Source organism: Oncorhynchus masou, chromosome 29, assembly GCF_036934945.1.
Source record: "Oncorhynchus masou masou isolate Uvic2021 chromosome 29, UVic_Omas_1.1, whole genome shotgun sequence".
NCBI classification, from domain to species: domain Eukaryota; kingdom Metazoa; phylum Chordata; class Actinopteri; order Salmoniformes; family Salmonidae; genus Oncorhynchus; species Oncorhynchus masou.
The window spans coordinates 57,087,200-57,375,557 of NC_088240.1; the positions used below are offsets into that span (position 1 = coordinate 57,087,200).

At 41.8% G+C, this 288,358-nt stretch overlaps 7 protein-coding genes and 1 non-coding gene across 11 annotated transcripts; 1 reads left to right on the forward strand and 7 right to left on the reverse strand.

Annotated features, from left to right (window-relative positions):
• Positions 1-30,756: 30,756 nt before the first annotated feature.
• On the reverse strand, positions 30,757-45,502 carry LOC135521232 (protein lin-28 homolog A-like). The gene is made up of 4 exons (XM_064947157.1): positions 45,493-45,502; positions 44,129-44,301; positions 34,813-34,997; positions 30,757-30,976 (listed from the first exon to the last, which is right to left on the reverse strand). The coding sequence occupies exons 1-4, from the start codon at positions 45,500-45,502 to the stop codon at positions 30,757-30,759; spliced, it is 588 nt and encodes a 195-aa protein (XP_064803229.1).
• Positions 45,503-58,470: 12,968 nt separating this feature from the next.
• LOC135520078 (glycoprotein endo-alpha-1,2-mannosidase-like protein) lies at positions 58,471-84,459 on the forward strand. Its single transcript, XM_064945401.1, has 4 exons — positions 58,471-59,086; positions 63,119-63,228; positions 78,947-79,023; positions 83,369-84,459. Exons 1-4 carry the CDS (start codon positions 58,591-58,593, stop codon positions 84,003-84,005), a joined length of 1,320 nt encoding a protein of 439 aa, XP_064801473.1. The 5' UTR covers positions 58,471-58,590; the 3' UTR covers positions 84,006-84,459.
• Positions 84,460-84,939: 480 nt separating this feature from the next.
• On the reverse strand, positions 84,940-90,215 carry LOC135519654 (threonylcarbamoyl-AMP synthase-like). Its single transcript, XM_064944894.1, has 6 exons — positions 90,103-90,215; positions 88,041-88,241; positions 87,654-87,768; positions 87,333-87,452; positions 87,034-87,164; positions 84,940-86,833 (listed from the first exon to the last, which is right to left on the reverse strand). Exons 1-6 carry the CDS (start codon positions 90,213-90,215, stop codon positions 86,764-86,766), a joined length of 750 nt encoding a protein of 249 aa, XP_064800966.1. The 3' UTR covers positions 84,940-86,763.
• Positions 90,216-90,446: 231 nt separating this feature from the next.
• Positions 90,447-111,162, reverse strand: LOC135520075 (metal regulatory transcription factor 1-like). Its single transcript, XM_064945396.1, has 11 exons — positions 110,998-111,162; positions 107,806-108,360; positions 103,968-104,206; positions 100,518-100,649; positions 100,047-100,120; positions 99,616-99,752; positions 99,066-99,143; positions 98,753-98,855; positions 98,016-98,662; positions 97,853-97,919; positions 90,447-96,379 (listed from the first exon to the last, which is right to left on the reverse strand). The coding sequence occupies exons 2-11, from the start codon at positions 108,292-108,294 to the stop codon at positions 95,844-95,846; spliced, it is 2,502 nt and encodes an 833-aa protein (XP_064801468.1). The 5' UTR covers positions 108,295-108,360; positions 110,998-111,162; the 3' UTR covers positions 90,447-95,843.
• LOC135521432 (U7 small nuclear RNA) lies at positions 97,150-97,202 on the reverse strand. The gene has a single exon (XR_010452568.1). It is a non-coding gene; the product is annotated as a U7 small nuclear RNA (small nuclear RNA).
• Positions 111,163-111,289: 127 nt separating the features above from the next.
• Positions 111,290-135,500, reverse strand: LOC135520076 (type II inositol 1,4,5-trisphosphate 5-phosphatase-like). 4 transcript variants are annotated; one of them, XM_064945400.1, is made up of 22 exons: positions 135,413-135,500; positions 135,212-135,309; positions 135,072-135,101; positions 134,870-134,980; positions 132,338-132,481; positions 127,076-127,172; positions 126,211-126,405; positions 124,907-125,008; positions 124,329-124,443; positions 121,212-121,328; positions 120,261-120,448; positions 119,537-119,648; positions 119,028-119,137; positions 118,526-118,661; positions 117,922-118,032; positions 116,823-116,988; positions 115,513-115,748; positions 114,281-114,388; positions 113,323-113,407; positions 112,963-113,090; positions 112,557-112,668; positions 111,290-111,865 (listed from the first exon to the last, which is right to left on the reverse strand). In XM_064945400.1, the coding sequence occupies exons 2-22, from the start codon at positions 135,282-135,284 to the stop codon at positions 111,756-111,758; spliced, it is 2,586 nt and encodes an 861-aa protein (XP_064801472.1). In that variant the 5' UTR covers positions 135,285-135,309; positions 135,413-135,500; the 3' UTR covers positions 111,290-111,755. The 4 variants fall into 4 exon arrangements, with proteins under 4 accessions (XP_064801472.1, XP_064801470.1, XP_064801469.1 ...); XM_064945398.1 differs by lacking the exons at positions 134,870-134,980; positions 135,072-135,101; positions 135,212-135,309; positions 135,413-135,500 and adding an exon at positions 133,411-133,444; XM_064945397.1 differs by lacking the exons at positions 134,870-134,980; positions 135,072-135,101; positions 135,212-135,309; positions 135,413-135,500 and adding an exon at positions 133,028-133,398.
• Positions 135,501-141,196: 5,696 nt separating this feature from the next.
• LOC135520079 (uncharacterized) lies at positions 141,197-161,885 on the reverse strand. The gene is made up of 9 exons (XM_064945402.1): positions 161,620-161,885; positions 156,880-156,945; positions 154,184-154,424; positions 151,677-151,731; positions 149,113-149,211; positions 148,605-148,767; positions 147,527-147,603; positions 142,967-143,071; positions 141,197-142,690 (listed from the first exon to the last, which is right to left on the reverse strand). Exons 2-9 carry the CDS (start codon positions 156,908-156,910, stop codon positions 142,436-142,438), a joined length of 1,026 nt encoding a protein of 341 aa, XP_064801474.1. The 5' UTR covers positions 156,911-156,945; positions 161,620-161,885; the 3' UTR covers positions 141,197-142,435.
• Positions 161,886-185,274: 23,389 nt separating this feature from the next.
• LOC135520080 (ribonuclease ZC3H12A-like) lies at positions 185,275-199,811 on the reverse strand. The gene is made up of 6 exons (XM_064945403.1): positions 199,511-199,811; positions 195,617-196,084; positions 193,464-193,603; positions 189,402-189,636; positions 187,729-187,835; positions 185,275-187,423 (listed from the first exon to the last, which is right to left on the reverse strand). Exons 2-6 carry the CDS (start codon positions 196,009-196,011, stop codon positions 186,315-186,317), a joined length of 1,986 nt encoding a protein of 661 aa, XP_064801475.1. The 5' UTR covers positions 196,012-196,084; positions 199,511-199,811; the 3' UTR covers positions 185,275-186,314.
• Positions 199,812-288,358: the final 88,547 nt, after the last annotated feature.

Here is a 288,358-nt window from a genome sequence, read left to right on the forward strand (position 1 = left end):
TCAGTCCAGTGTCATTAAGTAGGGTCGCGAAGCGGACAAGGTGGGGGACTAAGACTACGGTGAAGTGGGGCCACGTCCAGCACCAGAGCCGCCACCGCGGACAGATGCCCACCCAGACCCTCCCCGATAGGTTCAGGTTTTGCGGCCGGAGTCTGCACCTTGGTGGGGGGTACTGTCACACCCTGACCATAGTTTGCTTTGTATGTTTCTATGTTTTGTTTGGTCAGGGTGTGATCTGAGTGGGCATTCTATGTTGGATGTCTTGTTTGTCTATTTCTATGTCTGGCCTGATATGGTTCTCAATCAGAGGCAGGTGTTAGTCATTGTCTCTGATTGGGAACCATATTTAGGTAGCCTGGGTTTCACTGTGTGTTTGTTGGGTGATTGTTCCTGTCTCTGTGTCTACACCAGATAGGACTGTTTAGGTTTTCGTTTATTTATTGTTTCTTTAGTTATTTCATGTCTAGTTCCTTTATTAAAGAACACGAATAACCACTACGCTGCATTTTGGTCCGTTTCTCCTTCACCAGAGGACAACCCTTACAGAGTGCAGGTCTACAACATATTACAATTGTTTTTGTCTTTCAGAAACGGTCAGATACAGCAAATGGCACTGCAAAAGAAAACATTCTGCCAACACCTCCAAAGACATTTGATCAAGTTCACCATTGCTATTTCCTTTAGATACTATCTTGACCTAATTCCAATACTTCCAAACAGCAAATAAAGGCGTTATTGTGACCATAAAAGGTGAATGATGGGAATTCTTCAGGCCGAGTTATAATGCTTGTTCACGCAATGAGAAACATGCGTACGTATTGGCGTCATTTATAACCGTTGCGTAAATTTCACACTAAATATCTGCGTGCGCCATTTCTGTAAAGACTGCACACATACAAAATATTGAGATTTATAAATTTGGCGCACTCCATTTTTGCATGTTTCTGTTATAAATCAGACCCATCCTGAAACTGTGAAAAACGCCCTTCATTCAGCTTTTATGGTGACAATAATTCCCTTTTTTGGCTGTACACTTTGTAAGTATTCGAATTAGGCCGATGCATTTTCCTAAAGGAAATAGCAATAGCAAACTTGATCAAATGTCTTCGTAGGTGATGGCAGAATGTAAACTTTTGCAGTGACATTTACTGTAGGCCTAGGCTATCTGATAGACAAAAGGTTTATGAAAGACAACAAGAATTGCAAATTGCTGTGGACCTGTAACAGACCGTCTGAATTTAATAGGGACCAATGTTTTGGATTTATTTATTCTCAAACCTATGCTGCTCTGCCCGAATTCTGAAACATGATCTACTCATGGTGGTAGCCATACACACATCAATGCAAAAGATCAACTCTCTGTTCACCTGTTCAATGTTATAAACCAGCTTACTTTCTGATACAGGCTATTATTTCAAGTATTTTGCTCTATCAAATAGGCCCAATTAAATGAAAGATGCGCATGATAATTTGTGTAGGCTATGGCTACTACGAGAATATGAACCCATCATGACCAGAAAAGGTGAAGAATTTATTGATGGTGATGAAAAATGGATTATGTGTATAAATGCAATATTGTCTACTGAAGAAATGTGAAATGAAAGTATTCAGAAGTAAGCTACAGAAGTAACCTACAACTGTCTGTTCCACTGTTAATAAACTGTGCTCCCGATCGGATGGCATAGAGCAAAATACTTAAATTAGCTTGTCTATTCTACTGCTGTGAAGTGGGTCCAATTAAATGAGAGATAGGACGAATGTTATCCTTGTTGTAGGCCTATGCTAACTATTTATGCCTATGCTACCTCGTAATTATAAAACCATCACAGAAAAGGTGAGGAATTTATTATGCAATGATCATGGAAATTAAATAAATAATAGCCTAGGAAATAGGTGCCTATTTATACATATTTTAAAATACAAAGAAATCAAATGTATTTTCTCTCTTCTCAATAATGATTGCATATTGTTATAAACCTGTTTATTGTTATAAATAAGCCTGTCCCTCTTATCTCCCATTTGAACAAAACGCAATACTTCAACCACTATAAACTGTCCGTATGCATGGTCTAATGTTTGCGGGAAAGTGAGCACATTTTCACGTCAAGTTCAGGTTTTATAAATGACAACTTTTGCATGAAAGCTGGCTTTGGGGTATATTTAGTAGATTCGCACGGTTTATAAATGAGGCCCCTGGTTTCTAAGGCATGAAGGGCCGTTGAAAGGGCTTGAATGTAAACCTAGACAGATATTTCAGCTCAGTAGTATTTCGTGAGCATTAAAGTATTAATGCACCTAAGGAACTAAACAGGACACGAACTAAACAATAAATGTAATTGTGTGTGTCACCAGTGTGTGTTGTTTTTTTCTTTCCTTTTTTTATAACTTGGATCATGTTTATGTGAGAAGGATTGACGGGGGCTGCCAACAACTTTACAAGGACACTCTTCGCACCAACAGAGGGAAGCTCCATGCTCTCCAACCTGTAAAACACACAAGACACATTTGAAGTCTTCTGGATTCTCTCTTCCGATACATCTGTAACTATGACAGTGCGTCACAGCAGCATTGCATTTACATCCAGACTCAATGGTACATAGTACTCAATATTTTAACATAGCTAACATGCTTACTGAACAACTTGAGAAGGCTCCCCGTGGTTTCTGTACAATAGGGCCATACAACCATTGATTGAAGATTTGAATACCTACAAATACTACCCCTTGCACTTGATAGCTGTTGTTGTTGAGTGGTGGATCCACTGGTGAAGGTTCTACATACTGTATGCCTCATCACCTCGGTTATTTTACATAATAACCATGCGATACTTGACATAAACCCGTAAACCTGGCCATCTTGGATTAACCCTTGGCATGTCAGAGTCAAGTAGGGTCGTTCCACCACTTCCGAATTCGCCAGAGAAAGTTCCACCCCCCCATTCATTTCCAACAGGAGCACGCAGAGCAATGCGCAGGAGGGGTGCTCTGCTATCCTTTATGCAAATTTCACGTTGCCACCACTGCGGTTAACCAAGTAGGTAAGTAGTGGAAGATTGCTCATGAAACACAGTTCAGCCTGTCATTAGTTCTGTGCAAGCACAACAATAAAAGATGGAGGAAAGCAAATCATTGCTATGTCTGGTTTTCCAATTCTATATTATTTTGCTTTGCTAAACTCAGCAAACGTAACATTCTTTGTTTCACGGAAACATGGCTCACTGGAGAGACGCTCTCGGATGCGGTGCAGCCAGCGGGTTTCTCCACACATCGCTCCGACAGAAACAAACACCTTTCTGGTAAGAAGAGGGGCGGGGGCGTATGCCTTATGGCTAACGAGACGTGGTGTGATCACAGAAACATACAGGAACTCAAATCATTCTGTTCACCTGATTTAGAATTCCTCACAATCAAATGTAGACCGCATTATCTACCAAGAGAATTCTCTTCGATTATAATCACAGCCGTATATATTCCCCCCAAGCAGACACATCGATGGCTCTGAACGAACTTTATTTGACTCTTTGCAAACTGGAATCCATACATCCTGAGGCTGCATTCATTGTTGCTGGGGATTTTAACAAGGCTAATCTGAAAACAAGACTCCCTAAAATGTATCAGCATATCGATTGCGCCACCAGGGCTGGCAAAACCTTGGATCACTGTTATTCTAACTTCCGCAACGCATATAAGGCCCTGCCCTGCCCCCCTTTCGGAAAAGCTGACCACGACTCCATTTTGCTGATCCCTGCCTACAGACAGAAACTAAAACAAGAAGCTCCCACGCTGAGGTCTGTCCAACGCTGGTCCGACCAAGCTGATTCCACACTCCAAGACTGCTTCCATCACGTGGACTGGGACATGTTTCGTATTGCGTTAGGCAACAACATTGACGAATACGCTGATTCGGTGTGCGAGTTCATTAGAACGTGCATTGAAGATGTCGTTCCCATAGCAACGAGTAAAACATTCCCTAACCAGAAACCGTGGATTGATGGCAGCATTCGCGTGAAACTGAAAGCACGAACCACTGCTTTTAATCAGAGCAAGGTGACTGGTAACATGACCGAATACAAACAGTGCAGCTATTCCCTCCGTAAGGCTATCAAACAAGCTAAGCGTCAGTATAGAGACAAAGTAGAATCTCAATTCAACGGCTCAGACACAAGAGGTATGTGGCAGGGTCTACAGTCAATCACGGACTACAAGATGAAATCCAGCTCAGTCACGGACCAGGATGTCTTGCTCCCAGGCAGACTAAATAACTTTTTTGCCCGCTTTGAGGACAATACAGTGCCACTGACACGGCCTGCAACGGAAACATGCGGTCTCTCCTTCACTGCAGCCGAGGTGAGTAAAACATTTAAACGTGTTAACCCTCGCAAGGCTGCAGGCCCAGACGGCATCCCCAGCCGCGCCCTCAGAGCATGCGCAGACCAGCTGGCTGGTGTGTTTACGGACATATTCAATCAATCCCTATACCAGTCTGCTGTTCCCACATGCTTCAAGAGGGCCACCATTGTTCCTGTTCCCAAGAAAGCTAAGGTAACTGAGCTAAATGACTACCGCCCCGTAGCACTCACTTCCGTCATCATGAAGTGCTTTGAGAGACTAGTCAAGGACCATGTCACCTCCACCCTACCTGACACCCTAGACCCACTCCAATTTGCTTACCGCCCAAATAGGTCCACAGACGACGCAATCTCAACCACACTGCACACTGCCCTAACCCATCTGGACAAGAGGAATACCTATGTGAGAATGCTGTTCATCGACTACAGCTCGGCATTTAACACCATAGTACCCTCCAAGCTCGTCATCAAGCTCGAGACCCTGGGTCTCGACCCCGCCCTGTGCAACTGTGTACTGGACTTCCTGATGGGCAGCCCCCAGGTGGTGAGGGTAGGCAACAACATCTCCACCCCACTGATCCTCAACACTGGGGCCCCACAAGGGTCCGTTCTGAGCCCTCTCCTGTACTCCCTGTTCACCCACGACTGCGCGGCAACGCACGCCTCCAACTCAATCATCAAGTTTGCGGACGACACAACAGTGGTAGGCTTGATTACCAACAACGACGAGACGGCCTACAGGGAGGAGGTGAGGGCCCTCGGAGTGTGGTGTCAGGACAATAACCTCACACTCAACGTCAACAAAACTAAGGAGATGATTGTGGACTTCAGGAGACAGCAGAGGGAACACCCCCCTATCCACATCGATGGAACAGTAGTGGAGAGGGTAGTAAGTTTTAAGTTCCTCGGCATACACATCACAGACAAACTAAATTGGTCCACTCACACAGACAGCATCGTGAAGAAGGTGCAGTAGCGCCTCTTCAACCTCAGGAGGCTGAAGAAATTCGGCTTGTCACCAAAAACACTCACAAACTTCTACAGATGCACAATCGAGAGCATCCTGGCGGGCTGTATCACCGCCTGGTACGGCAACTGCTCCGCCCACAACCGTAAGGCTCTCCAGAGGGTAGTGAGGTCTGCACAACGTATTACCGGGGGCAAACTACCTGCCCTCCAGGACACCTACACCACCCGATGTTACAGGAAGGCCATAAAGATCATCAAGGACAACACCCACCCGAGCCACTGCCTGTTCACCCCGCTATCATCCAGAAGGCGAGGTCAGTACAGGTGCATCAAAGCTGGGACCGAGAGACTGAAAAACAGCTTCTATCTCAAGGCCATCAGACTGTTAAACAGCAACCACTAACATTGAATGGCTGCTGCCAACACACTGACTCAACTCCAGCCACTTCAATAATGGGAATTGATGGGAAAGGATGTAAAATATATCACTAGCCACTTTAAACAATGCTACCTAATATAATGTTTACATACCCTACATTATTCATCTCATATGTATACGTATATACTGTACTCTATCATCTACTGCATCCTTATGTAATACATGTATCACTAGCCACTTTAACTATGCCACTTTGTTTACATACTCATCTCATATGTATATACTGTACTCGATACCATCTACTGTATCTTGCCTATGCTGCTCTGCACCATCACTCAGTCATATCTTTATGTACATATTCTTTATCCCCTTACATTGTGTATAAGATATTAGTTTTGGAATTGTTAGTTAGATTACTTGTTGGTTATTGCTGCATTGTCGGAACTGGAAGCACAAGCATTTCGCTACACTCGCATTAACATCTGCTAACCATGTGTATGTGACAAATAAAATTTGATTTGATTTGATGTGTAAATATTTGTATGAACATGATTCAACAATTGAGACATAAACTGAACAGGTTCCACAGACATGTGACTAACAGAAATAATGTGAATAATGTGTGCCTGAACAAAGGGGAGGTCAAAATCAAAAGTAACAGTCAGTATCTGGTGTGGCCACCAGCTGCATTAAGTACTGCAGTGCATCTCCTCCTCATGGACTGCACCAGATTTGCCTGTTCTTGCTGTGAGATGTTACCCCACTCTTCCACCAAGGCACCTGCAAATTCCCTGACATTTCTGGGGGGAATGGCCCTCGCCCTCACCCTCTGATCCAACAGGTCCCAGACATGCTCAATGGGATTGAGATCCGGGCTCATCGCTTGCCACGGCAGAACACTGACATTCCTGTCTTGCAGGAAATCACGCACAGAATGAGCAGTATGGCTGGTGGCATTGTCATGCTGGAGGGTCATGTCAGGATGAGCCTACAGGAAGGGTACCACATGAGGGAGGAGGATGTCTTCCCTGTAGCGTACAGCGTTGAGATTGCCTGCAATGACAACAAGCTCAGTCCGATGATGCTGTGACACACCGCCCCAGGCCATGGCGGATCCTCCACCTCCAAATCAATCCCGCTCCAGAGCACAGGCCTTGGTGTAACGCTCATTCCTTTGACGATAAATGCAAATCCGACCGTCACCCCTGGTGAGACAAAACCACGACTCATCAGTGAAGAGCACTTTTTGCCAGTCCTGTCTGGTCCAGCGATGGTAGGTTTGTGCCCATAGGCGACGTTGTTGCCGGTGATGTCTGGTGAGGACCTGCCTTACAACAGGCCTACAAGCCCTGAGTCCAGCCTCTCTCAGCCTATTGAGGACAGTCTGAGCACTGATGGAGGGATTGTGCGTTCCTGGTGTAACTTGGTCAGTTGTTGTTGCCATCCTGTATCTGATCTGTTCCGCAGGTGTGATGTTCACATGTACCGATCCTGTGCAGGTGTTGTTACACATGTGGTCTGCCACTACGAGGTCGATCAGCTGTCCGTCCTTGTTTTCCTGTCTTAGGCGTCTCACAGTATGTACATTGCAATCTATTGCCCTGGCCAGATCTGCAGTCCTCATGCCTCCTTGCAGCATGCCTAAGGCACGTTCACGCTGATGAGCAGGGATCCTGGGCATCTTTCTTTTGGTGTTTTTCAGAGTCAGTAGAAAGGCCTCTTTAGTGTCCTAAGTTTTCATAACTGTGACCTTAATTGCCTACTGTCTGTAAGCTGTTAGTGTCTTAACGACCGTTCCACAGGTGCATGTTCATTAATTGTTTATAGTTCATTGAACAAGCATGGTAAACAGTATTTAAACCCTTTATAATGAAGATCTGTAAAGTTATTTGGATTTTTACAAATTATCTATGAAAGACAGGGTCCTGAAAAGGGCCGTTTCTTTTTTGGCTGAGTTTAGGATACAGAGACAAAATCAATGGCATGGAGGAGGATTGCTGCGATTGTTGGTGTTGATGCTGGGTGAAGCGGGATTTGTGCATTGTTTGCTTGTGCTGCTAGCTACCTATGAACATCAAGCAACCTTAACCTCAAAACTGTGATCAAAGCCACCATTTGTGAATGTGTTGAGTAAATGAAATTGTGAAATGTGCCCACCAAAGGACAGAAATCACCAGTAACACACATTATAACATTGTAAATGATATAGAAACCATGAATTTACCATGTAATATGCTATCAATTGGATTATGGTATCTTAACATTAGGATTCTCATATATTTTAGCTAATTGCTCTTTCATTATACTTGTGTCATGACTGATAGTTATAGCTCACTTCCTGTAAAATACATAGGCCTACATGTACATGAATGGGTACTTTGGGTAAAGGAAATTGTGGCTTTGCAAATATATCTTTACCCACCTTCAACACCAATATCTCTGCAATCCTCCTTTATGTCACTGACCTGCTTTTAAATGTACGAACTTTGAAAAACAGGCTTCAATTTATTACAATTAGACAGCCCTATTATCTCTCCATCTTTGTTGTTTTTCTCTCTAGAGACTAAAACTGAAGAATATTGGGCGCTGTACTGCAGCGCCAGCTGTGCCATCAGAGACTCTGGGTTTGCGCCCAGGCTCTGGCGTAACCGGCCGCGACTGGGAGGTCCGTGGGGCGACGCACAATTGGCCTAGCGTCGTCCGGGTTAGGGAGGGTTTGGTCGGTAGGGATGTCCTTGCCTCATCGCGCACCAGCGACTCCTGTGGCGGGACGGGCGCAGTGCGCGGTAACCAAGGTTGCCAGGTACATGGTGTTTCCTCCGGCACATTGGTGCGGCTGGCTTCCGGGTTGGATGTGCGCTGTGTTAAGAAGCAGTGCGGCTAATTGGGTTGTGTATCGGAGGACGCATGACTTTCAACCTTCGTCTCTCCCGAGCCCGTATGGGAGTTGTAGCGATGAGACAAGATAGTAGCTACTACAACAATTGGATACCACGGAATTGGGGAGAAAAGGGGTAAAAATTAAACAAACAAAAAAACACACAAAAAAAACTGAAGAATATTTTCATGTCATCCCACAACCTGCCCTATCTAACTACTATACCTACTCAATGGTGACTTGTAATTCACTGCAGGTGGGGCAAATACCCACCTGTTTTGAGCCCAAAATGTTTTTTTGTTGTTGCCTGTTTTTCATGTTATTTTGGCATTAATACATGTCACGTATCTGTTTACAAACAAGGTAAAAAAAAGAAAATCATTGAGTTGATAAAGCCGGATACAAACTTGGTTTATTTTTTTGCTTTCTTGAGTAAGCCATGTCCAAAATGGAGGTGTTTCAGTCTAGCTCAGTGCTTTCTGCAGTGGTGGGACAGCAAGCAGAAAATACGGAGCATAGGGGTTGGTCATGTTCTCTAGTTACGCCATGATTGGTTCATCGTTCTGTCAGTCATGGGGATACTACATCACTGCAAAATCTACGGGGAGAGCAAAAACATTCAAGCGCCTTGGCTGCTGCCACAGAGTTATATTAGAAGTACCCATCCAGAAAGGCCCAAGGTCGTTGGCCACAGATTAAATTATCTACTGTAGCTTTGATTGGACTGATCATGTCAACATCATACTTTCAAAATCTTAGCTAGAAAGCTAGACAAGCAGTCATCATCATGAATCACGTCGACAATCTACTGGCAAAACCTTTCAATCCTTGTAATGTCAACAGAAATTGTAGATAAAACGTATCAGTGTTCATCGGCCATTGGACATAAACGTTACACAAGTAGGAAATCACAAATTTAACAATGAGTCGTATGGAGGGAATCAGTGGCTAACTGCAAGCTTTACAAAGCTTCTAACCTGCAATTCAGTGGAGAGGGTGTGTGGTCCAAATCTGAGTTTAAGGGTCTCTTTTTCAACCTTAAAAGGATAAACATTAACATGCCATGGGCCAGAAAAGTTTTAATATATTGGTCGCGTTCAAAACAACTGGAAACTTAGAACTGGGAAATCTCAGACTTCAGTGAGTTCAAGACAACTGGGAACTCTGGGAAAAAACGAGCTCTGACTGGGAAAATACGTTTTAAATGCTCATCCAACTCGGAATTCCAAGTCGGGAACTCTGGCCTAGAGCGCCGACTTGAATATCACTGATGTCATGATTCAACCTTGTATTTTTCCCCCCGAGTTCCCAGTTGTCTTGAAAGCAACATAAATCCAGAGAATGCCAGACTTGATGACAAAGTTTGATGACAAAATTTGCCCACAAGAAATTTGCAACTTTCCTGTTCAAATGAGCACAGCACATGTTTTGTATGCTGCTGCATAAATAATGTAATTTGCCAGGGAGATATGTACAGTGGTAAGAAAAAGTATGTGAACCCTTTGGAAATACCTGGATTTCTGCATAAATTGGCCATAAAATTTGATCTAATCTTCATCAAGGTTTCCCAAAAATAGACAAACACAGTCTACTTAAAACTAATAACACACAAACAATTATACATTGTCATGTCTTTATTGAACACACCATGTAAACATTCACAGTGCCGGGTGGAAAAAGTATGTGAACCCTTGGATTTAATAACTGGTTGACCCTCCTTTGGTAGCAATAACCTCAACCGAACGTTTTCTGTTGTTGCGGATCAGACTTGCACAACGGCAAGGAGGAATTTTGGACCATTCCTCTTTACAAAACTGTTCCTAGAGTGTCAGCTAAAGACTTACAGAAATGCTAACATCTCTGTTGATGAGTCTACAATACGTAAAACACTAAATGACAATGGTGTTCATGGGAGGACATCACGAAAGAAGCCACTGCTGTCCCAAAAAAACTTTTGCAAAATGTTTTCAAAAGTGCACCTGGATGTTCCACAGCGCTACTGGCAAAATATTCTGTGGACTGATGTTCCAGAGATTTCTGTAAGTCTTTAGCTGACACTCTAGGATTCTTCTTAACCTCATTGAGCATTCTGCGCTGTGCTCTTGCAGTCATCTTCGCAGGACGGCCACTCCTAGGGTGAGTAGCAACAGTGCTGAACTTTCTCCATTCATAGACAATTTGTCTTACCACGGACTGATGAACATCAAGGCTTTTCGAGACACTTTTGTAACCCTTTCCAGCTTTATGCAAGTCAACAATTCTTAATCTTAGGTCTTCACATGGTTCACATCAGGCAATGCTTCTTGTGAATAGCAAACACAAATTTTGTGAGTGTTTTTTATAGGGCAAGGCAGCTCTAACCAACATCTCCAATCTCGTCTAATTGATTGGACTCCGGGTTAGCTGACTCCTGAATCCAATTAGCTTTTGGAGAAGTCATTAGCCTAGAGGTTCACACACCTTTTCCAACCTACACTGTGAATGTTGAAATGATGTATTCAATATAGACAAGAAAAATACAATATTTTGTTTGTTATTAGTTTAAGCACATTATGTTGGTCTATTGTTTGTGATTTAGATTAAGATCAGATCAAATTTGATGACCAATTTATGCAGAAATCCAGGTAATTCCAAAGGGTTCACATACTTTTTCTTGCCACTGTATACTCTAGTTTATGAATTAATACTAAGTGTATGTTGTGTAGTAAGCTGTTAGTAGCCCATGTGCCTCATCCTAATAATCTGGACCCTTTCCTCCTCATAATTTAGCCTACTGTTCTGACTTGGTGATGCACATGTAGCCTATAGCCTGTTTTAGAGAAATGTAATCATCGATTATTATAAGTGCTTTCATTGTCTGCTTATGGTGTACAGGAGGAATACTGTATGAATGGCCCAAGTTCCGAATCCTGTCACTGTACATTTCAAAAGTGCTGAACAAATAGTTATATTGACAACGTCCGTCCTAGCTCGCTCATTAATGTCTTAATCAGAATTACAGATTGCCTCTTATGTGCTCGTCGTCCCCTTATGCCATTGTTTGAACATCTCAATTGTCAGTAGAAACCACATTTGTTGAAGCAAGTGAACCATATCAGCTATATTTTTTGAAAGGCAGTAAATGAGTGTGAATGAACTGTTTCACTGCCAGACAAAGCTCCGCTCATAGCCAGGTTTAACAGCGGTAAGGATTCACCCAATGGTGCTGAAAAGAAAGTTCTGCTGTTGGGACAGGTTTATGTAGGTCCTAACAGTTTGAGGGCACCGTTTGTCACCGTTATAATGCAATTAATGTATTGTTTAGTGTTGTGCTGTGTAGAGGCTTTGCTGCATGCATATACAACTTTTTTATTTATTTATTCCCCACGAAGATTTACATGCTAAAATCTCCACTGCACCTACTCCCTTTTTTTACAGCTGGGGCAGAAAATCCATTCACCCTCTTCCATTGCTGTTATCTACAAATGAATTTGGAGCATAAGTTTTTAATTTACAATGATAAATAGGCCGACATCAAGATAACAAGCTAATATGAAGTTAACTAGCTGATTATATTTCACTTAGCTATAGTATGTAAAGTTGGCTAGCTAGCTACCAAGCAGACAACATTAGCCTACACACAGTGGCCAGCCAGCTAGAAGCTATAGAGAGAGAATGGCGCCGGATGGGATGGCTGCCGTTTGACGGGGTCCTAATCAACTGTGCTATTTTGTTCGTTTTTTCAAATTGTTTGTAAATTCTTTTTTAAAACTTATTTTGTACATAATGTTGCTGCTACCATCTCTTATGACCGAAAATAACATCAGAACAGCGTTTACTCACCTCGAACTGGACAAAGATTTATTCTTTTTACGAGTCTGACGCGAAGGATATACTGCTTTCTTGGTCCCAAATCCCTGTCATTTGCATGAAGAAAAGATGGAGAAAAAGGGGTCCGAGGTCGGGCTGCCTTCTGAGAATTTGTAGGATAGTTAGTAAACCTCCACTACCATCCGTTGCGATACGATCAAGACTATTCTACCAACGGGACATTAAAAAACTGTAATATCTTGTGTTTCACTGAGTAGTGGCTGAACAACGACACAGATAATATAGAGCTAGCGGGATATTCCATGCATCGGCAGGACAGAGAAGCTATGTCTGGTAAGACGAGGGGCGGGGGTGTGTGTCTATTTGTCAATAACAGCTGTTGCGTGATGTCTAATATTAAAGAAGTCTTGAGGTATTGCTCGCCTATGATAAGCTGTAGACCACACTATCTACCAAGAGAATTATCATCTATATTATTCGTAGCCGTCTATTTACCACCACAAACCGATGCTGGCACTAAGACCACACTCAACGAGCTGTATAAGGCCATAAACAAACAAGAAAATACTCCTCCAGAAGTGGCACTCCTAGTGGCCGAGGACTTTAATACAGTCCAACTTCAATTCGATTTACCTAATTTCTACCAGCATGTCACATGTGCAACCAGAGGAAAAAAAACTCTAGTCCACCTTTACTCCACACACAGAGATGCATAAAAAGCTCTCCCTCGCCCTCCATTTGGTAAATCTGACCATAATTCTATCCTCCCCATTCCTGCTTACAAGCAAAAACTAAAGCAGGAAGTACCAGTGACTCGCTCAAAACGGAAGTGGTCTGATGATGTGGATGCAACACTACAGGACTGTTTTGCTAACACAGATTCATCCAATGGCATTGAGGAGTACACTACCTCAGTCATCGGCTTCATCAACAAGTGCATCGACGACGTCGTCCCCACAGTGACTGTACATACGTATCCCAACCAGAAGCCATGGATTACAGGCAACATCCACATCGAGCTAAAGTCTAGAGCTGCCACTTTCAAGGAGCGGGACACTAATCCAGACGCTTATAAGAAATCCCTCTACGCCCTCAGACTAACAATTAAACAAGCAAAGGTTCAATACGTGGCAGGGCTTGAAAACTATTACGTACAACAAAGGGAAACACAACCGCGAGCTGTCCAGTGACGCGAGACTACCAGACAAGCTAAATGCCTTTTATGCTCGCTTCGAGGCAAGCAGCACTGAAGCATGCATGAGAGCACCAGCTGTTCCGGACGACTGTGTGATAACACTCTCAGTAGCCGATGTTAGCAAGACCTTTAAACAGGTTAACATTCACAAAACCGCGGGGCCAGACGGATTACCAGGATGAGTAATCAAAGCATGCGTGGACAAACTGGCAAGTTTCTTCACTGACATGTTCAACCTCTCGATGACCGAGTCTGTAATACCTACATGTTTCAAGCAGGCCACCATAGTCCATGTGCCCAAGAAAGGGAAGGTAACCTGCCTAAATGTTTACCACCCTGCCGCACTTACGTCGGTAGCCATGAAGTGCTTTGAAAGGCTGGTCATGGCTCACATCAACAGCATCATCCCGGATACCCTAGACCCACTCCAATTCGCATACCGCCACAACAGATCCACAGATGACACAATCTCAATCGCACTGCCCTTTCCCACTGTCACGAATCCCGCTTCCTGAGTCTGTGTTTGCCTGTGTTTCTGTCCTGGAGTGTGTTTCCGGTGTCCTGGAACGCACCCTGTCTGGTTGCCGGGCGAATTAGCTTGTTGGGAGATCAATGTTCACCCGCACCTGTATCCCATCAGTAATCTGCACACCTGTCCTGATCATCACCTCTCCCCTTCAAAAGCTCTGACCTGACATCCATTCCCTGCCGGATCGTTAGCCATGAACAGTATGTTGTGCCCACGAACCAGCCTCCAGTTTATAGAGTTTGTTTTGTTTTGTTTTATTGTTTTGTACATCTTGCTTGCCTTTAACTTACCGCCGTTTGTTTTGTCTACAGCCATTCACCCGGAACCCATACCCCATCCCTGTCTGCTTGTCGCCCGTGTGTTGTTATCCATTGAATCTGCCTATCCACTCCCATCAACCCACCTCCGCTGCCCGCTCCTCCACCCAGAACTATCTACCTCCACGTTCTCATTGATTAATAAATACTCACCATCTTTATACTCACCTTGTCCTGGTCTGCTTCTGGGTCCAATTCTGGTAAACCCTGACACCCACCTGGACAAAAGGAACACCTACATGTATGTGGGGAATGCTGTTCATTGACTACAGCACAGTGTTCAACACCATAGTGCCCACAAAGCTCATCATTAAGCTAAGGACCCTGGAACTAAACACCTCCCTCTGCAACTGGAACCTGGACTTCCTGACAGGCTGCCCCCAGGCGGTAAGGGTAGGCAACAACACATCTAGGCACAACACACTGATCCGCAACACACTGATCCTCAACACTGGGGCCCCTCAGGGGTGTGTGCTTAGTCCCCTCCTGTACTCCCTGTTCACCTACGACTGCGTGGCCAAGCACGACTCCAACACCATCATTAAGTTAGCTGACGACACAACAGTGGTAGGCCTGATTACCGACAATTATGTGAGCCTATAGGGAGGAGGTCAGAGACCTAGAAGTGTGGTGCCAGAACAACAACCTCTCCCTCAATGTCAGCAAGACAAAGGAGCTGATCGTGGACTACAGGAAAAGGCGGGCCGAACAGGCCCCCATTAACATTGACGAGGCTGTAGTGGAGCGGGCCGAGAGTTTCAAGTTCCTTGATATCCACATCACCAACAAACTATCATGGTCCAAACACCACAACGGTTTCCTCTGGAGACTGAAAATATTTGCATTGGTCCCCAAATCCTCAAAAAGTTCTACAGCTGCACAATCGAGAACATCCTGAGCAGTTGCATCACCGCCTGGTATGGCAACTGCTCGGCATCCGGTGTCAGGGGAAAGCCCCAAAAATTGTCAAAGACTCCAGTCACCCAAGTCATAGATTGTTATCTCTGCATGCGGTACGGGAGGCACCAAGTCTAGGACCAAAAGGCTCCTTAACAGCTTCTAAGACTGCTGAACAATTTATCAAATGGCCACCTGGACTATTTACACTGCTGCTACTCGTTGTTTATTATCTATGCATCGTTATGTTACCCCTACTTACATGTACAAATTACTTTGACTAATCTGTACCCCTGCACATTGACTCAGTACCGGTACCCCCTGTATATTGCCAAGTTATTGTTATTTTATTGTGTTACTTTTTAGTATTTTTTTAACTTTAGTTTATATGGTAAATATTTTCTTAATTCTTTCTTGAACTGCATTGTTAAGGGCTTGTAAATAAGCATTTCACAGCATATAAACACTTGTTATATTCGGCACATGTGACAAATAAAGTTAGATTTGATTTAATAATACAGCGTTATTTAACATTTAACATTAACATTTACTTAGCCTATTTACTAGAATAGGTTCACGCCTAGTTGAGCAGTCTGAAATCCTGGCACTCCGTGTTCTTTCCAACGGCTCTGCTAAAAAACACTGTGCTCACATGAAAAAATACTGCCACTCCAAATTCGCTACATTCATAAAAATCACAATTTAACCAATACCCATCTATTTCTTTTAATACCATTTCGTTTTGAAGTATTGAAACCAAACCATATGATTTGAATGAAAAGTATTTTAATAATCTTTTTTTGGGATAGGGGGCTGTATTCGGATGTTTGGTTGAGGTGCCCAAAGTAAACTGCCTGTTACTCATGCTCAGAAGCTAGGATATACATATAATTAGTAGATTTGGAAAGAAAACACTCTAATGTTTCCAAAACTGTTACAATAATGTCTGTGAGTATAACATAACTGACAGGCGAAAACCTGAGGAAAATCCATCCAGGAAGTAGGATTTTTTTTTTGTGGGTACTTTTCAATTGAATGCCTATACAGTATGTAATGGGTTTAGGACCCCGATTTCAGTTCCTATGGCTTCCACTAGATGTCAACAGTCTTTAGACATTGTTTCAGGCTTGTTTTCTGAAAAATTAGGAAGAATGAGACCATTTTGTCAGTGGATTGTAGAATGAAGCAGAGCTGGTTTGCGCACGTGACCGATTGTGCGCCCTTCGTCGTTTTTCCTTTCTATTGAATACGATATTGTCCAGATGAAATATTACCGATTATTTAGACAATAGACAACCTGCGGATTAATTATAAACATTGTTTGACATGTTTCAACCAACTTTACCGGTTACTATTAGGATGTATTCGTCTGCATTTTGTGACCGCCTTTGAGCCAGTGGATTACTGAACAAAATGCACCAACAAAACAGAGTTTTTGGGATATAAAGAGGGACAAAACAAACATTTATTGGGTAACAGGGACTCTTGTGACTGCAACCAGATGAAGATCATCAAAGGTAAGTGATTAATTTTATCGCTATTTCTGATTTTCTTGACTCCTCTACTTGAGGAGCGGGCTTTTGTAAGCGGGCCGCTGTCCTCAGATAATGGTATGGTATGCTTTCGCCGTAAAGGCTTTTTGAAATCTGGCACAGCGGCTGGATTAACAAGAAGTTAATCTTTAAACCAATGTATAACACTTGTATCTTTTATGAATATTTATTATGAGTATTTCTGTATTTTGAATTTGGCGCTCTGCAATTTCACCGGATGTTGTCGAAATGCCTATCCCTAATTAATAAACATGAAAAGGTGAACGTAAGAAGCGCTCATCATTTCAAATAGGCTACATGCAGGGTTGGGTCGGTTACTTTCTAAATGTAATCCATTACAGTTACTAGTTAGCTGTCCAAAATTGTAATCAATAACGTAACATTTGGACAGGGTTGGGGAGTAACAGATCTCAAAAAAATGATAACTTTAATATGTTACGTTACCAGTAAAAAATATTGTAATAAGATGACAGATACTTTTGAAAAACAAGATGATTACTTATACATTTACATTACATTTAAGTCATTTGGCAGACGCTCTTATCCAGAGCGACTTACAAATTGGTGAATTCACCTTATGACATCCAGTGGAACAGCCACTTTACAATAGTGCATCTAAATCATTTATGGAGGGGGGGTGAGAAGGATTACTTTATCCTATCCTAGGTATTCCTTAAAGAGGTGGGGTTTCAGGTGTCTCCGGAAGGTTGTGATTGACTCCGCTGTCCTGGCGTCGTGAGGGAGTTTGTTCCACCATTGGGGGGCCAGAGCAGCGAACAGTTTTGACTGGGCTGAGCGGGAACTGTACTTCCTCAGTGGTAGGGAGGCGAGCAGGCCAGAGGTGGATGAACGCAGTGCCCTTGTTTGGGTGTAGGGCCTGATCAGAGCCTGGAGGTACTGCGGTGCCGTTCCCCTCACAGCTCCGTAGGCAAGCACCATGGTCTTGTAGCGGATGCGAGCTTCAACTGGAAGCCAGTGGAGAGAGCGGAGGAGCGGGGTGACGTGAGAGAACTTGGGAAGGTTGAACACCAGACGGGCTGCGGCGTTCTGGATGAGTTGTAGGGGTTTAATGGCACAGGCAGGGAGCCCAGCCAACAGCGAGTTCTAGTAATCCAGACGGGAGATGACAAGTGCCTGGATTAGGACCTGCGCCGCTTCCTGTGTGAGGCAGGGTCGTACTCTGCGGATGTTGTAGAGCATGAACCTACAGGAACGGGCCACCGCCTTGATGTTAGTTGAGAACGACAGGGTGTTGTCCAGGATCACGCCAAGGTTCTTAGCGCTCTGGGAGGAGGACACAATGGAGTTGTCAACCGTGATGGCGAGATCATGGAACGGGCAGTCCTTCCCCGGGAGGAAGAGCAGCTCCGTCTTGCCGAGGTTCAGCTTGAGGTGGTGATCCGTCATCCACACTGATACGTCTGCCAGACATGCAGAGATGCGATTCGCCACCTGGTCATCAGAAGGGGGAAAGGAGAAGATTAATTGTGTGTCGTCTGCATAGCAATGATAGGAGAGACCATGTGAGGTTATGACAGAGCCAAGTGACTTGGTGTATAGCGAGAATAGGAGAGGGCCTAGAACAGAGCCCTGGGGGACACCAGTGGTGAGAGCGCGTGGCGAGGAGACAGATTCTCGCCACGCCACCTGGTAGGAGCGATCTGTCAGGTAGGACGCAATCCAAGCGTGGGCCGCGCCGGAGATGCCCAACTCGGAGAGGGTGGAGAGGAGGATCTGATGGTTCACAGTATCGAAGGCAGCCGATAGGTCTAGAAGGATGAGAGCAGAGGAGAGAGAGTTAGCTTTAGCAGTGCGGAGCGTCTCCGTGATACAGAGAAGAGCAGTCTCAGTTGAATGACTAGTCTTGAAACCTGACTGATTTGGATCAAGAAGGTCATTCTGAGCGAGATAGCGGGAGAGCTGGCCAAGGACGGCACGTTCAAGAGTTTTGGAGAGAAAAGAAAGAAGGGATACTGGTCTGTAGTTGTTGACATCGGAGGGATCGAGTGTAGGTTTTTTCAGAAGGGGTGCAACTCTCGCTCTCTTGAAGACAGAAGGGACGTAGCCAGCGGTCAGGGATGAGTTGATGAGCGAGGTGAGGTAAGGGAGAAGGTCTCCGGAAATGGTCTGGAGAAGAGAGGAGGGGATAGGGTCAAGCGGGCCGGTTGTTGGGCGGCCGGCCGTCACAAGAAGCGAGATTTCATCTGGAGAGAGAGGGGAGAAAGAGGTCAGAGCACAGGGTAGGGCAGTGTGAGCAGAACCAGCGGTGTCGTTTGACTTAGCAAACGAGGATCGGATGTCGTCGACCTTCTTTTCAAAATGGTTGACGAAGTCATCTGCAGAGAGGGAGGAGGGGGGGGAGGATTCAGGAGGGAGGAGAAGGTGGCAAAGAGCTTCCTAGGGTTAGAGGCAGATGCTTGGAATTTAGAGTGGTAGAAAGTGGCTTTAGCAGCAGAGACAGAGGAGGAAAATGTAGAGAGGAGGGAGTGAAAGGATGCCAGGTCCGCAGGGAGGCGAGTTTTCCTCCATTTCCGCTCGGCTGCCCGGAGCCCTGTACTTATGTTTGTAGACTGCAAATTGACCATAAGAACATATACTATTTTACGAATCATAATAATTTCAAACTGTGCTTACATTTGTTTAAGATCACTATGGTGTGTGGGAATACTTTGGAATAGTTTTCCAAAATAAAAATCACTTGGAGCTGATGTGCTGATGTTTTTAGTCGTTTATGACCAACAACAAAAATGTAAAAAACATTTTTGTATTATTTATTGCTCATAAAACTTGGATGGCCAGATAAAATCACCCACGGACCGAATTCGTCCAGCGGGCCGCCAGTTGGGGAATCCTTCTCTGTTTTCTCAATGACATTCAAATCAGCATTGAAAAAAGGCGCAAATTTAAGTTTGTTCCACCTAAGCGAGTCTGACCACAAGTCAGAGCCCACTATGATGACACACCAAATGTGTTTGATCGATCACGAGAAAAGCACAGGAATAGGCTTTTGTAGTCTACAGTCCAAGGTATGTCTTCCAATGGTGTGACTGCTGTCGGCATGCAAAGATTATCCAACTTGAATAAACGCTTGGAGGTAAGGATGACAGCATTGGTATAGTCTACGACGACAGGGATATCACTTATTATTGATATCTACATATCAGGGTAGCAGGGTAGCCGAGTGGTTAGAGCGTTGGACTAGCCACCGAAAGGTTGCAAGTTCGAATCCCCGAGCTGACAAGGTACAAATCTGTCGTTCTGCCCCTGAACAGGCATCTAGTTAGATAGTCATCTAGTTTTCTAAAAGTATCTGTAATCTGATTACAATATTTTTCCTGGTAAGGTAACGGATTACAGTTACTGTTATTTGTAATCCCTTACATGTAATGGATTACATGTAATACATTACTTCCCAACCCTGGCTCCATGTCATTTTACACATAATATATTCACTCTAAATAGGTTAGGAGCCAGACAGGGAGTCTAAGAGGAATGGAAATGAATTATTTAGGCTATATTATTTATATTATTTCAAGGCTTTCGCTTACAAAGAAGTACATTGTGAAGGATTTTCAAGTGGGACACACTAGGCTGGTGGAGAGTCATGGACATTAAGCGCTCAGCATTTAAACAACATTTCACTGTATGAAGTCATTAGCCCTGTAGTCTATAAATTGGCATACAGGGTGTGACTTACTTAGAATGAAATACAAATTAAACGAAAAAGGCATTATTGGGCTCAGTCTACAGCAGTGTATGTGAGCAGGGGTTGAGTGGTCGGAAATCCCGCTCATCATACATGGAGTGGTGTTTACGCACGACTCGCCACATTCTTTCCAAGCGCTCTGCTAAAAACAGCTTCACTCACAGAAAAAAACAACTGTGGCACCAAATTCGTTCCATTCATTAAAATCACAATTTAACCAACACCTATCTATTTTTGTGCCTACCTGGACCTACAATTTGGTTTTGAAGTATTGAAACCAAACTATATGATTGGAATGAAAATTATTTTAATAAACATGAAAAGGGGAATGTAAAGAAGCTCTCATCATTTCAAATAGGCTACATGTTATATTATACTGCATATAAACACTCTAAATAGGTCAGGGGCCAGACAGGGAGCCTAAGAAGAAACGGAAATGAATTATTTAGGCTATATTATTTCAATTATTTCAAGGCTATAGCCTACAAAGAAATACATTGTGAAGAATTTGCGAGTGAGACACTAGACTGGTAGGGAGTCAGTGACATTAAGCGCTCAGCATTTAAACAACATTTCATTGTATTAAATCAGCATAGTAATTAAATTGCGCATATAGGCTGACTTACTTATAATTAAATACAAATTAAGCGATAATCTGCAGCACCAACTGTGCCATCAGAGACTCTGGGTTCCGCCCAGGCTCTGTCGTAACCGGCCGCGACCGGGGGTCTGTGGGCGAAGCACAATTGGCCTAGCGTCATCCGGGTTAGGGAGGGCTTGGCCGGTAGGGATATCCTAGCAATTCCTGTGGCGGGCGGGCGCCGTGCGCGCTAACCAAGGTTTCCAGGTGCACGGTGTTTCCTCCGACACCACATTGGTGCGGCTAGCTTCAGGGTTGGATGCGCTGTGTTAAGAAGCAGTGAGGCTTGGTTGGGTTGTGTATCGGACGACGCATGACTTTCAACCTTCGTCTCTCCCGAGCCCGTACCGGAGTTGTAGCGATGAGACAAGATAGGAGCTACTAAATATTTGGATACCACGAAATTGGGGAGAAAAAGGGCTAAAAAAATTCAAAAATAAATAAATTAAGCGAAAATCCCTTATTAGGTTCAGTCTACAGTGCCTTTGAATTCATTTTTAGAAACACCAGTTTGGCCTTAATCTGTGGCTTCACCCTCATGACGGTGCCCGGAGAGCAGGCCAGAAACTGAGAATATCCCCTCCCGTTTAAGCGCTGGGGATGCTCAACACCATTTTGGTTACTCTTGGCAGGCTGGGCAGAGATGCCAAGAGAAAAACCTTTAGCAAGGCCTAAAGGTTCTTTAGGTAAAAAATTGAATTGAAGCCTGTTTTTTTTTATGTCCATCCTCAACTATGGAGAGCTGCCAAAGCCTGTCTGCAGATGAAGAGGCCCCAGTGAATGTCCCAAGAGACTGCTGGCACATTATTGTATGCCATGGGTTGTATGTATACATATGTTAGCAAATGTTGTATATAACACACAATGTAGGCTACAAACGTATTGCAACTGTAGCAGGCCAATCCTTCTCCTGGAGGTATGCTGGGTGTGCAGGCTTCTGTTCCAGCCCAGCACTAACACCCCTGATTCAATTTATCAAAGCCAATGAGTTGACTATAATGTGTATTATTGCTGGGTTGGAATAGAAGTCTGCTCAGATCAGGTAATGGAGCTCTGGTGGCCACATCTGGTATGGACTTTTTTTCACTAGAAATTATGCTTTTATTTTACCTTTATTTAACCAGGCAATTCAGTTAAGAACAAATTATTATTTTCAATGACGGCCTGGGAACAGTGGGTTAACTGCCTGTTCAGGGGCAGAACGACAGATTTGTACCTTGTCAGCTCAGGCGTTTGAACTCGCAACCTTCCGGTTACTAGTCCAACACTCTAGGACTAGTCCAACCACTAGGCTACCCTGCCGCCCGTTATAATAGCTTATGAAGATGTGTAACATTTACGAACAAGTTAGATTATTTGTACATTTTGAAATATATTTTGATTCATTCATTGAAGGGAAGTGTTTGAACTTGTTTTAATTGTTAACTTAAAAACATGATTCAAAATGAACTTGTGTCAATGTAAATTCATCACAGATCACAATTCTGCAATAGAAAAGGTGTGAAGGGAATCTGTCTCTAATATGTCTGTGTTTCTGTGTTGCTTTCGCAAATCAACATGGCCTTTTTATCCAGTTGGGAGCTTTCCAATTGGTTTTATTTGATTGTCACTCTGTCTCAGGATGATATCAGCCATGTGAACCCATTTTGCAGCTTATCATAATGTCATGCATCACCAATGAAGCCAAGAGGCCTACAGTTTGATGGTATAACTGTGCAATCAAAGTGCCTCTTGTCATTGCACATCTGAAGCGGAGAATAGCTAAACTCACACATCATTTGCATATTGATGAGCTAACTATATGTTCTCAATTTAAAAGGATACCCGTAGATAATGTATTTGAGGCTAACCATAAACCTGATTTTAAATTATTTTTCCGACGTAAAATTGTTTACTGCAAATCTAATACTTGTGTTCTAGGTACAGCACTGCACCTGAAAATAAGGAGCTGGCAATTTGTAGCCTAATTAAAAATATCAAAAAGCAAAATACCTTGTTTATTATCTGAGAATGATTTTAGAATAAAAAGACAAAATCAGAAGGTCAGTGACATAAAGGAGGATTGCAGAGATATTGGTGTTGAAGGTGGGTAAAGATATATTTGCAAAGCCACAATTTCCTTTACCCAAAGTACCCATTCATGTACATGTAGGCCTATGTATTTTACAGGAGGTGAGCTATAACTATCAGTCATGACACAAGTATAATGAATGAGCAATAACCTAAAATATATAAGAATCCTAATGTTAAGATACCATATTCCAATTGGTAGCATTATTACATGGGAAATTGATGGTTAGTGTTTCATTTACAATGTTATAATATGTGTTACTGGTGATTTCTGTCCTTTGGTGGGCACATTCCACAATTTAATTTACTCAACACATTCACAAATGGTGGCTTTGATCACCGTTTTGAGGTTAAGGTTGCTTGATGTTCATAGCCAGCTAGCAGCACAAGCAAATATTGTTGTGCAAATTTCTCTTCACACACCATCCACACCAATAATCTCTGCAATCCTCCTCCATGCCATTGACCTTATGATTTTGTCTCTGTATTCTAGTAAAGCAAAATCATATGGAATTGGAAAACCAGACACAGCGATGACTAGTGGGCTCCCGAGTGGCGCATCAGTCTAAGCCACTGTATCTCAGTGCTAGAGGTGTCACTACAGACACCCTGGTTTGAATCCAGGCTGTATCACAACTGGCTGTGATTGGCAGTCCCATAGGGCGGTGCACAATTGGCCCAGCATTGTCCGGTGTAGGCCATCATTGTAAATAAGAATTTGTTCTTAACTGGGGTGGCAGGTATCCTAGTGGTTAGAGTGTTGTGCCAGTAACCAAAAGGTTGCTGGATCAAATCCTTGAACTGACAATGTAAACAAATCTGTCATTCTGCCCCTGAACAAGGCAGTTAACCCACTGTAGGCCGTCATTACAAATAAGAATGTGTTCTTTTACATTTACATTTAAGTCATTTAGCAGACGCTCTTATCCAGAGCGACTTACAAATTGGTGAATTCACCTTCTGACATCCAGTGGAACAGCCACTTTACAATAGTGCATCTAAATCATTTAAGGGGGGGGTGAGAAGGATTACTTTATCCTATCCTAGGTATTCCTTGAAGAGGTGGGGTTTCAGGTGTCTCCGGAAGGTGGTGAGTGACTCCGCTGTCCTGGCGTCGTGAGGGAGTTTGTTCCACCATTGGGGGCCAGAGCAGCGAACAGTTTTGACTGGGCTGAGCGGGAACTGTACTTCCTCAGTGGTAGGGAGGCGAGCAGGCCAGAGGTGGATGAACGCAGTGCCCTTGTTTGGGTGTAGGGCCTGATCAGAGCCTGGAGGTACTGCGGTGCCGTTCCCCTCACAGCTCCGTAGGCAAGCACCATGGTCTTGTAGCGGATGCGAGCTTCAACTGGAAGCCAGTGGAGAGAGCGGAGGAGCGGGGTGACGTGAGAGAACTTGGGAAGGTTGAACACCAGACGGGCTGCGGCGTTCTGGATGAGTTGTAGGGGTTTAATGGCACAGGCAGGGAGCCCAGCCAACAGCGAGTTGCAGTAATCCAGACGGGAGATGACAAGTGCCTGGATTAGGACCTGCGCCGCTTCCTGTGTGAGGCAGGGTCGTACTCTGCGGATGTTGTAGAGCATGAACCTACAGGAACGGGCCACCGCCTTGATGTTAGTTGAGAACGACAGGGTGTTGTCCAGGATCACGCCAAGGTTCTTAGCGCTCTGGGAGGAGGACACAATGGAGTTGTCAACCGTGATGGCGAGGTCATGGAACGGGCAGTCCTTCCCCGGGAGGAAGAGCAGCTCCGTCTTGCCGAGGTTCAGCTTGAGGTGGATCTGTCATCCACACTGATATGTCTGCCAGACATGCAGAGATGCGATTCACCACCTGGTCATCAGAAGGGGGAAAGGAGAAGATTAATTGTGTGTCGTCTGCATAGCAATGATAGGAGAGACCATGTGAGGTTATGACAGAGCCAAGTGACTTGGTGTATAGCGAGAATAGGAGAGGGCCTAGAACAGAGCCCTGGGGGACACCAGTGGTGAGAGCGCGTGGCGAGGAGACAGATTCTCGCCACGCCACCTGGTAGGAGCGACCTGTCAGGTAGGACGCAATCCAGGCGAGTTTTCCTCCATTTCCGCTCGGCTGCCCGGAGCACTGTTCTGTGAGCTCGCAATGAGTCGTCGAGCCACGGAGCGGGAGGGGAGGACCGGGCCGGCCTGGAGGATAGGGGACATAGAGAGTCAAAGGATGCAGAAAGGGAAGAGAGGAGGGTTGAGGAGGCAGAATCAGGAGATAGGTTGGAGAAGGTATGAGCAGAGGGAAGAGATGATAGGATGGAAGAGGAGAGAGTAGCGGGGGAGAGAGAGCGAAGGTTGGGACGGCGCGATACCATCCGAGTAGGGGCAGTGTGGGAAGTGTTGGATGAGAGCGAGAGGGAAAAGGATACAAGGTAGTGGTCGGAGACTTGGAGGGGAGTTGCAATGAGGTTAGTGGAAGAACAGCATCTAGTAAAGATGAGGTCGAGCGTATTGACTGACTTGCCTAGTTAAATAAAGGTTCAAAACTGACTTGTCTAGTTATATTTTTAAAATGACTGGCTGTCCTCCATCTTTTCTGATTTTGCTTGCCCGGAACTAATGACAGGCGGAACTATGTTTCATGAAAGGAAGATTTTCAAGCAAACATCTGCTCCTCACCTGATTGGTTAACGGCAGCTGTGGCGTGTAATTTGCATAAAGTATAGCAGAGCTGACCTTTTTCTATCGCTCTGCTAGCAGGGTTCACATCGCTCATCTTCCCACAATCCCCTGCACATTGCTCTGCGTGCTCCGGTTGAAAAGCATTGGGTGCGGAACTTCGTTTGTCGAATTTGGAAGTGGTGGGAACCGTCAGCCGCTATCATCTGGCCGCCACTCAAGAAAGAAGACAACTAAAAAACCTATGGAATGCGTTATTGAACAGTTTTGTGAAAGGAACAAATGCAATCTGTGGTCATAAAGAGAGAAAGTAGTATTCAACATCTAGCGAGTGCGCTAAATGGACCAGAAATAATTGGTCTCGTCGCACCGCTCCAGCTGCGCTCTGCTCACATACTCTGGTCAGAGTATAAACAAGAGTAGACTGCCCCTGCCTCTGGCGGATGAATGCGGAACAGTTTCCGACCATTTAATGCAAATTATAAGTATGAGCAGCATTGTGCATATTGTTGCATTGGGAGAAAAAACTACACCAGGAAACACATTGGCAGATGTTTTTTATTAATTAGTAGGAAAATTGTATCTTCACAAATCAGTAAACTGTTAGTCACAGTTTTTTTGGAATGCATGATTTACACCATTTAACGAAATGAGGCAGTGAATAACAAATCCAACCAATCATCCCAGTATCCTGAGGTGCTTGAGATACCTGAGCATAAGATTATATGGTTCAAGAGCCAAAGGTTTATGGCAGTAAACATTGATACATTCCTCAGTATAACAAATGCATATTCTTTGGAAATGACAGGCAACATCCCCCATAGATACCACACAACTGCATCAAATGGCCCATGATCACAAATGATGTAATAGCACAAAAAGCATAAACATGACACAAGAGTCACTTGTGTATGCAGTAGCCTATATGTTTTTCTGTGGTTTCCATGTAACCCCGAGGACATGATAATATACTCAGTCCTTTGCCTTTTAAGATAAATCTAACCCATCTAACAATCAACAATCAAATCACAATGTGACAACAACACATCAATGGGGAGTCAAAATAGGTTGAGGTAAACCAGTTTTGTTCAAACACACATGGTTCAAAAACAACTTTAGCTGTGCCATACAAGATACCCATTTAGCAAATATAGTTATTGAGGTACAATAGCTTTTCATTCAGTTTGGCACTTGCTTATTTCTACTAGTCCAGAACAGTGAAACAGTGTTATGATCTATGCAATGACCTCTGCAGAAATGGGTAATATTACTTTTATCAGTCCACAGCGGAGAATTTGAGAGATAGTAGAGTTGTTTCACATTGTGAGGGCTTTAGAGGGCTTTACTAACCAGAGATGAGCAAAATACATGTGAGTTGTGTGTCTCTTTGTTAATGGGAAGGGTTTAGGTCATCAGTGGCAATCAGGCTTTCCCTTCATTGACATTCATACTGCAACATTTTCTAAACCCGGTACACATGTTCATTTAAAAAAACTTGAATCTTATAATACACATGAGTTCTATGTGCGATATAGTCCCCCACATGACTGAATCAATGGACATGTGCTTTCAACACATTTCTTTGCATGACAAAATCCTGAGTTAAAACATGTATCGCTTCCTTAAACCTGTACGACTTGGAAAATAATATATCCCATCGCCCAATAACAACAATCTGGGCAATCCACCTATTGAGACGAGACAACCCCAATATGTCTAATACTACTAACCCAATCCCTTAATTTGGTAACAATATTCTCATAAACTCCCCATCAACAACGATTATAGAGGGAAAAATACAATAATAGAGGAATAGTATAGGCCTGTCATGACATATTATTATGTAGGGCAAAATAATAGAGAACATCAGCAAATGCGGTATTAGATATGATGACAAAGTATAACTATTTAATATAGTGTGTAATAACTCATATCGTCTCACATGTCAAAACATTTTAAGACTAGTTTTAAAGGACACGTTATGAATTTGTTATATTCTTCATGATTAACTGCCATTTTAAACCATTTTGTGCGGATTAGAGAAAAAGAGAGTTTTTTACTGTTATGCCGAGACATTCAACTGGACCCAGAGGTCCTCTACCGTTTTCTTGTCATGCACTTTGATTTGGCACCAGAACACTCCCTTGTCTTTCACTGCACACATACAACTAATATAGACAAACATTGCACCCCAATCCCATCCCTCCCCAACCCTCCTCCATCGCCCCTTCCAAGCCTTCGAAAAAACAATCAGAAGTATTCCCTGAGTTGTCAGATTTGTGATTCCTGAGAGACGAGCCTGAGTGGAGGTTATGTATACGTTTCGTTCACCACCTACATACCACACATATCTTGTAAATCAAAATATAAAATATGTAACACATATTCATAAGATTAAACTGAATAGAATAGAATACAACAATGCATATCCTACATGATTAGTGCAAGAGTGACATTTGCATTGGTTTTGGCATAGATAAAAAGAGAAGATTCACAACACTGGAACACTAATTGTGTGTAGCAATAAATCATACAAGGCAAAGTAAAGAGAACAACATAATTATTAAAGGGGTCATTATAAACTTTGTGAGATGTTTTTAGTTGACAAAAGTAGTCTTATGTAAAGATGAAACCACATCCTATGCCATTGGTGGTGTAGATCCAGCTATATGCCTCAACTCCAAATTAATGGAAAAGATAAGCACTGCAATTCCATTTTGGATTATGGCATAGCTGGATACAAAACTAGCCTGGGACATGGATTTATCTCAACAGGAGACCCCTTTGAGGTATCTGACAAACTTAGATTTGAGGTGTTATGTCCCTTTAAACTAAAACAGCATTGAACAAGATAAAGGCAGACACGAATGGCTAAGATATCTGATGTCTAGTATGGGATGGAAAACCCACCAGTTAACCTGGTCCTAGATCTGTTTTTGTTTGGCGTAACAATAACCATAGGAGTTGGCAAGAGAGCACAAACAGAGCTGGGACCAGGCAATCATGGAGTGACCTTAACCTGAATATGAGGAGAAGCTGCAGCGCAATTTAGATACAAATAAATAACAAGGACTATTTTTAAAAGGCTTCATAATAAATCTAAATATATATTACTTGGATGTTAAGAGGTCTGTCTTTCAGCTTCTCCTGTAAAACGGGAGTAAAGGCTGATTGGCTTAGCTAGTTCTACATGCACCTCCATGCAGGGCTGGGGCGATATTCATTAGTGCACGCCGTAGCAGAAACGATTTGCAAAAAATGAAAACAAACGTTTCTTATTGGACAAATTCTGGTAGTCCCTCCCTGTTTCAGTCCGTTTTCTTCCGTTTGGTGCCTTGTGAATACAACTGTGGTGTTCCTGTGTAGTCCTCACAAGCAGCTTTGGAGGCAATGTCTTAAATAGGTACCTAGTAATTGACGATACTGAATAAAAATGTGTTGCTTCCGCTTTTACTCTTGAAAAAATGTGTTCTCAAAGGGGTTCTTTGTGGTGGGAAAGGGTTCTACATGAAGCCTTTTTCACTCGAAGAACCCTTATGGTTCTAAGCAGCACCTTTTTTTTCTAAGACAGTAGACAACGCCTGATGCTGCTGCTTCGACTGTCAAGTATAACCAGGACAAGTATGATTATGTAGATTTATGAATCAACCTCAGTAATCCATTAAAATCTTGCATCCGATTTCTACATGATAAATTACTTACGTTTGATACATTTCACAGGTATTGGTGTGATTACTGGAGTCAGTGATTAAATTCCAAATACTGATGTATGTAGTCTAAGCAGAGGATGATCAAGTTGATTATAGAGATGTAAGATCTTAATTTAAGGCAGTTTGCTACTGCAGGAAAATAAATCTGCAGCGACAGGAAATGTGAATTATCATGTGGATTATAATGAATGGACATTTTTTTATAAGGGTTGATACATCTTCTTTAGGGAAAATCAAGTCTTGACATTTTCAAGTGGAAATCACAAACTTTAGAAGTCTTGGATACACTACAAGTTGCATTCCCTAGTGTGCGGGAAAATTCTCAGCAACAAAAAGAGTGATCAAATTAAGATCCTACACCCGTAGGGTTCTCGAGTATGGTTGTAATGTAGCAGCAGCAGATCAGACATGTAACAGAAATGACGCAACCACAACAACAACCGAAAGCTGGCCATAAATGCCATACTTTTTGGTTTGACATTCATTTGTCCCCAGGACATCTGCATGGTCACCAACAATATTGGTAGCCACCAATACATTGCCTATAGCTATTACCCGTCCCGTTGGTTCGGATGTGCCCGCCCATTACCACCCATGAGACTAACATTCATTGCAGCGGTGTAGTGTCACAACTCTGTCTTTCTCGGATATAGTGGGGTGTAACAATCAGGAAAGTCAAGAAGTTGTAAGGCAGCAAAAGTGTTTAGCTATCTACTTGACATGGTGATTTTAAGCTTCCTGGTGAGTTTAGTATAGTAGCATGATAGTGTGTGTGGCATGGTTTCTCATGATCTGCTCAGTGAAAAATAAACAACTTTCTATTCTATAAAGACATCAAAATAATATGTGATGTGCCATAACTTATTACAAGTTTAAACCCCTCAATAGCGGTTCCATACATTTTTACAAATATTTCCTGAGTGCTATAATAATACAGCTGTATTTGTGAGTGTTACACCACAAAATATTAACTTCAGTAACATTCTTTCTTCATGATCGTTTTGTTTACAAAAACCTGAGGTAGTTCCAAAAGCGTCTTATACAGTTGAAAGGAAATTTAGCGGCCATCTATCCAGTAAAGCTTCCCCAAGCTTCCTTCCTGCGTCTCCTCGTTCAATCGGAGCTCACGGGGAGAGGGGCCGAGTGGCCGTGTTCCTCCTCGTCCCCTTTCAAGGAGGAGGGCTTTCCCTGAGAACGTGGCGAGGACTGCTGTGCTTTGATTGGGCAGTTGGCGACCATGTGGGAAATGCTCTGGCAGAAATGGCACTTCTTGGGCTGGGGCGGCAACTTGCACTCCTTGGCATGGTGGTCCAGGCCTCCGCAGTTGTAGCACCTAAAAAACAAGACAAAGTGCGCGTTTGAGCTTGAAGACACTGCACAGAATCATGATCTACAAATCCCCTCTCAAATAACTACTTGTTATGTGATGAAGATTAGCGATTCTGCACCTCGCCTTGTTCAAACGGATCCCCTGAACCAGGCTGATAAATGCAGGACTGGGCCATATGTATCAAGCATTTCAGAGTAGGGGTGCTGATTTAGGATCAGCCTTTATATCACAATGAATAGGATTGTATGGACAGTGAGGCCCTGATCTTACAGATGTAGGATCTTAATTTGATCACCCGGTTGCAGGAGAACTTTCCAGCGATGCAAAAAACCTGTAGTGTATTTGAGATATAAAAAGGCTTCTGAAGTTCGTCATTTCCACTTAGAAATTTCAGACTTGATTTTCCCTATAGAAAAATGTATCTCAACACCTACAAAAATGTCCAGTAATTGTAATCCACAAAATAATTTACATTTCTTATTGCTGCAGGATTATTTTCCTGCTTTAGCAAACTGGCTCAAATTAAGATCCTACATTGATAGGAGTGTTCGGCCAGTAACCAAAAAGTTGGTGGATCGAATCCCCGAGCCAACAAGGTAAAAATCTGCCATTCTGCCCCTGAGCAAGACAGTTAACCCCCAACAACAACTGCTCCCTGGGTACCGATGACGTGGATATCGATGGCAGCCCCCCCCCGCACCTCTTTGATTCAGAAGGGTTGAGTTAAATGCGTTCGACACATTTCAGTAGAATGCATTCAGTTGTACAACTGACTGACCTTCCCTACATATGGCCCCTGATCTCGAATTGAGTGAGATGCGCTGTCACCTGCAATCCACAAGAGGGCAGCATATGCCAGTTAGGCTAGTGCTGCAGCAGAGCAGACCAAGAAATCTGGCCAATTCCATGCTGTGGCCTATTTATTTATTTTATTTAATCTTTATTTAACTAGGCAAGTCAGTTTAGAACAAATTCTTATTTACAATGACGGCCTAACCCGGATGACGCTGTGACAATTGTGAGCCGATCTATGCGACTCCCAATCACGTCTGTTTATGTTACAGCCTGGAATCAAACCAGGGTCTGTAGTGACGCCTCTAGCGCTGCATATGACCAACCTTTTTTATGAGAATAGGATGATTAAAAGTGGGTTAAAAAGTGCAAATGATCTTTGTTCTACCTCATGTGCAAATGCAAATTGAATACAGGATGTACGCTATTTATAAAAGCATTTCTTCTCTGTATGTTTCAGTAGGCTATTTGTTACTTTGAATGGCCTCCCATCTACAAATTAACCGCCCTTTTCATTCTTTATACACAGTACTTTGCTGCAATGAGGTCTTTTTTAGCTACATCAATTATATTCCTTCTCCATAGAACGTACACAGAATATCACAGTCCATGCAGAAGGGTTAGGGTCAATGGTAGCCATAAGAGTAGCCTTCCTTTGATAGGTTCAGTTTAAACCGGACCTATAAAATAGCCACGCGTCCAGGGGCGGCTGACAGATGGGGAGTGGGGCTGTCACCGCTGCTGTGCCACTGAGGAGCTATTGAAGACCTCCTTCCCCCAATGATGCAGATGAGGCTTGGTCAGGGGAGGCTCAGGGGGGTCAGTTGCTTGTACTTGTACCACATTTGCTTGTACCACTGGCTGTTGGATTGGTGTCAAGGTGTACCAACACAGAAGCTCTGGCCTGGCCCAACTGTCTCAACATCGATCAGGGAGCGCGAGCAGGAAAAGGGAAATGGTCCTTTGTCTAAACAGCTGCAGCAATGATCTCCCAACTCTGACCTCCGCAGTCCTCTCTAACCCCCGCAACCCCAACCCCCTACATTTTAGTCATACACCATGGTTGCCATGGTTACAGTGACCTCTAACCCCCTCCCGGGCTCCTACATCTGTTATCAATTAAATGGACAGGGTTTTTTCCCCTCCCTGCATCATATTTACCTACTAAAGGCGTCAGCATGCTTCAGTTCGGATGCCAACTAGCCGATGTCGGCTTGGCGAACCAAACGCGTGTGATTGCATACTCCCTTGAAATACCTTCACTTGAAGAAAAAAAAAGTTGCAATAGTACTGTTTGTCCATTTTGAGTCGCCGTAGCCAGTACCCTTCCTCAAAATAATCTGAATTAATCTAAGATAATGCAAGAAATCTGTCATTAATTTTGACGTTTTTGCAGAGGAGATCTTAGTCACGCAATTTTCCGTCTAACTAAGATGTTTGGTGCAGTATTTCTCAATAACAAAATGTACATGAAAACGAGTCGTCTCTCGTTGAATGACAACAAAGGCTTTACTGATGAACCCTTATTGTTGACCAATCACCAACGAAGGGGCGTAGACTTCGGCTACCGAAGAAAACATTTAGTGTGGCCAAACAACCGAAAAAGCCCTCACCGAAGTCCAAAATGAACAAAAACATCACAAAATGTCATCATAATATATGCACAAACTGATCCGAACTGTTTCAGCACGGAAGAATGTGGACACCTTAAGGTAGAATCAGAAAATAAATTGTGCCTGACTATGGCCATATTAGAGTCCAGATAACACACATTAGAAACAGGGCCCTCTGTTTCTAATCCCATGCAAACACCGCCACCTAATAAAGAATATTGAATATGCCATTGACAAAAATCTTTTATTATCTTAGACCTATGTACTAACTAATGTTCAAGACATTCTATAAAACAGTTGATCTTATTCTCCATTGAAAATGTTGGAGCTGGCCCCATACGATTCCTCTTATAAGGACCAGTATAGTCTGGGGAGAGTGAATCGTGCGCCACAGGCCTCCCAGGACTCTTTGAGGCCGTAACCATCTCCATTCTCACCCTGACTACACTCTGGGCATAATCACAACTGACAGGAGGCCACATTGATACCCCTCTCTAACCCATCACAATATCCACAACGGACAAAGGACGCACAATGCTGGCCCGCCTCTCCCGTTTACTTTACTTTATGGTGAGAAAAAGCGAAGGGATTTGTGGATTTTAAAAGGAATGCATTATGCAAGTAGTGGGGTATGGAACCTTTTTCATGCAAAAGGGTTCTTCGGAACCTTCTCAATGGAAAAAAGACTTCTAGAAGGGTTCTTAGATAAAATGGTTCTACCAAGAACCATTAAGAGCTATTTTAAAGGGACAAGCCCAAATAACTCTTATTTTTGCATGTTATTATAACTAACATGAGTAATATTTCATATTTTACTACTTCTAAACTGTAATTGCAGGATAATTATAATCCACATCGAAAGTGACTCAGAAACATTCATGTTACCAGTTCAGGTTACCACCACAAAAACACATTTTGTGGAAGAGGTTTGGAAAAGGGTTTTCAAGAGAGAACCTCTGGGTGTAAATCCACAAGGGACGTCTAGAATTAAACAGGTATTGATCCAGGTCACACGCCAAGCCTGCCTGTGTGACCCTAACCACAGCCAGGGGTGGGGGTCAAGGAAAAGAAGAACAGGACAGAACAGGATAAAACAACCTTTTGCATCATATCCAAAATGGATGGACTATTGCAGATGTGAGATCCAACCACGATAAAGAAAATACTTTGGCCCACCATCTTTGAGTATGTTAGACCCCTACTATGGTGTACATAGTGGTATGTGTGTGAGATGAATAAGTACATTGTTGCTTATCTGATAAGGCATTTTCTGTCCATTTTCATTTTGTGAACCACCTCTTCTTCACCTAACATTTGTGTTATATAGCTTTTTTGAATATTTGCAGGAATTACTTTCTGTTTCAGTGTATACAGTTTAGTGTTTTCCTTGTCCCCATTCGATGTACAGAGTGGGAATACAAGGCAGGCACTTACCTATCTCCCTTGGAGTGCCGTTTCTGGACGCTCTTGCCTTTGGGTCTCTTCTCGCTGCCCACACAGTGTGTGCCCTCTGGCCCAGTGACTCTCTGGGACTCCAGGCCTTTGGCTGACTTCTTGAAGGTGAACTCGACCGCCTCGCCCTCCTTCAAGCTGCGGAAGCCCTCCATGTGCAGCTTACTCTGGAGGGGAGAGAAAGACAGTAGAAGGAAACATCAGAATACTATTAGAAGTTTCACCTTCATTCCTGTGCCCCTTTCCAAATTCATCGGGGATCAGCTCCCGCTCTCCATATCATTCGAGTCATTATGATCTAAAAGGAAAGGTGTATCCTTTAATAGCACTCCTAATTTGAGACTCTTGTGAATATGGTCATATCAAACATCCCATTTTGAACATAGAGATGGACTTTCCACGGGGCATTTCAAACATATCTTGGAGGATTGTTTAGTCGTTACACATCCTTACGAGCAGGTCTTAAGTCGAGCTGCATGATATGCTCCAAATCAATGACGACGCAATCACAAAGACCTTGCAGCATCAGCTAACAAATCAACTAATAGTCGGCCAGGGGAGACGCTCAGGAGTGACCCTCTGTGAACACTATGCTGTCTTCAAACTTTTTTAACAGAGATAGGTGCTATCTGGCATCTGTCCTAAGTCTCCTGACTGTTGACCATTCTGTCTCGCCTCATAAATAAACAACAACTACAAAGCCTCTTATTGTCAGACGGACTATTTGTCCTCCCTCCCTAGTCTGCATTGGTCTGTTGCCCAACACTGGCCACACTGGCCTGTGAGTCTCTTGTGTTTGAGTGGTAAACCTGATGTGATAACCTTCACCCATCCCCCTCTGCCAAAGGACCTGCATTCCGCATTACAATGTCCCCTACCCCCCAACCTCTCTTCCCAACTACATCACAAAGAACCACTAACACACTAACCACCACTGCAGGATTCTTGCTGGGAGGGATAGGGTTGGGGGGTGGGGAAGGGGGTGGGTGTTCAGGGAAACATTCCTTGGATGGTTGTCTGGCAGAGAGACACGCAGATAAGTTGAGAATCAACACATCGTCACTCCAAGTGATAGGTACCTGCATGCTTTGAGTTAATAATCGGTTGATTGTTTTACTCAAATGTGACACATTAAGCATGGAATCAATATCAACTCAAAGCCTGAAAGCATTCAACAGCCAAAGAGTATGGACACAATCAACACCATGATCTTTAGATTAACGCTAAAGACTATGCTAACATCAAACCAGGTTTGTGTTCATAAGGGCACACAACGTTTGAAACGTTATGAAGCGCAAAACTAAAATAGTCCCATCCTGTTTTATTGGTGCCAAATGAATACGACCCAGTACTTTAGGATACAGTATCCTACAGATTTCGGATCCCATTCTGCTGCCTTCACCTCAGTTGACCCAGGCAGCGCTGTTCAGCAGAGAGACATTCAGCCATGAGATAAAAAACAGCTTTGGAGGAGGGGAAAATGAGGGAGGGAGGAAAGGGGAGGCTATGAAAAAGGGGAATGGGCTGTGCATTAAGGGGTATAATGCCAGAGGCAGCCTGGGTAAAACAAGAACCCTCCAAAGGAGCTGTTGGATTGGTGGTATGGTATATCTGCAACCAGGCAGCAGATATCATTGATTTTGATATGATTAGCAATGAAACCTGGTGTTTCCTATCAGAAGTTTCAACTGACCTTTGAGAATTTCACTATTAGAGGGTGATCAATATTTAGCTGCGAACAGAACTCTACAACCAAAACCCCAAAAATTTCTCTCATGCTCAGGTCAGTGTCAGGACAAGACTGATGGCTATGCCACCTCATTTAGGTATTTCCTAGGCACCAAGTGCCATTTGTCTGAGTTCATGGACCCAATTTAGGAGAGGAAAGACATCAGCCATGCTCACCACAGAGGATTTCCTCTCCAGAACTGTCAATGGCTGCCATTGTCAGGCTGGGATGATCTTATATTATTTGAGGCAATCTTAAGGGTATATTTCAAAGACTAGGAGGTGAATTCCCAGACCCAGATTTAGTCTAGCCCTTGACATGAAAAGCCAGCTCAATCCATTGAAAATGCCGTTTAGTCCAGGACTAGGACTAATCTGTGAATGGGAAACGGCCACAATCTGATTTATCCTTCTTTGACAGCCTTCTCTGCATATTGCTTCAAATATCAACAGCAACGTGTGTGTAACTGTGCAGTTGCTGTGAGGGGAAGGTTTAAACGGTTACAATTAGGCTAGCTTGAAAATAAAAGCATGTGCCATAGATCGCATTTTAACCAGGACACTAATTCAAATACAAGCCACATGGCCTACAAAGAACTGCATCTATTGTGTAATGAAAACTAGCAATGCAATAGCATCTGTAGGAGGAGAATTACAGTAAAGTGAACAGTTCCTTAATACTGTAATGGTCACTGATGAGCATCTGCTGTGAAGTTACAAGCAGATCTGGGACACACAATGGGTCCTCCATAATTCCATTTGGGTGACAGAAGTGCCCCCTTGAAAAGCTGCTCCATTGTGTGTTGGCTCCAGTGACTGTTAACCCACTTCCCATCACACGTGTGACCTCCCCTGCTCCACAGGAGTGGGTAGGTTCATCCATACACACCCCCAACACAGAGAACATACCATGTGGAACGAGAAAGGAGACTCCTAATATGGCCTTAAATCCTACCAAACTGGTGAAGTGTATTGGAGGGCGATATGAAGCTCTACTGTAGGCTATGTCCATACTAGCTTGAATAAAACAGAGCGGGGTAGATGAATGAAGACATACGATGAGAGAGAGAGAGAGAGAGAGAGAGAGAGAGAGAGAGAGAGAGAGAGAGAGAGCTGACAACGGGAAGGGATTGCTGCTAGGACAAAGAGGGGCTGAGGGGCTCGGTCACGGCCGAGAGGAGCATGCTTCATTGGGATTCGTGGTCTTATTGTTCACCTGCACACAAAGGCCAGCAGGCCCCAGGAGTTCATGTTCTCTACCTGACACGCAGAGACTAATTTCAGGGCCAAAGCCCCATTGCCATAATACACCGTAACCATAACTCCCATCCATCCCATCATGAATGAACATTGGACACACGTGTTCTCGCCTTCCTAACAATGGCTAGCAAGGTTGGGGTCACTACCATTTAAATTCAAGAAGTTAACTTTCATTCCAATTCTGAATTTTTCAAGCATTGAGTTTGCTTCCTGAATTGAAATGAAATGTAATTGACCTGAACCCTGATGGCTAGGGGAGGAAATCAGTGGAGAAGTCACCACTTAAGATGTCAAAGGACAGGGTTCAGGAGGCCATTGTCCCAGTTACATCGTTAACAGATATTGTTCACTTATTGAAACATAATCTTTAAAAGGCTTGGAATCTAGAATGTCAGCACCAGAAGAGAGATGTCTGCATTCTGGGAAGAATGAAATAAGTTTTTAGTCTTACAAATTACTTACTGAGAAATAGATTTATATTATATTTGGGGCATGATTGTAGTCCTGGCCATTTCAACGGGTTAAAAGTTCAAATAGCTGAAATAAATGGTCTAAAAAGCAGCGGTTCTGAAAGTAATGGCTCAGATACACCAATACCATTTGCTCAGTACTCCACACTTCTGAACGTAATTTGCGAAGCGAGTGTGCACTGATTTTACATGTAGAATCAGATGAAAAATGGTGTCGGTCGTAGGTCTACAGGTGGTGGTTCCTAAAACACTGCATGCTAAACGATCGGCAGACAAAAGATGGATCCACTTTCGGTGCAATGTGTGTGAGGATTAGGGCTCTACACAGTCTTATGTATTAAAAATTAAAAACAGAAATAACTTATTTGCATAAATATTCAGACCGTTTGCTATGAGACTCGAAATTGAGCTCAGGTGCATCCTGTTTCCATTAATCATCCCTGAGATGTTTCGACAACTTGATTGGAGTCCACCTGTAAATTCAATTAACTGGACATTATTTGGAAAGGCACACACCTGTCTATTTTTTATTTATTTTTTATTTTACCTTCATTTAACTAGGCAAGTCAGTTAAGAACAAATTCTTATTTTCAATGACGGCCTAGGAACAGTGGGTTAACTGCCAGAACAACAGACTTCTCCCTTGTCCGCTCTGGGATTCATCTTGCAACCTTTTGGTTACTCTGGCTAAAACCACTAGGCCACCTGCCGCCCCACTAAATAAGGTCCCACAGTTAACAGTGCATGTTAGTTCAAAAACCAAGCCATTCAGTCGACGGAATAGTCCGTAGAGCTCCGAGACAGGATTGTGTAGATCTGGGGAAGGGTACCAAAAAAATGTCTGCAGCATTGAAAGTCCCCAAGAACACATTGGCCTCCACCATTCTTAAATGGAAGAAGTTTGGAACCATCAAGACTCTTCCTGGAGCTGCCCCCCCCCGGCCAAACTGAGCAATTGGGGGAGAAGAGTCTTGGTCGGGGAGGTGACCAAGAACCCGATGGTCCCTCTGACAGAGCTCAACAGTCCTCTGTGGAGATTGGAGACCTTTCCAGAAGGACAACCATCTCTGCAGCACTCCACCAATCAGGCCTTTATGGTAGAGTGGCCAGAGGGAAGCCACTTCTCAATAAAAGGCACATAATAGCCCACTTGGGACCTGGCCAAAAGGCACCTAAAGACTCTCAGACCATCAGAAATATGATTCTCTGGTCTGATAAAACCAAGCCTGAATGCCAAGAGTCACGTCTGGAGGAAACCTAGCACCATCCCTACAGCGAAGCATGGTGGTGGCAGCATCATGCTGTGGGGATGTTTTTCAGCCGCAGGGACTGGGAGACTAGTCAGGATTAAGGTAAAGATGAACGGAGCAAGGTACAGAGAGATCCTTGATGAAAACCTGCTCCAAAGCAATCAGGACCTCAGAGTGGGGCAACAGTTAACCTTCCAACAGGACAGCGACCCTAAGCACATAGCAAAGACAACGCATGGGTGGCTTCGGGACATGTCTCTGAATTTCCTTGAGTGGCCCAGCCAGAGCCCGGATGTGAACCCAAATTAAAATCTCAGAAGAGACCTGAAAATAGCTGTGCAGCGACGCTCCCCATCCACCTGACAGAGCTTTAGAGGATCTGCAGAGCAGAATGGGAAAAACTCCCCAAATACAGGTGTGCCAAGCTTGTAACGTCATACCCAAGAAGACTCAAGGCTGTAATCGCTCCCAAAGGTGCTTCAACAATGTACTGAGTAAAGGGTCTGAATACTTATGCAAATGTGATATTTCAGTTTCTTATTTGCAATACATTTTCTACATTTTCTAAAAAGCTGTTTTTGCTTTGTCATTATGGGTTATTGTGTGCAGATTGATGAGGGGGAAAAGCAATTGAATCAATTTTAGAATAAGGCTGTAACGTAACAAAATGTGGAAAATGGGTCTGAATTCTTTCCGAATGCATTGTAGAACCACAGTATGTAGAGAACGACGCAAACGGACCTCCTTTCGGCTCCGTTTGGGTAGACTGTGTAGACCCCTTTAAGGAGCATTTATTCCTGGCTATCTTAACACATCAAATTAACACTTGCCTAGTTAAATAAAGGTTCAATAAAGTAAATAAATAACAGATTAGTTAAAAAAGCTTATTTCTCTCAAATTTTGTTCACAAAATTGCTTAAATCCCTGTTAGTGAGCATTTCTCCTTTCGCCGAGATAATCCATCCATCTGACAGGTGTGGCATATCAAGAAGCAGATTAAACAGCATGATCATTACACAGGTGCACCTTGTGTGGGGACAATAAAAGGCCACTCTAAAAGCCGCCTCCAATGTCAATTTAGATAATCTGTCAGTACGTCCAACCTGCCTTCACAACCGCAGACCAGGTGTAACCATGCCAGCCAATGACCTCCACATCTGGCTTCTTCACCTGCGGGATTGTCTAAGACCAGCCACCCGGACAGTTGGTGAAACTCTGTGTTTGCACAACTGAAGAACTTCCGCACAAACTGTCAGAAATCATCTCAGGGAAGCTCATCGTTCTCACCAGGGTCTTGACCTGATTGCAGGTTGGCGTCGTAACCGACTTCAGTGGGCAAATGCTCACCTTCGATGGCCACTGGCACACTGGAAAAGTACACTCTTCACAGATGAATGTCGGTTTCAACAGTACCGGGCAGAAGACAGACAGCGTGTGTGGTGTTGTTTGGGCAAGCGGTTTGCTGATGTCAGCGTTGTGAACAGAGTGCCCCATGGTGACTTTGGGGTTATAGTAAACCTCAAATCTCCCTCCCTCCTTTACCATTAACATAGACTTGGCAGAGAGGAGACAGGAGCATGGAGGCTTTAATCACTTAGATTTCAGGAATCTGAAGTGAATGAACAGCTAAAGTGGACTTCTCTCAATGAGATGCTAAGCCTTTATCTTCTCAGCTAGAAGGGTCTCACTCACATGGAAACCTTAAGGGAAAAGGGTGCCCCCCCCTTCACTACTAGTCAGGATGGGTTAACCTGGATAGTTTCCCAATTCACTCATGGGACCTGGACACCATGAGGATGAAAAGACACTGATCATGTTTGAGAGCTTCAAATTCGTGATGCGTAGTGGGTAAATTGCATCTGACTGATCTACAAATAATGAGTAGTTATCATTGATGCAAAGTGATTTGTTGATTAGTGGTCTAAGGCACTGCATCTCAGTGCTAGAGGTGTCACTGTGGGGGGAATGCCCACATGCAGGAACGGCCCGAAATGCGGGCTGCAGTTACACACTATTGGAAATTGTTTACACCCTTGATAAAGTAATAATGACTGTATAAAATAGATAATTCAAATACTGAGCTATATTGTATGTACATGCATTTTTTGTATTTACATTATTTCATACTAATACAATTGCTCAGAGAAAGAAAGGTAGGGGTCAAAATTACTCTTGAATGAATTGTGAATAATGATGAGTGAGCAAGTTACAAATGTATCATAACCCCAAGACATGATAACCTCTCACCATTCACAATAACAGGGGAGGTTAGAATGTCTTGGGGGTATGATCTTTGACCCTCTGAAACACAACCACAATGAACTGCAAATCATCCAACAAGTTTGTAAAGTCACAAGCTTGATGTAGTTATTGAACACCATAGTACCCTCCAAGCTCGTCATCAAGCTCGAGACCCTGGGTCTCGACCCCGCCCTGTGCAACTGGGTACTGGACTTCCTGACGGGCCGCCCCCAGGTGGTGAGGGTAGGTAACAACATCTCCTCCCCGCTGATCCTCAACACTGGGGCCCCACAAGGGTGCGTTCTGAGCCCTCTCCTGTACTCCCTGTTCACCCACGACTACGTGGCCACGCACGCCTCCAACTCAATCATCAAGTTTGCGGACGACACAACAGTGGTAGGCTTGATTACCAACAACGACGAGACGGCCTACAGGGAGGAGGTGAGGGCCCTCGGAGTGTGGTGTCAGGAAAATAACCTCACACTCAACGTCAGCAAAACTAAGGAGATGATTGTGGACTTCAGGAAACAGCAGAGGGAACACCCCCCTATCCACATCGATGGAACAGTAGTGGAGAGAGTAGCAAGTTTTAAGTTCCTCGGCATACACATCACAGACGAACTGAATTGGTCCACTCACACAGACAGCATCGTGAAGAAGGCGCAGCAGCGCCTCTTCAACCTCAGGAGGCTGAAGAAATTCGGCTTGTCACCAAAAGCACTCACAAACTTCTACAGAGGCACAATCGAGAGCATCCTGGCGGGCTGTATCACCGCCTGGTACGGCAACTGCTCCGCCCTCAACCGAAAGGCTCTCCAGAGGGTAGTGAGGTCTGCACAACGCATCATCGGGGGCAAACTACCTGCCCTCCAGGACACCTACACCACCCGATGTTACAGGAAGGCCATAAAGATCATCAAGGACATCTACCACCCGAGCCACTGCCTGTTCACCCCGCTATCATCCAGAAGGCGAGGTCAGTACAGGTGCATCAAAGCTGGGACCGAGAGACAGAAAAACAGCTTCTATCTCAAGGCCATCAGACTGTTAAACAGCCACCACTAACATTGAGTGGCTGCTGCCTACACACTGACACTGACTCAACTCCAGCCACTTTAATAATGGGAATTGATGGGAAATGTTGTAAATATATCACTAGCCACTTTAAACAATGCTACCTTATATAATGTTACTTACCCTACATTATTCAACTCATATGCATACCTATATACTGTACTCTATATCATCGACTGCATCCTTATGTAATACATGTATCACTAGCCACTTTAACTATGCCACTTTGTTTACATACTCATCTCACATGTATATACTGTACTCGATACCATCTACTGTATCTTGCCTATGCTGCTCTGTACCATCACTCACTCATATATCCTTATGTACATATTCTTTATCCCCTTACACTGTGTATAAGACAGTAGATTAGGAATTGTTAGTTAGATTACTTGTTGGTTATTACTGCATTGTCGGAACTAGAAGCACAAGCATTTCGCTACACTCGCATTAACATCTGCTAACCATGTGTATGTGACAAATAAAATTTGATTTGATTTGAGTGCTAGGGATATGGGACCAAATATTAATATTTGGACTACATTATTTATAAGAATCTCTCGGGGTGTCAATTATTTTGACCCCCCAAAATATTACTTGTTAAACTAAACTTGTATTTAACTAGGCAAGTACAATTATTATTTACAATGAAGGCCTACACCTGCCAAACCCAGACGACGATAGGCGACGCAATTGTGCGCTCCCCCTGTGGTACTCCCAATCACGGCTGGTTGTGATACAGCCTGGATTTGAACGAGTGTCTGTAGTGATGCCTCTAGCACTGAGATGCAGTGCCTTAAACCACTGGGCCGCTCAGCTTCGTTCTTTCCTTGTTTTTCCTCAGCGTAAATAACCCTTAGCTAGAAAACGGGGAGAAATCGTTGCACAACTGATCGATATGTTACGATTTGATTTATCATATCACACAAACCAATTTGATCAATAACCAATACTATATATTTCTCTGAGCAATTGTATTAGTATAAAGTAATACTTTTTTTTATTGCATACAATATAGCCTAGTATTTGAATGATTTATTTTATTCAGTCATTATTGCTCATCTTTATCAAGGGTGTCCATGATTTTGGAGCCCACTGTACATGACCACGAGGTCACATGATAAGCCAGCAAGGCGTGTTCGTTTGAGAAGGAAAACTGCCTGAATAAGTTATTCTGTGTCAATGTTTAGTGGGCCACCATTCACCACATATTTGGTGTGGGAATTAGACAGTACAGTAAGGCAGTTCATTTTAAAACCAAGGCCCCCCTCTTACCTGATGGACGAACACATCGACCGGAGACTCGAGCGCGACCCCCTCTCGGTTGGTCATGGACAAAAACCCAAAGCCCATGCGCACGTTGAACCATTTACATACGCCGACACCGTGGAAAGATTCCGAATCCTCCTCGGTACTTGGTCCTTCATCCTCTTCGGTCTTGCAGACTCCTGTAATTTAGAACAATATGTTAAACAATGTTCGTTTTACTATTTACCAGAACACTAAGAGAGGAGTGTGCGCGTAAAATTGCCATTCAGCTTTGTTCTTTCCTTGTTTTTCCTCACGCATTCATAACCATTGGGTAGAAAACGGGGAGAAATCGTTGCAAAACCGATCGAATAACCAATCATATCCATAGGCCTAAATATAGACCTATAATTTCAATACATAAACAACAATATTGTAAGGGTCCGTAATAACAATAAACTAGAATTCTATCTATGGCTAGAATTATTTGTTATTCTCCCATCTTATATTTCAATCTTTCACACGTAGGACCTATACATTTCACACTCATAGTGAGTATATATTAAGTGTACTAGTATGTGAGGAAACAACACAGGCCGACACGAAACGAATGACGAAACATAGTATATCATTGGCTGGCCAATGTTGAACTGAATTATATGGGCCTCTTGTTAGCTGCGTTTGTGCGACAGAAAACAGTTACGTTGTGAAAATATAACCAATCAATTTGCATTTACAAGACTACATTTGAAAATTCGTGTACAAAATTACATTTATAAAGAGCCTACTTTGTCAACAACACGAGAACTTGAGTCTGGTTGGTCTATTGCGAACAAAATAAAGCATGTTTTGGTATTGACTATGCAATTTAAAAAGCAAAATAGTTCCATACTGTACACAATTTTAAATTCGTAAGCTGGTATTCATTCTGTATCTCTTTGGAGACAGAGTCTACACTAAACACAATATATCGTCAGATTTTTACTCAACCTGGGAATTCCTGGTTAGAAACAGAACCCATATTGCCAATTCACGCCTTGAGTCAAAGGAAGCACCCAAGTTAATGTAGGATATCCTTTTCCCCTTTCGAGCAGCGTAATGCCCACGGTTTCCCACTTTCATGCCAAATGCGCAGAAAAGCAAAAACTTAACTTCGGTGGGAAAGTGGGAGGGCGAAATAAACAAAAGGGTCTGGCAACTTATCGCCCCAAACAATGAGGGGTGGGAGTCACAAGGAAGAATTTGTATAATAATTACCCAAGATCTAAAAGACAATGCAAGGTAACCCGGCCCCCTAAACCTCTTCATCTATGGCCAACAGAGACTCCTTGGCTCTATAGCATCAAACCAAATAACCAAGCAAAGTGTTTTAGTCCAAATTATTGGCCTACCTTCTGCCATGTTCGGTCCAGCTTGTCTTTAGTCTATATCAGTCCCTGTCCCCCGTGTTTTTGCCTGGACGTGTCGGGCCCCGCTCCGCGTTGGATCACGTCTTTATCTCTCCCCTGGTCAGTTTCCACTCTTGGTCAATATTTGAAAGGACCAGGGAGCATCTTCTTCCTACCATCAACCAACCCCAACCCTCTCGGTCTGGTCCACGTGATTCCCAATTAGCCTACATGATTAATTGCACGTTCTTGATGTTGGAGGGCCCCACATATGTCGAGTGACCAATCACAATTCAGAGAGACCACCGCACAGTTGTCTATGCAGAGAGACCACCGCACACCACACCACTGCTTATCACGGCGCTAGCTCTGAGCCCCCACCCCCTGAGCCCCCACCACATCTCTCTCTGTCCTGGGTGCGTATTTAGTGTCCAGCGACCCCACACAGCCTAATAAAATACAATGCAAATGGTCAGAGGCAACTGCAAACCCACCAGACAACATTACACCCAAACATGGCCCATATATGGGAGATGTTGAATTTTAAATGTATAAATCAAATGTGTGCGTAACATATGTTTAATAAATATCCCTTAAACAATATATTATATAATAGGCTATTCAAAACATGTTATAACTAGGCCTATTTTTATTTCGAAATTGTGTGACGAGATTAGGTGTAACGTGATTGGGTTCATGTTGAATACTCGATGTGTTCCATTGCAATCAGTCACTTTGCTGCTGTCGCAATGTTGCTGACGGATGCAAAAAGTTGGTTTGGAGAGGTAAGTAAACCAGTTGTGGTTCATTTGAGGTGACGCATGGGAGGGGGATGGGACTGGATGGCCACGAAGAGGTTTGGATCGGTCATCATCAAACCACTGCATTTTGATGTAGCCAGTGGACTTTGACTCAAGTAATCTTCAGCGGGAAGTTCGAAAAGTAGCCTAAAGAAATAAAACCGCAACGACTCAAACGAAACAATTGTCTTTAGCACACCTCTTCTGGAATTGTGGCATGAAAAGTCAGGTCTATCTGGTCAAACGAATTCCCAGATCGATGGTGATTGATTGACTGTTTTCCTTGTAGAATGATTAATGAAGCAAAAATAAAACAATTTAACCTCCCCTATTTAATGCTCTCATTGACCTTTCTCTGAGGTGATATAAGCCTAGTAGTTATATAATAATACAAAAATGTATGCTTAAAATATAGTACAAATCTAATAATGCAATATAATTATTTGTATTATTATTGTATTTATTATCTATCTGCCTGGATTTAATTAATATACCAGTGATAAACGAAAATGTTATAATATTATAATGACTAAGTTATGTTAAGATAAGCCCTGCAGTGTTAATTAGCTAACTTTTTTTACAATCATGTTAAAAACATAATAGTGACAGGGAAACGTGTTTCAGGAAGAGATCAACCATTTTTAGCTTCCACATTTGGTTGTGTTAGATATCCTTATCACCACGACCCTCTGTGGGTATTTGAAACAACGTGTTTGAAAAGAAAAACCAAGACAAGTGGTTTAAAGGAAGGAGAGAGGTTGAGGTTGACAGGATTCAATAAACTTTGTATTGTATTCTTGATTACTGGACCTAAAAAAGTGTTCTTATGTAGGCCAATGGTTTGTGTATTCCCTTACCGAAAGACTGAAATTAGGAACCAAAACCAATGCGTGGATGACACAGACAGGGGCGCCACACTAATAAAACTAACGGTTTCTTTTTCTTTTCTTGTTTTTGGCAAAAAGTAATCATCCAATGAGCCTCTTAGAGATGGATGGGAATCTCTCCTGTCTGAGGCAACACTGATTGCTATGCAAATGAGGGTTGCACCTCAATTTAGCAAGGAACATGGTCGCCAGAGGGGAAAAAAAGAGATTCCATGATGAGACCTCTCAAGAGGAGAAAACTCAGGACAGTGCAGCAACGGTGTTTCAGAACACAGTGGTATTTTACTGCTCTGGACAACATCCATAGCAGTGGTGTGGACATTAAGTTCCACACCACTGTGAAAAGTGTAGAATAATATTCTTCTGTTTTGAAAATTGGGCAGATTAGTGAGGATAAAGTCCCTTCTGTGTCCCAACCACTGATCATGAAGCATTCCAGAGATCTGACACCTGAGTTAAAAATGAATTAAGACACACGAACACTGTATATCCCCCTAACTTGTCCCATCTTGGTCTCCTGAATGCAATTTGTAAGATACAGCTGCAAAGCATTTTTGGAGAAGTGTGCATTGCTTTACGTATATTTTGCATTGCTGTCTGTGACTGTTGCTGGCGGCGAGAGAGCTTTCAGTAAGCTAAAATTGATTTTTTTGTGTAAATATCTGAGGTCACTATGTCCCAGGACAGTCTTTGCAGTCTTGCCACGCTGTCCATGGAAAGTCAGTTACCTAGAAAGCTGGACATCAAAGACTTACACATTACACTCCATGCAGTTTGGCTTCAGAGCGAAACACTCCACAGAAACAGCCAACTGCTTTCTTCTGGAAAATGTGAAGTCCAAGATGGACAAAGGGGGCGTTGTTGGGGCTGTGTTTCTGGACCTAAGGAAGGCTTTTGATACTGTTAACCATGAGATTCTCATCACAAAATTGTCCAAGTTCAACTTTTCCCCCTTGAGATGGATGAAATCATACCTTGAAGGCAGAACTCATCGTGTCAGAGTGAGCAATGAGCTGTTGCCCACTCTCAGCTATGATGTGGGCGTGCCCCAAGGGTCAATACTGGGGCCCCTCCTGTTCAGCCTGTACATTAATGATCTGCCTTCTGTCTGTACTGGGTCTGAAGTTCCATTGTATGCAGATGATACAGTGATATATGTGCATGCAAAGAGCAAACAACAAGCTGCACAAGAACTCACTACTGTAATGGTCCAGGTTACAAAGTGGCTCAGTGACTCGTATTTGCATCTCATTGTGAGAAAAACTGTTTGCATGTTCGTTACAAAGAGGGCAAGAGATGCTACTGAACCAGATCTCTATATGTCAGGGGAGAAGCTTCAGGTGGTATCTGATTTTAAGTACTTTGGCATCATACTTGATTCCAACCTCTTTTTTAAATAGCATGTGAAAAAGATCATTCAGATAACCAAATTCAACCTAGCTAATTTCCGATTTATACGAAGTTGTTTGACTACAGAGGTAGCAAAACTGTATTTCAAATCTATGATACTCCCCCAATTAACATACTGCTTGACTAGTTGGGCCCAAGCTTGCTGTACAACATTAAAACCTATTCAGTCTGTCTACAAACAGGCTCTCAAAGTGCTTGATAGGAAGCCCAATAGCCCTCATCACTGTTACATCCTCAGAAAGCATGAGCTCCTGAGTTGGGAAAATTTTGTGCAATACACAGACGCATGTCTTGTATTCAAGATCCTAAATGGCCTGGCTCCCCCTCCACTCAGTATTTTTGTTAAACAGAAAACCCAAACGAATGGCAGCAGATCCACAAGGTCCACCATGAGAAGTGACTGTACAGATCCCTTAAGGAAAAGCACCTTTAGTAAATCTGCTTTCTCTGTGAGAGCTTCCCATGTCTGGAATACACTGCCATCAGACACACATAACTGCACCACCTATCACACTTTCACAAAATGTATGAATACATGGCTAAAGGTCAATCAGATTTGTGAACATGGTCCCTAGCTGTGTGTTGCCTCTTTCCATGTCTGTTGTCTGTATCTTGTGAGGTGTGGAAACACTTTGTTGCTTTTATGAATTTTGTCTTTCTGCTTTTTGTTCTGTGTTGCTCTGTCTGTATGCTACGTCTTGCTTGTTCTATGTTGCTCTGTCTGTATGCTACGTCTTGCTTGTTCTATGTTTCTCTGTCTGTATGCTATGTCTTGCTTATCCTATGTTGCTCTGCTTGTGCTCACTGCTCAATCATTGTCTATATTGTAATTGTTTTTAATAACCTGCCCAGGGACTGTGGTTGAAAATTAGCCGGCTGGCTAAAACCGGCACTTTTACTGAAACGTTGGTTAATGTGCACTGTCCCTGTAAAAATAAAAGAAACTCAAACTCAAACTTGATCAGGGACTTTGCTAGCAAGAAGTCTCAGCGCTGGGCTCTTGGTGAGTAAGGCTGAGCCTGGGCCAGTGATAACTGTAAATGGCATGGCTATGGATATTGGATCACTACACACATGATGCCCACAGGCTGAGAACAAGATGTATCTCAAAGTAATGGATTGCCATAAAATTTGTTGTGCACAATCAAGACCCCAAGCGGAAGAAACCTATTGATTTGGTGACCACTTGACCTTTCCTCTAGCGCCACCATCAGGCCTTTTCCTTTTCATTTTGTTTTCCATTTTCCATTTCCACTTTTACAGCTGCTTATTTTCTAGTTGGTATGTATACTTAGTTTTAAAAAATCTGCTGCTGATTTTATTATTTTGTTTGTTATATAATTCTATAGATGATCATGTTAATTTATTTTAATTGAAGATGTTAATGTATATTTAAGTCATACTTATTTTAAGTTTTTCATTAATGTTAAGAGAATTTTCCATCACCATAAAAATTACATTTAGACTGTAAAAATGGCATTTAGCACATTTCTTATAGAGGGTATCAGTCTTGCATCAAATAGTGAATTCCACTGTATGCAGAATGTTGCATGCATGTCTACACAGTGTTATATTTTCACAGCTCACTGTCAGTAAATACCATACAGTAAATATTGGACTACAAGAGAGTTGCAAGCCTGCAAATGTAGAGATATTTAAAGCTTTGAATGGGTCGATTGGGTTCTGGAGGTGTTTGGTTACAGAAACTGCGCAGGGTTGGTGTGGCCTGTGGTGGTGGGGCCCAATGTGATATCTTTTCATGGGGCCCAAAATCTCTGGCGGCGCCCCTGGATACAGAGAATGCCATCAATCGTTATCTTCATTGGTTAATAGCCCATGAACCATATATGGATGGTTCTGTTCATAACTTTAATTCCAGTTGGCATTAGGTCCTATGTTATCCACATAAACTTAATTGTCTTGTTTATTGTACAACCCGCTGTTTCTTGTTCGTAATTATTGTATAGTTTGATTAGGTTGCGTCATACACTTATGAATTGATTCATAAAATGTAGTTGAAGAGAACAATGGCAATTGCTTCCAGTGGGATTAAGGGGACACCGTCATTTCTGCAAAGTTTTAATTCTAAAAACAAAACATTGAAAAAAAGCATTTTAAGCTATAGGCTACAAAGAGCTTATGTTAAATCTCTACTGTAAACAAATGGCTATATAAGGTTCCACACATCAGTAAGCGTTCATAAATAGCACAGTTGCACATAAGCTCCACACATTGAACTGGTTCACAACCTGTTGCTCAACTAAAGCTGCGTTTACACAGGCAGACCAATTCTGATCTTTTGTCTAATTATTTGCAAAAAATCTGATCTGATAGGTCAAAATACTATTAGTTGAAAAAGGTCAGAATTGGGCAGCCTGTGTAATGCAGCCTAAAACTACTAGGGGAATGCAGACAACTGCCAATAGTGTTGTCAATTACAGTGGAAACCTCAACGCCATCTGCAAAAATAATGATTTACTATTTAGAACCATGGATAAGACATTCCGTCATTTACCAATATGGTCAAAAATAATATGCATCGCCCACCCCCAAAAAAGATGACCATCATTTATAGGCATATATGACAGTGTTTCATCAAATACTTCTGCTATCCCTTAGGGATAAAAAAATAAAATACACATGGCCAAAAGTATGTGGACACCTGTTCGTCGAACATCTCATTCCAAAATCATGAGCATTAATATGGAATTGGTCCCCCCGTTGCTGCTATAACAGCCTCCACTCTTCTGGGAAGGCTTTCAACTAGATAATTAGATAATTTCTGCAGGGACTTTCTTCCATTCAGCCACAAGACTATTAGTGAGGTTGGACACTGATGTTGGGCGATTAGGCCAGGCTCGCTGTCTCCATTTCAATACATCCCAAAGGTGTTCGATGGGGTTGAGGTCAGGGCTCTGTGCAGACCAGTCAAGTTCTTCCACACCGATCTTGTCAAACCATTTCCGTGTGGACCTCGCTTTGTGCACGGGGCATTGTCATGCTGAAACAGGAAAGACCCTTCCCCAAACTGTTTCCACAAAGTTAGAAGCACAGAATCGTCTAGAATGTAATTGTATGCTGTAACGTTAAGATTTCCTTTCACTGGAACTAAGGGGCCGAGCCCAAACCATGAAAAACATACCATTATTCATCATCCACCAAACTTTACAGTTGGCACTATGCATTCGGGCAGGTAGCGTTCTCCTGGCATCTGCCAAACCCAGATTCGGCAGTTGGACTGCCAGATGGTGAAGTGTGATTCATCACTCCAGAGAACTTGTTTCCACTGCTCCAGAGTCAAATGGTAGCAAACTTTACAGCACTGCAGCCAATGCTTGGCATTGCACATGGTGATCTTAGGCTTGTGTGCGGCTGCTCGGCCATGGAATACCGTCTCATGAAGCTCCTGACGAACAGATGCTTACAGAGGCAGTTTGGAACTCGGTAGCCACACCTGTCAGCAACAGGTGTGGCTGAAATATCCAAATCCACTATTTAAAAGGGTCTCCACATACTTTTGGCCATATAGTGTATATATAAATATACTTGTAGTGTATATATAAATAGGACACAAAGGCATTATTCCTACATCTACATCAAGAGTATGAAGACATAGTTGCATTATTGTGTATTTTATATATCAACTGAAGTTGAAAAGGTACTATCCTGATTTCAGTCTTAACCATGCCCTTCCCACCAAATACACATATGCATGTTTTAGCATATTCACATAGATTGATGAGCAAATCTGAACAAATAGGCTACAACGATATGCAGAACCATCAAGTAACACCCTGGTGTAAGCTACTGACAAAGTCACACTTTTATTTATTTCACCTTTATTTAACCAGGTAGGCCAGTTGAGAACAAGTTCTCGTTTACAACTGCGACCTGGCCAAGATAAAGCAAAGCAGTGCGACAAAAACAACCCCACAGTGTTAGACATGGGATAAACAAACATACAGTCAATAACACAATAGAAAAATCTATATACAGTGTGTGCAAATGTAGTAAGATTAGGGAGGTAAGGCAATAAATAGGCCATAGTGGCGAAATAATTACACTATAGGATTAACACTGTAGTGATAGATGTGCAGATGATGATGTGCAAGTAGAAATACTGGGGTGCAAAAGAGCAAAAATAAACAACAATATGGGGATGAGGTAGTTGGGTGGACTATTTACAGATGGGCTATGTACAGGTGCAGTGATCGGTAAGCTGCTCTGACAGTTGATGCTTAAAGTTAGTGAGGGAGATATAAGTCTCCAGCTTCAGTGATTTTTGTAATTCATACAGTCGTTGGCAGCAGAGAACTCGAAGGAAAGGTGGCCAAATGAGGAGTTGGTTTTGGGGATGACCAAGGAAGTATACCTGCTGGAGCTCGTGCTACGGGTGGGTGTTGCTATGGTGACCAGTGAGCTTAGATAAGGCAGGGCTTTACCTAGTAAAGATTTATAGATGACCTGGGGCCAGTGGTTTCGTGGACGAATATGAAGCAAGGGCCAGCCAACGAGAGCATACAGGTTGCAGGGGTGGGTAGTATATGGGGCTTTGGTGACAAAACGGATGGCACTGTGATAGACTACATCCAATTTGCTGAGTAGAGTGTTGGAGGCTATTTTGTAAATGACATCACCAAAGTCAAGGATTGGTAGGGTAGTCAGTTTTACAATGTTTATCAGCATGAGTGAAGGATGCTTTGTTGCGAAAAAGGAAGCCAACTCTAGATTTAATTTTGGAATGGAGATGCTTTTAATATGAGTCTGGAAGGAGAGTTTACAGTTTAACCATACACCTAGGTATTTGTAGTTGTAAACATACACATACACAGGCCTACCAAGACATAGTTAAAAAGAGGAAAAGATCCATTCACAATTGTCCCACTAGAAGGCCCCGGTATAAAGGAGAGTGAAGATTTCGTCCTTGAGTTGTTTTAGAATTTTTAGAGTTGAGCGTACTATGCTGGATGTTCATGCTCATGACGCACAGTGAGCCAAATATAATCTACCACTAGAGGCCAGTGTAGTTCTTTCACACTACAGATAAGGTTTGCCATGTGGAATTGTTGAGATAATATGCTGATGGCCACACAATACACATTGGTCATACAATAGGCCGCCCCCTACCATTAAAACGAAAACAGTGTGTAGGTTTGACTTTCCAAAATGATCAGATGCACTTTGAAGGAATACCCTACTATGATGCTTGATGAGATTCATTCTGAGATGATCAAGACTGAAAGAATGCCATGCACTCAGTAATTTCAAAACCAAATCAAATCAAACGTTATTGGTTGCATACACATATTTAACAGATGATATTGCGGGTGTAGCGAAATGATTGTGTTCTAATTCTCCCACAAGAGATTACACTCTAGGAGAAAAAGGTGTTATATAAAACCTAAAGGTTCTTCGGCTGACACCCTTTGAAGAACCATTTTTGAACCCCCCGTAGCTTACTTAATAAACACAACAGTCTTATAAAAATGTTCTACTGCTGGCTTTATGCAGCATAATACAGTAGTCCTAAATCTGCTTTTTTACAATATCCACACACAAATAGTTCAGGAAAGTCAAGTTGTGTATGGCCCAGTACATCACTGGGGCCAAGCTTCCTGCCACCCAGGACCTCTATACCAGGCGGTGTCAGAGGAAGGCCCTAAAGATTGTCAAAGACTCCAGCCACTCTAGTCATAGACTGTTTTCTCTGCTACCGCAGGGCAAGCGGTACCGGAGCACCAAGTCTAGGTCCAAGAGGCTTCTAAAACAGCTTCTATCCCCAAACCATAATACTCCTGAACATCTAATCAAATTGCTACCTAGACTATTTGCATTGCCCCCCCCCCCCTACTCTCTGTTTTTATCATCTATGCATAGTCACTTTAATAACTCTACCTACATGACCGGTATTTGTTACTTTTAGTTCTTATTTTATAGGTATTTTTCTTAAAACTGCATTGTTGGTTTAGGGATTGTAAGTATTTCCCTGTATGATCTACCTACACCTGTTGTATTTGGCGCATGTGACAAATAACATTTTATTTGATTATTGATTTGATTTTATGATGCTTTTGAAGTTTTGCAAACCAATGAACAAAAGCAAACAAACAAGCATCTGTCTCTATGAATGATCAACAGCCCTTGCTTCCTTTGCCTACTCGTATGTGCCCTTATTTGACACCCGACGTACTGACGCTGCGCGGCGCTGCGGTTCATCCGTTGTAGGTAGACGTACCGCTGCTGATGAGGATGTTGAAACGATGTGACAGACACCCTGGAGCTTTTTCCCCTTTCACGAGAGTTAGAAATATGCCAATGAACTAATGAGTTCATACTGTCTGCGTGTGAGTGTGTGAGAGTCGATGTCAGCGCCCCTGTGGAAATCTAATTAGCATAATAAAAATATCCCCATAAATATCTGTCATTTTAAGGTAGAGATATATATATATTTTTGCATTGGATGCGCCTCAATCCACCACATCTGCTGATCTCGCAATTCTGCATCTGTGGTGAAAGGTGGCAGAGCTCGTGCTATGTTTGTCAGACCACGAGACATCCCCCAAAAATTGGTCTTCTCACAAAATCACCTGTACAGTCCAAACGGTTTGGCCTACAAACTATGTAGGCTTCACAAGACTAATCTGAAGGTTCCCGGTACCAGATTTTAAAAAACGTGTGGAAGTATATATGGAGTCTGTTTAGTGGCAAAACAACAAGTGGTTAAATACATGTGAAAATATATACACTACACACTAAAAGTTTGGGGCCACTTAGAAACGTCCTTGTTCCTGAAAGAAAAGCACATTTTTTGTCCATTAAAATAACATCAAATTGATCGGAAATACAGTGTAGACATTGTTAATGCTGTAAATTACTATTGTAGCTGGAAACTGATTGCAGCTGCTACAACTGATTGCAGCTGCTACAACTGATTGCAGCTGCTACAACTGATTGTAGCTGATTTTTAACGGAATATACATAAGCGCACAGAGGCCCATTATCAGCAGCCATCACGCCTGTGTTCCAATGGCACGTTCTGTTAGCTAATCCAAGTTGATCATTTAAAAAGGCTAATTGATCATTAGAAAACCTTTTTTTGCAAAACCTGTCCTTGTTATTGTCTCCACCCCTTCCATGTGTTGCTTGTTATCCCTGGTGTATTTATCCCTGTGTTTCCTGTCTCTCTGTGCCAGTTCGTCTTGTACATACAAGTCAACCTGTGTGTTTTTACTGTGCGCCTGCCTTTTCTATTCTCTTTTACTAGTCCTCCCGGGTTTTGACCCTTGCCTGTTTTCTGGACTCTGTGCCTGCCTGCCTGACCATTCTGCCTGCCCTGACCTCGAGCCTGCCTGCCTGCCTGCCACACTGTACCTCTTGGACTCTGAACTGGTATGCACCTTTTGCCTGTCCACGACCATTCTCTTGTCTACCCCTTTTGGATATAATAAATATCAAAGACTCAAACCATCTGCCTCCCATGTCTGCATCTAGGTCTCGCCTTGTGCCCTTATAATTATGTTAGCACAGCTGAAAACTGTTGTTCTGATTAAAGAAGCAATACAACTGGCCTTTAGACTAGTTGAGTATCTGAGGCATCAGCATTTGTGGGTTCGATTACAGGCTAAAAATGGCCAGAAACAAAGAACTTGCTTCTGAAACTCGTCAGTCTATTCTTATTCTGAGAAATGAAGGCTATTCCATGCGAGAAATTGCCAAGAAACTGAAGATCTCGTACAACGCTGTGTACTACTCCCTTCACAGAACAGAGCAAACTGGCTCTAACCAGAATAGAAAGAGGAGTGGGAGGCCCCGGTGTACAACTTAGCAAGAGGACAAGTACATTAGAGTGTCTAGTTTGAGAAACAGATGCCAAGTCCTCAACTGGCAGCTTCATTACATAGTACCCGCAAAACACCAGTCTCAATGACAACCGTGAAGAGGCAACTTCGGGATGCTGGTCTTCTCGGCAGAGTTCCTCTGTCCAGTGTCTGTGTTCTTTTGCCCATCTTAATATTTCCTTTTTATTGGCCAGTCTGAGATATGGCTTTTTCTTTGAAACTCTGCCTGGAAGGCCAGCATCCCAGATTCGCCTCTTCACTGTTGACTTTGAGACTGGTGTTTTGCAGGTACTATTTAATGAATCTGCTCCAGATACTCAAGTAGTCTTAAGAAGGCCAGTTTTATTGCTTATTTAATCAGAACAACAATTTTCGGCTGTGCTAACATAATTGCAAAAGGGTTTTTTAGTGATCAATTAACCTTTTAAAATTATAAACTTGGATGAGCTGACACAACGTGCCATTGGAACAGAGGAGTGATGGTTGCTGATCATGGGCCTCTGTACACCTATATCGATATTCCATTACAAATCAGCCATTTCCAGCTACAATAGTCATTTGCAACATTAACAATGTCTACACTGTAGTTCTGATCAATTTGATGTTATTTTAATGGACAAAAAATGTGCCTTTCTTTCAAAAACAAGGACATTTCTAAGTGACCCCAAACCTTTGAACGGTAGTGTGTGTATATATATATACGTTTCCTGATCTGTTTTATATATTTCTCAGATATAGGACAGACACTTCAGAAGGAACTTCCTTTAGATTATTTTTTTGCGACTCTCTGTTGTCCGGTGTAGTGAATATGTTATGAAATGCGTTTATATGGTCTAATAGAAGTTAGGCCCAAAATAATTTTGCATCAAATATTTTTTAAACATATTTTTGTTATTCTTCAAGGGGTCTTAAAATTCCAAATCAAATAGAAAAATTGCCCTGGGTATGAGCTTAAAATAATTTAAATTAGCTTAGTAGACCTTCGGCTTAGACATGGTTAAGACTGATATGGGTTAAGGCAATACCACTTTCACCGATGACCACCTCATTGGAAAGGTATACGTTATGAGTTAAAGACTGGAGTCTATAGGCTTTATTGTTCATTTGACAGCATGTTTATCCTGTAGGCTACACTGCAACTTTGCAACTCTGGCCTTATTGCGTATGTAACTTACAGTCGATTATCATCATCAATAAGGCTCCAATATCCTACTTTGTATAGGTACATGCATAGCCTATAGTTGCCAACCATCAGTCCCCTTGCGCCAAACATTATGTAAAACAAATCTCAGTATAACATCAGACCGGCCAAAGCTCCGCCTCCATGTAGCAAAACATGGACTGTAAAAAGCAGCCAATGGCGCCGATGACGAATTGCTACCATGGACAGCGATCACGGAGTGTGCACGTCCAGGATCTTGTTGCATTGAATTTAGAACGTTTTCGTTGCTGTCACTACGTGGGTTTACTTCCGAGCCTAATGTAAAGCATTAGGTAGGAGACGCATCGAGCCAGCAGCGAAAAGCGAAATAGTGTAACAGAGTGACGACAATACAGCCATCAGAAGCCAACATCTGACTGTAGCCTATAGACGACAGAAAGACATCAGAGAGATTTGATCACTTGACATGGAGGCTATTCTTATTCGAAATGTGCACACTTTCTCCAAGAGCTCATATAATCAGATGATGCTATTGCCTTCATCATTGCAATTGGGGAAAACTAATCAAAATGTGTAATGTATCCATATTTCACATTCTACACTGCAACAAGGTAACGTGGGCTCCTTAAGACAACGATAATATGTTAACCGGTTGAATTTAGCAAGTTAACTCCGCTTGAGAACCTGATAAAGGGACAAATAATTTCACATCACTGAGATCTAAATGCAATGCCAGATTCCACTGCGTCATGCAACGCGACAATTAGGCTTCGTCCGCAATCATGTAGGCTAATAGTTATTAGGCAATTAATCTTAAAGTTATACATTTTCTGCGTTCCTGTATCATTTTCTAGAGTGTAGTAGGTGAACTGTTATAGTATACTGCCTATAGGCTATACGACGTTTGGAGAAAAGCAAGTCTTATCCACATTGCTGACTTCAGCCGACCACGAACCCCCGGTTCACTCCAGCAGGAATCACATCTGAGAGACAATCTACCCGCAATGGCCAGGCTGCGGAAGAAAGCGTGCATAGCTCTGTTTTTATTTACACTCTTCGTTTTTGGAACCATGATGGGTTTGAGAACTCTGAAGCCCAGCGATGGGTTCTCAGACCTGGCCCCGGGGTTGGGAGACCTGCCGATGATTGGAGGAAGGATGGACCGGCGCTCGGTGTCCCAAGACGTCGTCTCCTCCCCGGGGCAGGTGCGCGCCAAAGTAGTTTTATCAAACTCGGGACCTGAAGGAACCATATTTTACGACGTCCACATATTTTACAGCGTGTGGTACGGGAACCCGTCGATGGATGGGAAATACATGCACTGGGACCATGTCCTCGTGCCACACTGGGACCCCAAAATCGCCGCCAGTTACCCGAAAGGGAGGCATATGCCGCCGGAGGACATCGGCTCCAGTTTCTACCCTGAGCTCGGTCCGTACAGCTCGAGAGATCCGGATGTATTGGAGTCACACATGGAGCAGATTGGAGCGGCTGCTGCAGGTAGAGTGCAAAGGTGCAGTGGTTCTTCTATCCTGAAACATACAAACAAGTTTTAACATTCGCATTAGTTTGGTTGCTGCTGTGCCTGTCCAGTTAACTTTAAAGTTTTGACATTTTGTTCAACTTTGAGCACAGCTACAATAGGATCTATATGGGCCAAAGATTTGAATGACTAACTTTGATGCATATAGGCTATATATTCTTCCAGATGTATACTGTGATGGCTCATTTGAATCCATTGCTTGTGTTGCATATTGCTCGTGATGCCGGTCTCCCTTATTCCACCAGACAACCATTCTACTCTATCTTTAGACAGAATAAGTGATGCCTTATGTCTGAGTGATGAAATGTTCCTTCTTACATGCAGTGAGTCTTTAGTCATTGAAAATAAGAATTTGTTCTTAACTGACTTGCCTAGTTTAAAAAATCGTAATGGTGGGTATCTTTCAGTAAACGCATGAAGTGACAGCTCATAAATGTATATGTTGCAGCCAGATAAATTATTGTCCACGCCCTGATAGAGGGGAATATCAAAAACGGTTTCTGTCAAGCAGCCAGCACAGCAGGCCACTGGCACAGACACAGAGTATGCATGCAGCTAATTGATCAAGCCATGTCCACTTGGGTCACAAGCTGTGTGGAATATTTGATTACAATATCTAAAAAGCCATGGTCGCGCGTATTAAAAAGTTATGGCCGCACAATTCATTTTTATTCATTCACTTCTCTTGCACTCTGCCGGTTTATTTCAGCACTCATGTAGTGGACAGCTCTGCACGCTCACCTAAGCCCACCAGCCGCCTTATAAGGGGTGCGTAACCGGTGGCAGTGAATCCAGACGCAGGAGAGCAGAACTTGGTAATAGCCGGAGCAGTTTAATAGCAAAACCAACAGCATAAAAATAACAAGATATTTGGTTTTAAAAAATCCGTTGCGCACCAATAAACACGTGCACAAGCACTTACAGTAAACAATCCCACACAAATACAAGGGGGGACAGAGGGTTAAATACACAACAAGTGATTGAGGGAATTGAAGCCAGGTGTGAGGAAAAACACGACAAAACACATGGGAAATAAAAAGTGGATCGATGATGGCTGGAAAACCGGCGACGCCGAGCGCCGCCCGAACAAGGAGAGGACCCGATTTCGGCGGAAGTCGTGACAAGACTTTTCTCACAGCAGTTTTAGAACGGTGTTAATCTTGACATCCACTTCCAAGCAATCATGAATGTGAACAATTGAACACTTGAATAATATGTGTTTGCTGCTTATCTGTATTTCACTAAGATCGAACATACAAACAGATGAACGTCTGGCCGCGCGAATAGGAAGTCCCCTTTTTACTCTAAAAAGTTATTGAAAATCCATCAGTCAGTAGAAGGAGCCCTTAAGTCTTATAAGATTAGTGGCCATGACTGTTCCCTGCAAAGGTCAGCACTGAAAACCATAACTGGAAGTGGCATGTACATTGTCTGAAATAAGTAGCCTATATTTTCAACGAAAATTGTAAGCTACTTGTATTGACCAAAATGGGAGTGATGATGCCTTGGAGTTGGATGGGAAAACGATTGATGGGGCAGCCAATCGAGCCATGCTAATGTTGTCTGCCTTCGGCTGAACTGGTTATTGTACACCATCCGGAAAATAATCGTCCCTTCCCATTTCTTTCCCCTCCCTTCCCCTTAAACCGAACACTGTGACAGATGGAACAAATGAGTCAATTTAATTAAAGCCACGGGCACAAAGACCCATAAAAAAATCAAAATAATATCCTGCTTGCAGCGGTGAATGATTCCACTCTGCGAGAAGCCCATAATAAAATGAATAGTGCGGACATAACTTTTTAATACATTTGACCATGGATTTTTTGAAATTGCAATCAAATATTCCACACAGCTTGTGACCAAAGTGGACATGCCTGTCTTGCTGGCTGCTTGACAGAAACCGTTTTTGATATTCCCCTCTATGAGCGCGTGGGAAACAATTCCTCTGGCTGCAACGTAGACATTTATGAGTTGTCACTTCATGTGTGTACTGAAAGATACTCACTCTTACGATTAAAACAGAGTGCATAAAGATTAACTGCATGTAGGAAGGCATTTTTCATCACTCAGATATGAGGCATCACTTATGCTGGATAAAGATACAGTAGAATAGTTGCCTGTTGGAATAAAGGAGACAGAGAGCACGAGCCATGTGCAACGCAAGCAATGTATGCCAAATAAGCCCTAACAGTATACAGTTGAAGTCGGAAGTTTACATACACTTAGGTTGGAGTCATTAAAACTCGTTTTTCAACCCCTCCACAACAAATTAGAGTTTTGGCAAGTCGGTTAGGACATTACTTTGCGCATGACACAAGTAATTTTTCCAACAATTGTTTACAGATTATTTCACTCATATTTCACTGTTTTAGAGGTGTACCTGTGGATGTATTTCAAGGCCTACCTTCAAACTCAGTGCCTCTATGATTGACATTATGGGAAAATCAAAAGAAATCAGCCAAGACCTCAGAAAAAAAATTGTAGACCTCCACAAGTCTGGTTCATCCTTGGGAGCAATTTCCGAACGCCTGAAGGTACCACGTTCATCTTTACAAACAATAGTACGCAAGTATAAACACCATTGGACCACGCAGCCGTCATACCGCTCAGGAAGGAGACGCGTTCTGTCTCCTAGAGATGAACACACTTTGGTGTGAAAAGTGCAAATCAATCCCAGAACAACAGCAAAGGACCCTGTGAAGATGCTGGAGGAAACAGGTACAAAAGTATCTATATCCACAGTAAAACGAGTCCTATATCCTATAACCTGAAAGGCCGCTCAGCAAGGAAGAAGCCACTGCTCAAAAACCGCAATAAAAAAGCCAGACTACGGTTTGCAGCTGCACATGGGGACAAAGATTGCACTTTTTGGAGAAATGTCCTCTGATCTGATGAAACAAAAATATAACTGTTTGGCCATAATGACCATCATTATGTTTGGAGGAAAAAGGGGAGGCTTGCAAGCCCGAAGAACACCATCCCAACCGTGAGGCACAGGGGTAGCAGCATCATGTTGTGGGGGTGCTTTGCTGCAGGAGGGACTGGTGCACTTCACAAAATAGATGGCATCATGAGGTTGGAAAATTATGTGGATATATTGAAGCAACATCTCAAGACATCAGTCAGGAAGTTAAAGCTTGGTCGTAAATAGGTCTTCCAAATGGACAATGACCCCAAGCATACTTCCAAAGTTGTGGCAAAATGGCTGAAGGACAACAAAGTCAAGGTATTGGAGTGGCCATCACAAAGCCCTGAACTCAGTCCTGTAAAAAAAATTGTGGGCAGAACTGAAAAAGTGTGTGCGAGTAAGGAGGCCTACAAACCTAACTCCGTTAAACCAGCTCTGTCAGGGGGAGTGAGCCAAAATTCACCCAACTTATAGTGGGAAGCTTGTGGAAGGCTACCCGAAACGTTTGACCCAAGTTAAACAATTTAAAGGCAATGTTACCAGCTACTAATTGAGTGTATGTAAACTTCCGACTTCAACTGTACATCTGGCAGAATATGTAGACTATATGCATCAAAGTTAGTCATTGAAGTCAGTGGAACTCTTGAGGAATGTTGGCCCATAGAGATCCTATTTTAGGCCTACAACTGGCAGCGATCACATCAATAAGTCCTTCAAGCCAATCCAGAACCCTTAGGGGATGTAGGCAACTATCACATATATCAATGTCAACATCACACTGACCAATACGACTTAAAATGGTGTAACAGGGACATCACGAGGTTCAGGATTGGGTATCAGAGATGTGTGGTCATTGAAATAGAATGACTAGAATGGACAATCCCATTAAAGTCAATGTTCTGTGATAGGTGGACCAGCAGCCATATTGGGTGTATTGTAAAATTGCCATGCTATGAGCAGCTTTTCCCTTTCTAGTCATTTTATTTCCACATTCTAGTAATTATATTTCTGTGTGGGGTATAGCCAACCTGAAAGGTTCTGTGTGGAGACTTAGAGAGACTTGTCCTGTGTGGTCTAGGGGTGCTGGTGCTGTCCTGGTATCCTCCGGGCCTGGCCGATGACAACGGGGAGCCCACAGAGGACCTGGTGCCGGCCGTCTTGGACGCTGCTCACAGACACAACCTCAAGGTAAGGAACAGACAGACAGACAGACAGACAGACAGACAGACAGACCGACACTTTGCTTTGCTTTGGAATCAGTGGTTGGGATTCACGAGCTCTGGATAAGAATGTGTGCTTTGGTAAGGAATCTTCCAAAGAAAAAAGTTACACAACCAACTGGTAAACATATCCTAATACTGTACAATAGTATTATAATACACAATAGTGTACCATTACTTCAAACAAGTTGATAGCCAAGTGTGACTTGACTTTGAGCAGGCAGCGGGGAGGGAGGATGAGGACATCTCTAACGAAGAGCAGAGGGGACATAATAAAGCTGCCGGCGGGAACTGTTGTTTATGGGATGAGCAGGGAAACACATCAGGGACTACTACATGACCTATTGCCAAATTAGGTCAGAAAATGCCATCCCAGAGATAACGACTGCGTCAACGTCGACACGTCGAGTCCCCTCTGCCTGCTGTCACGGACTGCATTGAAGCTCATGAGCCTTTTAGAGGGCCCCTTCTTCGTAATTCGATATGTGTAACATCGGATGGTAGATGCACAGTAGATGCAGCAGAGACATAGTAGCTTTTCAAGATGTTCAAAGGAAAAAAAGATACACCAAGTGAGCTGTACTGGCTTGATCCGGCAGCATCTTGGATGGCATAACCGATATATAAAAACAGCCACACAGCTGTTTGAGTGGTGTGTATCCATTCACCCTGAGTGGTTGGAAGTGTGTGAGAATGTGTCTAAGACACTTTAAGGCAGTTTAAGTGGTGTACATTATGCTGAATTTTGGAAACAGCATTTTCCTTCAATCTAGAGCAATAATTATTATGCCTAATTCTATGTAAAAACAATATATATTTTTCTCCATAGGTTATCTAAGCATACCTCTTTATGTGTGTGGTCCCTAATTATGATTAAGCGTGGGCTTAAAAATTAAGTTGAGTATTTCATTTAATATCTGAAAAATAAAAAACAGGACAAATCTGAGGGGGCACTATGGGCAGAACACTTCCGGGTATCTGTGTGTCAGTAGACAGCTGTGCGGCAGGATGACTTGCATTTGTGTGTGTGTGTGTGTTTATTTGAAAGATCCATTGCAGCTGTTTTTATCTCAATAAAATCACCATACTGTGATTGTTTTCAATTAAAATGGTCAAAAAGAAACAAAAATAGCTTCTTATCAAAGAGCAATTTCTCAAGCAAGAATATTGCTAGGACTGTCTAGGAGGGAAAACCATAAACTACCTGTTATTGGCAGAGGTTTGGAACTCTTTCTTATTGGTCTATTAATTAACTCATTTACTGTCTGGTGATGTTTTTATTTTTTTTAAATTGAACCTTTATCTAACTAGGCAAGTCAGTTAAGAACAAATTCTTTTTACAATCACGGCCTACCCCGGCCAAACCCGGCCAAACTGGGCCAATTGTGCGCCGCCCTATGGGACTCCCAATCACGGCTGGTTGTGAATCGAACCAGGGTCTGTAGTGACACCTCTAGCACTGAGATGCAGTGCCTTAGACCTCTGCGCCACCCGGGAGCCTGGTGATGTACCAGGCAGGCCAAATCTCCATCCTACAGCAACAGGCTGAAATTTCAGGCGGTCTTTTCAAATAGGTCTTACACTAAAATGGCATTATCATGATTTTCACAATTTCACCATATTATTCCAATCTAGAAGAAAAAGAAACGCACACCTATTTTAGGCGAGGTGCTGGCTAGCGGAGTCGAAAACTTGAAAATAAAAGAGAGCCGCACACTCTAGGAGCTCAGATGCAAAAATGTAATTACCAACGTTTCGACAGCCAAGCTGTCTTCATCAGGGTATAGTCACAAACACTGCGGGATGACTCGTTTATATAGTGTCAAAAGACACAGGTGTCTGTAATCATGGCTAAAAGTGGCCTAATATCATTGGTAAATTCTCAAATATTAAAATGCCATACAAAGAACACTATACAAACAACAAATGGATAGCATACGATCATAAATTTATTTTCGGCTACACAAGCAGACAAACCATATATTATTGAAATATATATAAAACACAGGAAATCACATTTTTGACTGCATTGGGCCTTTAAAGACTGCTCAGGGGCATTGCGAGCCTCGTGCCTGTGTGAATGAATGCGGACTGAGCGCAGTGTGACAAGAGCGATAGGCTTGAGCTAGAGCCTCTTTCTCCAGCCGCGTTGCATCGATAATACACTCTCTGTGTTTGCTCAACACACGGTCACATTTAAAAAAATTGAGAGCGGATTTGTTTTTGTGTTTGCATGAGAATCTCTGCTACATAAAAATCATGCAAATAATACGATTTTCAAAATGTATATTTATAAGAGCACAAGTCCAGAAAATAAATGTCTGTTGTACGTGTAATGTTGTGAATGTTATTCCGTAATCCAGTCCGTGTATTTGTACAGAAAGATTCCAGTTCCATGTTTTACACGCAACAGATAGTTGTGCTAGGAAGCCTTGTGAATAACCATGTAATGCCAGCGTACTCTAAGTAAAGTTCAACTAAACTATATCAAACTCCCAGACCTCAGTTCTTATAAGCATAAGTAATCAAACTAACAGTACAGAGGTTATAGTTCATTCTGAAGGATTCTTATTGGATTATACAAAAATATTGCAGCTTTACTGAGACAAGAGAGCAGTAAAGAAATAAAGCCAAAGTAGGGAAAGATAACTTTAACAAACAACAACAAAAGTGGTCCCAGCCACTTTTTTTGTAAACAGCTAAGGGATGGGGCCTATATGCACTGTAAGTGAACACCCCTTCAAATTTGTGGATTTGGCAATTTCAGCCACACACTTTGCTGACAGATGGATAACATCGAGCACACAGCCATGCAATCTCCATAGACAAACATTGGCAGTAGAATGGCCCGTACTGAAAAGCTCAGTGACTAGGGTGCCATCTTTCCAATAAGTCAGGTCGTCAAATATCTGCCCTCCTAGAGCTGCCCCATTCAACTGTAAGTGCTGTTATTGTGAAGTGATAGGCCACACAAGCTCACAGAATGGGACCGCATAGTGCTGAAGCACGTAGCGTGTAAAAATCATCTGTCCTCGGTTTCAACGCTCACTATCGAGTTCCAAACTGCCTCAGGAAGCAACATCAGCACAATAACTATTCGTCTGGAGCTTCATGTAATGGATGCCAGGAGAACGCTACCTGCCCGAATGCATAGTGCTAACTGTAAAGTTTGGTGGAGGCGGAATAATGGTCTGGGGCTATTTTTCATGGTTCGGGCTAGGCCCCTTAGTTCCAGTGAAGGGAAATCTTAGTGCTACAGGATTCAATGACATTCTAGACGATTCCGTGCTGTCAACTTTGTGGCAACAGGTGGGGAAGGCTCTTTCCTGTTTCAGCATGACAATGCCCCCGTGCACAACGCGAGGGCCATACATGGTTTGTCAAGATCGGTGTGGAATAACTTGACTGGCCTGCACAGAGCCCTGACCACAACCCCATCGAACACCTTTGGGATGAATTGGAACACTGGGATGAATTGCAACCCAGGCCTAATCGCCCAACATCAGTGCACGATCTCACTAATGCTCTTGTGGCTGAATGGGAGCAAGACCCCGCAGCAATGTTCCATCATCTAGTTGAAAGCCTTCCCAGAAGATTAAAGGCTGTTATAGCAGCGAAGGGGGGACCAACTCCATATTAATGTCCATGATTTTGAAATGAGATGTTCGACGAGCAGGTGTCCAATACTTTTGGTCAAGTATTGTATTATTATTTTAAAAGTCCAAAAATGGATGTACCAATCTGAGATTGACCCTTTAATAACCTTGTTATAGAACATTTAGAGTGGTACTCTGCAGCAGTATCCTATTCAAGTGCCCACTTTCCCCTGACCACATTCTCCCTCTCCCACTGCACATAAGGACATCTATTGTTGGAGTGCCTTTAGTGCAAAATCTTCACAAACTGCTGACCGTAGAAAAATATGTCTTGGGTCTCTAATAATTTTTAGCTACGAAGCAACAAAAAAAAATTATAATGTAAAAGAGGCCCTCTTGCACTACAATCTTCCTGGAATTTTATGCAAAGACAAGGCAGATTAAAATGTATAATTTTGCCTCCTCTTTCACACCAATATGTAAGACAGCGTATTAGCAGTAGAATGCATTATCGCTCTGGGTTGAACCCTAACATAAGCTCCATGGGCATAACTTGTCCCATTGTTATCAATGCATGACTTATGCAAAAACATGTAAGCATATGGATTTCAAGTTAGGATTCGGCCCTTTATACTCAGTGGCAGCATCCCACCATGCATTTCACTTCATCGTGGGGCTCTTTGACTTGCATATACATTCTATTGTACTCCTTCTGAGGGATCCTTAGTGGCAAAAGTGAGCAATAATTTGAGGTCCCAATGTGTGTAGCCTCTTAAAAGGAAATGTGAATGTTGTACATGAAAGATAAATTCTGTTGTATTTCATGGACACAAACAATGTTGTCAAAGAAAGAGACTGGAAGAGAAAGTCTTTAGGGGCACCAGCGTGAAGTGTTTTTCACTGTTGCAGGTGAATGTATGACATGGTACCTGCTCAGTCAGTCCATCTCTCTGTTAATCAGTCTTGTCATCCCTCTCCTGTCAGATCTGTCGTGACGGAACTTCTCTTTACAGTCTGACCTGAGGTGATCACAATGAGCGGAGGCTACAGAGCCTTCATAACTTGCTGCTTGACAGAGCAATCTAAGGGAGCTCTGTGTGTGACGTGGTCTGAATAACAGCAGACAGTCCCGAGACAGACATGCTGAATCTTCACAGTCTGAAAAAGCCTTAGAAACACTGGCCAGAACAGGTCTAGACTAGTCTACCAGGGATGTGGGGTCATCAGCGATTGGATCGTCTCAAACCAATCAGAGTATCAAACCCACGTGCGTTCTGGCTCTAGCCCAACTCATCAGTTTCTGGACCAGTCAGACGGCCCGAGTGTTCACATTCGGTGAAGGGTTGAGGAGGTACTCAGGGATATGCGGGGGTGACGGTCCCATGACTCAGTTTTCCTCCCTGAACAATCCGGGTCCCAAGGGGCAGGAAAGTAGGACATGTTGCACAGCAGCAGCAGTGCAGAGTTGCCCATGTGTGGGCAGGCCATGCTGTCAGGCACACTTCCCCATCTCCAGATGCCCAGCACAGCATGCAGCTTCCATCTTCCATCTCACAAGACTTTGCTTGCATCCCAACACCCTATTCCATTCATAGTGCACCAATTATGATGGGCCCTGGTCAAAAGTAGTGCACTACAAAGGGACTAGGGTGCCATTTGGGGTGCATGGTTAGTGTGCCTGCTAAACTTTGATGTTGATGAGAAGTTGACAACCATAGTGTGTAGAACCCTACTGAAATCAAACTAATATAACCGAAAACGGTCTTGGAAGTACGAAGCGGCAACATCTCATGATAAGTTCAATACTGTATGGTGTTGACTGTTTTGAAATGCTGTCTGGGTAGTTTAACAGACGGTTGAAATCCCCTCCTAAGGGCCTGTTACAGTGCATTACTTTGTTTTCGGCTCGATTCAGCCAATTCTATGCTCTGGTGATGGTGATAGGGCTGGGTCTGTCTGTGAGAAATGCTCTTGGTTTGCTTGGGTCTCTCATTTCCGTCTAAATTGCTGCTGTGTAATGACCTTATGTGTCTCGGGTGGAAAAAGAGCGGGCTATTCCAGAGGCGGCAGTCATCTGCGGTGAGCGGGAGTGGAGATGGTGACAGCTCTTTTTCTTAGGGAGAAATAATTAGACAGAGAAACGGCAGGCTTTAAAAACTATAATGACTTTTTTTTCGGCCGAGTCACTCAGCTTTCAATCTAAGTTATTAGCACAGAAAGAGTTGTAATTTCCCTCTAATGATACCTTGCCTCGAGACATTAATCAGATTATGGAGAGTTGTTCCTACACTTATTGCCTTCGACACTGATATCAGACGAGTGGCCTACACAGCCATAGTGAGCTACCCTGACACAGGGGCTCCAAATTAAAATATATTTTCATCCGACACTGAAGCACTTAGCTGCCACCATTAGCGACAACAACGATTTTCTCCCCATGACCACATTTAACTATACAGGACAACAGTTTAAAACTGCCTTGCCTCCCATCCCTCGCCAGCACCACTCCAATCCATTAGCACATTTTTGTCCCAATGTCATGGTGACACTTTGAGCCCTTGGTGTCACCAAGTTACATCACCACGGCAACTGGTGAGGAAGCCCCAGTAGCCACTCACTTTCATTTCAATACTGCCATACCCCCTACTCCAACCTATCCCAATCTAATGCACTATCTTGGCTACAGTCCCTCTCCATAATAAGACAAAGACAATTCACAGTCATGACAAATACAAAACATGCATAGCCTAACAATGTGTAAAATGTTTAGCACTTTATTCTCCATAGTGAATGGTATCCTAACAGCATCATGACAAGTCTTTTTATAGCATAAAAGACAATTCCCAGTCATGAAAAATGCACAACATGCTAAACCTACAACATGTTTAGCACTTTAATCTCCACAGCCCATGGTAAACACTAGCTAACCCCATAATGACAACAAAGTATTTTATAGGGTAGTGCTACTGTGTCTTGGCAGACAGAACCAGGGAGTGGCGAGGCAGAGCTCAGACAGGAATTTAATCAAGCATCAGGTGGGAATGATGGATCTACAACAAAAGCAGCAGACTTATGTTAGCAAACTGGTGAGGTGTTGCTGCTTCCATTCTATTATGGCTCTATCCATCCAGTTTCCTTCTTGCTGGGTCCCTGGGGAACCAGTTGTGGGAGAAGAAAAGTGGTCCACTTCGATCATATATAATTCAAAGTAGTGAAATTCTCCACACTTACTCTTAAAAATGCAAGTTAAGCATTTTTGTATTTGTTTCGTAGCCACTCTGTTCCTCATTGAGGAATAGTACTATGATTCACTGGGCTTTAGTGGATGACAAATTACCTTGGGATAGATGTGTCAGGTTATTTGTCATGGCACAACACCAGTGCTGAAACAGTCATTGTCTGAGACAATCCTATAACACAGTCTGTAAAGGTTGTACAACATATTAACACCACCACTGTGTGCTTCTATTGTCTCATATGGGGACATTTCTGTGCACCCACTTCGTCCACTTCCGAGAAATGTGACTGTTGCGAAAGCCGCAGCTACTCTTACTAGGGTCAACACAGAACATGAAACACAACATAATACAGAACATTAATAGACCAGGACAGCTCAAGGACAGAACTCTGTATATTTAAAAATGTCACATAGCCTACATACAGTATCAATACATACACACCAAATATCTAGGTCCAATAGGGGAGAGACGTTGTGCCGTGGGGTGTTGCTTTATCTGTTTTTCTTTAAACAAGGTTTGCTGTTCATTTTAACAATATGCGATGAAGGGAGTGCCATGAAATAATGGCTCTATATAATACTGTACACTTTCATGAATTTGTTCTGGATTTGGGGATTGTGGCATGCCTGGTGGGGTAAGTGTGTGTGTGTCAGAGCTGTGCGTGAGTTGACTATGCAAACAATTTGGAATTTTCAACACACTAATGTTTCTTATAAAAACAAGAAGTGATGCAGCCAGTCTCTCCTCAACTCTTAGCCAAGAGAGACTGGCATCCATAGTATTTATATTTGCCCTCTGATTACAATGAAGAGCAAGACGTGCCGCTCTGTTCTGGACCAGCTGCAGCTTAACTAGGTCTTTCTTAGCAGCACTTGACCACATGGCTGGACAATAATCAAGATAAGACTAAACTAGAGCCTGCAGGACTTGCTTTGTGGTGTGGGGTGTCAAAAAAGCAAAACATCTCTTTATCACAGACAGACCTCTCCCCATCTTTACAACCATTGAACCTATATGTTTTGACCACACCGGTTTGTAATCTTAGGTAACACCAAGTAATTTAGTCTCCTCAACGTGTCAAACAGCCATACCATTCATTACCAGATTCAGCTTAGGTCTAGAGCTTAGGGAATGATTTGTACTAAATTACAATGCTCTTAGTTTTAGAGATGATCAGGACCACTTTATTACTGGCCACCCATTCCAAAACCGACTGCAACTCCTTGTTAAGGGTTTCAGAGTCTTCATTAGCTGTGGTTGCTGACATGTATATGGTTGAATCATCAGCATACATGGACACACGGGCTTTGTTGAATGTCCGTGGCATGTCATTGGTAAAAATATAAACAAGTAGGGGGCTAAGAGAACTACCCTGCGGTACACCACACCTTACATTAGAGAAGCTAGAGAATTTTCTATTTAAGAAAACACTCAGAGTTTTATTAGATAGATGGCTCTGAATTCACAATATAGGTTGAAAAGCCATAAAACATAAGTTCTCTCAACAACAGGTTATGGTCAATAATATCAAAGGCTTCACTGAAATCTAACAGTACATCTCCCACAATCTTCTTATTATCCATTTCGTTTAACCAATCATCAGTCATTTGTGTCAGTGCAGTACATGTTGAGTGCCTATCTCTATAAGCATACTGAAAGTCTGTTGTCAATTTGTCTACAAAGAAATTGAAATATTATTTGGTCCAACACAATTTTTAGAACCAGTAAAGGCTGCTTTACCACTCTTGGGTAGTGGAATGACTTTCTCTTCCCTCCAAGCCTGAGGACAAACACCTTCCTCTAGACTCAGATTAAACATATGACAGATAGGAGTGGCCATAGAGTCAGCTACCATCTTCAGTAGCCTTCAAATCTAAATTGTCAATGCCACGACATTTGTCATTATTCAGTGCTAAAAATGTTTCTACCTGTCACACACGAACTATACACAATTCAAACTTTCAATGCTTTTCTTTCATTATTCGTTTTTTATGCATGAATACGATGGCTCACTGTTCGTTGTTGACATATCCTGCCTAAGTTTGGCCACTTTGCCAATTAATCATGCAAATAATTGGCAACATCAAATGGTTTTGTGATGAATAAGCCATCTGCTTCAATGAAAGATGGAGTTGAATGTGTCTTTCTGCCAATAATTTAATTTAAAGTACGCCAAAGATTTTTTTCCATCGTTCTTTATATCATCGATCTTGGCTTCATAATACAGTTTCTTATTCTTTGTGTTGAGTTTAGTCACATCGTTTTTCAAATTGCAGTAAGTTAGCCAGTTAGATGTACTGCCAGACTTATTAGCCACTCTTTTTGCCCCATTTCTTTCACCCATACAGTTTCTCATTTCCTCATCAATCCATTGCGACTTAACAGTTCTAACAGTCAGTTTCTTAACAGCATGTTTATCAATAATTGGAAGAAGCAGTTTCATAAATTCATCAAGTGCTGCATCTGGATGCTTCTTATTAGTCAGTTCAGACAAACAAATATTTTTACATCATTCACATAAGAGTTACAGCAAAAACCTTTGTATGATCTCTTATACACTATTTTAGGCCTAGCTTTTGGAACCTTGGTTCTTCTAGATATAGCCACTATCTTGTGATCACTGCATCCAATGGGTAAGAATACAGCTTTAGAGAAGAGTTCTACAGTATTAGTAAACATTTGATCAATACATGTGGATGATCTTGTACCTGTAGTGCTTGTAAACACCCTGGTAAATGGACTAATAACCTGAACCAGATTACAGGCACTGGTTACAGTGAGAAGCTTCCTCTTGAGCAGACAGCTTGATGAAAACCAGTCAATATTCAAGTTCCAAAGAAAGTAGACCTCTATGTTTACATCAAATACACTATCAAGCGTTTCACACATATTATTTAGATACTGACTGTTAGCACTTGGTGGCTTATAGCAACAAATCAAAATAATAGGCTTTAGATGAGGCAGGTGACCCTGGAGCCACACTACTTCAATAACACTTGACATGAGATCTTCTCTAAGCATTACTGGGATATGGCTCTGAATATACAGTACCAGTTAAAAGTTTGGAAACACCTACTCATTCCAGGGTTTTTATTTATTTTTTACATTGTAGAATAATAGTGAAGACATCAAAACTACAAAATAACACATATGGAATCATGTAGTAACCAAAAAAAGTGTCAAATAAATCAAAATATATTTTATATTTGAGATTCTTCAAAGTAGCTGTCACATTTGTCGTAAGAACGAGACCAAGGCGCAGCGGATGTTGAGTTCCACATATTTATTGCAAAGTGAAACTTAAAGAAAAAACAATAAATCAATAAACAAACAACTAAACATGACTATGTGGTGCACACGCACAAACACAAAACAATATCCCACAAATACAGGTGGGAGAAATATCTACTTAAATATGATCCCCAATTAGAGACAATGATTAATGGCTGCCTGTAATTGGGAATCATACAAAACACCAACATAGAAAATATAAACTAGAACACAACATAGAAATTATAAACTAGAATACCCCCTAGTCACGCCCTGACCTACTACACCATAGATAAACTAGGGCTCTCTGTGGTCAGGGAGTGACAGTAGCCACCGTTTGCCTTGGTGATGCTTTGCATACTCTTGGCATTCTCTCAACCAGCATCATGAAGTAGTCACCTGGAATGCATTTCAATTAACGGTGTGCCTTGTTAAAAGATAATTTATGGAATGTTCCTTCTTCATGCGTTTGAGCCAATCAGTTGTGTTGTGACAAGGTAGGGGTGGTATACAGAATAAAATCTAATTTTATTAGCCACATGCGCCGAATACAACAGCCTTACAGTGAAATGCTTACTTATGTGTCCCTAACCAACAATGCAGTACAAATAAGAATAAGAAATAAAAGTAACAAGTACAGTGGGGAGAACAAGTATTTGATACACTGTCGATTTTGCAGGGTTTCCTACTTACAAAGCGTGTAGAGGTCTGTCATTTTTATCATAGGTACACTTCAACTGTGAGAGACGGAATCTAAAACAAAAATCCAGAAAATCACATTGTATGATTTTTAAGTAATTAATTTGCATTTTATTACATCACATAAGTATTTGATACATCAGAAAAGCAGAACTTAATATTTGGTACAGAATCCTTTGTTTGCAATTACAGAGATCATACGTTTCCTGTAGTTCTTGACCAGGTTTGCACACACTGCAGTAGGGATTTTGGCCCACTCCTCCATACAGACCTTCTCCAGATCCTTCAGGTTTCGGGGCTGTCGCTGGACAATACGGACTTTCAGCTCCCTCCAAAGATTGTCTATTGGGTTCAGGTCTGGAGACTGGCTAGGCCACTCCAGGACCTTGAGATCCTTCTTACGGAGCCACTCCTTAGTTGCCCTGGCTGTGTGTTTCGGGTCGTGGTCATGCTGGAAGACCCAGCCACGACCCATCTTCAATGCTCTTACTGAGGGAAGGAGGTTGTTGACAAAGATCTTGCGATACATGGCCCCATCCATCCTCCCCTCAATACGGTGCAGTCGTCCTGTCACATTTGCAGAAAAGCATCCCCAAAGAATGATGTTTCCACCTCCATGCTTCACGGTTGGGATGGTGTTCTTGGGGTTGTACTCATCCTTCTTCTTCCTCCAAACACGGCGAGTGGATTTTAGACCAAAAAGCTCTATTTTTGTCTCATCAGACCACATGACCTTCTCCCATTCCTCCTCTGGATCATCCAGATGGTCATTGGCAAACTTCAGACGGACCTGGACATGCACTGGCATGAGCAGGAGGACCTTGCGTGAGCTGCAGGATTTTAATCTATGATGGCGTAGTGTGTTACTAATGGTTTTCTGTGAGACTGTGGTCCCAGCTCTCTTCAGGTCATTGACCAGGTCCTGCCGTGTAGTTCTGGGCTGATCCCTCACCTTCCTCATGATCATTGATGCCCCACGAGGTGGGATCTTGCATGGAGCCCCAGACCGAGGGTGATCGACCGTCATCTTGAACTTCTTCCATTTTCTAATAATTGCGCCAACAGTTGTTGCCTTCTCACCAAGCTGCTTGCCTATTGTCCTGTAGCCCATCCCAACCTTGTGCAGGTCTACAATTATATCCCTGTTGTCCTTACACAGCTGTCTGGTCTTGGCCATTGTGGAGAGGTTGGAGTCTGTTTGATTGAGTGTGTGGACAGGTGTCTTTTATACAGGTAACGAGTTCAAACAGGTGCCGTTAATACAGGTAATGAGTGGAGAACAGGTGGGCTTCTTAAAGAAAACTAACAGGTCTGTGAGAGCCGGAATTCTTACTGATTGGTAGGTGATCAAATACTTATGTCATGCAATAAAATGCAAATGAATTACTTAAAAATCATACAATGTGATTTTCTGGATTTTTGTGAAGTGTACCTATGATAAAAATTACAGACCTCTACATGCTTTGTAAGTAGGAAAACCTGCAAAATTGGCAGTGTATCAAATACTTGTTCTCCCCACTGTAATTAAAGAGCAGCAGTAAAACAACAATAGCGAGACTATATATAGGGGTGTACGGGTACAGAGTCAATGTGCGGGGGGGGGGGGGGTGGCACAGGTTAGTCAAGGTAATTGAGGTAATATGTACATGTAGGTAGAGTTATTATAAAGTGACTATGCATAGACGGGGGGGGGGGGCAATGCAAATAGTCTGTGTAGCCATTTGATTAGATATTCAGGAGTATTATGGTTTGGGGATAGAAGCTGTTTAGAAGCCTCTTGGACCTAGACTTGGTGCTCTGGTACCGCTTGCCGTGCGGTAGCAAAGAGAACAGTCTATGACTAGTGTGGCTGGAGTCTTTGACACTTTTTATGGCCTTCCTCTGACACCGCCTGGTATAGAGGTCCTGGATGGCAGGAAGCTTTGCCCCAGTGATGTACTGGGCCAACCCCACAACCTTCTGTAGTGCCTCGCGGTCGGTGGCCAAGGCAGTTGCCATACCAGGCAGTGATGCTCTCAATGGTGAAGCTGAGGAACCTTTTGAGGATCTGAGGACCCATGACAAATCTTTTCAGTCTCCTGACGGGGAGAGGTTTTGTTGTGACCTCTTCACGGGTGTCTTGGTGTGCTTGGACCATGTTAGTTTGTTGGTGATGTGGACACCAAGGAACTTGAAGCTCTCAACCTTCTCCGCTACAGCCCCATTGATGAGAATGGGGGCATGCTCGGTCCTCCTTTTTCTGTAGTCCACAATTATCTCCATTGTCTTGAAGATAGACCTCTTTGGTAAAAGACCAAGTCCATATTATGGCAAGAACAGCTCAAATAAGCAAAGATAAACGACAGTCCATCATTACTTTAAGACACGAAGGTCAGTCAATCTGGAAAACTTCAAGAACTTTGAATGTTTCTTCATGTACAGTTGCAAAAACCATCAAGGGTTATGATGAAACTATCTCTCATGAGGACCACCACAGGAAAGGAGGACCCAGAGTTTCCTCTGCTGCAGAGGATAAGTTCATTAGAGTTACCAGCCTCAGAAATCGGCAATTAATTGCATCTCAGATTGCAGCCAAAATAAATGTTTCACAGAGTTCAAGTAAACAGACACATCTCAATATCAACTGTTCAGAGGAGGCTGGGTGAATCAGGCCTTCATGGTCGGATTGCTGCAAAGAAACCACTACTAAAGGACACCAATAAGAAGAAGAGATTGCTTGGGCCAAGAAACATGAGCAATGGACATTAGGTCGGTGGAAATCTGTCCTTTGGTCTGAGGAGTCCAAATTTGAGATGTTTGGTTACAACCGCCGTGTCTTTGTGAGACACAGATTAGGTGAATGGATGATCTCCGCATGTGTGGTTCCCACCGTGAAGCATGGAGGAGGAGGTGTGATGGTGTGGAGGTGCTTTTCTGGTGACACGGTCAGTGATTTATTTAGAATTCAAGGCACACTTAACCAGCATGGCTACCACATCATTCTGCACCGATACAACATCCCATCTGGTTTGCGCTTAGTGGAACTATCAGGCTGTGTAAGGCTAATTGACCAATAAGGATGGAATGCTGCATCAGATGACCTGGCCTCCACAATCACCCGCAGAGTGAAGGAAAAACAGCCAACAAGTGCTCAGCATATGTGGGAACTCATTCCAGACTTTTGGAAAAGCATTCCAGGTGACTACCTCATGAAGCTGGTTGTGAGAATGCCAAGAGTGTGCAAAGCTGTCATCAAGGCAAAGGGTGGCTACTTTGAAGAATCAAAAATATATTTCATTTGTTTAACACTTTTTTGGTTACTACATGATTCCATGTGTTATTTCATAGTTTTGATGTCTTCACTATTATTCTACAATATAGAGAATAATAAAAATAAAGAAAAAACCTGTGTCCAAACGTATGACTGGTACTATATATAGCAACACCTCCCCCATAAGCATTCCTTTCTTTTCTATTGTACTGCGGCTACTGCCGTATCATCAAAGCAATTATCTAAGTGAGTCTTATAATTGGCTAATATATGAACATTATCTGATGTAAGCAAGTTATTGATTTCATGAACCATACTTCTAAGGCTACATATGGGCTATTTTCAGCCCTTTCCTGGGTAGCTTCTCAGAGAAAGACACAATATCGAAAAGAACAAACAAAGAAAGGGAAAAACAACAACATACACTTAGCAGTCCATTAATCAGTTGGTGTGTGTAAGTGTGTGTGTATAAGTGTGCTGTGGGGTTGAAGCTACAAATCCATAGGCTTGGCTCTCTCATCCCTTTCAGGCTTTTGGTAGGGAGGGTGGACAATGAGCCTGTCATATTGGATGGAAGCATAGCCCCACGCACTCTGGCAGCTTTCATGGCCGGGATAAGTTATTTTCTCTTCAGGTGCACAGTTGCAGGATAGTCCTCGTTACGGAAGATGTACATTCCTCTCAAGTTCATGGCTCTTTCCAGAACCGCTACCTTGTCCTTGAACCTCAGAAACTTGATGACTATCAGCCTGTGACTGTCACCTGGGCTGGAGGTGAGTTTTCCAGTCCCGTGGGCGTGCTCCAACTCAATCGTCCTGTGTTCCATCTTCAGTTTCTCCGAGATAATTTCACTCACTTTGTCGTCAGACTCCGTCCAGGTCATGCGGAGATTCTGCAATTCTATCTACAACAACGTTGTTCCGCCTCAACTGTCCTTCGATATAATCTGATTTCTCCGTCATTATCACGGATTCACATGGGGCGGCAGGGTAGCCTAGTGGTTAGAGTGTTGGACTAGTAACTAGAAGGTTGCAAGTTCAAACCCCCGAGCTGAAAAGGTACAAATCTGTTGTTCTGCCCCTGAACAGGCAGTTAACCCACTGTTCCTAGGCCATCATTGAAAATAAGAATTTGTTCTTAACTGACTTGCCTAGTTAAATAAAGGTAAAACATAAAAAAACATACAGAACCAATGTCCTCTCTCAAATGCTTACAGTTGGTTGTCTTCTTGCTGCTTTCCTGTTTAAACTCACCAAGCAGACCCTGGGAGAACTACAAACTGTTCTTCTATTCAGATTATGTTATTAGTGGACTCCACCAGTATTTGGACACAACAATTGAAGCTATTTTCTTGTTGTAACAACTGCTTATTATAATGGCGGTATAATAATGGCTGTCATGCTCCTCCTGAATCCTTAGGCTTTGAATAACTCTCAATTAGACCCAAGGGGCAGCTGAACACAGCCCAGCTCCTGTCACCTTTCCAAATGTGAATATTCTCTAGAGTTTGAGTCAATACAAACTCATCACCTTAGATGGTTGGGTTGGCTGCATAGACGCACTTACAAATATGTGACAACAATGGAATGATTGGAAAGCCGTGGACTAAGATGTTTTTCATTTTCTTCCCAGGTTGCATTTCACCTCCAGCCTTACAGAGGGCGGAGTGACCACAGTGTCCATGACAACATCAAGTATATCATCGACAGGTAGGTGTTGTCTTTGTTTAAAATAACTTTAAACTGAAGTGGACACAAAGTAAAACCTTGAACTTTCCTGTTGAAACAGTAGTTTTCAGACAACATAGACCCTTTTAAAGGACAGACACAGTTCACTTCAAATCAAATTCTATTGGTTGTTTACACATGTTTAGCAGATGTTATTGCGGGTGTAGCAAAATGAACTGTTCCAACAGTGCAGTAATATCTAACAATACACACAAATCTAAAAGTAAAAGGATGGAATTAAGAAATATTAGGATGAGCAATGTCGGAGTGTGTGTGTGTAATATATATATATTCTCAGGCAAAAAAATAAACGTCCTCTCACTGTCAATGGCGTTTATTTTCAAACTTAACATGTGTAAATATTTGCATGAACATAACAAGATTCAACAACTGAGATACACTGAACAAGTTCCACAGACATGTCACTAACAGAAATGGAATACTGTGTCCCCGAACAAGGGGGAGGGGGTCAAAATCAAAAGAAACAGTATCTGGTGTGGCCACCAGCTGCATTAAGTACTGCAGTGCATCTCCTCCTCATGGACTGCAGTTCTTGCTGTTCTTGCCGTTTCTTGCTGTGAGATGTTACCCCACTCTTCCACCAAGGCACCTGCAAGTTCCCAGACATTTCAGGTGGGAATGGCCCTAGCCCTCACCCTCTGATCCAACAGGTCCCAGAAGTGCTCAATGGGATTGAGATCTGGGCTCTTCCCTGGCCATGGCAGAACACTGGCATTCCTGTCTTGCAGGAAATCACGCACAGAATGAGCAGTATGGCTGGTGGCATTGTCATGCTGGAGGGTCATGTCAGGATGAGCCTCCAGGAAGGGTACCACATGAGGATGAGGGAGGAGGATGTCTTCTCTGTAAGGCACGGCGTTGAGATTGCCAGCAATGACAACAACAACAACAAGTCCGATGATGCTGTGACACACCGCCTCAGACCATGATGGACCCTCCACCTCGATCCCGCTCCAGAGTACAGGCCTTGGTGTAAAGCTCATTCCTTCAACGATAATCGCGAATCCGACCATCACCCCTGGTGATACAAAATTATGACTCATTCGTGAAGAGCACTTTTTGCCAGTCCTGTCTGGTCCCGCGACGGTGGGTTTGTGCCCATAGGCAATGTTGTTGCCGGTGACGGCAACAGGTCTACAAGCCCTCAGTCCAGCCTCTCTCAGCCTATTGCGGACAGTTTGAGCACTGATGGAGGGATTGTGCGTTCCTGGTGTAACTTGGGCAGTTGTACTTGCCATCCTGTACCTGTTCCGCAGGTGTGATGTTCGGATGTATCGATCCTGTGCAGGTGTTCTTACACGTGGTGTACCACTGCGAGGACAATCAGCTGTCCGTCCTGTCTCCTTGTAGCTCTGTCTTAGGCGTCTCACAGTACGGACATTGTAATTCATTACCCTGGCCACATCTGCAGTCCTCAAGCCTCCTTGCAGCATGCCTAAGGCACTTTCACACAGATGAGCAGGGACCCTGGGCACATTTCTTTTGCTGTTTTTCAGAGTCAGTAGGAAGGCCTCTTTAGTGTCCTAGGTTTTCATAACTGTGACCTTAATTGCCTACTGTCTGTAAGCTGTTAGTGTCTTAACGACCATTCCACAAGTGCTTTTTCATTAATTGTTTATGGTTCATTGAACAAGTGTTCAAACACTGTTTAAACCATTTACAATGAAGATCTGTGACGTTATTTGGATTTTTACAAATTATCTTTGAAAAACAAGGTCCTACAAAAGGGACATTTATTTTTTTGCTGTGTTATATATACACAGAGTTGAAGTCAGAAGTTCACATACACCGTAGCCAAATAAACTGAGTTTAAATGTTTCACAATTCCCAACATTTAATCCTAGTACAAATTCCCTGTCTTAGGTTAGTTAGGATCACTGCTTTAAGAATGTGAAATGTCAGAATAATAGTAGAGAGGAGGATTTATTTCAACTTTTATCTCTTTCACATTCCCAATGGGTCAGAAGTTTACATACACTCAATTAGTATTTGGTAGCATTGCCTTGAAATTGTTTAACTAGTGTTTAATGTTTTGGGTAGCCTTCCACAAGCTTCCCACAATAACTTGGGTGAATTTTGGCCCATTCCTCTGACAGAGCTGGTGTAACTGAGTCAGGTTTGTAGGCCTCCTTGCTCGCACACACTTTTTCAGTTCTGCCCACAATTTTTTTATAGGACTGAGGTCAGGGCTTTGTCATGGCCACTCCAATACCTTGACTTTGTTGTCCTTAAGCCATTTTGCCACAACTTTGGAAACATGCTTGGAGTCATTGTACATTTGAAAGACCTATTTGCGACCAAGCTTTAACTTCTTTACTGATGTCTTGAAATGTTGCTTTAAATTTTCCTTTCTCATTGTGCCATCTATTTTGTGAAGTGCACCAGTCCCTCCTGCAGCAAAGCACCCCCACAACATGATGCTGCCACCCCGAGCTTCACGTTTGGAATGGTGTTCTTCGGCTTGCCAGCACCCCCCTTTTTCCTCCAAACATAATGATGGTCATTATGGCCAAACAGTTCTATTTTTGTTTCATCAGATCAGAGGACATTTCTCCAAAAAGTACGATCTTTGTCCCCATGAGCAGTTGCAAACCGTAGTCTGGCTTTTTTATGGCGGTTTTGGGGCAGTGGATTCTTCCTTGCTGAGCGACCTTTCAGGTTACGTCGACATAGGACTCATTTTACTGTGGATATAGATACTTTTGGAACTGTTTCCTACAGCATCTTCACAAGGTCCTTTGCTGTTGTTCTGGGATTGATTTGCACTTTTCACACAAAAGTACGTTAATCTCTAAGAGACAGAATGCGTCTGCTTCCTGAGCGGTATGACGGCTGCGTGGTCCCATGGTGTTTATACTTGCGTACTATTGTTTGTACAGATGAACGTGGTACCCTCAGGCGTTTGGAAATTGCTCCCAAGGATGAACCAGACATGTGGAGGTCTACAATTTTTTTCTGAGGTCTTGGCTAATTTCTTTTCATTTTCCTATGATGTCAAGCAAAGAGACACTGAGTTTGAAGGTAGGCCTTGAAATACATCCACAGGTACACCTCCATTTGACTCAAATGATGTCTATTAGCCTATTAGAAGCTTCTAAACCCATGACATTATTTTCTGGAATTTTCCAAGCTGTTTAAAGACACAGTCATTAGTGTATGTAAACTTCTGACCCACTGGAATTGTGATACAGGGAATTATAAGTAAACAATTGTTGGAAAAATGACTTGTGTCATGCACAAAGTAGATGTCCTAACCGACTTGCCAAAACTATAGTTTGTTGACAAGAAATGTGTGGAGTGGTTGAAAAACGAGTTAATGACTCCATCCTAAGTGTATGTAAACTTCTGACTTCCACTGTACATACACAAAATGGGATGTATAGACCAGTGACGCCTATAAATCAGGACATAAATCAATTCAATGTAACAGTGATAGGTTTAGGCTACTACATGACACTCAAATTTTCCCTATGAATCATGAGGTTGCTACAACCTAGCCTTTGAATGAAAGTTTACAACGTAGGTGCACACAGGTTGAGAGACAAATTTGTAATGCACACTTATGCCTGCATCTAGCCGATATGGTTTGTATTCAATAGTCTAACAGTTGCAAATGAGAGTTTCCATTGGACAAATTCAAGTACGTTTATCCCCGTTTTGTTCCATTTGCTAGTGACAGTGACTAAGTTCAGGGTAGGGTACTGGGCGGAGTCCAGCTAGTGATGGCTATTTAACAGTCTGATGACCTTGAGATAGAAGCTGTTTTTCAGTCTCTCGGTCCCAGCTTTGACGCACCTGTACTGACCTCGCCTTCTGGATGTTAGTGGGGCGAACAGGGTATGGATCGGTGGCTGAGGTCCTTGATGATCTTCTTGGCCTTCCTGGGACACCGGGTGCTGTAGATGTCCTGAAGAGCAGGCAGTGTGGTTCCGGTGATGCGTTGGGCTGCGGACGGTGCAGTTGTCATACCAGGCGGTGATACGGCCTGACAGGATGCTCTCAATTGTGCATCTGTAAAAGTTTGTGAGGGTCTTTGGGGCGAAGTCAAATTTATTCAGCCTCCTGAGGTTGGAGACAGCCTCGCACCTTCACCACACAGGGATATGTATGCCGAGGAACTTGAAGCTTTTAACATTCTCGATGTGGATGGGGGCGTGCCCCATCTGCCATCTCCTGAATGCTAAATTACATGTATATGAATCTAGAATGTGCTTCCTATCTTATTAGGTTACTTCTAGGTATTTTTTTCCATGCAAATATTCAAATCTGTACCTATAATCTCCTGTCCATTTATTTGTGTTTGAAGGTACGGGGACCACGGAGCCTTCTACAAGTTCACCTCTAGCACAGGGAATATTCTGCCTCTGTTCTACATTTATGACTCGTATCTGACGCCACCTGAGAACTGGTCTGACCTGCTCCACCCCACGGGCTCCCACAGCTTGCGCGGCACGGCGTACGACAGTGTCTTCATCGCCCTCATTGTGGAGGAGCGCCACAAGCACGACATCCTTGCCGGTGGTTTCGATGGCATGTACACGTACTTCGCCTCCAACGGGTTTTCTTTTGGTTCGTCCCACCAGAACTGGATCGCCGTCAAGGCGTTCTGCGACGGTAACAACCTGTTATTTATACCTAGCGCCGGGCCGGGCTACATCGACACCGCGGTCAGACCGTGGAACAACCACAACACGCGCAACCGCGTCAACGGCCGCTACTACGAGACGGCCTTGCAGGCAGCGCTGAACGTGCGGCCCGAGATAGTCACTATAACGTCGTTCAATGAGTGGCACGAGGGCACACAGATCGAGAGGGCTGTGCCAAAAAAGACGGTGACCAGATTGTATTTGGATTACCAGCCGCACCAACCTGAACACTACCTGGAGCTCACCAGGAGGTGGGCAGAGCAGTTCAACAAGGAGAAAGAGACATGGCTCATGTGAACTGTCACTGTGTGTGTGTGAAAGAGAGAGAAAAATCATGAGTGACTGTAGAGGTTTATGAATGTGTGAGAGACAAGTGCGTAGGAATTGGACTGGCGGAGAAAAAAAAAAATCCTCTTGATTTAACTTTTTTGTTGGCAAAAAAAATTGCATTATGTGGTACATTTGGGATATTCTACAGTTGACACTTATGTGCAACAATAAGCTCCCCATCCTGCTTGCCATGTCTCTGCCCTGGATTTTGTCTCCTGATAACCTCCAGACAAATCCCATCCCTGCTACAAGCATGGATGGACACGTCAATAGTCCAATATACAGTACACTCTGTCCTACTTTGACAAACCACTGCCCAATGTAACCATCTGTTTGGTACAATGCACCCTGGCATGACTTTTCTTTCTGCACAATCCTTAAGTTTTAAAATTATAATTCCAATAAAATAGACCAGGTGACATTTCTAGGATTTGACTTTTATCCACAAGCCTTCTCTTTGTTGGAAAGTATGAGAGAAAAGGACAGGAGAGAGAGAGGGCTAGTGGAGCTGGACGATATTTTTTCCTCCCTCTTCGTTAAGTATATTCTTTTCTCTTCACTCAAAGCAATTCTGCTCGGTGCCAAGTAAATGGGTATTTCCTGTGTGGCTTAACAAGGATGTGGAACTCAAAGATGTAGGGTGAACCTGCCCCCTAGAAGCTGATCTTGGGTCAGTTTTACATTTCCCCCACTAATGGCTAAAGTTGAGATTGGGGGAGCTGATCCTAGATCGGTCACCTAAGGAAACGATATAAACCAAAGTGTAAGGGAAAACGGCATGGTTGACCGCCAAATGGTTTAATGTCAGTGCACTAGGGAGAATAAGTGGTTTCACAGAGATTTTGGGGTATCGGAGCATGTGATTGCAGCCAGACCAATTCAGCCAAGAGGAAACGCCATGTCCACAGCAGTTTCCGTTTATCTGAAAACAGAAAACAACCACCACCACCAGAGAGAAACTACATTCAACAATTTCATATTTTAAGTCGAGCAGTTACCAGTTTCAATAAATGCAATCTGTTCAAAACAAGTTTTTCAGATTCAATCAACATTACAGTCGGGACATTGTCAGTTAAAAATAATTTGACATTTTATAGAAATAAACTGTCACTCTCATGTGCAGGAAATGTAAATGTATAGTCAGGTCAGGCTGGGTACTGGAATATGAATGATAAATGCAGTGTGTATGATTTATATGTACTTAGGCTTACTGAAATATTGCTGTCCATTACTAAAATTAAAACAGACATTTTAGGAATAAAAGGATGTACCCTCTGACTTCTCTTTAAAACAAAGACTATCCATTCTGTGAGGAAAAACAACTTACAGCTGCAGTGTTGATCCAGCTTGGCAGTCCACACAGTCACTGTTAAATCATTCTCTAACAAACTAGCAGGGGAAGGGAAAACCTACGAAGTTGCACAACTAAATGCATTCAACCAAATTTCATCTTCCACATTTAACCCAACCCCTCTGAATCAGAAGTGTACCGGGGGGCTGCCTTAACATCAACGGCGCACGGGGAGCAGTAGATTTTGGGGATTAACTGCCTTGCTCAAGGGCAGAACAGCAGATTTTTCCACCTTGCCAGCTCAGGGTTTTCAAAACAGCGACCTCTCGGGTTTCTGGCCCAATGCTCTTAACCGCTAGGCAACCTCCTTAATGTATATGCATTGCTGAATACTGACCAGCTACATTCCCAATGTGTGAGAAGACACAAAAAAAAAAAAAAAGCAATTGGGAGAGTTCTGTTGACGGGAGCTTCTGAAGTAGTTCATCCACCACACTGACATTAACCCAGTACTACAGGCAAGGAGAGAAAACCAACACAAGCCATCATGGTCAGCATAATGCATGCCATTTATTCTCAACATACTCTCATTGGTCCATTATACAAACCAGTAGTCAGTCTCTCATAACCGTCACGCAATAATACACTAGAGCACAGCTAACAGGCTGCATTTACACAGGCAGACCAATTCTAATATTTTTTCCCCACCCATTGGTCTGGCCAATCACATCTTTTCACAGCTGATCTGATTGGCCAAAAGACCAATTTGTTCAAAAAAAAGAAAAGAAATTGGGCTGCCTGTGTATATGCAGCCTCAGTCTGAAATTTGTTCCAAACCATGTTAAATAAATTCCCCATGAAAATAAAATGCATTGAAACAATGTTCACAGCCCTGAAACTCCAGAATCAGTTCATAAAACACAGGCTTGATTTAGAAATGCATGAAAAAGACACTTGAAATAACTCAATTAAATAGTAGCTTTGCTTAACCTAGCCATAGCTCAAAATGACAGTAACAGGGTAGAACTCCAACCATTACTCTGTGCCAAGTCTGCCATTTTAACCCACTAGAGAGGAGGCAAGAGTGGGGTCTTCTGTTGGGTGTAAGCATGCTTGAATAAAACAACCTAGTTTCCACACAATAAAGTAAATTTGTAAAGCAAAGACTGAGTTAAGTGCCCTGGGTTTTCCCATAGAAACAAGAATGCTTGGACAACTAATAACCAAGAAATACAAAACAAATCCCTTAAGTGAAACCCAGAGCTTTCCACAATAGCCTGCAATGTGCAAAAGGACTGTCCTTCCTTTAAAAAGATGAGTGATTTCAATTTCGTCACTCGCCTCAGCGTTACAGGCATTCAGAGTTGTATTTGGCCATGGTAAGCACAGGTTCTTGCTAGTTGTTCGAATCAGCGTGTTTGGAGGGGGCAAACCTCACTGATCCCCTGTGTCTTCTGACAGTCCATATTTGTGCTCCAGCACATCAACTGTGGAAGAGAAGGCACTGAAAGAAAAGAGCAAGGGGTTATCACTTCCACAGGTAATTTTCACTATGCTGTATGTTTAAACTACTACTCACAAAAATGTGCTCATGTACTTTTAACTTGGATCAATTAACACAACGGAATTACCTGAACATAACTTGATTGAAATGTATTAGTCAGTGGCCTGTAATCTCCTGAGCAGGCCAGTATCACTACTCACCAGCCAGGTCTGATGATGCGGTATTTGCCGAGCACCGATAGGTCGACCACTGTTGACCCCAAGCGACTCTTGTCTCCTATTGGTCCGCCATCCACCACCACTGCTAACCGGGGCCACAAATTCTGGAACTCCTGTGGAGAAAATCCCTGTATAACTATTTTGCCAAAGTCCTTTTAAGCATCAGTGAAAAATGATGCACTGATAAACCTTGTTTGGTTGTAGATGATGCAGTCCCACCTCCCCTCCAGTTCATGTTATAAAAACAGTTCTCACACACACGGTGGGTTGTCTCTACATACATGTATAGCCACAGTGCTGGAGTGTGAGCTGATGTTGGCGCTGGTGAGGGCAAGAGGTTCCCCACACATCTGGCAGAGGCGTCTCATGAAGGCATGGTCCGGGATGCGCACTCCTACTAACTGGAAGGAACAGGTAAACACATCATCAACAGCCCAATACATGCAATAAATAACTTACGAAGTGCCAGACCAAAATCTAGCATGCAGAAAAGCACACATTTTCAAATTGAGTGGTTTATGAATTATAGTATAATTTGTCATCAATTAGGGGCAGTGAATTGTCTTTGTCTGTGTAATGGTCCGTGTCTATGGAAGTCGTACCGGAGTGAATGGATTGAGGTCAGTGTTGAGAACTTCAGCTCGTTCCAGAACTAGAGTGACAGGGCCAGGCAACAGTTCCCCTATCAGCTCTTCCTTGACTGACACCTTACAGTACCTGCCACCACAAGGAAAAGGTCAAAAATGTAACATCTAGGCTAGGTTGCAATACTGCCTTTCTCACATTATAGGGCCGACCCAAATCTTACTGTGCTGGCACCGATATTTTCATTTTCACTTTGTCCTTTCCAGCAAAGTAGATTTGATCAACTACAGTGGATGCGTAACATGGCCAGTCCAGCTCAGTTTGGCTCTATAGTGTGAGTCAGGAATGTTGCAAGACATTGAGCCACAAGAACAATGATATGAACACCATCAATGCATGCTTACTTGTAAATGTCTTTGATTTCTCCAACACAAATGGCCAGTGGTTTCTGACCCTTACGTCCTTTGATGTCATACACCTTTTTGATGGCATTGGAATTCTGAGCCAAGCAAGCCAGCCCGTATATTGTGTCCGTTGGCACAGCCACAACTTGCCCATCCTTTAGAGCCTCCACTGTTGAATTCAGGATTTCAGCACCATCTACACTTCAAAAGCAAACCATTAGGAATGAATGGTCTTATGCAAACAGCTCATGTCATCACGAGTAGACATTCAACAACCTCCCCCACAACAGAACTTGGCTAATGCAAAGCATTTGACAAAAAGTCTAAGATTTATTTATTGCAGAATACATGAAAAAAAAATGTTTAAAATGTAACCTTTATTTAACCAGGCAAGTCAGTTAAGAACAAATTCTTATTTACAATGACGGCCTACCCCAGCCAAACGCTGGGCCAATTGTGTGCCACCCCAATCACGGCCGGATGTGATTCAGCCTGGATTCGAACCAAGAACTGTAGTGATGACTCTTGCACTGAGATGCAGTAACTGACCACTGCGCGACTCGGGAGCCCTAACATGCTCATCACACCGCTAGCGCGTTGCAAAATAAATTTAAACATGCATGTTATTCAATTACTCAAAATTAGAAGGGGGCCTTGCCTTGCCCCTAAACAGAGGAGGTAGTAAAATGTAGGCAAGCAATAAACATTTCTGAACTACTACTAGTCGAATAAGACATGGGAGAAAAGAGATTTATTTATAGACAAATACACGTGAAAAACATTTCCAATGCCTCCTCCGCGATCAAATCGACATAAAAATAAAATGAACCGCAGCCTAACGTGATCATCAATCTCAACAAGCAAGCAAGTCGCAGCAATAAAAAAATGAAGTGCGTGCGCGTTCAAGCAAGTCGCAACAATGAAGTATCGAGCGCGTGCGCGTTCACGCGAGGGGGGGGGGGACGTAGAATCCTGTCAGGGGGGAGCTTTTCCGCACAACACCGGTTTGGGTACGGTGTAACACGTGCACTTAGATGAAACCATGAGAATGACAGTTAGCTTCTCATATGGACCGTCATGACCTCTATTCAATTTAGAATATTTTCATTGTAGAACCTTGGCGTTTGAGTTTCAATGGTGACATATTGAACCTACCTTGTAATCTTTCCTCACACTGGGCAGATGGTCCATTCATGACGGACTGCGGCGACAAGCGCAGCATTTTAGTCATCAGTTCTTTGCACCTAGCTCTTCCGTCTCGGGTCGCTAAGGCTGACTTATAAACGCGTCTTAATATCATGAAGTAAGACCTAAACTTAAAAAATGTATTCATAGAAAGTGTTGGCGCTACATGCTGAGTCGGCTGATGAAATAACATTGACCGTCTTCCGGGTAACGCCCTCAAAACAATGACACGCATTTCCTTAAAGTGAAAGCACACAGCGTTGCTAAACGTTTATAAAATTCCACTTAAATTAGTATAAACAAGGTCAAAGTGTGCTTTGTAATTTGTATAGCAAGTGGCTGATATTCATCCAAACTAATAACAAAATAGTACATGCCCATTACATCAAATGAACAAGGATAACTTCAGTTATTCAACTTGTACAATGCCTCCAATCAATTACTAATTCGTACAACTATATCACGTGTAACTGACAAGTGTCCAGGCCAGGGGTTTTCAAGAGAAACAAAAAATTACGTCGGTTCTAGGTAACAGTTTACTACACAAATACCCGTTTAACTGTAATGTAATTTCCATTGTATATAATATGGTGAGGGCTCCAGCTCCCCAAAATGACGAGACAGACTGTTTAAACACACAGGTTGGCAATGGGACTTTAATTTATTCTTCAAAAAGTACCTTTAATTGGAGGTAGTAAACTGAAGATATCCAGACACTTCATCTAAATAAAATTCATAACCTTATTTATGGTCAACTACATTTATGTGCTTTACTGAATTATGAGGTTTTACATTCTATTGGTCTCTGGTTAGTAGGGTGACTTAACTTAATTTTATTACCTAAACGTAAACTCCTTGTTTTGGTCAGCACAGTTACTTGAAGACATCCAAGACCAGTTGGTCTCCCTGAAGGAACAGATGGATCTTTGCAACACAGTTCTGAAGGACCTGGTGGGCCCTGCTGGGTATTTTAAGGGTATGTTTCTCCATGCTTCAAACTCTGAAAAATGTGTCAACCACCAAACCGAAGTATCTCTCTGAACTCCACAGGAGAAGAACCTTAGCGATGGATCATTCCCTGCTCCGAAGTGACTGATTTTACTCATGGTGGAAATGTGAATAATTTTGTATGTCAATAAAAACTATCATGGATTATCTAACTTTTTTGCTTGGGCAAAAATGGGAGACACGTTTGATAAGATTTGATTCGTATTATATTGCTCTCAATTCAAAAAGTAATTGCTTTATTATACAATACTACTTCATACAAAACAAGCGTAAGCAAACCAATTTTACATGATACATTCTTTTAAAAATATAAATCCTTCACAACTTCTCACTCTTTGGGTGTTGAAGACATTCCTATGGATTATTAAGTTTCCCCCTCATTTTACATATTGAGTGCTCAAATAATCATGTGTACTTAACTATGAACAGAATTCCAAAATACAAACTGCTTTTTTAAAACCTCCGCCAGTGTTTTGCACCTATGAACTCACCATTCTAAGCATCTGACCATTGGCTACAAAATAAATCCCCATTTGAGCTGTTATTCGCCTGACAATATAACCTAAAGGTTAAGTAAAATCTATTCCATAAAGGCTGAACATGACAGACTCAACCCTTGTTTAAAAAGCTCTACCGGGGTCAGAACCATGGTTACGTTTACATTTTAGTAATGTAGTAAACGCTCTTATCCAGAGCAATTAGGGTTAAGTGCCTTGCTCATTGGCACAGACAGGTTTTTCACCTGGTTGGCTTGGGGTTCGATTCAGCGACCTTTCGATTACTGGCCCAACACTCTTAACCGCTAGGCTACCTGCTGCTCTGGCCACTGTGGAGCTCGTGCGAGGTAAGTGTCGGAAAACGTACCTCTGGGATATTCTACTGTACTCAATTTGACCTTTACACAGATCCACAGAGAAGATTGAAATACTGCTAGTTTTCCCTGAAAACTATAATTTTTGTGCTCCTGCTAGCTAGCAGTATTCACCATAGCCATTTTGGAATGGCAGTCAGCCAATCAGCTAGCTTCTTCGTTCAATGTGATGTGCCATTGGTCATCAGTAGCTACTACAGACATAGAAAGGGCAGGGTCTCTTCCCAAACTGTGATTTTAAACCTAATCACACTGCCTACCTTAAATTAAGAAAAGCAAAGTTTTTGTTTTCATGAATTCAGTCATAAACCCCACCTATTTCTTCCATTTCTCTCCCCAAAATGTAATTTTAAACCTAACCTTAACCGCAATGCTAATCTTATGCCTAAGCCTTTCCTTACAGTAAGAAAGCTTGTTTTCATGACGTTTTACAATACAGCCAATTCAGACTTTGCGGTTGTGGTAACTAGTGGGTATCTGTGCTATTCCACAATGGCTGCTGTGGCTACTGCTAGCTAGCATGAGGATAAAAAATGCAGTTTTTTGGAGTACAGTGGCATATCCCATCCCTGCACTGAGGTGTTTTCCCACCCATATCTTGTGCTGGCTCCAGTGCCTTAATGTAACCATGATTGCATTTTGAGTCTAGTGCAGCTCAGTGTAAACAAGCATAACAGTAGGGTCAGTATCTTCTAGCAAAGGTAGAACCAGCACTTTCAATTCGAACAATGGGTCTAACAAATCGGGTCCAAATTTGTATCACCCTTACAGATTAACATAAAGTTAATTGAGATGACTTGAGCAAAAACAGCACATACAGTATGAGAACACAAGAAAATATGATTGTCTTTCACCCAAAACTTTAAAAAAAGATGCAGCGTACAACATTTGACACAAATAATTCTTACAACAGAATCATATTGTAGTATTTTTTCCCGAAACAAATCCAGTTAGTGTTTAACCAGATAACTCACATGGGAGGCAAAACAAGTACATGTAACAAAAAAGAGACAATTCAATGGAAAGCAATGGGGGTAATAATAAAAAATAAAAAAACATTTCAATGCCCAGGCTCACAGCCCCACATCAAACATGATACATCACACATAATAAATTGGACCTTCACATAAAATGGATGATCATGGTGATCAAAATAGGATGCTAAGTTGGTCATACCACTAAGTTGAATACTGAAAGATTGGTGAGCAAAAATGATTACGTACATGGAGCTTCGCAAATGAGAAAGTTGAGCCTTCAAAGTTGACATTAGCAAACCTGAATATTGATTTAACAGAATTACTTTGGCCAAGACATTGACATAAAAGGTTGGTAAGGTTTTTTGTTGTTGCATTTTGTACTTTAAGGAAAACTGCAGTCAAATCATTGCATAGATATTTTTCTTTAAATAGGTATGCATCGAATTGGAGGTGAACATGTTGAGGACAGTAAAGGGGTGGGTCAGGATTCATATTTATAATACATTTAGTTATTGACCAGCATTGTCAGGGGGAATACCTATACTGAACAAAAATATTAATGCAGCATGTAAAGTGTTGGTCCCATGTTTCATGAAAATAAATATGATCCAAGAAATGTTCCATACTCCCAAAATGCTTCTCTCTAATTTTGTGCATACATTTGTTTACATCCCTATTAGTGAGCATTTCTCCTTTGCCAAGAGAATCCATACACCTGACAGGTGTGGCATATCAAGAAGCTGACTAAAAAGCATGCTCATTACACAGGTGCACCTTATGCTGGGCACATAATGCCACAGATGTCAAGTTGAGAGAGCGCGCACTTGGCATGCTGACTGCAGAAATGTCCACCACAGCTTTTGCCAGAGAATTGAATGTTCATTTCTCTACCATAAGCCACATCCATTGTTTTAGAGAATTTGGCAATACATCCAACCACAGACCACGTGTTACTACACCAGCCCAGGACCTCCACATCCAACTTCTTCACCTGTGGGATTGACGGAGACCAGCCACCGAGACAGCTGATGATTATTTAGGTCTGTAATAAAACCCTTTTGTTGGGAAAAACTCATTCTGATTGGCTGGGCCTGGCTCCCCAGTGGGTGGGCCCAGGCCCACCCATGTGAAATCCATACATTAGGGCCTAATGAATTTATTTCAAATTTACTGATTTCCTTTTCTGAACTAACTCCATAAAATCTTTCAAAAATGGTTGCGTTAATAATTTTATTTAGTATAAATATCAATAAGAAACTAATTATTTAATATTTGATAATTCACATTCTAGTGGACCCAATTTTAAGTGCTAACTACACATTAATAAATATTCCAGGTTATCATCAAGTTTTGGTATCAGTTAAATCTCAAAACAGGAAGTTTTCCAATGCCAGGAAGTTAGTTTACAAATTTCTCTTACTCAGGTCTGCCACACAAAGATTTCCTGCGTACTCTGTTATCCTATGATACATGATGACGCCTAGGTTGGATCTCGGTCACCCTTTACATGCTAAATAATAGAACATGATAGCTGCTGTCAATCAATGCCTGTGAAGTAGCAATTAAAATGTTGATGTAATTCTAATTTCCAACTACAACATTGATGTAGTGATCGGTAAAATAAAGTATTAAGTTGTCTCCAATACAGTACTACAAAAAAAAATCAAGAGAAACAATATCAGTCTACAGTATATTTCTGCAGTAACATCTTCACAAAAAAATTACATAAAAATAATAATTGGGATCATTTGATTTGTTGGCACATTTATCTGTTAAATCTTCAAACAAAACATGAAGCATTTCTTTTCAATGTAATTTTGTCCACTTGTAGACAGCTGCTAAAAGGCATTGAACAAGACTAGATAAACAGGAGAACGTAGTCAAGCAGCGTGTCCAAATCAAGCCATAGGCAAAGATTGACAAGACAAGGAGACTGCTCAGTAAGCCACAGCAAGTGAGATATCCTGTAGTAAGGCTAGGTTGCTCTACACATGATATTTGGGCATAATGCCTTCTCTGCAATTTTGTTTTGTTTTTGTTGTAATCATTGCATTATGTCCCATGTGAAACAATATTGTCATATACTCTAAGAAAGTTACTTACACTTGCATTTGAAAATAAATACTATGTTGACTGCACAGTAGCCAGTGGCCCTAAAACTAACCATTATTAGGCTTAATTTTAAAAACTCTTCTGCATAAGATGTGAGAGCATCCGCATGGGGGCAGAATGCAAAGACAAAGGGCAGCGCAGTGGGTATTGTCTTTAGTCTCCAAGGTTCAAGTCTACATATTCAAAATGTATATACAAAACAAATACATTCTTAAACAATCTGAAGGAATAAGTGTTCATATATTTAAATGTAATGTATTTACACCATCATCAACACCCTTCAGAAACCCCTTCTGACAGCAGTGGTATTTAAATAGTCATAGTAATAACGCAGATAACTAGTCATATTAGACGGTGCACAAAGAGGGGAGAGTGCAGCCGAAAAAGGGGGCTACTACACTCGATGGGCATCCGGGCAGTTGCCTTCTAAAATGTCAAAATGGACAATCTGTTATTAAATAAAGGAAAATCTCAAGCTGTATAAATGAGATATGCCATGATGCATCCCTGAGTGCGTCATAATTCATAGAGAAACAGTGTCGTAAGCAATTATTTTCATAATTGATTCATGACTTCATTGTGAAAAGGTTTTGCTGACCAAAACTCAATTTAGGACTTTTGACAACCTTGATATATAATTAATTGCGTTGTGTTGAAACAGCTTTCTAAAACAGACAGAGGGGCTCCATAAAACAAAAATCAGTAACAGGGGGGGGGGGACTAAAAAAGAAACCTTGGGCGAAAAGTGGAATAAATTAACAATGATTACAATGATGATGAATAAGCTGTGACTTGATGACAGTCTAAGGTCAGAGATTTAGATTTTCGCTCTCTCCAATAAATAAAAAATTATTGACAAATTAAATATTAAGTTATAGGCTTATTACTAATGCATTTACTTCTAAATTATATTTAAAAGGCAAGCAAATTGCGTTACAGGCAATATCTTTTTCAATTAGTAAATATGCCTGTAAAGAAAGACAAAAAACAAACAAAGTGAGACAAAAGACAAAACAATGATCTGGACTACACTAGCTAATTTAGGTAAAACACTGGAAATTACTCTTCACATTATGGCATTAGCAAGACATTGCTTTTAAGGGAATGGCAACACTAATTCCTTGTAGGAAATATAGTTGATGAAATTCCAATTCACTTCACATGCAGTGCATTCTGGTCAATCACTTACCAACTAATCATAATAGTTACAGTTAAGAACTATTGTACAGTACATGGATATAGACAATGTTTTGTTGCTCTCAGGAATCAGCTTCACGCCATATTAGAAGCACACAATAGTTCCTCGGGCCTTTCAAATGATCAGTGCTTAGGACCTTGTCTTGTTTGACGGAGAGCCAGCTAATTTAGAACACTTTTCTTGAATGGCATGCATTTAGCTGCTATTTCAAAATAAGCCCCCTCATTAAGTTTCACTTACAATACTTGAAAAGCGGATGCGTAGTGGGTAAATCGGCTAGTACGGCTGCGTCCTGATTCTATATCCTCTCCTGGTGTGCATATGCACACTCCTTTTAATTTAACAATGGTAGAAACTCCCTCTGCCCAACGCTTACACAAAAATGCTTTTAAATCCATGACTGGGAGTATGCAAGAGAAGAGTGGAGAATAGGGACGAAGCCTGAGTGTCCACTAGGGGTTGGTGGTGGTGCTAGTGCCAGCGGTGGCCAGAGTGAAGTCATCATTGCTGGTCACCAGTAGCAGAGCCTCGATGTTGGCCGTGCTCTCGGGGCTCTGCAGGGACAGGAATTCCGACACGGATGGTTTGGCCACCATGGACGTGATAGGAGGGGGGTTGGTGGTCGCCGTGGCCACCCCTGGGGGGAACGTCTGTACAGAGGTCGAGGGGCTACCCGGTCCTAGTACCACTCCTGTTTGGGGAAGAGGAGGGGACTCGTTCACTTCCGAGGTGAGCGGTGGGAGGCAGCACAAGGGGGAAGAGGGTGCCGGGGGGAGAACGGGGGAAAAGGGCAGTGCCACGGGAGCAGAGGGTGGTAGAGGAGCGGGGAGGACTGTGGGCTGTTGTTGTGGTGCTGCCGAGGCGTTGCTGCTCTTGTTCGAGAGCTTGTCTTTAGAAGAGTCCCTGCAGGCACACTGGCACTGGCAGGACTCCTCCTGTTTGATGATGATGACGGGCAGGCTGAGGCCGATCTGCTGGACAGAGTTGCCTGTAACACATTACAAAACAAGGGTTGCATTTCATTAGGCACGAAACAGAAGAAAACGGTCCAAAACCCAGTGAACTCTTCAATAAGAAACGCCCGTTTTTGTTTTCTTTTGTAAAACACTTTGAAATACAATGTACCCTAATGAACACAAACAGGAGCTATAGCATAACTACAGACCAAGCCAGCTGTCCAATAATTACATCCAATCCTTTGTAATTCAAAATTTCATTCAAATGCTACTCGGGGACATCAAATTAATTTGTGCCATGTAAATAGATTCAACATGGATGACTTTTCTAAATGACGGACAAGTTTGCTTTTTAAATATCCTGATTCATTAAAAATTGGTAGGCTACCCCACATGAAAAAAATACTACAGTACTTACTATATGATTCTGTAGTACCAGAGGAGGTGTGGTATATAGCCAAGAAACCACGGCTAAGGGCTGTTATTATGCATGATGCAACGTGGAGTGCCTGGACACAGCCCTTAGCCGTGGTATATTGGCCATATACCACAAACCTCCGAGGTGCTTTATTGCTATTATAAACTGGTTACCAACATTATTAGAACAGTAAAAATAAATGTGTTGTCATAGCCGTGGTATACGGTCTGAAATACCACGGCTTTCTGCCAAATCAGTTTATAATATGGTATACATACTATAGTATTTACTGTAATGTTTTCGCTGAATTTATTGTAGTATTCACTGTAGTGTTTTTTGTTGTTGTGCAGACATGATTAGTATACTGTAGTATTTACATAAAGTGGGAGCTTTCTCCTTGAGGAAACCTACTGGACAAATACTAAAAGAGCACATTTTCCATAACCTGTAGGTGGGTAGGACCATGGTCTGAACAAATAGTTCAGAGCTTCTACTCTTTTCTAAAACCTGAAGGGAACACAATATTTGTAGGTTTCTCTATAGTTAAAAACAAGTGTTTTTGCAGACATTACTGTAGTATTTACTATAGTGTTTTACCATATACTACAAAATGATAGTGACATTATAACATTATTTTTATTTCTACTTTGCCCATTCATCCACTGCAAATCTGCCATTCCAGTGTTTTACTTGCTATATTGTATTTACTTTGCCACCATGGCCTTTTTTTTTGCCTTTACCTCCCTTATCTCACCTCATTTGCTCACATCGTATATAGACTTGTTTCTACTGTATTATTGACTGTATGTTTGTTTTACTCCATGTGTAACTCTGTGTCGTTGTATGTGTCGAACTGCTTTGCATTATATTGGCCAGGTCGCAATTGTAAATGAGAACTTGTTCTCAACTTGCCTACCTGGTTAAATAAAGGTGAAATAAAAAAAATAGTGAGTACTGTACATGATCAAGGGATACTACAGTGTGGAGTATATTATTCTACAGTATACTATAGTATTTATTAATGTGCGTCAGTGCAGCATTATTGCTGTTAATGATCACACTGGTAAAAGTAGGGGACAAAACTCACCTGAATTGCCTCCTACTGGTATGGCTGTGGTAAAGAAGACCTTCTCCACTTTTGGACCTCCGTGTGGCTGGAAACAAACAACATTGATGTCCACACAAATGCATCAGCACCCAACCAAACTATCAATTCAATGTTAACCGGCATGTCAAACCGGCACTCTTACCGCTTGCTCTGGGTTCTGTTGGCTGTTGGCAGCGGTGTTAAGGATCCACTGCAGGTTCTGGTCGGACATGACGATGCTGGGCTGCAGCAGGCTCTGGGTGTGGCTGTGACTTGGGGCGATGGTGGGGGCAGAGGCTGGGGGCGCCAGGGCAGGGTTGGTGTTGCTGGCCACGTTGTGTGTGTGAGCCACGGCCGGCAGCGGCACAGTCTCTGTGGGGGTGGCAGCAACTACAGTGCCCAGAGCCGCGTTGGCGAGGGCTGGGCCTGGCACCAATACTGGCGCAGCAGAGGGCACTATTGGAGTGGTCTGGACGGGCAGCGCCACGTTGGGGGCAGGCATATCTGGTGTCTGCATGGCAGTGGGTAAGGGTACGAAGGTGGCAAGGGGCTGGGTGGAGCTGATTGCGGTAACATTACTAATGGTGGCAGGAGATGCTGGCGGTTGGGAAGAGGGGGTTTGGCTAAGAGGGAGCTGGGAGGAAGCCTCCAGGACAGTGGTGGAGGTGGTGTCGGAGTGAGGGTGATAGTGTGGGTGGGAACAGGACGATGAGGAGGAAGGGACCAGGGAGAATGAGAAGGAGATGGGGGTGGATCCATCGCCCATGGTGGACTGACAAGTCTCCTGGCCAAAAGCTTCGACAAGGCTCTCTGAAAAAATATTAACAAATACAAAAGTTAGCCTGAAAATGCACTGAAATCAACCCGAGTTACAGTTTATAGATTGTGATGGGTACTTGCCGTGAGGATGTGCATCGTCTTGACTGATACTGTTCTCCGGACTCTGGAACATGAGCTCGAAGATCCTCACGGGGGTAACATTGTTCAAGTCCAAGTTCTGAGACTGTAACACAGATGTAACAAAGCATTACACAATAATGCATGTCTGTCTTACAATAAATCTTTATTGATCCTTTATACAGAAACAAAATAAATATGGTTGTTTTTGCTGTCATGGTAACCCACCACAAAATAAATGATTCATAACATGGACAAAAGCAGAAGGACCTATAAAGTCAAATAAGGTCTGATGAAATAGTGCGCGCACACTCACATTGTGGATGTTTTCTCTGAGCTCAGAGTCAGTCGAGATGAGGCTCAAGTCACTGAGGCACAGTGAATGATTTGCATCCTGTAATTAGAGAGGAATAGGCCCAAATTACATTTTCCACTGCCTAGAAACATTAACAGAACGAGATATTGGAGAAGCCAAGAAGCCTTCCTTTATTGAGCAAAAGCCGTCTAAAGTCATAAAAATGCATTAGGATAGAATGTAGATCATAAAAACACTCAAAACAGACTGTACAGACTGTACTGATAGCAGGCACAATGTTGTAGGTACAAATAAATTAGTTTACCCATGAAAAAAAAACCTGGATATCTTAAAACTACTTTGCAGGCTAATCCATGTTAATAATAATAACAATACACTCTATTCAGCCACTTTTATCAAACAGTAGGTTCATAATAAAAAAATAAAAAAATTGGTGGCCCGTAGAGGGAATCAAACCCATGGCTATGACATTGCTAGCGCCATGCCCTTACCAAAAATGAGCCACACATGATCTGTCTGAAATAGATGCTTTGATTTATGTATGGCTCACCTCGGACAGGGGGTGAGTGAGGGTGACACTGAAGGGCTGGCCCTTGTCCCCATGGCCCCTGACGTGACTCTTCAAACTGTACTGGCTGCTGAATGCTTTCTCACAGCCGTTGCTGGGACAGTTGAAAGGTTTCTCCCCTAAGGGAAGGAATGAGGGGTAAGGGCGGGGGGAGCGAGACGAGAGAGAAGGGAGGAAGGAAGAGGGTCACCTTCACCGTATGCCAAGGGAAATTACTATCAACAAGTAATGTTTAAAAAGTAATGTTAAATCAAACGCTATCATTTCCTAATATAAAATATTGGAAAATGTTGAGATATTGAGCGCTACTCTCTGTCTCTGAGGTGTGGAATGTGGATTAATGATTGGTTGACTGTCATTCTGAGATTTGACTGAGAATTGATTTTCCAAACAGAAGAAGTAGTGAAGCGTACCTGTGTGTGTCCGCACGTGTGTCTTTAGGTGATGGCTGGCAGCAAACGCCTTGCCGCAACCATCATGGTCACACCTAGAGGGAAGATCACACAAATGATCGGTCAATGTTAGCCAAACAGCAATAGAGAAAAACATGTGGAGATTAAGCTGACGAAGAATAACTTAAAAATGCGGAAATTAGAAAAGCCGGTGCATAAAAATGTTGGTGTGCCACAAAGTGTCATGCCCCTCACCGTTCTTCAAATACAAAACCATATATCTAACTAATCAGAACAGATGAAAGATATAATCCCCTCAATGTGCATTCTTCCCACATTTGTTTATATGCATAGAAGATCTCATATCAAGTAAAAAGGCATCCTCATTCAAACATGACCAGATAATGTCCTTTGCTTTATATTCAAGGCAGCGGTCTTCCTCCCCTTGTGAAACATGAACCACAGTGGGTGCGTGGAGTCGGGAGAACTCACCGGAATGGTTTCTCCCCTGTATGAGTACGAATGTGCTTCCTCAGGTCACTGAGTGTGGTAAAGTACTTTGTGCATCCCTCCGATTCGCAGTTGAACGTCTTCCCCGTGTGCAGTCTCTGGTGCGCTTTCAGTCTGCCGAGAGGAGATAATTACAATCAACCACGGGGGAAGATTTAAAAAGGAGCCACGTGTAACGTTTGGGGGATAAATTCAATTTCCTTGTCGTTTTTGAAGAGCATGCCTTAGAGATAGTTTATTACTGCTCTCTAACCATGTCATAATCCCCCCCCCCCCCCCCCCAAAAAGTTGCATGGACGTGAAGTTGTGTACTATTGTTTATGTTTTCAACCTCAGTGAACGAGAGCCAATCGAGAAGCAGGAAGCAGTGGTCCGGACCGGATAGTTACAGTATAAAATCAAAAACTTAAGGGTAAAAAATGGTGCGCTCCTCTCATCGGATTTTATTCCTTTACTACAAATATAATTGACATTTAAAATGGTAGGCCTACTTCCAAGTGGAAACGTGGCTCTGTTAATAAGAGCAAAAATATTGAGCTGCTGAAAATGTTCTCACCGTCTTGAATTAAATAAACATTCCAAAAACATTAGAACACAGCAGACTTAACGTGCGAACACTTGGGCCTGGAGGATTAGGTAGCACTCCAGAGAAAGAGACCAAATTGGAAAATAACAACCTAATCTTGCTTTAAAAACTTTAAGGACACAATCCAGGGTCATGTTGATTTGGGGAAGCAATGGAAAACCAAAATTAGGGGGAAACTACACATTGGTTTGGCTGTGCTGATGAATGAACCCTGACAGGGGAGTCGATGGTGGCATGCTTCCACCACCGCCTGTCTCAGTGGCCTTCGGTTCAATGTCAACACTGGAGCCACTGGCTGACTAGCCTACTACTGGCCTGGCTGAGGGCCTCCATTTATAATGCCTTCAATGAGTGCGAAACCGAAGAAGCTAAATGCAGCAGACACTACAAAATCAAGAACTCAGTCAAATTAGAAAACTAAATTGGGAGATAAAACAAAGTCCATATCACTGTCAGGTCTACCTACACCTGTTGTATTCAGCTCATGTGACTAATAAAATTGGACTTTGATTTGATATTAGGCTAGAACACCCAACAATGCATAAAAGCACTGTTCAGTACTTGGACTGACAAAACGCTTGGGCCTACAGACAAACTGTGCTGTAGATAAGAGAAGCAAGCACATCCTCTTTTTTTGATACATCCTTCTTTATGCAATCTCAGACTGAATGAAGAAAGAAATTAAGTAATTGACAGTTATGGACGAAGACCGTCATAAAAATAGCCCGTTTTTTTTGTGGAACTAACAGCTGACTGAAGATGGGAAAAGTTTTGCTATTAGAACAGTTATTACCGTGACATCGATTAATTAGTTGACCAATAACAGTCAACCAAAACACCATGAGTGTCACAGCCCTAAACCTACACATTGTTTGCTAATCTACTATGGAAGAATAACTCTGAATGGGTGTAGGTAGGGGATAAGTTCAACACCTGCCACATGCAGGTAGATCTAGATTGACAGGTAAGAATGTCTATTTCACCAACAACTTGCATGGCTCTACAGTGAGAGCGTTACATTCGCAAATAAAAATAGTCAAAAGTCAAGTATGAGCATCTGAGGGTTCGAAAGATGCTGCAGTAGCGTTTCCAATTTATTTGTGCTGTTTTAATCCAATATCCCACCTTGTGTAGCAACACTGCCTGGCAGGGGAGCTGTGCGCAATGAGTGAAGGGCTAATAGATTCATTTTTGGTGGCACTGCAAACACACGGCCAGCCCGCTCGTTAGGCGTCCGTTTATGGCGGCAGATTGACGAGGGCGGCATTTTCTGAACCAAACTGGCCAAGATGCACCTCCAACAACTACACATAAAACCTAACTTATTTCTGCCCAAAAATAATGACAATTTCTCTCAACCAGTGGCATATTGGCTTTTTAGGTGAGCGCTGATGCCTCCTTTTGATAAGCAGTGGCCACTTTTTGAAGGCAAGGGCGCAAAATATTTATCCTGTTCATTCCCAACACACCATCTATGTTTGGTTCAGATTTGGTAAGGTCTAAACCAGCCTTGATTTGGGACCAAACATAGACAGCTATAAATGACTTATTTTAGACTTTCAATCAAAACCAAAACAATTGCCTGATTTCAACATCCGGAAAAGACATTTTCAACATCTGTAAAATATGTATTTTCAACATCAGGAAAATAAGTACATTTTCACCTTTCATTCAGAACCTAATTTGAACGTCTCTTCAATGTATGAATTATTTAATTTTTTTTAAAAACACGATTTTGCTTACTGGGACGGGGGGGTAAAAATAGAAAATGTGTCTAATTTAGTCTTTGTCCTCGTGTTTATTGGCTATTTACATTGTTTTGTTCACAAGCTCGGTTGTTTTTCAACATTAGTTGAGTCTGCTGCTTCAACTGATACAGACGAGACACCCTAGTCTGATCCCAAATCACAGACACGTGTGACTCGACCCCATTACCACGTTAAACCTTCCACCCTTAAAGAGGCTGCTGAACACTTTGGATAAAATAATGAAATTGAGTAATATACCACATTACTTCTAATACATTTCTTGTTTAAGAAAATTAACAAGCATGGTCATCTGTTTTTTTTTTTTCTTCTTATGGTAAAGAATCTGAGTGGCTGTGGATGATGGACCGAAAAATACATTTTAGGCCCCAAGTGTAGGCTAGTCACTGTACATGTTTTTTTTAAATATTGTATCTATTATCTTAGTTATTATCTATTTTACATGTCCTTTATTACCTGTTACCTTTGATCTATTATCTATCCATCTTTAGTATAGGCCTACATATACAGGTAACTGCCAAAATAAAGGAAACACTTGAGTAAATGAGGGAAACAAAGTATACTGAAAGCAAGTGCTTCCACACAGGTGTGGTTCCTGAGTTAATTAAGCAATTAAAATCCCATCATGCTTAGGGCCATACATAAAAATGCCCAGTTGCCCATTATTTTGGCTACCATGACTACAATAAGAGATCTCAGTAACTTTGAAAGAGCTTAAAGGGTGTGTGTGTGTCTCTCAGTCACCAGCTCTCAACCCAATTGAACACATATGATAGATTCTGGAGCGGCGCCTGAGACAGTTTTCCACCACCATCAACAAAACACCAAATGGTGGAATTTCTGGTGGAAGAACGCTGTTGCATTCCTCCAATAGAGTTCCAGACACTTGTAGAATCTATGCCAAGGTGCACTGACGCTGTTATGGCGGCTCATGGTTGCCCAACACCCTATTAAGACACTTTATGTTGGCGTTTCCTTTATCTTGGCAGTTACCTGTAGATAGATAGCCATCCGATTAGTCAGCATGTCTGGGAATATTTCAACATGCAGCTGGTAAACTTTGTGTTAGTCGTGCCTCACCTGTACAGAGTGTTGAAGGCCTTCTCGCAGCCCTGCACGTCGCACTCAAAGGGCTTCTCCTTGGTGTGAACGCGCACGTGGATCTTCAGGCTGTAGGAGGTGAGGAAGGCCTTGCCGCAGCCCAACTGGTTGCACACAAACGTGTACTCGCCCCGGTGGGTCTTCTGGTGTGTGCGCAGGTTGCCCGCCGTGCTGTAGGTCCGTGTGCAGCCCTCAAACATACACTGGTACCGCTTCACCTGAGTGACAAACAAGACGACAATTACTTCTTCTTAATTAATCTTTCCTTGATTCTTTGTGACATCTCTCCTCGCCTCTCAAAAGACTTTGGATAATAAGGACTGAGGGGGGGGGCTTGGATCAACTCATCCTCCAACATGGTTGAGAAGGAGGAGAGGCGATAGGATGAGAGCCAGAGTGAGAAACAAACGGGGTATGTTTACACAGGCAACAATGACATGGTGCATGAGCGGGTAAGCGCACATGACATCAGTGACTTGACCCCCCCCATCCATTTCTATTGGACTGATTTTGCTGTGCACCGTGTTTCAACTCAGCAGTGTCTGTCTGTCTTATGGCTCTGTTCTGCTCTCACACAAAAGGCCCCGGGGAGAGAATAAAGCTGGCTCCTTTCCCCTCCTTCGTATACCCATAGAACACACTAGCCTACATTGTCACAACACAAAGCCTTCCCATCCAAGCTTTACCCCCCCCATCAAAACAAATCTATTTTCAGAGATAGCATTATACCCCATAACTTAATTCCTTGATCCTGTTGTGGACTAGGGGTAAAAAGAAAATAAAAACGCTTTGTTACGCAAATTTCAAGAGAAAGTCAACCAGCCCTGACCTCCTAAAAACAACACTCTTTTCCCTTAATAAATAGTCAACAACAGCTTACATCCCATTACGTAACTCCCGGATAGCCACATTGCACACAGAGAGGCCCTACTCGACAATAGTGAGGCAGCCTGTCCAATTCAAGTTTTGTTTTTTTTGAGCTAGCGGTCCTCTATTATTTCTCCAAAAGGATGGATTCCAGCCATGACAACTGGTCCACTAGCAGTCTCCACATGACACTACAAATCACTGGAGCCTAACAGAAACGCAGCGGGAGATGGCTAAGACAACTGTTGGCCTATATTTAAGAAGGAGAACCCCCAGCCAGAGGTCATATTCATCAGGGACCAAACGGAATAAAACGGACTGAAATACGGAAGGATTACCTGAACTTGTCCGTTGGAAAATGTTTTGCTACATTGTGCACTAATGAATACAAACCAGCATTACCCGTCCCTTGGCGATACTAGGCCTAATGACTGACAAACCTGAATGAATAGCACAACCAATGTCATGTGCACAAGTACAGTGAAATGCTTTATTGCAAGCTCTAAACCAAACAATGCAGTAATCAATATCAAAGTTGTAAAAATAACATAAAGGTAGCGCAAAAAACATAACAAGAAATAGAACATGACAAAGTAAAAAGCTATATACAGGATCAATTCAAATACCATATTCACAATCTGCAGGGAGTGTACTCGAGTGATAGAGGTAGATATGTATAGGGGTAAGGTGACTAGGCATCAGGACATATGATAAACAGAGTAGTAGCAGCGTATATGATGAATGTGTGCATGTGTGTAGAGTCAGAATAAATGTGTGCATGTTATGTTTGTGTGAGCAAATTAAGTGAGTGTGTGTGTGTGCATGAGTGTGTAAGGTCTTGTGAATGTGCATAAAGAGTGCAATTATATCAAAAACAATTCTAACACAAGAGCGAAGGAAGGGAAGTAAGAAGCATGAACATGCACCCCACACAGTGAGGAGCCTGGCTGCAGTGCTGCTACAGCGTATCAGCTGTACTGTATTGTTATTCAACCCCCACAGCTTCACGACTGACTCCCCCACTTCTGCAGCGTCACTTCAAATCACACAGGTTAACTAGATTGGCATGCCATCGCCTCCCACATGCACAGCGGGGAAAGAGCTCTCCAGTAGTAGGCTACACAGAGTGTCTAATGGAACTAGATGCTGCAAAGCCTACTGAAATGGTATGTAAGAATTCTCCAAGGCCTACTGAAATGGTATGTAAAAGAATGCTGAAAAGCCTACTGAAATGATATGTAAGAATTCTGCAAGGCCTACTCAAATGGTATGCTAAGAATTCTCCAAGGCCTACTCAAATGGTATGCTAAGGACTGCTTTGTGTTGCATTGAGACATTTAGAACACCTAGGCTAGAGACACATTGAAAATAACATCTGCAATGTTTGGCATCCACATCTGCAATTATGTCAAAAGGAAATGAGGAGGACACACATTTTGGAGAAGCAACATGAATGTATGCCAAATCATGAGTTGGGAGAGGAACAATAGTTTGGGGTGATTGCATCTTTGGCTCACAGTCTGTAGAGGAGATTTCATAAATCCAATTGTAAGTAAGCAAAATGCATTTTCTCTCCCTCAATGACATCATGCAAGTAGCTAGGCTAGGAGGGGGAGGAGTGGTCTGGCTCCAGCAGAGCACTCAACACAAAGACAGCACAAGGACCCTAATGGCACTGGCCAACATGGTGACAAAGGGGGACCCTGGTAACAAACAGGAACTTTGTTGCATTGAGGGTGCAATATTTGGCCGGGCCTCATAGTGATTGGTTAGGAGTAGTGTTGAACTGACCACTGGTGCGACCCTGAGCTAGCCTGTTGTTATGGTTCTGCTTTGCATTTTAGGAAACAATAGCCTCGAGGTGCAACCACCCAACAAGCTCCATTGTACTCTTTTGCAGACCAGCATGCCTTACACAATGATTAAGAGCTAGCCGTAAAGTCTGAAGCCACGAGACCAGCCATCATAAAGTACAACACAAATAATGACACTACACAAGCTTCAAATGAGTCATTTACTATGTGTGCTGTACTGTACACAGCAGAGGAGGGGTTAAACATTTCTCATATAAAACTATACAGTGGTGGAAAAAGGACCAATTGTCATACTCAAGTAAAAGTCACCCAGTAAAATACTACTTGAGTAAAAGTCAAAAAGTATTTGGGTCTTAAATATACTTAAGTATCAAAAGTAAAAATGACTTATATTAATCATGATTTTTTTCTTTTTCATTTTTTATTTATTTACGGATAACCACGGGAACACTCAGACATAATTTACAAACAAAACATTTGTGTTTAGTGAGTCTGCCAGATCAGATGCAGTAGGGATGACCAGGGACTTTCTCTTTAAGTGTGTGAATTCGACTGTTTTCCTGTCCTGCTCAGCATTCAAAATGTAATTAGTACTTTTGGGTGTTAGGGAAAATGTATGGAGTAAAAAGTACATTATTTCCTTCAGGAATGTAGTGAAGTAAATGTAAAAGTCGACAAAAATATAAATAGTAACGTACAGATACCCCCCAAAACGACTTAAGTAGTACTCTAAATATTTTTTACTTAAGGAGTTTACACCACTGAAACCATGTGGAAGCAGAAAGGTCTTGAGGAGAACGTAGCTCACGAGGCAAATCAAAGCATTTCGTTCACCCAGTGAATTTACTCTCCCTGCTCACGCCTCACGTTGCTCCCTTTCAACATGGGGTCTCTATAATTTTTACTTAACACAACACACTAGGCTAATTGTGTGTTGAGATCAAGTACATTTAAATCAGGCAGTGCAAAATCCCTGATCTACAAACCACCTTGCCTTCCAAATGACTACTCATTATGTGATCAAGATTAGTGATTCTGCGCCTTGCACAAACTGATCCCCTAAAACACACTGTATGACCTCCACACAGCGTCACATAACGCATTTCAGCGGGGAGGGGGCACGTAAGCCAACATACCTCTCTTTGCTTGGTCTCCGGACACTCCGAGTGCAGGGTGAGGGTGGCCCCCTCGATGTTGCGTGGCATGGCCATGGACCCCGGGTTGATGATGAACTGGATCTGGTCGGGCGAGATGGTGTGATGCACGTATCCCTGCGACATGCCGTCCTGGTCGCCCATGAAGGTCATAGAGCCTTCCTCCTCTTCCTCCTCCTCCTCCTCATCGACCAGGAAAGTGCCCCCATCGTCGTGGTCCCCCCCGACGCAGTGTCCATGGTCCTCCTCTCCCTCCTCGTCCAGCCGGATGGGGTCCTGCTCGATGAGCACCGTAGTGCGGTCGTAGACGCGGGAGCCCGAGGGTGCCGACATCAAGTCGTCGTCATCTTTGTCGTCGTCGTAGTGTGCCATCTTGTCTTCATCGTTGTCCTCTTTGTCATCGCGCTCGAGGCGGTCCACCTCCACCTGCAAAAACATGGAGGCCTCCGTGCGAGGACCACGCTCGCTCATGGTCCCGGCTGGGCTGGCCTCCTCTGGTGGATGAGTGTGCACAGAGGACGGCGTGCTCAGTTGTTCCTGCACAGAGGAGGACAGACAGGAAAGTGTGAGGGTGGTGGCTATTAGGAGTTGTGCTGTGCCCCTTCAAAATCAAAGTGTTAATTTTAAATGCAGGGCTGTGAGTGCTGACCTACCTCGTTCTGAATTTCAAAACAATTCAGTTAACAAAAACAATCTCTCTGCTTGCTACGTCTAGAGCCATTGAAGTAAAGAATATAACAAATTATGATTCCTTGCAATGAAAGTAGCTAGAGCCTAGCTTCAGTCAGTGACCTGGGCTAATGCAGTAGCTATTTGGCCAAAAGGGGAAGGCCTACGTGACTCCAAATAAAATACTGTAAACAGGAAATTTGAGGGGAAAAACAAAAAGGCTTTGACACTTGAGGATAATTTTTCCACCTTCCAAGAGCAGAATATAGATACTTGGAAAGTTATTTGGTTGAGTATTGCAAAAGGTAGGTAAAGTGGGACAATGGAGAGCAGCTATTTTTATGTCAAAGACAAGCATGGAACACTTGCTCTAGAAGCAAACACCTAACTGTTGAGAATGCAGCTAGAGAAGATACCTGAACAGTTCTCTGGCAGTAGCAGTTAAAAACCACCAAATCTATAGCCTAAAGTGGTATAGTGTAGGCTACTCGTCATCTTCAAACATGCCATGCATAGCACCATAACAAACACTTGTCTAAAAGGTGGACAGTTATACCTGTTCCCTAATGCTGGAGTAAAATGATAAAACTCATCTATTCTCTACGATGCATTGGAATAATGTCTTGATGTAGCTATAAATGGAATTTGTTGTATGAATTAGCCTGAGTATGATTGTTATATGGGTAGATTTGAACCATTTCCAAAAAGGAGCCAACTCAACTGCAGAAGGCTACTAATTCGATGTAGAAAATGTGTCAGAGTGGCTAAAAAATAGCAAATAAATCCAATAACACCCAAATGGACCTCTATACCAGGCGGCGTCAAAGGAAGGCCCTTAAAATTGTCAAAGACTCCAGCCACCCAATTCACAGACTGCTCTTTCTGCTACCGCACGAGAAGCTGGACCGAAGAACAAAGTCTGGAACCAACAAGACCCTGAACAGCTTCTACCCATAATCTATAAGACGACTAAATACTGTAGTTAAATATTTTACCAAATAGCTACCCAGAGTATTTGTATTGACCCTTTTACACTATTGACTAATTCCATACGCTGCTGATAGTTTATGATCTCTCCTGTTGCCTAGTCACTTTATTCCTACCTACACACTCACACTTTTTGTTTAATTTCTACCTATATTATCAGTTAAGAACAAATTATTATTTACAATGATGGCCTACCACAGCCAAAGCCGGGCCAATTGTGCGCCGCTCTTTGGGACTCCCAATCACGGCCAGATGTGATGCAGCCTGGATTCGAACCAGGGACTGCAGTGATGCCTCTTGCACTGAGATACAGTGCCTTAGACTGCTCATGAGCCCATATATACATAGGGAGCCTATATGTACATGGCCTCGGTACTGGTACCCTGTGTATATAGCCAAGTTACTCATTGTGTATTTATTCCTAGTGTTATTGTTATATCTTTTCTTCTCTGCATTGTTGGGAAGGGTTGTAAAGTAAGCATTTCACAGTTAGTCTTCCTGTTGCTTACAAAGCATGTGACAAATAACATTAGATTTGGTTTCATTTGAATGTTCTGTATGGCACTAACCATCTCGCCACCCATGGAGTTTTTAATTTTTTTTTTCCTTTATTTAACTAGGCAAGTCAGTTAAGAACAAATTCTTATTTTCAATGACAATCAGTTCTAGAACTTCCTGATTTCGTTTGACAGCACAGTGGTGCCAGCCAAAGTTGATTTATCATGGACAGTGTGTATTACACCAACGATATTTACAAACACTTTCATGAGACAATCTAAAGATGGCATGTCACACTCATCTGTGATTTCGCCTTTTGACTAAAGGCTCCATACAGCGCGACGGCATCACTAGAAGCTAGCGCGTTTGTGAATAGTTGTAATTATTTGGCTAGGTAGTTAACGTTCGTTGGGCAGCTAACTTTAGCGTTGCAAGGACAACCAACTTCCATCCTGATAACATTAGCTAAATAAATAGATCAATAGTTAGCTAGTTGACTTCGATCGACATGACAGTTCAATGAAATAACTTAGCTAGTTTGCTAACGTTAACATGTAAATGTCTCGCTAGTTAACATGCTATGTAAAAGTGTTTAACTCAAATGGAAACGTGACAGCTATTTTTTGTTTGTTGACAATGCTATTTTGCTAACGTGTAGCTAACGTAACGTTGGCTTGAACGATTTTGTTCGTTGGAAATAATGTCAATCTAGCTAACGTTAATCAACGTTTGACTAGCTATAATACCAATGAACAAGTGCATGATAAGCAGCTACTAAGCATGCAGAGTAAAACAACAAGCAGGGCATGTTATGCTTAGATATCGAACGATACTAGCTAACAAGTTAGGCAACGTTACCGTTAGCTAAAAATCTGTGAACTAACGTAGTGCTAGCTAGCCAGCTAACGTTAGTTTGACTGTCTGTCCATCGATAAATCTCCCGTCGAAACAGATAAATTGACAAAGTAAAAGTTTCAGGGCTCCACGAGAAACACATTTACAACACAAAAAAACATTTACCGGTGCAGCGCAAATGCCAACTTGGTTTATGTTTCGGGTAGCTTAGCACTTTCTTCCCATCTCCTCCCTAATGGTACCATGATTAAATAGAAACGTCATATTTCAGCCTCCCCTCGTGTTGTATTCTGGGAAATATACCCCTCCCATGTACACTAGTCCCCCTATAATGAAATCGAAACTACTGAAATGAAATCTTAGATTTAAAATAATGCAAAGCTACTTGAGCAATCATTTGATTTGTAATTCCCAATCAGTACTAACAGCCGAAGGAACCACATTGGATAGGCCAAGGGCAAATATGACAGTGGGTTTATTAAAATTCAAAACTAACTTTTTCAATTTGCTTGATAAATGGAAGAAAAAAAAAAGCCAAACCACAACTGTTTGAAATACTTTCATATATAAAATAACAATCCACTGTTTTGCCTTCACAAAACAGCACAACACATATTTCTCTTTAAATAAACTGGTAAATATACATACATTAAAAATGGTCAGTTTACTTCAGCTGCTCAGTGATTGAATAAAAGCTGTGCATCAACAGCTTACAGGTTAAACATAGTTTGTCAAAACACAGTTGATTTCAAATCAAAGGAGCGTAAGCCTAATCAATTGGACTGACTGTGTACATATACAAAGAGCCATCTATATGAATAGGAACTTATTACATGTATTACAAATACTGAGCTGTACATTAAACTACAATAGTATCTAAAAGAGTTTGTAGCATGTAAGACATGGCAGGAAAACACTTCTATTCAAGAGAGGTCCTGGACTAGGAAATGCTGAAAGAACTCTTGCGTCTTCCTCTTCTCTGCAAGGTCCTGCTTCGTGGGTGACCTCAGTAGCAAGGCAGCAAAAATGGTGGCTGTGAGGGATGACACAAGGCACAATGTCAATAACATAATAATTACTAACTGGCACTTGAAGTAAGATTAAATAGTTGCTTTTTTATTTTGTATCATAAAATATTAAATAAAAGGAGAACAATGAAAAAGGAACCAAATCCAGAATCTGATCCAACATTATTACAGCTAATATCGTAGCTACAGTAGAAGTCAGAAGTTTATATACACCTTAGCCAAATACATTTAAACTCAGACATTTAATACAAGTAAAAATTCCCTGTCTTAGGTCAGTTAGGATCACCACTTTATTTTAAGAATGTGAAACGTCAGAATAAGAGAGAGAATTATTTATTTCAGCATTTATTTATTTCATCACAATCCCAGTGGGTCAGACGTTTACATATCAATTAGTATTTGGTAGCATTGCCTTTAAAAATTTAATCGTTTTGGGAAGCCTTCCACAAGGTTCCCACAATAAGTTGGGTGAATTTTGGCCCATTCCTTTCGACAGAGCTGGTGAAACTGAGTACCTTGTAACAGCTTCTGATCTTAAACTTGCATTGCTCGACTTTAAAAACATTGAACCTCTTTGGTACTGGTCAAGAAGACCATGACATTTCATTTAACCCTTTCAAAACACACATCAGCCAATTGTTTGTGTGTTTGATAAGAATGCAAAATGTGTTACAGAATTTTTCCCTTTCACCTTACCTAAAATGTTGACATCCAGGCTATTGTGTGTAGAATGTTTCAACAACTCACGGAGAAAAGCCACTATATAGTTAAACACGTTTTTATGGCACTGAGGTAACAAGGATACAACCTGAGGATGAAGAAAAACATCACTCAATAGCAATCAACACCATAGACAAGCTAAAACACCACAACATGAGAGCAAATCACAGACTAATTCCCCACAACTGGGTTGGGTTCATTAGGGCACGCAACAGAAAAAAAAAAATATATATATATATTAGACCCTCCCTATTTCAGGATGTTTGAAGCCTAATGAACAAGACCTAGTACAGTAGACAATCATTACATACAGAGTATCCTACTATAGGGGCACTGAGAAAAGTAACATCTACTTTTAAGAGTGAGTTGAATTGGTACTGACCTTTTTACACTGACTGGTGTTGGAGCAGCACTCCAGGCACTGCTGGTACAGGGAGAAGGGAACCACAGGCTCAGGGAGGGCATCGAGGAAGAGGAGCAGTGCTTCTGCCACAGAGTGGTTACTGCCAGCTAGGGGCCAACACGGGTCAAGGGGCATCAACCACTTAAAACAAAACAGTAGACACTAAGACTTAATGGACACAACCCTGGATAAAGTAAGGCACAAAATGGAAAACTTTTGAAAAATAAATTAGCATTTCTTATTGGACATGTCCAGGTAGTCCTTCCCTGTTTTAGGCCATTTTCTTCCATTAAATGCCTAATGAACACTTCCCAGGCATATATAAGTTGTTAAGGATACGGAGAGAGTCTGGCATGCCAGTGTCAAGGCAATCCCTTATCTCCACAAATTCACTGCGGAGCCCAGGTTGTTGAAATAGTTCCCCCTTGAAATAGAGGCAAAAAGTTAGTTGTACTGTAAACACATAACTTCAAAGCACACAAAGGGTAGCCGGCAAAAGGAGCAGCATTTCAACAGATCGGGGATTAGTAGAACTGTATTCATGTCAATATTGTAGAGTATTATGCATTTCATTTTTTAAATTAAATCAACTAATAAATCTATACAAAAAAAGCAAACCAGGCATCACAGAGACAAAACCGTTCTGTTGTGTCATTCCAGCCTGTTGGTGGATGCCAGAGACAAATAGAACGTTTCCAAACGTTTCCATTTTCACTCTGCTAGTTTGCCGTGGTGAAAAAGACTAATATGTCGATCCTTGTAAAAAATTAAAAATACATTTAAAAAAAGCATAGCTGGGAGGACGCAAAAGCTGCCCAAATCACTTTGAATTATTTGAGGCTGTGTAACTAACTGGGAAAGGGGAGTTAAGTAGGCAAAAGGTACTAGCCAATGTCCTTGAAAACTAGTGTATTGTCAAGAACTGAATGCCTGATTCCGACCCGAGCTGTACTGGTTCTGATTTTGTCTTTTCACATTGTCCCTTCCAGGCAGCAACAACAACAATTGTGGAGGCATAGTACAGCCTAGGGCCAGTACAGCTCAGGGCCCGTTTTCCCAATATTTTTTATTTACTTATTTAACTATACAAGCCAGTTTAGAACAAATTCTTATTTACAATGATGGCCTACATGTAAAGATGTCACAGAGAGACAGATAAACAGCTTGATTCTATGTTTAGAGGATATTTTCTGTGTATAAAGTGAGGGGCAAAAAAAAGCATCCAATGACACACCTAGCTGTTCTAGGTTTGGTTCAGTAGTGCGTAAAATGGTAAAAGATTTCTGTGAGTCCTGACCTGTTTAGGAGCATTACGGTATAGGTGGTCCACCATCTGCCATATCTCTTTAGGGATATCCAGGGGCTTATCGATGATTACGGTTCTGGTCTCATCGCCTGATGACGTCTTTAGAAAGAAGACAAGAAAAATTGACAATTGAGTGAAATGGGTTTAAATCCTGGACCTAACCTTTCTTTAACAACATATCCTGAGAGGACAATGTGTTGTAGCTATTTATGCTGCCTGTATTAATAACTAGCAGGCCATAGATAATACAATTAAAAAAATTAAAAAAGGTTGAGACATCTTTGGGCTTCTTTATTCTCAGAATCTATCGTCTTTTGATCTGGTCAGTTTTAGCATAACACTGACTCAAGATCAAACACAGAAGCTTCTGGAGAGGGTTGCTCTGGCGTACATGACAGCCATGCTGTTTTGCAACACTAATGACCCTGTGGATATTCTACACCTGGCAACAGTGTGTTCTGGGACAATGGGTGATTTGATTCCCTGTTTGGAAACTCACTTCAGACACAAAATCTCCTATTTGGTTCATACAGTACAAAAAAAAACAATAAACGGTTTGTTTTTACACAAGAAGTAGGCTTAGTAAGACAAAAAACGAAAATGGGGTGCTGTAACGAAAAGCTTACGAACAGAATTTCCTTTTAGCTTCCGTCTTTAGTGCAAATGTGTCTCGTCTCTTGTCTCAATGAATTTGGGGAATATAGACTAAGGCTAATTCAACATTCACACTTCCTGGTTCATTTTTAGATGACTGTGCATTTACGTAGAACACAAAATCACAAATTATCAGCAGGACAGAATCCCCCCAGAGCACTTTCACTTTTAATTGTTTTTACTCTGGGCAAAACCTTTCATATAAAATACCCCTGAAGAGGGGGACATTTCCAGGCCACAGTCAGGTGTTGTGATTCCTGATTCTCCACTTTTTTCCCCAACGTGTGCACTTGCATACTCCATATTTCACAATGGTGGAAACTCCCTTCAGCCAATGCTTAGGTTACACCAATCTAATACTTTTAAATACACGATGGGGAATATACCAGACCACTGCACACTTTTGGAGAAGTGTGAAGAATGGGAAAGCAGCCTTCTGAGTCAGACTGCACCTGGGTCGTATTCACTCAGAACCATGAATTTGTACAATAAGAAATGCAAATTTTTGCTTTCCATTGCAAAATATATACAATAATAAACACACTCCTTGCTGGCTATAATGAACTCACTAGCTCCCGGAGGGTCTCCAGGGACATTTCCTGGATGGGGTCCCTCAGCTGACACAGGGTCTGGATGGACGAGCCGAAGCAGCTGGGTAGGTAGTTGCCTGACACAGAGAGAAAGTAGTCCTTTCCCCGCTCCAGGTGGAGCACCAGGATGTCCTCGATTTGCTGGCGGCCTGCATTGAGCTCCGTGGCGGTGGAGCGGTTCACAAACACCTCCAGGTCAATGTCCATGTTGCCGCCTTGGTGAACAGCACATTGACGGGATCAGGTATATTTATCAAATGGAGGAGAATTTCAGAAAGGCACCAATTCCTGATTATCATTTCCCTGATGAACAGGGTTGTGTTCATTAGGGATCAAATTAATGAAAACTCTAACAAACTAAAGGAGGGACTACTTGGACATGTCCAATAACCCAAAAGATTCTGTTTCAAAACGTTTGAAAATGTTTTTTTTTTGTTGCATGACCTAATGAACATGACCCTGCTCTATGTAAATGTGCTTTGTGGAAACTTGTTTGAATAACCACAAGCAAAGGTTGTACTGTACACTAAGCATTACTAACTGCACGTGAATGTGTGAAGGAAACCCTATTCATTTACAGCTGCATCACTACATCGACAACGCCAGAACTAAATGAGACAAACTGTTAAAACACAGACTATCAGCAAGACCCAGAGAGGCAACGAGCACTGAGGCACATCCACCACTCCTTCCACCCTAAGCCTTGAGATCTCTCCATTATTTACAAGTCTCTCGTGCTAGACAGATCTGAAATTGCTTCCCTACCATCAAACACTGAGTTGAGAAAATGCCTCTATCAATTGCAGTCACCGGGAAAACTCAAATCTAATCATTCACTCAGAACAGAGCTATGATATGGTCTCTCGCTTCATATGTCATAGAGCTCATGACATTACGTCAAACATAGCTGGGAGGCCAGGTGCTTATAGAGATTGATATCCATTCCTGAATGTAAGTCTTAGGCCCTGTTCTAATACTTCAGAAATGCCTTCCGACCTTCCTTGAAGTACTCACTGATCGGAATTAGTTAGGTTGAAGAAAATAATGGGCTGGCAACCTTGTATTCACCCAGCCAAACTCTAGATCTGGGGCTGTATGTATCAGACATTTTAGAGTAGGAGTGTTAATGTAGGATCAGTTTTACATTTGAGATCACAATGAATTTGATTACATGGACGGGGGGGGGACCTGATCCTAGATGAGCACTCCTTCTCTGAAACACTTGATACATGTGTTTACCTCAAGAAAACACAGAAGAAAGAATAAGGCCATGGTCCTGCTATACTCACCCTGAGCGATGAAGCCCTTGGCCGGGTTGGCGGTGAGCCAGGGCTTGCAGTAGGTGGGCTCATCCAGCTTCTGGATGAACTCAAACTGGCACGGGACCTGTCCGTCGTTGTGGAGGGTCAGAGTCTTTGCCTGGTGCTGCATGAACTTCACGTCTTTGAAGTGGAACTGGGGAGGGAGAGTGATTTGGATTAGGTTTCACAGGTAGGGAGTAGGGTGGGGTGAAAATCACAGCGCTGATTACAGAAATGATTGCAGTTGATATGCAGCCATTATCAAATGGTAGAGGACATCAGCTTCAATACCCTAATGGCATATCTAGAACCAGACTACAAGATGACATGTCGAAAAACCGTGACGTCCCCGATGGAGAAATTGCGCAACAATTGCTCTACAAGTGCAAGTACAAAGCACGAGCTCTCAAACACCATACATGGCATTAACAACAGATTGTTAGATGTCTATGAACACGCGGTCATACATCACTGCAACGAGCAGCAGGACATGATCCACGTACTGACAACATGGAGGAGAGCGCCGCCTGGTAGGGTTTCCTCTAGTTACAACAGTCAAAATTGTCAATAGTGTAAAAATTCATGAAAACTTAATGTAAGGTTAGGCTTAGACTAAGGTTAGCAGTATGGCTAGGTTTAAAATCACATTTTAAAAAGATCAATTGTAGAAATAGGCGGGCTTTATGACTTTGTGGCTGTGGTAACTAGTGACAACCAGTATGTAGGAATTCCAGGACCGAGGTAGATTGAACTGCAATGACCCCTAGCGGTCATACACAGAACCACCTCTGAATTGTGAATTCACATCATTTGAATCATTTTTCTTTCAACGTTTGAACAATACAAAAAGTGCAGTTTGAATGTGAAGAGAAAATGTAAATTTGTACATGTAGCATATTTCCCTCAATTTTACTCCTGTTTGTAAAGAGCAGAGCTCAACTGATAAGAGTCATTCACAAGGTCCTGCTGCTGTCAATGTTCACTGATAATGTTGCATTGTGTATTATGAAAGACCAGAGCAATGTTAACATATTCTTCATCTATAACAATTCAAGTAGAACGAACCACTTAACTCTTGACCACTCACCTCTCGTGTGGATAGGGTTAGGGATGGAATGCACTCGTTCTCCATCTTGTCCAGCGAGCGCACAATTTCCTCAAATGTCTTTTTGTAGGACTCTTCGTTCACCAGCTTGATCTGAGGAAGCAGCAGGGAAAGGAGGTTAGAACACAGATGAATAGGGGAAACTAGAACCATATCATTATTTTAACATTTAAAGAAAATGCCATGCAACAGAATATCTAGAATTACAATCCAAATACTTGTCATGAATGGATAAATGAAATGCTAAAATGCGCAATGCTAAAAGTTGTCTGAACTCTAAATATATGGCTCTGGGGAAACTCAGACTGGTCACAAGAATAAAAATCACTTCTAATAGGGAATTCCCGTACTTGGTAAAGACAGGAGGTCTAGTGGCAAGGCATTGGGAGAGGATGGAGCAAGATTAAACTCTGCCCACCTCCTTGCTTGCTCTGCCCTATAGTGTGACTAAGATTGTAAAAGGCCTACCTGAACAATCTTGGACTAGCTATAATATTCTTTGGTTATGACCCCCAGCGTAAACCAACCAAAACATCATGGTCTCTAAGAGGTTATTAAAGGACAAATGGCAGAAACTAATTCTCACCCCGATCTCCAGCAGGGAGCTGACTGGCTTGTGGTCGCTGGTCTTCAGGGCCATGTGACTCTGGTAGTGCAGCTGCCGCACATTCTTGCCTCGCCACAAGATCCGGTCGCACCACGCCGGCACACGACACTTTTCACTGAGGGCGTGAAACATGAAGCTTTAAGACATTTCAGAGACGAATTCCACGCAATGAGATATTTTTGTTGAGTTTTGTAACACTTTATTCTGCAGCTATAATGCTTTAAAATGTATTATAAGAATGTATGAGCATTTGTAATGCATTATAATAAGGCTTATAATGTCTCCCTATGTATCAATATTCCAATGCAAAACGGCTCATAATGTGACAACCATAAGACATTATAAGGGGTTGATACATGTTCTTATGATGCATTATAAAACATCATTATAATGCAATATATCTTCAGGATTTTAGTGAAGTGTTATTGTTTTCTCCATTGCCTTTATAGATAACTTCTCCTCTCTAAATGTCTAGTGTTACCTTGTGTCCCATTGATCGGAGCCGGTGTCGTATTTGTAAGTGGGCAGGAAGCCGATTTCTCCCTCCACAAAGCCCACGAAAACAGCCTTCTCATCGATCTGCCTCTTCAGCTGAGGACCACAGAGCCACAAGACAGCGTGACAATTATCACACTCATCAGGGTGTAATGTGACTGGCACTGAACACAGAGATTAGCAGTCTTACTCATTAGGGCATAACGTAGCAAAACGGTTTGCAACAGAAAATTTGTGTTTCTGATTGGATAATTTCAGGTAGTACCTCCCTGTTTCAGATCAGTTTTCTTCCGTTTGGTGCCTAATGAATATGACCCTGGGAACAATGTTGTGGAACTTTCAGATATTATGTAGAACAAACCTCCCTGTCTGATAAGTAGAATAAGGAATCATGTCAGCTCTATTCATGACATTATCTGCAACATTTGCCTACTGAACACACCCCAGAAGTAGATATTTAAATGGATTGAAGTTAAGCGGCTTGAGATGACCTACCTGGTCATAACTGTGCAGCGTTTCAAAATCCTTCTTGGCGATTAAGTCCTTCACATTGTCGACATCAAGGTCACTTAGCCTGTAGTTGAGATCTCCCAGCCATAGCACCACACTGTAAGCAAGGAAAATATGATGCATTGAGAATATGGAAAATCATAGAAATATAACTACTCTTCTATAATTCTACTTCAATATGGAAAACGGTGGCTATGGCTTTGCATGTGGTTCTAGAACTCATCCCATTCTACGACTGCATCGAAACACTGCATTCATTTCAAATTTCATGTAAGCCATTATAAAGTTATGTGAAATTGGCAAGGTGCACTGGTCTTGTGATCAAAAGGTTTACATAATACATTCGCAATTTTGTTCCCTTGAGAAAATGGCACCATGCTGGAATAAATACAAAGGATGATGTACCACCACAACTACCAAATCCAGGGTCCTGTTCATTCGGCACAAAATAACAAACAAAAAGACTGATAAAAGGGCAGGGATTATCTGGACTCGTCCAATAAGAAATACTTTTGTTTTCCTTTGCTAAATATTATCGATGTGTGCCCTAATGAACACAACCCAAAACATATCCAATACGAAATGCTCATGTAAATGTTTTCGTTCCAAAACCTGTAAAAAAATATATATAATAATAAAATGTTCATGCCCTAATGAACACAACCCTGAAAAGTGGAAATACTGCTTTGTACTAAAGACTTGTTCATACTCATGCTTCATGATGGCAAGTGGGGCCAGGGCGGGGTCGTGCTGGCGGAAAAGCAGCCTGCTGCAGATGTCCTTGTAGTCTTGGTTGCGCCTCTCATACTCCTCGATGTGGGCGGCCAGGTGGGAGTTGACCACACATATGTCAGAGTTGTGGAAGCGGAAGCGGATGGCCACAGCACCTTTGTTTCCCTGAGAAAGGTGTTTGTAAAACATTTGACATTATCTGCTTTTATAGAACAAACCATTTCCCTGCTGCGTCATGGAAAGTAGCACGCGCAGTTTCAGAAAAAGCTTTGTTTATCTAGCAGTGGATACAATCACATGCAAATTCAAATTCAGCAGGTGCAAGTTATTAACAAACACGGAATCAGATGGTCATTGTCAACAACATTGCAGATGTAAGAGAATTGGATAGCTAGCAAGCCTGTGAGGCAAGGTAAACTATCACAAATAGAGCTAGATAAAGCCAAATGAATAATCAACTGGTTGAACATAGCTATAGCCATCAGCCTTGTGTGTTTTCATAGTCATCACTCACTCACTGTTAAGTTTGTCAAGGTCCCGACTTAAGCGTTAGCTATCCTGCTACAGAGCTTTTTGGTACCGGGATGTGAGCGCGTCACTCGAATGCGACGTCTGTATACAAAAAAATAGCTCTATGAACAATAGGAAATCTAATGTGTTTTCCAAACACACCTTGGTTCCAAGTCTGGTGTATTTGGGGCGACAAATGTGAGAAAACCTGGTTTTCTAAACCCTGGTTAAAGCGGAGTTTGTAGGTAGAAGGGGTTGTAGTGCAATATAACTCCTTATCCAACTGTAAAATGGAAGCTAAATGAACCTCCTGCTTTAAACTTCCAAGACTGCTAAGCAATTGATGACAGCCCGCTTAGCGGCCAAGGATAAGTACTCCTACTATACCCTCACTGGACACACACACACACACCCCTACCATTCTACCCATGATGCCGGTGCCCACGGTCTCTGCCTCCATCTCAGAGATGTGCTTGGCGTGTTCATTCCTCACATAGAACAGCAGCATGATGCCCACCAGACGAACCAGTTTCACCTGTAGGGATACACAGGGGTCATAGGTCACAGATAGGACAATACACTGGTCACGCATTAGCTATTAGCCTGATCCTAGATGCGTTTGTGCTGTTACGAAACACCCATGGTTGTTCACGTAGCGTTTTAGCGGAAGGGGTAAACAATAGAGATCTGGTCAGGAGGACCGCAGTGAAGTGGCATACAGGATGATGCAATATTGTTCATGTCAACACTGCAGGAGCAAAAATGAGAAATTGCTAACAGTATGATTGTTCCACATTCAATCCTGTCAAGGATATAAACCTAAGTAGGATATGACACAACATTATCATATTCATGTGAAACCAGCCATTTCACAGACTCTTGCCCTATGCTGTCAATTAGGTAAGCGACCAAGTGTGCTAAATTCACACCAGTGACAGAGGACTGACAAATTGCATGTCATCATACTGGGTGGTTGAGTGAGAAAATCTTTACGAGCTTTCAAAGAGGAAGAAGCAGTTTGGCTTGAGTCTGCAATTTATAAAAAGGGGAAATAGGCCAAGATAAAAAGAAGATCGGAAGAGAGAAGCTCATGTACAAGCTTTCACCAGGGTAACAAAACCACACTTTACAGTATAAAGGGAAGCAAATAAGTCATTACAACATAACACTTTGCTTTGGAAATATCTGTAGTACAGCGACACTCAATTGTACTAACTGTGACCACATGCATCCTTCCTTCCTCACAGACTTGAGGTAATCACTGACTTGCATGTGCTTGGACAAGTGAAAGCAAGATTAGCATCCCACTTCTTTTACCAATCCAACCCTCTCACATCATTGATTATTGTATTTTAAGGAAGGAAGGATGCGTTTTTGGCGTATTCAAACAGGGCCTCAGTTATAAAGAAGAAACATGCATGTAACCGTCCCCACAGTCCCATTAGGGTGATTTCTCCCCTTCTCTGCTGTCTGTTTCAGCCAATCAGTGTCCCCGAATGGACATTTGGACTCTGGCCCCTCCCACTCTAGCTCAGAGTGGTAAATCATCTTCAGCTGATGAGGATGCAAAGTTTGGCTGGGGACCAAGTTTTCAGTGTGTTTTCTAGATGTGTTTGTGCGTGCATTCACAATGACAATTGGGGCCTTCTACTGTTGTGGATGTTTAATGCATGCTACTGAAACCTTGCTAGTGTTGGTTATCGTGATACATATGTACATTTGTTGTGTCGCCAGCTGGTAGCATTTTTTACCTCATGCATGTCGTCTAATTACAGAACTGAGTAGTATACTTAGTATAGCATTACACACACATTAGGCATTCTATGTATAGACCTGACTATATACAATTGAAGTCGGAAGTTTACATACACTTAGGTAGAAGTCATTAAAACTCGTTTTTCAACCACTCCACAAAGGTCTTGTTAAACTATTGTTTTGGCATGTCAGTTAGGACATCTGCTTTGTGCATGACAAGTAATTTTTTCCAACAATTGCTTACAGGACAGATTATTTCACTGTATCACAATTCCAGTGGGTCAGAAGTTTACATACACTAAGTTGACTGTGCCTTTAAACTGCCTGGAAAATTCCAGAAATGATGTCATGGCTTTAGAAGCTTCTGATAGGCTAATTGACATAATTTGAGTCAAATAAATGTGTACCTGTGGATGCATTTCAAGGACTACCTTCAAATTCAGTGCATGTTTGCTTGACATCATGGGAAAATCAAAAAGAAATTAGCCAAGACCTCAGAAAATAAATTGGACCTCCACAAGTCTGGTTCATCCTTGAGAGCGATTTCCAAATGCCTGAAGGTACCACGTTCATCTGTACAAACAATAGTATGGAAGTATAAACACCATGGGACCACGCAGCCATCATACCGCTCAGGAAGGAGACGCGTTCTGTCTCCTAGAGATGAACGTACTTTGGTGCGAAAAGTGCAAATCAATCCCAGAACCTTGTGAAGATGCTGGAGGAAACGGGTACAAAATTATCTATATCCACAGTATAACGTGTCCTATATCGACATAACCTGAAAGGTCGCTCAGCAAAGAAGAAGCCACTGCTTCAAAACCACCATCAAAAAGCCAGACTACGGTTTGCACCTGCAGATGGGGACAAAGATCGTACTTTTTGGAGAAATGTCCTCTGGTCTGATGAAACAAAAATAGAACTGTTTGGCCATAATGACCACCGTTATGTTTGGAGGAAAAAGGGGGACGCTTGCAACCCGCAGAACACCATCCCAACAGTGAAGCATGGGGGTGGCAGCATCATGTTATGGGGGTGCTTTGCTGCAGGAAGGACTGGTGCACTTCATAATTTATGGCATCATGAGGAAGGGAAATTATGTGGATATATTGAAGCAACATCTCAAGACATCAGTTAAAGTTAAAGCTTGGTCGCAAATGGGTCTTCCAAATGGACAATGACCCCAAGTATACTTCCAAAGTTGTGGCAAAATGGTTTAAGGACCACAAAGTCAAGGTTTTGGAGTGGCCATCACAAAGCCCTGACCTCAATCGTATAGAAAATGTGTCGGCAGAACTGAAAAAGCTTGTGCGAGCAAGGAGGCCTACAAACCTGACTCAGTTACACCAGCTCTGTCAGGAGGAAATTGGGCCAAAATTCACCCAACTTATTGTGGGAAGCTTGTGGAAGGCTACCTAAAACATTTGACCCAAGTTAAACAATTTAAAGGCAATGCTACCAAATACTAATTGAGTGCATGTAAACTTTCGACTTCAACTGTAGCTGCATTACCAGTTGTTCATTTCCTTTCTTTCATAGAACCACAAGATCATTTATGTGTGAAGAATACAACTCTGGATATGGACACATGTGCCTGGTTCTTCCTGGACCGCCTGTAGTGGGTCAGACTAAAGTGGAGTCAGCAATAAGTCACTAGCGGATGAGGGCATCTACAGCTAGACATATTTACATTGGTATTAGGACACACAACCTTGCGGCAGTAGCAAGACTGGGCATGACAAGTGGCCAGTGGTTAACTGAATGAGAGGGAGGTTCTTACTAAGGCGTACTTGGCGCCTGGATGCAGCCCCTCAGACACAGCCTTCATCCACTCTGTCTCCTTGGGCGTGTCATTGAAGAAGAAGGCCTCCTTGCTCAGGTCCAGCTCCTGAAACCTGCAACACAGGGTCATGTTCAGTAGGCACGGTACAAAACGGGGCAGGTACTATCCGAAGGTACCCAATTAATAATTATTTTGGTTTTCAGTTGCTAAGCATTTTGTGACAGCGTGCCCTGATAAACAGGATCAAGGAGAGCGTGAGTCCACTCAACTGACTGGCTCTTCTACGGTTGTAAACCTTGTGTTTAAGTTCCTAATTCACAGCTTACATAAATGTTTTTTTTTTTTTAATCATCTGCAACACGACAAGACTAGTCGTGCACACTGGGAAAGAGACACGATTCATAGAGGTTTGGCTGAATTGGCTCTGTTGCAACTACGACTGTCTTCCCACTCAATACAATTCATGACTTAACTCACCCTCTTGTAGTGGGGTCTCAGACAGTACAATCAGTGTCTATGTGGGCTATGGATTTAGAGGGGAATTGATTTGTAATGCCTGGGTGGATAGGACTTACCCCACGCAGTACATGTCAGGGGGAGTGGATGTGGAACCCAGCCATGGACGGAGGCCTTCTTTGGGGGTTTGCCCATTCACATTGTACGTGCCTAGGAAGAAACTGAGAGATGGAGAGGAGTGGTAAGTACAAAATCAGTGGGAGCAAAGCCTAACACTGCCTAATATAGGCGTAACTGGTGAACTGTGAGGGTGTCTGGCAGACATGACCTTAGCAAGCCCCTTCAGATGGTGCAATGGGCAACAAGAACCTAAACACTTCACAGAGCTATGTGTGTGTGTCCACCACCAGAGGGCATTGTAGTATAAATCACTTGTCATCATGACACTGTCCATGATCTGTACTTGTTATCGTGGCATCTGTTCAAACCTCCTGCATCCTAATAGTATTTTCTTCCTCCTGAAGTGTGTACTTTTCCACTACTGCCCACAAATGTAAAAGCATTGGCTTGGTGTAGACATGGGCTAGACGGAGTTTCCATATACCAGTCACTTACCTTCAAGTTCGTAAATGGAATTGCACATGTGGGTGGAGGGATTGGGACAGAACCAAATGCTTTTTATCACAAAAGATATTTGTAAAACCCTTTTGCTTAAAACCTGCATTAGAAATGAATTACTATGAGTTTGGATAGTAGTAATTTGAGAGCAACCATTTCCTTCGACATTACATGGAAATTGACAATTCTTTAATTCGTCAGTTATAGCTAAGAGATGCTTTCTCACACCTCTACACTGACATCCTGTTTACCGCAAAATGTGTCAACCCTGTAGCTTGCATTTTGCATAGAAGTTGGATGACCACAAATACACAAACTGGGTGGTTCAAGCCCAGAATGCTGATTGGCTGACAGTCGTGATATCAGACTGATCTATTTTTACTGATCTAATTACATGGGCAATCAGTTAACAGCAATAAGCCACCTCGGGGGTTTGTGATATATGGCCAATATACCACAGCGTTGCGTGTTGCATCGTGACTAATAAAAGCCATTAGCCGTGGTATATTGGACATATACCACACCCCCTCCAGCCTTATTGCTTAAACATACCTTATTCACTATTGTGCCAACCTGGAGCAAATTGTGGTAGGTGGGATATTTAATTTAACAAGGTCCTTTCCAGCAAATGGATGTGTTACCAGACCAGCGCAGCACCAGTCGGCTTGGCTGTGAATAAAGTAATAGAGTAGCGGGCTAGTCACTGGTCCAGCAATGGCGGACGCCTAACCAGCCCAGAAACATGAAAAGGATATAAGAATACATGTTACAGTGACTTTGATAGGGACAGAGGCAGGGGGGTTACCTGAAATTCTCCAGGTAGGTGTAGATGTCCTCGTTCTTGAGCAGCTCACAGCGGACGAGGTTGTCGCGCAGGCCAAACTGCGGCATGGCTAGCATTGTGGCTTTGTTGGACGCTGTGTGGCTGGACTGGCGTACCAGGTCATCTCTGCCCTCGCGCTTCAGCTCATCCCAGCCCTCACGCTTCACTTTCCCTTGGCTGCGGGGCCCACAAGACGGACGTTTATACTTGCAACGATTGTGCTAGGTGGAGTTTTCAGCTACCTTAGGTGAATGCACGGATGGTAGGTTGCTCTAGATAAGAAAGTCTGCTAAATGACAAAATGTGAATATAAAGATGGTCTGGGTGGGGTGACAGGAGTGTCAAATGTAGTTGTAGTCCTTTACTACTGTATAACATCTACTACCACTACACATCTCCTTTCAGACTAAACCAACTAAAAGGTACCACAAGGGTGTGTTTGCACTTGGCACCAAGGTCTTTCCTATGCAGAGCTACAATTAGGCTATCATTATTGATGTCTACCATGGTTTGTGTTGTGGGTGTTGTTTTTGTCTTAAGTCATGATGTTCATTAGCCTGGACGGAAGCGAATGTTGTGAGAGACATTATATAGTGATTTTGTAATAGGATCAAGGGGGGGCCTAATGTAGGCTATACATACAGTATAGCTTCCAGCCGGGCTAATGAACAACATGGCTAATGAATAACTGCAACACAAACATTTCAATGTCCTCAATACAGGACAGGGGTTAGAGGACGAGAGGAGAAATGCAATATGGCACACTGGTCCTTATATCCTTCTTCAAGCACCAACCATTTGCATACTGCACACTGTCAGAGAGAGGAGAGTGGTGTTCAGTACATACCTCTCTGGGCCGGACTCCACTCTGGGGTGCTCCACTCCACTGTTCACCCTCTTGTTCCCTTCTACTGGGGATCTGCTTACTGCGTTCAATGAGTTCCCTGTTGGGTGAGAGAGAGACAGACAAAGAAAGAAAGAGAGCGTGGGAGAGAGTTGAAAGAGCAGGAGATAAAAAAAAGACAACAAGAGAGAGTGAGCGAGCGAGCGAGCAAGAGATAGGAAGAGAGACACAGGAGTTGTAAACCAAGTCATTCTAATCAGGCAAATACATTGCCATGTGCCAACACTAATCCTATAAAAAGGCCCCTGGAGCTAGCAATGCAAATGCTTCGCCAGTGAAGAATCAATCAGCTCATGGCTGAAACAGACCCCACACAGGTCAATAGTGAAGTTGATTTGGTCCTTGCCTACTCGGATGTATGGAAAATGGACTGAGGCTGTCTTCAAAAGCATTGCATTAGATAGAGCATTTTATTACATTCTATAGTGAAAAATATACAAAAATATAAAAACGCAACATGTAAAGTGTTTATCCCATGTTTCATGAGCTGAAATAAAAGATCCCAGAAATGTTCCATACGCACAAAAAGCGTATTTTCTCGCAAATGTTGTGTACAAACTTGTTTACATCCCTGTTAGTGAGGATTTCTCCTTTGTCAAGATAATCCATCCACCTGACACATCAAGAAGCTGATTAAACAGCATTACACAGGTGCACCTAATGCTGGGGCCATTAAAAGGCCACTCTAAAATGTACAGTTGTCACAACACCATGCCACAGATGTCTCAAGTTGAAGGAACGAGCAATTGGCATGCTGACTGCAGGAATGTCCACCAGAGCATTGAATGTTAATTTCTCTACCATAAGCTACCATTCTCTACCATAAGCCGCCTCCAAATGTTGTTTTAGAGTATTTGGAAGTCCAACCGGCCTTACAACCACGTGTACCCACACCAGCCCAGGACCTCCACATCCGGCTTCTTCACCTGCGGGATCTTCTGAGACCATCCACCCGGACAGATGATGAAACTGTAGGTTTGCACAACCTGTCAGAAACTGTCTCAGTGAATCTCATCTGCATGCTCGTCATCCTCACCACGCTCTTGACCTGACTGCAGTTTGAGGTCGTAGCCGACTTCAGTGGGCAAACGATCAGCTTCGATGGCCACTGGAGAAGTGTGCACTTTACGAATGAATTGCGGTTTCAACTGTACCAGGCAGATGGCATACAGATGGTATGGTGTTGTGTGGCGAGCGGTTTGCTGATGTCAACGTTGTGGACAGAGTGCCCCATGGTGGTGGTGGGGTTATGATATGGGGAGGCATAAGCTGCGAAAAACAAACAACTGCGTTTTGTCAATGGCAATGTAAATGCACAGAAATACCATGACGAGATTCTGAGGCCCATCGTCGAGCCATTCATCCGCCACCATCACCTCATGTTTCAGCATGATAATGCACGGGCCCCATGTCGCAAGGATCTGTACACAATTCCTGGAAGCTGAAAATGTCCCAGTTCTTCCATGGCCTGCATACTCAGACATGTCACCCATTGAGCATGTGGAACACTCTGTACGACAGTGTGTTCCAGTTCTCACCAACTTCGCACAGCCATTGAAGAGGAGTGGGACAACATTCTACAGGCCACATTCAACTCTATGCAAAGGAGATGACGCACTGCATGAGGCAAATGTTTGTCACACCAGATACTGACTGTATATGTGGCCAACAGATGCATATCTGTATTCCAAGGCATGTGAAAGCCATAGATTAGGGCCTAATTCATTTATTTCAATTGATTGATTTCCTTATATGAACTGTAACTCAGTAAAATCTTTGAAATTGTTGCATATTGCGCTTATATTTTTTGTTCAGGCATAACCTTTATTCATCCAGGTTAACCTCACTGACATCAAATCTCTATTGCAAGATACCCTAGACAAGACATTGCATTTTAAGTTGTTTAAATCAATGGAAGAGTCAAAGCCTGAGTCTAACACAATACGGCCACTGTCTGCTACTGCGTGGCAGAAGAAACTCTACGAACATGGCAAGTGTATTAAAGAGGAAATTGCTTTAGAGGGAGTATAGTTTTTTTTTTGCTTAACCACCAACCGTCTCATATAGCTGTATCTGATTGCGAGTTCATTGTTTATTGCATTCTGTTTTCCGGAATCAACTCAATACAAGCTGCTGTGCAAGAAAAGAGCCAACATGTTTTCATGCAACAGGCCTTGGCCTACAAGCTTTTGAGATTTCTTACCCAGTATGAGGACAAGATATCAAAAACAGATCTGGGACCAGGGGTATATTCACTAGGAACCAAACAGGAATGAAAATGGGGAGACCTAACTGAATTTATCCAATAGAAACTCTTGTTTATTGCTAAATGTTTTCCATTTGCTACGGTTTGGACTAATGATTACACCCAAGGCTAAGCACAAGATGTATTGAGTTCAGGAACCAATAGCTTCCTGCAATAGGATCGGACTTGGGCCAACCTTTCTTTAGAAAAACAGTTGGAAGTTAACATAGGCTAATACAACGTAAACATAGGCTCATCCTTTAGCAAAGCGTAATTCGAATCTCATCACAGAGATCTTTAGGCATACTGGTGTCCAAAACAGGGGCATTAGAGAACCAGTATGCTATTTTGAGTAAACAAAATGGCAGTATCAATTACAGTGTAGTGGCGCTGCGGCACAAATTTCCATTTGTAGGGTGTGCGCGCGTGCTATTAGAACACAGGAAATGGAAACAAACTACTCCCTGTGAGATCAGATGGAAACTCCCTGAGAGCTTTGAGAGACCAATGTGGAGGAGGAGTAAGCCCCAACACACAAGATCCCTAGTTCCCAACTCACTAGACAGCTTCCCAGTCCCCAACCCAGGCTCATGTTGAAAGTCAACATCTAGACCTAGGACTACATTGGATCTCAGCTATTTCCAAAGGATGACTTACTGCATTTCACCTGAGTCCTAAATAATACACCACAAGATCCCAACTCCCAAGGGAGCTTCCCAGTCCCTGACCTAACCTAATATTGAAAGTAAACACCTAGGCCTACACTGGCTTTCATTTGGCCTATTTGAGAAGAATGATTCACTGCATTTTACCCTCCTCCTGTCCAAAGAGAAGGGAAGATGAGCTAGCCTATAAAAAAAGTGTCTTTATGGTAATCCGCTGCATGCTTTATATTCCTCTGTGGTCACTGTAAGGCTCTTTAAACCTGTTAAATGCTACACCAACAAACAATTCACTGTCATGGCAAAATTACAGTGCATGATCAAACCCTATGAGAATTGAATGGATAGCTTTCAGAGTTCTGCATACATATACCACACATGAATTATGATACAAAAATGTTAGTGGAGAGACCAATCCAACGGTTGGAACTATTGATAGCATGCCTCCACTATTCATTCTATACAGCAAGCTCCACTTTCACCATTCAGTCTTGTGATCATCACTAACTGCAGTCTAAAACTGGAAACATGAAAAGTGTGAGTCAACCACTTAGCTGTAGCATACTGCATTGTGGGTGCACAAAAGTCGGGGCAAAAGAAAATCTGTGCTCATCACAAAGTTCAGCATTGCATATAATAACCCTTTGTATCTAGGAATAATAAAATGAGCAGAGACATATAATGTTCTTATCTGCAGTCTACTAGTATGGACACTTTCCAAGATACAAAAATAAAGAGAATCCAAGACAATCAAACTAGTGTCCATCAATTTCCAATGGAAAATGCCAAGTGGCTACTAATTGCCCGTCTAGCTTTACACGTTCAGTTGACAGATACTGGAGAAAGCCAAGACAGTGAAAATCCCAAAGCTGCTGGACGTCAGGTTTGCATGGTGCATTACCAAACCCAAATCAGGACACAATGACAGATGAACTGTCGGAAACCTACATCGTATGGCCTAGTTTATCTAGTTTACAAATATAGATGGCGAACCTTTACAAACCATAATATTGACATGCTAAATACCTAGCTAGTGCGCTCGTTCCAAACCACAGCTCAAACAAAACATGCACATAAAGAACGCCACTGAGCTAGCTAGAGTATATAGTTACTTCAACTAATACGCTGGCAAGCTACATATCATTTTGTCAACGTTTTAACTTAAACCAAGGAAGAACAAGTAACGTTAATCTGTGCATATTTAGCTAGAAGCAGAAAGTCGAGATAGCAACAAAAGCTAACAGAAGTTAGCAGATGCTAGCTAAGGTGGAAAAGCACTGCTGCATAAAAAAAGTTACTTACGTTTCAGACTGCGGTAGCAAATATACCATCTAAATACAACAGTAAATCATAAACATGTCCCCATACCAGTGTCTTTAATCACCCTAGACATCTCCAAGTAGGGCTTCCACGCATTATGTGCAGTGCAATGTCCAAGGACCTGTTCGTGCAAGGAATGTTGAGAATACATTTTTTTTTCACGCGCACTCGCGCAAGTGAAGTCGTGCCACAGACCAAACTAATCAACCATGAAAACACTGGACGGTCTCTGGTAAGTGGCAAATGAAAAAAAAAATCACTACAAAAGTTTAACTATAAAGCGTTTATGTCGGGCCAAATACAGTCTTACAATTATTTCCATGTCAACCCATTTTTGAACTAATGTGAAGTTATATGCATTACACATGCATAAAGAAATTGCATATGGGTAGGCCTTGCATGAAATAATGACAATTATGTTTCAGTGGTAGGAGAAAATCTAAAGATACAACAACAACAACAACAACAAAATCAACATTGCAAATAGCATGTAGATGTACAGGTTTGGGCACTTGGCTTATCAATGGGAGTGCCAGAGCAAATAGCTTCCTTTGACATTGGCTGACACTGACAGGCACAGTGCGATAGCTTTCTCACAGTGTGAAGATAGATCCATTGTGGAATTATTTTTCTGGACTTAAAGCCAACATGGAAGATAATGTTGTCACTCTCCCCAAAGTTTAACAAGACCATCTAACATCAACAAGAGACATGTCACACAACCATAAGAAATGTCATAGCTTTGTGATGTCACTTCGGAGGGCACCTCCTAGACTTTGGATCAGATACAGTTATCATGATCCAAGAACCATGGTTAATTATCAATCATGTGCTTTCTTAGTGTTGGCCTGTCATTTCATTCAGCTGTCAACAACACGAATTTGCTAGATATTACCACAGAAAGGGCTCTGTGTGATAAGGGTAGACGTTCAGTGAGGGTACTGACTGAGAGGGACACAAATAGGGCTGTTGGCTTACCTGTTTTCTTATGCTGGCTGATCTTGGTGTGTGCCGTTCCCAAGGGTACAAGGGTCTGTTTGATGCCACCTTGGCCTTTGGAGGCTTTGCGGTACTTGTGGAGCCACTCAAACTTCGGTGCTTCCTTGGGAGACTTGCAAACATCTGAAGGAGGAAAAAGGGAAGCATGAAAAAGGCACTTACACTAATCCCAGAATATGCCATTTCAATTGTAGGCTATAAGCATACTTTGTTATTCAAATGGTTTATAAATGTTGCTCCATAGAAGTGGAGAAGCTGGAGGCGCATCAATGATAAGGAAACAATTCCAAGAGATCCTCAGCAGAACAGAACACACAATGAGGATAATTATCAATAATACAGTAAACTGAAAATGACCCACAGCATTTGCTTCATTCAAATAGGTACTCAAAAGTAGAAAGTGATTCAGGGGCAGGTTACTTCACATTCTCACGAGCTGGTTGCCTTACAATTGTTTGTTGACTAAAAACTTTTGTTACTATGTGGTTGAAAAAGATATTCAGTTATGTTCCCTCTTTCATGTGGTTCACACACACAAACACACAGACACTTCCTCTTACACGTATATTTGACCTACCTTGAGAACATTACCGCACCAAAATCACTCACTCTGCTATTTTACTTTCAACAAGACCACACACTTTACAAAGATGTCACTTTTCTGCTTACCTTGCGAGTTTCTCACATTCTTCCTGTTCACAAGAATAGCTGCCAGGTTACCAAAACTTTCCATCACTGTTTCCTCTCACAGAGTAAAAGTGAGTGTGGCCCTTTTTAAAAAATATCTTTAATCCTCCATCTTAAATTTAAGAGCTCCATTTGGTAAAGTAGTGAGCTAATGCCAAAAATGACACATACATAGCAAAGTAAGCTGTCTCTCAACGAATCCAGTGGCTCATCCCATTGAGATGAACAGGAAAAAACATGTAAAAGCCAAAAGCAAATATATAAGTCAAATGGAAGGAAATATTATATAGCAACAGACATATACTACCCAAGAAGAGCACACAGCACTAAACTCCACCCCAGTCTCTTTTCCTTCTTTCACTTACTCTCTTTCTCTGATGCCATCTCTCTCTCTCTCTCTCTCTCTCTCTCTCTCTCTCTCTCTCTCTCTCTCTCTCTCTCTCTCTCTCTCTCAACTATGCATCACATTTGGCTGTTGTCTTATAGGTGAAGTGACAACTGGTTCCCCTCTTTTTAGAGTTTTGTGTAACTTGTGGTGTGTCTTTTCCCATCTATTACATCACTTTTATCAACTTGAATTAAGGTTATTGTTGAACATTTTCTGAACAATCTGCCATTTCTCTGAGTAGCAACAAGTACATACAGAACACAATATACTTATGGTAAAAACAATATGTGATTGTCAGGGTTGGGTATGTTCCTATCTAAATGTAATCCGTTACAGTTACTAGTTACCTGCCCAAAATTGTAATCAGTAACATTACGTTACTGAGTTTGGGTAATCCGAAAGTTATCTGATTACATCCCAGTGATTCTAATAAATGTTACACCCCTTGATCTTCAAGAATAGGACTTGGAAATATAGATTAGCCAAATGTATTTGTCCATTGTTTATGATTTTGTTGTCATGTAGGACTTATTGGGATCATTGAGTCAAATGCCATATGCTGCATTTGCTATAGGCCTATTGTTTACCTGGATATAATTTTTTATATTTAACCAGGCAAGTCAGTTAAGAACAAATTCTTATTTACAATGATGGCCTACCTGGCCAAACCCAGACGACACTAGGCCAGTTGTGCACCACCCTATGGGACTCCCAATCACGGCCGGATGTGATGCAGCCTGGATTTGAACCTGGGACTGCAATGAAACCTCTTGCACTGACATGCAGTGCCTTAGACCGCCATGCCACTCGGGAGCCCTACTAGTAGTTCATGACATGTAATAAACTTACTGGCAAAACAAATGTGTTTTATGTGATACGGTTTCTACCGAATGACTAAAATTGAGAATAAAATTTGAATCCATTATTTTTGGACAGTTCACTTGCAACTGCACTGAAATTATCATATATTAAATGGCAAAAATTAAATGATATGTCATACAGAAATGAGCACACATCTCAAATTACTGGCCAGATTTGATTATTGCAACATAAACAAGTAAACCAGGGTCATGTTCACTAGGCCCTCACCAGAAAACAGAAAACAGACTTAAACAGGGAGGAACTACCTGTGCTTGTCCAATAAGCAGATTTTTTTTCAATTCAAATCATTTTGTAATAGTGTGCATGACCCTTTACTTGGTTATGTCCCAATTATTTATCATTCCTTCTAAAGTGTGCACTTGTTCACTTCCCCTCACTGATTTGAAAGGAAATGAATGGTTTAAGATATATGGTGGAAACCCCCTCTTGCCCATGCCTCCACTGATCCAATGCTTATAGATTTGTGGTAAGTAGTGACCAGGTGTATACTTCAGGAGAAATCATTTGGATGCAACGCTTGTGATACATTTATGGAGAAGTAAGTCATGTCTTACCACTCCAGGCTCTGTTGACCTCACTGAGGAAAAGGCGAGAGTGGGAGCCAAATGGAAGCCTCACCTCCAGCTCCCCATCTTGGAAGTTCAGCCTCACTCTAGTGTCTGCACCTATATAAATATCATGTAATATACATTTAATAACTTGGCCCTTATGAACATACCAGGGGGAAATTGACCCAAGAAAAAAAAGAAAACTCACCCACAAAAGAAAGTTCATCTGCCGAGGACACTGAGGAAAGAATAACATATTATTACAATGCATTATGATGCCCATGCCTTTACCTCCATTGTGCATATTATAATAATCAAGTTAAAACCAATGCATTAACTTTTGCATACCTTCCACAACCGCAAAGTCATTAGAGATGGGAACAATGTCCTCCAATGTGACATCTTCACCAGTTATCGCCATTCTTCTATGGGTAAAAACAAACAGCCTATAGGAAACAAAGATGGAACATTACTATAGGCAGGTGTAATGCATTTTTCAGAGCATTTATATTTCATAAGTCTGGTGGAATAGCATAAATTTCAACTCACGCATGTTCCTTGGTGCGCTCCACCAAACCCAATAGTCTGCTTTCAGTGACATTGTCCACAAAGACAAGACATTGAACAGCATGTTTACAACAATCTGGTTAAGGAAATTGCATAGGTTTTTGCACAATGTCACATTTGAAAATAGGCTTACACAAGTGTTGGGAAAAACATTACGCATCAAGTACCTTCAAAGAGCAGAGGCCTAGTCATTCATATAAAACAAATCTAATGCCTGGAAAATATGTAGGTCTAGAGTAGGCTACAGTTAAGGATTCGGCCCATGTGACAAATACAATTGAATTTGATTAGCTTGTATAACATTGCCACCCAGTGGAGGACCTATCATATTGTACACAAAAGGCTCAAACTGTTCTGTTTCCATCTACTTAGCCCGGGACCTGTGTCTCATTGGTCATGGCTCCAGCGGTCCTGCTCTGACTTGGGGCCAAAGCCAGGCCATTGGTACTTTTCAGTTGTCATTTACATAACAATGGCTAACTGTGAACTTTAACACCTTCTTATGCAGAGGTTGTTGATTCTGCTCTTTACAAATCCCCAGTCAGCCCTAGCTATTGAAACACAATGTCCATAGTATAACACAAGGGCGTATACTAGTGTAACACTTGTGTTACAATCGAAAAGCAGCACAAATGTCCTCATTAAGCCATTTGCAATTCTTATTCTTTACACTCAAAGCCTATTAAATCCAAACAATTGTACTATTGAATGAAATATATAAAATATCACCACATTCAGATACACACACGTATAGTCAATTAGGCCTTGACAAACAAACTCCACGGCCTCGCCTTGTGTGAACTGCCGGTAGGCCACGTCGGAATGAAACATTGTCTTCTTCTTCCAAAGGAAGTCAAACATCAGCCTTTAGATAACGCAATCATAACATTGGAGTGATACAAAAAACATTTTAGTGCGCACTATAAAGGATACTATGACGCAATTTTCGTCTTGTGGCAAAATCTCTTGAATTGCGAAGGATTGATCCATTACTTAAAACCGTTACTTTCGTGCAAACTCTCTCACTCCCATAAAATACAAATTGAAGCGAGAATAGACACAGACCAAACGTTTCTCTCTTACAAAGTTGGGCTAGACCACCTTCTTATCGAGAACACAAAACAACAAATCCGACCACATTTTTGCTTTCACAGTGCGTAAAAGTGTATTGCCGTGTTCCGACATGATTCCGTATTCTTCGAGATGTCCTTATTCCTTTTTCCAAGATGTTTGTGGATCTGCCACGCAGAGATTTCAGCAGCTAAAATTGACGTCATGTTTTGGCTGTCGTTTGAGGAAATATTAATCGGATTACTCACTGTTTAATCGGACAGATGCAGGTGTAAATACTAAATTGTAGATGTGCTATCTACTTCATACACACCGGGGTTGGATAGGTTACTTTCTAAATGCAGTCTATTAAGTTACCTACTAGATACTTGTCCAAAAATAAATGTTTGTATTACCCAAATTCACTAATGTAATTTTATTACTTTCAGTTACTGTTGGATTACTTTAATTTAAGAGGCATTAGAAGAAGACAAAAAGGATGGTCATTTTGTGTGTCGTCATAGTAGTGGTCTCTGACTTGTGGTCAGATTGGCTAAAGTGGAACAAACTCAAACTTGCACCTTTCTTCAAGCCTAAATGTAACCTCATTGAGAAAACATAAAGGCGTTATAATGTATTTGTATGCAAACATCGTTTCTGAATTTAAAAGTACTAATAATCTATTTTTTTCAAAAGTATCTCTAATACGATTACAATATTTTTTGGTGTCAACGTAATTGATTACAGGTAAAAACAAACAAAAAACAAACATCAGATTACATGTAACTGGATTACATGAAATTAGTTACTCCCAAATCCTGATACACACACATATCAAACCCTTATTCATCAGACAAAATAAAGATAAATTATTATATCATTTGGACAGTATTGTGTAGTCATGCCTAGTCAAAAATAATTTTTGTAGTTTAATAGAAAAGAACATTTACCTTTTTATTAAGATAATCCTGCATTGGATTGAAGTGTTGTAGTTATTGTATTGGATGGCATTTCTCAGGCAGAAATCTAAGGGAAAAAATGTCACAATATTTTATTACGAATGTATTGTTGTACTGTGGCCCAGCTCTATACTGGTGCCTATTTTGTGTTCTATTAATGTGCCTCATGCCCCATGAGAGCCAATTGGACATTCATTCCTGGCTCTCTTCCTGGCAGGCCAGTCCTCTGCGTCACACCCCAGGTAGTGGCACCTCTTCCTATTGTTGGACTGAGACTCAACTCTCAGTCTCTTGTAGGAATGTAGAGATCTCAACTGGAGAAGCAAAGCCCATCTGAAGTCCCGGGCTGAGGATCAAGAGGGACAAAGTGTTAGATGATGAAAATGAAGAAAACAAAGCAGTATACAAATGTAAAGATCTGTAAAAAAAAAAAATGTTTTAAGTAATATAAGTGTGTGGCCTATTTGTGTGCATATATGATTTTATTTTTTCATTTGCAGAGTCTTATAAGCATATGTGGGCTGGGCATCCTAAAGATGCAAGACACTATAATAATAAATTAAATCATACTACGCTACACCCTAAGAGCCCTTATATGTATCTGTGTTCCAGAGGTCCTCCTTAGTGAATGCAGAGCATACGTACATCTGAGATCCACATATTTCATAGTTCCTCCTTAGTAATATTTTTATTTAATTCAACTAGGCAAGTCAGTTAAGAACAAATTCTTATTTACAATGACGGCCTAGGAAGAGTGGGTTAACTGCCTTGTTCAGGGGCAGAACAACAGATTTTTACCTTGTCAGCTCAGGGATTTGATCTAACAACCTTTTGGTTACTGGCCCAATGCTCTAACCACTAACCTGTAATAGTAGAGCATACATTTGAGGTGGCTGTCTCAGAATGCTTTCTGTGGGTGGAGCCAGAGTATCGGGAAATATCCTCCGAGTCTAGGATGGAGTTGGTGGTTGTTGTAATGTACATACCCTCTTCATTGTCCACATGAGTTGCAGAGCGGCGGGGAATGTCCCGGGACTCCAGGAAGAACCTGGTGGTTGTTCACATGTTACATTTTATTTAACTAGTACAACACATCATCCTCAGGAGTTAAAAAGCAATGGGGACAGTCCTGGAGAGTCCAAGTCCTCTGGTTAAGAGTCTCCCTGGAGCTGTTGGACTGCTTGGGGCTCCCTGCTCTGCTGGAGTCAGGAGTCCAGACACAGGGTGACTTTGTGGATCAACAAGGATAACATGACAGATGGTAAAGAGAGTGGACCAATACTCAAACAAACCAATCCAATGCAAAATCAAGCAAATTAGACATATTAGGCAAACTAGCACACGAGACAGAGGTAGAACTCGTAACTGACAGGTCGCCAGGGTTGTCATAGTGATTATAACCAGACTGGAACGATTGGCTCCAGGCTTTCAAGTGAGGCAATACCTAATCTGTAGATCAAGAGGGGGAAAAAATTGCAGATCAAGCAATTTACCAGAAAAATGAATTTACTAATAATCAAAGTTTAGCAGACGAAGCAGCATGGTAGAGTAAGATCTTACCCGAGAGGTGGTTTCAGCTACTTTAGAGCTCCTCGTTCCTATTAAGAGAGTAGACATCAGTGGTCTCAGACCAACAGGATTGGGACAACCCAGAGTGGTGAAGACGTTCCTGGGGAGTCAAAGCCCTCTGGTCAGGAGACTCCCAGGGTCTCCAGAAGCAGGGTAGGTATGTGGATCCACAGGGACAAAGTGTCAGATGGTAAAGAGAGTGGAACAACACACTGAAACAAACAAATTGTTATGTTCCCCAGTTTCTGTGTTGTGGTTTTGTTTGGATGTGTGTGTTTTTGGATGGCTTCCGGAAATTCTAAGCAGCTGATTGGTCGGCCCCATCAATGATTGGAGATCTGACCCGTCCTCTAATCAGGAGATACAGCTGTCTTCAATTATCGACTCCTTCTGAAGCTTTAAAAGCCAGTGTTCGTTTGTTAGGAGAGAGAGCTGATGGTTATGTTCTGTTGCGCAGAGACAGGTCCCCATAGGATGCAGTGTTTTGATTATTGAAATGGTTTACTTATGTTTGTATTCGTTTTAATTTGTTCCCAGGGGGGAAGGGAGTGCTTAGGCAAGTGACCTGCGGGCATAAATATACCCGAGTATGTACTTTGTCTATGCACACTAGGTAAGACCCGTCTGGACCATCCCCTGTATTTTGGTTAGTGCGCCAGGTGGTGCTTGTTAGGTAAGTTGTGGGTAGGTAAAGTAGGAGAGGGGGATCTTTAACTTTAACTTTCTCTGCTTTGGTTCCGTCCAGCCCCTTTTTCCAAAATTACCGTGTGACTGAATTGATTCCCTGTAAAAGGTTCATTCTCTGCCTTTGTCATCCTTACTTGCATCTACAGTCCCATACCTCTTTCACTCCACGGGGAGTTGAGTTGTAGCAGGATGTTGCGTTCCCTCTTCCTAGAGGCGTGCGTAACACCAATCCAATAGAAAATTAGATCAACTAGACATATATGGAACTCCTAGCTGTTAGGTAGTCAATGTCTTTTGGACTGAGAGGACTGGTCTCCATTGGACAAGCTGTCTTGAGATATGTCCAGGAAAGCGTTTGGCCCATAACTCTCCCAAGCAGATGACCACATAATTGACATCCTCATCAACAATTGATTATGCAACAAACTGAACCAAATCTTCAGGGATACTGATATGTCATGAATCAAAATAAAACCTATTGGAAAAAATAATTTACCAATATTCAAAGTTCAGCAAAGAACTCTTTGGTAGAGGTATTTGTTTTTTAGATTTTCTTTCTTACCTGAGAAGTGGTTCACAAAGTTGATTGAATGGATCACATTGTCATCCTCATCAACACCAGGGTTGGAGGGAATGGAGTCATCAATGAACTTAACATGATCTCCAGGGGTCCTATTGGGACCCAAGCCTGGTGTTGAAAAGGATGGGTGATCATTTGCATTCATAGTTGCATCCATAGTCATCCATCTGCACTGTATGAGCAAGATGTCTGTTCTGAATTCATTGTGATAAATTATCTTTTGGTGATAATGTTTGAATTTGACATGACATTTATTCTGGTAAGATGATGCAACCTTTACAATTGTAATGATATTTCAACAATTTTGTTTTAACTATAGGCAATATACCAATTGTGCTCTATATCTATGGTTTTAGCCACAGCTACAAAAAAAATATTTTTGTGTTTTTACCAGCCATCTCCATGGTAATCAAATTCTAATGAATGGTGCATAGAGGCACGGAATAAAATGTTTTGTCATTGAAATGTTTTTAATCTATGTATGAATTCTGAATGGCTAGTGCCTTATAAGGTACAATTACTAAATAAGAGCGAGTCTACAAGGACCTGGCCGGTTTTCTTGTAGATAATGTTTATTTTGATGAAGTATTCGGTATAGAAGACTAGTTGATTCAAGTACAGTTACATCAATCTCTTAACAGGTGAGCTCTGCAGACGAGTTCAAAGAAAATATTCATCTTTTGTTTTGGTCAAACATTTCTTCCTAGGTGTTGGCCTTTCTAGGGAGTTTTTCCTAGCCGCTGTGCTTCTACACCTGCATTGCATGCTGTTTGGGGTTTTCGGCTGGGTTTCTGTAAAGCACTTTGAGATATCAGCTGATGTAAGAAGGGCTATATAAATACATTTGATTTGATTTATTTAATTCATATGACTTTAAAAGCAGTTGTTACAGTTTGTACACTATGCACAATGTAGAACGCATCCGACATGACACATTTATTTTCGTAACTTTTCTCCAAATATTAGATATGACATATCAGGTGTTGTATGCCAACTTTCCATGAAACTACTGCAAAAAATATACGCTTAGACATTTTGATAACTCAATTTTATAACCCATTTTTATGAATCAATTTCCACATTGTTATGATGGTAAATTATAAGTATGAATACAGCTAAATAATAAAAAGGCGTAACACACATATTCCAGTTGTACAGTGTATGACTACGTTCACAGATGAATTACACCTCAATGCGTCAGTACAAATATTTCAAAAACCTTCTATAACCCAATATATATGTTTTAAAAAGTGCATAAATTGTCAATCTGTCCTTCACAATATGCTGGCGAGGACTAGGTAATAACTGAGTTATTATGCAATATCTGTAAAGATGTTTGCTTTTGTATTGGAGAAAGTCTTTAGCCTGAGTGCCAGTCTGTTTGTGCTATCATGCCAACTCCTTGTACTGGGCATTTTTGGTTTGTCAATGAGCAATTGAGTTAGCAAGAGCACAACCAGATCTGAGACCAGGCTAGGTCTTTGCAAGTGAAAAATCTAAGAAAACATGGAAGTCATCATGCAAATCACTGGCAAAAGAAAATGTGCCTAAAAAAATAGGATATTTATGAAAATGTCATCATTGTAATCTTCATCTTACAGAAATCTCAATAAGAAAAAGCATAATTAATTACCGTACCATACATTAGGTCACTCATCTATGATCGTAAATAGCTATCTGTGTATTATGTTTTACACAGTACTGATTTATGAATGGGTATGATGGTATGGTTGAATAGCTTTCTGTAGCCATATTAATCGCCAAATTCTTCAATAAATCCCTTTAAACCCATTTGGTTTGGACTCACATAGGGGAATCATTATCACTTATTAAATCACCTAAATCTCTCGAAAGCACATGAGCCCTCACATAGTGTCTCAATACCTCTCATATACAAGCAAACAAACAAACATAAACAGAGTAGGCTAGACCTACAACCAGTATAGTATTCATGTGGAATGGAAATCAGGTTTTGCGGTGCTAACTACTACTGCTACTGTTTAAATTCAAGCAATGGCTCAGTGGGTCGACACATCAGGGTTGTTCATTAAGTCACACAACAGGCAATGTTTTAAACCATTTTGCAAGGGACAAGTGAAGGTATTACCTCCCTCTTTCAATACATTTTCTTCCGCTTGTACCCACTGAATACGACCCAGTTTAAACCAGAGAACCAATGCTGAGCACACAAACCAGCAGAGCAACAGTGATCAATGTTAAAGGGAAGTGAGGACCTCTAGTGGCAGAGGAAGGAACGTTCAGAGACCCATCCAGCTTGAGGCAGGATGTTATGGAGGTGTTGCAGCACTCTTGGTGGCATGTACCTGTTGTGGTCGTACACCAAGTGTTTCTTGTGCAGTCGGCATTGCAGCCTCCCATCCACATCGTTCTTGAACCATTTGTCATCTTTTTCAACTGAAAAGAGAAACGTGGATTGAGAATGCATGGAGTTAGACGAGTTGAAGGATTGGCGAAAAGGAAATTCTCTCTTGTCTGAGTGATGTTATTGAGATGATAACAGATAATCGTTCTTGTCATGGCCAAATGTATTTTCCTTCTTTCGTTATAAAATACTTAAAGTGTACATTTTGTATCCTACAGCATTTACAGTTCAATGAAGCATGTCTAGTTTGTCTACTATGGGTATAGAATGATGAATAGGGTAGTGTGGGGGTGCATTATTAAGCCTACCTCACAGTAGGGCTGGTTGAGGGGACAAGGCATTGGGTCTTTGGTTATCCAAGTCTTGTAACAGTTCTGCTCTGTGCACTGAAACACCTGGCACTTCTTAAGTTTCTGTAAATAGATGGATGATGTTAACAAAGGCTGTTAAATTCACAGACTTTGAGTCCTATGCACACACACACGCACGCACACACACACACACACACACATTAGGACTGGACAATTTCCGTCTAATCGTGTAACTGACGATTATGGATGAAGACATTCATAAAAATAAAATAAACTTTATAACTGTTTAAAAAAAAAAGTATTCACACCCTTTGACTTTTTTGACATTTTGTTGTGGGGGAAAAAATGTATGTAAATGTCGTTGTTTGGCAGCGATCTACACAAAATACTCTGTAATGTCAGAGTGAAAGAAAAATTCTAAGAAGACTAAAGAATTTACAAAAAAATAAAACACTAACATGCAGTTTCTTGATTAGATAAGTATTCAACCCCCATAACATGATGCAGCCACCACTATGCTTGAAAATATGGAGAATGGTACTCAGTAATGTGTTGTATTGGATTTGCCCCAAACATAACACTTTGTATTCAGGACACTAAGGTATAACTTTAGTGCCTTGTTGAAAACAAAATGCATGTTTTGGAATATTTTTACAGGCTTCTGTCTTTTCAGATTTTTGACTAATCAGACCGAAGGAAAGATTTCCGCTGGACTAATGTCCATTGCTTGTGTTTCTTGGCCCAAGCAAGTCTTTTCTTCTAATTGGTGTCCTTTAGTAGTGGTTCAGTTGCAGAAATTCAACCATGAAGACCTGATTAACCCAGTCTCTTCTGAATAGTTGATTTTGTGTCTGTTACTTGTACTCCGTGAAGCATTTATTTGGGCTGCAATTTCTGAGGCTGGTAACTCTAATGAACTTATCCTCTGCAGCAGAGGTAACTCTGGGTTTTCCATTCCTGTGGCGGTCCTCATGAGAACCAGTTTCATCATAGCGCTTGATGGTTTTTGCGATTGCACTTGAAGAAACTTTCAAAGTTCTTAAAATGTTCCGCATTGACTGACCTTCATGTCTTAAAGGAATGATGGACTGTCATTTCTCTGTGCTTACTTAAGCTGTTCTTGCAATAATATGGACTTGGTAATTTACTAAATAGGACTATCTTCTGTATACCACCCCTACCTTGTCACAACACAACTGATTGGCTCAAACGCATTAAGAAGGAAAGAAATTCCACAAATGAACTTTTAAGAAGGCACACCTGTTAATTGAAATGCATTCCAGGACTACCTCATGAAGCTGGTTGAGAGAATGCCAAGAGTGTGCAAAGCTGTCATCAAGGCAAAGGGTGGCTACTTTGAAGAATCTCAAAAACACTTTTGGTTACTACATAATTCCATATGTGTTATTTTATAGTTTTGATGTCTTCAATAGTTTTGATGTCTTCAAACCCACCGCTGGTGTGCGTGGCCAAAGACGGGTGGTCAGAGGACATGAAAATAGACCTCTTTGGCCACACCAGAGAGAGTTACAGAGGGTCAAAGATCAAACCCCCAAGACATGCTAACCTCTCACCATTAACAATAACAGGGGAGGTTAGCATATCTTGGGTGTATGATCTTTGATCCTCTGTAACTTTCTCGCACATCAGTATTCACGATTTATCCAGGATTATGTGTAATCATGGTAGCATCCACTTTAATGTAGAAAGTATTTTAAAATATATTCTATTCACTATAAAACGTGATTCCAAAATGATACAATACATTATTTACATTGATCTGAAACACAACCAAAACAAACAGAAAATGCAGCAAACGAGTTAGTTGAGTCACAAGCTTTACGAGGCCATTACATCATGCCCTAAGTGTCAACAGTATGTTTATATTGTAAATTGACCATATTGAATTACCATTGTAATTGTTCACACATTGATGTCAGATATGCACCTACCCCAATGCTCTGTTGCTGATGACTGGGATGAATGCAGGAGCAGATTTCAGAAGGAGGACAAGACACTATTTGTGACTGATGACTGATAAGGGCATGTACGTGGTGGCTTATATTATTATGATGGTCATAATGCTTCTTGACAGTGTTGTGTATTTTCTTAGTCCAAGTAAAGTGACACAGGATGGTCATAATGCTTCATGACAGTGTAATAATGTGTATTTTCTAAGTTACTTAGAATAAGATGAAAAAACATGACTGTAAAGACTTCATTACAACAAAAAGGATTTAAGAAACAAACATTGAAATGAAAGGAAACTTCTTGGCAGGGATTAAAAAAACTTTGATAACCAGCCATAAAATAACACAATACAGTGGGGGGAAAAGTATTTAGTCAGCCACCAATTGTGCAAGTTCTCCCACTTAAAAAGATGAGAGGCCTGTAATTTTCATCATAGGTAGACTTCAACTATGACAGACAAAATGAGGGGGAAAAAAATCCAGAAAATCACATTCATTAAAAATCCTACAATGTGATTTTCTAGATTTTCTTTTCTCATTTTGTCTGTCATAGTTGAAGTGTACCTATGATCTTTTTAAGTGGGAGAACATGCACAATTGGTGGCTGACTAAATACTTCTTTTAACGTGTTATGACACTGGGTGCGAAGGAAAGGGTTGCCGAATTGGTAAAGGTGTCATTAAGACGCCAAAATGTTTTTGAAAAATAATATTACTTGGTAAAACTAATCTCTTTGAGCAATTGTATTTTTGTAAGCATACACTATATCTCAGTAATTTAATTATTTATTTTATCCAATCATTATTGCTCATCTTTAACAAGTGTCAATAATTTTGTACCTCACTGTATATACAGTGCCTTCAGAAAATATTTAGATCCCTAGACTTTTTCCATATTTTGATACGTTACAGCCCTATTCTAAAATGGATTGCATTTTTTTTAAATTCCTCAGCAATCTACACACAATACCCCATAATGACAAAGCAAAAACAGGCTTTTATACATATTTGGAAATGTGTAAAAATAAATAAACCTTATTTACATAAGTATTCAGACCCTTTGCTAAGATACTTGAAATTGAGCTCATGTGCATCCTGTTTCCGTTGATCATCCTTGAGATGTTTCTACAACTTGATTGGAGTCCACCTGTGGTAAATTCAATTGATTGGGCATGATTTGGAAAGGCACACACCTGTCGATATAAGGTCCCACAGTTGACAGTGAATGTCAGAGCAAAAAACAAGCCATGGGGATGAAGGAATTGTCCATAGAGCTCAGAGACAGGACTGTGTTTAGGCACAGATCTGGGGAAGGATACCAAAAAATGTCTGCAGTATTGAAGGTCCCCAAGAACACAGTGGCCTCCTTCATTCTTAAATGGAAGAAGTTTGGAACCACCAATACCCTTCCAAGAGCTGGCCACCCAGCCAAACATGGAATTGGGGGAGAAGTAACTTGGTCAGGGAGGTGAACAAGAATGCAATGATCACTCTGACAGAGCTTCAGAGTTCCTCTGTGGAGATGGGAGAACCTTTCAGAAGGACAACCAAGATTATCTGGTCTGATGAAACCAAGATTTAACTCTTTGGCCTGAATGCCAAAGTCACATCAAGAGGAAACCTGGCACCATCCCAACGGTGAAGCACGGTGGTGGCAGCATCATGCTGTGGGAAAGTTTTTCAGTGACAGGGACTGGGAGACTAGTTAGGATCGAGAGAAAGATAACCTGCTCAGGACCTCAGACTGGGGCAATGGTTCACCTTCCAACAAGACAACGACCCTAAGCACACAGCCAAGACAACTTCGGGACAAGTCTCTGAATGTCCTTGAGTGGCCCAGCCAGAGCCCAGATCGAACATCTCTGGAGAGAGCTGTGCAGCAACGCTCCCAATCCAATCTGACAGAGTTTGAGAGGATCTGCAGAGAAGAATGGCAGAAACTCCCCAAATACAGGTGTGCCAAGCTTGTAGTGTCATACCCAAGAAGAGTCAAGGCTGTAATCACTGCCAAAGGTGCTTCAACAAAGTACTGAGTAAAGGGCCTGAATACCTATTCAGACCCTTTACTCAGTACTTTGTTGCAGCACATTAAAAGCTTGGTGATATTTCAGTTTATAAAATGTTTATATATTTGCAAAAATGTCTAAACCAGTTTTTGCTCTGTCATTATGCGGTATTGTCTGTAGATTGATGAGGTGAAGAAAACGATTTAGAATTAGATTTAGAATAACTTAACAAAATGTGAATGTGGAAAAAGTCAAGGGGTCTGAAAACTTTCCGAATGCACTCTACATATATTATTATTTATTTTTTTGTTGGGGGGGGGGGGGGGGAAATGAACAGCTGCAACAGCACCGTCTTTAAAACTATTATAATGGTGACCGCAGTCACTTGGCTAAACAATAACTGTCATCCAAAATTCCATGACAGTCACTGCCCTAACACACACACTCACACACACACACACACACACACAGATTGCCCCTTCAATGTGTATAGAAATGTACCCTAACACATTGGGAAATTTACTTTAGTAGGCCTACATTAACCTGAGAACTTCAAGTTGCCGCCCAGAAGCAAGTTCTTACATTGGTTGGCATAGCAGTTGTAGTGGTGGCTGCTGCTGTTGTTGTTGTGGTGGTGGTCATCATCATAACTGTAGTCACTGGAGGAACAATTAAAACACTTTTTTTATAAGACTCATGTCTCAATACTCTATACAGTACATTGTACTTTCATGCACATATCATGCAATTCAGATTTATTCAAAGTAAACAGCATGGTTTACAAATTAAAGGAATAGTGATAAGATACTATGCATTGTACTTGCACCCCAGTATTTCTACCTGCACATTCATCTTCTGCACATCAATCACTCCAGTGTTTAATTGCTATATTGTAATTACTTTGCCACCATGGCCTATTTATTGCCTTTACCCCCCTTATCTTACCTCATTTGCACACACTGTATAGACTTTTTCTACTGTATTATTGACTGTATGTTTGTTTATTCCATGTGTAACTGTGTTGTATGTGTCGAACTGCTTTGCATTATTCTTGGCCAGGTCGCAGTTGTAAATGAGAACTTATTCTCAACCTGCCTTCCTGGTTAAATAAAGGTGAAATAAAAAAGTTTAAAAAATGGTCAGAAAACTAATAGTTCAACAGACATAACTCAGCCCCATACAGTAACAGTCTCCCAATTAATGTGGTGGTGATACATGTAAACATGAATCTCTTACAGTAAAATACAGGATTTTTACAGGCTCACCAACTCCAACACTAAGGACACCATAGTACGGTTTGACTGACTTTATTGAGTCTGGCACACAGTTTACAAGGAAACTGAAGAAATGCAGAATAGCATAGAAAACAGTCATTATACAGGGCACTTAGATATCAAATCTAGGACATTTATTTTTTTAATGAGTGGACTAGTCCCACTCCTTAGGTATTTTTATGTGTTTATTAGACAGGATGGATAGAGGAAAGTAAGGAGGAGAGAGGGTGCTTGAGCAGCTGGATGGATTTGAACCCATCCTTTCAGAGGTACACAGTGCATGTGATCCAGAGGCAGCGGTTTAAACCAGTGGATCACTGCAGGCCACAGGACATTGCTTTTCTTTATTGTATAAAAAAAATGATTGGAAAATAAGAAAGGTTAACCTGTTGTCGTGTTTGGGCGAACCATGGAGGCCAAGGTGGAGCGAAGACAGCCAGTGGAGTTGCAGCATCCCATGGTACAGTTGGTCTGAGTGTTATTGACACAGGCATTCCTGCAGGAGGAACTGCAGCCACCGGTGTAAGTCATGTCTTCCTGTCTCTTCAGCTGAGAAGGCATCACACACATTTTGTTAGCACACTCTTAAAAACAAATACACTTATATTTTTTTTGCTATTGTTAATCAAGGGAATAAAAGATGACGTTGGAACAACATTCCGGTATTGTTTAGTCAAATGCAACTGACAAAACAAAAGTAAACGGTGTGAAACGTTTAGTAGTAGGGCCAGGAAGATTATATCTAAAATAGGTGTGACACGAATTAATGACAGCAGATGCAACATGAACTATAGCATGCACATTTTGTTTATAGTTGTGTAAGATATCTTAAGTACATTTCTATTATTATTCAAATTCAAAAATTCTGCAATTCACGCATAACGTATACTGTACCTCACAGAAGGTGATATTAGCATTGCATGAAACAGAAGTCATATTCATGTACACATCGTAGCAGTCTGAGTAGTTACAGGAGAACTGGCGACAGGATATCTATGAGAGAGAGAGAGAGAGAGAGAGAGAGAGAGAGAGAGAGAGAGATGATCAGAGCACCTCATCTATCTATGCTTTCTCTAAACAATCAAACAGCAATATCGGTTCGACTTTGAATGAAGTACAACTTAGAAAGTCTTCACAGCATACATAAACTCTGCACTACACAGATCAACTGTACTTGTATGTCATACTCTATAATAAAGGGTGCATGAAGGCTGCCATGACCAATGTAGAGGGCAATGCTAAATGTGACATAGTTGACTATTTCCCCCCAAAACGGTGCTTTATAAAGGGCAACATCGTGCTAATCGATGTGAAATTGCTTGTCTTCAGGAAAGCTCCCAGATAAGGCATTAAAAGGGATGGAAATCGGACCACATGTATCATGAAATCAGCTCTCTCACCAAGTTACTTCATTCCTCAGTGCCAACATGCACTGACACAAACACGGACCCAGTCATCATCCCCTCAACCCCCTCACCCCCACACTATGGTGATGTACACTCAGTGGTTGAAGTGGACTGCAAAACAAACGGTCTGTATCCACTTAGAGTTTTTTTCCCTCAATCAATTTGGCACATTTTTCAGATGTAAGGGGGTGTGTTTTCAAAACACTGAGTAATGCCCATTGTCTTATGTTCAGGCCCTTTCATTGTGCATTAATTGGCGTTGAAGACATGTTTAACCTCTGAGTCATACATGCAAAATCTACGTTTTTCATGAAATACCATAAGAATATTTAGTTTAGTCACCTATACATCAGATAATGACAAGACTCGTTGTTTAACTAACATTTAATCCAACAGCAAACAATACTAGATACAATTTTCAAAACTGTTCTTTAGTAGATGGTAGATGGTAAATACCATTTTCCATACAGTATTTAGCTAGAACTTGACGGCAAATTTTACGGCAAACCAATTTTTTTAATCATTTGTGGTATCCAGTACATAAGTACAGTACATAAGTAAAATAAATAATCAGATGTAAGGGTAGTATGTAATTGTAAAGCCAATGCAGTATAACCTGTCTCTCTGCTTGGCAAGATGAATCAGGTTACAGTGTATCAATTACACTTAGATAAAGAGTGGAATATATTGTTAGACGGTATATAAAGGGTTTATTGTTTCGTTGGTTTGTTTAAGCTTGTAGCCTACACATTTGCAGCTAAAAGCTGAATTGCAGTGTAGGTCAACAGATAAAAATAAATAAAATAAAAAATGTAAATTGACATAACAATTAGGTAGATTAACAAAACAAAGAAATTGATGTTGATGAAGCCAGCTCTGAGAGTTCCGTCACAACAGAGTGTACCCACTTATGACAGAGACTGGTGCTTCTGACAACCCACTGGAGTTATGCCAGATGATCGATGCCAGATGATCGATGCCAGATGGTGCAGTTGGCTTGCTGGCCCTGATGTCATTCTCAGCTCAACATCTCTGTAGCCTGGACATAATACTCCTCCACAACTAACGAGTAGCACCCACAGGTGATGCCTCAAACTGCTATGGCACAAAAAAAGTCCAGAGCTCTAGTCATCAGTCCAGAGCTCTAGTCATCAGTCCAGAGCTCTAGTCATCAGTCCAGAGCAATAGTCATCAGTCCAGAGCAATAGTCATCAGTCCAGAGCAATAGTCATCAGTCCAGAGCTAAAGTCATCAGTCCAGAGCTCAAGTCATCAGTCCAGAGCTCTAGTCATCAGTCCAGAGCTCTAGTCATCAGTCCAGAGCTCTAGTCATCAGTCCAGAGCTCTAGTCATCAGTCCAGAGCTCTAGTCATCAGTCCAGAGCTCTAGTCATCAGTCCAGAGCAATAGTCATCAGTCCAGAGCTATAGTCATCAGTCCAGAGCTATAGTCATCAGTCCAGAGCAATAGTCATCCCCATTTCCAAAATGCAGTCCAGTCTCATTCGTCAAGAAGCCGGTGCTTTGTGAGATCTTTTATATGCAAACATTAGCTAGCTAACTATAGCCAAACCACACAGTAGACTTGCCATCAGTCCTTCAACTCCATGGGTGAAAACAACCAGATATACACAATAAACACTAAATGATTTAGCAAAAACAAAAAACACTTAAAATCATCAAAAATATGTACAAAATATAAAGAGCACCTTACGGTGCCATGGCAACCACAGAGCACAGTATATTGATCGGTTAGCAGACAACGTCACGGAAATGATGCACACGCTTCCAAGAGGCGCATATCAGCAAATTCAACTGAAAAGACAATTTGCAATAATTACAAGCACTATTTAACTTGGTGGCCTCGTGAATGATGTTGGACAATACATGTGCAAGGAAGGTTGCTATTAATGATACTGCAACAATTCACAAAGGCATCATGATGGGCTTCATAAAGATGATATAGATGCATTATGTATACCCACTTCAAATAAAGTGTGAACGTAATATCATATCATATACTATACTACTAGACTGCTAAAGTACTCAACTCACCATGGTCATGCCACTGGTGCCCCATGAGGTAGTATTGTCCATGCTTGTGGTTCCACTACCTATGTTAGCAAGGACAAAATGTAGTGTGAGAGCAAAGTGGCAAAAAAATATATATCTACCATATATCCTGAATGTGAATTCATAAAACAATCAGTATTTTGTTTTACCCGCCACTGTATTCCTTGAGTTGTCAATGGTTACACTTCTTGAAGTGGAGGTCATGGCTGTTGTCATTGAACCTACACTGGACGAATTGGAGGTAGAGGTTGCTGTATTAGCAGCACTTTGAACCCTGGTAGCTGCCATCGTAGTTGCTGAGTCTGATGCCATTGTAGTATTCATAGAAGAAATGCCAGACAACATGGGGTGGGGAGTAACGGATCAGTTACACGTCAGGGATTACAAAAAAAAAAAACGGTAACTGTGATGAGTTACCAACACACATTGTAATCAGATTACAGATACTTTTAAAATTACGAGGTGATTACTTCTAGGATTACTTTTAAATTCAGAAAAGATGTTCGCAAAGAAAATCTTTGACACGTCTGTTTTCTCATTGACATTCAAATCAGCATTGACAAACACTGGTGGAACAAAATAAGCTTGTTCTCTGACCAAAAGTCAGAGACCACTATGATGACACACCAAATGTGTTTGATCGATCGCTGGAAAAGAGCAAAAATAGGTTTTTGTAGGCTACAGTCCAAGCTATGTCTTCCAATGGTGTGACTGCTGTCAGCATCCCAAGATTATCCAACTTGAATAAACGCTTGTGGGTAAGGATGACAGCTGTGGTGTAGTCTACGGCGATATGGATATCACTTATTATTGTTATCTACATAGCTCATTGATGTGAATCACACTGCTGCTCTCTCATTTAGCTATTTGCACCTTACGGATTGTGGTTGTTGTGCATGGCTGTTCACAAATCTAAATGTGTATTTGAACTCAAATGGTTGAAATCAAGAAGTTTCAGCTGCCTATCAATCATTGTTTGCAACCAGTGGACAGCCAGTGAAAATTTGCTTTTGCAACAGCTGCATAGTGCGGATCCCAGCCTATGGAATAAAAGTGGGGCTTTTATTGCTCAATTTGGTTGAGGTCCCCCGACCTCTACCAAATTGAGATGGTTTGGAATGAGTTGAATCGCAGAGTAAAGGAAAAGCAGCCAACAAGTGCTCAGCAAATGTGGGAACTCTTTCAAGACCGTTGGAAAAGCATTCCAGGTGAAGCTGGTTGAGAGAATGCCAAGAGTGTGCAAAGCTGTCATCAAGGCAAATGGTGGCTACTTTGAAGAGTCTCAAATATAAAATATATTTTGATTTGTTTAACACTTTTTTTGCTTACTACATGATTCCATATGTGTTATTTTATAGTTTTGATGTCTTCACTATTATTCTACAATGTAGAACATAGTAAGAAATAAAGAAAAACCTTTGAATGAGTAGGTGTTCTAAAACGTTTGACCGGTAGTGATATATATATATGTCCATTGATTCTTGAAGAATATAACTTATAAATGCCTCATGAGCTCAGTTCAACTGTCACACTCCATGAGAACCCAAAATATAAGCTTGTTTTTCTCCAATGTTTGTAAACATTGTAAATGGAAACAAATACTGCATAGCCTCATAATATGGTTAAAACAATCATTTGGATATCATGATTGGTCAGTCCTTGCATCCATAGCTCTGTCTACAAATCTGAGAGTGGTTACATTTCCCCAGGCCCATCCCTCAGCTTTTTACCAAAACAGAGGCGGGGCGAACAATTTTGGTATTGTTTCATCTGTGGACTTGCCCTTTAAAAAGCTGCATATTATCAACATATCAAAGTGTCACCAACAAAAAGGTAAAAAATAGGCCTATAGCAAATGCAGCATATGGCGTTCCTTTTTCACATGTAAATAGCACTTCAGTAGTGCTCAAAGCATAACATTTCATGAGCTCAACATTTATTTACAACTCAAATCAATGAGCCCAATCAGTCCTCCATGACAACAAAATCATAAACAACAGAGTAGGGCTGTCTAATAAGTCCTTAGTTTTGGGGTTATGCTCAGGTAATACAATTTGGCAAATCTATACTTCCATATTTCCAAGTCCTATTCTTGAAGATCAAGGGGTATAACAACTATTGTAATGACTGGAATTCTGATATACTTTGTTTTTATGTAAAGATATACTGTAATTTAATCGTATTTCTATATGTAGTAGAAAGCTGTGGGTTACAAGAAGCCTACATAACCAACACATAAAGTAAAATGTATCATCCATATATGGCCATCTATGTAAACTTAAACATTGATTTATCCTGCAATAGATGTTATTCAGTTGGTAACATACATGTTTGTCTTCTTCTCATGCCTCTTAAGTGAAAAGTAATCTAAAAGTAATTTAATGTAATCAGATTACGTTACTGAGCTTGGGTAATCCAAAAGTTACATTACTGATAAACATTTTGGACAGGTAACTAGTAACTGTAACGGATTACATTTAGAAAGGAACCTACCAAACCCTGCAGATGACATTGCAGCATTCGTAGAAGAAATGGCAGACGACATTGTAGCTTGAGCTGTGGTAACTGTCATCGTAGCTGTTGCAGAGACAGTACTCATGGCAGTTGACGACACATTTGTGGCTGCCACCGTGGTTGTAGCATTGGTCGTTGTATTGGAACTCGAGGTTGTGTTTTGTCCTGAAACAAATGACGATGGCTGCAGTCCCAGTAGTAAGAAGAGCAGGAGGCCTGTTCAGAGAGAAGAGAGAGGCATACAGCTGTCATCATTTAGCAGGTCCTGTATATTAAACATAACAAGCTCTTAACCATGCGTGTTATTGTCATATTCATGTGGGCAGTAAGCCTCTTTTGTTCGGCTAGAGTCTTTTCCTTACGAAAAAAAAGTTTGCTTTCAGAGTGCAGTATAGCTGCAGGACTCTGCAGTTTAGCTCCAGTTAGAGTGCAGTATAACTGCAGTATAACTTTTTTTATTTCAGTAAATTTGCAGTTTAACTGCAGTTACAGGTACGGTCTGGAATCTTAAAGACACAATCTGGGATCTGAAAATCTGTCTATTTCAATTCTTGATATTTACCCATTGATTCTTGTCACGCCCTGACCCGAGTTTTCTTTGTTTTCGTTATTGTTTTGGTTAGGTCAGGGTGTGACATGGGTGATGTATGTGTTTTTGTACTGTCTAGGGGTTCTGTAGGTTTATGGGGTTGTTTATCATCTAGGTGTTTATATATGTATATGGATGCCTAAAATGGTTCTCAATTAGAGGCAGGTGTTTATCATTGTCTCTGATTGGGAACCATATTTAGGCAGCCATCTTCCTTGGGTATTTCGTGGGTTATTGTCTATGTGTAGTTGCCTGTGTCTGCACTCGTTGTCATAGCGTCACGTTCGTTTTGTTTGTTGTGTTATGCAGAGATGCGCACGGTGTCTCCAGTGCGCATTTCTAGCCCGGTGCGCTATATTCCAGCTCCTCGCATTGGCCGGGCTAGAATGAGCATCCAGCCAGGACAGGTTGTGTCAGCTTTACACTCCAGACCTCCAGTATGCCTCCACAGCCCAGTACGTCCAGTGCCTGCTCCCCGCACTCGCCCTGAGGTGCGTGTCTCTAGCCCGGTGCCACCAGTGCCGGCACCACGCACCAGGCCTACAGCGCGCCTCGCCAGTCCAGAGCATCCGGCAACAGTACCCAGTCCAGAGCGTTCAGCAACAGTACCCAGACCAGAGCGTCCGGCAACAGTACCCAGTCCAGAGCGTCCGGCAACAATACCCAGTCCAGAGCGTCCGGCAACAATACCCAGTCCAGAGCGTCCGGCAACAATACCCAGTCCAGAGCGTCCGGCAACAATACCCAGTCCAGAGCGTCCGGCAACAATACCCAGTCCAGAGCGTCCGGCAACAATACCCAGTCCAGAGCGTCCGGCAACAATACCCAGTCCAGAGCGTCCGGCAACAATACCCAGTCCAGAGCGTCCGGCAACAATACCCAGTCCAGAGCGTCCGGCAACAATACCCAGTCCAGAGCGTCCGGCAACAGTATATCGACCGGAACCTCCTACGAGGGGCCGCAGACCATAACCTCCTACATCGGGTCACAGTCCCTAACCTACCAAGATGGGTCGCAGTCCGGAGTCTACCACGATGGGTCGCAGTCCAGATCCGCCAGAGTCTCCCTCCGGTCCGGATCCGCCAGAGTCTCCCTCCGGTCCGGATCCGCCAGAGTCTCCCTCCGGTCCGGATCCGCCAGAGTCTCCCTCCGGTCCGGATCCGCCAGAGTCTCCCTCCGGTCCGGATCCGCCAGAGTCTCCCTCCGGTCCGGATCCGCCAGAGTGTCCCTCCCGTCCGGATCCGCCAGAGCCGTCAGCCAGCCGGGAGCCGCCAGAGCCGTCAGCCAACCGGGAGCTGCCGATGCCGCCTATCACGCCGGCGATGGTGGAATCTCCCTCCTGTCTGGAGCTGTCAGAGCCGCTCCTCAGTCCAGTGACGCCCTCTACTATGACCTTCAGTCCGGGGCCCGCTGCGAGGGTCCCCGCTCCAGAGGCGCCACCTAAGTGGGCCAAGACTGAGGTAGAGCGGGGTCACGTCCTGCACCCGAACCGCCGCCGTGAAAAAGGTCCACCCGGACCCTCCCCTTTAGATTAGGATTTGAGGCTGGAGTCCGCTCCTTTGTGTGTGTGTGGGGGGGGGGGGGTACTGTCACGCCCTGACCTGAGTATTCTTTGTTTTCTTTATTGTTTTGGTTAGGTCAGGGTGTGACATGGGTGATGTATGTAGTTTTGTACTGTCTAGGGGTTTTGTAGGTTTATGGGGTTGTTTATCATCTAGGTGTTTATTTATGTCTATGGTTGCCTAGATTGGTTCTCAATTAGAGGCAGGTGTTTATAGTTGTCTTTGATTGGGAACCATATTTAGGCAGCCATCTTCTTTGGGTATTTCGTGGGTTATTGTCTGCACTCGTTGTCATAGCATCACAGTCGTTTGTTGTTTTTGTTTAAGTCATTCAATAAAATAATGGATTCACACCACTCTGCGCTTTGGTCTACTCCATACGACGATCGTGACAATTCTTGAATAGAATAACTTCTAGAACTTTGATTCATGTTATATAAGTTATATTATTCAAGAATCTGTCGGTATGTGTTTGTGCACATTTTTTTAGGCAATGGGCATATTTAGAAAGTAAACGTACCTGTGCCTTTAAAAAAAGCAGTTGAGGCCATAGTCTTCTGGAGGGAGTAGGAGCCCTTAGTCCAGTCTAGAAAGGGAAAGAGAAGTCACAGCGAGTTCAATTCGACCCAGTATATGTTTGCACATGATATTCATGATCTCCAGCTCCACACCAGTATCTACAGTACATACAGTATGTGACTATGATGACTTTGTACAAACAAAAAGAAGAAAACATTCCTAAGAAAATGAACCCCTATAATCTTAAAACAATATAAATGACGATTGTGTCCCTTTAACGATTAACACTGCGACAGTAGGACTTAGGCACAGAAGATCTTACATTTAGAAATAAAGTGAGAAACAGTGAAATGTGACACCCTGAACATGGTGATATAAAGGTTCCTTATTGTCTTCCGGCATCGTGGTTACCTGACTATTGAATAACGCTTCCTGGAGCATGAAGAGGAGAAAAGTAATACCACCAACCACATAAGTAAAGACCAAAACCCATAGGTCTATTATGCCTTTGCTGTTGACACATGACCTAAGTCAGATTCGGTAGAGCAATCAGACTGTTTACACATCTACATTCATTATGTCCCACCTGGACTTATCCGTTGATCTTATGCCATCATCTATCTGAGGGCTCCTCCGCAAACAATTCCCTAATTGTTCTATGGGGAAACTGATCTGATGATGGTTTGCATTGGCCGCAGCGCCTGATTTGTAAGTCACATTTTGTTAAATGTAGGAAAGAGAGGTAGAAAGGAGAGTTAGGAATAGAAAATAGGTGTTGAACTGTAAAACAACCATCTACTCACAACAACATTGTGACTGGTAAATTACAATATTGACCATTGCCAAAATAATCAGACACAAATGTGTGGCATCAAAGGACATGATTTTGTTCTGTAGTGCAGGTTGGCAGCCGTTCAGCCATGAACACAATTAAAATGTGTTTATTCCTCGTGATGTCCCCAGTGCAATATTACTAAGCACGGCATGTTTTTCATCCCCCCCTAGGAACCAACCACCGTCTCCTTTGGGCTCACCACCCTGGATACTGAGGGTCAAACAGTGGCCAATAGTGTCATGTTGTATAAATGATTGGAGACAGGCGCAGGAATATGTAATAGGAGGTTTCAATACTCCACCCAAAAATACAACATGCCATGAAAGGGACGGGCACGAAGCCCTAAACAAACACATATACTAAAACACGGATGTAACCCAAAACCCAAGAGCAAGGTAATACCTCTAATAAATACATGGGACAAGACCGGCAATACACAGGGCGAGACCCATAATAACAAATACACAGCAATACACGGGACGAGACCCGTAATAACAAGTGCACAATACACGCAGCATGAAAGCTGAAATAACAAAGCACAGGTACTCACAGACCAACGGACATAGGAACAATACCCGACAGGACAATGGTGAACAGAGGGCACATATATACAATTACTAATCAGGGGAATTGGAATCAGGTGTGCATAATGAGACAGTTCAGTGACGCCTGGAGGCATGTGACGTAGACCTCCGGAACAGGTGCACAGGTGCACGGAATGAGCAGCAGTACAGAGGGAATCCGTGACAGTTCCCCTCCGCCTGACGGCTGCACCAGTAGCGGAATGACACCGGCCTCGGGGACGACCACAATCCCTGGTCAGCCAAGTGTCCAGGATGTCCGCCACAGGAACCCAGCACCCAGTTGCGGCGGCATCGGACGGGCCATTCCCACTGTCTCCATTTAGGGTTGTTATTCTGTGACGTTGTATAAATGATTGCAGACAGGCGCAGGAATTCACAATAAGGGGGTTGGTTATTCTGTTATGAATGGCACGGGGACGAAATCCAAAACAAAACACGTTTACTAAAACACAGGGATGTAACCCAAACAAAAGAGCAAGGTAAAACCTCTAATAAATACATGGGACAAGACCGGCAATACACAGGGCGAGACCCATAATAACAAATGCACAACAATACATGGGACGAGACCCGTAATAACAAGTGCACAATACATGCAGCACGAAAGCCGAAATAACAACGCACAGGTGCTCACAGACCAACGGACATGGGAACAATAACCAACAAGACAATTGTGAAAAGAGGGCACATATATACATTTACTAATCAGGGGAATTGGAATCAGGTGTGCGTAATGAGACAGTTCAGTGACGCCTAGAGGCATGTGACGTAGACCTCCGGAACTGGTGGAAGGAATGAGCAGGAATACCAGGGAATCTGTGACAAATAGCCCACTTTAAAAAAAAGTTGGCCAAGTTATAGGTGTGTGTGTAAAGGAGAAAGTTCATATTACTTAAAGAATATCAAATGTAATATATAATGCCATCGGAAAGTATTCAGACCCTTTAAACTTTTTTTCACAATCTAAAATGGAAGAAATAAAAAATACTTCATATTGACAAAGCGAAAACAGGATTTTAGAAATGTTTACAATTTTTAAATAAATACAGAAATACCTTAGTACTCAGACCCTTTGCTATGAGACTCAAAATTGAGCTCAGGTGCATCCTGTTTCCATTGATCATCCTTGAGATGTTGGTACAACTTGATCGGAGTCCACTTGTGGTAAATTAAATTGTTTGGACATGATTTGGGAAGGCACTGTCCGTATAAGGTCTATGCGCTCTGAGCCATGTGCTACTATTACTCACAACCAGAATGACAGACCTAGGACCATAGAGATATATAGAGGACTCATCTTCGTATCTGTTTCACTTCAGTGTTTGTGACAGCATGAGGAATGGGGCAGCACCATTGAGGCAATCTCAATTTTGAAGTAGTCAATTTTGACCCGGTTTGACAGGACTCCAACAGGGTCACCAGGAAGGATCAGCCAATAACATTCAAAGTCCCACCCAGTTGACTACATAAGAATCCACCCCTTCTTTTAATTTTTGCCTAAAATAACATACCCAAATATATCTGCCTGTAGCTCAGGACCTGAAGCAAGGATATGCATATTCTTGATACCATTTGAAAGGAAACACTTTGAAATTTGTCTAAATGTGAAATGAAGGACTACATTAAAATGGTGGAAGCCCTCAATGAAGCTACCCATGCTAAACTGCCTTTTGTCCACTAGAGAATATCCTTCTCTATGCATAGGACACAGGCACTTGGAACTCCGACATAGCCCAGTAAATATGAACAAAGGAAACCAGTTGAATTCAATGAACATAGCTTCTACCTCAGGAGTCTTGCAAACGTCCATGTAAACAATAAACATCGCGCCCACTCAGAGGGTAAGACATGCTAAGTTAAAATGTATCTTATCAAACGTTGTGAAACATAAATGTATAAGTGTCGCAATAAACGATACGGGGAAGGAACGACGAAACCCTGGCAATTATTGTAGGATTAAATGGGAATATAGATTTGCCACATATTCATTGAAACGTGTGAAAGCAACAGCAAGCATTTCAAAAAGAGAACAACCTGTTCTCCACTGGCGGGAGTTCGGAGAGCACAAGTGGAAAGGTGCACCTGTGGTGCATACTACTGCAGTAGGCCAATAATACATTTTAACATCACTTTTCAAATGGAAGCTCCATGAGTAAATGATCAATTTCAAGCAATTTTGACATGCTGAAAGACCCGTAGGAGAAAATTGAGGATGGATAAACGTTGTAGTTACTCCACAATACTAACCCAATTGACAGATTGAAAAGAAGGAAGCTTGTACAGAATAAAAATATTCCAAAACATGTTTGCAATAAGGCATCAAGCTTACTTTAGTATCTTATTGCAAACAGGATGCATGTTTTGGAATATTTGTATTCTGTAACAAGCTTCCTTCTTTTCACTCTGTCAATTAGGTTAGTATTGTATAGTAACGACAATGTTGTTGATCCATCCTCAGTTTTCTCCTACCACAGCCATTAAACTCTGCATCTGTTTTAAAGTCACCATGGTGAAATCCCTGAATGGTTGCCTTCCTTTCTGGCAACTGAGTTAGGAAAGATGCCTGTATCTTTGTAGTGACTGGGTGTATTGATTCACCATCCAAAGTGTAATGAAATACTTCACCATGCTCAAAGGGATATTGCATGTCTGCTTATTTTTGTTTTTTACCCATCTACCAATTGGTGCCCTTCTTTGCAAGTCATTGGAAAATCTCCCTGGTCTTTGTGGTTGAATCTGTGTTCTAAGTCCATCCAATTTATTAGGTGACTTATTTAGGCTTGCCATAACAAATGGGTTGAAAACTTATTGACTAAATACATTTTTGCTGTTCATTTTTATTAACATCATCAAAAAACATCATTCCACTTTGACATCATGGGATTTTGTGTGTAGGCCAGGTACAAAAACATCATTCCACTTTGACATCATGGGGTTTTGTGTGTAGGCCAGGTACAAAAACATCATTCCAATTTGACATCATGGGGTTTTGTGTGTAGGCCAGGTACAAAAACATCATTCCAATTTGACATCATGGGGTTTTGTGTGTAGGCCAGGTACAAAAACATCTCAGTTAATACTTTCAGAAGGCACTGCACTATGTGAAAATAGGAAAGCATTCAATGCCAGTAACATAACCTTATATTTATTGTTGTGAAGTAAACCTAAGCAACATTATTCTCTATTCTATCATATTTAAGCAACCATGGCAACCCTCCTTGTTGAACTGAATCAGCCTGAGATAAGCAGTTAATAGCACAAAATAACGCAAACAGATTTGTAACTAAATGTTTTCCCGGGAAAAACAACAACAAACGCTTACCTGTGTGTAGTGTTGAGCAAAAGTCTGAGGATGAAACTGTCTGTATCAGCTGTGGATGATGTGTAGAGCACCTCTCTCTCGGTCTCTCCCTCTCTCCTTTTCTACAGTGCCACTACCCTCTGTTCTTCCTAGTGACAACCTATTAAGTGGAAACTCTCACCTGCACACCCACTCAATTACTAGTCACAACTAGCAGAGAGGAGGAGACTACAGGCAGAGAGCTGGGTGGGTGGCTATAAACTAACATACAAGGGCCCAGAGATCAAATTAGGGTAAACTTCCAGCCCGCCAACTCAATACACACCTATAATCTAAGGGAACCAGGACCAAATCTGGAGTGCGCTGGCCAGTTAACAGATGGTCATGTGAGACTAATTAAAACAATTATGTAATCAGACATATTCATGAAAAAAAATGTCACTGGAGCAAAGTGATACAACAGGTCAAAAATTCTACATCTCCTTGTAAAAATTATACATATTTACCTATCACCTCATTTTCCTTTTCTTTTGCAAACAAAATGTTCCCACAGTCTTCTACAACTTATTAACATAAGGCCCTTCAAATCACTCATCTACTGTATAGAACTACATTTAAAGATGTTTGTCTGAAAAGAAATGCAACATGATTGTAGTGAAGCCCTTGCTGCCTCATGGGTTTCTTGTGAGATAATTCCCATACTGGTGAGGTGATTTTGGGGAACCTTCAGGTTTCTGTTCAACACAATGAGAAATCACCCCCCCCCCTCCCCCTCCCCCTCTCTGCAGGAATAAACCCACTTGACAACAATGACCTCTTTGTGGCATTGTGGCTCTTGGAATGTACAATACCTAACCTGGGCACCACACAAAGGCACCTGGGCCACTCAGGTGACAAAAAAAATCCCTCCTAATAAACCTGAACGTTTTGTGAGAAGAAAGACACACATAGACTGATATAGCTTTTAGTTCTCTCATGGAATTGTACACACTCCAACCACATACAATTATTTGCACAAATCCATTCCATGTTAGTTTTCATGGTCAAAGCTATAGTTGGCACAAAGGCATTACTCATGGAAGTGTCTATCATAGTGAAATTGTAAGAATTTAAAATATTTAGTTACCTACTGTATTTGTATTACAAATACATAATTTCATATTAATTTAAACTTATTTTGTAAATGAAAAACATTAAGAAAATGTGTGTGTGTGTGTGTGTGCGTGTGTGTTAACATAAATATTATCCATGGAAATCCCAACACCAAGCTATTGAAACTACAAGGATATGTGATATAAACATGCTTTACTTTTGATGTTTCCATTTGTTATATGTTTGTTTCATATGTTTCCTTTACATTTGTTATATGTTTGTTTCTTATGTTTCCTTTACATTTGTTATATGTTTGTTTCATATGTTTCCTTTACATTTGTTATATGTTTGTTTCATATGTTTCCTTTACATTTGTTATATGTTTGTTTCATATGTTTCCTTTACATTTGTTATATGTTTGTTTTATATTTGTTTTGTTTCATATGTTTCATATGTTTCCTTTACATTTGTTATATGTTTGTTTCATATGTTTCCTTTACATTTGTTATATGTTTGTTTCATATGTTTCCTTTACATTTGTTATATGTTTGTTTTATATGTTTCCTTTACATTTGTTATATGTTTGTTAAATATGTTTCCTTTACATTTGTTATATGTTTGTTTCATATGTTTTCTTTACATTTGTTATATGTTTGTTTCATGTTTTCTTTACATTTGTTACATGTTTGTTATATATGTTTCCTTTACATTTGTTATATGTTTGTTTCATATGTTTTCTTTACATTTGTTATATGTTTGTTATATATGTTTCCTTTACATTTGTTATATGTTTGTTTCATATGTTTTCTTTACATTTGTTATATGTTTGTTATATATGTTTCCTTTACATTTGTTATATGTTTGTTTCATATGTTTCCTTTACATTTGTTATATGTTTGTTTCATATGTTTTCTTTACATTTTTTACATGTTTGTTATATATGTTTCCTTTACATTTGGTATATGTTTGTTTCATATGTTTTCTTTACATTCCCAGCTGGGATTTTCATCAGTTATCACCAGGTATCATCATGCAAAATGTTGCCTCGGTGTAAAAGACAACAATAATAAGAGCTTTACCAACAAGCCAATAGCCAAATGAGGTCGGCATACACTGTGCATGACTGAGCTGTGATGATAACTCTAATACAGACTCACCCTACTTGTCTGTGTTTCATAATAGTGAGAAGGGTCAACTTTACCAGGCAATAGGGTTACCAAATTAGACATTTTGCACCACCGACCAAACACTGTACAAACTCTTTAAAACCGGACCGTCTTTTGGAGAAATGTGAAAATCCGGCAACCCTAAAAGGGCAAGAGAACCCTCACAGTTTCACTTGAAACAGGGAAAAGTAAGTCATAGTTATAGTAATAGTAATAGCAAATTATAGCAAATTATATGACCATTCAAACACAAAACAGTCAACCTCCCAGATATTACCTACAGGCCCACATTTAATTTGAATGCTGTGCTTTAATTTGAAACCAAAGACAATTCTTCTCCACAATGGAGAGAAGAACAGGACACCAGGAGAAAAATAATGCTTGTCATGCTCATTGCCCCAATGGTATGATGTGTGATGCAAGTTGATATGGGCTGAATTACAGGCCACTTGTCAATAAATCTCTTGTTCCAAGTAATGAAAGCATGAGTGACTTATTTCAATGGGGATTTATTATAATTACTGTACAGGTAATGAATGTGTATGAAACAGGTGGAACCAGTCACCACTCGGAAAGCAGTGTTATCCATCACGAAACAATATTTCTCCACAACAACAACCCACCACTTCTCTTCAGCAACAGGCAGGTCAATCATTTGGCTACACCATTAGTAACGGTAATGACCTGTGACCTATCTCTTTGTCTTGAGTTGTGTTAGCCAGGCGAGACCTGTCCAATGCAAAACCAGTGTGAGCTATTCAAGGGAGACAAGTTTACATGTTTGTGTTTACGTGGTATACTAGCAGTCATTGACAACGGGAGCAAAGTGAAAAAATAAAGTATGATGGTCATTGTTAATATGTCTGTAGGACAAAATATGCATATTTTCTAATGAAGATGGGTGAAATTAGTATTCAGCATATTTTATTATCTAATGATTTTCTAATGTTACACAGTAGCCATTCAAATCAGGTGTGTACAGTATCCGGTGCCTATCAAATGTACTTTATTATAAATCTGTGTCAGTGGTGTTGTACATAACAGAGAAAGTGTAAAAACATACAAAAGATCACATGTAGATAGCAGGGATGAAGAACATTACATCACTTTAATTTCTCCTTGATGGATAGAAAATGTGACCATCGAACTGAGATTCAATCATATTGCAATGTCAAGTGAAGATAGGAGTGTTGCCGAAACTATAAAGTGTGTATTGCAATATTTTTTTGATTATGATTGGGTATGATCGCTCATGTAAAAGTGACACAATATACCATACGCTCTTCAGATGTAAATGAATTAGGATGGAAAAGAGATAGATCCTGCAGAAGGTATGCAAAATGGCAAGATGTTGAATGAAAGAAAATAACTTGTTTTGCATGGCCATTCAGAGCCATGACCATTCATTTATTTACGGCGTAAACAAAGGCCATCAATGCAAAATTCTATGCAAACAAAGGGCTGTGTTTGAGAGTGACAGGATGTCTGTGCTTAAAGCAAACACATGCCGTTGACCTTTAGGTCATTATTTTGTACGGTGTCCATATTAGGACAACCTAAACATGTCTTGGCTGTCCGAATATTGATACCATAAATATAATATAACCCTATATGATACAGTGCGTTCTGCATGACTATCAAATATTAAGAGAAAATATCAGCCGGTACAACAATGCAGGACTGTTTACTCAAATATGACATTGAAAGGAAGATTTGCCCACCAGCTCATCAATATATGCCTACAGTAGTTTGTAAAAAGATTGCAATTGACAGTGGCCAGCATTAAACTGCATCAACAACACCACCCACTTACTGTGTTTTTATGAGGAGGCTCGGGAGGCAAAATTAAGCTGCAGTCTGGAAGGACATGGCCCGGTACGCAGCCTGACTAAGAAGATTAGATAAGATTTACCTGTCAGCAACACTGCTCTCACGACACTGGACATAGCAACAGGTCAGTGGGTACTATATGGCGTTCTAGCATTCACCATGGAGTGTGACGGCATTGACCTGAAAAGAGCAGAGCTATTTTCATTCTGACATTCTGACTTTCATTCTCTTCACCTTTATTCCTATCATCTGGCTGTTGGGAAAGGTCTGTATTTAGCCTCCTATTTGTCTGTATAAAGGGTAGCGCTATTGCATGTTTTTTTTAGGACTATTACATGTTTGTTTGTAATGGTTTGTTGAAGCTCTCAGTGAATGAATCTCCAGAATTAGCTGTATTACAGAGACATCATCCGAATGGAGGTAGCAGAATTGTGGATGCAGGACTGATATCATATAGCCTGGTCACAGATTTTTTTTCTATGGGCACACCTCAACAACAACTTTCTTTTCTCAGTTAGGATAGGACGATGTGAGGAGATACTACAACAGCATGGCAACGCACATCCTGTGGTGTGCGTTTGCATGGACATTCAAGGGCCTGTTATGTACCTGCAGGTTCTTCTGGGTGAGTGTGTGTCCAATAGCTTGGTCGCAGATCTGTTTATGCAACTCTTTGCCAAGAGTGACAATGACCATAGGAGTTAGCTATACAACCCAAACTGGGCTATGTGTCCTATCTGGTAATTATAGCTTTGACAATCCTCTTGCTCTGGAAATACTGTATGACTGTCATTGATTTTTGATGCAGGTGAGCCCATACTACTCAATCAAATACATGCCCAATGAACCTCACAGAACAGGGAAGGATCAAGTGAAACAAAAAACAGGTAATGGATGAGAGTTGTCCTCAGTAAATAATGAAAACAGAACAAAATGTAAACCACTGTGAGACATACTGGCATAGGATTGGTGTTCTAAAGGACTGTACTCTAATCCTCTCATCTATGTGTGTTATAAACTCAGCAAAAAAATACAAGTCCTCTCACTGTCAACTGCGTTTATTTTCAGCAAACTTAACATGTGCAAATATTTGTATGAACATAACAAGATTCATCAACTGAGACATATACTGAACAAGTTCCACAGACATATGACTAACAGAAATGGAAAAATGTGTCCCTGAAAAAAAGGGGGGTGGGCAAAATCAAAAGTAACAGTCAGTATCTGGTGTGGCCACCAGCTGCATTAAGAACTGCAGTGCATCTCCTCTTCGTGGACTGCACCAGATTTGCCAGTTTTTGCTGTTCTTATCCCACTATTCCACAAAGGCACCTGCAAGTTCTCTGACATTTCTGGGGGAATGGCCCTAGTCCTCACCCTCCGATCCAACAGGTTCCAGATGTGCTCAATGGGATTGAGATCCCAGCTCTTTGCTGGCCATGGCAGAACACTGACATTCCTGTTTTGCAGGAAATCGCGCACAGAACGAGCAGTATGGCTGGTGGCAGTGTCATGCTGGAGGGTCATGTCAGGATGAGCCTGCAGGAATGGTACCACATGAGGGACGAGGATGTCTTCCCTGTAACAAACAGCGTTGAGATTGCCAGCAATGACAACAAAATCAGTCCGATGATGCTGTGACACACCGCCCCAGACCATAATAGACCATCCACCTCCACATCAATCCCGCTCCAGAATACAGGCCTCGGTGTATTCCTTCGACGATAAATTCCTTCGACAATAAATGCAAATCCAACCATCACCCCTGGTGAGACAAAGCAGAGACTCGTTGGTGAAGAACACTTTTTGCCAGTCCTGTCTGGTCCAGCGATGGTGGGTTTGTGCCCATAGGCGCATTGTTACTGGTGATGTCTGGTGAGGACCTGCCTTACACCAGGCCTACAAGCCCTCTGTCCAGCCTCTCTCAGTCTGACAGTCTGAGCGGACAGTCTGAGCACTGATGGAGGGATTGTGCATTCCTGGTGTAACTTGGGCAGTTGTACCAATCCTGTGCAGGTGTTGCTACATGTGGTCTGCCACTGCGAGGACGATCAGTTGTCCATCCTGTCTCCCTGTAGAACTGTCTTAGCTGTCTCACAGTATGGGCATTGCAATTTATTGCCCCGACCACATCTGCAGTTCTCTTGTCTCCTTGCAGCATGCCTATGGCATGTTCACGCAGATGAACAGGGACCCTGGGCATCTTTCTTTGGTGGTTTTCAGAGTCAGTAGAAAGGCCTCTTTTGTGTCCTAAGTTTTCATAAATGTGACTTAATTGCCTACCGTCTGTAAGCTGTTAGTGTCTTAACGACCGTTCCACAGGTGCATGTTCATTAATTGTTTGTGGTTCATTGAACAAGCATGGGAAACCGTGTTTAAACCATTTACAATGAAGATCTGTGAAGTTATTTGGATTTTTACGTATTGTCTTTGAAAGACAGGGTCCTGAAAAAGGGACGTTTCTTTTTTTGCTGAGTTTGGAATATAATATAATAGAATAGAATTCTGGTCTCTGTATGTATTGGATTGTTGATTTCCAGGCTCAGCGAATCAGGAAATACCAAGAAGTCATGATAGCAGTGCCATGCAGAGGAGACTGTCCAAAGCTGAGAGGGAGATTCAGGCCCTCAAAACCCAGATCACCTTTGAGAGGGCAACATGGGAGAGGAAGTTTGTGGAACTGCAGGTGATACAGCAGGACCTACATTATCAGTGTGTGTGTGTGTGTGTGTGTACCCAGCTTGAGAAAGCATGCTGTAAGGGGCGAGTTCTGTCGCTCTATCGATGAAGGGCTGAGGGAGACTGAGCCTCTTCTGTGCGCAGAGGACACCATGGACCAGAAGTGGTCATCTATTAGCTCAGTGCTCTATCAGGCAGCCGCCACTCCATTGGCTACAGAGGTAGGAAACATCAGGACTGGTTCGATGACAACTGACACCACAACAACCTTACTGGACATTATGCACAAAGCACACAGAGCTACTCTCAACAGCCCCACATCTGCTACCCTCCGCCGGCAATGGCGTGCATCACTCAAGGAAGTGCAAACAACCTTGTATGCTCTGCAGAACGAATGGTAGACGAACAAGGCACAGGAAATCCAAATTTATACAGAAAAAACGACATGCACAATTTCTACAACTCAGCTAAAGCTATCTATGTCCCTAGAAGTTGCTCCATCACCCCCCTGATAACAAATGATGGTCTGACTCTCTTGAAGGACCAAAACCAGATCCTGATAAGGTGGGATGACCACTTTGAAGCACTACTCAATCAGCGTTCTCCTACAGACCATTCCATCCTGGAAGAACTGCCTGTCCGTCCACCCATTCAAGATGTCCACCATTCACCAACCTTCCAAGAGGTGTTATCAGCTATCCGTTCCCTCAAGAACAACAAGGCTCCTGCCACTGAGAGCATCCCGGCAGAGCTACTGAAGAAGGGAGGTTACTTGTGCACCAGAACGCTCTACCAGGTTTGGGACGGGGAGATCGTCCCACAACAGTGGTGGGATGCAAACATTGCCACCGAACAAGGGTGCCGAGTCCATCTGGGACAAACAGCCGGGGGATACCCATTCTGGCTGTTGCCAGCAAGGTCCTGATGCGCCTTCAGAAAGAACAGGAGTACGGTCGACATGATATTCACTGCACAGCAACTCCAGGAGAAGTGCAGTGAACAACAACCGAACATTTTCATGGCCTTTGTCGACCTCTCCAAGGCCTTCGACACAGTGAGCAGGGAACTACTATGGGGCATTCTACTCAAATATTGCAGGCTGTCCAGACAAATTTGTCAACATCCTTTGCCAGTTCCATGATAGGATGATGGCTCGGGTGGCCATAGTTGGGCAGGAGTCAGTGGCCTTTGGAGTAAGCATCGGTATGAGGCAGGGGTGTGTGCTGGCACCTGTACTCTTTAACATCTTCCTCCTATGTGTCACCCTGGTTCTCCACAAGGAGCTTGAGGACAGTAGCGGGTTGCGGTGGACCTCAGGCTAGATGGAACCCTATTCAACATCAGGAGGCTCCAAGCAACCACCAGGGTTTTGACGGAATGGGTTCTTGAGCTGCAGTATTCGAATGACTGTGCTCTTGTGGCCCACACTCAGGAAGAACTTCGGTCTGTGAGGGTATACAGTGCCTTGCGAAAGTATTCGGCCCCTTTGAACTTTGCAACCTTTTGCCACATTTCAGGTTTCAAACATAAAGATATAAAACTGTATTTTTTTGTGAAGAATCAACAACAAGTGGGACACAATCATGAAGTGGAACGACATTTATTGGATATTTCAAACTTTTTTAACAAATCAAAAACTGAAAAATTGGGCGTGCAAAATTATTCAGCCCCCTTAAGTTAATACTTTGTAGCACCACCTTTTGCTGCGATTACAGCTGTAAGTCGCTTGGGGTATGTCTCTATCAGTTTTGCACATCGAGAGACTGTCATTTTTTCCCATTCCTCCTTGCAAAACATCTCGAGCTCAGTGAGGTTGGATGGAGAGCATTTGTGAACAGCAGTTTTCAGTTCTTTCCACAGATTCTTGTTTGGATTCAGGTCTGGACCTTGACTTGGCCATTCTAACACCTGGATATGTTTATTTTTGAACCATTCCATTGTAGATTTTGCTTTATGTTTTGGATCATTGTCTTGTTGGAAGACAAATCTCCGTCCCAGTCTCAGGTCTTTTGCAGACTCCATCAGGTTTTCTTCCAGAATGGTCCTGTATTTGGCTCCATCCATCTTCCCATCAATTTTACCCATCTTCCCTGTCCCTGCTGAAGAAAAGCAGGCCCAAACCATGATGCTGCCACCACCATGTTTGACAGTGGGGATGATGTGTTCAGGGTGATGTGCTGTGTTGCTTTTACGCCAAACATAACATTTTGCATTGTTGCCAAAAAGTTCAATTTTGGTTTCATCTGACCAGAGCACCTTCTTCCACATGTTTGGAGTGTCTCCCAGGTGGCTTGTGGCAAACTTTAAACAACACTTTTTTATGGATATCTTTAAGAAATGGCTTTCCTCTTGCTACTCTTCCATAAAGGCCAGATTTGTGCAATATACGACTGATTGTTGTCCTATGGACAGAGTCTCCCACCTCAGCTGTAGATCTCTGCAGTTCATCCAGAGTGATCATGGGCCTCTTGGCTGCATCTCTGATCATTCTTCTCCTTGTATGAGCTGAAAGTTTAGAGGGATGGCCCGGTCTTGGTAGATTTGCAGTGGTCTGATACTCCTTCCATTTCAATATTATCGCTTGCACAGTGCTCCTTGGGATGTTTAAAGCGTGGGAAATCTTTTTGTATCCAAATCCGGCTTTAAACTTCGTCACAACTGTATCTCGGACCTGGCTGGTGTGTTCCTTGTTCTTCATGATGCTCTCTGCGCTTTTAACGGACCTCTGAGACTATCACAGTGCATGTGCATTTATACGGAGACTTGATTACACACAGGTGGATTGTATTTATCATCATTAGTCATTTAGGTCAACATTGGATCATTCAGAGATCCTCACTGAACCTCTGGAGAGAGTTTGCTGCACTGAAAGTAAAGGGGCTGAATAATTTTGCACGCCCAATTTTTCAGTTTTTGATTTGTTAAAAAAGTTTGAAATATCCAATAAATGTCGTTCCACTTCATGATTGTATCCCACTTGTTGTTGATTCTTCACAAAAAATACAGTTTTATATCTTTATGTTTGAAGCCTGAAATGTGGCAAAAGGTCGCAAAGTTCAAAGTGGCCGAATACTTTCGCAAGGCACCGTATATAGCAGGATGAGACTGTCTAGCAACACCACCAAGACAGAGGGGGTCTGCCAATGGAGATCCAGCCCTCCACCCACCATACCTGTCTTCACCATTGAACACAAATCACTGGCAATAGTCACATCCTTCAAATACCTGGGCAGCATCCTCTTGGAGGACTGCAGTATCGACCTCGAAATTAAAAATAGGATCAAGCAAGCATCAGCTGCCTTCCAAAACAGGGATCTCCACCTCCACACCAAAGTCGCAATCTATCAGGCCGTCTGCATCACCACACTTCTATACAGCTGTGAATCCTGGGTCACTTACAGTTGCCACAACAAGCAGTTTGAGCGATTCCACAGAAGATGCCTGCAGCGCATCCTGGGAATCACCTGGTGTAACCGTGTGTCCCATACAGAAATACTTGCTACTGTAAGACCAACTGCAAGAGTATGGAGGCCATGGTCACCCAACACCAACTGCACTGTCTCAGGAGCTCTTGCAGTGGAAGATCCTGTATGGCCAGCTACAGCTTGGCCGGTGGTCTGCAGAGGGGGCCAGCTACAGCTTGGCCGGTGGTCTGCAGAGGGGGCCAGCTACATCTTGGCCGGCGGTCTGCAGAGGGGCATATGAAGCACTTCAAGGACCAGCTGAAAACATCGCTGAAGAAGTGCAACATGAAACCCACAGACCCGGAGGATTCTGCTGCTGACCGTTCCAACTGGTGGCAGCTCTGCCAGAGCGATGTACAGAGGTGGGAGGAGAGGAGCACAAACAGTTCAGGAGACATACAACCACGCCTGCCCCCACCAACACAGACTGCATATGCCTCACCTGCAATAAAGTTTGTGGATCTCAGATTGGACTCTACAGTCCCAAAGTATTCAGCGTTAACTCAGAAGTGGAGGTAATCATCGGATACGATGAACTAACGTAACGTAACGTGTGTCTGAGTGTGTGTGTGTGTTTGTGAGCGCCTGTATGAATATGTGTGTATGTGATTCATAATTTAGTCACAATAATAACTTGATGACAGCTTTGTTTTATTTTGATCAGCTGATCTCTGAGACTGTAGCCAGGCCTGGAAGTTTACTTCAGGTGGGCAGCTTCGAGGACCGTGGCGAGTCAGAGGTTGAAAACAGACAGTCGTACGATGGAAAGGACCAGGACAGCTCAAGTAAATCACATGATCAACAGTACTTGATTTGCTGTAATCATCATATGGGATTTAAAGGGACATTGCACTCCAACATAAAAGCTTGTCAGATGTTTCCATAACTCAAAAGTAGAGTAGTGTTCAGATAAGTCCATATCACAGGCCATTTGTTGAGTAGATCAAGCTATATGCTTTAATCCCAAATTAATGGAAAAGATAAGTGTTTTCCTAGTTCCAGATTTTATTCATGCTCATCTTTTCCATTCATTTGTGGTTAAGGCATATAACTAGATCTACACACCCAAAGTCTTGGAGCATGTATTCATCTTGCCATTGGGCTAGTTTTGAGGTCTGAAAACATCGGACAAATGTTAAGTCTGAAGTGTAATCTCCCTTTAAGATCTGCATTTTGAATAGCAAAGAATAATCTTATCCATTACTTAAAATAACAGGCAGCTTGAGCCATTCCAACCGAAGCAAAGGGTCTGAGAGGATGTCATCAACAGGCGACACATGCCAAAGCAGCTTGTCTGGCAGCCAGGTCTCATTGAACTCAGCATTTGGCTTCAGACCCATTTCTGCTCTGTCTCCAGCCACCAGGTAGAGCCATTTCTCTTCACCTGCTCCCAGCTGTGTCAAAAGGCCATTAAACTTAAAAATCTGTTTGACACTTGTTTTCAGATCTCAAAATTGGTCCATGGAAAGCACTATGTAATTTCCAGATTTGCAGTGCTTATCTTTTCCATTAATTTGGAGTTGAGGCATGTAGCTGGATCTATGCAAAAAATGACTACTTTTGAGGTCTGTAAGATTGTCTACACAGCCAGCCCAATTCTGATATTTTTTACACTAATTGGTATTTTGAGCAATCACGAGATCTTTTTCAGAGCTGTTCTGATTGGCCAAAAGACCAATTAGTGAAACAAAGATCATAATTGGGCTGCCAGTGTAAACATACCCAAACAGACCTAGGTTAAAATACATGTGTAGTTAAGTATTTCTTTGAGTATTTTAGAATAATGTGGCTAAAATTGACCACTTAGATATGAAGTATTTAAAAGTATTTAACAAAAATAATCCTATAGCCTACAATGTTCAAATATTTGTTTCCAAATTCATTATTTCAAACACCCCTAGGACCAAACAGACCTAGGTTTAAATGCAGTATTTAAATATTTGTATTTGAAAATACACTGCCTGGATATCTGAGTATTTTCAAATGCATTCCAACATTCAAAAGAAAAATATCAAAATCCTTACTTCAAAATATCTTAGAGAGTAATTGAATAGTATTTGAACCCAGGTTTGATCTGAAAACTTTGATTTTAGAGTGTAATGTCCCTTTAAATCCTATTCATTTTAAGCCATCTAAAAAGAGCAAATATTCCGTCTCCCCAGTGGGAGCTCCTGGAGGAGCTACACCGGTCCACACCGGGTCTTTGTGCCTCACTCCCCCCTGGACCTGCAGACAGGACACCGGGTTCGAGTCCTGCTGCCCTCGGGACGGATCAGCACAGGCACAGTTCGTTACCTGGGCCACCTGGAGGGGGAGCCAGACTTCCATATGGGAGTGGAGCTGGAAGCACTTGAACACGGGCAGCAAGATGGCACACACAGGGGACAGTGCTACTTTGAATGGTAAGTATTCTTCATTTACCAAGAATTTGTAGTCTTAAATCAGTTACTCTGTAAATAAGGGATGTTTCATCCTTACATTTTTACATTGGTAGAATTGCGAGAGATCTGCTGTCGACTATAAATATGTCTATTTTTAGAGGTGACAGGAAAAGGTTCAACAGTGCTTTCAGTTATAACTGAAGGGTTTATTTACTGAATCCTGTTGTTTATAGTAGTAGGGCCTCCAGGCCGCTCACACACACAATTAACAATTTGTAATAATTGTTTATTGAAAAATCTATTAATTTTCTAAATGCCATTGTGGACATGGATGGAAAGTTGTTTGATTTTGAAACTGTGTTTAGAGACTATGGGGATGTTTGTTCAAATCATATGTATGCTCAATTGCTCTCTGCTATATCCCCCACATGGAAAGCTAAGATGAAGAAAGTAATGCATAATTTAACTGTATGTAATCCTACTATAAAAAACAAAAACATTTATTCAAAAAGCTCAAATCAACTCTGAAATATACCAACTCACTTTCCATCACCTATCTGCAATTCCATACAAATTTCAAACATATTGGAAAGATCCCAATACCATGGAACCCAATACCATGGAAGCAGGTCTTCAATTTCACATACAAAACATCAATAGATACTCAAGAGACTTTCAGTTAGGGATTCTCCGGTACTTTTGTATTACTCTTAGCCAGTAGTTCTGAAAGTAGTGCCCACAAGCAAAAAGTGGTACCCGACAATTGCGTACTACATCAAATATGTGCAGATATTCTCTCTCTTGCTCTGCTCTGTGTGATTCTATCTAGCTGTCAACAAAGAAAGTGCTGTCCATTTAGTGTATTGAGCAAGACTCTAAATGAAGGTTCTGTCATGAAGAGGAGGAGGACATAATGCATCTGTTTTGGTACTGTCAGACAGTGAGCTCCTTTTGGCTACAGGTTCAAGGCTGGCTTTCCCATCACTCCATCAAACTACGTATTAACCCCCAACTTATCATCTTGGGTGACGCCATTGTCCATATCCCCTCAATTAATGACACAATACTTCTGCTAGGCAAAATATTCATATTCAAAACACAAAGTTCTACATCTCTAACATCCAACCTGTTTAAACAATTAATTAGCAATTCCCGGGGCCACCCACACATAAAATGAATGCACACAGTCGCTTTGGATAAAAGTGTCTGCAATATTATATTATTTGGGTAGCCAGGAAATATCTATTTGAGAGTCCACAACATTGTTATTGAACAATATCAATTAAAATGAACATACGCTACTATAAGGGTAAAATGATCCATATGCCATGAAGTGTAAGCAAACAAGGTTTGTCCTTATTTATTTTTTGTATTAGAATACTACACCATGGCATTGCTGATAACTGTCTTGTCCAAATGTGTTGCATCGTGTGTTTTTCCGTTTGAGTATCGTCATGATTGTACATCATCCTCCGTTTTTATGCTTGTCTTGTCACTGTATTATCGACTTGTTTGTATTTTGTAAAAAAAGAAGAAGAATATAACAAATATGGTTCCGTGCTCAAGACACACTTTGACATGTGCTGCTGACGTTGTCATTGTTTGACTTAACATGCAACTATCAACCTCAAAGCAAACGTGAGTAGCACGTGTTTGTCAAAAGAGGGGAACAAAATGATATGAAAAACTATATACAGTAGTATATATTGTACATGTATACAATGTCATATGTGGGATGAGTACTGACACTGTTTTCTTTGTGTTCTGGAATACAATAATAGTCTTGTAACATCAAATAGTAATTGCTTATTATGCATTTCGATAAAAGTACACAATACATACAAATGTATGTGGACACCCCTTCAAATTAGTGGATTTAGCAATTTCAGCCATACCTGTTGCTGAGAGGAAAATAGAATCGAGCACACAGCCATGCAATCTCTATTGACAAACATTGGCAGTAGAATGGCCTTACTGAAGAGCTCAGTGACTTTCAACGTGGCAACGTCATAGGATGCCACCTTTCCAACAAGTCAGTTTGTCAAATTTCTGCCCTGCTAAAGCTGTCCTGGTGGAAACGTCTAGGAGCAACAACGGCTCAGCTGCCAAGTGGTAGCCCACACAAGCTCACAGAACGGGACTGCCGAGAGCTGAAGCGCGTAGCGCGTAAAAATCGTCTGTCCTTGGTTGCAATACTCACTACCGAGTTCCAAACTGCCATTGGAAGTAACTGTTCATCGGGAACTGCGCAATGCCAAGTGTTGGCTGGAGTGGTTTTAAGCTCACCGCCATTGGACTCTGGAGCAGTGGAAATGCGTTCTCTGGAGTGATTGATCACACTGAGTTTGGCGGATTCCAGGAGAATGCTACCTGCCGCAATGTATAGTGCCAAATGTAAAGTTTGTTGGAGGAGGAATAATGGTCTGGGGCTGTTTTTCATGGATCGGGCTAGGCCCTTTAGTTCCAGTGAAGAGAAAATGTAACGCTTCATTATACAATGACATTGTAAACTATTCTGTACTCAGGGTAGGGAAGGCCCTTTCCTGTTTCAGAATGACAATGCCCCTGTGCAAAAATCAAGATACATACATAAATGGTTAGTTGAGATCTGTGTGGAAGAACTTGACTGGCTTGCACAGAGCCCCGACCTCAACCCCATCGAACACCTTTGGGGTGAATTGAAACGCCGACAGTGAGTCAGGCCTAATCACCCAACATCAGTGCCCAACCTCACTAATGCTCTTGTGGCTGAACGGAAACATGTCCCAGTAGCAATGTTCCAACATGAAAAGTGAAAAGCCTTCCCAGAAGAATGAAGGTTGTAATAGCAGCAAAGGGGGGACCAACTCCATATGAATGCCCATGATTTAGGAATGAGATGTTTGACGAGCAGGTGTCCACATACTTTTGGTCATGTAGTGTATTTATTCTCTTTATCGGGAAATATGATATTTAGTAGGGATATTTTTATAACACTGTGCTATATATATATATAGACTCAATGGTCTGCCTAATTTTTAATCTAAGGTATTGAAATCTAACTGCCATGTGGTGACTGTCTGTTTCCCTTCCCTTGCAGCAAGGCTGGCCATGGTGCCTTTGTGCCATTCACCAAGCTGTTGATGGCCTGGGAGTGATGACATCACAGTCTCTATGGTGGAGGGTCACATCTGGATATTTCATATGGACTCTTTGGCATCAATTACGAATGGTCTCTGAAAGTAAACTTACACTACTGGTCAAAAGTTTTAGAATACCTACTCATTCAAGGGTATTTCTTTATTTGTAAAATCTTCTACATTGTAGAATGATAGTGACACACCAAAACTATATAATAACACATATGGAATCATGTAGTAACCAAAAAAGTGTTAAACAAATCAAAATATATTTTCTATTTGAGATTCTTCAAATAGCCACCCTTTACCTTGATGACAGCATTGCACACTCTTGGCATTCTCTCAACCAGCTTCACCTGGAATGCTTTTCCAACAGTCTTGAAGGAGTTCCCACATATGCTGAGCACTTGCTGGTTGCTTTTTATTTACTCTGCGGTCCGACTTATACCAAACCATCTCAACTGGGTTGAGGTCATCTGATGTAGCACTCCATCACTCTCCTTTGTGGTAAAATATCCCTTACACAGTCTGGAGGTGTGTTAGGTCATAAATCACAGACAGTGTCACCAGCAAATCACCCCCACAACATAACACCTCCTCCTCCATGCTTTACGGTTGGAAATACAAATGCGGATATCATCCGTTCACCCACATCGTGTCTCACAACGACACGGCGGTTGGAACCAAAAATCTCCAATTTTGACTCCAGACCAAAGGACACATTTCCACCCGTCTAATGTCCATTGCTTGTGTTTCTTGGCCCAAGCAAGTCTCTTCTTCTTATTGGTGTTCTTTAGAAATGGTTTCTTTGCAGCAATTTGACCATGAAGGCCTGATTCACACAGTCTCCTCTGAACAGTTGATGTTGAGATGTGTCTGTTACTTGAACTCTGTAAAGCATTTATTTGGGCTGCAATTTCTGAGGCTGGTAACTCTAATGAACTTATCCTTTGCAGCAGAGGTAACTGGGTCTTCCATTCCTGTGGCGGTCCTCATGAGAGCCAGTTTCATCATAGCGCTTGATGGTTTTTGCGACTGCAATTGAAGAAACATTCAAAGCTCTTGAAATGTTCCGTATTGACTGACATTCATGTCTTAAAGTAACGATGGACTGTCGTTTCGCTTTGCTTATTTGAGCTGTTCTTGCAATAATATGGACTTGGTCTTTTACCAAATAGGTCTATCTTCTGTCTAACACAACTGATTGGTTGAAATGCATTAAGAAGGAAAGAAATTCCCCAAATAAACTTTTAAGAAGGCACATCTATTAATTGAAATGCATGGGGTGATTACCCCATTAAGCTGGCTGAGAGAATGCCAAGAGTGTACAAAGCTGTCATATATTTTGATATGTTTAACACTTGTTTGGTTACTACATGATTCCATATGTGTTATTTCATAGTTTTTATGTCTTCACTATTATTCTACAATGTAGAAAATAGTAAAAATAAAGAAAAACCCTTGAATGAGTAGGGGTTCTAAAACCTTTGACCGGTAGTGTATAGGCACGAGTTTATTGGGAATATGGCACCCCTGATGTATCTACTGTACAACCAACATGCTTCAATGATCATAGAAGTGTCAATATCGGCCCTGTATTAAAGACCAACATTGGCAAAAGAAAAGAGAACAAAATTGTAAATACTGTATACAGTAGTATATGCTGTACATGTATACAGTGGTATATGTGGGATGAGCACTAACACTGTTGTCTTTGTGTTCAGAAATAAAGTAACAATCTTGTAGCATCAAATAGTATTAGCTTATTATGCATTTCGATGAAAGTACACTATACAGTATATCTTGCCAATAGAAACATTTAGTATTATGGCTGTGCAATAAACATTTAGTCTCCCAATGACAAATACTAGAACATACAGTGCCGTGAAATAGTATTTGCCCCCTTTCTGATTTGATCTGTTTTTTTTTTGCATATTTTTGATACCGAATGTTATCAGATCTTTAACCAAAACCTAATGATAGATAAAGGGAACCTGAGTTGACAAATAACTGTCACGTATTATCAAGGTGGGTGGAATCAGGCACAGAGAGCAGATAGTGATACGACAGTTTATTCTCCGGCGCACAAAAAACACAGTCAACGCAACACACAGGGTGAACAATCCAACACAGGATCAAAGACAGACCGGAGAATAAAACACAAGCACTACACCAACTGACATGAATACAAATAACAATCCCGCACAAAACAAGGGTGGGACAACCTACTACATATAAGGACGTTAATTAAACTAAAATACACACAGGTGAAACTAATAAGACAAAACCAACAGACAAACGAAAAAGGGATCGGTAGTGGCTAGTAGGACGGTGACGACGACCGCCGAGCACCGCTCAAACAGGCAGGAGAGCCAACTTCGGCGGAAGTCGTGACATTAACTGCAAAAATGTATACTTATTTGATTTACTTAATTAACAAATTTATGGAGCACCCAATTCCCCTTTGTGAAAAAGTAATTGCCCCCTTACATTCAATAACTGGTTGTGCCACCTTCTGCTGCAATGATCAGTCTCTCTCGATTCTTCTGTCCATAGAACATTCTTCCAAGAGTATTGATGATCATCCAGGTGCTTCCAGACAAACTTGAGACAACTTTTTGGACAAGATGGGTCCCATTATGTCTGGCGAAAACCAAACACTGCATTCCACAGTAAGAACCTCATACCAACGGTGAAGCATGGTGGTGGTAGTGTGATGGTTTTGGGATGCTTTGCTGCCTTAGGACCATTACGACTTGCCTTAATAGAAGGAGCCAGTTCTGCATGGAAGAGTGGTCCAAAATTTCACCACAGCGATGTGAGAGACTGATCATTGCAGCTAAAGGTGGCACAACCAGTTATTGAGTGTGAGGGGACAATTCCTTTTTCATACAGGGGAATTAGGTGTTGCATAACTTTGTTAATTAAATAAATAACATAAGTATGAGTATATTTAGTTATTTGTAAACTCAGGTTCCCCTTATCTAATAGTATGCTGTTAAATGATATCAGTTGACCTGTGAATGCCTTACAATGAGCGATTTACACAAATATATTTAAAAAAATCATGATTTATGATACTGTCAAAACTGCTGGATCATGTGATTAGCATTTCTAATAAGGACTCCAAAATAAAAACTCACACTCAGGAGGTGTAATAACATACATCAATTCTGGAGCTATCCAAGCATTAAAGGGATAGTTTACTTTTTGTTGTTGAAGTTTTTTTTATTTTTGTGAACTATCCCTTTATCCATCACTAACGCAGATGTCAATGAAAGGATTTATTGAATGACCAAGATGAGTTTCATCAAGCTGTTGTTAATACTAGATTATTGGTTATTGATCTGGGCATTGTACAAATGTTTGATAATAGGGATCGCCAGAGTTCGCATGAAGTGTTTACACATGGAACAACAGGTGCAGTACTATAAATACGTGTCTCAGAACTAAGTTATGTGGTATGCTATGCATCATGCACCATCTATTCAATCCCAGCTTCATTTAATTCAACCCTTCTTCCCTGCAACTCTTCCCCGGGTTGTTGCTGTAAACGAGAATCTCGTAAAATAAGGGATATATAAATATATATATATATATATACATACTGTATATTTCAAAATGTGCAAAGTGTGTACAAAAGACCTTGGGTTGTATTTGGCTGATCTATTGATCATTGCGAAATCAATTCTACCCATTTCCTCAAGCAGATCATCTTTATGAAAAAGAGTTTTCCTCATTTCCTGTAACTAGGTTGTGCAACTATTTATGAACTATCTTTATGAGTCACACTGTACATTTATGAGTCACACTGTACCGTACCTTGGCCCGGTTTCCCACGAGTATCTTATGGCTAAGTTCATCTTTAGAACCTTCTTAGGAGCATCGTTAAATCTACGACCGGTTTCCCAGAACCATTGTTTCTTAAGCTGCTTTTAAAAATATGTGTTATTTAATGATTGCCCCAGACCACACTTAGAACAGCTAAGTGCGTCTTTAGAGGCTTTTTTTTGCCCTTCTGCGTCACTGTATTTACAGATCTACGCTAAACACAACATCCAGATGTTTATCTGTCTTTCTGTGACCGCCGATTACTTCAAAACGAATGTGATTCCTACAATTACGTTTCTAATTTATTTGCAATCAAATGAGATGACTGTATTAAAAGATACATACAGTCTTTCATGTTTCTTTTAATCAAGTTTTATTTAACTATTGTATGCTACTGTTGTTTTTTTGCCAAAATATATTTCATGATATGTAACATGTGCGCAATAATGTGCTAAACGGTGATTTAGTACTCCTAAATATTTGTAGACGGACAATAGCACACATAACATCAAGATAATATAGTATATGCCATTTAACAGACACTTTTATCCAAAAGGGACTTACAGTTGCGCTTGCATACATTTTCACATGGATGGCCCCAGCGGGAATCGAACCCACAATCCTGGCATGTTGCGCTGCTGGAAGTGAGCCACAGGACCCCATTTATTTTTAGTTCACATTCTATACATGTCGTCAGAAATATCACATCTGTTTGTTTCTACAAAGCCTTCACAGTCTGACAATAAAGCAGTCCCTTGCCCTGAGACATGGCTGACTTCAATAAGGTCTACAGTCATGTCTCAGGGCAAGTAGCCTTGTGTCACATAGGGCAAGGCAGCCCCCCATCTTGGTATCTCTATAACTCAGTGAACTCAGCATATGACAGGAAAATGCACTACAGGCACATACCTGTGCAGATCTGACAGGGGAATATTAGTAGGATTTTTCAAGTACCTACAATAGCATGCCTTAAAATACAGGGCAAAGGGAAACCCGTAGGGCTTGGGAGTTGAGGCTTGAGATCTGAGGCTGCATGTTACCGGCTTAAAAAAAATCGGAGAGAAATGTCTGGAATTCAGTTTGAGTGTTTTGCTAAAGCTTGCAATGTGAATCATAGCCGCACAAAGATCAGATTTGAAAACCCATGCTGGATTTTCAAAGAATATAGGGTGTGTGTATGAGATAGAGAGTGAGGAGGCCGATGTGCGGAGGAGCATGAGCATGATACATGTTAGCTTGGCATATTCAGTAACTAGCTTCATCAAATCTGGCATGAGTCTAAGCCTTAAAATGCGCAATTTTGCTCCATCCATTTTTGGATTTATAAATTAATGATATATACCCAGTGATTATTGAAGCAAATAACTTAATGAGTTCAACCATAGTACCTCGTCAGAACCCAAAATAAAATATTTTACTCCAATGTTTGTAAACAAAGTCAATTTAAACACCATATAGCCCCAAAAACATAGTTGAAGCTATCATTTTGATATCATGGAGGGTCAGTCCTTGCCTCCATAGCTCTTTCTCTGAATTTGAGAGAGGTTATATTTCTCCAGCCCCGTCCCTCAGCTTTTTAGCGAAATGGTCTGGGAGGAAGCTTTGTTAATGTTTCAACTGCTGATTGCCCCTTCAAAAGGAGACTTACGGCTCTATTCAATCCGATCTGCTTTAGCTGGCGGTTGTTTTGGCGGGGTCTGAGGTGGAACTGCGTTAGAGCGGTCAAATCCACAAGCGGCTCCTGGCATTATACCTAAAGCAGACATTGCCATTGGTTGCACTGAGTCGCATTAAGAGAAATCCTATGCAGCCTTGTTTACAAGTTTGAACACTGGAATGTGATATGTAATCTACACCTGATAGAAATCCTCATTATTTCGTGGAATGGTTTTCTATTTGAGCGTCATTAATATCTATTTAGCCGACACGTTCTCATTCTGGTGTGGCTTCCTGACAATGATCAAGAGCAGCTGCTCACTGATTTGACAGCTCCAATGCAGTTACACCTCCGACACCGTCAAAATACCAGCTATGTGGGTGTCGGCTACCACCGGTTAACGCTTGATCTGATTGAATCTAGGTCTCACACCACATTTTTACCCTCCTCTTCAGCACCATAATGAACATGAGGTTAATGAAATGGTGGAATTACACTTAAAAAGGTAACTCTGTATGACATTCAATTAAATGAAGATCCTTTGTTACACTGTGAGCCTAATGTATATTTTACAGAATGACAGGGACATGCCATCACGTCTCACAACATGTCTAAAATATCTACATGACATGGCATATTTAAATGTTATTTAGCTAACCTATCGTAGCAGGCGTAAAACACCTGAGCGGGACACCCCACATTTGGGTCCTGACGAGAAGAAAAAAAATGTTTGGAGAGGCTCTCTTCTGCACTGTTCAACCGATCCAGGAAATGTGGAGGAGGAGTTAAGATAGTGTCGCTTTGCTAACATTTTGGATGGAAACATCTTCAAAGAGCAAGCTAGCTAGCAAACATGCCGTAGCCAGCTGCTAGACAGATATTAGCTAGTGTTGTCTAGTGATAATGGAATATCCGGGAAAGTTGACACAAACAAAATTGGTATGTGGTTTCTGTTGACCTTGTGGCAAGAACTTAATCTCGCTAAAACCTACATGAGGGTGGCTTTCCAGGAACAGGGTTGGAGAGGGTTGGAGAGCCCTCATCAGATCCTCATAATGGAGCATATGTGTCAGGACCCAGTTACGAACCTGGGTCTCCGGAGTGAGAAACAGTCACTTAACCAACTGAGCCACGAATAGTCAGCAGAACCCAGAAGATGAGGCAGACACAGCAGTACTTAAGACGGTGTATTTAATAAAGTAAAAAGGAGAAGTCCTTAAATACAAAAAATGGCAAATCCAAAAGGTGGTAGGAATAGCACAAAAAAGCCTCAAGAAATACTCAAAAACAAAAACAGAATTCCACAAGAGCATCCACCGGAATCGACAAGAAAACACAGAACACTAGGGCTGGGTGCTAACATACAAACACAGAGCACAGAACTGAGGGAAACTAAGGGTTTAAGTACAATCAGGGAAAACGAGGTACAGGTGCAAATAATAATGGGGAACAAGGGAAAAAACATAAGGTCAAAAAGCACAATGGGGACATCTAGTGACCAAAACCCGGAACAACCCTGGCCAAATCCTGACAATATGACTGTCTACACTCTCAGGCAATGAAACAATAGATGTGCAGTATCATAGTGCAGTAGCTTGAGACAATACAGAGACATGACATTAGAAAATACAGACAGGTATATTTCAAACCTCTCATTTTAGTGTAACATGATTTCCCAACATTTAAAGGCAGTGGTTAAGTGCTATATAAATGAATAGAAAATGAGTGAGTAACCCTTTATTACAGATAAGTACTAGGTACTGGAAAGTACTTGGCAACAAATTGAACTATTTGGTATAGTAGCTATTTGTAGTCTGAAGAAAAAGAAAAAGTGGCCTACTCTAAAACATATATAATATTTGCATTGCAATAAAATGCCTAGTGTTACCGGTTAATTATTTAAAGTACCATGTAGTTATGACTGCATTAACACTAATAACCTGATATGCTATCTCTTGGTACCACCAGCTTCATAATAATAACAACATTCTGACTTTAAATACCTAGCTAGTACTTACCGTGCTGTAAAATAAACAGTTTAAAATAAAAAATAAAAAGTTTAACAATTTGTTTAGACCAAGAACTCTACTCCAAATGTCCATGATAATTTAATTATACATTTAACATGTTTAGGTACTTAAAAATCTATAAAGTGGATAGCCAACAACTAACATAGAAACATTGTTAAAGTAATTGTCCATTGGAAATCTCACTTTAAAAAAAAAGTTAATATTCTGTTAACTCATACCCAAATAATGTTGATGACTCATATTATACTCGTATGTGGCCAAAGCATACATTGGAGAAACCATTAAAAAAATACCCTCAAACTCAAACAAACAGCAAGCATTTTAGAAAATATTTCCTCAGAGGATGTTGTCATCCTCCTGAGGAGCTTGAGCTAGCCAATCAGCAGTCTATTCGCATGAATATATATATATAAACGATATACGATATACGCCACACCATTCTGTTGGGGTACGCCCACACCATTCCAACACAGAAAAGCTGCTTTTTAACCCACTTAAAACATTTCATAGAAATCGGGAAACACTGGACAGTTACTTCAAAAGATCTATTGGATTTACCCAGTCTTTGGTGATACAAGAGACCCTCACAAGCCATATTACAGTACACACATTTTTATCCATCAATCTTGCTGAAAAAGTCACATTCTGGTCTATGAGGGAATTAGAACATTTGGATGACAAAGTGCTTCTAAAACATTCATTCAGTTCTTTGGCAGCTTCTTCCACATATACTCTTGGTTAAAAGGATACTGTATAGTGGTTGGGGCTCTTTGGGCGTAGCTTTATACACAGAAAAAGGTATACCATTGCATTCCACACTGCATAAAGAGATGGAAAACCGAATATTTGTCTATGAGACAGGAAATACATTATGGCCATCAGAACCACAATATAATAAAAAAACAGTAAAAAGGTGACATTTTAGACAAGGACATTATTTTAGACAATTATTTCTTATTGCATGAGAGCTGAATTTCGGACAAACGAGAGATCACATACCGTATATCCCAAATGATGATACAATATGCATCAACAGTCAAACGCTCTAGATTCACTTTTGCCGTGGTACTGAGTCTAAAGGCAAGATTTGACTACACTGTTATAAATGTATACAACTTCAATAAGTCAAAATCTCAAATAATCCAGTTAAACACGACAGGGGATTCATGCCGATTCTCCACACTTCTCCCAAACTGTGAACACACTACCTGTCATGGATTTCACATAAGCTATGCAAACACATGATCGCGAAGGAAGGACAACATCAACAGCAAAATGTTGCCCTTTCACATTCAAAACAGTTCAAACCGTTAGAGTAAATTAAAGGAAAAGAGCAAGAGAATTACCCAAGGCACATTTTCACCCAAGTATTCCATTGACATCAATGAATGATTTACGTGGAAGTTAAGAGTTGTGCAAGCTTATTTCAACCCTGAATCAACCCCTTAGACAAGATGCTTAGAGGCATCAGAAGGCAACTCTCTGAGATTTGAGGTTGAGGATCTCTGCGGCCAGCTTCTGGGCGTCCATCAGGTGAGGGAACATCTCCATGACCGTATCCACCTGGTGGGGGTTGAAAATGGCCTGCAGTTTCTTACGGAGCTCCTCTCTCTCTGTGTCAAAGGCAGAAGGTGGAGGTGGCTGGGCCCAGGAGTCCTGCTGATCCCTGTAAGAGGAGCATGAGTGGGGGGCTCCATGCGGGGTAGGGTGGTGGCCAGGGGGGAGGCTACAGGATGCCCTAGCCTGGGGGACCCCGCCATGGAAGGGGTCTGACCAGTACTTCTGGGGGTGCTGATGGGGGTGGAAATGGTGTGCCCCCACACCGTCTTGCTGGAAGTTGCAGGGGAGGCTATAGTGGTGCATGTTGGGTGGGAACAGAGGAGGCGAGTAGGTGTCATACCTCAGCTGGGATTGGGAGTGGGACTCGAGGTGTGGGTTGCTGTGGTGCTGCTGCTGGGGACCTGAGGAGGGAGCCAAATGGAAACACCTGCAGGGCTGAGGGCTGTCCTGGGCCTGCCTCTCTGGATGTATGCCTGGATGTCTGGAACCAGATGGGAAGCCCTGCTGCTGCATGGGCCTGAAGACCTTGCTGTGGCCTTGGGACACATCCGAGTACTGGCTTTGGCTCTCATAGGAGCCAAAACCAGAGTCCAGGCACTCATGGGAGATGCTGGCATAGGGGAGGTCAGTAGTAGTGGAGGGGGAGAGCATACTGGGCCAGTCCATCTGTCCTTGGCCTACTGCTGTGGGGCTGCGGGCCTGCTGGTTCCTACTGGAGCGTGGCCCATCCCAGTATAGCAACATGTTCTCAGTTACCTGGCTCTTGGGACCATCCCTCAGGGAACCGCGGTGCTCTAACGTCAACCTGTGCTCCAGGTCATTCTCCAGAGAATAGGAGGGAAAGGGTCCCGGGTCGGCCTGGGGGCCCCTCAGGTGTGACATCATGGGATTCCGGTCCTCTTTTTCAGAGGAGAACCTTGCCTTCTCCCTGAGTTCGTCAGCCAACGAGGAGTGGGATTGGTGAGTGCGCTCAGGGTGGTAGAACTTACACTTCACGCCGTAGGTGCACTTTTTACCTGAAATAGAACACATAAATGAGTTACTAAACATGACTGTTATTACATTATTACTACCTAAATCTAAAATAACAGTATTATTTTAGTTTGACTCTACAATTCTACAGGAGAAAGTATCTGGATTCTTCACAACGAGTCTCAGATTAGAAGTGCTGATATAAAATCAGTTATGCCTAATGGAGACCTGATCCTAGCTTAGTACTTTGATTCAACAAGATAGGTTTTAAAATAAGCTTCAGTGTTCAGACAATCAAATTAGAACCCTATGGTACCTCACACACATATCTCTATGGTTGATATCTTACCATAAGGACAGAGTTGGCGCTTGTGTTCTGGCAGCAGAGGCTTCTTCCGAAGGAAGTTCTCCAGACTGGGACCATGACGACCAAGCGGGTCATCTGGGGGCATGAATCTGGGCCGGGAAATGGGTAACATTGATCAGAAAACCACACAGGCAGAGAAGTGATAGAGGATCTAATCTATAAGAACAATAAGATGTGGTGCAGTCAGAGGGAATGTTTGCTTTTCCTATCTGAAATAATGACATGAATACATGTCTCATTAATCATCCTCTAACCATGCAGGAGTGGTCACCAACCTTTGAGTTAAGATCACTTTGAGTCAAAATGCAAGCTGAGATCTACCGCACAGATAACATTTTTTTTTAGAAGATTACATTAAAAAAAGCCTATGCAAAATTAACCTATTAAAAACAGTACTGTAACAATTAGGCTGATGCAGTAGGCTATGGACCCAATACATAGTCACCGCATATTGGCTTTGCTTGAATTTCCTGCAAATGTATTGTTCGCACCATTTTAATAGATTTTAGGTAGGCTATACAATCACACCGGTAATAGATCAGTTGTTGTATTACTTGTGGAGGCACAGCTGAATGAGCTACATTTAAATAATCATGTATTTTACTGGGCTGATGGTGCCTGCATCTGATGGTCAGTCTCAGTAGAGGGAGAGAGCAGCAGACTGAAGGTTTGCCTCTTAACGTCCCTACGCTTTCCCTTTCCTCAGTAGGCCAAAAAGGGACAGTCTTCCAGCTGATGGCAGAACTCGAGACGCACAACATTATTTCTGCCTCCAGACAAATACTTGTTGTTACTCCTTTGAACAGAGAAAGTGAAATATTCCTAATATTCCTAGCTAATAACCACGCAAGCCCATCGATATACCTTCCTACTCATTCATTACAGCTTTAGTGCGGGTTGTAGTGCGAGTGGAAGTAGGATGAACATGCATTTTATGGATAGTAAAAGTGTTGAATAAAAAGTGTTGACAGTGCTGAGCAAGAACTTAAACAGGCACACACTCAAAAACACCAGCTTGTCGCTGTATTTGTGGAATCATGGTTTTAAAAGTTCTGAAATCTCAAAATCTCAACTTTGCTGTAGCTTTCTTTTATGCCTGCTACATTACTACTTAATGGTAATCTGAGCCATCCGATTGGCCAGCGGTACGCCTATAGTGCACTTGATTTACTCTCCGGGCCCGCCGGGAAGTTTTAAAATGGAACATTTCACCTACCTGGCACGCAGGGCAGCTGAAATGTTTGGCGATCGTCTAGGAATGCCTTGGAGATCGACCAGTTGGTGACCATGGCCTTACAGTGTATTACACTACTACAGTATCTGTCTAAAGGTCAAATCTGCTTTTCGGAACTAAGTTGCTCGCTATTTCTGGGCTGAATCCTGACTAGAGCACCATGTGCATGACTCGAATAGTTCTACTTATCTACCCTTGACATCAATCCATGATTAATACTTTTTTTTTTAAAAAGTTAAAAACATGTTTCTGTCCAAAAATCAGTATTTATGACAGATGTTACCCGCTGAAACCCCCCATACCATATGCATGGTCCCCCAGCCCGGGGGGGGGATTGAATTCCTGGCCCCACTGGCCTCTTCACCATTGTATCTTCTCCTCTTAATTCATGCCTGCCACTGTCAACCCCCCCAGTACTCACTTGTCATTGACGAAAGAGTACATAAGCAGTCTCTCCTCGATACAACGCTTCCACTCCGGACGCTCTCCCTGCAGGTCCCTATAGGTGTCGTTGGACACGATCACGCCGTCCGACTCGTAGGCATGCTTCACAATAAAACGATCGTCATAGCAGACCACCCGTTTACCACCGACGCGTCTCGAGGGAGTGAAGACGACTATCTTCTTCTTCTCTAGCTCCATTAGAATGTGTTGGTCTGGAAATAAAATGTGCAGATGTTTCACCAAGTGTTTTATTATGGCCCAGTCTCGGGCCTGTATCCATAAAGCTTATCAGAGTAGGAGTGCTGATCTAGGATCAGTTTTGCCAGATAGATAATAATCAATAAGATTACATGGACAGCTGTTGTTGGTGATGAAAGAAGCAGAGATGGTTCGCTTTATGTTTGGTCTTTCATCATATTGGAATTCTGTTTGACACAAAATATTCCACTGCCTTAACGGTTAATGTCGTCTTAGTACACATTAACATGACGAATATTTCAAAACAAAAACAATGTATTCTATATCTTTGCATGATAAACAAGCCAGGTGACACTATGATAATAAAGTGTTGCATAACATTGCTTCGGTCAAATATGGTATAGTGTCACAAATCAAACAGGGGAAACTCAAAACATATCCATCAACTGTGGGGTAAAGAAATCCCTGAGACAAAACATACAGAGCACAAAACCATCAATCATTTAAAACAAATATTACATGACTGGCTAATTATTACATAAGCTGTGCAAACTTCACAACCTACATCCCCAGTATCATATAACATGGAAACCTACCTGCAGACTAAATTAAAGCATGACAAATACATTCAAAATGAACTTTGAATAAATGGACCGGTGTACAAACAGTGTGAAAATGGACAATGGAAATTGTCATTTAAATAAACAAAATGGACAAGCTAAAGGCAACAATGTTCAGTAATCCAACTTTGGAAAGAACTGGCATCATATCTGCTATATCTGCTAAATTGTAATTGCATATCTGCTAAATTGTAATTATTCGACTACCTCCTCATGCCTTTTGCACACAATGTATATAGATTTTTTTTTCCTACTATGTTATTGACTTGTTTACTGTTTACTCCATGTGTAACTCTGTGTTGCTGTCTGTTCACACTGCTATGCTTTATTTTGGCCAGGTCGCAGTTGTAAATGAGAACTTATTCTCAAATAGCCTACCTGGTTAAATAAAGGTAAAATAAAAATAAATAGATATATTCATATGGTGTCTCAAAGTAGGAGTAGCGATCGAGGATCTGGTCCCCCCCTGTCCATGTCATCTTATCCAATATGACCTAAAGAATAATGCATTTTTGTCTTAGAACAGCACTCCTAATGATACACTTGTATATCCACCCTGACTTAAGTGTGAGACATAGGGCTCCACATTGAACAATGTTCTTGAGATTTTTAGAGACTACTATAGACTAAAGCCTGAAAAGCACTCACAAATGTCAACTGTCTGTGTCACAAATGCTTTGATAGTTCAGGTAACAACAATTACTTGACACTTAAACCTTAACACTATGCTTGATTGGAAACAGTTAGACACAGACAGTAACCTGGGTGTGTGAGAAAAACAGTTGCACTTCCTGGTTGGGGATTTCCCAATTCCCAGGTAGGACTGACTGTCGCGGTTATTTTTACTTCCTGGTTACTGGGATTGAAAACATAACTTTTGGCTTGCTTGCTCCACCTCAGACAAAGCCACTGAACCATGCAAGCAGCGGGTACTAGGTGATGATGCATCAGCTTCAAATAGTGGTCCGCCCTACTGAACACTGGCTTTGTTCGTGGATTCGCTAGGTTAACACAACCACCTAACAACTGATAACTGATAGCCTTCAGGTACATGGACAAGAGTCTGTGTTCGACAACATGTGGGTTGAAGCAATCACAATTGGGACAATTTATTTATATATTTTTGTCTCGAAAGCCTAGAGTATGACGTCAGGCAGGAGTTCTGGATTTCAGTATTTCAACATTTGTCCAGCAATACCCTCTGGTGGAGTTTTCCAATGCCTTTTGCCTCAGTCTCATATTACAGACACATCACATGACTGGAAACATACTGTAGGTGCAGTGAGTGCACTTACCAAACCCCTGCATACCAATGAGATAAGGGAATGTATTGCATTATTTTAAAGTAACAGTCACAACGAATACTGTACTTTATTGTAGTGTGTTGATTTTCTGTGTCTAGTATTTTTACATATTGCTGACCTCACAAAATGTATTTCCATAGTCCTAGACTAAAAAGCATTGTTCAATATTGTACATGAACTTAGTGTGTGTTCAAAATAAGTATTCAGGCTCTTTACTCAGTACTTTGTTGAAGCACCTTTGGCAGTGATTACAGCCTTGAGTCTTCTTGGGTATGACGCTACAAGCTTGACACACCTGTATTTGGGGAGTTTCTCCCATTCTTCTCTGCAGATTCTCTCAAGCTCTGTCAGGTTGGATGGGGAGTGTCGCTGCACAGCAATTTTCAGGTCTCTCCAGAGATGTTTGATCAAATTAAAGTCCCGGCTCTGGCTGGGCCACTCAAGGACAGAGACTTGTCCCGAAGCCACTTCTGCGTTGTCTTGGATGTGTGCTTAGGGTAGTTGTCCTGTTGGAAGGTGAACCTTTGCCCCAGTCTGAGGTCCTGAACGCTCTGAAGCAGGTTTTCATCAAGGATCTCTCTGTACTTGTTTCCCAGTCCCTGCCACTGAAAAACATCCCCACAGCATGATACTGCCACCACTATGGCTCACCATAAGGATGGTGCCAGGTTTCCTCCAGAAGTGATGCTTGGCATTCAGGCCAAAGCGTTCAACCTTAATTTCATCAGATCAGAGAATCTTGTTTCTCATGGTTTGAGAGTCCTTTGGGTGCCTTTTGGCAAACTCCAAACGGGCTGTCATAGGCCTTTTACTGAGGAGTGGCTTCAGTCTGGCCACTCTACCATAAAGGCCTGATTGGTGGAGTGCTGCAGAGATGGTTGTCCTTCTGAAAGGTTCTCCCATCTTCATAGAGGAACTCTGTCAGAGATGAACATTGGGCTCTTGGTTACCTCCCTGACCAAGGCCCTTCACCCCCGATTGCTCAGTTTGGTCGGGTGGCCAGCTCTAGGAAAAGTCTTGGTGGTTCTAAACTTCTTCCATTTAAGAATGATGGAGGCCACTGTGTTATTGGGGACCTTCAATGCTGCAGAAATTTGTTGGTACCCTTCCCCAGTTTTGTGCCTCAACACAATCCTGTCTCAGAGTTCTGCAGACAATGCCTTTGACCTCATGGCTTGGTTTTTGCTCTGACATGCACTGTCAACTGTGGGACTTTATATAGACAGGTGTGTGCCTTTCAAAATCATGTCCAATCAATTGAATTTACCACAAGTGGACTCCAATCCACTTGTAGAAACATCTCAATGTTGATCAATGGAAACAGGATGCTCCTGAGCTCAATTTTGAGTCTCATTGTCACGACTTCCGCCGAGGTTGGCTCTCCTGCCCGTTCAGGCGGTGCTCGGCGGTCGTCGTCACCGTCCTACTAGCCACTACCGATCCCTTTTCGTGTATCTGTTGGTTTTGTCTGATTGGTTTCACCTGTGTGTTGTTTAGTTAATTAGTGTCTGTATATAATGTAGGTTGTCCCGCCCTTGTTTTGTGCGGGATTGTTTATTTTGTCATCTATGTCTGTCGGTGTTCTTGTGTTTCTTATTCTCCGGTTCGTCTGTTATCCTGTGTTGGATAATTTCACCCTATGTGCATTTGGGTTGACCGTGTTTATTTTTTCACCGGAGAATAAAACTTTCATATCGCTATCTGCTCTCTGCGCCTGATTCCACCCACCTTGATTAGACGTGACACTCATAGCAAAGGGCATGAATACTTATGTAAATAAGGTATCTGTTTTTTATTTTTAATACATTTACAAAAATTTGACGAACTTTTTTGTATTTAATTAATTTTAGAATAAGGCTGTAACGTAACACAATGTGGATGCACTATAAATCTGAATGCACTATTTGTGAATCTCACCTGTGATGGGGACATCAGGCCTGGGCTGCTCCTTGCGCCATGAGGGCACAAACACAATGACCGTTGAGTGACCTCTATCCAGGAAATAGATCACTGCCAACTCAATTCCCCTACAGGAGAACACTTGTTTGTTACCATGACTGGAAGGGAGACAAGAGAGCAGGAAATGGGATAAATAAATATGTCATTACTTTCGATGAATCAACAAACATTTCTAGTGAAGAGGGCAGAGAGGTGAAGGTGCAGTTTTATGTCGATCTCTGTTTCATTGATAAAACAAATAGGTAGAGCAAAGCAAATTTGACCAAATCATTTCTTGTCTGTCTACAATGCATTTACTTCACAGTTGCAATGCAAGCAAATGACAAGGTTTGCACAGTTAAAAAAATAAAACACAGGAACACAGGCACGCAGCTAAAAAAAGTACTCTTTCTGAGGAGTAAAGTAGCATGACATCATTAATGTAACATATCTGTTATAAGATAATAACATATAACAGAATGACAGCGATACTGTACATAAAGGTCCTATTTTACGTACAGCAGAGCTAAATAACACTTGCAGAGAGACCTTTGAACTTTATTGGACAATAAATATAAAACACCAGGTTAAAAAAAATGTAATATATCTTCGGCAAAACGTAAAAACATCACATGGTAGGGTGAGTGGGTGAAAACGAGCTTTGGTGATGGCATTTAACCAGGTCAAATATGATTATTTATGTTCTAAATCATTCCGTCGGGTCTTTCTCTAACATATCATTAACATTATATCCAAAAAGTCAGATTTTGCATCCTAATGTATCCAATAATAAGCACTGAGCTCCGTTGACACTCCTTGCAGCAACTCTTTAGGATTTGACATGTTGTGCTCTTCTGCCGTTTCTGTGGGTCGCAAAAAGCTAAATAAGCATGGCACGAGTGGAATTAAACGTAAAAGTCTTAGGATCAAGTGCCTTGCTCAAGGGTACGTCAACAGACTTTCTCACCCAGTCAGATTTGAACCAGCGATATTTCTCTCACTGGCCCAATGGCTTTAACTGCTAGGCTACCTGTCACCACATGTGAATCTGACATTCCTTTGAACATACACGTGGATTGTGTTTCCTTATTGGTTTATGAATTGAAGCGAGTCCAAACATACGCTGTATACTCAAATAGCTAAGTAATCAAACTGTAATTAAGAAGTTCTAAAAAAATGTTGTCTTGAGTCCATTCATGTAATAAGGAGCAGGCAGTTAAAAATGGTCGTATATGCAAATACTTGAACTAAGAAGACATAACAAGACTTGAGTGACAATGTTGTCTGGCCTGTTCAATATGAACACTGGGAGACAGTGCGAGGCGGAGACTTGCGTAGGAGATTTGCATATAGTACAGCATTAACCTTAGCAAAGGCATGCACAGGCATGGCTAACTACCTCTTCAAACCCAGCTGACAAAAATGCATTAAGGTGTATGAGAAGAGCATGTGGTTCTCGTGTTGAAGGGTCATAGTTCAACAGCTAATAAGGAGGAGTTGTACACCTGTAGTTTTACAGGTATTCTTCACATAGCTGGCTGTCATTATCATTGCGATGTACAACAAACCACACGAGGAGAACATAATACAATACATCCGCTTCATCTAATTTCTCAACCACAATAACACGTTAACCATTACAGGACAGGACTGTCATGAACATGACATGAATGGTATAGTGATGACACCTTGCTGTCCCCAGTCCACCTGGCCGTGCTGCTGCTCCAGTTTCAACTGTTTTGCCTTATTATTATTGGACCATGCTGGTCATTTATGAACATTTTAACATCTTGGCCATGTTCTGTTATAATCTCCACCCGGCACAGCCAGAAGAGGACTGGCCACCCCACATAGCCTGGTTCCTCTCTAGGTTTCTTCCTAGGTTTTGACCTTTCTAGGGAGCTTTTCCTAGCCACCGTGCTTCTACACCTGCATTGCTTGCTGTTTGGGGTTTTAGGCTGGGTTTCTGTACAGCACTTTGAAATATCAGCTGATGTACGAAGGGCTATATAAATAAATTGGATTTGATTTGATTTGATGACATACACGTGTGTACCAACACAGCTGAACTCATTGAAACACTTCAATAGCTCTGACAAACAAAAAGAAAAATCACTTCTAGACTTGCTCACCTCATGGCCACATTGCTGCCGTCAATAACGATAGGTTTCAGTTCACTGTCTGTGTCCCGCCTGTCTTCCAGTAATGGGACTGGTCTGTCTCTCTTGGGGCCATGGGTCCTAGAGGAGGCCATGCTGGAGCCTGTGTGGCTTGTGGGGCCAGTAGTATCGTCACCACTCTCAGGGATGGTTGAGTTAGAAGTACTAGTGCTGGCTCCACTGCGGACCAGCTCCCCCAGTACAGAGTTAGTGTCTGTACTCAGGCCTAGCTTAAGCAGGGCGGACCGAACCTCCATGGGGGAGTAGCCCAACTTTCTGAAGAAGTCCACCCGGAGCTGGAGCTCTCCTGTGTTGGGTTCAAATGGACCAGTGGCTGGGGTCTGGAGGCTGGGAAAGGCCTGGTCCATGCTCTATTACTGTCTGGGCTTTCTTGTACAGCATGGGAGGGTTATGACCTATTTTTCACGTTGATACTGTTGCCTGGATTGAACAGAGTAAGAGAGACTTCAGTTAAATTCAAGACAATGTTATGCAAATTTACTGAACAAAAATAGTCCAAAAAACATTCTTCTTGATGAACATCCAGGTGCTTTTTGGCAAACCTGAGTCAACTTTTTGGATAGCAGTTCTCCCATTATGTCTGGCGAAAACCAAACACTGCATCCCACTGTAAGAACCTCATACCAACGGTCAAGCATGGTGGTGGTAGTGTGATGGTTTGGGGATGTTTTGCTACCTAAGGACCTAGACGACTTGCCTTAATAGAAGGAAAAAGGAAATCTGCTAAGTATCAGAGAATTCTACAGGAGAATGTCAGGCCATACCGTCTGTAAGCTGAAGCGCAGCTGGGTCATGAAGCAAGATAATGATCCAAAACACACAATCAAGTCTACATGAACAATTGCTTAAATGCCCCCAAAAAATTTGTTTTGGAATGGCCTAGTCAAAATCCAGACCTAATCCCAATTGAGATGGCAGGACTTGAAACGAACAGTTCATGTTTAAAAACCCAAATGTTGCTGAGTTAAAGCAGTTCTGCACGTAAGAGTGGGCCAAAATTCCTCCACAGCGATGTGAGAGACTGATCAACAACTACAGGGAGCATTTGGTTGCAGTCATTGCAGCTAAAGGTGGCACAACCGGTAATTGAATGTAAGTGAGCAATTACTTATTCACAAAGGGGAATTGGGCGTTGCATAACTTTGTTAATTAAAAAAATCTAATAAGTATACTTTTTTTGTTGCTTTGTGTAAACTCAGGGTCCCTTTATCTAATATTAGGTTTTGCTTGAAGATCTGATAACATTCATCATAAAAAATATGCAAAAATAGAGAAATTCAGAAAGGGGGGCAAATAATTTTTCACAGCACTGTTTTTCACAGCTCTGTATAAAATGCAACAATTTCTGATATTTTACTGAGTTTTTATTTTTTATCTTTATTTAACTAGGCAAGTCAGTTAAGAACAAATTCTTATTTTCAATGACGGCCTAGGAACAGTGGGTTAACTGCCTGTTCAGGGGCAGAACGACAGATTTGTACCTTGTCAGCTCGGGGATTTGAACTTGCAACCTTTCGGTTACTAGTCCAACGCTCTAACCACTAGGCTACCCTAATGTGCACTGAGTTACAATTCACATTAGGAAATCAGTCAATTTAAATAAATTCATTAGGCCGTAATCTATGGATTTCACAAGACTGGGAATACAGATGTGCATCTGTTGGTCACAAATACCAACAACAACAAAAAGGTAGGGGTGTGGATCCGAAAACCGACCACCATTTTCCTCATTTCGTGTGACATCTCCTTCGGATAGAGTTGATCAGGCTGTTGATTGCGGCCTGTGGAATGTTGTTCCACTCCTCCTTCAATGGCTGTGAGAAGTTGCTGGAAATTGGCGGTAACTAAGAGCACGCTGTTGTACACGTCAATTAAGAGCATTCCAAACATGCTCAATGGGCGACATGTCTGGTGAGTATGCAGGCCATGGAAGAACTGGGACAATTTCAGCTTCCAGAAATTGTGTACAGGTCTTTGCAACATGGGACCGTGCATTATCATGCTGAAACATGAGGTGATGGCGGCGGATGAATGGCTCGACAATGGGTCTCAGCATCTCATCACTGCATATCTGTGCATTCAAATTGCCATCGATAAAATGCAATTGTGCTTGTTGTCCGCAGCTTATGCCTGCCCATGCCATAACCCCACCGGCACCATGGGGCACTCTGTTCACAACTTTGACATCAGCAAACCGCTCTCCCATACATCTGCCATCTGCCCGGTACAGTTGAAACCAGGATTCATCCGTGAAGAGCACACTACTCCAGTGTGCATTTGCCCACAGAAGTCGGTTACGAAGCTGAACTGACGTCAGGTCAAGATCCTGTTGAGGATGACGAGCATGCAGATAAGCTTCCCTGAGGTGATTTCTGACAGTTGAAATTCCATGGTGGTGTAAACCCAGTTTCCTCAGCTGTCCGGGTGGCTGGTCTCAGATGATCCTGCAGGTGAAGAAACCGGATGTGGAGATCCTTGGCTGGCATGGTTACACGTGGTCTGTGGTTGTGAGGCCTGGTGGAAGTACTGCCAAATTCTCTAAAACGACATTGGAGGTGGCTTATAGTAGAGAAATTAACATTCAGTTCAGCTCTGGTGGACATTCCTGCAGTCACCATGCCAATTGTACACTGCCTCAAAACATGAGACATCTGTGGCATTGTGTTGCACATTTTAGAGTGGCCTTTTATTGTCCCCAACACAAGGTACACCTGTGTAATGCTCATGCTGCTTAATCTGCTTCTTGATATGCCACACCTGTCAGGTGGTTTAGGAATATCTTGGCAAAGGAGAAATGCTCACTAATTTTTACATATGCCCTGCAGTGTTATAATCTCCACCCAGCACAGCCAGAAGAGGACTGGCCACCACCCCTCTCTAGGTTTCTTCCTAGGTTTTGGCCTTTCTAGGGAGGTTTTCCTAGCCACTGTTCTTCTACACCTGCATTGCTTGCTGTTTGGGGTTTTAGGCTGGGTTTCTGTACAGCACTTTGAGATATCAGCTGATGTACGAAGGGCTATATAAATACATTTGATTTGAGTGATTTACATGTGCTATTTTGGTTAAGTGTCCTGCTCAAGGGCACGTCAATAGATTTTTCACCTAGCCGGCTCAGGGATTCGAACCAGCAACCGAAACCCAACACTTTTACCTCTAGGCGATCTGCCACCCACTAACAGGGATGAAAACAAATGTGTGCACAACATTTGAGAGAAATACAATTTTAGTGCATATGGAACATTTCTGGGATCTTTCATTTCAGCTCATGAAACATGGGACCAACACTTTATATTTTTGTTCAGTGTAGTTTGGCTGACATACTGTATTATGTCAGAGTAATATGCAAATTATTCAGTTGACAACTTGACATATTGACTGTACTGCATTACATTTGTATTACGTTGCAAGCCTCGTATCATTGTATTCACACAAGGCTAAAGTGTCACAGGTCTACAGCAATTGCAAACAGTTTTTAGATTATTGCAATGTATCACAGAAACCACACAATTAAACTGGTAAACTTCCCAAATGTTATTCAACATTACCATAGCCTGAAGCAACCTAGACGAATCAAAGAACTAGATTAATTCCAAACGAATATTAAGTATTTACCCATGTAAATAATAAAATAGCATATACTAAAAACTACATTACAAAGGCCGACAATGGATTAAGATATTCCGTGGTACAGAAGGAGAGACTGGCGCCGTGTTTTTCTCACGACAAGTGCATACAAGGACGGGTGACACGTAAATCAGATTCATGTGACGTTGGAGTGAAAATAATAAGAGTAAATCATGATCTTTGTACAAATACACAACGCTGACAATGGTGTTTAGAATTTACCTTAACTTTCAATTAGTGTTCCTCTTCGTGGTGATCCATTTTTACCTCGACCATACGTTTAGCATTTCCGATTTACGCTATGGCTATGACTTCGCAACCGCAGCACCTCCCTCGCTCGTACTCAAAAGTGTCCTTCCTTTATTCCTGTGCCGCCACGGGCCCAAAATGTTAAAGTCCTCCCAAGTCGCCTTCAAATGATAGCCTACGCTCCCGTAGAGCTACATTTTCCTAGTCCTAGCCTAGAAGTCAAATTCAATTCTTGAATTTCTGAAACTGAAACTAACCCTGCCCTGTTAAGGTAAAGTCTGATTTCTAAATCAGTTCATCAAACTTATGGGCATGTTGTACCTGTAGGTATAGCAGCAGTAAGTAGGGGTGCTGAGGGTGCTGCCTCCATAAAATCGGAATAAAAAAATATTATTGAAAAAGAAAGCTAGAAAAGTTTTTTTTTCCTCTCACAAAAGCAGTGCACTGGGCCTTTACTAGTCCTGTATGAGCATATCAGCTACACCCCCCCCCCCCCCACCGCAGCACCACAACTCCCAAACATCTTCCTGCAGCTATGCCTGTAGGCCTATTTCATTGTCTGACTGGAATTGCTCTCCAAGAAAACTTTAAAAGATTCTAGACATTAACAATAGGCTACAGTGATGATCTAGGCTTAACCTACAGTGTAAATGCATTTACAGTGATAAGTATCTGCCCTTGTGAAATGTAGGCTCTAGTTCACTATTGATATACTCTATGGTACAGAACAGATTTTCCCACTAGATGTCACGGTTTCAATTGTCTCATGCTGGGTTGATTGTCTCACGCTGCACTCTTAGGCCTACCTTGTTAGGGAATATCAAGCCAAAGCCATAATGTGTGTGTTTTGGGTATGTGAATAGATGGCATGTGGGTTTCAAGTTTGGGGGAAGCAATATTTTTCACAAAAATATGTACATTTTATGACAAAGCGGCCGGTTTGTGGACTCAAACAAGGATCTCTAGTTGCACAGCTAGCATTGCGATGCAGTACCTCAGACCACCTCGTCACTCGGGAGGCATTCTGGTGAGGTGTTTTGAAGGAATTTATTTATTTGTGTTTAGACAGGAGTATATCATTTTGGCAAGTTCCATTCAATTTACTTTAAGGGAACCTGAGCTTATTGGACACACCGCCTATGAGTATGTGTAAAGTTTTGCATGTGTAAGGCTTTGCATGTGTGTGATATGTTACTTCAAAGATGAAGTTAGGCAAGTATGTGGATGTGGTCAGTTTGTCTGTGCATTTCAGGTTAATGAATTTGCTTGGTTGGTACAAGGGTGGTAGCACTTTAGTTTAGAGTGCTAAAACAACATGGTAACATCCGGAAAGTAATAGGAAACAACAGCGAAATGAGACGGTAACGACCAGGTAATAACCCGTTAATACTTACAATGTAGCTGCTAAATACTGATATAAAGTTCTATACATTTCCCTGGTTGTTATGTAGAAACAATTGTGCCTTACTGAAGAACTATCAGTAATAGAGGCTAAGTAGCAATAGTTACATAGTAAGTATTTAAGGCCATTTCCCCTCTTCTCAGTAGCACCGTCTGTACTAATGAGGAATGTACTTGGAACTTTCGTAGAAAGACTATTTATTTCATAGAAACATTTGAGAAATGACATCACACTTATACTGTGTGTGGTCCAACCTCAAAACATACATGGTGTGTCTTTGGTTATAGATGGGTAGTTAGCTTTTTGTTACCGTCTTGTTATTTCGGCACTGTACTTAAGTAACTATTATGTAACTTACTGTTCATTTCTTTATAGTTTCACCATAGTTTCAGTATACAATGCATTTAAAAAGTATTCAGCCTCCTTCCCTTTTTCGACATTTTGTTCCTGTCAGGATTTGGCCAGGGTTGTTCCGGGTTTGTGTCAGTAGATGTCCCTATTGTGCTTTTTGACCTTATGTTTTTTCCCTTGTTCCCCATTATTAATTGCACCTGTGTCTCGTTTCCCCTGATTGTATTTAAACCCTTTGTTTCCCTCAGTTCTGTGCTCTGTGTTTGTATGTTAGCACCCAGCCCTAGTGTTCTGTGTATTCTTGTCGTTTCCAGTGGATGCTCTTGTGGATTTCTGTTTTTATTTTTGAGTATCTTTTGAGGCCTTTTGTGCTATACCTACCACCTTTTGGATTTGCCATTTTTTTGTATTGTAGGACTTTTTACTTTATTAAATACACCGTCTTAAGTACTGCTGTGTCTGCCTCATCTTCTGGGTTCTGCTGACTATTCGTGGCTCAGTTGGTTAAGTGACTGTTTCTCACTCCGGAGACCCAGGTTCGTAACCAGGTCCTGACAGTTCCGTCACAGACTTATTCTAAAATTGATTAAATAACTTTTCCCCCTCATCAATCTACACTCAATACCCCATAATACCCCACATTTAAAAATAAAAATCAGAAATACCTTAGCTACATAACTATTCAGACCCTTTACTATGTGTCATGAAATCGAGGTCAGGAGCATCCTGTTTCCATTGATCATCCTTGAGATGTCTCTACAACTTGATTGGAGTCCACTTGTGGTAAATTCAATAGATTGAACATGATTTGGAAAGGCACACACTTGTCTATATAAGGTCTCACAGTTGACAGTGCATGTCAGAGCAAAAGCCAAGCCATGAGGTCAAAGGAATTGTCTGTAGAGATCCGCTACAGGATTGTGTTGAGGCACAGATCTGAGGAAGGGTACCAAAACATTTCTGCAGCATTGAAGATCCCAAAGAACACAGTGGCCTCCATCATTCTTAAATGGAAGAAATTTGGAACCATCAAGACTCTAACTAGAGCTGGCCGCTTGGCCAAACTGAGCAATCAGGGGAGAAGGGCCTTGGTCAGGGAGGTGACCAAGAACCCGATGGTCACTCTGACAGAGCTCAAGAGTTCCTCTGTGGAGATTGGAGAACCTTCCAGAAGGACAAACATCTCTGCAGCACTCCACCAATCAGGCCTTTATGGTTGAGTGGCCAGACTGAAGCCACTCATGAGAGCCCATTTGGAGTTTTCCAAAAGGCACCCAAAGGACCCCCAGACCACGCACCAGTGCATTTGGTGTGTGTGAGTGTGTGTGTGTGTGGCATCAGTATGCATGTGTGTGCATGTTATGTGTATGGGGTAGTTGGCAGTGTGTGTATGTGTGTGTTGGGATGTCAGTGAAAGTCAAATAAAATCAAATGAAACTGGTAGGATGGAATGGAAAATATGTCGATGTACATTGTGATGGTCAGGAGTAGGTTACATTATAAGAGGATTGGAGGATTCTATATTAATATGTAAGGGGCATAACATTTCCACCCCCTAAATGTAGTGTAACCAATACCCCAAAATCTCATTGATTTATCAAGACCAGTCCCCATGCTTGACTCAGGGAAGCGCGAAACCACCTGCATTTGTTTATTAAGCTACTGTGCAGTCTGACAAGTAAACATAGCCTACAATACATACTGTAGTAAACATGGGAAAGTGCCTTAATTCCTTACATAAGGGAGAGCAAGCCATGTCCAGACTTTTTTGGTGACCTCAAGTAAATTCAATAATGGCTGTACTAAGAATGTGGGCACGCGGGAGACTGGGGTAAATAAATAAGAATTTGTTTTTAACTATCAGTAATTTGTCTTCATATGACAAGAAAAGACAAGGATTTGCGAGAAGATTGTCGACTTGATTCATGAGGAAGACTGCTTGTCTAGCCTGTTAGCTGATTTCGAAAGTATGACGTTAACATGGTCAGTCCAATCAAAGCTATGGTATATATGTGATTTGACGTTATTTTATCTGTGGCCAATGACCTTGAGCCTTCTTGGATGGGCACTTCTAATGGAAATTTATGGCAGCCCCCAAGGGGCTTGAATTATTTAGCTCTCCCCATATATTTTGCAGTGACGTAGTGTCCCCATGAGTGGCAGAACACTGAGCCAATCACTGCGCAACTAGAGAACATTACCAATCCCTACACTCCGCATTTTTAGCTGCCCCGCCACCACAGAAAGCACTGAGAGAGGCTGAAGCACCTACATTTTCGAGCTGACTAACTCAAGACAGCAAAAAATAGACCATGTTTGTAAGCGGCTTTTGTCACAAGTGTAGAGAGGAGAAGGCAGGAGGCAGTCGCAGGTTTAGACGGACTGAATTTATTAAGCGGGACGAAACACAAAGTGCAAAATAATAAAGTACTCAGGAAATAGTAGGAGATATTCCCTCAGGAAAACAAGAAGCATTTACAATGCCCGACAAATACAAATGACAGAGGGAGTATATACAGTTGAAGTCGGAAGTTTACATACACTTAGGTTGAAGTCATTAAAACTCGTTTTTCAGTCCACAAATTTCTTGTTAACCTACTTTCTGCATGACACAAGTAACTTATCCAACAATTATTTACAGACAGATTATTTCACTTCTAATTCACTGTATCACAATTCTAGTGGGTCAGAAGTGTACACTAAGTTGATTGTGCCTTTAAAGAGCTTGGAAAACTCCAGAAAATTATGAAATGGTTTTAGAAGCTTCTGATAGGCTAATTGACATAATTTGAGTCAATTGCAGGTGTACCTGTGATTGTATTTCAAGGCCTACCTTCAAACTCAGTGCCTCTTGCTTGACATCATGGGAAAATCAGCCAAGACATCACAAAAATAATTGTAGAACTCCACAAGTCTGGTTCATCCCTGGGAGCAATTTCAAAGCGCCTGCATGTACCACATTCATCTGTACAAACAATAGTACGCAAGTATAAACAGTTAACCCACTGTTCCTAGGCCGTCATTGAAAATAAGAATTTGTTCTTAACTGACTTGCCTGGTTAAATAAAGGTAAAATAAATCAAAATTGAGTGGGGATTGGAACCAGGTGTGTGTAATGATGACGAGACAAGTCTGGGTTTGATGAATGAAGGGCATTTTAAAGCAGCAAGTTTGGCAGCAGCTGGAAGGCCAGCAACGCCAAACACCTGAGCTGGGCAGGAGGGGGAGCCAAAGCGAAGGCTGATGTGACAGCTTTATTAAGTCAATGATTTATTTGTAAAAAAATGTACATTGTTTGCAAACTGATATGTGACACTCATTAACACCAAAATAACAGGCAGGCAACAAAAAAAACATATATGTATTCAGTACCAGTTAAAAGTTTAGACACACCTAATCATTTAAGGGTTTTTCCTAATTTTTTCCTATGTTCTACATTGTAGAATAATAGTGAAGATATGCTGAGCACTTGTTGACTGCTTTTCCTTCACTCTGTGGTCCAACTCATCCCAAACCATCTCAAATGGGTTGAGGTCAGGTGATTGTGGAGGCCAGGTCATCTGATGCAGCACTCCATCACTCTCCTTCTTGGTCAAATAGCTCTTACACAGCCTGGAGGTGTGTTGTGGGTCATTGTCCTGTTGAAAAACAAATAATAGTCCCACTAAGCGCAAACCAGATGGGATGGCGTAATGCTGCAGAATGCTACGGTAGCCATGCTGGTTAAGTGTGCCTTGAATTCTAAATACATCACAGACAGTGTCACCAGCAAAGCACCCCCCACACCATCACACCTCCTCCTCCATGCTTCACGGTGGGAACCACACATGCAGGGATCATACGTTCAACTACTTTGCGTCTCACAACGACACGACGGTTGGAACAAAAAATATCACATTTGGAATCATCACACCAAAGGACAGATTTCCACTGATCTAAAGCCCATTGCTCATGTTTCTTGGCCCATGCAAGTCTCTTCTTATTATTGGTGTCCTTTAGTAGTGGTTTCTTTGCAGCAATTCCACCATGAAGGCCTGATTCACACAGTCTCCTCTGAACAATTGATGTTGAGCTGTGTCTGTTACTTGAACTCTGTGAAGCATTTATTTGGGCTGCAAAATATGAGTCTGGTAACTCTAATGAACTTATCCTCTGCAGCAGAGTCTTCCATTCCTGTGGCGGTCCTCATGAGAGCCAGTTTCATCATAGCACTTGATGGTTTTTGCGACTGCACTTGAAGAAACTTTCAAAGCTCTTGAAATTTTCCACATTTACTGACCTTCATGTCTTAAAGTAATGATAGACCGTCATTTCCCTTTGCTTATTTGAGCTGTTCTTGCAATAATATGGACTTGGTCTTTTACCAAATAGGGCTGTCCTCTGTATACCACCACTACCTTGTCACAACACAACTGATTGGATTAAACACATTTAAGAAGGAAGGAAATTCCACAAATGAACTTTTAAGAAGGCACACATGTTACTTGAAATGCAGTACATGTGACTACCTCATGAAGCTGTTTGAGAGAATGCCAAGTGTGCAAAGCTGTCATCAAGGCAAAGGGTGTTTACTTTGAAGAATCTCAAATACATTTTGATTTGTTTAACACTTTTCTGGTTACTACATGATTCCATATGTGTTATTTCATAGTTTTAATGTCTTCACTATTATTATACAATGTAGGAAATAGTAAAAAAAATAAAGAATAACCCTTGAATGAGTAGGTGTTCTAAAACCTTCGACCGGTAGTCTATATGTATATATACATTGCCTTGCGAAAGTATTCGGCCCCCTTGAACTTTGCAACCTTTTGCCACATTTCAGGCTTCAAACATAAAGATATAAAACTGTATTTTTTTGTGAAGAATCAACAACAAGTGGGACACAATCATGAAGTGGAACGACATTCATTGGATATTTCAAACTTTTTTAACAAATCAAAAACTGAAAAATTGGGCGTGCAAAATTATTCAGCCCCATTAAGTTAATACTTTGGTTGGTTTTGGTTTTGTGGGAACTAACATCTGGCTGCAGCCAGTACTGCATGTGACAACAAAGACTCTGTCATGTCAAGACTTTAGAACCTGACAAAAGTGTGAGGTGTAGCCCAAGAATCTACCACGCATACATCATCCAATGTAACCCACCTAAGCAGTGCCCAAGATGTTGCCACACCTCTAGTCGAATGCACTGTTACGTCCCTCTGTGGGAGCTTTCCCTGCAGAGGAGTATACCAAAGAGATAGCTTCAACTAACCAGCAAGATAGTCATTCTCTGGACAAAGCCTTGCCCTGTGCTTGTATACCAAAGTACACAAAAAATGGTCAGAGCGGTGCAGGCTTCTTGTTAGATCAACATAAGCGGAGAGTGTGTAATAAATGGTCCTCTTCTTCTAAGCGGAAATTAGATGGGGTGGGGGGGGAAACATGGCCAAATCAATAACCATAGATTTGCAAGAAGATGGAAGAATCGTAGGCAAATAAGCAGGGTTAGGTGTCAATGTAACCCCCTGCTTGTCCTCCGAGAACACCATGCATGAAAGGTGGATGGAGAGGGCCGCCAAGTCACCTACCCGCTTTGCAGAGGCAAAGGCTAATAGTAACACCATTTTAAACAAGAGGAATTTTTATTCTATTGTGTCTATTGCCTTGATAGGAAGGTCAGTTAACGCATCCCATCTGGGGAATAGACAACGTGTAGGCGGGTGTAGATGAGGGGTGCGCTTCATAAAGTGTGGCTTTCCGTGGGCTTACCATCTGTATCAGCATGGCATGCCGACATAGCAGCCAAATAGACCTTCAATGTAGAAGGAGAAAGGCCTTTATCAAACAGCTTCTGAAGGAAGCTCAGTATGATACGATACTGCAGTGCAGTCTTCACTATGTGCCTCACACCAGCGCACAATCTCTTGCCACGTAAGCGGAACGTGTTGAAGGAGCCCTAGTATTCTGTAGAGTCTCAATAACCGCCAAAGGTAACTCGTCACTAAGAAGACGTTCCAGGTCAGGTACCAAGCGGCCAGCCTATTTAGTGTGAGGAGGGGTGGAAGATATCCCCTCCCGCCTCAGACAAAAGGTTTGTACGTAACAGGAGTGTCCAAGACGCTCCACACACCATTGAACTCAGGTCTGCAAACCATGTCTGTGAAGGCCAAAACAAGGCCACTAGTATCATCTACAGTCTGTGCTCCCTCACTCTGTCCAAGACCTGTTGTAGCAGGGGAATTGGAGGAAATGCATATAGACTAGCTCGGGCCCATTGGTGGGCCAGGACATCGTGACCCAACGGTGGGTTGTCGTTGAGAATGGAATACTAAAGAGGGCAGTATGTTGCGCTTCGAGATGGGAACTGATCTACATGGGCTCATCCGAACTGGCGCCAAATTGCCAATATCACCGGTGGGTGGATACGCCACTCCACAGGTTTGAGGCTCGCCCCTCGATAATAGATCTGCAACAAGACTCAACCGGCCTGGAATGTGCTCTGCTGACAGTGAGTGCAGGTGTGTGTGTGCCCACAGATGTATCCGTGATGCCACTTGGTGCATGGCCAGTGAGTGGACTCCGCCTTGGCATTTGACGTACGTGATTGAGGTTGAGTTGTCGGAACGAATCAGAACATGATGCACCTCTATCTTGGGGCAAAATGTAATAGAGGCAGGCGAATTGCTTCCGCTCCAAAACGTTTATTTGGTGATTTTTGTGTTCTTCCTACTAACCGTTTGTATGCGTCTGTTGTAAACTGCCCTCATCCCTCCAGGGAAGTTTCAGTCTTTATGACAACCCGCAAGGCTCATGGACCCAGCTGGATCCCAGCTGAGAGCATGCTCGGGTTTTGCCAGAAGGATAGGCTGTGGCGACATTGCTGCGTAATGTTTGATAACGGTTTCTTTTCAGTTGATAACGGTTTCTTTTCAGATGAATGCATTGGCTGATAAACCATCGTTGGAGAGGTCTCATGCATAATAGGCCGAGTGGTAAGATTGCTAATGCTGCAACCATCAGCCCCAGTAAAACCATTACCAAACCAGCCCTGACTGTCTGGCTCCAGTTGAGTGCACGTGCTGCAGTCAGAATGCATCTCTGTCTGGTGACTGTTAGACACGGATGCATAGACAGAGAGTTCAGTTCCAAGCCTAAGAAGCTTGTCTGTTGGCGAGGAGTGAGACAACACTTTTTCCAGTTAATCAGGAAACCCAGATTGCTGATATGATTTATCACTATCCTGGTGTGTGTCTCAGCCAATTTTCTCAACTTTGGTATTATAAGCCAGTCTTCTAGATAGCACATGATCCATATCCCCTGTGATTGTATGGTGGGCGATAGCTGCGAGTGCTTAAGCTTAGGGCAAATGGGAGGACACAAAACATGCATGCTTTGTTCTGAAATGAGAACCTGAGAAATGTCCTGTGCCTTACCACAATAGGTATGTGAACGAACGCATCCTTCAGGTCCACCGTGGTAAAATATTCTGCCTGTCTGATTGCTTTGAATAGGCAATTGACACCTCCACACACCCAGTCGTAAATTTTATGCAGCAGAGGACTCTCTGGCTGTCTAGCTAGTATAAACCAAAGGAATGTCTTTGTTCACAAACTTTTGCTAACCAAAAACTTTTACGTTGTTAAGATAGGAATATGATTTTAGGAGTCATAAGAGATAACTTCTAATCATATCCTTTGCAGATTAAGTAGCCATGCCCTAAGTGAGGTCAGAAAGCTTGTCAGCATGATGGAACCGCCCTTTAAGAGAAATTGTCAGCAGACCAGAAAACTGTTGAGCGTTAGCTACATGGGGAAAATGATTAAAATGGTGAACCAACACCAGCTGAAGAAATAACTTCACCTTCTTTTAGACCAGAAAGACGTGAGACCGTGGTCCAAAAAATGGTTAGAAACTCTCAACATGAGGTGAAGAAAATGAACTTATCAGACCAGAACATGTAAAGTGGTCAGCAGTCGAACCTTGAATAATCGACTTTTAGGCCAGAGAGACAATGCTCGCGCAAGCAACACGAGCGGTGTGGTCAGCCTGTTAAGTCAGATATTGAGAAAAGCAAATCGAAGTGAGACTATCCTACTACTCTCATCACCAATGTGAATCATTGAAGCCACAAACAACTAAGGAGAAGGACCTAATAACCTTTGGTGGACAATCAGAGCCTTACACCCATGGGAGAGCCCACCGAAACAACTTTCTGAGAGGGCTTGGTCCTGACCGAGATAGACAACGAACGAAAGGCATTCAACACATAAATACATTCATTATCCTCTTATCCCAATTGAGCGGTGGTTTGTGTGCAAGGTATACGATTAATGTGAGGACAGTTCAAGAATGTAAACCTACGATAATTGTCCCTTTTTCTCAATCTCTCCATTTTTTCCATTTTCACCACCCACCCCTTCTCCATCTCTGTATAATAAGCCACCATATCTTGTCAGTCCACTAGGGACCTTTGTCTCATGTAAGTGTGTATGTGTATTCTGTGTTATTATTTAGTCAGTAAATAAAGAATTAAATCAATTTGTGTAGTACTGAATAAGGCTCAAGGTTGGGACTGTTCAGAATGAGACTGATATGAGGTAAGGATTAATAAATGACTGTTATCGATATATAACTTATACATCTTCTAGAGTTTCATTCGGGACATGGTAACCCGTTAAACAACTTCTTCTGTGGTGTCCCAAATTCCTAATGAGTTAATTGTTGCATGATTAATTTAATCGGGTTACAATTAAACATAGTTAGTAGTTTAATTAAGTAACAGTAGTCAGATTAATGAAAGTCACATCACAACAGACTTGTATTGTTGTCTGCTTCCCTCATTGGGTCAATAGCTTCTTTTCCTAGAAGGGAGATTATTTCCTGTTCTAGAATAGAGGCTGCTTGAGCTGAAATTGTCTTGGGTGTGTGTGACACCAGTGAAACCTGGTGGCCTGCGAGTGAACTGCAAGGTGTAACCCTTCCTAATTGTATTCAGTACCCAAGGGGGAGCAGTAGCCATTGCATTTGTACGTAGGCCCAGACCGGCTACACTAACAATAAATTAAGTTCCATTAATGAACATTAATAAACATAGTAGCTTAACTACTTGCGATTGTGTTAATCTGTCTGTGGAGAAATTGCATGGAATTAAATCTGATGGACCTAAAAGTAAAGTTATAAAGAAAGTAACAGTAAAGTACATGGTAACGGGGACAGATGTTTGCTTTAGAATAGTGGCAAGGACCCGCGGGTACACTGGAACTACAGTATAAAGAAATGACCAGTTCCTCAAACGTCCTTCTACAAAAAAATCCAAGTACATTCTTAATAAGTATAGATGGTGCTGCTGAGAAGAGTGGAAATGTCCTTAATTACTTACTACATAACTTTTGCTTACTAGCCTCTATTATTGATAGTTCTTCAGTAACAAATAATAGTTTCTTCATAACAACCAGGAAAATTCATATGACCTTATGTCATAATTTAGCAGCTACATACTAACTATTAACAGATTATTACAGGGTTCTTACTTGGTTGTTGCCATCTTATTTTCCTATTATTTCCTATTATTCTCTGGACGTTACCCTGTTGTTTTAGCACTGTAAACTAGCTGTTACAGGTAAGGGTATAGTTGTTTACATGTGTGTGCATGTGTGTCTGCACACACACACACACACACACACACACACACACACACACACACACACACACACACACACACACACACACACACACACACACACACACACACACACACACACACACACACACACACACAGGGTTAATGGCACGGTCCGGTTGGAGGTCACTCTGTCGTGTCCTAGGTTAATGACGTGTACTGAGAGGAGTTCCGGAGACTGGAGAAACTAATCAGGGCCAGTTGCCAGGCCAATGCCTAGAGGTCTCATACCATTGGCCCCACGTCTCTGCAGGGAGGGTTGATATTACTACAGAGCAATGAGCTATAACCAGACAGGATGACTTTCCCTAGCCTCCACCCCTCCACCCAGCACCACTGTCTGACCCAGCCTCCAGCCCCTCTACTGCCCCTCAACTCAGCCCCTCTCTTTCCCTCAACTAACCTGGCAACCACAGGGAGATTGCAGGCATTTTAGTATGTTTCATGAGCAGGAGAGATAATATGATGATACAATGTTAGACAAGCCTATGTAATTCTGTAAACATATTTGTGAAGCATGTAAAGACTATATACTTTTTGGAATATCTCCTGTATTGCATCCAATGATTCTAGATATTATATGTATTGGCCTGTAAAATAATAGTAACCTTGTAAGGGCATGCTATTTATAATCAGAAGTCAAGGCAGGTTGAAGTGTTCAAAGTGTAGATTTATTTATGTGAAAATAATACAAAATATACAGCACATCTTCATCTTAGATTTACAATATAATTCACTAGCAACAGGAAAAAGAAGTAGCCACTGAATCAGGCTGAACCTGTCCTAAACTAAAAGGACACAGTGTACCGTTAAGAAACTAAATCAGATCTGCCTTACAGATACACAAACAGGAAGGCCTAAAATTGACACATGCTCAACTATGGGGTAAAACGTAAGGACTTGGTTTAGATTGTTGACAACATGTAAACTATATTTTGTCTCCTAATGTTTAATGAAAACATAAATACATTTGCTCAATGAACTTTTGTTGTCTCTCAAATACATTGTTACAGTTGTTGGTGAGCTAGATAGCGGATTTTTGCCATATTAGCATAGACATGACATGAGACGAACCACTTCGAAACAAGACATGGTATCAATAACAAGATACAACGAGCTGAAACAAGCCACCTACGATTCCTCACATGATGTCACGCCCTGACCTTAGTTATCTTTCTTTATTATTTTGGATAGGTCAGGGTGTGATGAGGGTGGTTTGTTAGTTTTTGTATTGTCTTGTTTTTTTGTATGTCTAGGTGTTTTTTTGTAAGTCTAAGTGTTTATATGTCTTTGGTTGCCTGAATTGGTTCTCAATCAGAGGCAGCTGTTTATCGTTGTCTCTGATTGGGGACCATATTTAGGTAGCCATATTCCTTGGGTATTTTGTGGGTTCTTATTCTATGTTTAGTTGCCTGTCTGCACTACTCATTTGCTTCACGGTTCATTTTGTCGTTTTGTTCAGTGTTCTTTCTTTAATAAAGAAGTATGTGCGCTTACCACGCTGCGCCTTGGTCTCCTCCATACAATGACCGTGACACTTGATAGCCTCTTGTCATTGTTGCTAGCTAGTTGACCATTCAGAATAACACCACAAGGCCTTCTACCCTCATCGATGCGCACACATCATTTTCATGATGTTATCAGACTACCCATCTATAAGCCCCACCCAGGATCATACCATTACCAAATTGGCATCAACCAATAAGCTGGTGCTAAAGGCAATTTCCTATCCTTCATTACATTTGTAAATTAGTGTAGCCCTTTCCTGCAGTCAAATGACCCAGTGGCCTCATGGGTGGAATGTTATTAATATTTTTCATAATTTCACAATTAATAAACAAACGGAGAGAATCCGGTGTTTCTATGTCAGACAGTTTTATATTTCAGTCTTCTGTGATGTATATACAGTGTAGTATTGTGATGCAAACTCAAAATGGTATACATTTCAAATCTATATCTGACATGGTACCGGTGTTTTCTTTTTTGTAAGCATATGTGTGAGCTGTATACATTTGTTTCAAAGTAGATTTGTTTAAGACTACCAATAAACACTCTGTGATCCTGATTTAGCCCACTGCAGTAAAAGGTTCAATCATAATATTTCATCAAGAGTTCACACACCGAGGACTTTCCATAATTTTCTCTCTACACAATTAACTTAGTATATTACCCATTGGTTAAAAGGCACGTTTTTGATTGGACACCCTATAATACACCAGAGCACTTGTAATTACACACCTCCCCTCTGTAAGCATCAAAGCAGAGCAGGAGAAAGAGTGTATGCGGGCCTGATATGACTTACTTGTTCAAGACGACCAAGAAACACTGTGACCCTGATTTATTATAAATCATAATATTTAATCAGAGTTCACACACCGAGAACTTTTCATAATTTCTAAACTCAAATGAGCAGACTGCAAACTTGACGCTCAGGCCACATATCAGGTATTTCTATGTGTCCTCACGTGCATGCCTTACTTAAAGGAAAACTCCACCCAAAAATAAGCTTTTTGTATTTGTTTCATTAGTCCATTGTTGATATAGTCCCAAAATGTTTTACAAGTTTTCAAGATATGTAACTTTCAAAATACAGAAATTTTGAAATATCTTGAAAACTTGTAAAACATTTTGGGACTATATCAACAATGGACTAATGAAACAAATATCAAAATATCGTTTTTGGATGGAGTTTTCCTTTAATACAGGACAGAAACCAGACACATGCATAGATTAAGCACTCCAAACAAAAGATATGGAGTATGTTTACATGCACACAAATAATCCAACATTAAACTGATTATGGCAGTAGGCCGAGTATGGCAATAGTCATGTAAACACTTTTCTCTGCTTATCTCAATTGGCTTATGTTCAAAAGCAAGCATCTGCCGATTAAAACAGTTGGCTTATGTTCAAAAGCAAGCATCTGCCCATTAAAACAGTTGGCTTATGTTCAAAAGCAAGCATCTGCCGATTAAAACAGTTGGCTTATGTTCAAAAGCAAGCATCTACCGATTAAAACAGTTGGCTTATGATCAAAAGCAAGCATCTGCCGATTAAAACATTTGGCTTATGTTCAATAGCAAGCATCTGCCGATTAAAACAGTTGGTAACAGTTAAAACAGTGTTAATACAGTTGGTATTCTGAACAATCATTTGAATTATTAGGACATGCAATTAGAGTAGTCGGCATTCCAGAAGTGCATTTGATCGGCACATGTGCCAGCACATGTGTAGCGCAATCCTCCCTCTTATGCAAGCAAGTGAAGTGAGTTCGGAAAAACTGAAAGTATGCATCTTAAAAATAGATTTCACATACAAACTTTATATGTCCGAACTCAGAATCAAATAGGCTTCGCAAAAATGACCTCGATGATGTTGATGTGAGCCATGACCAGCCATTCAAAGCACTTCATGGATACAGACGTGAGTGCTACGGGTCGGTAGTCATTTAGGCACGTTACCTTAGTGTTCTTGGGCACAGGGACTATGGTGGTCTGCTTAAAACATGTTGGTATTACAGACTCAGACAGCGAGAGGTTGAAAATGTCAGTGAAGACATTTGCCAGTTGGTCAGCGCATGCTCGGAGTACACGTCCTGGTAATCCGCCTGGCCCCACGGCCTTATGTATGTTGACTTGTTTAAAGGTCTTACTCACATCGGCAACGGAGAGCGTGACCACACAGTCTCCCGGAACAGCTGGCGCTCTCATGCATGTTTCAGTGTTATTTGCCTCAAAGCGAGCTTAGAAGTAGTTTAGCTCGTCTGGTAGGCTCGTGTCACTGGGCAGCTCTCGGCTATGCTTCCCTTTGTATTCTGTAATGGTTTGCAAGCCCTGCCACATCCGACGAGCGTCAGAGCCAGTGTAGTATGATTCGATCTTAGTCCTGTATTGATGCTTTGCCTGTTTGATGGGTCGTCGGAGGGTATAGTGGGATTTCTTATAAGCTTCCGGGTTAGAGTCCTGCTCCTCGAAAGCAGCAGCTCTAGCTTTTAGCTCAGTGCGGATGCTGCCTGTAATTCATGGCTTCTGGTTGGGGTATGTACGTACGGTCACTGTGGGGACGACGTCATCAATGCACTTATTGATGAAGCCAATGACTTATGTGGTGTACTCCTCAATGCCATCGAAGGAATCTCGTAACATATTTCAGTCTGTACTAGCAAAACAGTCCTGTAGCTTAGCATCTGCTTGATCAAATACATTTTTATGTTCAAATGTAGGAACTGGGGTCTACAGTTTGACCCAATGCTGTCTCTGGCTCCACACTCACCCTCCCGGCCATCTAGATGTGTGAAGTTTAGTGTATTTTCTGTAGGGAAGCTAATGATTCATCATGAATGCCATTCCTGGGAGTGTGTAATTTTTAAAGTTTTTATTACCATAGCATTTTTGTATGTTCTCTATAGTTATGTGTATAAAATGTATAAATTGACCAATTCGGCACATTTGGGCAAACTCCTGGCAGACTTGATACAAAATATTGTGTGGTGATGCAATTGTTAACTGGATCTGTCTGAAACGTTGCACACACATTACTGCCATCTTGTTGACAAAACCTAAATTACACCAGGCATCCTAAGTCAACATATGACCTTTCTCTTGCATTTCCAAGATGATGGAACAAAAAAATAGAAAATGCATGTTTTTTGTTTGTATTATCTTTTACCATATCTAATGTGTTATATTCTCCTACATTAATTTCAAATTTCCACAAGTTTCAAGGTGTTTCCTTTCAAATAGTTTCAAGAATATGCATATCCTTGCTTCAGGTCCTGAGCTACAGGCAGTTCGATTTGGGTATGTCATTTTAGGTGAAAATTGAAAGAAAACGGGACCGATCCTCAAGAGGTCCATCAGGTAGTCTAATTTCAGATGTATCCATGTAAACAGAATTATTAGGGAAACTGTTTCTTCTTGCAAAGCATGTAAACATTTAAACAAACTATTACATTAATCTTACTATCCACAATAATGGGAGTGTCCACTCCGAGAATGAGAACGGTAAATGAATGTGATAATATTTTCATGAACAGAAATTACCGATGTAATAAAACACTAACATTCTAGTTTAGGCTACTGCTAATGCCGGGATTTAACGGTAAACTCAATGCTGGTGATAAAGTTTGTGGGGATATTTAACAAACAAATTGGAAATAATTCACACAATGAAACAATGAATGTGTACCCCAGAATTGGCAGGAGGCAGCTAGAGAGTAAACTACATTTGTGGTGAGAGATGCCTGGTGCTCACTTCATTACAAGGCCTTTGTGCTCAACGTTGATTAGATGTTGTCCAGAAGTTTCAATCAATTATCAAATTGGATTTCCATTGAAAAAACAATTTAGGGATCCCTCTGTGTGAGTTTGGATCACTTTCAATTCTCTTTAGTTGTAGGCCTAAACAAGCTCTTATCATCTAGCTAACAGTAATCTCATAGCAAAGTCTAACCATTTTGATTATCTGCATGAGTATGGATAAGGCCCGTGAGAGTATTCTGTTGAAATAAACCATCTCTAATAAGCTGCTGATTTAGATATTAGACAAATGTAATTGCATACACTACAATGTCAAACCAGTAAAAAACATTGTAGGCGTATCAGGATCACATGGATGCAAATTGGCCTCAAGGGTACAATTTGTATAGTCAAACAGCATTTAATCCCAGGTCACAATACATTGTTCATTATGAATAATAACAAGGTACATTGAAATACGTTTTATTGATCATGTAGTTTACTAATAATAACCAATAGTTTCAGTAGACCACTTCTGTTAGGAAATGGTAGTTTAGAATATTTATTTAGTGAGACAGCAGTACCACATATTAACATTCCTGCCACCAAATGGTTATTGAGAGTGTGAGGTGGCTCGCTGATTGAGATGAGGTCCTTGATTTCGGTGGGGCTAAATCCATTCAAGTCTTTAAATACAAGCATGAGAATTTTGAAGTCGATCTTGTAGTTGACCGGTAGTCAGTGGAGTTGGGACAGGATTGGAGTGGTGTGGTCTGACTTCTTGGTCAGGACTCTGACAGCACTGTTCTGGATTAGTTGGAGCCTCTGTAGTGATTTGGCTAGGAGGCCCCCAAACAGGGCAATGCCATAGTTGATCCATGAGAAGATGAGGGCGTGGATGAGTTTCTCAGCATCTAGCAGGGGAGAGTGATGGTATGATCCGGGCAATGTTTTTAAGATGTAAAAAACATGTTATACATATTTGTTTAATGTGGGCATTGAAGGACAGAGAGGGATCAAACTTGACTCCTAGATTGGAGATGACAGAGGACAGTTAGATGGCTGTTGATTGTAGGGCAGATGTTTCCAGCACTGGTGACCTGCTTGGGTGTCCCAATAAGCAAGCATAGCCTCAGTCTTGCTACTGTTCATCTGGATGAAGTTCTCTTTCATCCATGCACTGATGCCCTCTAGGCAGCTGCTGAGTATTGCTAGGGCAGAAATTGTGTCTGGTTTGGTGCTAATGTAGATCTGGGTATCATCAACGCAGCAGTGGAAATTGATGTTATATTCTATGAGGACTTGGCCAAGATGGAGCATGTCAATTAAAAACAGGATAGGCCCCAGCACTGGCCCTGTGGGATGCCGCATGTGACTGCAGACTCCTCTGATCTGGACCCTCCACTACTGATGTATTGCTTTCTATTGGAGAGGTAGGAAGAGAACCAGTTCAAAGCTGTTCAAGAGACAGCAGTGTGCTCTCTGAGACGCCGGAGGAGGATGATGTGGTCTACGGTGTCAGGAGCAGCACTGGGATCTAAGAGGAGGAGGATGCTAGGAGATCCACAGTCAGCAGCCATTGGTAGGTTGTTGGTAACTTTAACCAGAGCTTTTTTATTTGTGTGCAAGGTCCGGAAGCCAGACTAGAAAACCTTGTACAACTGATTAGATGATAGATGCAATTGAAGCTGGTTTGCAATCCCTTTCTCCTGTACGTTTGGAGATGGGCCAGGAGTTGGATAGGATGTCCTGGTTAAGGTTGGGTTTCTTCAGTAAGGGGGTGACTGCAGTTGTTTTGAAGATCGATGGTACCTCTTCAGGTCAGCAGGGACTTGTTGATCAGGGTGGTGACCTGCTAGACAAGCAGGTTTTGAGTAAGAATGTACGGATAGGGTCAAGGGAGCATATTGCTGATCTTGATTTTAGAGATGACTGACTGCACAGCTGTGGATGAGACTTCTATAAAGTTGCTGAAGGGAGGGGCAATCTGCATTGGGGGCTCAGCAGACGGGTTGCAGGCCATCTTAGAGGCCATGATGTTTGTCCTGATGGTGTCAATCTTTTTTCTTGAAAAAAATCTTAGAAGCGATTGCACTGCTCAGAATGTGCTTCAGGAGGGCATGAGTTTGCAGGGTTGTAAAGGCGGTTGATGGTAGAGAACAGGATTCTGGGGTAACATTGTTATTGTCAATCGTGACAGAGTAGAAGCTGATTGAGCTCCTTTTAAGGCAGCAGAGTAGCTTACCTGGTGGTCTTTATAGGCCAGTAGGAGGCCATCCTTCCTCCAATGTCTCTCAAGCTTACAGCCATGAGTCTTCATTCTGCGGGGTTCATTAGTGCACCAAGGAGACGAGTGTTGGAATGGTACTTTAGGTTTTTTTCAGGGGCAAGGATGTTTAGAGTATTACTCAGAATGCTGTTATACAGATTGACCATGTCATCGAGGGCTAGTTCACTGCAGTGGGCTGTATTTGTTCCTGAAAGAGGGATGGGTTAAGTATCCTCAGTTTGCATAATTGATTGGTCCTCATTGGGCAGTGGAGAGGAGTCGGAGCAGTCAGAGACAGTGTCAGAGCCTGGTGGTCAGAGACGTCTAGCTCGTTGACACCCGGGGGGTAAACAAGAATAACAGTGAGATGATTTGGTGGTTTACATTTAAAGGCAAGGCACTCAAGCAACAGTCAGTGGGTTTTAAATAAAGCAGTCTGTATAAAACTGCAAGGATTCCACCGTGGCAATGGCTGTGCACATTTTCTATGTATTTGTATCCAGGCGGCACTGCTTCATTAAGATGGTAAAAGTCACCCTTTATGTGCCATGTTTCAGTGAGGCAGATACTGTCCAAATCATTGTCAGAGATAACAACTCTCTGTATGAGTTTCTTTACAGATTGTAGATTGTAGAGTGCAAAACGTTTGGAGGCATTGGTGGACACAGATTCCTGGCATTTTGGTTGGTCCACTGTGCTCTGTCTGGCTGTATTGGCTTGGAGTGGGTGAAGTCAATTGCCTGGGTATCAGCCTACAGAACTGGTAAGTGATCTTTATTGTCCAACTCCGGAACACTGTGAGTGCACACAATAGGCTTTAATTTGCTAATCAGTTTCTGGTTGACCTTGCTGTCTGCATGTTTTCCGTAGGATCATGTATTGGATAAGACTGTTCTTGAGCTCCTCGCACAGGTTTGTTTTAATCTGTTATAAACTCATTTGGAATCATTTTGTGCAATGGAGGAAAGTTGCTTCCATTTGGTAATCTTTTTTCCAGCCTTTGGTCCAGGAGATGAGATATGATGAGATGAGAGGAAGATCTAGTCTGGAATTCAAATCCAAACAATTAGGCTAGTTGATTGGAGAAGTAAGCTAATATCTTGTCTAGTTGAATGTTTTCGGTTTCCATAACTACATCTATGTATTCAGTACTTGATTCTTTAAAAAAAAGTTGATAATAATAATGCACATAAAAACACTTAAAATAAATCATTATAGATACATTAACAGGAGTAAACTACCAAGGCTGCCACTAGGCGCCATGGCAACCATGGAATCCCATGAATCAACGTTCTTTCCACATCGTTCAAACAGCAAAAAAATAAAAGTGATGACATTGAATCAATGTGGAATCATCGTGGAAAACTGGATGGGATTGTATTTCAAATTCATGTTAATTGACAACTCTATCAAATGTAAATGAAAACTAGATGTTGAACTGATGGCTGCGTCCAGTGGGTGTGCTCTCAATGCTATGCTGAGATTTTCCTTGTTTGGAGCTGATCAAATGAAGGGCCTGGTTAGCTCTCACTCTGTCTTTGGTTTGGGACTTTCAGATGTCATGTGGTGGTAAGAGTCGCTCATTTGGTGTGCTTATGTATATGGAGACAGGATGGACTGACTGGATGGACTGATGTTGACTGATAGACTCAAGTGCCTTGGACCCAGATGTAGCAAGTCTAAGCTTATCAGTAGAGTTAGTAGTCTGGCCTACTGTTTTCATAACACGACAGACATAGCCACATTGTCACGTTGTTCAATGCTGTAACCAGTAGTTATGCAGTGGAGCAGACTACTTATTGCTGCTTCCACCCCCTATCTTGTCCAGGCCCCTACTACTATTATACTGTAGCTCTGCAGTGGCATCTTTTCTTTGTCTGTTTGATTCAATCTGTTCAGTTCCTGGCCAACACAAAGGCCAACATATTTGACCGTTTCTTGTGGCCATGATCAATATCCTTACTTGCTACAGTGCATTCATTGATTGCCGATGCATTCCTCACTGATGCAGTTGTTCTAAAACTATGTCCATTGACAATTGAACTTAATTGGGTAATTGTTTGTCAGGTTTTTTCTTTTCTCTCTCACTCAATTCCTCTTCCGCTCTCTTTCTCTCTGTTATTGTGGGCGGCTGGGTAGCCTAGTGGTTAGAGCGTTGGACTAGTAACCGGAAGGTTGCAAGTTCAAACCCCGAGCTAACAAGGTACAAATCTGTCGTTCTGCCCCTGAACAGGCAGTTAACCCACTGTTCCTAGGCCGTCATTGAAAATAATAATTTGTTCTTAACTGACTTGCCTAGTAAAATAAAGGTAAAATTAAAAAAAAAAATAAAAAATTGTTTCACTGCTCTTTCTGAACACACAGGTTATTTGAAGGATGCATAATTGCTCAGTAGTCCTGTCTATGTTTAACTCACATAATGATCTCTCAACAAAAACTGTATTGTAGTATTTCTTTGGTAGTACTTGCAGCTGTTTAATGGTCAACTTTGATTGACACGGAGCAAAGGAACCTAATATACTGAAAATTGTGCTGTTGGAAATCTTGTTGTTGCACGGTATTTTAGGCTGTCCCTTCAATAATACCTCTTATTTGTTGAAACAGAAAGCTTGAACTTTGGATACGAGACAGTTTTTTCCACCTATGGCAAAACATAAATGTAAAGGCATAAACCTCTTCAGAAACACAAAATACCCAGTGATGGATAAAATATAAAAACAATAGTGGGGTGTTTTTGATCTGAAGGTGGAGCAAACACTCTACCACACATATACCATTGGCTTTAGATTGACAGTTATCCTAAGGCTAATGTACTGTATATCTGGAAGTGGCATATGAAATTCTCTCTGTCCCTCCCTCCCCCTCACTGTTGAAAGTCAATGCCAAGTGTACTGTACAAACCTCAAAGTACAAACACGTCTAGAATGCTTTCATTACATAGGCCAGTGCTTGATTCTGGTTAGGCTATATACTGTAAGGTTAGTAGACTAAGACCCGTTTCCCGCTATCGTGCCAACCCGAACAGTACTATGCTGACTCTGTAATTCCCTTTCACATGGTCCTTTCCAGCACGGGTCTAGCAACTATGGTGGATGTGTAACCAGGCCAGCCCAGTACAGCTCAACTTGGCTCAGATCAGAAGTGTAAAAATGGTTATACAGCAGATTGCATAGTTTCAACACCAAATGCCTCTTTCCCAAATAGCTTTTAAAGGAGAGACATTTGTCCTCCTTAAGTCATATCTTTTTAACACAGCAGGCTTAGTTTGGCACGGTTGGTTGAACCTGAGACAGCTGATCAAGTATTCGTCAAGCCCCATTGTGCAGTGAGAAATGTCGGATCTGGTCTTGGACATCCGGAACTGATAAAACTTTGTAGTATTTGTAGTTCTCCGCTACTGGTTGTCTCTTCTAATTTCAATGATGGCCAGAGCCAGTCGTCTGTCACATACATGTATTTTCATATGATTTCTTAACAAGACCGAAAGAGAAGAAAAGGGAGCCCTTTAACTCGAGTCATCCATCTTGTGCCGCATGTCTAATGGTGAGTCACCATTTCCAATTTAGCCAGGGTTGGAACGTAAAGTAAATCAGCCACGGCGGCATCTGTGCCACCAGATGACTCAAACATTCTCTGACAGAGCCTTAAAATGAACATATCCCTTACACTCATCTTGTTAATTTCATGCTCTCGACACCCTAGTGCCTTCCCTACGTACATCACAAAACCCACTACTCTCTCGCGTTGCGTGATTTTTTAAATACAGACGGAGGAATTATAATGGAATGACACCGCACACAGAAAGGAAATGCAAATTGTACTACATAGCCTTAACAATTCTCAAGCACTGAGTTCTGGATTGATGTTGCTTTTTGATACATATTCTTGTTTTTGTCCGCGTGTTTCGTTTCATAATGTCGTCTCAGATTATACTCTTTCAGTACCGCCACACTTTCTCCACACAGAAGACACACAACTTGTTTGAAACCCCGGTTCTTGTCCAATTTTACTGTGATGCTGACGACTGCTGTGCCAATAAATATTGGAATACTTTCACCCATTGTGGGAAATTACAAAATTACACATTGGCCGGATTGGCCCGCGGGCCTTGACTCTGACATATGTGCTGTAAGCAGTCTATAGACAAGGCATGACATCAATCCAGAATTCTGAATCATTTTTAGTAGCCTTTACATTACCGTATGTACGGTAATACTTTATTTGAAAGAACAGACAAACAACCTTGCTCATTCTAACACAAACCCTAAAGGGATTTGTATCAGCCAGCAATATATCATTTTTAAAAATACCTTTTGTTCAGGTGTGGCAGATTCAAATGCTATTCCAGCCACAGCAGGTGCAGCCTCAGTGTGTAGCCTCACTCATGAGCAACAACACCAGCACCCTGATTAATAGCTCCTGTCGGCCTGATGCAGAGGTAATTTAATCTTTCCTGTTATTCTACATAACACACACATGTATACCGCCCTGTTTGATACCAGCTCAGGTAGTCAGGAGGCAACACTCCAAGGTATTCATTACTATTGATGTCAGAATACAGAACTAGTTGTGATCACTGCACCTCCTCCAGTCTGTACTGTTTAAAGCTGAGTTTTTTTTTCTGTCCAGCTGTTGTTCTCTCTCTCCACACTGGGTAGCCTGTGATGATTAATTCACTCTATGCTGGGATCCTGGGGAGAGAACCAAAAGTATCTCAACAATGGATGTGTACAGTAGGTCTTGTACTATACTCGTGTACTATACTTGTGTGCAGAAACATGGATCAAAATACAGTACAGTCAGTACACTGATTTGTGCACTACCGTAATTCAAACTCGAACATGCATGCCAAACATGCATCTAACCATTTACAAAATATGATTTGAAAGTTGATTATGAATACCATTACTGTCATGCCAATGCATGCAAAACAATAGTTTATTACAGTCAGAATATCTTGTGACAACACATTGTCACAAAATATTGTTATTGTTGGAGGCAACCACATTTATTATTCACCCAATGTATTTTGGCAGATTATACCCACAGGATCATGGTGGGATATTGACACCTTGTATGCACCACTCTGTATGGTGTGGGCATCGGTTTGATGTCAGAGTTGCCACCATGGGGTGACGGTTGCCATTAGCTGTTAGAATTTTGAATCGCACCCAGCAGGAGTGATTTCTCGGGGCCGCAGCTGCCAACTGGCAGGGCCAGTCTAAGCCTGATCCTTGCTTTTTCCTGTCCTCCGCTGGCAAAGCCTAGTCCGTCTCGGAAGCATCACACCTCTACCTGTCACCCTTGACTCTATCACCCCTGTCCCTCTGCCACATGTCTGTCTGTCTGTCTGTCTGTCCCTCTGCCACATGTCTGTCTGTCTGTCTGTCTGTCCTGTCTGTCTGTCTGTCTGTCTGTCCGTCCGTCCGTCCGTCCGTCCGTCCGTCCGTCTGTCTGTCGGTCTGTGCTGATAATCAGGGTCATCTAGAGGGCCATGCCTGGACTGACTGAGTGGAAAGGGAGGCTGACTGTCAAGAAAAAGGCAGATACCAATAGTAGCCTACAGCCAGGTTGTTTTTTGTCTATATTCCCATATGAGCTAGATGAGAGAGGCTTTTAACTCTACCCAGTTGCAAAATCAGGGATCACTCACTTACTCCTCCCCATTGTGCTGATTGGCAAATAGTGCAGCAACCAAGGAGCTTGATTTCTGGTACATTTCAGGGATATTTGGTTGAAATGCCAACATAGAGAGCTCAGTCTTAGGTGTCCACCTTGGTTGCCTGGTGATGACAGTTGACATTAAGCAGGTCAAGGAAGAAGAACCAGGGGGCGGAATGATATTAGAAATGAGTGATGATCTTAAAGCCTAGGATATGATATGAAACCAGGGGAGGGGACCATAAAATAGCTATAATTTAATCCGGCAAGGCAAAATTAATGGCAGACATTAGCGGGAAAAGCCAGGAATGCCCTAGTTTGAAACAGGGGCCATTTTGGGACCTTCGTATGATTAATGAACGTTTTTGGCACTGACAACTCACTTCTCTCATAGCACTATTAAGACCGCCCAAAAAAGATTGATAGCTGATCCATTCCATACAATGCTATCACCATTTTATTGTGTGTGCTTTGAGGTCTTATTGTACTGTTTTGATGGGCACTTAATCATTTATTGATAGTCGGAGATACTCTATTGAGAATATTTCTCTTTTATGGTTGGTAATCTTTCCACAAAGAGCTTGAAACCCTATGTCAGGCTTTAGTTTTCCCCATGGGTGGTGTGCAAAACTGTAATTATTTCTTAGCGTTACAACCCAAACAAGCAGCCATTCAATCAGCATCTGCCAGGTTTTATTTGCACAGCTCCACTTCACTTGTCAGTTGTTGGCCATGAATGCCTTAAGTGGCAACATTTTGAATGATTAAATACTCTGAGTAGTCACCCTATAAAAGCTATTTGGCCGATTTGCCTGAAACAGAATAAGCCTAGTCCTGAACTAAAAATAATTCACAATTGAAATGTATAGTGCTTTTTAGCCCAGGACTAGACTTAACCTTGTAAGACCCAATCATAGATTCAAATAAGGAAAACATTTTATTACTTTTCAGAAATACGTTTATTAGGCCTCTGATTACTAAAATAGTATGTTTGTAGAACAATTTTCTGGAAATGTTGCAAGAATTTACACGTGCGAGAGCAAAATTACAAGATTATGTTATAATACTGTTTAATCTTCTCATTTCTTTGATGAGTACTTTCTCATCGGTGTCTGTGTGAACTGAGAGGAGCCTAAACACCTACAACTGGCATTCCATAGATAAGATGTGGTGGGTGTCACCGAGATAGAGAGAGCCTGGAGGAAAAGAACAAAACCCTTTATCATGTTTTAGGGAAGACCCAGATGCAGACAGTGTCGACAGCGTAGTACATAATGTTTCTGCCACTGTCTCTTATGACCGAAAAGAGCATCTAGATATTAGGACATCGATTACTCACCCCGTACTAGAAGAAGATTTTTTTTGTCTGTAACGAGTCGGACACGAAGGATTTACTCCAGACACACGTCAAGGCCCTCATCCCCGCCATTTGCAGGATGACGAGACGGAGATATTGGGGACGTAGTTCTGGGTGCCTTGTAAGGATCTGACGGCGAGTGGGTAATCTGCCTTTACCATTGATTCTATTAGCCAACATACAATCACTGGATAATTAAATAGACAAACTACGAGCATGTGTATCCTACCAACGGGACATTAAAGAATATAATACCTTATGTCTCACTAGTTGTGGCTGAACAATGACATTAATAACATACAGCTGGCGGGTTTTATACTTTTTCGGCAGGATAGAACAGCAGCCTCTGGTAAGACAAAGGGTGGCGGTCTATGTATATTTGTAAACAACAGCTGGTTCACGAAATCTAAGGATGTCTCAAGGTTTTACTCAACTGAGGTAGAGTATCTCATGATAAGATGTAGACCACACTATTTACCACGAGAGTTTTCATCTATATTCTTCGTAGCCGTCTATTTACCACCACAAACGGATGCTGGAACTAAGACCGCACTCAATGAGCTGTACACGGCCATAAGCAAACAGGAAGACGCTCATCCAGAGACGGCGCTCCTAATGGCCGGGGACTTTAACACAGGGAAACTTAAATCCGTTTTACCTCATTTCTACCAGCATGTTAAATGTGCAACCAGAGGGAAAAAACTCTTGACCACCTTTACTCCACACATAGGGATGCGTACAAAGCTCTCCCTCGCCCTCCATTTGGCAAATCTGACCATAATTATACCCTCCTCATTACAGCTTACAAGCAAAAACTAAAGCAGGAAGCACCAGTGACTCGGTTAATAAAAAAGTGGTCAGATGAAGCAGATGCTAAGCTACTTGACTGTTTTGCTAGCACAGACCAGAATATGTTCTGGGATTCTTTCAATGGCATTGAGGAGTACACTACATCAGTCACTGGCTTCATCAATAAGTGCATTCGATGACGTTGTCCCCACAGTGACTGTACGTACATACCCCAACCAGAAGCCATGGATTACAGACAACATCTGCGCTGAGCTAAAGGGTTGAGCTGCCGCTTTCAAGAAGTGAGACTTTAACCCGGAAGCTAATAAGAAATCCCGCTATGCCCTCCAATGAACCAGCAAACAGGCAAAGCATCAATTCAGGACAAAGATTGAATCGTACTACACCGGCTCCGATGCTCATCGGATGTGGCAGGGCTTGCAAACTATTAAAGACTACAAAGGGAAGCACAGCCGCGAGCTGCCCAGTGACATGAGCCTACCAGACGAGCTAAACTACTTCTATGCTTTCTTCGAGGCAAGTAACACGGAAACATGCATGAGAGCATCAGCTGTTCTGGACGATTGTGTGGTCATGCTCTCTGTAGCCAATGTGAGTAAGACCTTTAAATAGGTCAACATTCATTGTGCCGTAAGGCCAGAAGATTTACCAGGAAGTGTACTCTGAGCATGCGCTGACCAACTGACAAGTGTCTTCATTGACATTTTCAACCTGTCCCTGTCTGAGTCTGTAATACCAACATGTTTTAAGCAGACCATCATAGTCCCTGTGCCCAAGAACACCAAGGTAACTTGCCCAAATGACTACTGACCCGTAGCATGTCTGTAGCCATGAAGTGCGTTGAATGGCAGGTCATGGCTCACATCAACACCATTATCAACACCTTCTGACCCACTCCAATTTGCATAACGCCCCAACAGATCCACAGATGATGCAATCTCTATTGCACTCCACACTGCCCTTTCCCACCTGGACAAAAGGAACACCTATGTGAGAATCCTATTCATTGACAACAGCTCAGTGTTCAACATCATAGTGCCCTCAAAGCTCATCACTAATCTAAGGACACCTCCCTCTGCAAATGGATACTGGACTTCCTGACGGGTTGCCCCCAGGTGGTAAGGTTAGGTAACGACACATCCACCACGCTGATCCTCAACATGGGGGCCCCTCAGGGGTGCATGGTCAGTCCCCTCCTGTACTCCCTGTTCACTCATGACTGCATGGCCAGGCACGACTCCAACACCAACATTAAGTTTGCCGATGACACAACAGTGGTAGGCCTGATCACCGACAACAATGATATAGCCGATAGGGAGGAGGTCAGAGACCTGGCCGTGTGGTACCAGGACAACAACCTCTGCCTCAACGTGATCAAGACAAAGGAGATGCTTGTGGACTACAGGGGAAGAAGGACCGAGCACGCCCACATTTGCATTTCCCCCACACTCTTTTACACTGCTGCTACTCTCTGTTTATTATCTATGCATAGTCACTTTAACTAAACCTACATTTGAAGTCGTAATTTTACATTCACTTAGGTTGGAGTCATTAAAACTAGTTTTTCAACCACTCCACAAATTTCTTGCTAACAATCTATAGTTTTGGCAAGTCGGTTAAGGCATATACTTTGTGCGTGACACAAGTAATTTTTCCAACAATTGTTTACATACAGAATATTTCACTTATAATTCACTGTATCACAATTCCAGAGGGTCATACATTTACATACACTAAGTTGACTGTGCCTTTAAACAGCTTGGAAAATTCCAGAAAATTATGTCATGGCTTTAGAAGCTTCTGATGGGCTAATTGACATCATTTAAGTCAATTGGAGGTGTACCTGTGGATGTATTTCAAGGCCTAGCTTCAAACTCAGTGTCTCTTTTCTTGACATCATGGGAAAATCAAAAGAAATCAGCCAAGACCAAATAATTGTAGACCTTCACAAGTCTGGTTCATCCTTGGGAGCAATTTCCAAACACCTGAAGGTACCACGTTCATCTGTACAAACAATAGTGCACTCAGGAAGAAGACGCGTTCTGTCTCCTAGAGATGAACGTACTTTGGTGTGAAAAGTGCAAATCAATCCCAGAACAACAGCAAAGGACCTGGTGCACTTCACAAAATAGATTAAATCATGAGGAAGGGGAAATTATGTGGATATATTGAAGCAACATCTCAAGACATTAGTCAGGAAGTTAAAGCTTGGTCACAAGTGGGTCTTCCAAATGGGCATTGACCCCAAGCATACTTCCAAAGTTGTGGCAAAATGGCTTAAGGACAACAAAGTCAAGGTATTAGAGTGGCCGTCACAAAGTCCTGACCACAATCCCATAGAACATTTGTGGGCAGAACTGAAAAAGTGTGTGTGAGCAAGGAGGCCTACAAATCTGACTCAGTTAGACCAGCTCTGTTAGAGGAATGTGCCAAAATTCACCCAATTTATTGTGGGAAGCTTGTGGACAGCTGAAACGTTTGACCCAAGGTCAAACAATTTAAAGGCAATGCTACCAAATACTAATTGAGTGTATGTACATTTCTGACCCACTGAGAATGTGATGAAAGAAAAAACATCTGAAATAAATCATTCTCTCTACTATTATTCTGACATTTCACATTCTTAAAATAAAGTGGTGATCCTAACTGACCTAAGACAGGACATTTTTACTAGGATTAAATGTCAGGAATTTAAATATATTTAGCTAAGATGTATTTGAACTTCCGACTCAACTGTACGTGTACATATTACCTCAATTACTCCAACTAACCGGGTGCCCCCGCACATTGACTCTGTACCTACCACCTGTATATAGCCTTGCTATTGTTATTGTACTGCTGCTCTTTAATTATTTGTTACTATTATTTTTTATTTTTTACTTCTCTGTTTTTCAACTTATTTTTTCTTAAAACAGCATTGTTGGTTAAGGGCTTGTAGGTTGATTTTATTTTTAGTATTAGCTATATACGGACTAACGTTGTCTTTAAAGGTTATACTCTCGGTGTTTGGTTGATCATTATTGCAATAATTAATTGATATTGAATAAAGATGATTGTTTGAAAAAAGTCTCTCACTTAACTAGAATGTTCCACCTCCCATGTAATGGAACATATTATCTTAATGGTATATACATCTGAAATTAAGTCCTATTTTGTCTGGAATAGACACATTTATTAATTTGATGGATCCAAATTTGAGTATTTTGCTATCAAAAACATATATCTTTGAAAGGATCAACAATTTTACGTATATTCTATGTATGGAGAACGTCAAACTTACTTTTGTAATATTTGGTTGTCCTTTCTGGCTTAATTTAGAGAGATAACTTTCTATTTTACCTCTTTACCATTATATGAATGGTTTTCAATGGCAGTATTCTGACCAGCTCTGGCTCAGAATGTTTGTTTCAAAATGTATTTTTCTACATAATCACAACATCTTAAGAGAAGACAGGAAGAAATATTTCAAGACTTTTACTTGACTGGATGGCCTATGACATGTGTTTGTGTAATGGACCAGCGTGTCTTCTCATACGTGTGGACAGGTTTCAAATGTTTCAGAGGCTACTGATGCCACAATAATCATACCATCACACAACACAGAACAAATTCTAATTCTAAGAGATACATCTGGGTCTAAGGTGATGCATTATGCAGTGTTTGACATGATTTTGAAGTATAGGTTCTGTATAGGGTGCAATTTAGGAGACGTATTTTTACGTCGTTGGGTCTCACGGGGTTAATCTGTGAAGGAAAACCGGCCCTACTGTACTGTACAAGTAAGACATTGTTTTAAACTCCCAGGGGCAATTTGACTTTGTTGGAGGTGTGATGGTTTCTGGGACACAGACTAAGCCTAAAATCGTTTTTTTAGTCCATGACTAAGACTAACCTGTGTACGGGATACCCCCCCCCTTATTGTACAATTACTGTAAGTGGCCCCTATTTGGATATATTCACATTTGGTTATAATCACTGGATTCCTGTTAAATAATGCTAGTGAAAGTCGGAACACAAAGACATTGAATCAAATGTAATCAAATCAAAGAGATTACACATGGTGCATGCCATCATGAAACACTGCCCATTTTAAAGCTTGTGTAGTTTGATTCAATGACAGAGGCTGTGAATGAGCTCAAACTAAAAGGAACTTTCCAATGGCTGTGTCCTATCAACTTCCCATCAACTTCATCATCAACATAAACGTACGTACACATGAATACAGATTCAAGCACCAAAGCCTCAGCAATAAGACCTGAACCAGACAGATTTGCAAGGCATACGCATTCTTAATCTCCTGTACAGGAGAAGACCATGAGCGAAATAAAAATACGTTTCAATTACAATATACATGGAAAAGGGCATTTCGGCAGCCGGATTGATATGTCAGTCAAACAATGTCCAATTAAAAAGAGAGAATGCTTCCATTATTCCGTTATTTGAATACCCACGCCCGTAACGGCAGTCAAGACATGCACCTCTGTGGTTAAAGGTGGGGCTCTGTGAGGCGTGAAATGACTACAGCGCACATATCATAATTCATATTTCCCCATGGCCCGCATAATTTCGTTTTGCAATTACATTGTGCGTGTGTTTTTTTCCCTGAGCAAAAGGTAAGATGAGGACACATTACAATCTTGTGATTGTTGTGGTGGATCCTATTGAGGGGCCAGGGCCTGTATTCATAAAGCATATTGGAGTAGAAGTGCGACCTGAAGCAAGTACTGATCCTAGATTAGCACTCGTACTCTGAGATGCTTTGAGCAAATGGGCCCAGGTCTTTTTTGAAGCCATCCCACTGAACACAGACCTCACTCACAGTCTAGTTTTGATTAACATTTGGTTGAGTTGTCAACTAACGTGAATTAAATGACAGCTGTGGTGGAAACAGGAAGTTTCAGTACAATTTTATAAATTCTGAGAATTTGACAAATACAAATATTCTTACTTATCCATAATAATCTCATCATGTAGACTAGCCTATCCACACAGCATACACATGCTATATCTGCCAGCTGTTGGCTGTTGCGCAGGTATCAAGACCAGAGTAGGCACATTTGATATTTAACGGAACAGTTTTGGAACAAAACCATTGGTAGAGTTGAAAATGTAATGGAAACACATTGAACTTTAGATTTTTATTCGGTAAATGAAAAACGTAAGTGAAAAGTACATTATGTTTGCACTATGTCATCACGCAACAAGTCAGTTTGGTGGAAACACCACTGGTGGAAAAATGCGCAGATTTTCTTTATGCAGATTTTTTTTTAAATATTTGCATGAAAATCTGTTGCCAATTGGATGGAAACCTAGCGACTTTTTTCAAATCCAATCAGTTTTCCACATTGATTCAACGTCATCACATTTGCTATATTGACCCAGAAACAAAGTTGATTCAACCTATTTTTGCCCAGTCGGATGCCTTCCCCTGGACGACGGTGTGATAACCTCAAAGTAGAAGATGCTGTAATCTAAACATCAATAAAATAATCCCAGGCATCAATTTCTGGTCTTGAGTGTTATACAAGTATACAAGATTCCTCTAGTCTATCCGGTCCATTTTCTAAAGGTTCTGCGGACGTTACTGCCACAACCTTTTCAGGAACAGTGAATTAGTTTTTGTATGCAACAAATGTTTGAATGTCATCACAAGGTGAACAGGTACAGCATGGTTAGTAAATTGTAGGTAGTAAAAATGAACTTTGCTAGTGTATCAAACATTTTTTTTTAATGGCCCGGAGGGTCGTTACCCTGACCCATTTCAAACCTTGTGGGAGCCGGGAGCCAAACAGAGCAGAGCACCCACCGCATAGGCAGTAGCCAGCATCCTCTTGTATCCACTGGAAATTATGGAATATATTAATACCAATGGAGGACTCTGACCTTACACACAAATTGATGGCAATGAATATGTGCTCAACAAATATGTTTTTAAAAATGGGCAACGAACGCTTTAAACTCCCCAGTGACAGCACTGGAAATATCTCAAGTGCTTAACAATAAGGTAGAAATTAAATGCCGGCTGAGTGAATTCGAGCATCGCACTCCTATAGCTACTACTTTGCTCCTAATAAGCCTGCCATGAACAACAGCCAGGGAGGAGCTGCATTTGAATATCCAGTTATTGTCTGCTTGCTTTGCTATATCTCGCAATTTACATTATGCTACGCTACTAACAATAGTATTACCACAGCATCTCCCCCTGCTATTAGCTCTTTAGTGTTTTTTTAATGTCTGAATTGGATAATTGGGCTGACAGCCTCATCACATTGAGCCTAAAATGGCGGGTTTCAGTTTAATTGTCTCTCCAGGGGTCATTTGTGTGTGACCTCTACAAAGTAGACAGAGCTGGTCGACTTCCATTTACTACAATACAGATGAGCCCTGGGGGGAGGGGGGGGTCTACTCAGTTAACATATGGAATAGTTTGAAGATGCTCATATTTGATGAATCATTGAATTAGCCCATAGAAACACATTGAATAACAGATTCATACATGGAAAAACAGATAGTCAACATATAAATAAAAAAGAAATGGGTTTTAAATTGTCTGTCCTATATCTGAGAGATCAGATCAGGAGCTATTTTTTTACCCATATAAAATAAAATAAATTGTCCACTGAACTACTTCCAAATCTACTTCCATACATTTTTTTAACTACCTTCAGACGAGTGACAACTGGCATGCACGCGTTCGTGAGAGTTATGTGAGGCATGTAGGCCAAACCGTTCAGGTGCTACAGACGTTTTTGTGAGAAGACTGATTTGGGGGTGTGTCATGGTCTGACAAACAACACTGTAGCTCGGCCACCTTCCACCTCGAATGCGGATGTGGTAATTGAGACGCAGCCCATACAAAAAAATATATATCTGTAGCTTAAACTGACAGATTTTGCTGGGGATTTTTGTATTATGGTAATTACATTTCCACAGGGTGCGGACATCATCTCTTAATCACGGGATCTTCCTAAACCAAAATGTTATGGCCAACTTTTATAACTCTCTCTTCTCTGGAGCTGGGGGCATGGGGTCAATCTCATCAAAATTTGATTTTGAGGAAATCACGTGAGTGTGTGTGGAAAGCCACCGTTCTTCGGTAGTGAAATATGTTTATAGAACAGAGGTGGCGAGCTGTTATTTATGTAAAAAAGGGTATGGCTTGACTTTGCGGAGACATGTTATTTGATTGCAAGATTGAGTTTCCCTTTCAGTCGTTGGAGAAAAAAATGTATCTGAATAAATACGTGTTTTTAAGTGTATTTCCTCAAACTGACAGAGGGTCAGGGAGAGGGAGAGAGAGAGAGAGAGAGAGAGAGAGAGAGAGAGAGAGGGAGAGAGAGAGGGAGAGAGAGAGAGAGAGAGAGAGAGAGAGAGAGAGAGAGAGAGAGAGGGAGAGAGGGAGAGAGGGAGAGAGAGAGAGAGAGAGGGAGAGGAGAGGAAGGAAGGAAGGAAGGAAGGAAGGAAGGAAGGAAGGAAGGAAGGAAGGAAGGAAGGAAGGAAGGAAGGAAGGAAGGAAGGAGAGGAGGGCGGAAGGAGAGAGGGCAGGAGGGAGAGAAAGAGATGGATGGAGAGAAAGAGAAAATGAGAGAGATTGAATGCAGAATAACCCTGAATGTCCTTCATCACACTGAACTCCAGGTGATTCATTGCCACCTGTCTATATCACGGTTCATAGCAATTTAACACATAAAACATGTCTGTGTAGTTCATATGAAAACATTTTGTAATTCATTCCGTATTAGGAAGATTTTAATTAAAAGCAAAAAAAATGAAAAGCATGACACTCTCATACTTTTGCATAGTTAACCCACTGTTAACCCACTGTTCCCAGGCCGTCATTGAAAATAAGAATTTGTTCTTAACTGACTTGCCTGGTTAAATAAAGGTAAAAAAATAAAAAATAAAATAAAAATATGTTTACTCACCTTTTCCATGTAAGGGCTTCGCTGAGGCACAGACTAGCATTCAAACTAAGACTTCACCCCTTTCACCACTAAAAGAGCTGCCTTGATCCCCTGCTACACCCCACAGGTAGACATCCAGGTATGGAGCACACTACATTTGACAGAAAATGTTTAGAGAGATACATAAGAGAATTATTCATGCCCCCATGTTGTGACCTCTACAAGCAGCAGAAGCAGACAAATTGGGTGGTCTTATAATTTTTGTTTGAGAAATTTTGTCTCACTCTGCGCCTCGGTTATAATACTGAGTTAATTAATTATTCGTCCTGCGGATGATGCTAGCAGGAGCACACACACACACACACACACACACACACACACACACACACACACACACACACACACACACACACACACACACACACACACACACACACACACACACACACACACACACACACACACACACACACACACACGATCTCTCTCTCTCTCTCTACTCTCTCTCTCTCTCTCTCACTCTCACACACACATATACATATTTTTGCTTTATCATTATTGTGTAGCGTGTTTAGATTGATGAGGGGAAAAAACAATTTTTATCAATTTCAGGATAAGGTTGCAATGTAACAAAATGTGGAAAAAGTCAAGGTTTCTGATTACTTTCCAAATGCCCAGTACTCTGACTCTGGGGTCAAAATGCCAGAAGATAGTGAAAAACATGAACTTTTAAAAATAGGCATGTAACTGACCTTGACTGAAATTGTCTACCTTTGTTTCTGTTAATATTCCCGTCAGTACTTTATGGGCATATCGCCACTAAATAAATCAATGGCATATTATACCAATCCATTTGGCGCCTGTGGATCTTCTGAAGCTAGATTTACCCGAACATTCGAAGGGTGGAAAAGTACAGAAACTGATAAAAGTAGTATATTGATGATGCAAGGGCAGGCAAGCACTAAATGGAGTGAACATTTAATTCACATCGTGTCCACAGTGTACCTGTGTGCAAGTTCGTATGGGTCATCAAGACTCTCTTTGTGGTCTACTGGACTAAACATTTCATCTTGAAAAGCCATGTCAGACTGAAGTTTGTTCACCAAGAAAATTCCTGGCTGCTTTGTGAACCTCTGTGGCGGTCCTCAACTGAAGGGCTCTCACATCTTCTACAGTACCAGTCTTTCACGGCTAATTTGCATACTAAGCTAAATATACAGCCTGGTCTTATATACTATACATAACATAGTACCTATAAATCGGGGACACTCAAATTAGGAGGACATGTTACCTTTGGTTGGGTCACATAAGACAGATGGTTAAAGCAAAAACGAAAATAGGGTGGTTGGTTGGTCAGGGTGCACGTAATAACGCATCACATCCCGGGCAAATGGAGCACTTTAGCTAATTAGCAACTTTTGAATTACTTACTACTTTTTAGATACTTTGCAACTAACTATGCATGTTAGCTAACCCTAACCATAACCCTTTTAGCTAACCCGTTACCCTTTAACCTAACTCTTAACCCTAACCCTAACTCCTAGCCCAGCTAACGTTAGCCTGTCTAGCTAACGTTAGCAACAACAAATAGGATATTGTAACATGTCGTACGAATTGCAATTTGTATAATTTTGTATGAATTGCAAGTCATATGAATTGTAATTCCTAACATCATACAAAATGAATGATGAACATCCACAAATTAATACATACCAGACGAAACATAACATATCATACTAAATAGAGTGTCTCGGATATACATACAGAATAATAAGAAATGCTCTGAGACCAATTTAAATTAGAATGAAGTACTATATAAATAAAACCCTTTTATTATTACCTCGTTCAGCAGGGCCTCTCGTTACATAGAGACCAAAGCTGTGTGGAGTGTATGGACCACCCTGGTTGACTGTCCTGCACTAACTCCCAAATGTGGCACTCAAAATGTCCACTGAGAAAGAGGAGGACAGTGGGTCTGGCACAGTGGAGCTAATGCCAGCCTGATTTCTTAGTTGATTTCAAACACAACAGAAGGAGATGTACTCTCTCTCTCGCTCGACCTCTCTTTCTTTCTTTTTTTCTCTCTCTCTCTCTCTTAGTTGTGTATTTTTTGTTTTCTTCTACTCCCCATCTCTCTCTCTGCTAGTCTATCCCTCCACCAGCAGGGGTCCCTCTGTGTCCAGGAAAAACAGGCTGCCACTATCAAACCAACACAGATGAAGAGAGAGGGAGAAAGAGAGAGGTAAACAGAGTACAGGAGTATGAGCAAGAAAGAGAGTTGGAGAGAAAAACAATGAGGGTCGGAAGGAGAGCAGTTGGTGGTTGAGAGAGTGAGGGAAATGGCAAGAGACTGGAGGTAGGACATTGTGAGATAAACAGATTGGTGCAGACAGCAATACAAGAATATTCGGGACAGAATGTGGGAGGGATGACAGAAATGGAGGGAACAAGAGGGAAAGAGGGAGAGAAGGACGGTTGAAAACTCTTTGACTCTAAGATTGCAAATGTCCCAACTGGGACAATAAAGATGATTGATTTGATTCGATTTGATTTATTAGGAACCCCGTTAGCCGACGACAATGGCGCCAACTCGTCTTACTGGGGTCCAACACATAACGAAAAAGACATTTACAGACAAAAGACTTTACAACTGACATACAGTGCCTTCGGAAAGTACAGTGACTTCGGAAAGTACAGTGCCTTCAGAATACAGTGCCTTCGCTTGAATATATATAATCCTCAGCAATCTACACACAATACCCCATAATGACAAAGCAAAAACCGTTTTTTTAGATCTTTTAGCAAATGTATATGTGTGTGTGTGCATCTATTGATTCTCCAGTAGCATTGCTCATTATAAACCGTTGGATGTACAGTACAAAAAAAGCCATACAAACCAACTGGACATTGAAAGGACAGTAGTGTGATCCTATGGGAGATTCTATTTAGCAGGGTTTTTCTACACTGCTAAACTCACCAACAGTCCTGTCACGCTCATCAATCATTCACAATGCCCCTGTTCCCCAAGGTAGCTGTCACCTAATCCTTTCACTTCTCCTAGTCCAAATTCCCTCTTTCTTTCTCCCTCTCTCTTTCTGCCCATACCTATTGTTTCAGTCCTGCAAGCCAAAGAGTAAACGTTAAACCACATTAGTGATGAACACGTTTGGATTATCCCAGACGATCCTGTTGTGTTTAAGAGTCAACCTTTTCTCTCTTTACCTTTCTTCATGTTTCTTATTCCTCTTGTGGAAGGGCACAGAGAGAATGGTTCAAGGGGTAACCAAACATCCACAAATGTTATTGGAAACACTTCTTGAAAAGTACCTTCAGTGTGTGTGTGTGTGTGTGTCTGTGCGTGAGCATGCTTGTATGTACGTGCAATGTTGCATGTATGCCCTTGAGTAAGGCACTTAACCCTAAACGCTCCTGTAAGTCGCTCTGGATAAAAGCGTCTACTAAAGGACTCAAATGTAAAATGGAGATGGAGGTATGGTATATCAATGTCAGTCATAACATTCAAAACCGGGACTCACTTTGAGTTACTATTTGATGTGATCGACAGATTTGAGGTGAGCCCTAATACTTGAGTTCCTTTCCAGGCAGCAGATAAACATCTTTCATATCTTGACTAGACACTTCTGAAACAAGCAGCCATAGGCCTTTTCATCACTCAGCCACAGTGTACTTGACTACATTATAATGAAGTGGAGCACTGTCATTATGGCACGCTGTCTCGCAAACTGACAACTGTAACAAATATTGCCTGTCTGCATAACAGAGAATTTTCACAAAATACAATTATGTTCAGATTTATCTGTATATCCTCTGAATGCTCTGCAAAGCGGATATGAGGGATACAAGAAATAATGGGTTCTAATGTATTGCATCCTGTGTAAGCCATCGAGTCACAGTAAGTCTGCCGCAAAACAACTTCTTTGTTGCTATTATTTACCATTATTGTTAGCTCTGACCAAAAATGAATTATGGTTTCTTTTCTAGACAGAGATCGCAAAGTAATTTCACTGTCCCCCTCCTTTTATTTGAAGAGAAAATATATTTTCCAAGGAAGCCACTCTGCTCTCTCTCTCTCTCTCTCTCTCTCTCTCTCTCTCTCTCTCTCTCTCTCGCTCCCTCTCTCTTCTCGAACAGACGTTGGACTGTCTGTATTGCACCGTGCCTGATTAACCCCGAACATTGCATTGCTAAATTTGGATGCTCCAGATTTTCGTTCAGCACAGTCATGTGATTTAAGTGTTACTTTGATTAACATGGAGGTGCATGCTTCTTCATCTTACCTTCGTTTCGGGGACTTGGCTGTCGTGTTATCTTATTCCCTCTAAAAATGTTCAGTCTTTTGGAAACAAATTGTGGAATACAAAATCACGGTGCGTTATCCGATTCCCTTGCCGTCACTGCTAAAAATAAGGGTACTTTGCAGTTATATATAGAACCCTTTTGAAGGCCATATGAACCATTGAACCCTTTTTTTAAAAACACAATATTTTCTAGCAATGTAAGAAACAAATCATGGAATACAAAATTACAGTGATGGTGTGCTTTATCTGACGTCTTTGCTACAGTATTCTGTAAAATATAGTTCAAATCGATCACATCTAACTGTTCTTTCATAGATACACTGTGGATCGTGTCTGATGCTGTCAAGTGATTGATGGTGAAAATAAACGGTATTTCCATTAACATGACAGTAAATTGTCTGTGGACAGATAAAGCTTCATTGGGCATTTTGCCATGTGTTTTTAGGGGAGCCCACTGTGAATGCAATCACTACTGAAGAATTCAGACATGCCTGTGCGTGCTCACCATGATGTGGCCAAGATGTGCTCTCCAAGGAGCCACTGCCCAGCTCCAAGAGCTTACCAAAGGTCCCCTATGTAAACATTTGTGTTCACAGTAACACTCATACGCAGCCAATGACTGAATTTGTTACTGCTGAGGATGGAGCGTTAATCTTGCCTTGTGTCCTACTTAATATTCCTGGCAAACAACTGGATTTATAGACTAACAGCTCTCTTGCTGTAGCCAGATGACTTAAGCCCCGCAATTAATTCAAACATGGTTTTCGGTGTGGGAAATCATTCAGTGATGGCAGTCGCCTTCATTAATAACCCCTCGTCTTAGTGTGGCTACAACACTTCCAGCATTGCTCTTCAATGCACCAGAATGCTGAGGGATTAGTAAGTATTACTGTGTTCATGGAATAATAGCATACCAGATATAAACAACAACAACAACTCTTTAACCATTGTGACATAAAGTCTAAATGTGTTATCATAAAGTTGCAAAAGAACCCACACAACATTGAAATTAGGACAATGTAGCATTGTTCATAATCTGTCACAAACCAGTCTGCCTGTCTGTCAGTCACATATCTATCAGTGCAACAATGATGGTGTTACATCAACACAAAAGGGAGACATGGTCATGGATTCCCAACACTGATAGTTACAGTATTCTATTGTCAATCGGATGATTCACTATGCTATTTTTCACAGAGTAATGATCAAACCTAGAATTATGGCGTCTCTTATCATAATACATGTCATTTTACCAGACAAAACCGATAGGTCACTGTGATCCTTTCCAGACGCTTATTTCTTCACCAAATGTCATGCAGGGATGTACAGGTCGTGTGGATTTAGCTGGGGGGTGTATTCATTAGTGCACAATTTAGCAAACTGTAACAAAACGTTTTGCGACGGAAAGAGATGAAAACAAGTGTTTCTATTGCCCAACTTCAGGTAGGTACCTCCCCGTTTCATCCTGTTTGTGTCTGTTAGGTTCTTAGTAAATACACCCCAGGTTTACCTTGTTATTACTTTACATTTCCATACCACATGACATAATGCAATGTTTAGGGGATGTTTCTTGGTCAGCTTTACATATGGACATGACACAGACATACAGTACGTCATAGTGTAGGTTCCAGCCATGTCCCAACTTGAGTTAGAACCTGGGACCCTCTCCACAACACTTCAATACCACTGACCCAGAGAAACCAAAGGGTTTCTGGGGTGGCAACACTTCTAGACTTCAGGGTTGCTACTAGCGCACATCACACAACTAACTAACTAGCTATTTGACACGGGCATCAAACGTATGAAAGCAGATTGAGATACAGATGGACTCGAAAAGCATTCATTACACATGCATTTGATGTCTCTTTGATAGGAATTCACTTGATGCTGGTGAGTGGGTCTGTGGCCATTTAACCAGCTGCAACCTGGGCCCATTGTGACAAATGAAGACCAAACCTGATTCATTTCCCTCAATCAATATCGCTGGTTACTACCCTATTTCTGACTGCTCCTCTCCTAGAACCTAATTTCCTGCGTCTGATAATTATTTCCCATCCGCTCTCACACACACACACACACACACACACACACACACACACACACACACACACACACACACACACACACACACACACACACACACACACACACACACACACACACACACACACACACACACACACACACACACACACACACACACAAACAAATCAATGTGAAAAGGACAGGATCTGGGTGTCATGGCAACAGGAAACATCAAAATCCAATGGAACGGAACTTTCTTCCACTTCACCAGACTGACAAATATCTTCCTCCTTTACCCTCCTTCTCTCATTCACATTAAAATGACTTTGTAACATTTAACTTACCCATATCTACATTCGTATGAGCCCTGATAAGATGAATTAATGTTATCTAACGAGGGAAAGAAAAATGGCGGTTCCTTCCACACTACCCTTGAAATGAATAAGTGATAATCTGACATGCAAATTGTTTGGACACGGTACAAAACATTATTGTATGAACAGTGAGTGATAAAGTAATGGTTTCAAACTCTGTTCCTATTAAGAATGAAATGCTCAGGCATACAGTCAAGTTATGTGGTGGAAAGCACTACTTAAGTCATTTAAAAAATATATATTTGTACTTAACTATTTATATTTTTTACATCTTTTACTTTTACTTCACTACATTCCTAAAGGAAATATTGTACTTTTTACTGCATTTTCCCTGACAACCCAAAGTACTCGTTACCTTTTGAATGCTTAGTAGGCCAGGAAAATTGTGAAATTCACACACGTATCAAGTGAAGACATGGTCACCCCTACTGCCTATGGTCTGGCGGACCCCTTAATACACAAATGCATCTTTTGTAAATAATGTCTGAGTGTTGGAGTGTGCCCCTGGCTATCCATACATTTTTAAAACAAGAAAATAGTGCCGTCTGCTTTACTTAATATAAGGAATTAGAAATTATTTATACTTTTACTTCTAATTTTGATATTTAAGTATATTTTAGCAATTACATTTACTTTTGATACTTAAGTATATTTAAAACAAAATACTTTTAGACTTATACTCAAGTAGTATTTTACTGTGACTTTCACTTTTACTTGAGTAAATTTCTAATAAGATATCTATACTTTTACTCAAGTATCACAATTTGGCACCTTTTCCACCACTGAGTGCAGTTGGACATATTTCCATCTTCCTATCCCTTGACATGAAAGCCATCTCCTATTTTCAGTGGGAATAATCTTTATGCTTAAAGATGCTGGCACATCCCTCGTGCATGTAGCATACTGACATACATATTTATTTCGGTGGCAAAACTTCCTTGAGAGCTGCAGTTTGTGTATCTTCCCAGTGAGCCGTGCAGTTTTGGGCCTCGGCTGCCGCTGTGTTTCCACAGTATTTCCACAGCGTTTCCACAGCGTGTTAAACTGGGGGGCATCATCAATCAACTTCACCCCCACGTGGGTGCTGCCAAGCCCCCAGAGAGAGATGCCGGTGCTGGGAAAGACAGAGAACCAGGCCCCCCGCCTCCGAAGACGAGCAGCATGCATATTACGCCCCCGAGAGGCAGACCCAGTAATGTCTCTTAAGAGCTGCTCCACGCAGAGCTCAGTGGCACTCAGCGGCTGCCCGGGAAACAAGCAACTGCTGCAAGACTGAACACATGAGACTGAACACCACATTAATGCCAGATAGATCTGTGGGAGGGCTGCCTCTGCCGATTGAGAGGCCAGGCAAACCACAGCAATTAAAAAGGAAATTATTAACGATTAGCTAGCTTGGTGGAAATAAACATGTGTTTTTTGGAAACAACTTAGAGGCAGCGAGAGAGAGGCCCGTGTGTATAAACGAGAGCGTGCACGTGGAGAGCATTGGATAGTGGAGAGCACTTTTTATGTGCTAAGGACTGTTCCTAGCCCCACAGTGCTATGCAGGGTTTTTTGTCTCCCACACACCCAACCCCACCCTTTCCACAATTTTATATTAATCCATTACTCCGATGCGTCGATACCCAGGCTGTGTCTGAAAACAATGCCAACTGTCAAATCCTTGACTCCTCCATCCTTGTTTCCTCAATTTCTCACCTCCTGCTTAAAGCTCATTGGAGGAGAAGGTCAGAGAGAGGGACCTTGGATCCTTTCTTCAAATGTGCTTTCAGAGGTAGGTTAGTAATTGGGGAAACAAGGATGGAGGAAGCAAGGATTTGACAGCTATTAGTATTTTCAGATACAGCCCTAGTCAGATAGCATTGTTTGCACTTTGTTGTGTGTGCTTCCTCAGCCCTCTCTCCTCTGAATAGCCATTACATTTGGCAAATGCTGACTGGGAGTGACTGTAATAAATTGTAAAATAAATCAAAAGGCGCAGGAGAAAACACACTTGATAAAATCCTCTGACAATTGAATGATAAATGGGCCGGCCTGTGCTCGGGTGTGCTGTGGGTTGCCTGGAGGTTATTGCTATGTACTTTATCCACTGTTGGCAATTCATCACCTGCGCAACACTGAATGCTTGCAGGGCCCCAGTCACAACCTACAGTAAAGGTGTGTTCTGTACTGTTGAAAAGTTCCCATAACTCAGACCTGTAAGCATCTCTGGATTCCGCGGAATACATTTCTACGGTGTTTATATTAGTGTAGAAGGTAGGAGTTGGAAGCCCCACAATGTGGAAGGATTTCATTGGCCAGTTCATGTCCTCCTTGCCCCATAGAGATGCACAAGAGAGCTCATCTCCTGTCTTTGCAATGACAGCTTCTGTGACAGCATGGCCAGCACCATTGAGAACTGTCCATTTTTAAGTAGTCAATTTTGTCTTCTACTACTTCTATGAGCGTATTGACAGTTTGTAAATAAACTGATAAGGTGCATACCACCACCTATTGTGCTGGAGTGTTGCAAATGTGTGCAGACGAAATATATATAATGAAGGTTGGAGTGAAGAAGGTCCGTTCTGCAATTGTGGTTAAGGTCAGTTCTGCAATTGTGGTAGAGATCATGATCCAGAGTTCTTGGGGTTCCCTGTTAGTTAAGAAGCTGAGGTGGCGAAAGTTAGGACAGTCCATCGGATTTTCTATGTGGAGGCAAACAAAAGAGTTGAGAAAGTAAGTGACAGTGTTGAAGATATGGTCGCGGATGCACCACAGCCTGTGAATGTGTCAAGCAATATACAGTGTAAAATTTGGTCTGATTGCACTTCCTAAGGCTTCCACTACATGTCAACAGTCTTTAGAACCTTGTTTCAGGCTTCTACTGTGAAGGGGGAGCGAATAAGAGCTGTTTGAGTCAGGTGTCTGGCAGAATGCCATTAGTTCAGTCTCGCGCGCGCCGTGAGAGTTAGCTGCGTTCCTTTTCCTTTCTAAATACAACGGAATTGTCCGGTTGGAATATTATTGAAGATTTATGTTAAAAACATCCTAAAGATTGATTCTATACATCGTTTGACATGTTTCTACGAACTGTAATATAACCTTTTTGACTTTTTGTCTGGACAAAGTGCCTGCGCCTCTTGAATTTGGATTTGTGAACTAAACAAACAAAATGGAGGTATTTGGACATAAATTATGGACTTTATCGAACAAAACAAACATTTATTGTAGAACTGGGATTCCTGTGAGTGCATTCCAATGAAGATCATCAAAGGTAAGTGAATATTTCATGCTACTTCTGACTTCTTTTGACTCCACAACATGGTGGGTATCTGTACGGCTTGTTTTGGTGCCTGAGCGCTGTACTCAGATTATTGCATGGTGTGCTTTTTCCCTAACATTAAAAAAAAATCTGACACGGCGGTTGCATTAAGGAGAAGAATGTCTTTAATTCCATGTATAACACTTGTATTTTCATCAACATTTATGATGAGTATTTCTGTAAATTGATGTGGCTCTCTGCAAAATCACCGGATGTTTTGGAAGCAAAACATTACTGAACATAACACGCCAATGTAAATAGAGATTTTTGGATATAAATATGAAATTTATCGAACAAAACATACATGTATTGTGTAACATGAAGTCCTATGAGTGTCATCTGATGAAGATCATCAAAGGTTAGCAATTCAATGTATCTCTATTTCTTCTTTTTGTGACTCCTCTCTTTGGCTGGAAAAATGTCTGTGTTGTTCTGTGACTTGGCGCTGACCTAACATAATCGCATGGTATGCTTTTGTAAAGCCTTTTTGAAATCGGACACTGTGGTGGGATTAACAACAAGTTTGTCTTTAAAATGGTGTATAATACTTGTATGTTTGAGGAATTTTAATTATGAGATTTCTGTTGTTTTGAATTTGGCGTCCTGCACTTTCACTGGCTGTTGTCAAATCGATCCCGTTAACGGGAATTCAGCCGTAGGAAGTTTTAACAGAAGAAATAGGATGTTTTATTGTGTATTTTTTGGTAGCCTATATGGATATGTTTTCCCCTTGGGATCTTTTTGTTTTTATACAGCACATTAGGTGGCAGCAATACAGCTTGTAGTTTGCTACTAAACTTTAAAGGTCAACTGCCGCTTAGAAGCAACTTCACTGGTATTAAACAGCCTATGTCAGATCGATATGAGTCAGAAACATTAATTATACTGTCAAAATTGACTACAAAGATTAAATAGGATAATAATGGTCATGAAGTCAGTCTCGTCCAAAATTGAATTTTGTAAGTGAGTTTGTCGTGATTTACTTGAGGGTCGGGTATGGATTACTTACATGCCCACTTTTGCCAATACATTTTTTAATTTTATTTCACCATTATTTAACCAGGTAGGCTTGTTGAGAATAAGTTTTTATTTACAACTGCGACCTAGCCAAGATAAAGCAAAGCAGTGCGACACAAACAACAACACAGAGTTACACATGGGATAAACAAACGTACAGTCAATAACACGAAAGAAAAATCTGTATACAGTGTGTGCAAATGAAGTAAGGAGGCAATAAATAGGCCAATATTGGCGAAGTAATTACAATTTAGCAATTTACACTGGAGTGATATACAGTTGAAGTCGTAAGTTTACACACACTTAGGTTGGAATCATCAAAACTCATTTTTCAACCACTCCACAATTTTCTTGTTTTTCAAACTATAGTTTTGGCAAGTCGGTTAGGACATCTACTTTGTGCATGACACAAGTAATTTTTACAACAATTGTTTACAGACAGATTATTTAACTTATAATTCACTGTATCACAATTCCAGTGGGTCAGAAATTTTACTGTGTCTTTAAACAGCTTGGAAAATTCCAGAAAATGATGTCATGGCTTTAGAAGCTTCTAATAGGCTAATTCACATCATTTGAGTCAATTGGAGGTGGACCTGTGGTTGTATTTCAAGGCCTACCCTCAAACTCAGTTCCTCTTTGCTAGACATCAGGGGAAAATATAAAAAATAAGCTAAGAACTCAGTCAAAAAGAATGTAGACCTCCACATGTCTGGTTCATCCTTGGGAGCAATTTCCAAACGCCTGAAGGTCCCACGTTCATCTGTACAAACAATAGTACGCAAGTATAAACACCATGGGACCACCCAGCCGTCATACCGCTCAGGAAGGAGACGCGTTCTGTCTCCTGGAAATGAATGTACTTTGGTGTGAAAAGTGCAAATAAATAGTAAAGGACCTTGTGAAGATGCTGGAGGAAACAGGTACAAAAGTATCTATATATACAGTAAAACAATTTCTATATTGACATAACCTGAAAGGCGGCTCAACAAGGAAGAAGCTGCTGCTCCAAAACCGCCATTAAAAAAGCCAGACTACGGTTCGCAGCTGCACATGGAGACAAATATCATGCTTTTTTTTTCGAAATGTCCTCTGGTCTGATGAAACAAAAATAGAACTGTTGGCCATAATAACCATCGTAAATTTTGGAAGAAAAAGGTTGCAGGCATGCAAGTCGAAGAACACCATCCCAACCGTGAAGCACGGGGGTGGCAGCATCATGTTGTGGGGGTGCTTTGCTGCAGGAGCACTTCACAAAATAGATGGCTTCATGAGAAAGGAAAATTATGTGGTTATAGTATCAACTCAAGACATCAGTCACGAAGTACTTCCAAAGTTGTGGCAAAATGGCTTAAGAACAACAAAGTCAAGGTATTGTAGTGGACATCACAAATACTATACTATAGAAAATATGTGGGCAGAACTGAAAAAGCGTGTGCGAGCAAGGAGGCCTACAAACCTGACTCAGTTACACCAGCTCTGTCAGGAGGAATGGGCGAAAAGTCACTCAACTTATTGTGGGTAGCTTGTGGAAGGCTACCCGAAACGTTGGACCCAAGTGAAACAATTTAAAGGCAATGCTACCAAATACCAATTGAGTGTATGTAAACTTCTGACCCACTTGGAATGTGATGAAAGAAATAAAAGCTGAAATAAATCATCTCTATTATTATTCTGACATTTCACATTCTTAAAATAAAGTGGTTATCCTAACTGACCTTTACTCAGTAATTTGTTGAAGAACCTTAGGCAGCGATTACAGCATGGAGTCTTCTTGGGTATGATGCTACAAGCTTGGCACACCTGTATTTGGGGAGTTTTTCCCATTCTTCTCTGCAGGAGCTCTGTCAGGTTGGATGGGATGTGTTGCTGCACAGCTATTTTCAGGTCTCTCCAGAGATGTTTGATCGGGTTCAAATCTGGGCTCTGGCTGGGCCACTCAAGGACTTTCAGAGACTTGTCCCGAAGCCACTCCTGCATTGTCTTGGCTGTTTTCTTAGTGTCGTTGTCCTGTTGGTAGGTGTACCTTTGCCCCAGTCGGAAGCTCCTGAGTGCTCTGGAGCAGGTTTTCATCAAGGATCTCTCTGTAATTTGCTACGTTCATCTTTCAGTTTGATCCTGACGAGTCTCCCAGTCCCTGCCACTGAAAAACATCCCTACAGAATGATGCTGCCACCACCATGCTTCACCGTAGGGATGGTGCCAGGTTTACTCCAGACGTGACGCTTGGCATTCAGTCCAAATAGTTCAATCTTGGTTTCATCATACCAGAGAATCTTGTTTCTCATTGTCTGAAAGTCTTTAGGTGCGTTTTGGCAAACTCCAAGCGGTCTGTCATGCGCCTTTTACTGAGGAGTGGCTTTTTTCTGGCCACTCTACCATAAAGGCTGGATTGGTGGAGTGCTGCAGAGATGGTTGTCCTTCTGGAAGGTAATCCCATCTCCACAGAGGAACTCTGGAGCTCTGTCAGAGTGACAATCAGGGGCCCTTCTCCCTCGATTGCTCAGTTTGACTGGACGAACAGCTCACGGAAGAGTCTTGGTGGTTCCAAACTCCTTCCATTTCTATTGATGGAGGCCACTGTGGGGATGTTCAACGCTGCAGAAATATTTGGGCACCCTTCCCCTGATCTGTGCCTCGACACAATCTATGGACAATTCCTTCGACCTCATGTCTTGGTTTTTGCTATGACATGCACTGTCAACTGTGGGACCTTATAGAGACAGGTGTTTGCCTTTTCAAATTATGTTCAATCAATTGAATTTACCACAGGTGGATTCCAATCAAGTTGTAGAAACATCTCAAGGTGTAACGGCTTTCTTCTGTTGAAGGAGGAGCGGACCAAAATGCAGCGTGATACTTTTGAGACATATTTATTGAAGAACGAAAAAACACGAACAATACAAAAACAACAAAACGGAAACGTGAAAACCTAAACAGTCCTATCTGGTGAAGACACAGAGACAGGAACAATCACCCACGAAAACACTCAAAGAATATGGCTACCTAAATATGGTTCCCAATCAGAGACGATAATCACCTGACTCTGATTGAGAACCGCCTCAGGCAGCCATAGACTATGCTATACACCCCACACAACCCCAAGACGAAACACACCACAAATAAACGCATGTCACACCCTGGCCTGACCCAATAATTGAAGATAAACATAATAAATATAGACCAGGGCGTGACACAAGGATGATCAATGGAAACAGGATCCACCTGAGGTAGATTTAGAGTCGAATAGCAGTTGCTCTAATTGCTCAGGATTTTAAAAATGTAATCCATGTTAGAATAAGTCAAGAGGTCTGAATACTTTCCAAAGGCCCTATATGTATAAAGCCCCTTTTACATCAGCAGATATCACAAAGTCCTACACAGAAACCCATTCTAAAATCCCACACAGCAAGCAATGCAGATGTAGAAGCTCGGTGGCTATTAAAAACTCCATAAAAAGGCAGGAACCTAGGAAGAAACCTAGAGTGGAACCAGGCTTTGAAGGGTGGCCAGTCTTCTTCTGGCTGTGTTGGGTGGAGATTATAGAGTACAGATTGTTCTTCAAGATGTTCAAACGTTCATAGATGACTGACAGGGTCAAATAATAATCGGAGTGGTTGTAGAGGGTGCAACAGGTCATTATCTCTGGAGTAAATGTAATTTGGTTTTTCATAGCCAAGCATTCAGAGGTCGAGACAGCACGTGTGGTAGAGAGAGAGAGAGTAGCAGGTTTGGGACAAGGTAGCACGTCCGGTGAACAGGTCAGGGTTCCATAACTGCAGGCAGAAATGTTGAAACTGGAGCAGCAGCACGACCAGGTGGTCTGGGGACAGCCAGGAGTCATCAGGCTGTCATCAGGCCAGGTAGTCCTAAGGCATGGTCATATATATCAAATATCTCCAATCCAAAGTTAAATCTAGAATTGGCTTCCTATTATGCAACAAAGCACCCTTCACTCATGCTGCCAAACATACCCTTGTAAAACTGACCATCCTACCAATCCTCGACTTTGGCGATGTCATTTACAAAATAGCCTCCAATACCCTACTCAACAAATTGGATGCAGTCTTTCACAGTGCAATCCGTTTTGTCACCAAAGCCCCATATACTACCCACCATTGCGACCTGTACACTCTCGTTGGCTGGCCCTCGCTTCATACTCGTCGCCAAACCCACTGGCTCCATGTCATCTACAAGACCCTGCTAGGTAAAGTCCCCCCTTATCTCAGCTCGCTGGTCAGCATAGCATCTCCCACCTGTAGCACACGCTCCAGCAGGTATATCTCTCTAGTCACCCCCAAAACCAATTCTTTCTTTGGCCGCCTCTCCTTCCAGTTCTCTGCCGCCAATGACTGGAACGAACTACAAAAAGCACTGAAACTGGAAACACTTATCTCCCTCACTAGCTTTAAGCACCAACTGTCAGAGCAGCTCACAGATTACTGCACCTGTACATAGCCCACCTATATTTTAGCCCAAACAACTACCTCTTTCCCTACTGTATTTAATTTATTTATTTTGCTCCTTTGCACCCCATTATTTTTATTTCTACTTTGCACATTCTTCCATTGCAAATCTACCATTCCAGTGTTTTACTTGCTATATTGTATTTACTTTGCCACCATGGCCTTTTTTTGCCTTTACCTTCCTTAACTCACCTCATTTGCTCACATCGTATATAGACTTATTTATACTGTATTATTGACTGTACGTTTGTTTTGCTCCATGTGTAACTCTGTGTCGTAGTATGTGTCGAACTGCTTTGCTTTATCTTGGCCAGGTCGCAATTGTAAATGAGAACTTGTTCTCAACTTGCCTACCTGGTTAAATAAAGGTTAAATAAATGGTCCTGGGGCTCAGGTCCTCCGGGAGGGGTGGGAGAGAGGAAGAGAGAGATAATTAGATGGAGCATACTTAAATTCACACAGGACACCAAATAAGACAGGAGAATTTGCAGGTAGTGGACGTTGTGCCCTTGGCCCGGAGTGCTACGTTGTGCCCTTCTACCTGAGCGCTGCGTGTTCTGATGCACCTATCATCGACATGGCTCTCCATCACGTGATCGGGTCTTTCTCACAGGCTACAAGTGAAGGCAGACACATCGGGGACGCAGCTGCACTCTTCTGTCCACATGTACTTTTCATCAGCCAACAAGATGAGTAGGCTTAACGAACAGAAAAAGCACTAGTTTATGTCAATCTACTATCTCCCATAGCACAAAAGTTGACCTATCGGGGACGCAGCTGCACTCTTCTGTCCACATGTACTTTTCATCAGCCAACAAGATGAGTAGGCTTAACGAACAGAAAAAGCACTAGTTTATGTCAATCTACTATCTCCCATAGCACAAAAGTTGACCTATTCTATTCTGTGCAAGAAATGAATATTCTAAACATAGTCTGGGACTGGATATGATAGATCCCAAATGAATACAACCACTAGCATCAAAAAAAAGTTTTTTTTACACAGAGTGGCTGTTGCAAAAGATGAGAATGTTTAGCTTAAAATGTTGATCAACTATTAGGCTATTTCTTCACTTAATAAGTGCAAGAATGCTCACATGGCGAGAACGTTCCATTAGTGAGAAAACTCCATTATCATAAATTACCGAAAATGCAATTATGCATTTAATGCTTTTATTATAACGGTGCATTTTTATGGTGAAACTTATCTTGCCCAAACTTGAAACTCACATGCTGCTTATGTATGACAGTTAGGATCTACACCCCTTGTTAAGTGATTAATGTGCTTAATTTTAAGAATGTATTTGGCCACTTTAGTTGTGATACACACCTTATCAAAACATAGAGGCCTATGGGCTAGGCTACATGAGGTGTGCAACTATGATTAGAGTAAGTCAGAAAAAAAGGATTTGTTTCTTGCCTTATGCTAGGCATCATTCACAAGTGATAATATATCATTCACAAGTGAAAGGCTAATATTAGTTGAGAAATAAATATATTAGGCCTAGCCTATAGAAAGCTGATGGGGCCCTGCTCTTTTTAAGAGGCCATCACTCTGTTTTCTTGCGTAATTGTTGCACACCATGAGCCCATGTGCTCTCATGAAGTGTTTGATTAGATTTTCGATTACATCTGCATTGATGTCAGAGTGATTAGAGGGACAATAGAGTGCTGTGTACCCGGCAGTTGCGAGTTTGGTAGGCTACTGACAACCATCAAGAGCATCAGAGCTTGGAGAAGCCTCATTACCGTGACTAAATGGTCCACTGACGGCCTTCCTGACTCAAGACTGCCTGTGTGGCTGTAATACGGTCACCGCAACAGCCCTAATTTTACTTTACTAAACCGGTGTGGCTATAAAATGAGACCTAATCTTACCTTACTAAACAAGCACCATTGTGATAAGTGGCACCATTGTGAGAAGTGGCGGAGCACCGCTTCTCAGCTGCATTGAATTCAGTAATAACTGTCACAATGTTGTAATCTCTCGTGGCCAGATGCGCTGGGTGTCTTAGATTACAAAGGTAGGATGATCAATAGGTTCTAATTACCTACCCGAGAATGCACATTCTTCAAAATCTTCACTCAATGTTGCTAGCACTTGCCCCCAAAAGGTTACGAATATAATTTATTATTAATGTGTACGTTACCCATTATGACAACCTGAACCTCCTTGCCAAGTGAGATGATAAACACACTAGTACACCACAGACTACATGTAATATCTGCATAAGCACAATGTAATTACTAGGTGTTACACAGGATTTAGCTAGTTAAAATAAATTTTATGTTGAGGGTTACTTACTTCTAATTAATGTGCATTTATATAGTACATTGTCCATCCTGACGTCGTCTTTTCAGTTTGCTGCAGCTAGGGACTGGAATGAGCTGCAACAAACACTCAAACTGGACGGTTTTATCTCAATCTCTTCATTCAAAGACTCAATCATGGACACTCTTACTGACAGTTGTGGCTGCTTTGCGTGATGTATTGTTGTCTCTACCTTCTTTCCCTTTGTTGTCTGTGCCCAATAATGTTTGTAACCTGTTTTGTGCTGCTACCATGTTGTGCTGCTGCCATGTTGTGTTGCTACCATGTCGTTGTGATGTTATGTTGCTACCATGCTGTGTTGTCATGTGTTGCTGCCAAGCTATGTTGTCTTCTTAGGTCTCTCTTTATGTAGTGTTGTCTCTCTTGTCGTGATGTGTGTTTTGTCCTATATTTTTAATTAATATATTTTTATTTTTTAAGTCTAAGCCCCCATCCCCGCAGGAGACCTTTTGCCTTTCGGTAGGCCGTCATTGTAAGTAAGAATTTGTTCTTAACCTGTCTAGGACACAGGTCCCCCAACATTCCGCTGAAAAGGCAGCGTGGGAAATAAAAATATATATTTTTGAAATATTTAACTTTCACACATTAACAAGTGCAATACAGCAAATGAAAGATAAACATCTTGTTAATCTACCCATCATGTCCGATTTTTTAAATGTTTTACAGCGAAAACACAACATATATTTATGTTAGATCACCACCAAATCCAAAATAACACACAGCCATTTTTCCCAGCCAAAGATAGAGTCACAAATGCAGAATTAGAGATAAAATTCATCACTAACCTTTGATAATCTTCATCAGATGACACTCATATGACATCATGTTACACAATACATTTATGTTTTGTTCGATAATATGCATATTTATATCCACAACTCTCGGTTTACATTCGCACCATGTTCAGAAATGCCTCCAAAATATCCGGAGTAATTACAGAGAGCCACATCATATAACAGAAATACTCATCATAAACTTTGACGAAAGATACATGTTTTACATGTAATTAAAGGTACACTGGTTGTTAATAACATAAATCTGTAGCCTACAGTATGGTGAGTAGCCTAGATCATTGTTTCCCAACAACAGTCCTGGAGTATCCCCAACAGTACACATCAAATAAAATAAAATTGATTTATATAGCCCTTCTTACATCAGCTGATATCTCAAAGTGCTGTACAGAAACCCAGCCTAAAACCCCAAACAGCAAGCAATGCAGGTGTAGAAGCACGGTGGCTAGGAAAAACTCCCCAGAAAGGCCAAAACCTAGGAAGAAACCTAGAGAGGAATCGGGCTATGAGGGGTGGCCAGTCCTCTTCTGGCTGTGCCGGGTGGAGATTATAACAGAACATGGCCAAGATGTTCAAATGTTCATAAATGACCAGCATGGCTTTTCATAGCCGATCATTAAGAGTATCTCAACCGCTCCTGTTGTCTCTAGAGGGTTGAAAACAGCAGGTCTGGGACAGGTAGCACATCCGGTGGACAGGTCAGGGTTCCATAGCTGCAGGCAGAACAGTTGAAATTGGAGCAGCAGCACAGCCAGGTGGACTGGGGACAGCAAGGAGTCATCATGCCAGGTAGTCCTGAGGCATGGTCCTGGGGCTCAGGTCCTCAGAGAGAGAGAAAGAGAGAATTAGAGAGCGCATACTTAAATTCACACAGGTCATCGGATAAGACAGGAGAAGTACTCCAGATATAACAAACTGACCCTAGCCCCCCGACACATAAACTACTGCAGCATAAATACTGGAGGCTGAGACAGGAGGGGTCGGGAGACACTGTGGCCCCATCCGATGATACCCCCGGACAGGGTCAAACAGGCAGGATATAACCCCACCCACCTTGCCAAAGCACAGCCCCCACACCACTAGAGAGAAAGCTTCAACCACCAACTTACCATCCTGAGACAAAGCCAAGTATAGCCCACAAAGATCTCCGCCACGGCACAACACAAGGGGGGGCGCCAACCCAGACAGGAAGATCACATCAGTGACTCAACCCACTCAAGTGACGCACCCCTCTTAGGGACGGCATGGAAGAGCACCAGTAAGCCAGTGACTCAGCCCCTGGCTCATATGTTTGTTGCAGCCCTGGATAAAAACACCTGATTCAACTCACAGAGGGCTTGATGATTAATTGATAAGTTGAATCAGGTGTGTTTGTTAGGGGCTTCAATGAAAATGTGTACTGTTGGGAATACTCAAGGACTGGAGTTGGGAAACACTGGCCTAGATAGCTAATTTAGAAAAAATATATATTTCTGGCTTTTTTAACATTACAAAATGGAAATCGACAACTGTCTCTGTCTTCATCGATTGATTTCTTGTAAGCATTTCCCTTCCTGGAGTCTGAGACCTTGTAGGAATCTGTGGTAGAGAAGAATATATGACGATTAAGCATAGACACTAAATTACCCGTCGTTATCATCATGGTTTCCATATTGTTGTGACCTTACTTTCATGAATCTAAAGACTGTTATTTATCTTATAAAACCATATGTTTAATTGTTACCCGATTTAAATGAATCATGTAACAATTTGACTCATTAGGATCTGGGACACCACGAAAGCGGTTCTTTAAAGAGTTACCATCTCCCTAATTAAACACTCAAGGTCTTTACCTATTACATCCATAAACAGTCAACTTATTAATCATAACCTCATATCATATCATAATTCTGAACAGTCGTAACCTCCATGCATCTGCAAAAACCCCAGCCTTACTTATGATTCAATACTACACAAATTGGTTTCATTATTTATTGACTAGCTAACTAAATGGTAACACAGGATAAACATACACACTTAATACATTAGAAGCAGGTCCCTAGCAGACTAACAGCAATATGGCTGCTTGTTTCAAAAGACATGGATAGGACTAGAGAGAGAGAGACAGAGACACCTAACATTGGTACATTTAGAAACTACCCCCCACTTATACTTCACACATGAACCGCCACCCTCTTGAATAAAAAAATCAAAAATGTATTTATGTGAAAATACCTTGGTTCGCCGTGTATGTCTCCTAACCGGGCCACCTTGAAAAAGGGAACGCTTGTAAGGCTCTGATTGTCCGAAATGGTTCCTCTGCTGTTCTGCACCGCATTCATGTACTGTAGTCCTGAACAGAACTACAGAGTATATTCTATTTCCATTCGCTCTGGAAGATGCTTCTTTGAAGATAGGCTAGCCAGCCATGTCGATGATTCCCAGCGGGGTGATGAGAGTAGCGGAATACGATGGTTTGAAAAGAGTAGTAGAATGGTCCCACTTAAGTTCATTTTTCTTAATCAGCCGTACCAGTGATTGTCCAGGAGGTGACTTTATCGTCTCTACCTCGTGTTGCGATTCAGAGTTCAAACTACTTTAAACGTGAGCTGCAGCTCTACGTCTCTCTGGTCTAATATGTTAACCTTAACCCATAATTTTATACAGTTTGTTCAAAAGGGATGGCAACGTCAGGCTGGCATGCTCTCTGACTTCACTCAAGGGAGCGATGACTACTTACTGTGCACAGTTATAGAAACAATTTCCTCTTATAGTTTCTAAAATCACATACCCCCCTTAACAAAAATACTTTCATAATTGTTCATTTTGCATGAACAATGCAGAGGATGGAAACTTCCTACATGAAGTGTATATACTTTCAAGTTACAATATTTAGTTTATAAAGCGTTTAATGAATCACACATCTAGTATTACATTTAGAATGTGTTAGCGTTTCGGCGGGAAAAGTATTCTTAAACAAAGGAACATTCCTCTGGTGAATTTGGAGAGGGAAACCTGAATCTTCCCTCCTTAATTTACAACATGGTGTGAGGTGTTAACCCCCACCAGTTCCCTCCTCCCCCCTCTACAGGTGAGACCGGGTGTGGTTGAAGTTATTTATTGCAAAGCTGATCTGACATATTTGGATACTCAGAGGGCAGTAATGACATTAGGGTTATAGCTAGGCCTACCTAGCGAATAAGTTTGCTAGTGTTTAGCTACATTGAAAACGAACTAAGTAGCTAGATGGCTACAGGTACGAATACCCTGAGAACAAGGTTCAGGTAAGACAAGGCCATTATGCCCAGCTAACATTTGCTAGTGGCTAGCGGACATAGCATAATTGCCGCTTTAGGTAGCTAGCCAAGGTTAGAAGACTAGCTTGCTACCTAACGTGTTAGCTAATCCCCAAAACTCAACAAATTGCATGGAAAGTATATTCTGTAGTTGGTAACTAGCTAGCTAGCCTAGTTAGTAGGCCGAACAAAATGCCAGCTAAAGTTTGCTAGCTAGCTAGATTTAGCTAACTACCTATGCTAAATCGTCCAGCAGAATTCATGTTTCTTTCACAGCAATCTTTCTTGTCTGGATTCTGCACACTGATCTTCTTCTTGATCCCGTTCTTTGCATAGTCACATGACGTCAGTGTCAACACATTTGAGGTCATCCTATTTGAGGTCATCCTTATTTTGAGCATAATGGACAGATCTTGACATGGGAGAAATAAATAATTGCCCCATTGCATCCCATCCAAAAGTGAGAATATTGCAAGGTTACATGATGGAATAATTTGTTTTATGATAATTTTTTGTGCATTTATAAACCATTATTCAACCAAGCTTAATAGACTTACAATTTGGTCAAGCATGAATGACTATTTTACTATTTTAACCATACAGTAAATGTTTATTAATGTGTCTAAAAATGTTTAATTGATGGTTAAAGTAATTGACCCATTGCCAAATGCCCACTCTGTGGGCCTCCCGAGTGGCGCAGGTTGTTTAAGGTCCTGCATCACAGTGCTAGCTGTGCAACTAGAGATTCTAGGTTCAAGTCCAGGGTCTGTCGCAGCTGGCCGTGACCGGGAGACCCTTGGGGCGGGGCACAATTGGCCCTGCATCCTCTGGATTAGGGGAAGGTTTGGCAGGCAGGGATGTCCTTGTCCCATTGTGCACTAGTGACTCCTAGTGGGCATGTTGTCAAGAAGCAGTGTGGCTTGGCTTGGTTGTGTTTCAGAGGATGCACGGCTCTCAACTTTTGCCTTTCCTGAGTCCATACAGGAGTTGCAGCAATGAGACAAGACTGCAACTACCAAATGGATACCACAAAATTGAAGAGAAAAAGGGGGTAAAAAAAACAAGAGTGAACCATCTGTGAAACCATTTTTGGCATTGGGCAAGGGCATCGATTCGAGAGCCCTTTATTGCAAAGTTATGTCAATGAGGTGGTCAGTTTTCTATTGGCTAACACTTTGTTTGTGCAGGCTGTAATATGTGTGTGGTCCATGCAATCCTGGATCATTGGGACATCCCATTGAACTGGACATTTAAAATGGTTAAGGTAAGGGTTAGGGTTTAGGGTAAGGATGTCCCAAGGATCCCAGATAGCACCAACGTGGTGCTTTGGAATGTTATTGGAAACTTTAACATTTGTATAAAGCATGGTAACAAGAATTCATTGTTAGACCTCTGTAATTACAGACTGCAATTACCACCAGTTACATGTTGTTATTACAGTGTAATGATGAGTTATTACAATTCATTACAATACTTGTTTTAGTGTAATATGTCATGAGGAAGGGAGACTTTTAAAATGGGATTGCGTGAAGTAGCGTGAAATATGTTGAATGAGCAACAAGTTTGACGAAAATAACATATATTTCAGTCTAATATGTCTATTTACTTACTTTTGTAGCTCTTTGTCAGAAGCACACTTTTTGTTAGTGGTTAGACCTAACAGTCCTCTCCAAGTTTAGCAGTAATTTTAACACAAACTAATTTGAGAAATGTGATTGGTTGAACATAGGCCAATGACATTGACCTATGTCTCCTCTTGCGCTGTGCAAAATATTGATCTCAACAATTATTGGAGAAGTGTTTAACATCACCAGTAGACTACCACATCCTTATGATATACAAGGCCAAATATACATTGCAGTTGCTTACAAAGACAACGTTAAATGTTCCTAAGTGGCCTAGTTACAGTTTTAACTTAAATCGTCCTGGCTACGATCAACAACCAACTTGACAGCACTTGAATAATTTTTATACAATCCAGGTGTGCAAAGCTCTTAGAGACTTAAACAGAAAGACTCACAGCTGTAATGGCTGCCAAAGGTGATTCTAAAATGTATTGACTCAGGGGATTGATTACTTATCTAATCAAGATATATATATATATACTTTTTCTTCCACTTTGACATTAGTGTATTTTGTGTCGATCGTTAACATTTTTTTTTACAATTAAATCCATTTTAATCCCAAAATGTGAAAAAATTCAAGGGGTGTGAATACTTTCTGAAGGCACTGTATATTATGGTGTGAGGTGCATTTTCCTGGCATGGTATAGGTCCACTTGCAGAATCTATGCCAACGCGCATTGAAGCTGGTTTGGAAGCTTGTGGTGGCCCAACACTGTATTAAGCCACTTTATGTTGGTGTTTCCTTTTTTTTGGCAATTACCTGTATATGTTTATAATAAAACTTAATCCACAATTACATTTTTGAAATTATTGATCCTGTTACTAAATTATGCTATATCGGTTGTGTTTTGATTATTGAAAGCAGGCTTCTGTGATTAATCCATTTTTTTCTCTGCCTCTCGGGCCCCCTATGAGCCCTGTTGAGGACTACAAACAACTAGAAAACATCCTTTGGTAGTTATATGGGCACAGACCCAATCTTCCTCAATGTTCCAATAATTTATTTATTGGGTTGAGACTTTCATTCTACAGTCAGATTATTACTTCTTTCCCGTTGGTTCATTTACTTACATGGGCTGGGGTATATTCTTGTCACGCCTTGGTCTTAGTATTTTGTGTTTTAGTTAATTAGTTGGTCAGGCCAGGGTGTGACATGGGTTTATTGTTTGTTGTATTCTTAGTGGGGTTTTTAGTTATTGGGATTGTAGCTGATTAGGGGTGTGTGTTACATAGGTTTGGCTGCCTGAGGCGGTTCTCAATCAGAGTCAGGTGATTCTCGTTGTCTCTGATTGGGAACCGTATTTAGGTAGCCTGGGTTTCGCTTTGTATTTCGTGGGTGATTGTTCCTGTCTCTGTGTAGTGTTCACCAGAAAGGCTGTAATAGGTTTCACGTTCTGTTTTGTTGTTTTGTATTTATTAGTTATTTTCATGTATAGTTCCGTTATTTGTTTCATTAATAAACATGAGTAACCAACACGCTGCATTTCGGTCCGACTCTCATTCGACAAACGAAGAACGTCGTTACAGAATCACCCACCACACACGGACCGAGCAGCGTGTCAACAGGCAGGAGCAGCTCAAAGAGGAGCCGCGTATTAAGGATTTCTGGACATGGGAGGAAATCCTTGACGGGAGAGGACCCTGGGCTAAACCAGGGGAGTGTAGCCGCCCAAAGGTGCAGCAGGCGAAGAGGAAACAGGAACTGGACGGAAAAGGACCCTGGGCTCAGCCTGGTGAATATCGCCGCCCCAAGGAGGAATTAGAAGCGGCTAAAGCGGAGAGGCACTGGTATGAGGAGGCAGCACGGCGACGTGGATGGAAGCCCGGGAATCAGCCCCAAAAATTCTTGGGGGGGGGCTATCAGGGAGTATGGCTGCGTCAGGTAGGAGACCTGCGCAAACTCCCTGTGCTTATCGGGGGGCTAGAGAGACCGGGCAGGCACTGTGTTATGCAGTGGTGCACACGGTGTCCCCAGTGCGGGTGCATAGCCCGGTGCGGTATATTTCAGCTCCGCTTATCGGCCGGGCTAGATTGAGCGTAGAGCCAAATGCCATGAAGCCGGCTCTACGCATCTGGTCCCCAGTGCGTCTCCCTGGGCCGGCTTACATGGCACCAGCCTTGCGCTCGGTGTCACCAGTTCGCCTACATAGCCCAGTGCGGGCTATTTCTCCTCGCAGCACTGGCAGGGCAACCGAGAGTATTCAACCAGGTAAGGTTGGGCAGGCTCGGTGCTTAAGAGCTCCAGTGCGCCTGCACGGTCCGGTCTATCCAGTACCACCTCCACACCCCAGCCCTCCGGTAGCAGCTCCTCGCACTAGGCTTCCTGTGCGTGTCCTCGGCCAAATACCACCAGTGCCAGCACCACGCATCAGGCCTACAGTGCGCCTCGCCTCTCCTGTCCTGTCGGAGCCTTTCTCCTCTCCAGCGCTGTCGGAGCCTCCTGCCTGTTTGGAGCAGCTAGAGCTGCCAGTCTGCATGGGGCAGCCAGAGCTGTCAGTCTGCTTGGAGCAGCCAGAGCTGCCAGTCTGCATGGAGCAGCCAGAGCTGCCAGCCTGCATGGAGCAGCTAGAGCTGCCAGTCTGCATGGGGCAGCCAGAGCTGTCAGTCTGTTCGGAGCAGCCTGAGCTGCTAGTCTGCATGGAGCAGCTAGAGCTGCCAGTCTGCAAGGAGCGGCCAGTCAGCCAGACTCTTCCAGATCTGCCAGTCAGCCAGACTCTTCCAGATCTGCCAGTCAGCCAGACTCTTCCAGATCTGCCAGTCAACCAGACTCTTCCAGATCTGCCAGTCAGCCAGACTCTTTCAGATCTGCCAGTCAACCAGACTCTTCCAGATCTGCCAGTCAGCCAGACTCTTCCAGATCTGCCAGTCAGCCAGACTCTTCCAGATCTGCCAGTCAACCAGACTCTTCCAGATCTGCCAGTCAACCAGACTCTTCCAGATCTGCCAGTCAGCCAGACTCTTCCAGATCTGCCAGTCAGCCAGACTCTTCCAGATCTGCCAGTCAGCCAGACTCTTCCAGATCTGCCAGTCAGCCAGACTCTTTCAGATCTGCCATTCAGCCAGACTCCTCCAGATCTGCCAGTCAGCCAGACTCTTCCAGATCTGCCAGTCAGCCAGACTCTTCCAGATCTGCCAGTCAACCAGACTCTTCCAGATCTGCCAGATCTGCTAGTCAGCCAGGATCCGGCAGTCAGCCAGGATCTGCCAGATCTGATAGTCAGCCAGGATCCTCCAGTCAACCAGGATCTGCCGGATTCAACTGCCTGGCTGGGCTTCATCTCAGTACTGGGCTTCTTCTCAATACTGGGCTTCTTCTCAGTACTGGGCTTCTTCTCAGTACTGGGCTGCCTCTCAGTGCCGAGCTGCCCCTCAGTGCCGGGCTGCCCCTCAGTCCCGAGCTGCCCCTCAGTCCCGAGCTGTCCCTCAGTCCCGAGCTGCCCCTCAGTTCCGAGCTGCCCCTCAGTCCCGAGCTGCCCCTCAGTCCCGAGCTGCCTCCGTCCCGAGCTGCCCCTCAGTCACGAGCTGCTCCTCTGTTCAGTAGGGTTCTGGGTGAGGACTATTCGGCCATGGTCGGCGGCGAGGGTGGATCATCCCAGGACGCGAAGGGGAGGAACAATGACATTTATGAAGTGGGGTCCACGTCCCGAGCCGGAACCGCCACCATGGACAGACGCCCACCCGGACCCTCCCTATGGTTTTGAGGTGCGTTCGGGAGTCCGCACCTTAGGAGTTCTGTCACGCCTTGGTATTAGTATTTTGTGTTTTAGTTAATTAGTTGGTCAGGCCAGGGTGTGACATGGGTTTATTGTTTGTTGTATTCTTAGTGGGGTTTTTAGTTATTGGGATTGTAGCTGATTAGGGGTGTGTGTTACATAGGTTTGGCTGCCTGAGGCGGTTCTCAATCAGAGTCAGGTGATTCTCGTTGTCTCTGATTGGGAACCTTATTTAGGTAGCCTGGGTTTCGCTTTGTATTTCGTGGGTGATTGTTCCTGTCTCTGTGTAGTGTTCACCAGATAGGCTGTAATAGGTTTCACGTTCCGTTTTGTTGTTTTGTATTTATTAGTTATTTTCATGTATAGTTCCGTTATTTGTTTCATTAATAAACATGAGTAACCAACACGCTGCATTTCGGTCCGACTCTCATCCGACAAACGAAGAACGTCGTTACAATTCTAGGGAAGCACTCATGGAAAATGATTGCTTTCAACACAATCTTTTCTTTTCTGAGAGTATGAGAAAATCTCTATGAAGGATGTACAGTTACAGTATCTCATTATAATATGCAATAGAACAGTAATCACTTTTACTGGCAACCAGCATTCCTTGGAAAGGTTAAGGGCCAGAACAACATATTTTTACCTTGTCAGCTGGAGGATTTGGTCTTGCAACCTTTCGGTTACTAGTCCAACGCTCTAACCACTAGGCTACCTGCCACCCCATACACTGTAGTATTCATTTAAAAAAGAAAACAACATTTCTTCTTCCCAAAATCAGTAGTTTAGTTCTGAAAGTGGTAGATAAAAACAGTTCAACAGTCTTGTGACAACGGAAATAAACATGACTGACATGCTTTTCTTGGTAAATTAATTTCCCAGTTTTAATGCGTAGTTATTCATGAGCAATAATGATAGCAGAGTTTCTGTAAAACTGTATTACATATTCACACACAGGGAATTTTCTTATATAAACAAGTTAAACTACTTAATGCAAAACTAAGTCTGCAACGATTTACTGAATATATTAGAAGAAGTGGGATTGAACATTTTGAGTAATTCCATGGCTGAGCATTTCCTACCATTGTCCTTTTAGGTTCAGATATCTCACTTGTTGTCAGTGGTTTCTTATTCTGCATTTTCAGAAATTTCTCCAGGTTGCTCATTAATTATGGAGAAGGATTTGAGATAAGACCATAGGGTTGTTCCATTTGTTGTTCCCATTTAGTACATTTATCAGCCAAAACATGACACCCACCCTATATCCAAGAGCATGCTGTATCTCAACCAATGGCAGGCACAACACAAACACCTCAGATTATGTAAAATAGGGTCTCAGCTGCAACATAAGAAAATAAGTTTATGCATTTTTTTAAATAATTGACCTTAAAAGTAAAAAAAAACAATGTCCATTTTTGATTTAAAACCCTTTTTTAAAAGAAATTATCAAATTGAAATGATCAAATTATCAAATATTGTTTGACAACCTTGTTTGTGAGCTTTCAAATAATATCAAACACAACTGTATATCCTTTCCAGTGATAAAGACATGAAAGTCTGATGTGCTGGGGTATGCAAAATGGGTCAACTTTGGACGACTCCATCTCCACTTCTGAGATAAACATGTACTCCAAGAAAGTATTGATAAAAATATTTCCCTGCAGATGGACACCGGAAAGCGCAACCAAGGCAGGCCAAAATCAATGTGGGTACAGACAGTGGTGACTGAGCTGGAAGAGATGCTCTCATTGGACAGGTTACAAGCTGTGGCCAAAGAAAGACTCCAGATGCAGAAGATTGTTGCGGCCTCATCCAAGTGGACTAAGTACATGTAAGTAAGTACATGGAAATACAGGCTCCTAAGCGTTATCATTATATTACGGTAACTGCAAAACATAAACATGGAGTACAAAACAGCTTTTGCAACTTTTTAACTGCAGGTGTGTACAAGGCCTCACTTACTGCAGACGGTGGAAGTGAAGAATTACTGCTCATGGCTCTCACAGTTGAATGTCGGTTTGAATTTGATACAAAATGGCTGAGCTAGAAAGAAGCATATATTCTCAGGGTAGAAGAGGAAACAACAAAACAAAGACCAGAGATACAATAAACACACACCAAACGCACCAACTACAAAGACGGTAAGTGACAGAGCTTAGACTGTTACATCTGGTAGAGACGGACATCTTGTCCAAAGTGTTACCTCGGCATGTAAGATCTTTGTGCTTTTTCTTTCTAGTTGCCACCCTGTGTTTTTCAGCCATCTGTCAAGAAAGATGTCTGTGTACTGCGCTCACCCCCTTTGTCTCACAAATTCAACTTCTTTCATCCACAAGACTGCAGAGAATTGTCGCTAGATGGAAATAGACCCACTGTGTTTTTGTTTTTTCACAACAAAGCTCTTCCCATATCAAAACCACAATGGATCTGTATGTACCTTGAAGTCTGAGCCATATTTAGAAATAATGTAAATCAAGCCCTGATTTTATACTGGAAAAGTTGTTGACTAGCATGCATCAAGAGCTGTCAGAATAATGATGATGACTGGAGAGAAGCTTAACTATTACCTTACAGTCTCATGTAGGAGGAAAGTGTATCTAGTCTGCACTTTGTTTGGAGAACATGACATTGATTATGAAGGAACTATTAAGGTTGAATCATTTAATGGCATTCCTCGTAATGACTTTGGAAATTAGAACCTGTGAGACCGATTTTGCTAATATTGGTCTAAGGATTGAAATGGCCACCTACTGAACGAATGTGTACATACTTGTACATGTACTTCATCGCAAAACTTTTAGTTTTAGAAATCAATAGATAATTGCTCGGGACTTAAAAATACTGTGCCGGTACACTGCTCATGCAGACTGAAGCTGTGGATCAATAGGAAAAATGCATCTGGATCACAGCAGGAGAGGCGGAGGACAAATCGATAGTAAGCAAATTTCCAGGCATTAAAAGCGCCATTGACTATTTAATTAGGCGATTCTCTATAGAAAAAAAAGGTGCATCAAAAAATCCTGATAAAGAACCATTGATAGCCCTTGATGTGACTCTTAGACAAAGGCTCTATCCCAAATGGCACCTTATTGTCACGTTCTGACCTTAGTTCCTTTTTTAATGTCTTTGTGTTAGGTTAGTCAGGGCATGAGTTGGGGTGGGTAGTCTATGTTCTTTTTTCTATGTTGTTATATTTCTATGTGTTTGGCCGAGTATGGTTATCAATCAGAGGCAGGTGTCGTTTGTTGTCTCTGATTGAGAACCATACTTAGGCAGCCTGTTTTCCCCATTTTGGTTGTGGGTGTTTATTTTCTTGTTTAGTGTGTTTTGCACCTGACGGAGCTGTTTCGGTGTATCTTTTGTTCCTTGTTCTATTTAGTGTTCAGTTTATTAAAATAATGATGAACACTTACCACGCTGCATCTTGGTCCTCACCTTCTTCCACCAACGGTCGTTACACTTATTCACTTTAAAGTGCACCACTTTTGACCAGGGCCCATAAGGCTTTGTTCAAACGCAGTGCACTACAGTAGGAAATAGGGTGCCACTTGGAAACCAGCAGCTGCAGATGCGAAAACCATCACTGTTATTCATGATTTTATATATTCATTTTGATTTTACTCTTATTTCGAAAGCGGGAAATACTCAGGGAGTAATGTGCGTTAAATGCATTTCAGAGGCTCTTTCAACTTTCTATTTCAGTAAGTCCTGTGATCTTTCAAAGAATCTGATGTTACTGGTGTCCTTGAGGGTAACAAGTGGCAGTGTCATATTAGGGAGCATTGGGGGAATGCACTGGAGAGAGACTTGAGTAGGAGGGAATTATATTAAATGAGAATAGTAGCTGCAGTTAGGGCATTTTAGATGGGAGACCGTATGAGACAAGGCATTTTTTTGTGTTGACGGCATGTAAATGAATCCTTCTGTACTTGCAAAGGGTATACAGTAGGTAAAGACATTCTTAGTGTTCTCTGTCTGCAAGTCCACTATATCAACAGATGGCAAAATTGATAAATCGGCTAGCTGTACGAGGTCCATATTAGGACAGCATATGGACCCCTTTTCAATTCATTTAAGATTGAACTGTTTCTTAGTTATTATATGTTTAAAGAGGGACGAGGGACGCCTGTCATATGGCCTGTTTTGAGTCACTCAGACTTTGTTCATCGCAATGCTCTCCTCCAGGCAAGGTGAGTATGGGTTTCCTCACAGGGGTGTAACCCAAATATAGAGGGCTAAATATAGAAATTGTCTGGCAGGGTGGGCAGAAGAATCACTTCCACTGGCCAGTCAAGCAGCAATGCATATGGAGAAAAACAGATGAATCATGAGAAAGTGAAAAAAAAAGTACTATCAATCTGATGGATGTGTGGAAGGAGGGGAAAAATCACTTACGGCACTGAAGCCTACGCTTCTGGGTGTTTGCGATTGCCTCATGATGACATTTATTTAGATAAGGTTGTCTCCACTGACCTCGGAAGCCTCCTCACGTTGTGCTGATGTTTGGGTTAACAGGGGTTTGTGGATATCGAAGGTCCCTTGACAGACTTCCTATTCTTGACCTCATAGAATTCGCTCTTCCACTTGTATCGTAATCAATATCCTTCTCAGTTCAGGTGAGGTGTGAAAAGGTGTGACAGATGGGTTTAAAAAGTGCGGATGCTGCTTTGAACCCAGAAGCACAGGGAAACTTAAACTTGATCAAGCTTTTGATGGTGTGATTGCAGCTCGGTGAGCAGTCAGCAAAACAGGAGTTTCATATCAAAAGAAAAGGAGTGGATAATATCCAATTTTGAGAAAAAGGTGTTTGGCTTTGACTTCGCTAAAGTTAGCATTTGATGTTAGCAGCCAGGTTAAACAAAACCAAACAATAGACTGCCGTCTCTCCTTGTCAAAAGACTGGGTAAGCAAAGAAATATGTAATTTTGAAATTTAAAGGTACATTATGCAGAAATCCCTCCATCACTTCCTGGTTGCTAAAATTAGATTAGTTTGCCTAATTGTGACTTGTTTCAGGAAACGAGGTGTATGCGTCGCGTATATGAAACTCTGCGTATATGTCGCGGGTCACTACTTCACAGAAAAGCCATTTGAACATAAACATGTAAATTTTCATGTGCCTTAATAACAAACTTGTATGCCATCTGTAAATACGAATGAAATTGATGATTGGCTGAGATAATGAGTAGGCTGGACATGCTGAGAGAGGAGTTCAGATTGGTCTGCCACATAGAGGGTTCTGTCTATTTGAGCTGGTCAGTCTGTGTTGATAATCCTGTCCAATGCAGATTTTTTAAACACCATTTAAAATTTTGCTACATAAGACCGATTTGAGCCGGATGGTCACAATTTTAGATTATGTGACAAAACAAGCAGTCATTGTGTAGAGAATCATTGTATCTTCAAAACTGCTGTGAAATATATTTTCCATACGCGTAAATATTTTATTTTCAGCTATTTGAAGCTGGTGTACATAAAAACATATGTAAAAGACTGAAAAAAATGGGAAGCATAGAAATAGCACACATAAAACAGACCTACCCCTTCCTAGACTTGCTTTCAATGCCAATGACAGATCTATAACTCACATGTCTATGTGAGTTTGGTCGGGTTGCCCAAAATGTTACATATTACAGCTTTATGTAAATGATTCCTTTTAAGTCATTAATTTAGTCGATCAAGTTCATTACATTCTAATCATCAGATATCTTTGTCTCTAAGTATTTTCTGAGGCTTCTTCAAAAACTAGGAGCTCAGAACATTGGTTCAGGAAGAGGCTGTACCAGCACCTATTGCAGTGCGCCTTTATTGCCCCAAATTCCTCATAAATTCCACACATACAGAATAAGACTCCTGTCCTTTATTGAGATTTATTAATGGTTATCAACAGCATCTGACTTTCATAAATCCTTGTCAACAGCCACGGGGTATGTTCAGAGCTACTAAATCAGTGTATTCATCCTTAGATTTTAAATATTCAGACAAGTCCCTGGAGGCTTGAAAGCAATACATGCTTATTTACCGGGACATATCAAACACACCTTGCATTTTAATTCTGAGACAGGCAAGAAGATGAAGAGTCTAAATCTTGTTCAAGCTGTATCAATCTTTCGCTCTAGTTCACTTGGTTATTTAATCATTCCCTTGGACACTAAAACTGTCTTCATATTGAAGGATAGTAAAGTTTGGTCAAGAGTATGTATATAGAGGGATGTTCAAGTATGTTAGCATAACAAATTGAGCTTTCAGTGTAACGGCATTCTTCGTTTGTTGAATGAGAGTCGGACCGAAATGCAGCGTGTTGGTTACTCATGTTTTTTAATGAAGAAAAAACGGAACTATACATGAAATAACTAATAAATACAAAACAACAAAACGGACCGTGAAACCTAATTACAGCCTATCTGGTGAAACTACAAAGAGACAGGAACAATCACCCACGAAATACACAGTGAAACCCAGGCTACCTAAATACGGTTCCCTATCAGAGACAACAAGAATCACCTGACTCTGATTGAGAACCCCTCAGGCAGCCAAACCTAAACTAAACACACCCCTAATCAACCACAATCCCAATGCCTACAAAAAAAAACAATACGACAACACAATAACATAAACCCATGTCACACCCTGGCCTGACCAACTAATTAACTAAAACACAAAATACTAAGACCAAGGCGTGACATTCAGTTACTCCAAACAGAGGTCACGATCACTATTGTTGATGACTTCCATCATTAAACATTTTGTAAATTGTTTGTTTCCAAAGGTTCATATGTAACCTAGTGTGTATTTTTGAATCGGCAGCATTTCAGTTCCCTTTCCTAGAAATGGTACATAATCTAATGCTAAGGAGAACGGATAACCTTCTGGGAATAGATTATGCGTGATGGACACCCAAGGACAAACATCCTCTGACCCAGATGCATGTTTCTCAGACTAACGCACTGTTCAACAATTGAATGTAGTTATTCGAGGTCTAAATTGGGACATACAGGGATGGATCTAAAGCAAGTGCTACACCCTTGGCAGTTTGGAGGTTAGAGAAGCTGACCTGTAAACTGGGGGTTGCTGGTTCAAAACCTGGGTCTGAACTGGGGAAATCTGTCAGGGATGCAAACCAGGTAACATCAGTAACCATCAGGTAACACCTCATGCTGTTGTGCCCTGGAGTAATGCACTTAACCCCACATCTGCACTGTGGCTTACCCTGTGCTGCTCTCAGCCTGGTAGAGGTGTGTTATATGGCACCTTCGGAATGAAAAGAAGGTGAATATATGCATTTCCATTTCACAATGGACATCAAAGAGCGACTTCCGCCCCAAAAACGTATCCTTTTGAAAACGGCATTGATATGAGCCAGAAACATTTTATCTAATTTCAAAATTGACTTCAAAGAGTAAATAGGATCATTTTGGTCATAAAGTCAGTCTCGTCCAAAACTGAGTTTTGTAAGTGAGTTTGTCATGACTTAATTGAGGGTTGGGTATGGATTAATTACATGCCCACTTTTGCCAATGATGCCTAATTGCCCAGAGACAACACGTTGTGGTCCGCCCTCAGCTAACATGTAGACAATGTTGTCAAGTCTGCATATACGTGCAACACAAGCACATTTCACTCAGCAAATAGGAGTGAAAATGGACTTCCATAAAGTTGGTGCAAACTTACAATGCATTTCAGCAATATTGCCCAATGACCAGGAATAGAGTATCTGACACGTTCACTTCTGTAACTGGTGTTGGTGAGTATGCTAGGTAAGTAGATAGCGGTTTCTAGCTAGCTAACTTGTAGCTACTTTCAGTTATACAACATTATTTGATAATGCTAGTTTGAGTTTGAGTTTATTTTATTTTTACAGGGACAGTGCACATTAATCAACGTTTCAGTAAAAGTGCCAGTTTTAGCCAGCCGGCTCATTTTCAACCACAGTCCCCGGGCAGGTTATTGAAAACAATTAGAATATAGACAATAGCAACATAGGACAAGCAAGACCTAGCATACAGACAAGACAAAATTCATAAAAGCATCAAAGTGTTTCCACACCTCACAAGATACAGACAACAGACATGGAAAGCGGCACCAAACAGCTAAGGACCATGTTCACAAATCTGATTGACCTTTAGCCATGTCTTCAAGCATTTTGTGAAAGTGTGATATGTGGTGCAGTTGTGTGTGTCTGATGGCAGTGTATTCCAGACATGGGAAGCTCTCACAGAGAAAACGGATTTACAAAAGGTGCTTTTCCTTAAGGGAACTATACAGTCACCTCCCATGGCAGACCTTGTGGATCTGCTGCCATTTGTTTGGGTTTTCTGTTTAACAAAAATACTGAGTGTAGGGGGAGCCAGGCCATTTAGGATCTTGAATACAAGACATGCATCGGTGTATTGCACAAGATCTTTAGCCCTGGGCAAAAAAAATTCACATTTGTTTTCCAAAGCCCTGGTCTAACAAACAAACACAATATTCAACCAAAATTCTATCAATTCCAAGCGACCAATATTATAAGTAAGGCATTGTGTCCTCTTTATTCTAGTCTAGCATTTGATTTCCAACGATGATGATTTGTAAACCTTACTGTCTGCCTGTCTGACCTCCAGAACAATGTTTCAATTATGAATTGCGATCATATACACAGACGAGACATAAACTTTCTGATCTAGGCAAAATCATGCAACAATATTATTATCATGGATAGCTATATCTAGGGTTGCAAAGAGTCAGAATCCTTCCAGTAAATTCCCAGATTATTTCCTTAAATTCATCAAAAAAGTTAGGTTATAACAGTGAACCTTTTTTGTGGGATACACATAAGGCAATTCTAGGTCTTGTGGCATATTCTGGTTAAACTATCCCCAATTCAATGGAATTGCAACCCTCTGCATGCACAGTGTATTCTTCCATCACATGTGCAGTGTACTCTTCCATCACATGTACAGCTCATTCTCAAGATCTTGCACAATAATGAGACACTATTGAGCCCACACTACTGTACTGTTTGAGCAAAGGATTACATGCTTTCTGGTAAGTTTTGATTACAAATCAAATCAAAGTTTATTTGTCACGTGCGCCGAATACAACAAGTGTAAACCTTACAGTGAAATGCTTACTTACAGGCTCTAACCAATGTTGCCAAAAAAAAGGTATATGTGTGTGTGTGTGTAGGTAAGTATAGTATACAGTAGAAACACATTTGAAAAAAGAGTAGCAAGGCTATATACAGACACCAGTTAGTCAGGCTTATTGAGGTAGTATGGACATGTAGGTATTGTTAAAGTGACTGTGCATATATTATGAACAGAGAGTAGCAGAAGCGTAAAAAGAGGGGTTGTGGGTGGTGGGACACAATGTAGATAGCCCTGTTAGCCAATGTGCGGGAGCACTGGTTGGTCAGGCCAATTTAGGTATTATGTACATGAATGTACAGTGGGGAGAACAAGTATTTGATACTCTGCCGATTTTGCAGGTTTTCCTACTTACAAAGCATGTAGAGGTCTGTTATTTTTTATCATAGGTACACTTCAACTGTGAGAGACGGAATCTAAAACAAAAATCTAGAAAATCACATTGTATGATTTTTAAGCATGCTCTCATGCATGCCTCAGTGTTGCTTGCCTTGAAGTGAGCATAGAAGTGATTTAGCTCGTCGTGTAGGCTTGTGTCACTGGGCAGCTCGCGGCTGTGCTTCCCTTTGTAGTCTGTAATAGTTTGCAAGCCGTTTCACTTTTGGTTTGTGGGTGTTTGTTTCCGTGTGAGTGTTTGGGCCACATGGTACTGTTTCGGTTTTGTAAATTCAAGTTGTCCTGAGTTTTAATTAAATATCATCATGAACAATTACCACGCTGCGCTTTGTTCCGATCCTTCTTCCACCTCTGAATGCCGTTACAAGCTCATTGCGAATGTTGCCTGTAATCCATGGCTTCTGGTTGGGGTATGTACGTACAGTCACTGTGGGGACGACGCCCTCAATGCACTTATTGATAAAGCCAGTAACTGACTTCCGGCACCGACAGAGATGGCCGCCTCGCTTCGCGTTCCTAGGAAACTATGCAGTTTTTTTTACGTGTTATTTCTTACATTAGTACCCCAGGTCATCTTAGGTTTCATTACATACAGTCGAGAAGAACTACTGAATATAAGAGCAGTGTCAACTCACCATCAGTACGACCAAGAATATGACTTTCGCGAAGCGGATCCTGTGTTCTGCCTTTCACCCAGGACAACGGAATGGATCCCAGCCGGCGACCCAAAAAAACGACTTCGTAAAAGAGGGAAACGAAGCGGTCTTCTGGTCAGACTCCGGAGACGGGCACATCGTGCACCACTCCCTAGTATACTTCCGCCAATGTCCAGTCTCTTGATAACAAGGTTGATGAAATCCGAGCAAGGGTAGCATTCCAGAGGGACATCAGAGACTGTAACGTTCTTTGCTTCACGGAAACATGGCTCACTGGAGAGACGCTATCGGAGTCGGTGCAGCCAGCTGGTTTCTCCACGCAACGCGCCGACAGAAACAAACATCTTTATGGTAAGAAGAGAGGCGGGGGTGTATGCCTTATGGCTAACGAGACGTGGTTTGATCACAAAAACATACAGGAACTCAAATCCTTCTGTTCACCTGATTTAGAATTCCTCACAATCAAATGTCGACCGCATTATCTACCAAGGGAATTCTCTTCGATTATAATCACAGCTGTATATATTCCCCCCAACAGACACATCGATGGCTCTGAACAAACTTTATTTGACTCTTTGCAAACTGGAATCCATACATCCTGAGGCTGCATTCATTGTAGCTGGGGATTTTAACAAGGCTAATCTGAAAATAAGCCTCCCTAAATTGAATCAGCTTATCGATTGCACAACCAGGGCTGGAAAAACCTTGGATCATTGCTATTCTAACTTCCGCGACGTATATAAGGCCCTGCCCCGCTCTCCTTTCGGAAAAGCTGACCACGACTCCATTTTGTTGATCCCTGCCTACAGACTGAAACTAAAACAAGAAGCTCCCACGCTGAGGTCTGTCCAATGCTGGTCCGACCAATCTGATACCACACTCCAAAACTGCTTCCATCACGTGGACTGGGATATGTTTTGTATTGTGTCAGACAACAACATTGATGAATACGCTGATTCGGTGTGCAAGTTCATTAGAACGTGCGTTGAAGATGTCGTTCCCATAGCAACGATTAAAACATTCCCAAACTAGAAACCGTGGATTGATGGCAGCATTTGCGTGAAACTGAAAGCGCGAACCACTGCTTTTAATCAGGGCAAGGTGACCGGAAACATGACCGAATACAAACAGTGTAGCTATTCCCTCCACAAGGAAATCAAACAAGCTAAGCGTCAGTATAGAGACAAAGTAGAATCTCAATTCAACGGCTCAGACACAAGAGGTATGTGGCAGGGTCTACAGTCAATCACGGATTACAAAAAGAAAACCAGCCCCTTCACGAACCAGGATGTCTTGCTCCCAGGCAGACTAAATAACTTTTTTGGCCGCTTTGAGGACAATACAGTGCCACTGACACGGCCTGCAACCAAAACATGTGGACTCTCCTTCACTGCAGCCGAGGTGAGTAAAACATTTAAACGTGTTAACCCTCGCAAGGCTGCAGGCCCAGACGGCATCCCCAGCCGCGCCCTCAGAGCATGCGCATACCAGCTGGCTGGTGTGTTTACGGACATATTCAATCAATCCCTATCCCAGTCTGCTGTTCCCACATGCTTCAAGAGGGCCACCATTGTTCCTGTTCCCAAAAAAGCTAAGGTAACTGAGCTAAACGACTACCTCCCCGTAGCACTCACTTCCGTCATCATGAAGTGCTTTGAGAGACTAGTCAAGGACCATATCACCTCCACCCTACCTGACACCCTAGACCCACTCCAATTTGCTTACCGCCCAAATAGGTCCACAGACGATGCAATCTCAACCACATTGCACACTGCCCTAACCCACCTGGACAAGAGGGATACCTACGTGAGAATGCTGTGCTGTACTATGCTGTTTAACACCCTCCAAGCTCGTCATCAAGCTCGAGACCCTGGGTCTCGACCCCGCCCTGTGCAACTGGGTACTGGACTTCCTGACGGGCCGCCCCCAGGTGGTGAGGGTAGGCAACAACATCTTCACTCCGCTGATCCTCAACACTGGGGCCCCACAAGGGTGCGTTCTGAGCCCTCTCCTGTACTCCCTGTTCACCCACGACTGCTTGGTCATGCACGCCTCCAACTCAATCATCAAGTTTGCGGACGACACAAAAGTGGTAGGCCTGATTACCAACAACGACGAGACGGCCTACAGGGAGGAGGTGAGGGCCCTCGGAGTGTTGTGTCAGGAAAATAACCTCACACTCAACTTCAACAAAACTAAGGAGATGATTGTGGACTTCAGGAAACAGCAGAGGGAACACCCCCCATCCACTTCGATGGAACAGTAGTGGAGAGGGTAGTAAGTTTTAAGTTCCTCGGCATATACATCACAGACAAACTGAATTGGTCCACCCACACAGACAGCATCGTGAAGAAGGCGCAGCAGCGCCTCTTCAACCTCAGGAGGCTGAAGAAATTCGGCTTGTCACCAAAAGCACTCACAAACTTCTACAGATGCACAATCGAGAGCATCCTGGCGGGCTGTATCACCGCCTGGTACGGCAACTGCTCCGCCCACAACCGTAAGGCTCTCCAGAGGGTAGTGAGGTCTGCACAACGCATCACCGGGGGCAAACTACCTGCCCTCCAGGACACCTACACCACCCGATGTTACAGGAAGGCCATAAAGATCATCAAGGACAACAACCACCCGAGCCACTGCCTGTTCACCCCGCTATCATCCAGAAGGCGAGGTCAGTACCGGTGCATCAAAGCTGGGACCGAGAGACTGAAAAACAGCTTCTATCTCAAGGCCATCAGACTGTTAAACAGCCACCACTAACATTGAGTGGCTGCTGCCAACACACTGACTCAACTCCAGCCACTTTAATAATGGGAATTGATGGGAAATGATGTAAAATATATCACTAGCCACTTTAAACAATGCTACCTAATATAATGTTTACATACCCTACATTATTACTCTCATATGTATATGTATATACTGTACTCTAAATCATCCACTGCATCTTTATGTAATACATGTATCACTAGCCACTTTAACTATGCCACTTTGTTTACGTACTCATCTCATATGTATATACTGTACTCGATACCATCTACTGTGTCTTGCCTATGCCGCTCTGTACCATCACTCATTCATATATCTTTATGTACATATTCTTTATCCCCCTACACTTGTGTATGTATAAGACAGTAGTTTTGGAATTGTTAGTTAAATTACTTGTTGGTTATTACTGCATTGTCGGAACTAGAAGCACAATCATTTCGCTACACTCGCATTAACATCTGCTAACCATGTGTATGTGACAAATTAAATTAAATTTGATGTGGTGTATTCCTCAATGTCATCGGAAGAATCCTGGAACATGTCCCAGTCTGTGGTAGCAAAGCAGTCCTGTAGTTTACCATCTGCTTCATCTGACCATTTTTTTATAGACCAAGTCACTGGTGCTTCCTGCTTTAATTTTTGCTTGTAAGCAGGAATCAGGAGGAGCACATATATTTTATATGGCATACATGATTTTCTGTTAACTAGTAAATAGTAGCATACAGCAAAGTGTGTTTAAATCATTTTTACTAGTTAAACATTTCTGCTAGTTAAGTTTTTCTACCATGTGGGTTTTAGCTTGCTTGAGCCTGCTAACTGAGGAGTGTTAATTCACCTGTTTCCATACATGTTTCATTTAAAAACATTTATCTTACAAAGGAGTTGTTTAATCTAACTGCTTAAGTATTTATCTGTACATGGAATTGTATTTGGGTTTTTAAACATTGTTTTCCCAAATCTTTATAGGAAAATGCCACGGGCACTGCAGCTAATGTAGAAGGAAAAGATGTGTACATTTACAAATACTGTGCCACATCATATGTGAAGAATGCAACAAACATGCACAATCATCTAGCCAAGTGCATAAAGTTGCCTCCGAGCTCACAACAAGCAATCTGTGACAAAAGTCTCTGTACTTCTATTCGAGGTGAAAATGATGAATCAGATACCTTATCGATAGCAACAGCTCATGGACCTCCTGGAATCAGAATTTGTTTGACTCAATGGAGTAACGTAGTCAGAGAAATGCTGATGAATATCTTGCTCGAGCAGTTTATGCAACTGGTGCTCACATGCAATGTGTATTGGAAGAGATTTCAGAATGTTCTTTGCCGAGCATAAACCCCACCAACCTGACATTTTTTATCTACTCAATAGCTGGATGCAGAGTTCAACAGAGTTCAAGTGAAGGTCAAGCAAATCCTAGAGAAAGCAGACTGTATTGCTATCATCTCTGATGGGTGGTCGAATGTTCGTGGGCAAGGAATAATTAACTACATCTCTACCCCTCAACCAGTATTCTACAAGAGCACAGACATTGATGCATTGAATCTGCTCCTCAGGGACATCATGGCACTGAAAACAATGTGTACAGTCTACAAGAGAGCCAAGGAAATGGTTAGATATGGTTAGATATGTGGTCATCAAGTTATAGCAGTGATATACTGTTACTGTACTTTTTAATTTTATTTTACTAGGCAAGTCAGTTAAGAACAAATTGTTATTTTCAATGACTGCCTAGGAACAGTGGGGTAAACTGCCTGTTCAGGGGCAGAATGACAGATTTGTACCTTGTCAGCTTGGAGATTTGAACTTGCAACCTTTCGGTTGCGAGTCCAACGCTCTAACCACTAGGCTACCCTGCCGTCCCTTAATCTATTTTATGAGAATTTGTAAGATTCTTGTTTGCATTAAGTAGACGGAGACCAGTCTTATCAATAATAGGTAACAGAATTTATTCTCGGAGTGCGCTGCCATATTACCGCGAGCAACAGTTTATATACAATAACATGACGTAATTTCATTGCTTCTAAAATGAATCTCCTCCTTTCGACCGGGACAAAGGGAACTTCAAAAGTTCATTCAAAGTTCATTCCAACTCACTAACACATACACAAGACACACAACAAAACTGAATTAACTTTTGACTCCTCACCATTATCGATCACCACTTAGCTGACAGTTCTAATTAACAGAAAACCTAGGAATGCACTCACTGCCTTATCTAAAACACACCAGAGCTCAGTTTCGTCGGTTCAACCATAGGTTAACTACCTTATCGGTTTACTTAATCCACAACCCATTCCTTTCTTCCTAGTTGGAATGGTGTTCATTAACTTTAATTACTCCTTGTCCGTGTCACACAATCCCTTCTTATGAACTCATATTGTTAATCAGATATAATAAAAGAGAGTATAAGTTTACTTAGTTACAGTTTCATTTAAAATAAGACTATTGTTCAGTCATTTAATCATAATTGTCCTAACATATACCTCACCAAGCAAAGTGAGAAGAATAAGAGCACCAGTAAAATAAAAAGCAATTTTTTAAAATGTATGATCACTCAGCTGTGCCAACAATGGATCTATTACCGGTGTGATCATATAGCCTATCTCACATTTGGCCTGAACACCAATGCATTGGCAGGGCAATTCAAGCAAATCCAATATGCGGTGAAATTTGTTGGGCCTATAGTTTACTGCACAAACCTCATTGCTACAGTACTGTTTTTAATTGGTTCATGTTGCATAGGCTTACATTTTTTAAGTCATGTTAAAAGAAAATCCCTTGAGTTTTTCCTGTTACCACTATCAACGTTTCCCTTTACTGTGGCAATTGTGATATAATTAACCCAATATTAGCCACTTTCAATGCAACATACCGAAACAAACTAACTATGTAAGATATTTTGTTGTAGGCGAACGCATTGGAGTAGGATTCTATTGCATTGACACCAGTGGCGGTCGGTGCCATTTAAGATGGAGGATATTTTTTTAATGAGCATGGCCTTATTTCTATTACAACAGATTGGATGACTGTCATTCATATTTCATTCACCCAGCTAAATGTTACATTGATAGGTTAGGCTACTACATGATACTATAATTTCCATGTACCCATCATGAGGTTGATACAACCTAGCCTATGAATAAACTTTTAGAGGGAACGTGTTATAAAGGGGCTATAATCCCAACGTAGGTGCACAGGTCGAAGTAGGTTTACACCAGTGGCGGTCAGGGCTGTTTAATATGAGAGAGGATGATTTTTTCTAATTTTTTTCCATGAGCATGGCCTTATTTCTATTACAGCATGTTGGATAACATCATGGTGCTACCCTACAGAGTGCCGTTGAGGCTAATGTAGACCTTCATTGCAAAACAGTGTGTTTTAATCAATTATTTGTTGACATGAATATATTTAGTATAGTTTTATCTAAAAATGATAACTTTTTAAATGTTTTACCATTTTTATTTTTATGAAATTCATTGAGGAGGATGGTCCTCCCTTTCCTCCTCTGAGGAGCCTCCACTGATTGACATGAATGACTCTGTACTCTACACCAGTGGTTCCCAAATGTTTGCAGTCCCGTAACCCTTCAAACATTCAACCTCCAGCTGCGTAACCCCTCTAGCACCAGGGTCAGTGCACTCTCAAATGTTTTGTTTTTTGACATAACTGTAAGCCTTCCACACACACATTATACGTTACATTTATTTAGCATAAGAATGAGTGTGAGTTTTTGTCACAACCCTGCTCGTGTGAACTGACAAAGAGCTCTTGTAGGATCAGGGCACAAATAATAATATTTTCATTTCCCACACACAGCCTGTATTTAGTTTTCATGTAGTGAGGGCCAAGAATCCAGACTCGTGGTACATGGTTGCAAAGAGCATCAGTGTCTTAACAGTGCGATTTGCCACAGCAGGATACTCCAGGCCAATCCAGAAATCTGGCAGTAGCTACTGATTTAATTCAATTTTCACAGAGCCGCTTGTTGCAATTACGATGACGCTCTCTTGTTCAGATATCGGTAAGTGGACTGGAGACAGGGCATGAAAGGGATAACAGTTGTTTGTGTCCTAAGTTTCGGGAAAGTACCTGCGTAATTGAGCACCCCACTCACTCAGGTGCTTCGCTATATCACATTTGACATTGTCTGTAAGCTTGAGTTCATTTGCACACATAAAATCATACAATGATGGAAAGACGTGTTAATGCAGACAGAGAAGAGCTCCAACTTCTTAATCATAGCCTCAATATTGTCCTGCACATTGAACATAGTTGCAGAGAGTCCCTGTAATCCTAGATTCAGATCATTCAGGCGAGAAAAAACATCACCCAGATAGGCCAGTCGTGTGAGAAACTCGTCATCATTCTAGCGGTCAGACCAGTGAAAATGATGGTCAGTAAAGAAAACTAAGCTCGTCTCAATTTTAAAAAACATGTAAATACTTTGCCCCTTGATAACCAGCGCATTTCTGTATGTTGTAAAGGCATTACAAGGTCACTGACCATATGATTGCACAGTGCAGAAAATACATGAGAGTTCAGGGGTCTTGCTTTAACAAAGTTAACCATTTTCACTGTGGTGTCCAAAACATTTTTCAAGCTGTCAGGCATTCCGTTGGCAGCAAGAGCCTCTAGGTGGATGCTGCAGTGTACCCAAGCTGCGTTGGGAGCAACTGCTTGCATACAAGTTACCACTCCACTATGTCTCCCTGTCATGACTTTTGCGCCATCAGTACAGATACCAACACATCTTGACCACCAAAGTTCATTTGATGTCACAAAGCTGTCCAGTACTTTCAAAATATCCTCTCCTGTTGGCCAAGATAAAGCAAAGCAGTGCGACACAAACAACAACACAGAGTTACACATGGAATAAACAAACGTACAATCAATAACACAACAGAAAAATGACTATATACAGTGTGTGCAAATGGCTTGAGGAGGTAAGGCAATAAATAGGCCATAGTAGCGATGTCATTACAATTTAGCAAATTAACACTGGAGTGATAGATGTGCAGATGATGATGTGTAAGTAGAAATACTGGTGTGCAAAAGAGCAAAAAAGTAAATAAAAACAATATGGGATGAGGTAGGTAGATTGGATGGGCTATTTACAGATGGGCTGTGTACAGCTGCAGAAATTGGTAAGCTGCTCAGATAGCTAGATGTTTAACATTTTTGAGGGATATATAAGTCTCCAACTTCAGCGATTTTTGCAAATCGTTCCAGTCATTGGCAGCAGAGAACTGGAAGGAAAGGTGGCCAAACAAGGTGTTGGCTTTGGGAAAGACCAGTGAGATATACCTGCTGGAGAGCGTGCTATGGGTGGGTGTTGTTATCGTGACCAGTGAGCTGAGGTAAGGCAGAGCTTTACCTAGCAAAGACTTATAGATGACCTGGAGCCAGTGGGTCTGGCGACAAATATGTAACGAGGGCCAGCTGACAAGAGCATACAGGTGGCCTACACTGGCTTTCTGTTAAAGCAAGGGCTGATTTCAAAGTTTTACTGCTAACCTACAAAGCATTACATGGGCTTGCACCTACCTATCTTTCCGATTTGGTCCTGCCGTACATAGAGTACCTACATGTACGCTACGGTCACAAGACGCAGGCATCCTAATTGTCCCTAGAATTTCTAAGCAAACACCTGGAGGCAGGGCTTTCTCCTATAGAGCTCCATTTTTATGGAATGGTCTGCATACCCATGTGAGAGACGCAGACTCGGTCTGACTCTGACTCGGTCTACTCTTTACTGAAGAATCATCTCTTCAGTGGGTCATATGATTGAGTATAGTCTGGCCCAGGAGTGTGAAGGTGAACGGAAAGGCTCTGGAGCAACGAACCTCCCTTGTCTCTGCCTGGCCGGTTCCCCTCTCTCCACTGGGATTCTCTGCCTCTAACCCTATTACAGGGCCTGAGTCACTGGCTTACTGGTGCTCTTCCATGCCATCCCTGGGAGGGGTGCGTCACTTGAGTGGGTTGAGTCACTGACGTGATCTTCCTGTCTGGGTTGGCGCACCCCCTTGGGTTGTGCCATGGCGGAGATCTTTGTGGGATATACTCGTCCTTGTCTCAGGATGTTAAGTTGGTGGTTGAAGATATCCCTCTAGAGGTGTGGGGGCTGTGCTTTGGCAAAGTGGGTGGGGTTATATCCTTCCTGTTTGGCCCTGTCTGGGATGTTGGTTAACACAGTGTCCAAAGAAGGTTCCGATGTATACAGTTGTCTGCGTAGAGGTGGATCAGGGAATCACCCGCAGCAAGAGTCACACCGTTGATATAAACAGAGAAAAGAGTCAGCCCCAGAATTGAACCCTGTGGTACCCCCAGAGACAGCTAGAGGTCCAGACAACAGGCCCTCCAATTTGATACACTGAACTCTATCTGAGAAGTAGTTGGTGAACCAGGCAAGGCAGTCATTTGAGAATCCAAGGAGGTTGAGTCTGCCGATAAGAATATAGTGATTGACAGAGTCAAAAGCCTTGGCCAGGTTGATGAAGACTGCTGCACAGTACTGTCTTTTACCGATGGCGGTTATGATATCGTTTAGTACATTGAGCGTACAGTGGGATTCGAAATGGTCAGTGATCTGTTTGTTAACTTGGCTTTCAAAGACTTTAGAAAGGCAGGGCAGGATGGACATAGGTCTGTAACAGTTTGGGTCTAGAGTGTCACCCCCTTTGGAGAGGGGGATGACCGTGGCAGCTTTCCAATCTTTAGGGATCTTAGACGATACGAAAGAGAGGTTGAACAGACTGGTAATAAGGGTTGCAACAATGGCGGTGGATCATTTTAGAAAGCGAGGGTCCAGATTGTCTAGCCCAGCTGATTTGTATGGGTCCAGGTTTTTGCAGCTCTTTTAGAACATCTGCTGTCTGGATTTGGGTGAAGGAGAAGCTGGGGAGGCTTGGGCAAGTAGCTGCGGGGAGTGTTGGCCGGGGTTGGGGTCGCCGGGAGGAAAGCATGGCCAGCCGTATAGAAATACTTATTGAAATGATCGATTATCGTGGATTTATCCGTGGTGACAGTGTTTCCTAGCTTCAGTGCAATAGGCATCTGGGAGGAGGTGCTCTTATTCTCCACAGATTTTACAGTGTCTGTTGACTCATCCAGCTGTCATGCATAGAATTCACTGGCTTGTATGCGAAGCAGTAACTGTTTCAAAGCATCTCCTGCCAGGTCACTGATGTGTCGTGAAACAGTGCTGTTTGATGAAGACATTGTCTGTATAGTTTTTGTTGGCCTTTTCCCCCAGAATTGTCCCAGCCATATCCGCGGCAGCAGGAAAAATGAAGTCCTTCACAATAGTATGGGGCTTGCTAGACACTCGGTAGCTCACCATATAAGACGCTTCTAACCCCTTCTTATTAATGGTATCTGTTGCTTTTATATATGTCTTACTACTCAAAAGTCATCTTGATTCTCGCTCAAAAAACCAGCATGGCTTTTTTTTCAAATTGGAATGTTTTGTTTCTAAATGTCTACGCAAGAGTGAATGTTTCATCGAGTTGTGAGATAGTACTTTTGCACATATAACACACTGTGGCTGAGGAAAGGCACTACTCCCAATATAAGTGAACCCCAAATCAATGTCGTTCTCATTATATATGCGCCTCTTTGATGGTCCAACATCCCTGTCTGTTGTTCGGTGCTTTCCCGGGTAAGGGGACAGTAGCTCTTCGGCTGCATCAGATTCACAAGTGTCGGTGTCCATGCTAGCTGGGCTAACAACAAATGTAGAATTACTGATGCTGTCTTTGGATGTGCTCGTGGAAGCAGAACAACTTGTGTCGTTGACAGGTGCAGGTGTAGTACTGCTGGTAGTAGACAGTTTGAAAATGTGAAGAAAAATATATTTTAAAAAAATCAAATATTTTTAATGTGAATCACATTTTTATTTGGCGTACCCCCAAAGGCACTGCGTGTAACCCAGTTTGGGAATACCTGTTCTACACAGACAAATGCAGCATAAACAATCAGAGCTGCAGTGGGCCTACATGTAAATAGACCCTTGCCATATATTGTTTTTGTTCATACCTTTGCTAGTTAGTGAGTAAGCCCAGTTATGGATCATTTCTAGTCAACAATGGGGGAGGGGTTGCTTCCTACAAGAGCACAACATGTGTGCATTTCTAGCCATCTTTGAAAATTTGAGTCAGGTAAAGAGCTTGTTTTTGTCTTAAAGGGACAGTGCTGTATTTTGAGACCGGCTTGAATTAGCCAAGTTGTCAAAAGGCAGAGGGTAGCATAATTTGTCTGATTCTCTGTAATAATGGTAATGATCAAATAGCCACAGTAGCTTACTTGGCCACTGTTAAAATTGGAACTCAAAGTGTGTACAGCCTCAGTGTTCACAGTAAATGCACGCTGGAAGTTTCCAAGAATTTTGCGCTCATCAGACCGGAAATTTGTTCAGTGCTCAATTGTTTTTATGGGGAACATTGGCTATATCTAATTAAATGTCAATAGAAAAGCTATGAAAATAGATGGAAATGGAGTGTTTGGTGCCCTTCCAGCTGTAGAGTTTGTGCCTTCAGTTGGATAGCTAAAAACGAGGTTAAGAGGTCAATGGAAAGCAGACCGTGGGGGATAGAAGAAAAACAGATTGTCGCACTTTCAGCAAATCTAACTAACAAAGTAGATATTCGTCATGATTGATGTATTTTAACAGGCTCACAATGTGGTTACGAAAGCCTGATTTGGATATATTTGGCTGTTTTTGCTGCAAATTAGCAACCCATGATAGTTGTTCCATTTTTAGATCTTCCCTTTTTCTAAATGACTAACGGATATGAACATCTCTGTCCGTTAAACCGCTCGCTTGTGCTGTGTGCATTTTAGAATGGTGTTTTTTTTCAAATGGCATTTTGGAGCATTTGTGCTTAGGCCTACTGCCCTGTGCACATTGCTGAGCTTAAAATATGAAGAAGTAATAGTTTAGCAACATTTTAAGCTTAACATTCTGATCTGTTCCATCAGCCTTATTAATTGATACGGCATATACCTCCACTACACTACGTTAATACACATTGTGGGGATTAAGAAGTAAGAGTATGCATTGCCCACAAAAAATGGGCATACCAGCGTATACCTCCACTACACCACTGGGAGCTTGGTCAGATATACGAGCCGAAGTCATGCTCCTTCATGACCAGTATCTTTGGCGAGAGGGGCCTGGAGTTGATCTACGCTGCCATACCAATCAGGCACAAAAGGTGATTACTAATAAGACAGTACATCACAAGAGTTTAGTAATATCACCCGTTCAATACATGTTACTCATCAACTATTTTTCTACAGATGGAGGACAAAAGAGATGATTTAGTCATGGAGTCCTCTGACTGTAAAACAGGTTGATACTGATGTCTGAATAGGGAGAACCTTGCACTCAACATAAAAATGATACAAGACACATCTAGTACTTTTAATAATATTTTTGTGCTATTTAATCAAATGGTACTTTCAATAGGGGAGGGGGGGGCTGTGTATTATTCAAACATGTCAGGGAACTACGGTATTATAAGGGAGCGGGACACTAATCCGGACACTTTTAAGATATCCCGTTATGACTTCCGACGAGCCATCATACGGTGAACTAGATAGTATGGTGTCTTTCCAGAGTGGGTGAAAACCCACTTTGATAAATACATTTCACATCCTTATGTTATAAAGTACATTTGACCATGTTCTGAATAGTTCAGCAGGGGCGTCTTTATCGAACATAGCATTTCCATTATATGCAAAAAGTAGAATTTCGTAACCTAATACAGCCAATAATAAACACTTAGCTATATTGATATAGCGGTGCCGGTTTCTCATATCAACTTTTGAGGATTTTACAATTTGTGGTCGTCGTCTTCCAAGTTGTTTCTGCGGGTCACAAAAAAATGAATTAGCATGACACAAGCTGAATTAACTGTAAAAGGCTTTGAATATAAAAAGCTTTGTTTACGCTCAGTTCTCTGTTGACATTTTACAGAGATAAGCTTGTTTTTGTGAGAAATCCTCGAAAAAGAATAGGAATTTCAAATTAAAATGAACCCACCTTTGACACTTAAGTAGACAGAGATCTTGGTGCCAGAGAGCATCAGATGGTGAAAGTTTTCTAGTTAATGAGGTCTCCATGGGTTGGTACCCTCCAAACCACACACACACACACACACACACACACACACACACACACACACACACACACACACACACACACACACACACACACACACACACACACACACACACACACACACACACACACACACACACACACACACACACACTTTCTCTGCCCACTCACTTATATCTATCTATAAGTGTGGTCCTTCTGCTCGTACTCTAACATACATTTAGCCTCAGGCAGCCAGGAGAGGTTATGTGGAAGATGGTGGTTAGGGTCAAACGTGACTTAGTCTTGGCGTCTTGGGAAAGATCGCTGTTAATTTGTATATCCATTTAAATTGGTGTTCCAGAAGGGCTAACAACCACTAGCTCTCCGTGGCCCCAGGGACACTTTTGATTGGCTCTTGTTCTGCTTCTTTGGGTATTCCTCATCCAATCATGGATGTCAATGTTCATGTAAGTTCTTTTAGTATGTTGTAATAGTAATGTAAATATTAGGATGGGAAAGATCATACTCATGAGATATTTTTTTGCAGTAAACAAATCAAACATATCCTTCAAAGTTCATGAAACACACAGTCAGGTCCATAATTATTGGCATTTTTGATAAAGATGAGCAAAAAAGATGGAAATATTATAGTATTTCATACTAATACAATTGCTCAGGGAAATATATTTTATTTAACAAGTAATAGACAGAGATGGCCATGGTAAAATATAATGGTGGATCTTTGATGTTTTGGGAGTATTTTGTGTCTACTGGTCCTGGGGCCCTTGTTAAGGTCAAAAGCATCATGAACTTGACCAATTTAGCCAAAAAACCTGGTTGCTTCTGCCAGGAGGCTGACATAAGCCACAAGTGGATCTTTCAGCAAGAAAATAACCCCAAAGTACATATCAAAATCCACAAAGAAATGGCCACAAAATCGACATTTTGCAATAGCCATCTCAGTCTCCAGACTTGAACTCCATTGAAAACCTGTAGTTTGAATTGGAGAGGGCAGTCAATCAGAGCAGACCAAGGATATTAAGGATCTGGAAAGATTCTGTATGCAAGAATGGTCTAAGATCCCTCCCAATGTGGTCTCCAATCTCATAAAACATTCTAGTAAAAGGTTCAGTGTTGCTATCCTCGCAAAGGGAGGGTAATAGAGTATTGAAACGAGAGGTGACAATAATTTTGATCCCTATTTAAAAAAAAAACCTTTTCGTTACTTGTTCAACAAAATATTTCTTTCAATTTTCAAAGTGACTACAATATAGCTCAGTATTTGTATTTATTTTATAGTCTTTTTTTTTGCTAATCTTCAACAAGGGTGCTAATAATTATAGACCTGACTGTATATACATTTTAAATTATTTTACGTTAGAAAAGTTGCCAACACTCCGACTGATCCAGACCTAATTTCATCAGGCCATCATTGTGTAACATGTAATTCAATAGGGAAGAATTCCAGTCTTACAAACCCCACTTGGCGCTGGAGGGAATGTCTGCCATTTTACGGCCTCCTAACCAACTGTGCTATTTTGTTTGTTTCTTCGCATTGTTTGTAACTAAATTTGTACATAATGTTGCTGCTACCGTCTCTTACGATCGAAAAGAGCTTCTGGACATCAGAACAGTGATTACTCACCTCAAAGATTTTTTATTTAATGAGATCGGTATGAAGGATATAATGCTTTGTTGAGACAGGGCCCAAATCCCATCATCCGCGTGAAGCAAATCAAGAGAAAAAGGGGAAGAGGGCGGGTGCGTTGTAAGAATTTGCAGACGAGTAGGTAAACTACCACTACCCTCTGTATTATTGGCCAACGTGCAATGATTGGAAAGCAAACTGGACGATCTACGATTAAGACTATCCTACCAACGGGACATTAAAAACGGTACTATCTTATGTTTCACCGAGACGTGACTGATTGACGACATGGATAATATAGAGCTGGCTGGCTTTTCCGTGAATCGGCAGGACAGAGCAGCTACGTCTGGTAAGACAGGGCGGGAGTGTGTGTCTATTTGTCAATAACTGCTGGTGTGTGATGTCTAATATTAAAGAAATCTCAAGGTATTGCTCGCTTGAGGTAAAATACCTCATGATAAGCTGTAGACCACACTATCTACCAAGAGAGTTCTCATCTATATTATTTGTAGCCATCTATTTACCACCACAAACCGATGCTGGCACTATGACTGCACTCAACGACCTGTATAAGGCCATATGCAAACAAGAAAATGCTCATTCAGAAGCGGCACTCCTTGTGGCCGGGGACTTTAATGCAGGCAAACTTAAATCCGATTTACATCATTTCTACCAGCATGTCACATGTGCAACCAGAAGAAAAAAACCTCTAGACCACATTTACTCCACACACAGAGACATATACAAAGCTCTCCCTCGCACTCCATTTGGCAAATCTGACCATAATTCTATCTTCCTTACAAGCAATAACCAATAGCAGAAAGTACCAGTGACTCGCTCAATGTGGAAGTGGTCAGATGACTCGGATGCTATGCTACAGGAATGTTTTGCTAGCACAGACTGGAATATGTTCCGGGATTCATCCAATGGCATTGAGGAGTATAGAACCTCAGTCACTGGCTTCATCAATAAGTGCATCGACGACATTGTCCCCACAGTGACCGCACGTACATAACCCAACCAGAAACTATGGATTACAGGCAACATTCGCACCGACCTAAAGGCGAGAGCTGCCGCTTTCATAGAGCAGGACACTAATCCTGATGCTTATAAGATATCACGCAATGCCCTCTGACAAACCAGGCAAAGCAACAATACAGGACTGAGATTGAATCTTACTACACCAGCTCTGACACTCGTTGGATGTGTCAGGGCTTCAAAACTATTACGGACTACAAAGGGAAACCCAGCAGCGAGCTGCCCAGTGACGCAAACCTATCAGTGAGCTAGATGCCTTTTATGCTCGCTTGAAGGCAAGCAACACTGAAGCATGCATGAGAGCACCAGCTGTCCCAGACGACTGTGTGATCACGCTCTCCGTAGCTGATGTGAGCAAGACCTTTAAACATAAAGCCGCTGGGCCAGAAGAATTACCAGAACGCGTTCTCAAAGCATGCGTCGTAACCTGGAAACCCTAGACACACTCCAATTCGCATACCGCCCCAACATATCCACAGATTACACAATTGCACTCCACACTGCCCTTTCCCACCCGGAAAAAAGGAATACCTACAGTTGATGTACACTTATGTTGGAGTCATTAAAAACTCACTTTTCAACCAATCCACACATTTCTTGTTAACAAACTATAGTTTTGGCAATTCGGTTAGGACATCTACTTTGTGCATGTCACAAGTAATTTTTCCACCAATTGTTTACAGACAGATTATTTAACTTATAATTCACTATATCACAATTCCAGTGGGTCAGAAGTTTACATACACTACATTGACTATGTCTTTAAACAGCTTGGAAAATGCCAGAAAATTATGTCATGGCTTTAGAAGTTTCTGATGGGCTAATTTACATTATTTGAGTCATTTGGAGGTGTACCTGTGGATGTATTTCAAAGCCTACCTTCAATCTCACTGCGTCTTTGCTTGACATCATGGGAAAATCAAAACAAATCAGCCAAGACCTCAGATAAAAAATTGTAGACCTCCACAAGTCAGGTTCATCCTTGGGAGCAATTTCCAAATGCCCGAAGGTGCCACGTTCATCTGTACAAACAATAGTACGCAATTATAAACACCATGGGACCATGCAGCCCTCATACCGCTCAGGAAGGAGACACGTTCTGTCTCCTAGAGATGAACACACTTTGGTGTGAAAAGTGCAAATCAATCCCAGAACAACAGCAAAGGACCTTGTGAAGATGCT

Coding starts and splice junctions, on each gene's coding strand:
- LOC135521232 (XM_064947157.1), bottom strand. Junction 34,998..44,128: donor TCGATGTGTTCGTCCATCAG/GTAAGAGGGGGG, acceptor TCTCCCCTCCAG/AGTAAGCTGCACATGGAGGG. Junction 30,977..34,812: donor CGGCACTCCAAGGGAGATAG/GTAAGTGCCTGC, acceptor CTTGTTTTTTAG/GTGCTACAACTGCGGAGGCC.
- LOC135520078 (XM_064945401.1), top strand. CDS start 58,591: ATGGCCAGGCTGCGGAAGAAAGCGTGCATAGCTCTGTTTTTATTTACA. Junction 59,087..63,118: donor GATTGGAGCGGCTGCTGCAG/GTAGAGTGCAAA, acceptor TGTGTGGTCTAG/GGGTGCTGGTGCTGTCCTGG. Junction 79,024..83,368: donor ATCAAGTATATCATCGACAG/GTAGGTGTTGTC, acceptor TTGTGTTTGAAG/GTACGGGGACCACGGAGCCT.
- LOC135519654 (XM_064944894.1), bottom strand. CDS start 90,215: ATGGAGAAACATACCCTTAAAATACCCAGCAGGGCCCACCAGGTCCTT. Junction 88,242..90,102: donor CTGGTCTTGGATGTCTTCAA/GTAACTGTGCTG, acceptor TTGCTTTTGAAG/TGTAGATGGTGCTGAAATCC. Junction 87,769..88,040: donor GAAATCAAAGACATTTACAA/GTAAGCATGCAT, acceptor TTGTGGTGGCAG/GTACTGTAAGGTGTCAGTCA.
- LOC135520075 (XM_064945396.1), bottom strand. CDS start 108,294: ATGAGCGAGCGTGGTCCTCGCACGGAGGCCTCCATGTTTTTGCAGGTG. Junction 104,207..107,805: donor CGGAGACCAAGCAAAGAGAG/GTATGTTGGCTT, acceptor TTTGTCACTCAG/GTGAAGCGGTACCAGTGTAT. Junction 100,650..103,967: donor GCCTTCAACACTCTGTACAG/GTGAGGCACGAC, acceptor TCCTCTCGGCAG/ACTGAAAGCGCACCAGAGAC.
- LOC135520076 (XM_064945400.1), bottom strand. CDS start 135,284: ATGGCGATAACTGGTGAAGATGTCACATTGGAGGACATTGTTCCCATC. Junction 132,482..134,869: donor GGTCAACAGAGCCTGGAGTG/GTAAGACATGAC, acceptor TTCCTCCTTCAG/ATGTTTGCAAGTCTCCCAAG. Junction 116,989..117,921: donor TAACCCTATCCACACGAGAG/GTGAGTGGTCAA, acceptor CTCCCTCCCCAG/TTCCACTTCAAAGACGTGAA.
- LOC135520079 (XM_064945402.1), bottom strand. CDS start 156,910: ATGGCCTCAACTGCTTTTTTTAAAGGCACAG. Junction 154,425..156,879: donor TGCTTTTTTTAAAGGCACAG/GTACGTTTACTT, acceptor CTCTCTGAACAG/GCCTCCTGCTCTTCTTACTA. Junction 148,768..149,112: donor CTAATATCACCTTCTGTGAG/GTACAGTATACG, acceptor ATGCCTTCTCAG/CTGAAGAGACAGGAAGACAT.
- LOC135520080 (XM_064945403.1), bottom strand. CDS start 196,011: ATGGACCAGGCCTTTCCCAGCCTCCAGACCCCAGCCACTGGTCCATTT. Junction 193,604..195,616: donor GGCAGCAATGTGGCCATGAG/GTGAGCAAGTCT, acceptor TCTCCCTTCCAG/TCATGGTAACAAACAAGTGT. Junction 189,637..193,463: donor GCCTGATGTCCCCATCACAG/GTGAGATTCACA, acceptor TTTTATTTCCAG/ACCAACACATTCTAATGGAG.